The following is a 210731-nucleotide window of genomic DNA, read 5'->3' on the forward strand; positions in this document are numbered from 1 at the left end:
TATTTTTTTTTTCTCTTTTTTTCCCACCAACCAGCACCTTTCTTCTTTTTTTTCTCTTTTTTTTTAAAACACAACATCACTTTTCTTTGTGTTTTTAGGCCCCCCTTTTATAAGAAGGGGGGGTGTAGGGTGTGCTTAAGTACTAAAAATCAGATAAACCAAAACCAGGCATCAAATTAAAATTTTATTTTCCTCGTCCAGGATGCTCTCCAGCCCCTGAGGTGCCCACCGGTCGCGGAAAGCCTCAAGCGTACCGGCAGACACCGCGTGCTCCATCTCCAGGGCCACCCGGGCGCGGAGCAACCCGCGAAAGAGAGGCAGACAGTCCGAGTGACCGCCCCCACCGGCCGCACGCAACCTGGACCTGTGGATGGCCACCTTGGACAGGCCCAGGAGCAGGCCCACGAGGACGTCCACCGACCTGCCCGCCCCCCTCCTCACCGGGCGGCCAAAGATCAGGAGCGTGGGACTGAAGTGCAGCCAGAACCTGAGGAGCAGCCCCTCCAAATAATCAAACAGGGGCTGCAGTCTCCCACACCCCGTGAACAAATGAAACACGGACTCCTCCAGGCCGCAGAAATTGCAGGCGGCCTGGGAGTCCGTGAAATGGCGTAAACGCCTGTTGCACGCGACTGCTCCGTGCAACACTCTCCACCCCAGATCCCCGATGGAACACGGGAGGATCCCTGAGTAGAGAGCCCGCCACTGGGGACCCCCGTCTCCGCCGGACGGCAGGATGGTACGCCAGGGCGTGTCCGGGCGAGAGACGAGGACGAGGAAGTGGAGAGTGTTCAGGAGCAGCCCGTACAGGAAATCCCTCCGCGCGGAGTGAAACGGCACGGAGGGAATTTCCGAGAGACGGCTCAAGTTGTGAGGCGCGGCCCTCCGAGGGAGGTTTCGGGGCCTGGCGCCGAGGAGGAACTCCGTCCGAACGGGGGTCAGATCGGACGGGATGGCTCCGCACACTTGAGCCGCCTCCACACCCCGAGTGGAGTCAGGGCCGAGCGCCGATTTCAACGCCCGGATGGCGGCGGCCGCGTCCCCGGCACGCCACGAGGACATCCGTGCGGCAAGCGCCCACGGCACCAACCAACCCGACCCTCCGCCATCCAGGACGTCCCTGACTCTGGTTACACGACCGGCTACGGCCATCTGCTCCGTCAGCCGCGAGCGGCCGAAGCCGACATCGCGGAGGAACGGATTCCCGAGCAGCGGCTCCTGCAGGACGGCCGCTACCCCTGACGGGCGAGAGCACCGGCCGGAGGCAACCATGTTCCAGACCCTGAGCAGATCCTGGTAAAAGACAGGCAGCTCCCGCAAAGACGTGCGGCCGCCCAGCAGCGAGACGAACAGGAGCTGCGTGTCGTAGTTCAGGCCGTGCACCTGGCGGAAAAAATACGTCGCCAGCGCACGCCATCTAAGAGGACGCTCCGCGTACAGGTATCGCTGCAGCGTCCGAAGGCGGAAAGTCGCCATCTGGGTGCAGATGCACACCAGCCCCTGACCGCCCTCCCTAAACGGGAGACTCAGGACCGCGGCAGCGACCCAGTGCATCCCTTTGGCCCAGAAGAAGTCGACAAACTTCTTCTGAATCTTGGCGACAAACTCAGGGGGGGGGGTCAAAGTGATCAACCGGTACCACAACATGGCGGCCACCAGCTGGTTTATGACCAGCACACGACCCCTGTAGGATAACACTCGGAGCAGTCCAACTCTGGTTGAAGGCTTCTTAGAGGTTTTTTTTTCTTTTTTTTTTGTTCTCAAATATCAGAGCAACAAACCTCTCACCACTAAATCCCCCAAGATACCAAATAACTCAACTATCACTTTCCCCACCAACCAGCACCTTTTTTTTTTGTGTTCTTAGGCCCCCCTTTTATAAGTAGGGGGGGTGTAGGGTGTGCTTAAATACTAAAAACCAAATAAAACGAAACCAGGTATCAAATTAAAATTTTATTTTCCCCGTCCAGGATGCACTCCAGCCCCTGCGGTGCCCACCGGTCGCGGAAAGCCTCAAGCGTACCGGCAGACACCGCGTGCTCCATCTCCAGGGCCACCCGGGCGCGGAGCATCCCGCGGAAGAGAGGCAGACAGTCCGAGTGACCGCCCCCACCGGCCGCACGCAACCTGGACCTGTGGATGGCCACCTTGGACAGGCCCAGGAGCAGGCCCACGAGGACGTCCACCGACCTGCCCGCCCCCCTCCTCACCGGGCGGCCAAAGATCAGGAGCGTGGGACTGAAGTGCAGCCAGAACCCGAGGAGCAGCCCCTCCAAATAATCAAACAGGGGCTGCAGTCTCCCACACCCCGTGAACAAATGAAACACGGACTCCTCCAGGCCGCAGAAATTGCAGGCGGCCTGGGAGTCCGTAAAATGGCGTAAACGCCTGTTGCACGCCACTGCTCCGTGCAACACTCTCCACCCCAGATCCCCGATGGAACACGGGAGGATCCCTGAGTAGAGAGCCCCCCACTAGGGACCCCCGTCTCCGCCGGACGGCAGGATGGTACGCCAGGGCGTGTCTGGGCGAGAGACGAGGGCGAGGAAGTGGAGAGTGTGCAGGAGCAGCCCGTACAGGAAATCCCTCCGCGCGGAGTGAAACGGCACGGAGGGAATTTCCGAGAGACGGCTCAAGTTGTGAGGCGCGGCCCTCCGAGGGAGGTTTCGGGGCCTGGCGCCGATGAGGAATTCCGTCCGAACGGGGGTCAGATCGGACGGGATGGCTCCGCACGCTTGAGCCGCCTCCACACCCCGAGTGGAGTCAGGGCCGAGCGCCGATTTCAACGCCCGGATGGCGGCGGCCGCGTCCCCGGCACGCCACGAGGACATCCGTGCGGCAAGCGCCCACGGCTCGAGCCAACCCGACCCTCCGCCATCCAGGACGTCCCTGACTCTGGTTACACGACCGGCTACGGCCATCTGCTCCGCCAGCCGCGAGCGGCCGAAGCCGACATCGCGGAGGAACGGATTCCCGAGCAGCGGCTCCTGCAGGACGGCCGCTACCCCCGACGGGCGAGAGCACCGGCCGGAGGCAACCATGTTCCAGACCCTGAGCAGATCCTGGTAAAAGACAGGCAGCTCCCGCAAAGACGTGCGGCCGCCCAGCAGCGAGACGAACAGGAGCTGCGTGTCGTAGTTCAGGCCGTGCACCTGGCGGAAAAAATACGCCGCCAGCGCACGCCATCTAAGAGGACGCTCCGCGTACAGGTATCGCTGCAGCGTCCGAAGGCGGAAAGTCGCCATCTGGGTGCGGATGCACACCAGCCCCTGACCGCCCTCCCTAAACGGGAGACTCAGGACCGTGGCAGCGACCCAGTGCATCCCTTTGGCCCAGAAGAAGTCGACAAACTTCTTCTGAATCTTGGCGACAAACTCAGGGGGGGGGGGGGTCAAAGTGATCAACCGGTACCACAACATGGCGGCCACCAGCTGGTTTATGACCAGCACACGACCCCTGTAGGATAACACTCGGAGCAGTCCAACTCTGGTTGAAGGCTTCTTAGAGGTTTGATCACTTGATTTTCTGACCACATGATGCCTGATCACATGACATCTTGTCACATGACTTGTACAATTGTTATTGTATTTACCTTATAGAGGTTGGGTCCCTGTAATGGAGTTTCTTGTGGTTTTGTGTTCGTAACTGTTATTTGAGAAGTTCCAAGAACCAGGAGGCCACCCTTGAGCAGGTGAAGAGGGGAAACTGAGCCCTCATTTCCCAATCTCCATCTCTCTCCCCAAGACCCCATTCCCCAGTCTCCATCTCTCTCCCCGCACCCCCCATTCCCCAGTCTCCATCTCTCTCCCCGCACCCCCATTCCCCAGTCTCCATCTCTCCCTGAGCCACCGTTCCCCAGTCTCAATCTCTGTCCCCAAGCCCCCATTACCTAGTCTCCCTCTCTCCCCGAGCTCCCATCCCCCAGTCTCCAAGGAGTAAATTTTAACCCCCAAAAATGGGTGGATGGGGAGTAAAAATCCTCCTTTTTCAGAGCGGGACCGCATCCCGGCTCCAACACGCCTACTTCTAGATTTAACCCAGGCAGGTTTGTCGGCATGTGGAGAGCAAACACCAGGAAGTCCCACCCCTACTTAAAGCCGGCAGGCCAATACTTAAAAGGGCAATGTACCTCATTGAGATACTTGAGGTACATAGTATATAGTAATTAACAATGAAATGAATTTAACCTTACCTGTTTGGGTTTCCCATCGCTTCTGAATCATGTCAGGTGAAAGCAGGCGGGAAGGGCCGGATCCATGAGGTGAGTGCCTTTATTGCACTGCTTGTGGGCCCGGAGGAGCAGGAGTGTTTCATCCAGGCCCAACAAGCTCACCTGGTTGACAGGACCCCCGTGATTCTACAAACCCCCACCCTGATGGTGGGGACCCCCACCTATCTCCAACTGTTCAGCCGACCTCCAGAAACCTCCAATCCCTTCTTCAGCCTCCCCCACCGATCATCATCCCGGCGTCCCCCGAACTCCTCCTTGCCTGCCACCCCCCCCCCCCCCCCCCCCCCCCGATCTTATACCTGGCCCATCATCCCTCCCTCCCTCCCTCTGATCGCAGGCTGCGGCCCGCTATAGCAGGCCTTCCAGCCTGACAGCCAGCCAGCCTGTCAATTAGGCTGGCTGTTGGGTGTGAAACCCGGAAGTGCAATTGATGGGCCTCATGAAGGTCGTGATTGGGCCCACTTACCTTTCAGGTTTCGCACCCGGAAATCTTGCTTCCCGCTCCCTTCCCAGCTCGCAGTTAAAATTTACTCCCATCTGTGTCCCTGAGCCCCCGTTCCCCAGTCTCCGTCTCTCTCCCTGAGCCCCCATTCCCCAGTCTCCGTCTCTCTCCCTGAGCCCCCATTCCCCAGTCTCCATCTCTCTCCCTGAGCCCCCATTCCCCAGTCTCCATCTGACTCCCTGAGCCCCCATTCCCCAGTCTCCATCTCTCTCCCCGAGCCCCCATTCCCCAGTCTCCGTCTCTCTCCCTGAGCCCCCATTCCCCAGTCTCCATCTCTCTCCCCGAGCCCCCATTCCCCAGTCTCCGTCTCTCTCCCCGAGCCCCCATTCCCCAGTCTCCGTCTCTCTCCCCGAGCCCCCATTCCCCAGTCTCCGTCTCTCTCCCTGAGCCCCCATTCCCCAGTCTCCATCTGACTCCCTGAGCCCCCATTCCCCAGTCTCCGTCTCTCTCCCCGAGCCCCCATTCCCCAGTCTCCATCTCTCTCCCTGAGCCCCCATTCCCCAGTCTCCGTCTCTCTCCCTGAGCCCCCATTCCCCAGTCTCCATCTGACTCCCTGAGCCCCCATTCCCCAGTCTCCATCTGACTCCCTGAGCCCCCATTCCCCAGTCTCCGTCTCTCTCCCCGAGCCCCCATTCCCCAGTCTCCGTCTCTCTCCCCGAGCCCCCATTCCCCAGTCTCCGTCTCTCTCCCCGAGCCCCCATTCCCCAGTCTCCGTCTCTCTCCCTGAACCCCCATTCCCCAGTCTCCGTCTCTCTCTCTGAGCCCCCATTCCCCAGTCTCCGTCTCTCTCCCCGAGCCCCCATTCCCCAGTCTCCATCTGTGTCCCTGAGCCCCCATTCCCCAGTCTCCATCTCTCTCTGAACCCCCATTCCCCAGTCTCCATCTCTCTCTCTGAACCTCCATTCCCCAGTCTCCATCTCTCTCTGAACCCCCATTCCCCAGTCTCCATCTCTCTCCCCGAGCCCCCATTCCCCAGTCTCCATCTCTCTCCCTGAGCCCCCATTCCCCAGTCTCCATCTCTCTCCCTGAGCCCCCATTCCCCAATCTCCATCTCTCCCCCTAAGCCCGCATTCCCCAATCTCCATCTCTATCCCGTGCCCTCATTCCCCAGTCTCCATCTCTCCCCGAGCCCCCATTCCCTAGTCTCCCTCTCTCCTCCCACTCTCGAGCCCCCCGCCAATTGCCGACACCACCTTGATCTCCGAGCGTCCCAGATTCCTGAGTCCCCTCCCCCAATTCCAGACTCCCCAGCTCCCTCCCGACTGCACTCCAGCCAGTAACGGCACTCTGTGGCGGTGGTCGGGTGATGTCACCGAACCGGAGGCTTCTCTGGGCAATAGCCAGTGACATCAATGAGCAGGGGAGGGGGCACACTACGGTGGGAAATTTAAAACGCTGATCTCCTGAGCTGCTAGAAGTAACACTCAGAAGAGGAATCGCTGATTTCGGGAGACTCCCACCAAAATGGGAGGGTTGGCAACCCTAGTCTGCCCTCTCAGGTGGACGCTAAAGATCCCATGGCACTATTTTGAAGAAGAGCAGGGGAGTTCTCCCTGATGTGGTGACCAATATTTATGTTTGGGGAATATCTCAACACAGTGAAGGTTTTTTGGCTCCTCAATATGGTAAATATTATATTTCAATGCTAATATAACCTGTCTGAATTTAATTGCCCTTACATAACAAAATATCGTGAGAGGATGTTAGTCGTAGCTCGACACTAAATGTTGTTGATGTAATTCTGAAGTTGGTTTAATCATATCCCTTTTCAGGATTACGTCACCCATTGTACTGTTTTTTTTATCAGCAATTCTTTTAGCAAAGTCGTCAACGATATCAGGATAAATCTATTCACTTCTGACAAGAATTGCAGCAATGTAATTAGTGTGACCCCATGTATGCAAAAGAGCAGTTTCCACAAGCAATTCCAAACATGGACATCTTTATCAGAACACTTGGAGTTTGATCCATATCACCTTTATAATTTTACCTCACATTTATTCTACATTTCTTCCCTTAATGCCACAGATTGCTAAATGAACTGAAAATGCCATTTAACGCAGCAAGGTTTGTGGGATAAACATTACAAAGTCAGGTCTCCTGCAGAATCCCTGTGTAGATCGGAAGCAATGCTGATCATTCAGTAAACAGAAGTTGGCTGAAATGATGGGAATGAATGCACTAAATTCAAATAATTAAGCTAAAAAAGACAAGAGATCAATACTTGTGGTGTAAGAAGTGAAGTGAAAGGACTATGATGGGACAATATAACATGGAAACGGGTGGATAAGGTTTAATGCAGGCCAGTGCATGTCATATATTAAATGTAAACAATTTTACAACACCAAGTTATAGTCCAGCAATTTTATTTTAAATTCACAAGCTTTCGGAGATTTTCTCCTTCCTCAGGCAAATGTTTCAAGATCTCCTTGAAGCAGGAGATCTTGAAACATTTGCCTGAGGAAGGAGAAAATCTCCGAAAGCTTGTGAATTTAAAATAAAATTGCTGGACTATAACTTGGTGTTGTAAAATTGTTTACAATTGTCAACCCCAGTCCATCACCGGCATCTCCACATCATATATTAAATGGTGATTGGATGATATAAATAAGGTGGTTTCTTTTGAAGATGTTGGGGGTGAAATTTGTCTTGGGAGGTAGTGCAGCACAGACGATAGTGAATCAACCGCCCATTTTACACTCCGCCTAATTTTCTTTCCCATTGACTTCATGGACGGAGTGTAAAATGGGCTGCTGGTGCACTATTGCCTATTTCGCGCTGCTTCCCGAAACAAATTTCACCCCCATTATCTCTGACTCTGGCCTTTTGTGCATCCCCCCACCCCCTTCACGGTACCATTGGCAACCGTGCCTTCAGCTGCCTAGGCCCTAAGCTCTGGAATTCCCTCCCTAAACCTCTCTGCCTCTCCACTTCCATCTGCTCCTTTAAGACGCTCCTTAAAACCCACCTCTGTTGACCAAGCTTTTGATCACCTGTCCTAATATCCCCTTCTTTGCCTCATTGTCAATATTTGTCTCATTACGCCTCTGTGAAGTGTCTTGGGACATTTGTCTGTGTTCATGGCGCTATATAAATGCAAGTTGCTGTTGTTGTCAGATTGACCTTGTTCTCCTCTGTAAAGTTGGTTTCAAAGGAATGAATCGCAAAAGATTTATTGACTTAACTCCGGTATTGATGTAAAAGATGATTTCAGACCACCGGTTCCAGGCATATCATATAACCATACAGCAGAGGAGGCCATTTGGCCCATCGTGTCTGTGCCAGCTCTTTGAAAGAGCTATCCAATTAGTCCCACTCCCCCAGCTCTTTCATCATATCCCTGCAGATTTCTCCTTTTCAAGTATTTATCCAATTTCCTTTTGAGAGTTATCATTGAATCTGCTTCCACCACCCTTTCAGGCAGTGCATTCCAGATCATAACAACTCGCTGCATAAAAAAAAATCCTCCTCATTTCCCCCTTGATTCTTTTGCCATGGAGGCAGAAAATAAAATCTGAAAATAAATTGGGGGCAGTGGGGATCCTGGAGCCTGGCCTGTTAGGCCTGTTAAAGGTAGGTTAATGTTGTACTGTCGTCGTGAAGAGTATTTGCCTTATTTCATTTACTTTTAAATTTTATGCCAAGCATTGGGTGGTTTGTCTGGGTAGTGGACTGTGTCTGTATTTTTTGTGTGTTTTTTTTCTCTGACATTACATGTAGTGGTGAGGATGGGAATTCCTTTTTGGAGGGGGCTCAGATGCTGCTGTTGAGGTTCATAAGTCTTGAAATGATGTCTAAACTCTCTCAGCTTAGGTAGGCGAACTGTGCATCTACTCTGAGAGTTTGTACCTCACCTTGGGTAAACAGAGACACTACCTGTGTGGATTTCTCAATAGCTCAGTTTGGAGAAGCTTGGCTTGGTTTGGAGGGTCTTAGCTTGGTTTGCAGAATCTTAACTTGGCTTGGAGAGTCATAGCTTGGCTTGGAGAGTCATAGCTTGGCTTGGAGAGTCATAGCTTGGCTTGGAGAGTCATCGGTTGATTTGGAGAGTCATAGCTTGGCTTGGAGAGTCTTAGCTTGGCTTGGAGAGTCTTACCTTGGCTTGCATAATCTTGGCTTTGTGTGCAGAGTCTTGGCTTTGTGTGCAGAGTCTTGGCTTTGTGTGCAGAGTCTTGGCTTTGTGTGCAGAGTCTTGGCTTTGTGTGCAGAGTCTTGGCTTTGTGTGCAGAGTCTTGGCTTTGTGTGCAGAGTCTTGGCTTTGTTTGCAGAGTCTTGGCTTTGTTTGCAGAGTCTTGGCTTTGTTTGCAGAGTCTTGGCTTTGTTTGCAGAGTCTTGGCTTTGTTTGCAGAGTCTTAGCACTGCAATGGGTTTTTGCACATGTCAGATACCCAGCTGACTAAACATTCGGGTGGCAAAGCATGACTTTCTTGCACAAATCCTATACAAAGACAAACAGAGCTGGGACTCATGAAGGTCCCTTAAAAACATCTCTCATCTTGAGAAATTATGCGAATTTAACAGAGAAATTGTTGAGTGTGAGACCAAGTTTAGCCAAGTAAAGGTAGGTTTTGGTAGGTGGAATGCAGAGGGTTCAAAGACCATTTTGGTGACGGTAGAAACAGAAAGAGACTGGATATCAATAGTGACAAAGAGATGATTGGGGACCAAGCGTCCCCAATTTGCCAAAAGTGATAGAAAACATCATAAGAGTCACTAGTGTAACTGGGTAGAGGCTGGACAGAGAGAGAAAGGGAGAGTATAAGAGCACATGAGTTAAGTGGAAAAGATTAAGCTGAAACAATGGGTTTGCCATGGTAGTCTTCTTTATGAACCTTGGAGATACTGTAGAAATGGGCAATGCAAAGCTAAGGGTTGACAAGATGGAGGCAGTGGAGAGAAGATCTCTGGAAGAGACAAGACTTGGAAGTTAATGGTATTAGGGTTAATAATGAGATCATGGTCAAGACAGAGATAGAAATTTGAGTCAGATTGTTGCCGTTCAGCTTCAACAAGGTAGAAGCCTTGCATCAGATAACATTGGCTCTATCCTGGTAAGCAGGCTTGATGATAATGTTGGGTCTGAAACTATGAGAACAGAGAACTGGAGAGGGAGATAAATGGAGGAAAAAAGTGGGGCCTTAAAATTAAAGGAGAGATTTCAGATTTAGCATTCCCAGCCCACATCAGGAAATGACACACGCTCAATCTGTGATTTTTCTGTCCATTTAAAATGACTGGCAGTGGTGCCTGCAATTTTCTGATATGCGCCAGGAACACTAAAGCAGAAACTCTCCCCTTAGTTTTCCAAAGACCAAAGTTATGTCTGTGGAAGTTGAAGACAGAAAGATAATGAGGAAAGTGGACCTTTGCAGTCGAGGTGGAAGTGGTGGACTATGTTACACATCTGGAGAGTTGCATGCCCGTCAAAGGAGGATGTGAGAAAGATGTGACTAGAACCATTGCTGTGGTTGGAAATATTTTAGCAGACTACGAAATCCACTTGGTTGGAGGAGATTGTGGGACATGTGTGTGAGAGGAATAGCATGTGAGGAATAATGGATGGAAGATAAGAAAAGCAAAGATTATGACTTCAAAGTGAGCCAGAAAGGGCCAGAGGACATGACTGTAAACTAATGAAAAGTAAATTCAAAACAGATAGCAAGGAAAATCTTTACGCATTTATAATAAACGAAGAGAGGTAACTAATGCAATAACATTGGAATTAGTCCAAGTACAAAATTCAATTAGGTGCCATGGAAAGGCTTTTAGGTGAATGGCCTTTTTTGCAACCTTTTCTTTATGTTCCAAGATTCTTCTCCACTCTTCAGATTCATCCATTTCAGGAGTGATATGTTGATGCCCTTGGAAACTAGAATCAAGTCCCCTCTTAATAAAAGGGTGTTACATTACAATGTACTAAGATTGATTAGAGTGGTATAGTTGTGAGAGGCTTAGGGGGAAAAGAAAATTGGATGAGTGCCGTTTTTGGGCATGGGTAGCGTGATGTGCTTTTACCCCATGCCCAATAACCCCTGCGCAGGCAGGACACAAATTTCGGCCCACCCGAGGACTGACCTGCAATCAGCATTCCATTCCAGGCCTTGCACGTGGAATCAATGCAATTTGCACTTTACATCACCAGAGGGAGCTCAATCTCTTAAAATGAGGCTGGGTGCTAAATTGGGCCGTGTAGTGCACGTTGTTTCGGCGCTACACGGCCTCTCCGACATCCAAGATGGCGTCTTGGATGCGAACGCACATTTCCAGCATGACGTGCATCGGGCATCATCTTGGTATAGCAAGCGCTACACTGGAATCATGTAAAGTAGGGAGAAAATGGCTTCAATCAGAGTGCAATGCTGATTTAAAGTGACAGACACCATTTTGGGACTTAACGCTCAACTCAACGCACACTCTTAACTCCGACCATTTGAACGTATCTTAGAGGACCCCCCACCAGCACTATTTAAAGGAACCATGCTGGATTATTGTTTCTGGCTGCTGAGACATTTGTAACTGTTTTTGGAGGTCTCCTCTACTTGAATACTAGGACGCAGGGATGTGCCTATCATGGTTGAATAGCTGCCAGTGTGTGTGGCCTGTGAGTTGTGGGTGCGCAGCTTGAAACAGTGGTAATATGTAAGGGTGAGAGGAAGCATCTGATTGGAAGAGTTGAGTACTGATGGAAAGAGTTTGTTGGTATGTGGGTGATGGGGGGTGTAGTGTGTGATGCAGTTGGTAGGAGACGCCACTTGACAGTTGACCTCACTCACTTTGACCACTTGTATCAAAGCATTGAACTTCTTCCTGCACTGCATCCATGTTCATGCTGTGCGCCTGGCATTGACTCCGTCCCCGAATACCTCCCACTGTCTTTTGGGTATGTGTTTGGAGGGTCTCTTGTTCCCCACCCCCCCCCCCCGCCCCGAAGATATAGGATGTCCTCCTTCTGTCCTCCTCTTGCACCAAGGTCTCTAGTGCATCAGCAGAGAACCTTGGTGTATGCACTCTCGCAGGCCTGGTACAAACTCAGATCGGCAGATTGGTGAGGTCTGGTGTGCAGATTGGAGGCTGTGGGATTTAGCAGTTTACAACCTTTATTCAATGTTTTAACATAACTCATCAGTTTGTAAACATTGTACAAACATTGTTTGTAAATGAGAGCTGCATCTGTGTTAGGCATGTGCGATGTCTGATCTCTGTTCAGACTCTGTGCAGACAGCAGCCTTGATATTCAGCAAATAATAGGTACCAGCTACCTTTAAGAGTTTTCTAACAGACAGCCTGCCGATAAAAGATTGGAGCTCCCCCTGCTGGTGGAAAGTGGGAATTGCATGGAATCCTCGTTCAACGCTGATTTCCAACGCAGATTGCAGTTGAGTCCTCAGGTCTGACGAAAATCTCGTCCTGCCTGCGTAGGGACCATAGGGCGTGGGATAATAGCGGATCGTGCTACTCCCGCCCAAAAACAGGTCCTATCCAATTTTTCCCCCATGTTTCTTAGAAATCTCTTAAAGGTAGCCGGTACCTGTTATCTGCTGAAAATAACAGTCTGCTGTCTGCACAGAGTCTGAACGGTGATCAGACATCGCACACGTAAAGCACAGATGCAGGTCTCATCCCTATGTTTACACACTGATGAGTTATGTAAAAACATTGAATAAAGGTTGCGCACTATTAAATCCCACATCCTCCAATCTGCACGCCAGACCTCACCAATCTGCCGATTTGAGTTGGTACCAGGCCTGTGAGAGTGCATGCACCAAGGTTCTCTGCTGATGCACTAGAGGCCTTGGTGCAAGAGGAGGACAGAAGGAGGACATCCTATATCTGCAAGGAGAGGGAGTGGGGAATCAAGAAGCCCTCCAGACATATATCCAAAAGACAGTGGGAGGCAGCGGGGGATGAAGTCAATGCCAGGCACATACCATGAACATGGATGCAGTGCAGGAAGAAGTTCAATGCTTTGACATGAGTGGTCAAGGTGAGTGAGGTCAACTGTCAAGTGGCGTCTCCTGTGGAAGTGCATGAAGGGATACTTGACCATATTAACTCTTTATTAATTCACTTAACTCACATAATAGACAAGTACACATAGAAGCATAATTGTGTAATTACTTTTGAGTTTCTCACGGTGATAATTAATTTAGTTGAGCAAGTCGCCTAGCACAGCCTGTGCAGCCTGTCCTCCCCCGAGATAAGGGATGTAACTAACTACAGGAATAAATGGCCATATAGCCTTGAGACTAGCTACAGCCCCACTGATAATGAGAGACAGGAATGTAAGGAGAAAGCAGATGACTAACACTTTCTCAGGCCTACGTGCAAGGTAACAAGATGGCTGTGGGTGTTCGAGGGCGGGCTCACCATTTGATTGACCAACTACCTGAGCCAATAAAGAATGTACGTGTACGCCCATATTCTGTAACCGGTGGGGCGTTGTTTACCGAATTGTATGAACGTGAGCTGTGTCTTTAACTTGGCGAAGTTATACCTCAACCATTGTTTTGAGGTGCTCTTCCACTTTTGTACAAGTTAAGGTTCAATAAAGTTTCTCTTTGTACTACTTGTTTGGGTGTTAATGCATTTGTATAGTAATAAGTAATATTAAGTTTTGACAGTTTCTTGGAGGTTCCACCGAGATCGCTTGTGACCCCCGGTAAGTACGGACACAGGTTGTTATTACAACTAGGTGTTCTGTGCAAGCTGCGGACGCACTGCGATTAGTAAGTGTATGCATTAACTGACGTGACTAATTCTTCTGTTTGCCTTTAGGAATCGAAAGGCGATCATAGGAAATGTGTTTCGTATAGACAAGGAGAAAGAGAAAAAAAGGACCTTGTCAGATTGCTCGATATTGTCAGCTGTTGGTGTTGCAGTAACGGGCTGAGAGAGAACAATAATGGAGTAGATCTGTGAAACCGGTAAAGTAACTAGAGTGACGTTGAGGCGGCTGTATAGAGCCGACAGACGGACACTACTAGAGAGGCGCCAGAGAAAAAGGTAACAAGGTTACAGACGATTAAAGTAAAATTAATATTCGGAACTGAGTGAAATTGTAATTTGAACAAGTCTGTAGTGGCGACAAACGCAGACTGGTGTTAATGTCGCGTAGTGTTAAAGTATACAGGAATCTTGTGTAAGTCAGCTGATCCAACCAATTGCAGACGTTTCTCTCACGCACCTAGCCTGAGCTGGTTATTAAGAGGGTTTTAACCCCACGTGAAGGCCAGGACCCTAAAGTAGGTGTAGAGAACACATGACGTCTTGTCCGATCAGCTGAATTATCAAGTATAGAATTGCGATAGTTAAGATAGGCCTTGATTGTTGTGTAATTACAGTGTGAAGGATTGTATAAACTATAAGCCATGGGCACCAGCACAAGCAAAATCCCTCCAAAGGGAACACCTGCTGCTTACATGTACAAAAACTTTGGGAAAGAAATGACTGACGAGTTGATAGTTTGGTCAAAATGGACCAAAACTAGGAAATATCCCTTTCCCGAAGTCGGTACATTTAATATGGATAGAATTGAGTGTTTAGAAGAATGTTTAGAGAACAGAGACCCGAGAAAGAAAGGTGAAAAAGGGGTTAAGTGGGCGGCATTCTCAGATTGGAAGAAAGAAGGCGAATCAAGGCATGAACGAAGTAAGGCGGCCAGTAAAGCCAATACTAAACAGGATATAAAAATTAAACAAATGTTAATGAAGAAACAGCCGCCGTTAGCTGTGCCATTATATCCTGCCATACCCACGGCCCCAGACGAAGATGACGATTATTTCAAAGGACAGATGCGAGCCCCACGAAACCCTCCGGCTTATCAGGAGGAGGCACTCGCACTGCCCGAGGACCAAGGGGATCCCATTAACCCTTTGGATCCCCCACCTCTATTTAATCCTGAGGACGGCGCCACTGGCAGGACAGCTGCCCAGACCCCCTCCCAGACTGCGGGCCCAAGCCAGGGTACCCGGGGTGCCAGGGAAAGAGTCCGTAAAGAAACCAGGGGGATGGATGAAGGGGAATCTAAGCCCACCCCAGCTATAAAACAACTACCCCTAAGACGTTTCCCCAATGTCCATGCTGCAGACGGAGACCCAGTTTCCGTCCACCGTCCATGGACAGCCACTGAATTGAGAGGAATTCTTCAGGGCTTACCGGACCCCTCCAAAGACTTAGAAAAGTCTATCGACCAATTGGAAACGATTTGTCACCAACCAACCATAGTAGATATGGATCAGTTATTACGCGCATGGTTGAAAGATAATAAATATAAAAGACTGTGTGAGGGCGATGAAAGTTTTGACCTTATCCAAAATCATAGAGCAGCCAACAGACCGGACGAGACAGTGGCAGATGATGCATTCTGCCAAAATTTGTATGATGTAATGCACGTAAAATTCCCCAACAAAACAATTTGGACTAAGATCACAGAAACAAGTCAAAAGAAAGATGAGGATGTTGAGGATTATATAGAAAGAATGGAGAATATTTTTGACCAGTGTTCTGGTATGACCAAAGATGCATACCATTTGCCACTCGTTAACGCCCTCGTTAACGGACTCAGACCAGAATTAAAAGACCCACTGACTTTGATATGCCGAGATTGGAGACACAAAACTGTGCCCCAATTGACGTCCATTCTAAAGAATGTCCAGGATCGTAGCAAAGAAAATAAAAATAAAACTTCAATGTACGCAGAAACAAAAACGACTCCAAATGACCCGCTCACCTTGTATTATATGGGACGTAATAGAGGGAGGGGACGCCCACAACGCGGACACGGATCAGACCCACCTCAATCAGGAGGTTTTGGGCCTCCCGGTGCTGGAAATCCTCAAAAACCTTTTTATGGTCTGTGTTTTAATTGTGGGAAAAGTGGACATTGGCGATCGAATTGTCCTCAGCCCGACAGAAGGTCTGCCAATGGTCCACCGCAAAATTGTGCTGACCAACCCACCACTCGACTCCAAGCTCAATTTTCGACTGGGAATCCATGGGGTAATTCAAATCGTAATGATCCCGGAAATTATCCCGCATGACGCCCTCGAACCGCTCTGTGTCAGAAACCTGATTGTCAAATGCCGATAGTCTCTGTGAACGCTGGTCAAGAACCATGCTTCTATCTACACATGGGGGGAAAACAAGTGCCCTTCCTTGTTGATACGGGTGCTACTAACTCTTTATTGTCCAAAGAAATGGCAAAAGAAGCCCCCAAAATGGATAAAAGTGTACAATGTGTTGGCCTGTCAGGAGTTACACAAACCATGCAATGGTCAGAACCATTAGACATAAAATCAGAAGTATTCCACGGACAACATGCATTCCTACTATCAGAGGACGCACCCGTTAATTTACTTGGACGTGATCTCTTATGCAAAATGAGAGCCACCATCATATGTACGGATAAGGGATTAGAAGTGTGAATCCCCAAAGAAACTTATGGAATTTGAGTCACCCGTCATTTATAAATGGTCAATGAACAACAGTGACTCTCTGGCCACAAAACTTCGAAGATTGGTGGGGTCCCTGCAGTACGTATCTAGGGTAGCATCTGACTACCTAGCATTCCTTAATTTAACCTCCTGGAAATACAATTTACACTGTACAGCCTACTTTGATATGCAAATTTAATCTCACATGCGATACGATCCTGATGGGACCTGCTGGCATAGCTGTGTCAATCATACTACCCAGCGAGGTAAAATGACCATTCTGCTATAGAAGCCTAATCACTACCACCCACCTTTTCAGCGCAACCCTCACACGAGCCTGTATTGTTGCTACTGGGAAAACAGCCACCATTTACACAGACTCACGATATGCATTTGGCATTGCACATGATTATGGACAGATTTGGAAATTGCGTGGATTCCTGACGTCAAATGGAACAACCATTAAAAATGCTGAACAGATCAACCATCTCTTGATAGCACTAATGGAACCCGTTTTGGTGGCTGTGGTAAAATGTAAAGCCCATACCGGAGGACGAGACCAAGTCTCTCTGGGCAATGAAAGAGCTGATCTAGCAGCAAAACAAGCAGCACTTTCTGACACAGGACCTCTGGTCTCCCTTATGGTTTCCAGAGAAAAAGATCCAGAATCGGTACCCCCATCATTAAAAGATGTCATTGAACATCAGTCCAGGGCGGGGGAAAACGAGGTGGTGGAATGGGTTAATCATAATTGTACAAAGAACCGGGAGGGTTTATGGGTCCACCATGACGGCCGTGTGGTCACCCTTCGTCAACTCTTACCCTTTTCCGCGACCGGTGGGCACCGCAGGGGCTGGAGTGCATCCTGGACGAGGAGAATAAAATTTTAATTTGAACATTTGGTTTTGGTTTGTCTGGTTTTAGTATTTAAGCACACCCCACACCCCCCTTCTTATAAAAGGGGGGCCTAATACACAGGAAAAAAAGAAAAAGGAAAAAAAAAAGAAAAGAAAAAAAAACTCTTACCCTGGCTCGCTAGATGTGTTCACACCTTTACACATGCTGGTAAGACCGGAATGACCGTCTATATGAATCAAACATGGTTTGCGCCAGGTCTAACCAAGGCTCTCGCTCAAATTAGCGACCGATGTACCAACTGTCACCAAATGAATCCTGGTAAAACTGAAAAGACAGTACGTTCTGTGCATCCAGGTCCTGAAGGACCCTTTGCACACTTGCAAATGGATTTTATTGAATTATCCCCATGTATGGGATATAAATATATTAGTAATAATTGACATGTTTTCTAGATGGATTGAAGCTTTTCCATGTAGAAAGAATGATACTACTGCTGTTGCTAAATGTCTGCTTAGAGAAGTTATACTGCTCTTCGGTATACCCCACAAGTTGTCAAGTGACAACGGGGCACATTTTACACGAATCGTTGTAAAGGAACTGTGTAAAGGACTACAGATTGATCAACACTTTCACTGTAGTTATCACCCACAGTCATCTGGCACAGTTGAGCAATACAACGGCATGTTAAAAAACAAATTGTCTAAACTTTGTGAGGAAACGGGACTCAAGTGGGTAGATGCATTGCCTTTAGCCCTCATGGTCATGAGGTCCTCAATCAGCAGGGTGACAGGACTGTCACCACATGAGATTGTAATGGGACGGCCACAGCGTCTGCCATTCTCAGCACCCCTGTCTGTAAAACAGATGGATATACACACAATGGAGGAGGACATGCTACAGTATTGTGTCACGTCAACTAACTATTTCTAGTTTTCACCGACAGGTCAAACAAGCACAGCTTGAACCCACAGGAGAGAGGTGTCACAGTATTGAGCCAGGAGACACTGTCTACATAAAGATCTTTAAGCGAAAGAACGGACTCCAGCCCCGGTTTGAAGGACCCTATCAAGTGCTCCTCACAACGAACACCACCGTGAAAGTGAAGGAACGACCTACGTGGATACACGCGTCCCACTGTAAGAAATCCCCATACAAGGACCCCCGCAGCGGAGAACCAGCCGAACCCAAGGAAAAGACTGATTAATCAAACTATCGTAAGAGACTGTTGCAGCATGGCATGTCCCTAAACTGTTAAATCATTTGGGAATGATTGGCTTAGCATGCCTGATCCTATGGGTGGGAATTAACATAGGACCTGCTACAACCCCCGTTGCAAGTAGAACCAATCGCGTTTCAAGGGAACTGCACGACAATACTTTCTTATACATGGCCTATATTTATGCAAAACGTCAAGGTATCTCTAGTTGCTGGGTGTGCTCCCATATCCCCATCCACTCCAAGGGAGGCATTCCCCTCAGACCAGTCCCCTTAACTTCCCCAGAAATAGATGAGGTGCAGGAAGAGTTTGAAAGCCTAGCTCGGGTAATGCTCTACTAGGATATTGTCCTTTATGAAGGACAAAAGGGGGGAATGTGGAAGTGCATGAAGGGATACTTGACCATATTAACTCTTTATTAATTCACTTAACTCACATAATAGACAAGTACACATAGAAGCACAATTGTGTAATTACTTTTGAGTTTCTCACGTTGATAATTAATTTAGTTGAGCAAGTCGCCTAGCACAGCCTGTACAGCCTGTCCTCCCCCGAGATAAGGGATGTAACTAATTACAGGAATAAATGGCCATATAGCCTTGAGACTAGCTACAGCCCCACTGATAATGAGAGACAGGAATGTAGGGAGAAAGCAGATGACTAACACTTTCTCAGGCCTACGTGCAAAGTAACAAGATGGCTGTGGGTGTTCGAGGGCGGGCTCACCATTTGATTGACCAACTACCTGAGCCAATAAAGAATGTACGTGTACGCCCATATTCTGTAACAGGTGGGGCGTTGTTTACTGAATTGTATAAACGTGAGCTGTTTCTTTAACTTGGCGAAGTTGTACCCTCAACCATTGTTTTGAGGTGCTCTTCCACTTTTATACAAGTTAAGGTTCAATAAAGTTTCTCTTTGTACTACTTGTTTGGGTGTTAATGCATTTTTATAGTAATAAGTAATATTAAGTTTTGACACTCCTATCAACTGCACCACGCACTACACCCCCCTATCCCCCACATACCAATAAACTCTTTCTATCAGTACTCAACTCTTCCAATCAGATGCTTCCTCTCACCCTTACACATTACCACTGTTTCAAGCCACCCACCCAGAACTCACAGGCCACACTCACTGGCAGCTATTCAACCATGACAGGCACATCACCCAGACACACGACCCGCTTTCTTGCAGGAGAAGGTGGTGCATATCAGGAGGCAGCAAGTGACAATGGCATTTAGCCCCTCGAGCCTGTTCCACAATTCAATGAGATCATGGTGGACCTGTGACCTAACTTCATATACCTGCCTTAGCCCCATATCCCTTAATACCCTTGGTTTACAGAAATCTATCAATCTCAGATTTTACGTTCACAAGTGAGCTAGCATCAACTGCCGTCTGTAGAAGAGCGTTCCAAATGTCTCCCACCCTTTGCGTGTAGAAGCATTTCCTAACTTCACTCCTGCACGTCCTGGCTCTAAATGTTAGGCTATGTCCCCGCGTCCTAGTATTCAAGTCTAGGAGACCTCCAAATACAGTTACAAATGTCTCGGCAGCCAGAAGCAATAATCCAGCCACTAACCTGTAAATCCTGCATGGTCCCTTTAAATAGTGCTGGTGGGGGTCCTCCAGGCACTCTGATGCGTTCAGATGATCGGGGTTAAGACTGTGCGTTGAGTTGAGTGTCAAGTCCCAGAATGGTGTCTATCACTTTAAATCAGCATTGCACTCTGATTGAAGCCATTTTCTCCTCACTTTACATGACTCCAGTGTTCGTTATCTGTGCCTGCGCTAACTCCTATACCAAGATGGCATCCAGCGCACGTCATGCTGGAAACATGCGTTCGCATCCAAGACGCCATCTTGGATATCGGAGAAGCCATGTAGCACCGAAACAACTGGTGCTACATGGCCCAATTTAGCGCCCTCAGAGTGATTTTCTGATAATAAAGGACTTGCTTCCATCTGCTGCAATACTGCTCACCACCTTTACAAAATTTATTTTTGGTCCTTTGTTTTTGGGGTGTTTTTGCTTTCATCACTTCCGAGTTACAGTGAATGTTTATAGAATCATAGAATCATACAACGCAGGAGGTCATTCAGCCCATCATGCCTGTGCCGGCTCTTTGAAAGAGCTGTCTAATTAGTCTCACTCCCCTACTCTCCCCATAGCCCTGCAAATTTTTCCTTTTCAAGTATTTATCCAATTCCCTTTTGAAAGTTACTATTGAATCTGCTTCCACCATCCTTGCACTCCAGTCTTTAACAACTCGCTTTATAAAAAAAAAATTCTCCTCATCTCCCCTCTGGCTGTTTTGCCAATTATCTTAAATCTGTGTACTCTGGTTACCGACCCTCCTGCCAGTGGAAACAGTTTCTCCCTATTTAAAATCCCTCATGATTTTGAACACCTCTATTAAATCTCACCTTAACCTTCTCTGCTCTAAGGAGAACAACCCCAGCTTCTCCAGTCTCCACACAACTGAATCCCTCATCCCTGGTATCATTCTAGTAAATTTCCTCTGCACCCTCTCCAAGGCATGTAATGCAGAATTCAGGCCTAGTGCATTCAAATAGGCATGAGATGTGTGACTTTTTAAATACATTTTCTCCAATAATCCGAGGAGGAATGCAATGTTGTCATACTACGATGCTGCTATTCTACTTGTCAAACATCATGAACTACTGTTGCACCTGTGCATTTTTCATACTGTTTTGCCCCATAAAAGAAACTGAACTCAAACACAAAAAAAATTGTACAGTGTTACACAAAATAAAACATACCATGGAATGAATTAAAGCCAATCAAAGAAGACTTATTTATGTAGTGCATTATCATGTCTCAAAGTGTTTCACATAGGATGAATTACTTTGCAATGACTAACTATCAATATGTAGCAATAGTTCTATCCTGCTCTGTTCATAAGTTACTCAAACTTTGTAATCACTGTCTATCCTATTATCTGCACTCCTTGATACCATATATCCATATCTTTCCACTTGTACCCATTGTTCTACCTATAAATCCATTGTATGCAGATACAATTAGTGAATACTATATATTTATGAACAGTTACAGTTCTTACTCATGACATCTATATTTACAAAAATGAATATGCTAAATCTTGAGTATGTACGCTGAGTACTGCATATGATTTTAAATCAATAATTCTAATAGATATGTTCCGGAAGATATTTGACAATGTATACGCTTCATATTTTTAATAGCGGCTTGAACTTGGAGTTCATCACAACCTTTTCAACTAATTTAGTCATTTCATTGTCGAACTCTCTCTCCCAGAAGGCTGTGGATGCTAGGTCAATTGAAATGTTCAAGACTGAGATCGTTATTAGGTAAGGGTATCGAAGGATATGGATCAAAGTCAGGTAAATGGAGTTGAGGTGCAGATCAGCCATGATCTAATTAAATGGTGTAACAGGCTCGAGAAGCTGAATGGCCTACTCCGGTTTATGTTCCTATATTCCATTGGACATTGTTATCAATATGTATTTGTTTTGTCGAAGGTGAGACTCCCTCTTTATAAAATACTTTTTTCCACCTCCTCCCTTTTTGGCCTCTCCATGCCACACACCATCCATGGGTAAGAGAGTCCTGCTTCTAGGCCTCCATTAATGCCACTCTGAAACTGGCCACTAAGAGGCTTGTAGGGACATGGGAAGAGGAGTAGGCCATTTAGCCCTCAAGCCTGTTTTGCCATTCAGTGAGATCATGGCTGGTCTGTGACCAGCTCAAGATACCACATTAGCCCCATAACACTTAATACCTTTGGTTAACAAAAATCTATCAATCTCAGCTTTAAAATTAACAATTGAGCTAGTATTAACTGCTGTTTGCAGAAGAGAGTTGCAAACTTCTACCACGCTTTGCATGTAGAAATGTTTCCTAACTTCAAACCTGAAAGTCCTGGTTCTAATTTTTAGGCTATGTCCCCTAGTCCTAGATTCCCCAACCAGCAGAAATAGTTTCTCTCTATCTACCCTGTCAGTTCCCCTTAATATCTTCAAAAACTTTGATCAAATTGACGATCCGGATTCTTTCCCCTCAGTCTGGTTCAGTAAAAACTGAGTTGAGTACATTTTAAAGTTCAACACAACTTTAATAGCAGGTCTTAGTCTGTAGCTTCAATTCAGATTCCTGAGAGAATCCGAACGATTCTAACAGAATAAGGAGACAAAGACAAAGACAAAAACTCATACCTTTATACAGATCGATAGGGGTTGGAACATCATTAACACAAGAGTCAACACCAATCATAAGCCGGGCACAGGTTGCCATGCGAGGTTACATTATTTCCGGCCAATCATAGATAATCATGTGCTGACCATGTTGCTGTTAGACATCAAAGGGGATACTTCCTCACCTTCCAACTTGGAATGTTCTTCCCTGTTCCTTCTGTTCCTTATCTCCCAACCTGGAATGTCTTTCAACTTTGGCTAAGCTCATTACCTATATTGATCTGCCATAAACATGGAGACATTCAGACCAGTCCTTGAATCACATCAAAGACTCTACATTGATAAGACCATGCAAACCTGCTGACTACGCAAACATATGGCCCAGCAGGAGGCCAGGCCACCTGTACCAATCTCAGTTACTAACTAATTAACCCTTTCTAACCATTTTGCATTCTGCTTCTTTGCCACGTAGGCATCTTAATATTTTACCAAAAACTGACCACGTAGCGATTCTCATTCCCCCCTTTTATCATTTCATGATAACCAATTATTACAGTGCTCACTGGTTCTGCAGGTTCTGCAGCGCAGCAACATTTAAGTAAGCAATAAACTATAAGAATTATAACAATGAATATGACTAGCCCTTGAACTAGAGAAGTCCCATTAGAACACAGACATGTTTCATCAATACGCCTTTGTACTCTTATCTGTTCTCAGGAACAGACTCCTTCTAAACATCTCTCAAGTAAGCTGCGAATGTCCTTGGTCAGCTAAACCTATTCATGTTAGTTTGAAAAGGCTAACATAGTCAAATATCTCATGGTGCATTATATTTTGTTTCCAGCCTAACTAGACTGAATGGTACCTTCCAGACCATTTTACACCTGTGAATTGGTGCCCTCCCCATTATATCCCTTAATCCAAATTCTCCCTACAATATCCCTTTAGATGCTGTACCTCATTTTAACCAGGTTCCCTTCGTGTTGGCCACCAGTCCGGGTGGAAGAGAGGCAGAGCATCTGATAATCCTATCAAACTATAATTGTCTTCCCTTTTACATGCACCTTACCCCAGCGGGTGCTACTCCCGGTACCATTAAGATGTGTTCTTAGTTGAAACCACAGAGACAATGGGGACATTCTCACCCAGGCTCTGTTTTACTATCTTTGCCAAACCCTTTATCCTCTGCTTACATTTATTACATGCAATGAAAATCAAGAAGCACATTACAACAAACTGCACTACGACTAATACATATGAAATTAATCTAATCCAAAGATGGATCTGTATATTCAGTCCCAAATTCCAGAGGTCATTTCACCAGGTGGTGACTTTAATTTGGTCAATGTCATGCTTAATGTTGTTATTGTCCTGTTGTAGGTTATAATAAACCTTCTGGGAGAGGCGTATCTCCATTCGCAATGCTTTCAAGTATTTAGGCAACAGGGGTGTCAGATACCCAAATGTGTCCTGATATGCTTTTAAGTCCTTTCTGACATTCTCAGAAACTTGTAAGGTGGTGAGGTTATGCCGGTGTATCTCTACCAGTTCCTCGGGTCCAATCCGAACCAGGACTTCAGAAATGGAGTAGAATTCTGGACTTAAAATATCACAAGTTAAATTGGCATATTTAAACGTTTTCAAATTAGTTGTAACACAGTATTCGCCCTCTCCGGCATATGTCACTTAACTGGGTTTTAGATCCGCCTCTAGGGCCTCCATGGTACAGTTAATATCCGGATTGGTACCGGTATTATTAAACCCACACTGTGCTTCTAGGCTGTGTCCAACACTATGTGGACACACAGTGACAGCATGTCTAGTAACACATCCCTTTAATTTTGTTCCAGCCAATCAGCTTAAATCTACGTCCTCTAGTTCTTGAACCCTCTGCTAGGGGAAACAGGTACTTCCTGTCTACTTTATCTGGGCCCCTCATAATCTTGTAATTTTGTATCCATCGTGCGGATATCTTCTAAATATTGTTTCTCCCAATTTTATTGTTAACTGATGGGAACCTAACCCTGAATTTTGGAAATCCAAATTACTGTGTCCCTCTTTACTTTAATTTCAGTCCTTTTGATTGATACCAGTGTTTCCTGACTGTTTCATTAATTAGTTGGTTCTCTATGGACCATGTGTCAGTGCCTTGTTTAAAAGGATTTCTCACTCGCCTGGACCACATTAACCATTTTCCTGTTGTGCTGTTGTCAAGTAACTGAGCCTGTCTGAGACTCATTCTTCACTGTATCTTCTTCATGTATCTCCGCATACTAGCAGCATCTCATAGGAATGAGCTTAGTGTTCTTGGATATTAACTTTCTGCTGGCCAGTCTCTTCTTCCTCATGGTATTTCCGAACATTTTCCATGGCACACATCATATGTCCTGTAGGATTCAGTCCTGTAAAAGCAACTGGTTTGTTTAAAGAGTGGTTGCAATAGCTCACCAGGCCATAGGCCTTTGTAATCATGTTCTTCATCCTGATCTCCGTTTCAGATGAAGGCAACATACATTTGTATCTTTTATGTCCACTGTAGCCATTCTTAGGTTTTCAGGTTATTTTATGAAAAAGATCAGGGGTGTCTAGAGTGCTTATCTCCCCCTGCATGGTCCCGATGTCAGGGTAGTGGCCAGGCTATTGAGTGTAGTTTTCTCATTATTCATTATAGGCAAGGACACAAATATCTCCACGAGAAAGCTATCAATTTACTATTCTCAACTACACTTTCCTGACTTCCACTAGATTGTATATTTATGCCAGATTGATTTTTTATCATGCCCAATTCAATGACTTTAGAGAAATTCCCATATCTCCCCACCTCGAGCACTCTGTCTCGGAAGACAACAAATAGGTTAAAACAAAACAAATCAAAATGTTTTCAAAAGAAGAGAATCAGGTTGATATCACCACGCTGTGACATTTGGTATCCGCTGATGTCTGCAGCTAAAGTCTTAAATCTTTAACACCACTGGATCGTTTCCTGCACCAAATTTCTCCAGCAAAGGTTGCACCGTAACTTTGTAACTACTCTGGGTAATCCTGCACCATCAACACTCACGTGGTCCCAAAAAGAAAACCAGGGTCACCTGTTTTAAAAGAAACACAGAAAATCCATTGTGGCTCTTCTTGAGAGCCCAAGTGATTAATTTGTCAAATCTTCATTTATTATTTATTTATCCAAAGGAATAATCCCTTTACCCGAAACAAATTCAGAAAACAAAACAGGAGAGAGAAATTGCCTAGTCCCTTTCTCGCTCTCTCTCTGAAGCACGCAGCCTGTCTGAAATAAACACAGTCTCTCCCACATACAGATGTACGCAGGGCTGCAGACTGGAATTTCTAACTCCAAGTCCTAATCTCTGTGTTTTTCAAGATGTAACCACATTAAGCAGATATCATTAGCAGCCGCCTGCTAAGATACGTTATATTCCTCTTTTATTAATTTATTAATGGTTTTGGCATGTGTTTCTAGCACTGTAGCTATCCTTTGCAAATATATGGTCAGCATTTGATCCTCAGACAATTCCTTATCTGTATTTTCATTTATCTTTTAATATATCTTTAATGCAAGACCCTAAATCTCTGACCTTTTGATCTAATGTTGTCAAATCAATGGTGTTAACAACTGAGGCAAAGGCAGTTGCTATATCACTTATCACAGATCTTTACGTCTCCATATTTGCCTATCTCTTTTTACGATGTCCACCTCCATTCCATGTCGCTCTTTATTTTAACACTTGAGTTAGGAGGTGTTGATCTAATTGTTGAGTTTTCTTAGCAGTCTCAATGCGAGTTATATAATTTGTCAGGGAAGGTCTCCCCTCTTTGGTCAGATCTTGTATTCTACTATTAATTTCAAATAAAATTGAATAGCCCCAGAACTTGTCAAAACTTCCTTATCATACTGTGGCAGGGTAAAACTGATAGGCGTTTAGTACCCTGTGTCAGTACATAGCTCAAGTAATGGACTTCCAATTGTCTAACCGATGCTTCCTTTTCATATGATTTGTTTTACATTCCTTTCTTATCAATTTTTCACTGTAGCGTGAAAACTTATATCTCAGTCAATTGTAGCCTTTGGCATTTCCGAGTGATTGCGACAATTTTACTAATATAACCTATACCAATTGTTACCTGTGTTCTGGGCAAGCCTCAGACAGTTCTCAACCGACTGGGTCATTTCTATCTGTTTGAACTGGTCTTGGCATGACAGTCTGGCTTCTTGGGATGGAAGGGGTTAATATTAACTTGCTCATGTGGTAGGAGTAACTTGATCCTTCTCCCTTTGAGATTAAATTTCCACCTTCAAAATTTCTCTTCACACAGGTTTGACTGATTTTTTTACTTCTCACATTTGTGGATTGCTTTATACTATATTTTTGCACGCTATTTTTTCACATACTTTTAGTGGATGTGATTATAATCAACGCTCCGAGCTGTTCCAGCTTTCCGACTTTTCCTATCACAGTGATACCAGATAGTTTTTTAATCTATCCCGTTAATTTTTAACCTCTTTTTAAACCACAGCCAATCACAAAATAACATTCAAAATGCCAATTTTTTGAAGATCCCATGTCTGGAATTTAACATGCCCACACTTTATAAGAACCAGAATTTAATAGGTCACTTAACCTCAATAACTCCAATTTTAATTCAGCAGTATCAGAATTAAACACACGACAAGACAGATACATTATACAAAGGAAGAAAACACGTAAGACACAGTAAGAAGGGGGCGTGGCCCACAACACCGACAAAAAAAAACACTGATCAAGACAGGCTTTTTAAAGGGACAGTACACTTAAACAACAGAACCTTTCTTTTTCGGGTCTCTGTCTTTTAAACATTTGTCTAGTCACTTAATTCTATCCATATTTTTTTTTTACAGTACTGTCTCCATAAAGCAATTAGTTCTTTGGCTGTGGTACCTCTGTTATTTTTCCAAATTAATTCCTGAGCCTTTTTGGCGGCATCTAAGTTTTTAGTCAGTGATATTTTGATCACTAGTTCCTGTTTATATCCAATCATCAGGAACTTAAACCCTGACTACCCTCAGTGATATTAACCACTGACCTACCGCTTACAAGTTATTCCCTCAGTGATATTCGACCACTGACCTCTTCCTGCTATTTCTGTGTATTCGCCAGACTGACCTGAATCTTGTAAGGACGCCACACGAGTGTTAGCGATTGGACAATTTGTCGTCAGACTGACGGATTGGAGGAAAACTGACGTAGTAAATTAAGACTACTTACATCGGGGCGCCATTTCCTTCCTCCGTGTCTGAGACAATCCGCCTCTTACTCCGCGAACTCTCGGTGAACGACCGTTAAGATCCCCGTACGGGCCACCAAATGACGATCCGGATTCTTTCCCCTCAGTCTGGTTCAGTAAAAACTGAGTCGAGTACATTTTAAAGTTCAACACAACTTTAATAGCAGGTCTTAGTCTGTAGCTTCAATTCAGATTCCTGAGAGAATCCGAACGATTCTAACAGAATAAGGAGACAAAGACAAAGACAAAAACTCATACCTTTATACAGATCGATAGGGGTTGGAACATCATTAACACAAGAGTCAACACCAATCATAAGCCGGGCACAGGTTGCCATGCGAGGTTACATTATTTCCGGCCAATCATAGACAATCCATGTGCTGACCATGTTGCTGTTAGACATCAAAGGGGATATTTCCTCACCTTCCAACTTGGAATGTTCTTCCCTGTTCCTTCTGTTCCTTATCTCCCAACCTGGAATGTCTTTCAACTTTGGCTAAGCTCATTACCTATATTGATCTGCCATAAACATGGAGACATTCAGACCAGTCCTTGAATCACATCAAAGACTCTACATTGATAAGACCATGCAAACCTGCTGACTACGCAAACATATGGCCCAGCAGGAGGCCAGGCCACCTGTACCAATCTCAGTTACTAACTAATTAACCCTTTCTAACCATTTTGCATTCTGCTTCTTTGCCACGTAGGCATCTTAATATTTTACTGAAAACTGACCACGTAGGGATTCTCAAAATCACCCCTTAATCTTCTAAATTCCAGTGAATACAACCCTAGTTTGTGTAATCTCTCTTTGTAATTTAACCCTTGGAGTCCAGATATCATTCTAGTAAATCTACGCTGCACTCCTTCCAAGGCCAATATATCCTTCCTAAGGTGCCGTGCCCTAAACTGAACACAGTACTCCAGGTGTGGTCTAACCAGGGCTTTATCGAGCTGGAGCATAACTTCTACCCCTTGTATTCTAGTCCTCCAGATATAAAGGCCAGCATTTCATTAGCCTTTTTGATTATTTTCTGTACCTGTCCTTGACATTTTAATGATCTGTGTACATGGACCCCTAAGTCTCTTTGGACCTCCACTGTTTCGGGTTTTTCACTATTTAGAAAGTACTCTGATCTATCCTTTTTAGGTCCAAAGTGGAGAACCTCACACTTGCCTACACAGAATTCTATTTGCCACAGTTTTACCCAATCACTTAATCTATTAATAACTCTGTAATCTTATACCTCCATTTTTTTTTATTCGTTCATGGGATGTGGGCGTCGCTGGCGAGGCCAGCATTTATTGCCCATCCCAAATTGCCCTTGAGAAGGTGGTGGTGAGCCGCCTTCTTGAACCGCTGCAGTCCATGTGATGAAGGTTCTCCCACAGTGCTGTTAGGAAGGGAGTTCCAGGATTTTGACCCAGCGACGATGAAGGAACAGTGATATATTTCCAAGTTGGGATGGTGTGTGACTTGGAGGGGAACGTGCAGGTGGTGTTGTTCCCATGTGCCTGCTGCTCTTGTCCTTCTAGGTGGTAGAGGTCGCGGGTTTGGGAGGTGCTGTCGAAGAAGCCTTGGCGCGTTGCTGCAGTGCATCCTGTGGATGGTACACACTGCAGCCACAGTGTGCCGGTGGTGAAGGGAGTGAATGTTTAAGGTGGTGGATGGGGTGCCAATCAAGCGGGCTGCTTTATCTTGGATGGTGTTGAGCTTCTTGAGTGTTGTTGGAGCTGCACTCATCCAAGCAAGTGGAGAGTATTCCATCAGACTCCTGACTTGTGCCTTGTAGATGGTGGAAAGGCTTTGGGGAGTCAGGAGGTGAGTCACTTGCCGCAGAATACCCAGCCTCTGACCTGCTCTCGTAGCCACAGTATTTATATAGCTGGTCCAGTTCAATTTCTGGTCAATGGTGACCCCCAGGATGTTGATGGTGGGGATTTGGCGATGGTAATGCCGTTGAATGTCAAGGGGAGGTGGTTAGACTCTCTCTTGTTGGAGATGGTCATTGCCTGGCACTTATCTGGCGCGAATGTTACTTGCCACTTATGAGCCCAAGCCTGGAAATTGTCCAGGTCTTGCTGCATGCGGGCTCGGACTGCTTCATTATCTGAGGGGTTGCGAATGGAACTGAACACTGTGCAGTCATCAGCGAACATCCCCATTTCTGACCTTATGATGGAGGGAAGGTCATTGATGAAGCAGCTGAAGATGGTTGGGCCGAGGACACTGCCCCGAGGAACTCCTGCAGCAATATCCTGGGACTAAGATGATTGGCATCCAACAACCACTACCACCTTCCTTTGTGCTAGGTATGACTCCAGCCACTGGAGAGTTTTCCCCCAGATTCCCATTGACTTCAATTTTACTAGGGCTCCTTGGTGCCACACTCGGTCAAATGCAGCCTTGATGTCAAGGGCAGTCACTCTCACCTCACCTCTGGAATTCAGCTCTTCTGTCCATGTTTGGACCAAGGCTGTAATGAGGTCTGGAGCCAAGTGGTCCTGGCGGAACCCAAACTGAGCATCGGTGAGCAGGTTATTGGTGAGTAAGTGCCGCTTGATAGCACTGCCGATGACACCTTCCATCACTTTGCTGATGATTGAGAGTAGACTGATGGAGCGGTAATTGGCCGGATTGGATTTGTCCTGCTTTTTGTGGACAGGACATACCTGGGCAATTTTCCACATTGTCGGTAGATGCCAGTGTTGTAGCTGTACTGGAACAGTTTGGCTAGAGGCGCGGCTAGTTCTGGAGCACAAGTCTTCAGCACTACAGCTGGGATGTTGTCGGGGCCCATAGCCTTTGCTGTATCCAGTGCACTCAGCCGTTTCTTGATATCACGTGGAGTGAATCAAATTGGCTGAAGACTGGCTTCTGTGATGGTGTGGATATTGGGAGGAGGCCGAGATGGATCATCCACTTGGCACTTCTGGCTGAAGATGGTTGCAAACGCTTCAGCCTTGTCTTTTGCACTCACGTGCTGGACTCCGCCATCATTGAGGATGAGGATGTTTACAGAGCCTCCTCCTCCCGTTAGTTGTTTAATTGTCCACCACTATTCACGACTGGATGTGACAGGACTGCAGAGCTTTGATCTGATCCGTTGGTTGTGGAATCGCTTAGCTCTGTCTATAGCATGTTGCTTCCGCTGTTTAGCATGCATGTAGTCCTGAGTTGTAGCTTCACCAGGTTGGCACCTCATTTTTAGGTACGCCTGGTGCTGCTCCTGGCATACTCGTCTACACTCCTCATTGAACCAGGGTTGATCCCCTGGCTTGTTGGTAATGGTAGATTGAGGAATATGCCGGGCCATGAGGTTACAGATTGTGCTGGAATACAATTCTGCTGCTGCTGATGGCCCACAGCGCCTCATGGATGCCCGGTTTTGAGTTGCTACATCTGTTCTGAATCTATCCCATTTAGCACGGTGATAGTGCCACACAACACGTTGGATGGTGTCCTCAGTGCGAAGACGGGACTTCGTCTCCACGAGGACTGTGAGGTGGTCACTCCTACCAATACTGTCATGGACAGATGCATCTGCGACAGATAGGTTGGTGAGTACGAGGTCAAGTAGGTTTTTCCCTCGTGTTGGTTCGCTCACCACCTGCCCAGGCCCAGTCTGGCAGCTATATCCTTCAGGACTCGGCCAGCTCGGTCAGTAATGGTTTTACCGAGGCACTGTTGGCGATGGACATTGAAGTCCCCCACCCAGAGTACATTCTGTGCCCTTGCTACCCTCAATGCCTCCTTCAAGTGGTACTCAACATGGAGGAGAACTGATTCATCAGCTGAGGGATGATGGTAGGTGGTAATCAGCAGGAGGTTTCCTTGCCCATGTTTGACCTGATGCCATCAAATTTCATGGGGTCCGGAGTCAATGTTGAGGACTCCCAGGGCCACTCCCTCCTGACTGTATATCACTATACCGCCACCTCTGGTGGGTCTGTCCTGCCGGTGGGACAGGACATGCCCAGGATGGTGATGGAAGAGTCTGGGACGTTGACTGAAAGGTATGATTCTGTGAGTATGCTATGTCAGGCTGTTGCTTGACTAGTCTGTGGGACAGCTCTCCCAATTTTGGCACAAGTCCCCAGATGTTAGTGAGGAGGACTTTGCAGGGTCGACTGGGCTTGGTATGCCTTTGTCGTGTCCGGTGCCTAGTGGCCCGATGCCGGGTAGTCCGTCCGATTTTATTCTTATTATGACTTTTTTTAGTGAGATTGTGCAACTGAGTGTCTTGGTCGGCCATTTCAGAGGGCAATTAAGAATCAACCACATTGCTGTGGATCTGGAGTCACATATAGGCCAGACCGGGTATGGACAACAGGTTTCCTTCCCTAAAGGACATTAGAACATTGAACTCGATCATATTGTGATCGTTATTGGATAAATGTTCACACACCATTAGGCTGTTAACTAAATCTGGCTCATTACTCATTATTAAAACTAATGTGGCCTGCCCCCTTATTGGTTCTTGGACATGCTGTGCAAAAAACTGTCCTGAACTCAAGAAATTCGCTACCTTTCTGACATGAGCTCGTCCGCTTATCCCAATCAATGTGAAAGTTAAAATCCCCCATTGAAACCACTCTGCCTTTAGAACATAAGAACATAAGAAATAGGCATGATGTGGAGATGCCGGTGATAGACTGGGGTTGACAAATGTAAGGAATCTTACAACACCAGGTTATAGTCCAACTGTTTTATTTGAAAATCACAAGCTTTCGGATGCTTTCTCCTTCGTCACTCACCTGACGAAGGAGAAAGCCTCCGAAAGCTTGTGATTTTCAAATAAAACAGTTGGACTATAACCTGGTGTTGTAAGATTCCTTACATAAGAAATAGGAACAGGAGTAGGCCATATGGCCGCTCAAGCCTGCTCCACCATTCAATAAGATCATGGCTGATCTTCAACCTCAAGTCCACTTTCCAGCCTGATCCCCATATCCCTTGATTCCCCTAGAGCCCAAAATTCTATCTGTCTCAGCCTTGAATATACTCAATAACTCAGCATCCACAGCCCTCTGGGATAGTGAATTACAAAGATTCACAACCGGCTGAGTGAAGAAATTCCTCCTCAGTCTTAAATGGCCCACCCCTTATCCTGCGATTATGCCCCCTAGTTCTAGACTCTCCAGACAGGGGAAACAACCTCTCAGCATCTATCCTGTTAAGCCCCCTCAGAATCTTATATGTTTCAATGGGATCACCTCTCATTCTTCTAAACTCCAGAGAGTACAGGCCCATTCTACTCAATCTTTGCTACATGCATGTCTAATCTCTGCATGTATATATTTTGCCACTTCACAGCTGCTACGAGGGGGCCTATACACACTCTCACTACAGTCTTAAATCCTTTTCCATTTTTAATTCTAGTCTCCACTGTCTGCTTACCTCTCGTTATATCCTCTCTTATCATTGAAGTAAATTCATCCTTAAGGTTACTCCTCCTCCTCTACCAGTTTCTCTATCCTTCCTATTGACCGTATAACCTTATAACTGTCAAGTTATGACTGCCTCTGATTTTTTCCCTGTCTGTGGCTGAATGGCTGACCTGCTTTTTGTGTCTCTCTGTTGGGAGAAGAAACTCAGCATGTGGGGAGTTGTGGAGTGGTGCTGCAGTGTGCTTTGGTGGTTCAGTGCACAATAGCACTGTATCGCCATTAACTGTCAATATTTACACTCAGCAGGCCAGTTATCGTGGACAAATGGGAGAGTAGTGGTTGTAACCAAGGCCAAGTTGAACAACAAGACTGTGGGTGTACAATCTGAATAGTGCAAAGTGGACCATCGGCAAAGGAGCAGATGACAGTTGGGTTGATGAGTGGAGGAGATCATTGATGAGCTGAACAAATCAGGAGATAAGATGGAGCCTCTGGATTGATGAAAAAAGAGTCATAAATGGAGTGAGTTGAGAGGAAACTAGATAGTAAAACATAGCTTTGGTGGGAGACCATATTATTGAACTTATTTAGAAATGCACGGTGGCAGATCCTGTCAAAAGCTTTGGCGATTTCCAAAGATGGCCTAGTTCTAATTTTAAGGTTAAGCCCTCTTGTTCTGGATTCCTCTACCAGAGGAAATAGTTTCTCTGTATCTACTCTATCAAAGTCCTTTATCATTTTTAAACCCTTGATTAGATCACTCCTCAAACTTCTAAATGCAAGGGAATACAAACCAAGTTTATGCAACCTGTCCTTGTCATTTAACTATTTAAGCCCTGAAATCATTCTGGTGAATCTACATTGCACCCCTGCCAAGGCCAATATATCTTACAACAGTGCTGCCACCGTCACTCTGACGGCTCTGCTCCCATGTGCACCATTTCTTCATGTGCGAGATGGATCTCTGCTAACCACAAGCTCTCTCAAAGAAAGAAATTGCATTTATGTAATGCCTTTCATGACCTCAGGTTGTCCCACTGTGCTTTACAGCCAATGAGGTACTTTTGAAGAATAGCCACCGTTGTAATGTGGGAAACACGGCAGCCAAATTGCGCATAGCAAGATCCCACAAACAGCAATGTGATAATGACCAGATGATCTGTTTTAGTGATGTTGGTTGAATGATAAATGTTGGCCAGGACAACGGGGAGAACTCCCCTGCTCTTCTTTGAATAGTGCCATGGGATCATTCGCATCCACTTGAGAGGGTAGATGGGGCCTCGGTTTAACATCTCATCCAAAATACGGCACCTCCGACAGTACAGCACTCCCTCGGTAGTGCACTGAGATGTCATCCTAGGTTGATAAAAACAGTAAATGTTGAAAATACTCAGCAAGTCAGGTAGCATCTGTGGAGAAAGAAACAGTGTTAACATTTCAGGTCAAAGACCTTTCATCAGAACTGGAAGAAGTGAAAGATTTAACAGTTTTTAAGCAAGTACAGAGCCAGGCAAAGCGGGGGGAGGGGGGAGGAGGAAGGGAGAGGGGAGGAAAGAACAATAGGGAAGATCTGTGATAGGGTGGAGGGCAGGAGTGATTAAATGACAAAAGGGATGATGGTACAAGGCAAGGAGGGTGGTAATGGGACAATAAACAAAAGATGGGTCTAGAGGAGTTGTAAATGGCATTACAGCCAATGAAGTACTTTTGAAGAGTAGTCATTACTAGTCATTACTAGCCATTACTAGCCATTACTGAACCATTACTAGCACCATTGGGAGCAGTGGTTATGATCTGAAGTTATTGAAATCAATTTTGAATCAGGAAGGTTGTAAAGTGCCTAATCGAAAGATGAGGTGCTGTTCCTCGAGTTTCCATTGAGCTTCATTGGAACAGTGTAAGAGGCTGAGGACAGAGGACACTTTGTCTCTTTTACCTTGTTCTTTCACTTCTTCCAGTTCTGACGAAAGGTCTTCGACTGGAAACGTTAATTCTGTTTCTTTCAACACAGATGCTGCCTGACTTGCTGAGTATTTCTGGCATTTTCTGTTTTTATTTCAGATTTCCAGCATTCGCAGCATTTTGCTTGTCAGCCTAGGTTACATGCTCATGTCTCTGGAGTGGGTCCCAAGTCTCTGTATGCACTGTCTTGCCCCAAGCTTCCTGTGCAATTCTACTTTGTGCCAATGCAAACACCATTTGCACTGGGAGGGGGAAAGAGGGGAGGGAGGAAGAGTGAAGGAATTTGCTTTGTTTGTTTTTGTCTGTGATCAGTCATTATATCTCTGTGATTATTCTTAAACACATGATTCCGGTGAGAGCTGGAGAACCCTTCCAATACAAGTGATATCTATCTTCAATACTTTGAGGAGTACAAATGAGTTTCTGTTTGAATTGTACCACGATTTGTAAAGGAGACTGCAGAATTATTCGACAGGACCTGAATGATTGAGGTCAACTGATTAAAACAAAACTCTGAAAATCTGAAATAAGAAAATGCAGGTTGGTGCCTGAGAATGTGAAAAGGGAGGTTAAGTTTGGGGATGTCGACCCTTTGTTAAGGTGTCCCTGATCAGCTGGGAGGGTCTCTGCTGAGGTCTGTTGAGGAGGTGTGGTTTGGAGTCAGCTGTTCCAGTCTTTTGAAATGATTTTCTGAGCTTGGTGACTTAGCCCTGTGTCCCAGTTACCACCGGGAGGCCGGGCAGAAAGTAAAGCCTCTCTCATCTCACATACTCGTGCTAGCAAATCCATTGGGAAGGTGAGTTTATAACATAGGTTTCACACCTTTATGAAATGCAAGTGTAGTCTTGCATTTGCAGTTTTCAAGATGGTGTGTAACGGGGAGAGTTTTGGAGGGAGATGTTTAATTCTTGGATAAAGGATGTGGTATTGGTGAGACATCTATAAGGTGACAAGTGTTTACCTGCGTAAGAAATATAACAATTAGCTACATTAACGTTATTATCTGGACCATTTCTACATTTTATGGTGCAATCTGACGGGGGTTGAGAACGAGTTTGTTTTGAGGCTGCCTGATGCAGTGATAGGGATGGGCTTGGTTGGTCCTACGAGTCTGCTTAAAACTTCAAAGTGAGATGTGCATCTGCACTTTTCGCTCCCCTTGTAGCGCAGAGTTAACAGAAGAACTACAAACACACTCTTGCATGGCAGGGAGCTGAGATTATGAGTTGAATTTAAAATGTTTTCATTCGCAGGTGTGACTGGCGAAAATCGCGACGATTGTCCAGCCCCCGTGTAGAGTCGACCAGGTAGGAAAAACCGGCGTTTGGAACCTTCTCTCGGGATGTGTATCTGGGGAACTTCTCTCAGCCTTGTCAGCGAGATCAGGGTTGTAAAATACTCAAGATTGTACTGGCGTCTTCTGGTTGTGTAGATTACACTGTGAAACTGTTATTACAAAGTTCAATTGGAGAACTTTGAGAACTCTTTATTGTGACCCCAGGTATTAAATTTGCAACTTGTTTGTTTTACTTGTAGCTAAGCAGTGCCATAACTTGCAGAGAAACAGAGACTATATAATAACAAAGTATGGGTGTTAATGAGAATTCCATAATAACCCTGGGGTTACTGGGGGATAACAGGGGTTGTCTGATGGTTGTAACCTCTGTACTGGATTCTGAGCATTCAGATTCTACAGTTAAATACAAGAAGTGCCTCAGAAAACCAGTACGTACAAAGGAATTGAACAGCTTGAGAAAGAAAGGTTGCAAGGGATGTTTTCACTGCTGGGCGGAAGTGCTTGGAACTTTTAATTCTCTTAATAAAGTAACAAATTGTGTTAATGTTCATGTTTAGAATTTGGTCAGCTGACTGAGGATTGCTAAATTGGGTGGCCACCAATTTCACGGAGGGTTTTACACTAGCTCTCCTAATACAGGGTAAATATAATTTTCAACAGGTTTCTAACAAGGGATATGAGGACATGAAGGTGAGATGTTGATGAAAAGATTTGGACGTAAAATCTCATATGACAATGCACCGTGGAAATATAGAGTAAAAACAACTTTTTAAAAATAGTAAAAAAAATTTAAAAAAATCATCCAGTGTGCATAATATTATTAGCAAACAAGCACCAGGCAAATCCCAGAGAGACAGATTTTCTTCACACTCTAACCATTGGACATTGGCTCAGATTTTGTTGTCAAAGTAACAATGAGGCTAATGGCGCTCGCTGTTATTTAAGCGTAAATGTACAGCAGCTTCAGGCAAAGTACAGATGCACGGTTAAATGCCAATACCCAAAAGTTGCTGTGAGTTGCACGCCTCCGAAGTTAGCTTTGCGAAAACTGCATCTCGCTGCCTGCCTCACCGTTGAAATGCATTGAATGGGGTGAAGTTGCTATATTTACACAGTAGATACGAACTAAACTCACCATGAACAGTTAAGTCTTGTCATTACAAGCACAAATACCCTTTTATCGACATGATAATTGTTAATTACTGCCAATCAACCTCTCTGGCACTAAAAATTAACAATTAAAAGGATGGAGTCTCATTCCTTTAGGTATTAATTATTGTTGGAGATTTAAAAAATGTCAAATTTAAAATTTTTAAAAATTGTTTTTACTTTTCCTATCTGTCTCTTTTCTCTCTCTCTCTTAATCAAACCTTTCTTTTCTTCTCTTTACTTCTCTTTCTATACCTGATTTGACATTGAATTCACCCACTCTAATTTACACCACCTTCTCAGGAAGAATTGTTTATTTCACAATCCTTCAGTCTAATTAGTTAAAGAGATACCCACTTGCTTGCCCTGTTCTCTCGGGTCCCAGATGCCCGGTTTCCCTCGCTGTGACGAATTCAGCTCACACTTCTAGCAACTTGCCATGCAAAAAATTTAAATATCTAAACCTGCAAGGGCAAGGGCACCTGTTACTGCAAAATCTGGGCCATTAATAAAGGAAACGCCACACATGATTCATAAATTCTACTTAAAAAATGACTTTCTTGCTGGACGTCCTGTTATATTTCATACAGTCGTATTAACTGAAAAGCATCTGTGAGAATATGAATTGTATATGAAATACTTAAAAAAATTAAAAATAAATGATATTTATTAATGAGCACAATTAGTAAACAGTGAGATTTAAACCATAATTGGAGATGGAGGTTGACTGTCTTAAAATTATTTCATTGGCAATGTGTTGTACAAGACCAGAACATGAAAGGTAAGCTCTTAAATGAAAGACTGATATTTATAATCTAACGTAAACATGGGGGTCTGAACTTCCTGATCTTCAGTGGGACGAGACTTCCATCTGCCCCTTGGTTGTGACCCCAACCCTGGCCCATTTCCCTCAGTCGGGGGCGTTCAAATATTTTGGGTGGATGTTGGGCCATTTGTGGGTCTCTTTGGGATGCCTGCCTCAGGTGAGCGGGGGGGGTGGGGGGGAGAATTTGCTATGGTTCCATGAATTACTTGAAAAAAATGTAAAAGTGTCCAGTTCTCTATTATACCAGTTTCCCTAATGTAATTGACCACCCTGTGATTGCTAGTATTAGAGAAACTGGCCATTTAAAATTCAACCCCTCCCTCCCCCCACCCACCCTCAGAAGCACTGGATGTGCAGGAATCGCTTGTGACCAGCATTGCAAGGTCCGAGATCTCTGCGCTCCTCCAGTTGTTTCCTCTTGCGTTAGCAGCCGTGACTTCAGCTGCCTAGGCCCTAACTCTGGAATTCCCTCCCTAAACCTCTCTGCCTCCCTACCTCTCTCCCCTTCTTTAAGAGGCTCCTTAAAACCCAGCTCTTTGACCAAGCTTTTGGTCACCTGCCCTAATTCCTCCTTATGTGGCTCAGCATCAGATTTTGTCTGAATACGCTCCTGTGAAGTGCTTTGGAACGTTTCACTGCGTTAAAGGCACCATATAAATACAAGTTGTTGTTGTTGTTAAGGTGCAAATGACAGGAAATGTGTCATATGATGCATTTCCCTCATTTGTTTGTCATTATAATATGTTTGCCCATATTAAGCACCTGCCCCGACTTTGAGCAGACAGTGCAAAAAAAAGGAGCAGGGACCCGGTCTAATGGGTTCTCACCCCATTTTGCACCCCTGCCCGTCCAGGTTAAGCTGATTTCCTGTTGCAACAGCACAAGAAACTCAGGGGCCAGGATACATAGAGGGTAATTTTAACTTTCGGCAGTGGTGTAAAACGGGCGATGTCGGCTCGCACGCCCATTGTACACTTGCTCGATTGAAGTCAATGGAAAAGAAAATTGGTCGAGTTGTATAATGGGCGATTAATCCACTACTGCTCGTTTTACACCCCCACCGAAGTTGAAGCTTTCACTCATCAGGTGAAGTAGCAGAGTTTTAAAATACACTGGATTCCACTCATTGCTGCCTCTTTTATTTTCTGCCACTGTTTTCTAAAGTCATTGCCTTCCCATTCCGATATTAATCTTTATTCTCAACATCCATCCATTCATTGTACTTGTTTAATGGAATGTTGGTTTTCTCTCTCTCTATCTCTTGCTATCTGTCTCTCTGTGTGTCCCAATCGCTCTCTGTGTCTCACGCACACGCACACGTACACGCACACCCACGCACGCACACGCACACACACAGGACCTACAGTATTGTGGACTCCTGAGGTAGATTCCGACGGGAGGATAGTGCTGCAGTCCTGCTGAGAAAGCCAGCAACGTGGCCTGCCTGATTATTAAAATAAATTCCCACACCCCAGCAGCAGATCGTCTGTTTCTGGCGGCAGTCTTTTTAGAGGCGAGGGCGATCAACATCTTCCTTATCTGTGGCGTTGTGCTGGGAGAATAAACTCCTAACCCAGACAGGAAATCTTACATCTAAAGTGGAATCCAGGCCGATGGAGCTACCGCTCATTTTCGAGTTCTCTGTGGAATTAGCAATTTGGATAAATGACGCTTTAATGTTGTGAACCAAATATTTTTATGCCAATGATCTGCCATAGATGGTAATTTTCACTTTGTCTATGCCCTTATGGCCTATGGTTATACATACATAAAGGTATATTACATAGAATTACATAGAATTTACAGCACAGAATCAGGCCATTCGACCCAACTGGAATAGGCTCCACACAAGCATCCTCCCACTCTAAGTACTTCATCTCAACCTATCAACATATCTTTCTATTCCTTTCTCTCGTATGTGCCTATCTAGCTATATGTGGTAGACGTTAGCAAGTAATGGTCCTGTTTACAGCAATACGTTGTTTATAGTTTGGAGTTGATTTTGGAGATGTAGGTGCGTGCATTATCATAGCATCATAGTAGGAACAACACAGGAGGAGGCCATTCAGCCCATCGTGCCTGTGCCGGCTCTTTGAAAGAGCTATCAAATTAGTCCCACTCCCCTGCTCTTTCCCCATAGCCCTGTAAATTTTTTCCCTTTCAAGTATTTATCCAATTCCCTTTTGAAAGTTACTATTGAATCTGCTTCCACCGCCCTTTCAGGCAGTGCATTCCAGATCATTACAACTTACTGCGTAAAAAAAATGTTTCCTCATGTCGCCTCTGGCTCTTTTGCCGATCACCTTAAATCTGTGTCCTCTGGTTACCGACCCTTCTGCTACTAGAAACAGTTTCTCCTTATTTACTCTGTCAAAACCGTTCATGATTTTGAACACCTCTATCAAATCTTCCCATAACCTTCTCTGTTCTAAGGAGAATAATCCTAGCTTCTCCAGTCTCTCTACATAACTGACGTCTCTAATCCCTGGCACCATTCTAGTAAATCTTTCTGAGGCCTTGACATCCTTCTTAAAGTGTGGTGCCCAGAATTAAACACAATTCTCCATCTGCTGAGGCCTAACCAGTGTTTTATAAAGGTTTAGCATAACTTCCTTGCTTTTGTACTCTATGCCTCTATTAATAAAGCCCAGGATCCCATATGCTTTTTGAACAGTCTTCTTAACTTGTCCTGCCACCTTCAAAGATTTGTGTATGTGCCCCCCCAGGTCTCTCTGTTTCTGCATCCCCTTTAAAATTATACCACTTAGTTTATATTGCCTCTCCTCATTCTTCCTACCAAAATACATCACTTCGCACTCTCTGCTAAATTTCATCTGCCATGTGTCTGCCCATTTCACCAGTCTGTCTATGTCCTCCTGAAGTCTGTTACTATCCTCCGCATTGTTCACTACCTTTCTGAGTTTTGTGCCATCTGCAAACTTCAAAATTATACCCTCTATACCCAAGACCAGGTCATTAATATATATCAAAAAGAGCAGTAGTCCTAATACTGACCCCTGGGGAACACCATTGTATACTTCCCTGGACCAAAAAGGATAGACCCATGCATTTTTTAAATGGTGAAAAGCTAGGAACAGTGGAAGTCCAAAGAGATTTAAGGGTCCATGTACACAGATCACGAGTGGCCGGGAACAAAAAATAATCAAAAAGGCGAATGGAATGTTAGCCTTTATATCTAGAGGGCTGGAATATAAAGAGGAGGAAGTTTTGCTACAGCTATACAAAGTTCTGGTTAAGACCACATCTGGAGTACTGTGTACAGTTCAGGGCACTGCACCTTAGAAAGGATACACTGGCCTTAGAAGGAGTGCAGCGCAGATTCACCAGAATGTTACCAGGGCTCCAAGGGTTAAATTGTGAGGAGAGAGTACATTAACTCGGCTTGTGTTCCCTGGAATATAAAAGGTTAAGGGGTGATTTGATTGAGGTTTTTAGGATTTTGAACGCAGTTGATAGGGTAGATAGAGAAAAACTTTTTCTGCTGGTGGGGGAATCTGGGACAAGGGAACATAATGTTAAAATCAGAGCCAGGCCTTTCAGGAGAGAAGTTAGGAAACACTTCTTCACACAAAGGGTGGTAGAAGTGTGGAACTCGCTCCCACAAAAAGCAGTAGGTGCTAGCTCAGTTAATCATTTTAAATCTGAGATCGATAAATTTTTGTTAGCTAAGGGTATTAAGGGATATGGAGCCAAGGCAGGTAAATGGAGTTATGGTACGGTAGCATAGTGATCATGTTACTGGAGTAATAATTCAGAGGCCTGGAATAATAATCCGGAGTCATGAGTTTAAATCCCACAACGGCAGCTGAGGAATTTAAATTCAATGAATTAAATAAAAATATGGAATAAAAAAAAGCTAGTATTTGTAATGGTGGCCATTGTCGTAAAAACCCATCTGGTTCACTAAAGTCCTTCAGGGAAGGAAATCTGCCGTCCTTACCCGGTCTGGCCTGTATGTGACTCCAGAACCACAGCAATGTGATTGACTCTTAATTGCCCTCTGAAATGGTCCAGCAAGCCACTCAGTTGTAAAATCTCGCTTAAAAAAAGTCATAAGAAGAATAAAACCGGACGGACCACCCGGCATCGGACCACTAGGCACCGGACACGACAAAGGCAAACCAAGCCCAGTCGACCCTGCAGAGTCCTCTTCACTAACATCTGGGGACTTGTGCCAAAATTGGGAGAGCTGTCCCACAGACTATTCAAGCAACAGCCTGACATAGCATACTCACAGAATCATACCTTTACAGACGACGTCCCAGAATCTTCCATCACCATCCCTGGGTATGTCCTGTCCCACCGGCAGGACAGACCCACCAGAGGTGGCGGTACAGTGATATACAATCAGGAGGAAGTGGCCCTGGGAGTCCTCAACATTGACTCTGGACCCCATGAAATCTCATGGCATCAGGTCAAACATGGGCAAGGAAACCTCCTGCTGATTACCACCTACCGCCCTCCCTCAGCTGATGAATCAGTCCTCCTCATGTTGAACACCACTTGGAGGAAGCACTGAGGGTAGCAAGGGCACAGAATGTACTCTGGGTGGGGGACTTCAATGTCCATCACCAAGAGTGGCTCGGTAGCACCACGACTGATCGAGCTGGCCGAGTCCTGAAGGACATAGCTGCCAGACTGGGCCTGCGGCAGGTGGTGAGCGAACCAACACGAGGGAAAAACTTACTTGACCTCGTCCTCACCAATCTACCTGTCGCAAATGCATCTGTCCATGACAGTATTGGTAGGAGTGACCACCGCACAGTCCTCATGGAGACGACGTCCCATCTTCGCACTGAGGATACCATCCAACGTGTTGTGTGGCACTACCACCGTGCTAACTGGGATAGATTCAGAACAGATCTAGCAGCTCAAAACTGGGCATCCATGAGGCGCTGTGGGCCATCAGCAGCAGAATTGTATTCCAGCACAATCTGTAACCTCATGGCCCGGCATATTCCTCACTCTACCATTACCAACAAGCCAGGGGATCAACCCTGGTTCAATGAGGAGTGTAGAAGAGCATGCCAGGAGCAGCACCAGGCGTACCTAAAAATGAGGTGCCAACCTGGTGAAGCTACAACTCAGGACTACATGCACGCGTGAGAGTGACTGCCCTTGACATCAAGGCAGCATTTGACCGACTGTGGCACCAAGGAGCCCTAGTAAAATTGAAGGCAATGGGAATCAGGGGGAAAACTCTCCAGTGGCTAGAGTCATACCTAGCACAAAGGAAGATGGTAGTGGTTGTTGGAGGCCAATCATCTCAGCCCCAGGACATTGCTGCAGGAGTTCCGCAGGGCTGTGTCCTAGGCCCAACCACCTTCAGCTGCTTCATCACTGACCTTCCCTCCATCATAAGGTTAGAAATGGGGATGTTTGCTGATAATTGCACAGTGTTCAGTTCCATTCGCAACCCCTCAGATAATGAAGCAGTCCGAGCCCGCATGCAACAAGACATGGACAACATCCAGGCTTGGGCTGATAAGTGGCAAGTAACATTCGTGCCAGACAAGTGCCAGGCAATGACCATTTCCAACATGAGAGAGTCTAACCACCTTCCCTTGACATTCAATGGCATTACCATTGCCGAATCCCCCACCATCAACACCTTGGGGGTCACCATTGACCAAAAACTTAACTGGACCAGCCATGTAAATACTGTGGCTACAAGAGCAGGTCAGAGGCTGGGTATTCTGTGGTGAGTGACTTACCTCCTGACTCCCCAAAGCCTTTCCACCATCTATGAGGCACAAATCAGGAGTGTGATGGAATACTCTCTACTTGCCTGGATGAGTGCAGCTCCAACAACACTCAAGAAGCTTGACACTATCCAGGACAAAGCAGCCCGCTTCATTGACACCCCATCCACCACCCTAAACATTCACTCCCTTCACCACCGGCGCACCGTGGCTGCAGTGTGGGAGAACCATCACCACACAGACTGCAGCGGTTCAAGAAGACGGCTCACCGCCACCTTCTCAAGGGCAATCGGGGATGGGCAATAAATGCTGGCCTTGCCAGCGACGCCCACATCCCATGAGCGAATAAAAAAAATGAGCTGAATTCCAGGGGTGAGGTGAGTGACTGCCCTTGACATCAAGGCAGCATTTGACCGAGTGTGGCACCAAGGAGCCCTAGTAAAATTGAAGTCAATGGGAATCAGGGGGAAAACTCTCCAGTGGCTGGAGTCATACCTAGCACAAAGGAAGGTGGTAGTGGTTGTTGGAGGCCAATCGTGTCAGCCCAGGACATTGCAGCAGGAGTTCCTCAGGGCAGTGTCCTAGGCCCAACCATCTTCAGCTGCTTCATCAATGACCTTCCTTCCATCATAAGGTCAGATATGGGGATGCTCACTAATGATTGCACAGTGTTCAGTTCCATTCGCAACCCCTCATATAATGAAGCAGTCCGTGCCCGCATGCAGCAAGACCTGGACAACATCCAGGCTGGGGCTGATAAGTGGCAAGTAACATTCGTGCCAGACAAGTGCCAGGTAATGACTATCTCCAACATGAGAGAGTCTAACCACCTCCCCTTGACATTCAACGGCATTACCATTGCCGAATCCCCCACCATCAACATCCTGGGGGTCACCATTGACCAGAAACTTAACTGGACCAGCCAATTAAATACAGTGGCTACAAGAGCAGGTCAGAGGCTGGGTATTCTGCGGCGAGTGACTCACCTCCTGACTCCCCAAAGCCTTTCCACCACCTACAAGGCACAAGTCAGGAGTGTGATGGAATACTCTCCACTTCCCTGTATAAGAGCAAAAACACTCAAGAAGCTGGACACCATGAAGGACAAAGCAGCCCTCTTGATTGGCACCCCATCCACCACCCTAAACATTCACTCCCTGCGCCACCGGCACACCGTGGCTGCAGTGTGTACCATCCACTGGATGCACTGCAGCAACTTGCCAAGGCTTCTTTGACAGCACCTCCCAAACCCGCGACCTCTACCACCTAGAAGTACAAGGGCAGTTGACACATGGGAACATCACCACCTGCAAGTTCCCCTCCAAGTCACACACCATCCTTTCTTGGAAATATATCGCCGTTCCTTCATCGTTGCTGGGTCAAAATCCTGGAACTCCCTTCCTAACAGGACTGTGGGAGAACCTTCACCACACGGACTGCAGCGGTTCAAGGAGGCGACTCACCACCACCTTCTTAAGGGCAATTAGGGATGGGCAATAAATGCTGCCCTCGCCAGTGATGCCCACATCCCATGAATGAATAAAATGAAAAGCCATGATCTAATTTAATGGCAAAACAGTCTCAAGGGGCTGAATGGCCCAGTCATGTTCCTATGTTTCCCTCCAAGTCACACCATCTTGACTTGGACATATATCGCTGTTTCTTCATTGTTGCTGGGTAAAAATCCTATAACTCGCTACCTAACGGAACTGTGGGAGTACTTTCACCACACGGACTACAGTGATTTAAGATGAAGGCCCACCACCACCTTCTCAAGAGGCAACTCGGGATGGGCCATATGGCATCCAAGGGAAAGTGGCAAGTTGGATCCAAAATTGGCCCGGGGCAGGAAGCAAAGGGACTCCAGTTTTTGTGATTGGAAGGCTGTTTCCAGTGGGGTTCCTCAGGGCTCAGTATTAGGTCCCTTGCCTTTTGTGGTATATTTTAATGATTTATACTTAAATGTCGGGGGCATGATTAAGAAGTTTGCAGATGATACAAAAATTGGCGTGTGGTTGATAGTGAGGAGGAAAGCTGTAGACTGCAGGAAGATATCAATGGACTGGTCAGGTGGGCAGAAAAGTGGCAAATGGAATTCAATCCGGAGAAGTGTGAGGTAATACATTTGGGGAGAGTAAACAAGGCAAGGGAGTACACAATAAATGGGAGGATACTAGGAGGTGTGGAGGAAGAGAGGGACCTTGGAGAGCATGTCCACAGATCCCTGAAGGTAGAAGGGTACTTTCCTTTATTAACCGAGGTATAGAATATAAGAGCCGGGAGGTTATGCTGGAACTTATAAAACACCAGTTTGGCCACAGCTTGAGTACTGTGTACAGTTCTGGTCACCACATTACAGGAAAGATGTGATTTCACTAGAGAGGGTACAGAGGAGAATTACAAGGATATTGCCAGGACTGGAGAATTTTAGCTATGAGGAAAGATTGGATAGGCTAGGGCTTATTTCTTTGGAACAGAGGAGGCTGAGGGGAAATTTAATTGAGGTGTATAAATTATGAGGGGCCTAGATAGAGTGGATAGGAAGGACATATTTCCCTTAGCAGAGGGGTCAGTAACCAGGGGCAAGATTTAAAGTAATTGTAGAAGGATTAGAGGGGAGCTGAGGAAAAATTTGTTAACCCAGAGGGTGGTGGGGGTCTGGAACTCACTGCCTGGAAGAGTCAGAAACCCTCAACTCATTTAAAAAGTACCTGGATGTGCACTTGAAGTGCCCTAACCTGCAAGGCTATGGACCAAGTGCTGGAAAGTGGGATTAAGCCGAATAGCTCTTTTTCGGCTGGCACGGACACGATGGGCCGAATGGCCTCCTTCTGTGCCGTAAATTTCTATGATTCTATAATAAATGCTGGCCTTCCCAGGACATCCAGATGCCAAGAATGAGTTTTAAAAAACTTATCACCTGTGCTTTGCTAATATCTGTAAATGAAAGCATTTGAATTCATCACAGCTGTGCTATGTATCTATATATCATGTTAAAAATGCCTCTGCTCCCCCCACTTTTTAAATTTAATACCTTAGTTTGTGACTCTCCCTTCTCCCTCTCAAATCTAATATCAAATTCAATCATATTATGGTCACTATTTGCAAGACGCCCTCTTATCATCAGATTGTTAACTAATTCTGGTTCGTTACTCATCATTAAATCCAGTATGGCCTGTTCCGTTGTTGTTTCTAAAATATATTGTTCTAGAAAACTGTCCCGAATACATTCTAGAAATTTATTGCCTTTACTACTTGAACTATTCTGCTTCTGCCAGTCCATGTGAAAATTAAAATCTGTCTTCTTAACTGCATTATTTTTGCTACATGGTGGGAGGGAGTGAATTCAAAGGCACTATGCTCAGATTGGTAGGACAATTTTGCAGCTATTTAATTTTTTTCCCTGTTTCCACTAAGGTGGTAGGAGCCTTTTTGCAATTGTTAAGGCACAGACTTTTCAAGATTCACAATAGCAGCACAATCGGTTTCCCAATGGGAAAACTCTTTTACTTGTGCTTTTTCGAAGAAGAGAAGGACCAATTGTGGGATATCAAACTGGTCAGACTGTACCAAATGGCTCTCTGTAACCTCATACCTGCAGCTACAGGCACTGCTCCTCTGACAATACATACCTCGAATTGTCAGAGGAGCAGTGCCTGTGTAGGCTCCATTTCACAAGGGAGACAGAGTTGTGCAACATGGTCCAAGATGACCTACAGCTAGCTGTCACCACAGGAATTTAACGGTCAGTTCAGTCTTTACCTTTTTTGCCTCAGGCTCATTTCAGGCATGCTGTCCTGCTGTCCTACAGAAGGTGCTATGGAGTGCCAATAGGGAAAACCTTCCTCACAACCAACGCATGCATTGTAATGTTCACTGCACCAGCCGTGCAACGGGGGTCAAGTGCGAGGCTGCTCCATTTCTTGCCTGCAGACTCAGTTTCATGCCTCTACATTGAATTTTTGTCTGGCACTTCTTCCCTCTCGTCCTTCAGCATTATTAACTTGGAGGAGATAGACTGCTGTGGAGAATCACCACAAATTGGAGCCATTCTTCGCTGCAAGGCTTCCTGCGGCGGGTCCTTCAAAGCCTGGTTCCTGGAATTAGGCCATCCCTAACCCCAAACGTTTCTCGGGTGAAAATCAAAGTCAAACCTTTAAGGACTGCTGTCTGTGTGTCATCTGTGCGTCCGTGTCCACACAGCCTGACCGTGCTCCATAATGCGACATTAGCTGTTTTCATTATTTCTTGATGCTCTCAGCGTGTTGCGCCTGATGTGCTGAGATCAAGACCAGCAATTTCCTGGAGGGTTGGCAATCCTACCTTAAGGGGGAGAAAAAACGGAGTCCTCCTTTTCCAGACAGTAACGCCTCAGGTACAGAGCCTTTAAGCTTGTGGGTTCAGTCCCTGGGAGAAGATCCAGCCTCAGACACTGCAGTGAGCCACATTGTTACAGACACAAAATATCTGCCTCGGCGCGTTCAGCTACTGCAACACTACTGGAATTTCTTCCTCACTCCCCATCACCATCCCCCCCAGAGGCGGACACTCCCAACAGAGGGTGTTGATAGCACCAAGAGCCCGCCGTAAAGATTTAATGAAAATTCAACAAGGAAAATTGGGTTGGTTCTTGGCAGTGTAACACCGATAGGTGGAATTGGAGTTTCCAGTGGTAGACACTGAGGAAAATCCAGCCCAATGTATGTTATAGCTTAGCAGAGCAGTCATGACTGTTACTTTCTACTTACTTGAGTTAGTTAAGCTTTGATAATTATTGTAAAAGCTACAGAGTATCATTGCTAAAGTTTGCTTATTCTTCACTGTCCATAAAATCAGTTAGGCAATTAAACCCTAAGTTACAGACTAGTCTAGTGTTGTCCTGCCGCCTTCTGAAGTCAAAAAGAAAATCATATGAGGGCATGAGATAACACCTAAATGAAGCGAAGAGAGCTTTCGATCCCTGGACACGCTACAGTACCTAAATATCGGGGCAAGTGGAAGCAATGTCTGGGGCATGGGGAGCCAGGTCTCACCTAAGGGAGTGGCCTGAGACGTCGAACTAGTAAATTTCTAGACTTTTTATCATATGATTGTATGAACAATATCAAAAAGCTCTAAATAGCAACATTACATTTATCGTCCCCTCCACATATACCTCAAGGTGCTGGAGAAGGCACATTGTTCCTGAGGCATTGTCTGTGCTTCTGTGTCCACATAGGCTGACCGCGCTCCATAATGTGACATTAGCTGTTTTCATTGTTTCTTGATGCTCTCAGCATGTTGCACCTGATGTGCCGAGATCAGGACCAGCAATTTCCTGCGCCAGCAGCCCTTGAAGGTTTGACTTTGATTTTCACCCGAGAAAGGTTTGGGGTTAGGAATGGCCCAATTCCAGCAACCAGCCTTTGAAGGTCCAGCTGCAGGAAGCCTTGCAGCGAAGAGTGGCTCCAATTTGTGGTGATTCTCTACAGCAGTCTATCTCCTCCAAGTTAATTATGCTGGGGGATCAGATTCAGCCGGCCACAATGTAAGGCTTCAGCTACCCCAGTGCAGCCCAGAGGTCTGCTCCCATGCAGCTCTGGCTATGCATTGTTGCTGGAGATGTCTCTCAGAGCGACGACACATCTCAACTTCCTTGTCATCCCACTCAAATGATGAGAGTAGAGTTGTTCATCGTAGAAGCCCATGCAACTACTCCATCAGGATATGTGGTGCTTTCTCCTGCAGGGCTACCTATGGATCCAACAGAAGGAGGAACTGGGCCACTTCTATACTGAGAGGCAAACACTGACACCCAGCAGCCATCCATCTGAATTGCTCCTACCATGAAGGGAACACTTAGAAGGAGCACATGCTTAGGAAGTGGAAGAAACACATCATACACTTTGACTAAGGAAAAGCACCAGAGCAAAATGTACTGAATCCAGTAGCACCAGACACCATCAGGGTTAATAAAAGTTCAATCGACTTGATACCAGAATGTGTTCTGACAGTTCTTTTGGTATGAGGCCAATTCAGGTTGTCGGGGAGAAATTATGTTGCATTTATGGATGCTGATGTTCAGCTGGGTCCAATGGAGAGAGAACTTTTCTTCCTCCTTTGGGTCTTTTCTACCTTTCTTACTCAAGATTATTTCGACTCTTCTAGCTCATGGGTAAACCCCAACTTTCCATGCCTTCAGGAGTGTCTATCCTTGCCTTGTAATCTAGGAAAACATTTGCTAATGCACTGTGGAAACAAATAGCAAACCCTGTCTGGTAATTGCTTTTAACTACTGGGTGGACTTTCCTTCTGTCTTCATGGGATCTATTCAGGATTCAGTGCTTGGTAAGACAGGGAGAAAATGCCCAAAATGCATGGACCCAATGGGCACTGGCCATTGAATTATTGGCTCCAGTATGTAGTGAATAACTCTTTTTACTCAGAGAGTGGTTAGAATGTGGCCTCATTATCATGTGGAGTAGTTAAGGCGAATAACATAGATGCATTTAGGGGGAAGCTAGATAAGTACATGCGGGAGAAAGGAATAGAAGGATACATTGATAAGGTTAGGTGAAGAGGGGAGGGATGAGGCTTGTGTAGACCATAAACACCAGCATAGACCTGTTGGGCCGAATGGCCTGTTCCTGTGCTGTAAATACTGTGTAATTCTATACTATGTAATAAGCAACTTTTGTAGCTCACATTTTTGTGACACAGACATCCAATCATCACTGCGAAGTTACTTTGTGCAAATTGAAGCTTCTCTGCTTTTGCTGCACCTTGATGCCAAATGATAAAAGAAACAGTGAACAGCATGCTTCATTATTTTCTAGTTGATAAATAATCCAATAGCCCAGCAAGTATCATCTGAAAGCACCGATTTAGGAAAAAAGAATTCACCCTGAGAAATAAATTGGCCAAAGGAGATAGTGTGAAATATTCCACTGCTGTTTGTACGTATGGAACGGAGAGTAGGAGCAAAATTCCTCATCAGGAATGTGTAGTCAAGGGGTTGGGAATCCATAGTACAAAACTGTCTCACTTTTTTAACCTGAGAAGAGCACTCCCATTCCACCATTGTGATATTTGCATTTCCTACACCATCCAACTTGAGTCTTCTTTGAGTGAGTGTCAATTTACTGGTGTGTGGGAATGACTGGGCTCAGGGCCATGTTGCCGAAGAACTGGTTTGAAACTTGTCCAAGATTGTTTCCGGTATGGCCCTTCCAGCCAGCAGAGAATCTAGACTAGATTTAAATCTTGGGTCCAAAGATGAAGAGACATTCATAGAATCATAAAGCACAAAAGGAGGCCATTCGGCCCATCGAGCCTGTGCCGACTCTTTGAAAGAGCTATCCAATTGATCCAATTCCCCTGCTCTTTCCCCATAGCCCTGTAAATTTTTCTCCTTCAAGTATTTATCCAGTTCTCTTTTGAAAGTTATTATTGAATCTGCTTCCACCAGGCTTTCAGGCAACGCATTCCAGATCATAACAACTCACTGCATAAAAGAATTTCTCCTCATCTCCCCCCTGGATTTTTTGCCAATTATCTTAGATCTGCGTCCTCTGGTTACTGACCCTCCTGCCAGTGCAAACATTGTGCTGACCGATTTGCAACATTCCCAAAAGATTAATGTTACCAGGGCTGACTTCGATGTTCCGCCATGAAGCTTCACTGGGGGGGTGGCTGGATGCCAAACATTTGGCCGTTTGGCCTTTAGGAGCCGAATCACTTCGCACTGCACTTTAGGGCGGCCAGTTTGGGGAGGGGAGGGGGGGCAGTAAAGGAAGCCGTGCTACCGGCACGTGTGACCCTTGTGACCTCCTCTCAGGCTCTTCCTGTGGAATGCAATTTGAAAAATTGGTGCACAGGAAAAGCCTGGGAAATAGCACGTTTAAACAGGCTCCTCAGAGAGAGGTCACAATTTGAGTGGCCGGCAAAGATAGTGTTTTGAATGACAATTTTTGTTTGTTTTCCCATCAGTACTTTCCTTCATTATTCTCGGTTGTTGCTGCCATTTAAATCACACCACATAAAGTAGTGAGGACAGGAATTCCTTTGGAGATGGGGGCTTCTGAATTGTTTTCTTTATTTGTTCTTGGGATTTGGCCATATGTGTAAAGCAGTATTTATTGCCCATCTCTGGTTGCTTGAGGCATTAAGAGTCAACCATGTAGCATGGGATGGAGTCACATGTAGTCTAGACCAGGTTGGGGTGGCAGATTCCATTCCCTGGAGGATATTAATGAACCAGTTGGGTTTTTATGAGAATCTGATAATTTTCATGGTCACTGTCTGGTACTGATTCACAAATTTCCAGATTTGTTGAATTCAGTTTACCATGGTAGGATTTGAATTCATGACTCAGGGTTGCTAGTTTACGACCTTAACTACTAGGTCACATGCTTTTATATAACATGTTTCATGATCTCAGGACACCCCGAAGTGCTTTACAGCCAGTAAAGTACTTTTGAAGTGTAGTCACTGTTGTAATGTAGTCAAATGTGGCAGCAAGTTGTGCACAGCAAGGTCCCACAAACAGCGATGAGATGATGACCAGATAATCAGTTTTAGTGATGTTGGTTGAGGGATAAATATTGGCCAGGACACTGGGAGATCTATCCTGCACTTTTTCAAAATTGTACCTTGTGATCATTTAAATCCACCCGAGATGGCAGACGGGTCCTTAGTTTAATATCCCATCCGACCATGCAGCACTTCCTCAGTATTGCACTGAAGTGTCAGCCTGGATTATGTGCTCAAGTATCTGGAGTGGGACTTGAACCCACCACATTAGATGAAGAAGAGGATTTGATGAGCGGCCAACAAATGCAGGTGCAATGACAACTGAGGGATTTTGTCTGCGCTGTCATCACCCTGGAAACCTGAATTTATAGACCGTTCCATACTACCTGGACATACCAGAGAAGACCCACCTTTTCCATCTCTACTTAACAAGACTGGCTTTGAGCCCCTCAAGAAATGTGTGCAGAAATGAGGAGCATACTTGTACCATCTCTTGTACAGTATGCTGGGACAGATGTATCATATCTCTTCAACAGTGTGCTGGGACAGATCTATCAAATCTCTTGTACAGTGTGCTGGGACAGATCTATCAAATCTCTTGTACAGTGTGCTAGGACAGATGTATCATTTCATCTCTTCCACAGTGTGTTGGGACAGATGTATCATATCTGCTATAGTGTGCTCGGACAGACGTATCATATCTCTTCTACAGTGTGTTGGGACAGATGTATCATTTCATCTCTTCCACAGTGCGTTGGGACAGATGTATCATATCTGCTACAGTGTGCTAGGACAGACGTATCATATCTCTTCTACAGTGTGTTGGGACAGATGTGTCATCATCCCTTCTTAATGTGCTAGGACAGATGTATCCTATCTCTGCTACAGTGTGCTTACTTTTACTGCACACTTTTTCTTTCTTCCCGATGCCAGTAAATGTCTTTCTCGTTTTCAGCCAGGTATGGGGGACCTATGATGACCATCATCCATGCAGCTGACACCTGTGCTTTTACAGGAGAGTGTTCTTCAGCTTCAAATTGGACCACCCTCCTTTGATACACCCATGTAGCAGCACCTCCAATGTTTCAGCATCAGAGAGCAACATGTAGCTCATGGGTCCCTGCTGTGCCATTGTGAACAATTGTCCACTTTTTTGCCACCACCACAACTTTACCTATAATGGTTGCAGCCATTTAATAGCAGCTGTCCTGTTGATTTTATACTCCCCAGTCATGTGTGCTATGGGCCAAATAAGTTTTTGGCATGCATATGTAAATTAGGGGGACAGAGACAGGCCCCGCAAAATTTGATGCAGCCCATCCCAAGTTACCTGCACAATGGGGCGACTACACACTGTTTTTGCCATTCTTGCAACATTGGGTCTATTCAATTTGATGGATGTGGGCACAAGGCTATGTGTCCAAGTTACAGTGTGAGTGCAACTTAATGTCTGTGGATTTTCATGGCCACTGAGTGGCATCTTTAGTATTTTATTTATATTCTACTGAACCATATTTCCATACCATGAATGTGAAGCAGAACATTGTAGGATTATTGTACATGATGTTACATCCAAGATCCAGTGAAAGGATTCTAAGATGGGACTCAAGAATTTTGAAATGATTTTGAAATTCTTATCCTTGTGTTCAAATCCCTCCATGGCCTCAAACCTGCCCATCTCTGTGACCTCCTCCACTCCTACGAGCCTCCGAGATTTCTGTGCTTCCCCAATTCTGGCCTTTTGCTCACCCCCGATTTCCTTCACTCCACCTTTGGTGGCCATGCCTTCAGCTGCCTAGGCCCTAAGCTCTGCAATTCTCTCCCTAAATCTCTCCGCCTCTCAACCTCTCTCTCTTCCTTTAAGTCGCTCCTTAAAACCTATCACTTTGGCCCTGCTTTTTGTCACCTGTCCTAATATCTCTTTATGTGGCGCGGTGTCAAATTTTGTCTGATAACGCTCCTGTTTTACTACGTTAAAGGCACTATACAAATGCAAGTTGTTGTTATTATTTTTGTTGCAGAAAATGTATCAGTTTAAGTATCAGCGACTATATTGCTGTTTACTTACTGTTTTTTCTTGCTTCTGTATAAAAGTATGCCTTGCAATAAATTTGATTTTTGGTTTTAACCTGAACTTCATGTTTGGTCAGCATAATATATTTATGCCTTTCAAAGCAATCAGAAGCATACAGTAGATGTACAAAGGGGCAGAGTTTCCTCATTTGCTCTTGGGCATTAAATAATGGTCTGTATGAGTGAATGAAGGAAGGTCGGGTGGGAGGACAACACACTGTGACATCCCTGATTGTCTCTGCATGATTGTCTCAATGTGCTCAGCCCAGGGAATTATTCAATGTCCCTTAAGAGGGAGATCTGCCCTAATATGTCAGTGCAAGGTATTTGGTAAAAAGGTAATTCTTAATCCTGCGGTGCACAAATCCATTTGCGCCACACAGGAGGTGTATAGGGTTCAATTCATTGGAGGAGCCGATCTGTCTGCCTGAAAAATGTTGGGAGAAAGTGCCTATTATAACAGTCAAAAGCACATCGCAAACTGAGTCCAGTCTGAAGACCGATTCAGTTGTTTCCTATGTTCTTCATTTCCTTAAGTAGTACTGCAACAGATATAGAGACACCCGTCTTTGGGATCGGCTGCTAGCATTTTAGTTGGGGCATAGGAAATACCTTTGACGTCACTCATGGGGAAGGAATCGTTTTTGGGAAGGATTGGGAGAGACAGATAGCACTGGAGTAAGAAATAGTACAGTATTAGGTGGGATCAGACTAAGATAGAATTGGAGAAGGTTTAGAGTGCATGTGTGTAAACGCACAAAGTGCGGTAAATAAGGTTGGTGAGCTGCAGGCGCAAATAGCCACATGGGAATATGATGTCATGGTGATAACGGAGACCTGGCTCAAAAAAGGGCAGAATTGGGTACTAAATATTCCTGGATACAAGGTGTTCAGGAAAGATAGAAAAGGAAAAACGGTGTGGGGGGGTGGTGGCAGTATTGATTAAGGAGAATATTGCAGTGCTGGAGAGAGAGGATGTCCTGGAGGGATCAAGGACAGAATCTATTTGGTTAGAGTTAAGAAACAGTAGTGGTGTCATTACACTACTGGGTATATTCTATAGGCCACCAACTAGTGGGAGGATATAGAGGAGCAAATTTGCAGGGAGACTTCAACTATCCTAATATAGACTGGGATAGTAATAGTGTAAAGGGCAGAGAGGGGGAGGAATTTCTGAAGTGTGTTCAGGAGAACTTTCTTGATCAGTATGTTTCTGGCCCAACGAGGAAGGAGGCATTGCTGGATCTGGTTCTGGGGAATGAGGTGGGTCAAGTGGAGCAAGTGTCAGTGGGTGAACATTTAGGGAACAGTGATCATAGTATTGTAATGTTCAGATTAATTATGGAAAAGGACAAGGAGCAATCTAGAGTAAAAATAATTGGAGGAGGGCCAATTTCAGTGGGTTGAGGGTGGATCTGGCCCAGGTAAATTGGAATCAAAGATTGACAGACAAAACTGTAATCGAACAATGGGCGGCTTTTAAAGAGGGGATGGTTGGGGTACAGTCTAGGTACATTCCCATGAGGGGGAAAGGTAGGGCAACCAAAGTCAGAGCTCCCTGGATGACAAAAGAGATAAAGAGTAAGATGAAGCAGAAAAAGAGGGCACATGACAGATGTCAGGTTGATAATGCAAGTGAGAACCAGGCTGAATATAGAAAGTACAGAGGAGAAGTGAAAAAGGAAATAAGAGGGAGTATGAGAATAGACTGGTGGCTAACATAAAAGGGAATCCAAAAGTCTTCTACAGGCATGTAAACAGTAAACAGGTAGTAAAAGGAGGGGTGGGGCCGATTAGGGACCAAAAAGGAGACCTGCGCATGGAGGCAGAGGGCATGGCTGAGGTACTAAATGAGTACTTTGCATCTGCCTTTACCAACGAAGAAGATGCTGCCAAAGTCACAGTAAAAGAGGAGGTAGTTGAGATACTGGATGGAGTAAAAATTGATAAAGAAGAGGTACTAGAAAGGCTGGCTGTACTTAAAGTAGATAAGTCACCCGGTCCGGATGGGATGCATCCTAGGTTGCTGAGGGAAGGAAGGACGGAAATTGCGGAGGTGCTGACCATAATCTTCCAAACATCCGTAGATACGGGGATGGTGCCAGAGGACTGGAGATTTGCAAATGTTAAACCCTTGTTCAAAAAAGGGTGTAAGGATAAACCCAGCAACTATAGGCCAGTCAGCCGGGACAAAATTAATAGTCACTTGGAGAAGTGTGGGTTAATAAAGGAAAGCCAGCACGGATTTGTTAAAGGCAAATCGTGTTTAACTAACTTGATTGAGTTTTTTGATGAGGTAACAGAGAGGGTTGATGAGGGCAATGTGGTTGATATTGTGTATATGGACTTTCAAAAGGCATTTCATAAAATGCCACATAATAGGCTTGTCAGCAAAGTTGAAGTCTATGGAATAAAAGGGGAAGTGGCAACACTGGATATGAAATTGGCTAAGTAACAGGAAACAGAGAGTAGTGGTGAACGGTTGTTTTTCGGACTGGAGGAAGGTATACAGTAGTGGTCCCCAGGGGTCGGTACCTGGACCACTGCTATTTTTGATATAAATGAGTTGGACTTGGTTGTACAGGGCACAATTTCAAAATTTGCAGATGACACAAAACTTGGAAGTGTAGTGAACAGTGAGGAGGATAGTGATAGACTTCAAGAGGATATAGACAGGCTGATGGAATGGGCGGACACGTGGCAGATGAAATTTAACGCAGAGAAGTGTGAAGTGATGCATTTGAGCAGGAAGAATGAGGAGAGGCAATATAAACTAAATAGTACAATTCTAAAGGGGGTGCAGGAACAGAGTGACCTGGGGGTATATGTACACAAATCTTTGATGGTGGCAGGACAGGTTGAGAAAGTGATTAAAAAAGCATATGGGATCCTTTGCCTCTATTTATAAAGCCTAGAGTACAAAAGTAAGGAAGTTATGTTGAACCTTTATAAAACACTGGTTTGGCCACAACTGGAGTATTGTTTTCAATTCTGGGCACTGCACTTTAGGAAGGATGTGAAGGCCTTAGAGAGGGTGCAGAAAAGATTTACTAGAATGGTTCCAAGGATGAGGGACTTCAGTTATGTGGATAGACTGGAGAAGCTGGGGTTGTTCTCCTTGGAGCAGAGGACGCAAATTTAAGGTCATTGGCAAAAGGACCAAAGGTGACATGAGAAAATTTGTTTTTACGCAGCGAGTAGTTATGATCTGGAATGCGCTGCCTGAATGGTTGGTGGAGGCAGATTCGATCGTGACTTTCAAAAACGAATTGTATAAATACTTGAAGGGAAAAAATTTGCTAAGCTACGGGGAAAGAGCGGGGGAATGGGACTAAATGGATTGCTCTTATAAAGAGCTGGCACGGGCTCGATGGGCTGACTCACCTCCTTCTGTGCTGTAACCATTCTATGATTCTATGATTTGATGTCTTGTGAGGAAGCCAAAAAGGCTTTGAGGCCAGCAGGGGAGGAATCTGAAGAGTTGCAAGGCTCTGAAAGGACTTTGGCCTGTCATAGTTGTCAAAATGTCATGCACGTTCCCCTAGCAATAACGACCAGTACATAGGATAGTTAGTTAAATTTATTATGGGTCATTTGGGATTATTCTTGGATCATTCCAGTGTTTAGTACTGCTGTCTTTCAAGATTTACTATAGCCTGGAGGGTCAATAGAAATTAATTTCCTGCTTCTCTGAACATCCAAGAAGTAGGATGTTCCAATTGTTATGAACTTGAGACAGTGACCTCTTTCAGATGATAGAGTAGAGTTCACACCGATGATCCATCACTTTCATATCTGAACTTAACACAAACCATACTTCCATCGTTTTTTTTGTGCGGTGCTGCAATCTCCTGCTGGAAGAGCAGAGAGCCTAGACTTCCCGTTGAGGTGACACCAGCGTAATTCCGGCGAATGACCCAGAGAGTTCTTTGGGAGCTGCTCTGCCGAGTCCTCGTGCGCCCTGCCATGTTCAGAATTTTCTGCTACAAGTGATGGCGGCATCAATGACCTCTGCCCAAATATGGGTGGGGATATTTAATTGCTATGCAAATGACAATATGATGTGATTAATGTAATTTATACTCTGGCAATACTGGACAGAAGGAATCACTTACATGGATGATACCAGAAGTGAAAGGTTATAATTATCAGGAAAGACTGAACAGGATGGGGCTCTTTTCTCTCGAAAAGAGAAGGTGGAGGGGTGACCTAATAGAGGTCTTTAAGATTATGAAAGGGTTGATAGAGTAGATGTGGAGAAGATGTTTCCACTTGTGGGGGAGACCAAAACTAGGGGCCATAAATATAAGATAGTCACTAATAAATCCAATAGGGAATTCAGGAGAAACTTCTTTACCCAGAGAGTGGTTAGAATGTGGAACTCGCTACCACAAGGAGTAGCTGAGGCGACCAGCATAGATGCATTTAAGGGGAAGCTCGATAAACACAAGAGGGAGAAAGGAATAGAAGGATATGCTGATAGGGTGAGATGAAGTAGGGAGGGAGTAGGCACATGTGGAGCATAAACACTGTCATAAACCTGTTGGGCCAAATGGCCTGCTTCTTTGTTGTAAATTCTATATAATTCCTTATGTAAAGTGTAGCTAAGGATGATGGATAGTGGATTTAAAAATTAAAGGCTCTTAAAGCCTATCCAGTCGATCGCAATGATCAATGGCCATGGGCCAAACTGCCTTCCTTTTCCAGTTGTGTCCAGCCCAGGAGATTGCTGACCACATTACTTTGAAGCCAGACTCCGAGGCCTGTCGCATCCATTCTCTAACCCCCCCCCACTCCAGCGGACTTCCTGCCAGAGGTCAGGGAGCCCACCAGTTTAAAAATAGAAGCTAATCAGCCAAGGTCGTGGGCCCACTGTACTTCAGCCCATGTAACAACCAAGCTGATAACCTCGGCTAACGTCTCATACCAGTTGTTCAGGAAAAGGGACAACAGATATTCTGTAGTGGTTTCCTGTTCCCAATGCTCTGAGTGCACCAGTTCCCGGGTTGTTGGGGAAAGGGATACAGGATCGAGGATCCGTACAACCGATGATCTGTCTGGTTTGTGTATGGTGGGCACATCCTGGGGCCAAACAGATGGGGGGTTGGGACGTTGCAGCCTGAAATGGGCTGGAGCATTTAAATCCCATGCAAATGGGGTGGGAGTGGCCTGTCATTTTCTGGGGATTCTGCCAGGTCGGTGCCTGCAATGATTGCCGATGTGAACTCGGCATTCCAGACTGTCCCTCAAGACCGGAGAATCTTCATAGGGAGGCCTGGCAACTTTCATGTGGATAATGGTGGAGAGGAGAGTTTATGATGCAAAATGTTCATGGCTGCAGGGAGGCCAAATGTTAGATGGAAGGTGGTTGGCTGCTGTTAGAAATCAGCCCTCCATTCCCTGGACTTCACTCTGCTGAGATTCCTGACCCCCACAACACCTACGAACGCCCACTTAAACAAGCTGAACCCAGAAAAACGGTCGGGGTGAAAATGGTCTTCGGCCAATGACTTCAGTGGAAAAGAAAATCAAGCGCAGTATAAGATTGGCCGCTGATTCGCCATCGCTCGTTTTGCGCTCCCGTCGAAGACCAATTTCACCCGCCTGCTGAGTTCAGCGGAGAGCCAGTCGGGCGTGCGGCCAATGAGCAGCACCTCTGACCTACGCTGGGGTGAGATCGGGGTGGGGGGTGGGTCAGCAATCAGCCCCAGTCTCTCGGGACTGTACAGAGAGGGTGAAAGATGGAGCCAGAGCCAGTAAACAAACAGACAGACAGAGGATGGTAAACAAAGGAGGATTGGAGAGTGGGAGGCAAGGAGTGAGACAGTCACAGGAGGAGGAAGAGACACAGATTATCTCTTTCTTTTTCCAGCCATGCCGCAGGGGACCAACGATATTTTATCTAGAGAGTAAACATTTGACGTTTCCATAGAAACTTCTGTAATTAGATTAGAATGTTTAAATTCCTGTAAAAATATGATTGTAGAGATAGTTGCAGATTCGCAACCTGCTGTCATATTGGATAGATCCATCGTGACTTATGAAATGTCAGGCTTATTTGCACCTCTCCACAGTCCTTATTTAAGGACATTTCTTCAAATCATCTGACGTGGGTGCAGTCCTGACTAAACAATGAGAACTAACTGCTGTAAACAGTGACATTGCTTCCTATCTCAGCCTTTGTGTAATGGTCACTTTCCTGCCATTTCAGTTATTATCAATGGAAATAGTCTGCAGGATTAAATGCTCCACTGCTTAAAATTAAACAGACTCTTTGACTTGTAGGAGTTGAGTTTGAGGAAGAAAAGTGTGAGTAGATTTAACAAAACCAAGAGCTAAGACTAACCTCAGACACCACATATGAACAAGAATTTTCCAATCTTGGTTGTAAAGTTAGTTGTTTTGGGGGGGAACTCAGGATTGCAAGAAATGCATTTGTGGATGATATTTGTGTGGCTGTGTGTGTGGGCGTGAGTTTGAAGGGTGACAGCACATAATAGTGCTAGGTCTGAGCTTGACCCTTATATTTCAGGATATCCAGTGTGGCCTCCTTTAACATAGGAAGGAACGTAGTAACAGGAGTAAGCCATTCAGCACCTCGAGCCTGTTCTGCCATTCAATTAGATCATGGTTGATCTGTATCTTAACTCCATCTACCCAGCCTGGTTCTGTAACCCTTAATAAAACTTGCCTAACAAAAATCTATCAATTTCAGTTTTGAAATTTTCAATTGACCCCCAGCCTCAACAGCTTTTTGGGGGAGAGAGGTCCAGATTTTCACAATCCTTTGTGTGAAGAAGTGCTTCCTGACATCACCCCTAGTTGACCCAGCTCTAATTTTAAGGATATGCCCCCTTGTTCTGGATTCTCCCATCAGAGGAAATAGTTTCTATCTACTACCCTATCAAATCCTTTAATCACCTTAAACACCTCAATTAGATCATCCCTTTAGGAGAGTCAAGCGCTCGTGACTCCTGAGATCTCTGAGCTTTTTCGCACCAGGACCACATATGTGGGAATTTGGGTCTGGAGGTCAGTGGGCCCCACCAGGTTTCCATCTGGTGCCTACCGATCTCCCTGACCTGCCTCCTGTCATGTTGCACTACTTCAACCACAAAAATATTGTTTTTATGACGGTTTAAAACCAACCCCCCATCATTAACGTTAACTTGATTCCCTGATCACCACTGGACTTTTTTACATAGATGCCTTATAGTTGCCTGAGATCTCAGGAAAGTTTTCATTGTGAGTGACCTGGCCAATATCTATCCCTCAACCAACATCACTAAAACAGATCATCTGGTCATTATCTCATTGCTGTGTGTGGGACCTTGCTGTGGGCAAATTGGCATCTGCGTTTTCTACATTACAACAGTGACTACACTTCAAAAGTACTTAATTGGCTGTAAAGATCTTTGGGACGTCCTGAGCTTGTGAAAGGCGCTTTATAAATGCAAGTCTTTCTTTTACCGATTTCACGTTTGTCTCTTTTTTTACCCGTTTTACTGAATTATAGGAAATAGTTCAGTTTTAGTCAGATTTCTGGTGAATTACAAGACAATAATCAATTGCTTTAGGTTCCATACAAAATTAGAAACCACTGGGAGGGGTAAACCTGGTAAAACTGTTCTAAGCATACGAAATATTATACTGGGGTTCAGGTGTCATCCATGGCTCAGTGGTAGCACGCTCAATTCTAGCTCAGAAGGTCATGGGTTCAAGTCCCACTCCAGAGACTTGAGTACAAACTCTAGGCTGACATGCCGGTGTAGTACTGAGGGAGTGCTGCACTGTCAGAGGTGACGTCTTTTGGATGAGACAAATCTCCTGTGCGTAAATTGGCTGCTGCGTTTCCTACATTACAACAGTGACTACACTTCAAAAATACTTTGTTGGCTGTAAAGCGCTTTGGGACGTCCTGAGGTCATGAAAGGTGCTACATAAATGCAAGTCTTTTCATTTAAGTGCATTATAATAATTAAATGAAGCTATGGCTCTTTTTTGGGAGGTCACCCTGTCTCAAAGGCCTGCTTGAAAATCGCAAATATATTTTTATACAAGTAACATACACTTTGAGTACACTCTCCTTATATGATGCATGCAGTGCTTTCACAATTTGTCTTTACATACTTGCACTATGTGACAGAAATGATGTTTTTGGATAGGTAATGGTGTTACATACTTTTATTGATATGGTGATATAGAACAGCTTAAAGGTGTCTGAACATGTTATTTATTGTGGCTAGCCCTGCCACTCTCGCCCATTAAAGACTCGGTTGGCATTTTCAATGGTGCAAATGGAGCTATGGAGTGAAAACGTAAGCTTAAGGAAACATTCATTCTATACATAACAAAATATTATTCTATGGGAACGAACAGGCCCAACTGTGCGTTATTGAAGAAGCTGCTCAACTCCATGAAACATGCATTTGCCGTGTACTTGACCATAGCGGGGTGTGGAGAGCTGGGGCTTTGGTGGGTGCATGAAGTCACTAGATGATCAACAAGCCCACTTGCAACAGAGAGCAAGAGGTCTTGTTTTAAAGCAGGATGGAGTGCCAGGGTTGGACGAATGCATGTAACCGGTGTGTGTTTTCTCTTTTTGCTTCTGTAGGGAAAGGATCAGAATGCCTGTCAATGTGGCTCAGTTCGAAGCTGTACTGATCGGCCTCCTCTTCACAACAAGTTTACCCTCTACTGAGCCTCAGCAGACTGGTACCGTGTTCTTCAATTATAACACTGACTCGAGACACACAAATCACTAAAAGTAGAGCCAGGTTAATGAGGCCATTTAAAAAAAGCAAATCAGGCACTGGGGATCATTTCTAGAGGGATAGAATTGAAAAGCAGAGAAGTTATGTTAAACTTATACAGAACCTTGGTTAAACCACACTTGGAGTACTGTGCACAGTTCTGGTCACCTTATTATAAAAAAGATATAGAGGCACTGGAGAAAGTGCAAAAGAGGTTTACAAGGATGATACCAGAACTGAGAGGTTATAACTTTGGTGGTGCAGAAGCTTTTAGAAACGATAATCTGGGACAAAATTAATAGTCACTTGGACAAGCATGGATTAATAAAGGAAAGCCAGCACGGATTTGTTAAAGGCAAATCGTGTTTAACTAACTTGATAAAGTGCCACATAATAAGCTTGTCAGCAAAATTGAAGCCCATCAAATAAAAGGGGCAGTGGCAGCATGGATACGAAATTAGCTAAGCGACAGGAAATAGAGAGTATTGGTGAACGGTTGTTTTTCGGACTGGAGGAAGGTATACAGTGGTGTTCCTCAGGGGTCGGTACTAGGACCACTGCTTTTTTTGATATATATTAATGACTTGGACTTGGGTGTAGAGGGCATAATTTCAGAATTTGCAGATGACACAAAACTTAGTATCATAGAATCAAAGAAAGGTTACAGCAGGGAAGGAGGCCATTTGGCCCATCGAATCTGCGCTGGCTCTGTGGAAGAGCAATCTAGCTAATCCCACTCCACCGCCCTTTCCTCATGGCCCTCCAGATTTTTTCCTTTCAAGTACTTGTCCAATTCCCTTTTGAAGGCCATGATTGAATCTGCCTCCACCACCCCCTCGGGCAGTGCATTCCAGATCCTAACCATTCACTGTGTAAAGTTTTTCCTCATGTCACCTTTGATTCTTTTGCCAATCACCTTAAATCTATGTCCTCTTGTCCTTGACTCTCCCACCAATGGGAACAGTTTCTCTCTACCTACTCTGTCTAGATCCTTCATGATTTTAAATACCTCTATCAAATCTCCTTGGAAACTTCTCTGTTCCAAGGAGAACAACATCAGTTTCTCCAGTCTATCCACGTAACTAAAGTCCCTCATCCCTGAAATCATTCTAGTAAATCTCTTCTGCACCCTCTCTAATGCCTTCACATCTTTCCTTAAGTGCAGTGCCCAGAACTGGACACATTACTCCAGATGTGGCCGAACCAGTGTTTTATAATCGTTCATCATGACTTCCATACTTTTGTACTCTATGCCTCTATTTATAAAGCTCCAGGATCCTGTATGCTTTTATAACCACTTTCTCAATCTGCCCAGTCACGTTCAATGATTTGTGCACATGACTACGTGCATGCTAATCAGCGTAAGCAACATGCTATAGACAGAGCTAAGCGATTCCACAACCTACGGATCAGATCAAAGCTTTGCAGTCCTGCCACATCCAGTCGTGAATGGTGGTGGACAATTAAACAACTAACAGGAGGAGGAGGCTCCGTGAATATCCCCATCCTCAATGATGGCAGAGTCCAGCACGTGAATGCAAAAGACAAGGCTGAAGCGTTTGCAACCATCTTCAGTTCAGTTCCATTTGCAACCCCTCAGATAATGAAGCAGTCCGTGCCTGCATGCAGCAAGACCTGGACAACATCCAGGCTTGGGCTGATAAGTGGCAAGTAACATTTGTGCCAGACAAGTGCCAGGCAATGATCATCTCCAACAAGAGAGAGTCTAACCACCTCCCCTTGACATTCAACGGCATTACCATCGCCGAATCCCCCACCATCAACATCCTGGGGGTCACCATTGACTAGAAACTTAACTGGACCAGCCACATAAATACAGTGGCTACAAGAGCAGGTCAGAGGCTGGGTATTCTGCAGTGAGTGACTCACCTCCTGACTCCCCAAAGCCTTTCCACCATCGACAAGGCACAAGTCAGGAGTGTGATGGAATACTCTCCACTTGCCTGGATGAGTGCAGCTCCAACAACACTCAAGAAGCTCGACACCATCCAGGACAAAGCAGCCCACTTGATTGGCACCCGAAACACCACCCTAAACATTCACTCCCTTCACCACCGGCGCAAGGTGGTTGCAGTGTGTCCCATCCACAGGATGCACTGCAGCAACTCACCAAGGCTTCTTTGACAGCACCTCCCAAACCCGCGACCTTTACCATCTAGAAGGACAAGGGCAGCAGGTACATGGGAACAACACCACTTGCACGTTCCCCTCCAAGTCACACACCATCCCGACTTGGAAATATATCGCCATTCCTTCATTGTTGCTGGGTCAAAATCCTGGAAGTCCCTACCTAACAGCACTGTGGGAGAACCTTCACCACATGGACTGCAGAGGATCAAGAAGGCGGCTCACCACCACCTTCTCAATGGCAATTAGGGATGGGCAATAAATGCTGGCCTTGCCAGCGACGCCCACTTGCCATGAACGAATAAAAAAAAACATATACCCCCAGATCTCTCTGTTTCTGTACCCCTTTTAGAGTTATGCCCTCGAGTTTATATTGCCTCTCCCCGTTCTTCCTACCGAAATGATCAGTTCACATTTTGCTGGGTTAAATTTCATCTGCCACGTGTCCGCCCATGCCACCAGCGTGTCTATATCTTCTTGAAGTCTATCGCTATCATCCTCACTGTTTACTACCCTTCCAAGTTTTGTGTCATCTGCAAATTTTGAAATTGTGCCCTGTACACCCAAGTCCGTTACTATATATCAAGAAAAGCAGTGCTCCCAGCACTGACCCCTGGGAAACACCATTGTACACCTCCTTCTAGTCTGAAAAACAACTGTTCACCACTACTCTGTTTCCTGTCCCTTAGCCAATTCTGTATCCATGTTGCTACTGCCCCCTTTATTCCGTGGGCTGCAATCTTGATGATAAGCCTACCGTGTGGCACTTTATCAAAAGCCTTTTCAAAGTCCATATACACCACATCAACTGCATTGCCCTCATCTACCCTCTCTGTTACCTCATTAAAAAAACTCTATCAGGTTAGTTAAACATGATTTGCCTTTAACAAATCCGTGCTGGCTTTCCCTAATCAATCCACCCTCTTCCAAGTGATTGTTAATTCTGTCCCGGATTATTGTTTCTAAAAGTTTCCCCACCATTGAGGTTAAACTGACTGGCCTATAGTTGCTGGGTTTATCCTTACACCCTTTTTTGAACAAGATTGTAACTTGTGCAATACTCCAGTCCTCTGGCACCACCCCTGTATCTATGGATGTTTGGAAGATTATGGCCAGTACCTCTGCAATTTCCACCCTTCCCTCAGCAACCTAGGATGCATCCCATCCAGACCGGGTGACTTATCTACTTTAAGTACAGCTAGCCTTTCAAATACCTCTTCTTTATCAATTTTTAGCCCATCCAGTATCTCAACTATATCCTTCTTTACCGAGACTGTGGCAGCATCTTCTTGATAAAGACAGATGCAAAGAACTCATTTAGTACCTCAGCCATCCTCTCTGCCTCCATGAGTAGATCTCCTTTCTGGTCCCTAATCGGCCCCACCTCTCCTTACTACCCGTTTACTGTTTACATGCCTGTAGAAGACTTTTGGATTCCCTTTCATGTTGGCCGCCAGTCTATTCTCATAATCTCTCTTTGCCCCTCTTATTTCCTTTTTCACTTCCCCTCTGACCTTTCTATATTCTGCCTGGTTCTCACTTATGTTATCAACCTGACATCTGTCATACGCCCCTTTTTTCTGCTTCATCTTACTCACGATCTCTTTTGTCATCCAGGGAGCTCTGGCTTTAGTTGCCCTACATTTCTGCCTTGTGGGAATGTGCCTAGACTGTACCCGAACCATCTCCTCTTTAAAGGCCGCCCACTGTTAATTTACAGTTTTGCCTGCCAATCTTTGATTCCAATTTACCCAGGCCAGATCTGTTCTCATCCCATTGAAATTGGCCCCCCCCTCCAATTGAGTATTTTTACTTTAGAGTGGTCCGTGTCCTTTTCCATAGCTATTCTAAACCTTATGATACTATGATCGCTGCTCCCTAAATGCTCCCCACTGACACTAGCTCCACTTGGCCCGCCTCATTCCCTAAAACCAAGTTCAGCAATTCCTCCTTCCTCATTGGGCCGGAAACGTACTGGTTAAGAAAGTTATCCTGAACACATTTCAAAAATTCCTCCCCTTCTATGCCCCTTATATTGTTATTGTTATTCAGTCCATATTAGGATAGTTGAAGTCCCACTTGAAAGTTTAGTAAACAGTGAGGAGGATAGTAATAAACTTCAAGAGGACATAGACAGGCTGGTGGAATGGGCGGACACGTGACAGTTGAAATTTAACACAGAGAAGTGCAAAGTGATACATTTTGGCAGGAGGAATGAGGAGAGGCAATGTAAATAAATGGTACAATTCTAAAGGGGGTGCAGGACAGGTTGAGAAAGCAGTTAAAAAAAGCACTTGGGGTCCTGGGCTTTATAAATAGAGGCATAGAAAGCAAAGAAGCAAGGAAGTTATGTTGAACCTTTATGAAACACTGGTTTGGCCACAACTGGAGTATCGTGTCCAGTTCTGGGCACCGAACTTTAGGAAGGACATGAAAGCCTTGGAGAGGGTGTAGAAAAGATTACTGGAATGGTTCCAGGGATGAGGTTTCAAAACAGCACTGGGATGAGTACACAGAAGAGCTGCCAGGTTAACGCCAGGACTTTGCAGGAATGACTGTGCAGGATGGATAAAGCAGCAGTGTGACTATCAACAGTGATATTTTGTCCCCGTCTCTCGCACCCCCCCCCCCACAATCCTACCCACAAATGGTTGACACCATTTTATGAAATTGCGAGGGACAAGTGGAATTTGAGTTATCTGATCCAGGTCAAACCTCAATTCTCTGCCGTGGGTTCAATCCGGCTGACTTCAATTTTGAGATGTGCTTTGGCACTCATCCACGTCACGCAGCTATCCTGTCGCATGGGCACCTTCCACCATTCAGAACGAGGCGCACCAATCATATTTCGAACACAAGCACACCGGGCTATCGGAGGGTGGACTTCATTCCCAGCATTCCAAGATTGGAGCTCACCTTTGCTGGGAATTTCCATGTAGCTGCTCCCGCTCACCCTGCAGTTTGCTGGGTGTTCACCGCACTTCCAGCAAAGTTACGGTGACAGAACAGGAGGATGAGCGAGGACATTCCCCGCCATATATTCCACAGGTTCTCTATTGACAGACGTCAGCACTTAAACCAGATTATTAACGCACGTCTCATTTTTACAATTCGTAATAGTAAAGTTACAGATGATTACCTGTGCTGATGGACGCTGATGAGTTGGGTGAATATTAACCTGTGCGTATTCTCATAGTAACTGTCGCTCCTTCTGTTTTTGTAGCCTGCAGGGAGTCCTCTATCGCAGACATTGTTTTCCTGGTGGATGGATCCTGGAGTATAGGAATCCAAAACTTCAAAAAGGTGCAAGAATTTCTCTACACCCTGGTGAATGGATTTGATGTTGGAGAGGACAAAGTCCGAATAGGCCTCATCCAGTACAGTGGAACTCCTCGGACTGAGTTTCTCTTGAGTACCTACAGTGATAAGAATGAGATCTTGCAGTACTTACAGCAGCTGCCTTACAAAGGAGGGGGGACGAGAACCGGGCTGGGCCTGGACTTCATGCTGAACAAGCACTTTGTGGAGTCGGCGGGGAGCAGGGCGTCGATCGGCGTGCCGCAGGTAGCCATCGTCGTCACCGACGGGCAGTCTCAGGACAGCGTCGGACCGCCGGCAAAAGCGCTGAGGGACCGGGGCATCACGGTGTACGCCATTGGCATCAGGGACGCCGTGGAGAAAGAGCTGGAGGAAATCGCCAGCGAGCCGGCCGGGCAGCACGTGTACAGTGTGGTGGACTTTGCCGCTCTGCGTGGGATTTCGCAGGCCGTCATCCAGCTGGTTTGTACCAGGGTGGAAGAGGTGTCCCGTCAAGTGTCTCAGGTGTCATACATGTCACCAGGTATTGTATCTCAGGAACCGTCCAGGTTAGGTCTCCATTGATTCTAAGTGTTGTGTCTGCTTGGGCTCTTTCCCTTTTATTAATTTTTTTAAACTTGATTTCTGTGGAGAGGATAGTATCTGGGTAAGTTCTGCCCTGTTGGTGTATTTCCAGCTCCTTTCTTTGCCCTCCCCACTGCGGCTGGATACCTGTAACCAAAAGAGTGGGCACACGGCCTACTCCTGGGCTCTCTCGAATGTAGCTTGATCGCAGGAGGCGCAAAGAGAATTCCCTCTGATTTGCCTCTCTTACATCCTGGTGGGAGGAACATAGGATCAAGAGGAGGCCATTCAGCCCCTTGAGCCTGCTGTGCCATTTAATTAGATCATGGCCGGCCTGTATCTTAACTCCATTTACCAGCCTTGGTTCCGTAACCCTCAATGGCCTTGGCCAGCAAAAATCTATCACTCTCAGTTTTAAAATTTCCAATTGACCCCCAGCCTGATCAGCTTTTTGGGGGGAGAGAGTTCCAGATTTTCACGATCCTTTGTGTGAAGAAGTGCTTCCTGACATCACCCGTGAACGGCCGAGCTCTAATTTTAAGGTTATGCCCCCTTGTTCTGGACTCTCCCACCAGAGGAAATAGTTTCTCTTCATCCACTCTATCAAAATCTTTAATCATCATAAACATCTCAATTAGATCACCCCTTAATCTTCTATACTCAAGGGAATACAAGCCTAGTCTATGCAACCTGTCCTCGTAATTTAACCCTTTTAGCCCCAGTATCATTCTGGTGAATCTGCGCTGCACCCCCTCCAAGGCCAATATATTCTTCCTGAGGTGCGGTGCCCAGAACTGAATCCAGTACTCTAAATGTGGTCTAACCAGAGCTCTGTACAGCTGTGACGTAATTTCCACCCCTTGGTATTCCAGCTCTCTTGAGATAAAGGCCAACATTCCATTAGCCTTTTACATTTTTTTTTGTACCTGCCCACTAGTTTTTAGCGATTTCTGTGCATGGGCCCCGAAATCTCTCTGCTCATCGACAGTTCCTGGTAAGTAAATGGTAATAGGGGAGGTGCCACAGCCCCCACTAGGCACATCCTGCTTGACGTGACTCAGATTGGAAACAGAGCAGAGTAGGAGATGCAACTTGCATTCATTCTCCCTCTGTGGCTCTTGCAGTGTTAGCCTGCTCACACTATGAGTACACACTTAGGGGCCGATTTTCATCTTCGAGTCTAATCAGTTTTAATTTGGCCAGCACTGCTTTAACATGCACCTGAATCTCAAGTGCTAACAGCACTCAATTCTCCAGTTTAAACTTATTCACAATTTCCAGGTGCAAACTCAGGGCGGGGGGGTCTAGGCATGATAAGGGGGTAGGGTTTTAAATGAATATTTTGTCTCCGTATTCACAAAGGAAAGGGATGATCCGGACGTAGTAATTAAAGAGGAGAGTTGTGAAATATTGGATAAGGTAAACATAACAAGAGAGGAAGTACTAGAGGGACTGGAATCCTTGAAAGTTGATAAGTCACCAGGGCCGGATGGATTGTTTCCTAGGCTATTGAAGGAAGCCAGGGAGGAAATAGCAGACGCTCTAAGGATCATTTTCCAATCCTCACTAGATACTGGGGAGGTACCGGAGGACTGGAAGACTGCAAACGTAGTACCATTGTTTAAAAAGGGTACGAGGGAAAGGCTGAACAATTATAGGCCGGTCAGTCTTACCTCGGTGGTAGGCAAACTATTAGAATCAATACTGAGAGATAGGATAAACTGTCACTTGGAAAGGCATGGTTTAATCAGGATTAGTCAACATGGATTTGTTCAGGGAAAGTCATGCCTTACAAATCTGATTGAATTCTTTGAGGAAGTGACAAGGAGGATTGATGAGGGTAGTGCAGTGGATGTTGTCTATATGGATTTTAGTAAGGCATTTGACATGGTCCCACATGGCAGCCTGGTCAGAAAGGTAAAAGCCCATGGGATACAGGGAAATGTGGTGAATTGGATCCAAAATTGGCTCAGTAACAGGAAACAGGGTAAAAGTTGATGGATGTCTTTGCGAATGGAAATCTGTTTCCAGTGGTGTGCCACAGGGCTCAGTGTTGGGTCCCTTGCTGTTTGTGGTATATATTAATGATTTGGACTTGAATGTAGGGGACATGATTAGAAAATTTGCAGACTACACAAAAATTGGCCGTTTAATTGATAGTGAAGAGGATAGCTGTAGACTCCAAGAAGATATCAATGGGTTGGTGGAGTGGGCGGAAAAGTGGCAAATGGAGTTCAACCCAGAGAAGTGTGAGGTAATGCACTTAGGGAGGGCAAACAGTAAAAGGGAATACGCAGTAAACAGGAATATATTGAGAGGGGTAGAGGAAGTGAGAGACCTTGGAGTGCATGTGCACAGGTCCCTGAAGGTGGCAGTAAGGTAGATAAGGTTGTGAAGAAGGCATACGGAATGCTCTCCGTTATTAGTCGAGGTATAGAATACAAAAGCAGGGATGTAATGATGGAACTGTATAAAACGCTGGTAAGGCCACAGCTGGAGTATTGTGTGCAGTTCTGGTCACCACATTACAGAAAGGACTTAATTGCTCTGGAGAGAGTGCAGAGAATTTACAAGAATGTTACCAGGGCTTGAAAATTGCAGCTGTGAGGAGAGATTGGATAGGTTGGGGTTGTTTTCCTTGGAGCAGAGAAGGCTGAGGAGAGACTTGATTGAGGTGTACAAAATTATGAGGGGCCCAGAAAGAGTAGACAGGAAGTACTTGTTTCCCCTGGCAGAGTGTTCAAGAACTAGAGGACATAGATTTAAGCTGATTGGCGGAAGGATTAGAGGGGACATGAGGAAAATCTTTTTTACCCAGAGGGTGGTGGGTGTATAGAATTCACTGCCCGAATTGGTGGTAGAGGCAGGGACCCTCAACTCTTTTAAAAGGTATCTGGACCTGCACCTAAAGTGCTGTAAGCTGCAGGGCTATGGACCGGGTGCTGGAAGGTGGGATTAGAATGGGCACCTGGTTGTTCTTCGAGCCGGTGCAGGTACAGTGAGCCGAATGGCCCCCTTCTGTACTGTATCTTTTCTATGGTTCTACGGTTCTATGGATAAGACTGGTGGGAGAGGAAAATTGCATCAATGCAAACTTAATAGGATGGGGACAATTGAAAAAGGAGCATGAAAAGGAGAGGGTCAAAGCTTCTGGGGATCTTTAAAAGGCTGAGAACCAGCAGCCTTTATTGAGACTGTAGGGGCAGGGATTAAGAAGTAGCAGACCAAGGTGAAGGGAAAGGGACCCCAGGGTGCAGCTCAGCACCTGGCCTCCTCTTCAATGGCTGTTGAACTCGAGGCATGAGGTGCAGCGTCCCATGAGTCAGTCCTGCAGCACGCCCGCAGGAAGGTGCAGGCCACAGCTGAATGCTACTCACCCTGCATGTGCTCATGATGGCTGCAGCTGTCCTTGCAGTAGACGGCGCAGGTCTGCACCTACCCCTCTGCTGACCCAGATTCTCAGGAGGCAGGTTCATCCCGGTCATTCCCAGGGCCCGCAGTAATGGTTGGTGGCTTCTTATCGCCCTGGCAAGACCTTCTCTCATACAGTGCCATGTAAAGCATGATATGCTGTGATTGGTCGGGCCATGACGAACCTTCCAGTCCAGTGATTGGTCAGGCATTCACGTCTTGGGCACAATGGCTGAGGATGTGACCACAACACACGCCACAGAACCGGAAGGCCCGAGGTCGATCCAAAATTGGGCCTCGGGCCTCATTAATGTTAATTGAGCCATCTGCTGGCACCTGTCGCTCCTCCACAGGCAACTCACCCCATTTGAAGAAATCCCGAGAGGGGGAGTGGGGTACGATCGGTATACTGTGGAACCGAGGGAGCACTCCTCAAACTTCTGGCTCCACAGCGACCACTTATCCCGAGCGGAGCAGGCCCGGCTCCTGTGATATCGAATATCAGTGATGGGGCATAAAACAGGCGTTAGGCCCTTCACTTACATATGTAAGGGGCCTAACGCACGGCAGACGCCTAAAAAATCGCCTTACCCAATATTGGGTCCGACATCTTTCAAGGGTCCTTTGGGTGCAGGACCTTGGTCCCCGAAATTGGTCCTTGTTACACCTTTTTCTCTCCCTTAAAACAGGTGCAATGAGGTCCAATTTCTACCCCGGTATAGCCGCACTGCTTACAGCGAGCATGTTGGTGTTTGTGATTTGCCTGCTATACGCGATGGACGATAAAACCAAAAATCGAACGTAACCAACATGTTTTTTAAAATAACGGGCTTGATGCAGAACACCTTAACAAATTGCCTCTGCGATGCTGATAAATAGCCAATTTTAGGATAGATCAAAGAGTATTTATCTCCTTCCAAAAGTGTGACAGAAAGGAGGGGGACAGCTGAACAGTTAAAGTTGCCATTTACACACAGATACATCATTATGGTAATCGCACTATAACCAGGTGCGAACAGTTGATCAAAGCTGCTTGAAGACTCGACTTTGCCTGAAATCAGCTGAGCTTTTTAAATGGGTAAGTACAGGGTAAGTACTTATTGAACTGCCCCAAATAGCTGGCCCGCTTAATACGTTATAAGCGGTGCCTTTGTAATTGGCTCCTATGGTGATAGCAAATAGTTAACACCATTTTCCCGATATAGGGGGCTGCCCAAGACAAACGGGGATGGTGCAATTGGTGGGGACTGTATCTTTAAATGTAACAAATGCTTACCAAGCATGACTCTTTATGCTAAGCCTTTAAGACTGGTATTGGGGGGCACAAAGGTACATTGGCAGCTCTGCTGTCCACCTGTAGGTACCTAAAACCATTTTAACAGAAAGTGTTACTCTCGTATGTTCAGCCTGCAGGAAAGCCACAATTGCTGACATCGTCCTTGTGGTGGATGGTTCAACAAGTGTGAGCGATGAGCACTTTGAAGAAGTGAGGGCGTTCCTGTACACCTTCGTTAACGGCCTGGAAATTGCGGGCAACAGAGTAAGGATTGGGCTGGTTCAGTACAGCGACGACCCAAGGACGGAGTTTCTGCTGAATCGATATTCGTCCAAGAGCGACATTTTGAACTACCTGCAGAACTTGCCGCAGAAGAGAGGCGGGACCGATACGAGAAGGGCCCTGGAGTTCCTGCAGAGCCAACATTTTGTTCCGTCAGCAGGGAGCAGAGCAGCAGAAGGCGTCCAGCAGATCGCGGTCCTGGTCACCGATGGAGGGTCCATCACCGAGGTGCGCGATGAAGCCAGCCAGCTTAGAAACAGCGGAGTCACAATTTACGTCGTTGGAGTTAATGTCCAAGCAAAGAATGAACTTCAAGATATTTCTAGCAGACCATCCTGGAGACATGTTCATGACATTGCAAACTTTCAAGTGCTGAAGGAACATTCAAATAAGGTCTTGGAGTCAGTGTGCAGGACAGTTGAAGCCCACATCCAAGGTTGGTAGATATATCAGCACCTTTGTTCCAAATGTTATTTTTTTATAATAACTCTCGCCTCTAAGTCTGAAGATCATGGGTTCAAGTCCCACTCCAGAGATTTGAGTCCATAGTCCAGACTGACACTGCAGTGCAGTACTGAGAGAGTGCCGCACTGTCGGAGGCCCCGACTGCCTTCTCAGGTGGATGTAAACGATCCCATGGCACTATTCGAGGAAGAGCAGGTGAGTTCTCCCCGGTGTCCTGGCCAATATTTATCCCTCAACCAACATCAATAAAACAGGTTATCTGATCATTATCTAATTGCTGTTTGTGGGATCTTGCTGTGCTCAAATTGGCTGCTGCGATTCCCACATTACAGCAGTGACTACACTTCAAAAGTACTTCACTGGCTGTAAAGCACTTTGGGACATCCTGAGGTTGTGAAAGGCGCTATAGGAATGCAAGTTCTTTTTATTAAAATAAATTTGCAGGGGTTAATATCATTCAGATGCAGAACATCGAAATGGAAGGAAATCTTCACAATATACCATGCAAAATCAGCAGTGACCATTTAACAAATACAGAGTATTTTGAAAGCAGTCACGAGTCTCCCGTGCCACAGCACGTGGAAAGTCAAGTCCATGGCCGGGAAGTCCCTCGCAGCCGCTCCTGCTCTTCCGCCGTTACTTCACCATCGATTTCCGCCGCACTTCCGGTAAAGTAATGCCAGCGGAGCGGGAGCAGCTGCAAGGAATCTCGCAGCCCACGTGTAGTCAAGTGAAGTGGAGTTAGAGAGAGCGGTAGGGATAATTGGACCAGGACACACATGTAATCAGTCCCTATTTTAAAGTCATGCCTTCCAGCCTTATTTTTATATTACTGTTATAAACTCCTATGTCAACATTTATAATGGAAACTGTCCATGTAAACTTGTCATGCTGTAATTACACCCTCCCAACACTGGTGGCACTGTAGCACCCCCACTGGAGGCCATTACAAATGTGGATGAAGGAATTTATAATGGAAAAAGTTGACAGGAAGTGCACAAAGATGTAAATAGGTAAAACAATAAATAAACCTTAGCACAGTAATTCCTGCCATCAGTACGGATTGGAGGGACCAGAGGATGATACTCCCAGCTAGCAGCACGTGCTTGGACAATTGGCCTTAATACCTCAATGTGGAAATGACAGCATTAAATCAAAAGTTAATTCTTCCCCAGTGAGTTAGTAGGTCTCCAGCTAATAGAAAAGCCACATAAAATGCCCACTCTGTAATACTCCTCACTATTATTACCCTTCTTCCAGCCGTAATATCACTACTGTTATTTACATCCTCATTAGCTTCTTTTCTTCTGCCTTTGACACCCTCATCCAAGGAAATTCTCATTTTGTTTCCCACCCCTACTGTACCCTGGCAAACTTCCCACCCCCTCCCCCACCTCCGCAGTTCAGTTTCCACCCCCACATCATCGAGTCTTGAGGGTCACAAACGTGAGACTGCCCGCTGCTTGACTGGCCTGGTTGTCCACTGCCAGATCTGAATGGACCACTTTAAACACTGCTGTACCTCCCTCTCAAAAGCCAGGCTGTCCTGGAGGGTGCAGGCAATCCCAAACTTGTTATCTTGACATAAACTGCCTCCTCTGACCCATCCCTCTCCCCACTCCTTTCATCCACCCCTCCAACAGCAAGTGTGAAAAGATCACAGAGTTTTTCATGTCAAAGATTATCTGTTTGATTGCCTCAGCCTCCTTCCTTGCCCCCACCCCTTCCACCTGTCCCCTTACCCCAACTCCGAACCTATGTCACTCCGTAGTTTCTCTTCCATGTCTCCCAGCTAATCGCCTCTATGAGACCCACCTCCTGCACCCTCAACTCCATCCGAACCCATCTTTTAACCACACAATTACATTTCCTTAGCCCACTGCTCGCTGACACCGTCAATGGCTTCACACCTCAGGGTATGCTCCCCTCCCCCTCAACACAACTATCACCAGGCACCTGCTCAAGAAATTCATCCTCTCCAATCCTGCCCCATTTCTAACAATGCCTTTTCTCTCGAGTGTCCTCAAACATTTCTCCCACAACTCTGTGCTCACCCAGTGCATCACTCCCAGGATGAATATCTTCAAACTTACCCACAACACTGAGTCTACCCTGACCAAAACCCTCAAACACATACTGGGTGATTGTGGCATGTTTCCCCTCCTTATCGTCCCCAATCTCCTCTTCATCCACCCCCACCATCCCACCACCCCCACAATCCCGACAACCCCACCATCCTCACCAACCCCACCATCCCGACAACCCCACCATCCCGACACCCCCACCATCCGGACACCCCCACCATCCGGACACCCCCACCATCCCGACACCCCCACGATCCCGACAACCCCACCATCCTACAACCCCCACAATCCCGACAACCCCACCATCCTCACCAACCCCACCATCCCGACAACCCCACCATCCCGACACCCCCACCATCCGGACACCCCCACCATCCGGACACCCCCACCATCCGGACACCCCCACCATCCCGACACCCCCACGATCCCGACAACCCCACCATCCTACAACCCCCACAATCCCGACAACCCCACCATCCTCACCAACCCCACCATCCCGACAACCCCACCATCCCGACACCCCCACCATCCGGACACCCCCACCATCCGGACACCCCCACCATCCCGACACCCCCACCATCCCGACACCCCCACGATCCCGACAACCCCACCATCCTACAACCCCCACAATCCCGACAACCCCACCATCCTCACCACCCCCACCATCCTCACCACCCCCACCATCCCGACACCCCCACCATCCCGACACCCCCACCATCCCACCACCCCCACCATCCCACCACCCCCACCATCCCGACAACCCCCACCATCCTACAACCCCCACCATCCCACAACCCCCACCATCCCACAACCCCCACCATCCCAACACCCCCACAATCCCGACAACCCCACCATCCCACAACCCCCACCATCCCGACACCCCCACCATCCCGACAACCCCACCATCCCGACACCCCCACCATCCCGACACCCCCACCATCCCGACAACCCCACCTTCCCGACAACCCCACCTTCCCGACAACCCCACCATCCCGACACCGCCACCATCCCACAACCCCCACCATCCTCACCACCCCCACCATCCCACCACCCCCACCATCCCACAACCCCCACCATCCTCACCACCCCCACCATCCCACCACCCCCACCATCCCGACACCCCCACCATCCCACCACTCCCACAATCCCGACAACCCCACCATCCTGACACCCCCACCATCCTCACCACCCCCACCATCCTCATCTCCCCCACCATCCCACCACCCCCACCATCCTCATCTCCCCCACCATCCCACCACCCCCACAATCCCGACAACCCCACCATCCCAACACCCCCACCATCCTCACCACCCCCACCATCCTCACCACCCCCACCATCCTCATCTCCCCCACCATCCCACCACCCCCACAATCCCGACAACCCCACAATCCCACCACCCCCAGCACCCTCACCACCCCCACCACCCTCATCACTCCCACCATCCCGACACCCCCACCACCCTCACCACCCCCACCATCCCACCACCCCCACCATCCTGACACCCCCACCATCCCGACACCCCCACCATCCCGACACCCCCACCATCCCGACACCCCCACCATCCCGACACCCCCACCATCCCGACACCCCCACCATCCTCACCACCCCCACCATCCCGACACCCCCACCATCCCGACACCCCCACCATCCCGACACCCCCACCATCCCGACACCCCCACCATCCTCACCACCCCCACCATCCCACAACCCCCACCATCCCACCACCCCCACCATCCCGACACCCCCGCCACCCTCACCACCCCCACCATCTCACCACCCCCACCATCCCGACACCCCCACCACCCTCACCACCCCCACCACCCCCACCACCCCCACCACCCCCACCATCCCGACACCCCCACCACCCTCACCACCCCCACCACCCCCACCACCCCCACCACCTCCACCATCCCGACACCCTCACCACCCTCACCACCCCCACCACCCCCACCACCCCCACCACCCCCACCATCCCGACACCCCCACCATCCCACCACCCCCACCACCCCCACCACCCTCACCACCCCCACCACCTCCACCATCCCACAACCCCCACCACCCCCACCACCCTCACCACCCTCACCACCCCCACCATCTCACCACCCCCACCATCCCGACACCCTCACCACCCTCACCACCCCCACCACCCCCACCACCCCCACCATCCCGACACCCCCACCACCCTCACCACCCCCACCACCTCCACCATCCCACAACCCCCACCACCCCCACCACCCCCACCACCCTCACCACCCTCACCACCCCCACCACCCTCACCACCCTCACCACCCCCACCATCCCACCATCCCACATCCCGACACCACCACCACCCCGACACCCCCGCCACCCTCACCACCCCCACCATCTCACCACCCCCACCATCTCACCACCCCCACCATCTCACCACCCCCACCATCCCGACACCCCCACCACCCTCACCACCCCCACCACCCCCACCATCCCACAACCCCCACCACCCCCACCACCCCCACCATCCCACAACCCCCACCACCCCCACCACCCCCACCATCCCGACACCCCCACCACCCTCACCACCCCCACCACCCTCACCACCCCCACCATCCCACTTCCTCCACCATCCCACTTCCTCCACCATCTCACCACCCCCACCACCCCACCACCGCCACCATCCCAGATTGTCGTAAAAACCCATCTGGTTCACTATTTTACTTTTGGGAAGGAAACCTGCCGTCCTTACCCGGTCTGGCCTGTATGTGACTCCAGACCCACAGCAATGTGGTTGATTCTTAATTGCCCTCTGAAATGGCCTAGCAAGCCACTCAGTTGTAAAATCTCGCTAAAAAAGTCATAATAAGAATAAAACCGGACGGACCTCCCGGCATCGGACCACGAGGCACCGGACACGACAACGGCAAAACCAAGCCCAGTCGATCCTGCAAGGTCCTCCTTACTAACATCTGGGGACTTGTGCCAAAATTGGGAGAGCTGTCACACAGACTAGTCAAGCAATAGCCTGACATAGCCACACTCACAGAATCATACCTTTACAGACGACGTCCCAGAATCTTCCATCACCATCCCTGGGTATGTCCTGTCCCACCGGCAGGACAGACCCACCAGAGGTGGCGGTACAGTGATATACAGTCAGGAGGGAGTGGCCCTGGGCGTCCTTGACATTGACTCTGGACCCCATGAAATCTCATGGCATCAGGTCAAACATGGGCAAGGAAACCTCCTGCTGATTATCACCTACTGCCCCCCCTCAGCTGATGAATCAGTCCTCCTCCATGTTGAGCACCACTTGGAGGAAGCACTGAGGGTAGCAAGGGCACAAAATGTACTCTGGGTGGGGGACTTCAATGTCCATCACCAAGAGTGGCTCGGTAGCACTACTACTGACCGAGCTGGCCGAGTCCTGAAGGACATAGCTGCCAGACTGGGCCTGTGGCAGGTGGTGAGCGAACCAACACGAGGGAAAAACTTACTTGACCTCGTCCTCACCAATCTACCTGTGGCAGATGCATCTGTCCATGACAGTATTGGTAGGAGTGATCACCGCATAGTCCTCGTGGAGATGAAGTCCCGTCTTCGCACTAAGGATACCATCCAACGTATTGTGTGGCACTATCACTGTGCTAAATGAGATAGATTCAGAACAGATCTAGCAGCTCAAAACTGGGCATCCATGAGGCGCTGTGGGCCATCAGCAGCAGCAGAATTGTATTCCAGCACAATCTGTAACCTCATGGCCCGGCATATTCCTCACTCTACCATTATAAACAACCCTAGTTCAATGAGGAGTGTAGAAGAGCATGCCAGGAGCAGCACCAGGCGTACCTAAAAATGAGGTGCCAACCTGGTGAAGCGACAACTCAGGACTACATGCGTGCTAAACAGCTGAAGCAGCATGCTATAGACAGAGCTAAGCGATTCCACAACCAACAGATCAGATCAAAGCTCTGCAGTCCTGCCACATCCAGTCGTGAATGGTGGTGGACAATTAAACAACTAACGGGAGGAGGAGGCTCTGTAAACATCCCCACCCTCAACGATGGCGGAGTCCAGCACGTGAGTGCAAAAGACAAGGCTGAAGCGTTTGCAACCATCTTCAGCCAGAAGTGCCGAGTGGATGATCCATCTCGGCCGCCTCCCGATATCCCCACCATCAGAGAAGCCAGTCTTCAGCCAATTCGATTCAGTCCACATGATATCAAGAAACGGCTGAGTGCACTGGATACAGCAAAGGCTATGGGCCCCGACAACATCCCAGCTGTGGTGCTGAAGACTTGTGCTCCAGAACTAGCTGCGCCTCTAGCCAAACTGTTCCAGTACAGCTACACCACTGGCATCTACCCGACAATGTGGTAAATTGCCCAGGTATGTCCTGTCCACAAAAAGCAGGACAAATCCAATCCGGCCAATTACCCGATCAGTCTATGGAAGGTGTTGTCGACAGTGCTATCAAGCCTCACTTACTCACCAATAACCTGCTGACCGATGCTCAGTTTGGGTTCCGCCAGGACCACTCGGCTCCGGACCTCATTACAGCCTTGGTCCAAACGTGGACAAAAGAGCTGAATTCCATAGGTGACGTGAGAGTGACTGCCCTTGACATCAAGGCAGCATTTGACCGACTGTGGCACCAAGGAGCCCTAGTAAAATTGAAGTCAATGGGAATCAGGGGAGAACTCTCCAGTGGCTGGAGTCATACCAGCACAAAGGAAGATGGTAGTGGTTGTTGGTGGCCAATCATCTGAGCCCCAGGACATTGCTGCAGGAGTTCCTCAGGGCAGTGTCCTTGGCCCAACCATCTTCAGCTGCTTCATCAATGACCTTCCCTCCATCATAAGGTCAGAAATGGGGATGTTCGCTGATGATTGCATCATGTTCAGTTCCATTCGCAACCCCTCAGATAATGAAGCAGTCCAAGCCCGCATGCAGCAAGACCTGGACAACATCCCGGCTTGGGCTCATAAGTGGCAAGTAACATTCGCGCCAGACAATTGCCAGGCAATGACCATCTCCAACAAGAGATAGTCTAACCACCTCCCCATGACATTCAACGGCATTACCATCACCGAATCCCCCACCAACAACATCCTGGGGTTCACCATTGACCAGAAACTTAACTGGACCAGCCACATAAATACTGTGGCTACAAGAGTAGGTCAGAGGCTGGGTATTCTGCAGCGAGTGACTCACCTCCTGACTCCCCAAAGCCTTTCCACCATCTACAAGGCATAAGTCAGGAGTGTGATGGAATACACTCCACTTGCCTGGATGAGTGCAGCTCCAACAATACTCAAGAAGCTCGACACCATCCAGGACAAAGCAACCCACTTGATTGGCACCCCATCCACCACCCTAAACATTCACTCCCTTCACCACCAGCGCACTGTGGCTGCAGTGTGTACCATCCACAGGATGCACTGCAGCAACTCGCCAAGGCTTCTTCGACAGCACCTCCCAAACCCGTGACCTCTACCACCTAGAAGGACAAGAGCAGCAGGTACATGGGAACAACACCACCTGCACGTTCCCCTCCAAGTCACACACCATCCTGACTTGGAAATATATTGCCGTACCTTCATCGTCGCTGGGTCAAAATCCTGGAACTCCCTTCCTAACAGCACTGGACTGCAGCGGTTCAAGAAGGCGGCTCAACACCACCTTCTCAAGGACAATTAAGGATGGGCAATAAATGACGGCCTTGCCAGCGACGCCCACATCCCATGAACGAATAAAAAATAAAATCCCACCTCGTCCACCATCCCACCGCCACCATCTCACCACCGCCACCATCGCACCACCCCCACCATCCCATCTCCTCCATCCCTCCACCCCACCATCCCTCCACCCCCCCATCCCACCACCATCCCACCACCCCCACCATCTCACCACCCCCACCATCCCACCACCATCTCACCACCCCCACCATCTCACCACCCCCACCATCCCGACACCCCCACCATCCCGACACCCCCACCATCCCACCACCCCCACCATCCCACCACCATCCCGACACCCCCACCATCCCGACACCCCCACCATCCCGACACCCCCACCATCCCGACACCCCCACCATCTCACCACCATCCCGACACCCCCACCATCCCGACACCCCCACCATCCCGACACCCCCACCATCCCACCACCCCCACCATCCCGACACCCCCACCATCCCACCACCATCTCACCACCCCCACTATCCCACCTCCTCCATCCCTACCACCCCCACCATCCCACCACCCCCACCATCTACGTGACATACCTCCATCGCATACCTTTGTCTTTGATCTATTCATACCTGTTCCAAGCTTGCTAGCTGATCTGCCATAAAGCACTGCTTTTACCAAATTAGCCATCAGGAGGGGTAGGGGGTGGGGTGGGGAGGGAAATGGGGAGCATCCAATGTGCATTTTCTAAACTAATGTACCATTTTATGTTCTGCTTTACAGCCTTCGCCATGCGTTACGCTGATGTTGTTTTTCTCGTCGATGGCTCTCAGAACATGGGGGCCGCAGGATTCCAGCAGATCCGAAACTTCATCTTCAGAATCATTTCTTATCTTGACATTGGGGCAGACAAGTTCCTTGTTGGTCTTGCCCAGTACAGCACCGACACACGGACTGAGTTCTTACTGAACGCTTACTCAAGAAGGACTCAAGTGGCAAATTACATAAGGAGCCGCAGCTTCACATTTCGGGGAGGGCCAGGGATAAGGACGGGCCGTGCCATTGACTACCTGCGCAGAACCTTTTTCACAGAGTCCGCTGGAAGTCGGAAGGCCATAGGTGTTCCTCAGATTGCAATAATAATTACTTCAGCATCTTCACAGGATGAAGTCACTCTGTCTGCCAGGGACTTAAAGAAGGAAGGTGTGAAAGTCATCTCCATCGGTGTCAAGAATTCCGCCTTGAGCGAGCTGCAGAAGATGGCCTTCCTCCCCAATTTTCCATTTGTTTTCCAGATTGGTGCTTTTGATGCCCTTACTCAATCATCGGAACAAATTGCCAATGTAATCAAACTGATAGTACAAAGAGAATTTCTGTACAGAGAGCTCAGAAGACCAGCAGGTAATGTTTGGTTCCCTTGCCTTTCGTCCATGTCCACTTTGTTCCTGCAATGTGCAGTGTCTTTAGTCATTCCTCATATGAAGACCATTCTGGAGCAGTCTCACTCATAGGGGCCGACTTTAAGTGCCCCCCCCGCTCCCCAGTGTAAACAGGACGGCAGCGGCCTGAAAACGGCCTTCAGGTCACTTACCGCCCTATTTACTCTCGCGCTCCGGCCGCTGCCATCTTGGGTAGGGTCCTGAGGTGGGCGGCTGGAGCGCCTGCCTGTTTCAGATGGGGTATCCAAATCGGAGTCCTATGACGTACATGTGACGCCCTCCGCCCCTTGTGCGCCTCAAGTAAAAATTGCGCCTCACTATGTCCAGCCTCCTTGTGTAATTGTTTAATGCCAGATATTATTTACAGAGGAAGGAAAAGGATGGTATGTTGATGATTGCTGTTTCAGTGTCTTCTCTCTCCCTGTTCTGTCCTGCAGGTCAGGATTCCTCCTTGGGGGCGGTGGGGATGGGACAGCTCACAGTGGACTGCCGGTGCACCTTGGTCAACCCGTCACTTTTTAAATCTAGGTCGGATACCAAAACCATTAGGGCAGCAGACAAATAAAGGAGGAGAGAGAGGTTAGGAAATGGCAAACGTTGGTTTTAGAAACCTGCGATTGCAGGAGAAAAGTGAGATGAGGAGAATCAAGGAAGTCAAGTATCTAGGTCCTGGGAAAGAATGAATTTCAGCAAAAGACAGCATGAAGGGGTCGATTTTAAGGGGAACTGGCGGTAGAGGATGTGCCGTCTCTTCTGCACCCCGTCCGATTCACTTTTCCATGGGGCGGACGATACACTGCACCCCGTCCGATTCACTTTTCCATGGGGCGGATGATACACTGCACCCCGTCCGATTCACTTTTCCATGGGGCGGATGATACACTGCACCCCGTCCGATTCACTTTTCCATGGGGCGGACGATACACTGCAGCCCGTCCGATTCACTTTTCCATGGGGCGGATGATACACTGCACCCCGTCCGATTCACTTTTCCATGGGGCGGACGATACACTGCACCCCGTCCGATTCACTTTTCCATGGGGCGGATGATACACTGCACCCCGTCCGATTCACTTTTCCATGGGGCGGACGATACACTGCAGCCCGTTTTCAGCCACCTCTGATTTCAACACTAAGAGAATTCTGGGAGGAGGAAGAGTTCGCAGGTTGGCATATCTGTAGCTTAGGAGAAAAGCAGCAGAGGCTCCCCGCAGGTTATTAAAATGATAACTTCTGAAATTAAGAAAGAACTTCCCTCATTTTACACCGATTTCATGAAGATAATCTTCAATTACCTCAATTTAATTACGGTTTAAAGCTTGTGTACTGCTGTCTGGATTGAAGCTGCTGCAATTCCTCCCTAACTAAACTAAGCTCAACTTGGGTTTTGCTGATGCGTAGGAAGATAGAAACAGGAGTAGGCCATTCAGCCCCTCGAGCCTGCCCCACCATTCAATTAGATCACGGCTGATCTGCTCCTCAACTCCATTTACCTGCCTTGGTTCCATATCCATTAATACTCTTGCCTAGCAAAAATCTATCAGTCTCAGTTTTGAAATTTTCAATTGAGCCCCAGCCTGAGCAGCTTTTTGGGGGAGAGAGTTCCAGATTTCCACTACCCTTTGTGTGAAGAAGTGCTTCCTGACATCACCCCTGAACAGCCCAGCTCTAATTTTAAGGTTACGCTCCCTTGTTCTGGACTCCCCCACCAGAGGTATATAGTTTCTCTGTATCTAACCTATCAAATCCTTTAATCATAGAATGACACAGCAAAGAAGGAGGCCATTCGGCCCACCGTGCCTGTGCTGGCTCTTTGAAAGAGCTATCCAATTAGTCCCACTCCACTGCCCTTTCCTCATAACCCTGCAAATTCTTCCGCTTCAAATATTTATCCAATTCCCTTTTGAAAGTTGTTATTGAATCTGCTTCCACCACCCTTTCAGGCCGTGCATTCCAGATCATAACAACTCGCTGCCTAAAAAAAAACTTCTCTTCATGTCGCTTCTGGTTCTTTTGCCAATTATGTTAAATCTGTGTCCTCTGCTTCTGCCACTGGAAACAGTCTCTCCTTATTTACCCTTCATGATTTTGAACACCTCTATCAAATCTCCCCTTAACCTTCTCTGTTCTAAGGAGAACAACCCCAGCTTCTTCAGTCTTTCCACATAACTGAAGACCCTCATCCCTGGCACCATTCTAGTAAATCTCTTCTGCACCCTCTCTAAGGCCTTGACATCCTTTCTAAAGTGTGGTGCTCAGAATTGAACACAATACTCCAGCTGGGGCCTAACCAATGTTTTATAAAGGTTTAGCATAACTTCCTTGCTTTTGTACTCTATGCCTCTGTTCATAAAGCCAAGGATTCCTTAACATCTCAACTTGTCCTGCCACCTTCAAAGATTTGTGTGTGCACCCCCAGGTCTCTCTGTTCCTGCACCTCCTTTAAAATTGTACCATTTATCTTCTATTGCTTCTCCTCATTCTTCTTTCTTCCAAAAATGCTTCATATCACATATCTCTGCATTAAATATCAGCTGCTTTGTGTCTGCCCATTTCACCAGTCTGTCTATGTCCTCCTGAAGTCTGTTACTATCCTACTCACTGTTTACTACATTTCTGAGTTTCGTGTCATCTGCAAACTTTGAAGTTATGTGCAGGTCATTAATATATACCAAAAAGAGCAGTGGTCCTAATACTGATCCCCGGGGGACACCACTGTATACTGCCCTCAATCTGAAAAACAATTGTTCATCACTACACTCTGCTTTCTGTCTCTTAGCCAATTTCATATCCATGCAGCCACTGCCCCTTTAATCCCATGTGCTTCAATTTTGCTAACAAGCCTATTATGCCTTTTGAAAGTCCATGTACACAGCATCAACCGCACTACCCTCATCAACCCTCTCCGTTACTTCATCAAAGAACTCAATCGAGTTAGTCAAACACAATTTGCCTTTAACAAATCTGTGCTGGCTGTCATTTATTAACTCATGTTTTTCTAAGTGACAACTAATCATTTTACACACCTCAATTAGATCATCCCTTAATCTTCTATACTCGAGGGAATGCAAGCCTAGTCTATGCAACCGGTCCCCATAATTTAACCCTCTAAGTCCCGGTATCAGCTCTCCATTGAACTCACCTGCCTCACCTAACTCCATCTGCTGCTGTTCCACTCATTGTTTGTGTGTTGGAACCTCCTCACTCTCTGCCTGTTCCTCACCACAACACTCCCCGTCATTCTCATCCCTCTTTTTCAGGTTGTTGAGGAGCAGTTCAGGCTTCTCCTCTGGATCCTCCAATGTATCAATGTTATGTGTAGCATCAGCAAAATCTGTTCTTTTGTCCTTTTTTAAAATTGATGCATTGACCAGAAATGCACAGCCTGAATTACCAGTTTCATTAGTCAAAGCTTGGTACTTGCTGATAGTAGAATGGGAAGTAGAGACTTTCTCTAGTTAATTTCTTCAGTTCACTGTGACTACGTGTAACTAGAATCATAGAATCTTGCAGCACAGAAGGAGGCCATTCAGCCCATTCTGTCTGTGTCAGCTCTTTGAAAGAGCTGTCCAATTAGCCCCACTCCCCTTCTCTTTCCCCATAACCCTGCAAATCTTTTTTCTTCAAGTATTCATCCAATTCCTTTTTGAATCTGTTTCCGCCACCCATTCAGGCAGTGCATTCCAGTTCATAACAACTCACCGCATGAAAAAAATTCTCCTCATCTCACTCTGGTTCTTTTGCCAATTATCTTAAATCTGTGTCCTCTGGTTACTGACCCTCCCACCAATGGAAACAGTTTCTCCTTATTTACTCTATCAAAACCCCTCATAATTTTGAACTAATAAGCAGCACACTGGGGAACTTGCTATTCCCGCAGCTAGTCCACTCATTTAACCGTTGTTACTTGTAGTTGGTGGAAGGTCAGTGAATATTTCCATTGGAGATGAAGGTTTTGGATGGAGTGAATAGGGAAAGACTATTTGCTCTAGTTGGGGAGTCAGTGTCAAGGGGTCGTCAATTAAAAATTTCATAAAGTGGGTGAGGAGAAAGGATAGGGGAAATTTCTTGAAGTAGAGAGTTGCTGGAGCACAAATGTAGGGAATGGATAAGGGAAAATTGGATAATTATTGAAACAGAGGATGAAATGGGGAGTGAGCAGGGCAGTGGGTTTAGGAAAGAGCTGGCACAGACATGATAGGCTGAATGGCCTCCTTCTGTGCTGTAAACCCCTTTGGTTCTATGTTTTGCGTAACAACTGCCCGAGTCAGGGTATCTGGAACCTTGAGTTGATCCTGATGTTGATGACTCTCGGTGTCTCATCCTTTAATAATCAAGTTTTATTTCAGTCACAGTAATTCTTCAAAGAGAAAGGAAAATAAAACCACTTGTTGCTTGTAGAGTTTCAAAGGAAGTGCGCGTTACGTGCCTTCAAAGGAGAATGATGTTGTTATTGGTGAACAGCCACCGAGTCCATTATATTGCACTCTGTGACATGAGCGGCGTTTGGAAAAGGAGCATTTTATTCCCCCTCCTCCTGCTGATTTTTTTCCATTCTCCAGCTCAATCTTATTTGAAAGACAGAAAGAAAAGAAAGAAGGAACTTATATTTATATAGCGCCTTTCACAACCTCAGGACATCCCAAAGAGCTTTAGGTACTTTTTGAAGTGAAGTCACTGTAAGAAAAGCGGCAGTCAATTTACGCACAGTAAAGTCCCATAAACAGCAATAAGATACATGACCGGATCATCTGTTTTAGTGATGTTGGTTGAGGGATAATTATTGGCCAGGACACTGGGAGAACTCCCTTGCTCTTCTTCGGACAGTGCCATGGGATTTTTGAAGTTCACCTGAGAGAGCAGACGGGGCCTCGGTTTAATATCTCATCTGAAAGGCGGCACCTCCGACAATGCAGCACTCCCTCGGTTTTGCACTGGAGTGTCATCCTTGATTATGTGCTCTGCAGTGGGACTTGAACCCACAACTCTCTGACTCAGAGGCGAGAGTGACACCAATGAGCCACGGCTGAAAGCCTCACTGCTAAACGATTGAAGGTTTACTCTAAATGTCAATCTGTAATTTGCTTCAGATCATAGAAACATAGAAAATAGGAACAGGAGTGGGCCATTCGGCCCTTCGAGCCTGCTCTGCCATTCAATATGATCATGGCTGATCCTCTATCTCAATACCATATTCCCGCTCTTTCCCCATACCCCTTGATGCTTTTTGTGTCTAGAAATCTATCTAGCTCCTTCTTTAATATATTCAGTGACTTGGCCTCCAGAGCATTCTGTGGTAGAGAATTCCACAGGTTCACCACCCTCTGAGTGAAGAAATTTCTCCTCATCTCAGTCCTAAATGTCCTACCTCGTATCCTGAGACTGTGACCCCCCCCACCCCGTTCTGGACCCTCCAGCCAGGGGAAACACCCTCCCTGCATCCAGTCTGACTAGCCCTGTCAGATTGCTCCAATGCAATTTTGATCTGAACTTCCTTGTCATTTGTTTTTTTTTGTTCTTTAAACAGTGTGCCAATCTGCTTCGGTCGCTGATATCGTTTTCTTGGTGGACGAATCTGACGGCATCGGGGCAGTGAACTTTCAGCTGCTCCGTGCTTTCCTCTACAATATGGTCGACACCCTGGACATAGAGGCTGAAAATGTCCGCGTCGGTTTGGCTCAGTACAGCACCGTTGCGTCGGAAGAGTTTCATCTGAAAACGTATCACCAAAAGACAGACATCCTGGACCACATCAAATCAATGCCCTACAGGGGAGGAGGCAGGAACACGGGCACTGCTATTGACTTCGTACGGAAGCACTACTTTACCAAGCACGCTGGCAGTCGCGCCAGGAAAGGGATCCCTCAGATCTTGGTTGTGATCACCAGTGGCGAATCTCAAGACACGGTGGAAGACAGCGCAGCCCTTCTGCGTCGTACGGGTGTTACCATTTATGCCTTGGGAATCCGGAACGCCACCAAGAGGGAGCTGGGGAAAGTTGTGTCGTATCCTTCGTGGAGTTACGTTTCCATAGTGCAGGATTTCACGCAGCTGTCCGCCATCGAAAGGATCCTCCAGAAGAAGATCTGCAATGAGATTATCAAACAGATCTCAGTACAATCGGCTCAAAAAGTAGCACTCAAGCAAGGTGAGGTTTGGGGAAGCGAGTTAAATATCTTCCATGGATTTTGGATGTATTTCCGTATCCTTTGTTGCTTTTTTAGTTCGTTCAGCAGTAATTGACCTTCTTGAGAAGAGTTTGTTGATATACTGCATGATGATTGGGCTCTTTATGACTCAGTGATAATGTCGAGCTCCTTAATCATTCAATATTTCTTATTTATCTATCCTTTTTCTCCTGTTTTTGTGTCTGTTTTCAACAAAATCTGTCAATGTGGCTTCAGATTCTCCAATTTGCAGTGCTCTCACTTATTGGCCTTAGACTTTAACCCGTAATGCCTCAGTTAAAATAACTCATATCCCATATAAAACCCATAAACACTGCAACAAACCTATATACAGCCCCTTATTGTGATTATAAATTGCCGCCTTTACAACCATGTAAGTCCTATATATAGAAGCTATGAAGCTTTAGATACATAACCTATAAATCTTCCGTATGGAGAATCTATGAAGTCCCTCCAAGAAATCCCATCAAATCTCAGCTGTAAAGATCTTGTGATACGGAAGCTATAAAGGCCATACAATATGACTGTAATTAGTGATGGGTACAGATGTAGAGGAAGGCCCTCCAGTCTGTCCCAATCACTGTCAGCTGTTCTCCTCCAGTCACAGTGATTCCTGCTTTATTAAAAATCTTTTTCTTTTGGAATTTCATTTTTCTATAGCCTTAAAAAACCCACTGAAGTTATCCTTTGTTTCCTAATCCCATGGGTCATTCTGAGTCCTTTATAGCTCACTGGCATCTGGAATTTGGATCAAGGGTAGACAGCAGCTCAGGGTATTGTGTGTACAATTCACCAGTGAGATATAATTACACTGTTACTATGTTTAAGCAGGGTTTAAGAATGTAAATTAACGCCATGGCATGCAGGGACACATAATCTTAAAACAGTCCACGAGTGGTGAGAATGTGGAACATGCATCTGAGATGGTTGAGGCGACTATCATAGATGCATTTAAGGGGAAGCTAGATAAGCACATGAGGGAGAAAGGAATAGAAGGATTTGTTGATAGGGTTAGATGAAGTAAGGTGGGGGGAGGCTCATGTGGAGCATAAATGCCGGCATAGACCAGTTGGGCTGAATGGCCTGTTTCTGTGCTGTAAGTTCTATGTACTTCTATCTCATAGTAGCAGCTGTGGAGTGTGTATTAATGAACCCGTCAGTGAAAGGGCGTAGTTCTAAAATATTTTAAAGACAACCATGAAATACCCACTCCCACTACAGAAAAGGAGCAACAAGCCTATTACAGTGTATCGTGTCCTGGGGTTATAAATCTCCATGTTTTTCATCAACTTGTCTCAAATATATTTCCTCCATTTTTAAAAAACTCTATTTTGTGTTCTCTCTATCTCTGCCCAGCCCTCTCCAGAGCTTGGTCCACTCTCTGGTCTCTGCCAGTACTGTATTATCTCCAGGAGGAGGGAGGGAGCCACCAAGGGTAACTCGCCTCGCTTCCCACTGAGAACGTGCCTGACCTTTGCCTGATGCCTCCCCTAGTGGGGAACCACCACACAGAGAATCCAATTGCACAGCCTCCTTGCGGGTCATTTTAACCTAACTCATCAGGCGGGAAACCCACGGGATCAGGTGGAATGCCCGTTTTACATTCCGCCCAATATTGTAACTTCTATGATTCTTGTTGTAACTTCTATGATTCTATTGCAGGCAATTGGGACTAGCTTAGTGGTATAAACTGGGCGACACGGACATGTTGGGCCGAAGGGCCTGTTTCCATGTTGTAACTTCTATGATTCTATGATTACTATCCACTGATGTCAATGTAGAGTAAAATCGGGCAGGGTGTAAAACCAACATTGCACCCGATCTTGTCAGTTTCTCGACGGGTGGTGAGGTTAAACTTGCCCCCAGTGTCTGTGTCAGTCTGTGGCAGACTGCGCTGTAACACATCTTTATTTGTACATTTCAATAGATCTACACGATTTGAAAGAAAGATTAGTTAGAATATAATACTCAGATGAGCATCAAAGCCCTGGAGTGTGTCTTCTCGCTGTTCTTCAGTAACTGAAGCAATGCCCCTTTCTCTTTTCAGGCTGTGTTGAAACTGAAGAAGCCGATATCTTTTTCCTGGTTGATGGTTCAGGCAGTGTACAACCTGAGAACTTTAAAGACATGAAAAGATTCCTGGTCGAGGTAGTGAAAGTATTCAATATTGGTGCAGACCAGGTTCGTGTTGGGGTTGTCCAGTACGCGTCTAATACACGAACAGAATTCGCTATCGATGAATATACCAGCAAAACGGGATTGGAGGGAGCGATTAACCGAATTGCACAAATTGGAGGAGGCACTAACACAGGTGCTGCATTAACCTACATGAAGAATTTCATCAGTGACGCAGAGAGAAGCCGTGGACACAGAGTGCGGCGTTTCCTGATCACCATCACAGACGGACAGTCGCAGGATAATGTAACAAGTCCCGCTGCAGAGCTGAGGCAGCAGGGAGTAGACAGTTATGCAATAGGAGTGGGACAGGCAGATGAATCTGAACTTCTACTGATCGGAGGAGTCAAAGAAAGAGTTTTTTATGTCACTAATTTCGACGCATTGAAAGATATGAAGAATAACATTGTGCGGGAACTCTGTTCAGAAGAAGGTAAGCTTCGGATTTCAGAACTCTCCTAACTAATGGCTGAAAATCCCACCATGGGCTCCATTCATCCCATTGGCAAGTGCATGGTGTCTCCGTGACATTCCCTGTGAGATGTGTAATACATGTACCAATTTCTAGCTGTTAAAGTGAGTAATTGGGCAGTAAAGAATGGGGTTTGCGTGTATTCAGTGTTTTCCAATAGACCACTGGCCTTGTCATGAGGCAAAACCGAACCTTATTTTCTGAAAGAAATCTCTCTAAACTGAGTAAAGGTTTGAATAAAAGTCCCACTGCGACAGTTCTGATGCAAAATGGGGAGGTCACAATATAATGCAGTTCTGACTAAAGGTCATCAACCTGAAACATTAACTCTGTTTCTTTCTCCACAGATGCTGCCTGACTTGCTGAGCTTCTCCAGCATTTTCTGTTTTTATCTCAAACACCTTATCCTGTACACATCTTGATCATTGCTATCGTTGAATGGCTGATTTCTGCATTATATTCTCTCAGTTATGTTTTAATAAAGGGAACAAATCAATATTAAAACTAAAAATGCCAGGGACACTGGAGTAGATTTTGATTTTGTGCAATAGTGTAAAATGGCGACAGCGAATTGGCAGTCTCTTTTGCATCTCTCCCAATTTTTATTTCCATTTTGAAGTCATCAGAAGGAGAGGCATAACACGGTTAATAATTTATTTTAAGTCAGGGTCTTTTGGGGATGGGGTTTATCTTGCTGCGGGGAGGGAAGGGTGCAATTTATTGGAGTCAGGCTGGAGAGCTGTTGCCAACTGTGGGATAGGAATTCTGCCAAGAGGGACTCATGGTGCATGTGGGAGTGCACATCTCAAGAATTTCTGTCCGTTATCTTTAATAGATGCAAAATCATGGGCTGGGATTTTGTTATGTTGTGACCTCCTCATCTTGCACCAGAGCTGTCGCAGTGGGACTTTTACTCAAACCTTTAATCAGTTTAGAGAAATTTCTTTCAGAAAATAACATTTTGGTATACAATTTGAACCATGACCTGTTCAGACACGATGCTCCAGCTATCATGAGGCAGGCTTGATGGACCAGGTGGTCTTTTCCTGCCTGCCAATTTCGTATATTCGTAAGTGTATGCATGTTTGGGAGGAACAGGTGACTTTGGATCTATGGTTCGCAAAGCTCTCCACCTCTGGGGGTTTTCCTCATGTCTGGGTCTGTTGTAGAATAATTGATGGAGCTTGATTGCTATGCATAGCCGTCAGCTCCAGTATTGTTGTATCATGCGACTACCAGGATGGTCGAAGGTGAACTAGATGGACCTTGGTCTTTTATCATCTGGCAATTCTTATTTTCCTCCTAGAGTGGAGCCTTAACCAGGACACAGGGGGAAGAGGGTTTGTTCTAACCTAGTTTAGATTTCTCCGTTCCATAGAGCGAATGACCAAATTCCACGTGATTTCTTTCTCTCAGCCTGCAGTAAGCTGGACATGGCGGACATCATCTTCCTAATTGACGGATCAGGAAGCATAAACGCTGAGGATTTCAGGAAAATGAAGAGGTTCATGGGTGACATTGTGAACAAGACCAATATCGGAGCAGAGAAAGTGCACGTGGGTCTGATACAGTTTGGCTCAGATCCCAGACCAGAGTTCCAACTTAACATACACTCAGTAAAAGCTGATCTATACACAGCGATTGGTAAAATGCAACAGCTGGGAGGAGGGACTCACACAGGTCGTGCGCTGAGCTTTACAGCGGACTATTTTGACAGAGCTAAAGGGGGTCGGCCTGGGAACCCACAGTACCTCATAGTGATAACAGATGGAGAGGCGCAGGATGAGGTCCTTCACCCAGCTAAAGCCATCAGGGATAAAGGAGTTACCGTGTTCGCTGTGGGCGTTTTCAATGCTAACAGCACTCAGCTTCTGGAAATTGGAGGATCCCGGGATAAAGTTTACTACGTCGAAAACTTCGATCTGCTGGATGATCCGAAAAAACAAATCTTCTGGGAGATTTGCAGCCGGCCTGACGGTGAGCATAATGGGATTGGTTTAAAAACAAAAAGGATAAGAATAGAGCGGCTGCAGAACATTCTGGAGGGGGAGGGTGAACAGCCGGAGGTCGTGGTCCATATCGGTACCAACGACATGGGTAGAAAAAGGATGAGGTCCTGCAGGCAGAATTTAAGGAGTTAGGAAAGAGATTAATAAGCAGGACCTCAATGGTAGCAATCTTCAGATTACTCCCGTGCCATGCGCTAGCGAGCATAGAAATAGGAGGATAATTAGTAAGTGAGTTTGGAAGGCAGAGAAAACAAAGATTAAAAACTAGACAACAAAGGAGTTTGGCGGTGCTTAATGGTATATACCTCAATGCAAGGAGTCTAGTGAATAAAGCAGATGAGCTGAGGGCACAGATAGACACATGGAAGTACGATATCTTAGCTATTACAGAAACATGGCTTAAAGAGGGGCAGGAATGGCAGCTCATCGTTCCTGATTACAGGGTTTTCAGATGAGATAGAGATGGGAAATAAAAAAGGAGGGGGGGGTGGCAATTTTGGTTAAAGAAACAATTACGGCTGTGAGGAGGGATGATATGTTAGAAGGATCATCAAATGAGGCCATATGGGTTGAACTAAAGAACAAAAAAGGGGCAGTTACACTACTGGGAGTGTACTATAGATCCTCAAACAGTCAGAGGGAAATAGAAGAGCAAATATGTAGGCAAATTCCTGAGAAGTGTTAAAACAATAGGGCAGTAATAGTAGGGGATTTCAACTACCCTAATATGAACTAGGATACAATCAGTGCAAAAGGTATAGAGGGCCAGAATTCTTAAATTGCATTCAGGAGAACTTTTTTAGCCAGTACGTAGCAAGTCCAACAAGGGGGGGGGGGGGTGGTCAGTTCTGGATTTAGTTTTAGGGAATGAAGCTGGGCAGGTGGAAGGAGTACCAGTGGGAGAGCATTTTACTGGTAGTGATCATAATTCAGTTAGATTTAGCATAGTTATGGAAAAGGACAAAGATAGAACAGGAGTAAAAGTTCTCAATTGGGGAAAGGCCATTTTACTAAGCTGAGAAGTGATTTATCAAAAGTGGACTGGAAACAGCTACTTGAAGGTAAATCAGTGTCAGAGCAGTGGGAGGCATTCAAGGGGGAGATTCAAGGGGTTCAGGGTAAACATGTTCCCACAAAGAAAAAGGGTGGGACTGCCAAATCTAGAGCCCCCTGGATGACAAGGAGCATACAGGGTAAGATAAGGCAAAAAAAACAGAAGCTTATGTCAGACACCGGGAGCTGAATACTGCAGAAAGCCTAGAGGAATTATAGAAAGTGCAGGGGTGAAATTAAAAAGAAAATTAGGAAAGCAAAGAGAGGGCATGAAAACATACTGGCAAGTGAAATTACGGAAAACCCAAAAATGTTTTAAAATACATAAAGAGCAAGAGGATAACTAAGGAAAGAGAAGGGTCTATTAGAGACCAAAAAGGTAATCTATGTGTAGAGGCAGAAGATGTGGGTATGGTTCTTAATGAATAGTTTATGTCTGTCTTCACAAAAGAGATTGTAGTTAAGGAGGAGTGTGAAATATTGGATGGGATAAACATAGTGCGAGATGAAGTATTAAGGGGATTAGCATCTTTGAAAGTAGATAAATCGCCAGGCCCGGATGAAATGTGTACCAGGCTGTTAAGAGAAGCAAGGGAGGAAATAGCGGAGGCTCTGACCATCATTTTCCAATCCTCCCTGGCTTCAGGCATGGTGCCAGAGGATTGGATGACTGCTAACGTTGTACCGTTGTTTGAAAAGGGAGAAAGAAATAGACCGAGTAATTTCAGGCCAGTCAGTCTAACCACGGTGGTGGACAAATTATTGGAATCGATTCTGAGGGACAGGATAAATCGTCATATAGAAAGGCACGTGTTAATCAAGGACAGTCAGCACGGATTTGTTAAGGGAAAGTTGTGTCTGACTAACTTGATTGAATTTTTTGAGCAGATAACAAGGAGGGTCGATGAGGGTAACGTGTTTGATGTAGTGTACATGGATTTTAGCAAGGCTTTTGACAAGGTCCCACATGGCAGACTGGTCAAAAAAATAAAAGCCGATGGGATCCAAGGGAAGGTGGCAAGTTGGATCTAAAATTGGCTCAGTGGCAGGAAGCAAAAGGTAATGGTTGACGGGCGTTTTTGCAACTGTAAGGCTGTTTCCAGTGGGGTTCTGGAAGGCTCAGTACTAGGTCCTTTGCTTTTTGTGGTATATATTAATGATTTGGACTTGAATGTGAGGGGCTTGATCAAGAAGTTTGCAGATGATACAAAAATTGGCCATGTGGTTGATAGTGAGGAGGAAAGCTGTAGACTGCATTAAGATATCAGTGGACTGATCAGATGGGCAGAAAAGTGGCAAATGGAATTCAATCCAGAGAAGTGTGAGGTAATGCATCTGGGGAGGGCAAACAAGGCAAGGGAGTACATAATAAATGGGAGGATACTGAGAGGTGTAGAAGAAGTGAGGGACCTTGGAGTGCATGTCCACAGATCCCTGAAAATTGCAGGACAGGTAGATAAGGTGGTTAAAAAGGCATATGGGATACTTTCCTTTATTAGTCAAGGCATAGAATATAAGCACAGGGAGGTTATGCTAGAACTGTATAAAACATTGGTTTGGCCACAGCTTGAGTACTGCGTACAGTTCTGGTCACCACATTACAGGAAAAATGTGACTGCACTAGAGATGGTACAAAGGAGATTTACAAGGATGTTGCCAGGGCTGGAGAATTTTAGCTATGAGAAAAGATTGGATAGGCTGGGGTTGTTTTCTTTGGAACAAAGGAGGCTGAGGGGAGATTTAATTGAGGTATATAAAATTATGACGGGACTAGATAGAGTGGATAGGGAGGACCTAGTTCCCTTAGCAGAGGGGTCAGTGACCAGGGGCATAGATTTAAAGTAATTGGTAGAAGGATTAGAGGGGAGCTGATGTGAAATTTTTTCACCCAGAGGGTGGTGGGGGTCTGGAACTCACTGCCTGAAAGGATGGTAGCGGCAGAAACCCTCAACTCATTTAAAAAGTACTTGGATGTGCACCTGAAGTGCTGCAACCTACAGGGCTACGGACCAAGTGCAGGAAAGTGGGATTAAGCTGGATAGCTCTTTTTTGGCTGACAAGGACACAGTGGGCCGAATGGCCTCCTTCTGTGCTGTAACATTCTATGATTCTATAATCTCAGGTACAACCCTCCACTGATAACTAAAGATCAGCAAGCTCCTTAATAGACGTCCTGAGGTCAAAATTCTTCAGCCCTGTCGGCGCACTGCCACTATAACTCCGACGGAAAGGGCCGGAAAATAGTCCGGGACCTTTAATATGCTGTAATGTTGGAGACGCCCGTGGCCATTTTTTTGGGGCAGAGCTTCCGTCTATCGCAAACAAATCTATGGAGGGGGTGGGGCCCTCGCTGGGAGTTGCTGCATCCTCGGCCTGTCAGAGGGCTAGCGCATCTTCGGAGGCTGTTCGACCGGGATGGAAGAGGCATAGCAGCCTTTTCGATGGCGGTTCTGGGCCCCACCATGGGGTTTCGGGCCAAGGACCACAGTGGCGAATAACTACTTTTTCGCATTTGACCCCTTGCTCAGGCAGTCTGGTGCAAAAGTTTCACTGCAAGGGGGACAGGTATTGTTTCAGTTGTAAGATGTGGGCGTTGCGTGTTATGTAACGGTTGACCAATAATTCTATTACTGTTCTTTCTCCCCTCTAGCCTGCTTGAGAACGGAAGTGGCAGATATTGTTTTTGTAATCGACGGGTCGGGCAGCATACAGCCACATAATTTTGAGAGTATGAAAAGGTTCATGGTGGCATTGGTGAACAGTTCTGCTGTCTCCCCGAGCAGGGTTCGGTTTGGGGCCGTGCTGTACAATAGCGCACCTGACGTTCAATTCCAGCTGACTCAGTTCAAGAGCAAAAGCGAGGTCCGCGAAGCGATTGGTCGAATGCAGATGCGAGGCGGGGCCACCTACACCGCACGTGCTCTTCAGCAGGCTAAAGAGCTTTTAGCCCCGGAGAAAGGGGGCCGAAGGGCAGAAGGGGTTTCGCAGTTCGTGCTAGTGATTACCGATGGACAAGCTACAGATTCGTCAGAAGTACCCGGGGCAGCGGAGGATATCAGAGAGGGTGGAGTGACCGTCTTCGCTGTGGGGATAGCGGGAGCCAATGAAAGAGAGCTCCACGCGATTGGAGGCGCAAGAGAAAACTACTTTTACGTCCAAGACTTTGACGCTTTGAAAAACATAACTAGGAATATCTCGCAGCTGGTTTGCACGAGCGCAACTCCAGGTAAAGGACGACCCGAAACCAACAATATAAGTGTAGCGTAGTGAAGTTTACGACCTGACAGGGTTTTGCATTTTATGCTGGGGTGGGGGGGTGTTGGAGCAGGTTAGCCTCACACCATTTTCGCTCCTCGCAGGCTGCAGTATAACTACTACCCAGTCAGAGGTGAAGTTTAAAAAGGGACAGCTGAACTTCCAGAGTCGGGGGGGGGGGGGGGGGGGGTGTGGAGGAACACAGGGCAGGGGCAGGTCTTGGCATGGGGTGGTGGGGCGGGGGTTGGGTGGGGGGTGGAGGTTGCTAGGGGCAAGGCTGTCAGCCGAGCACCAGGCAGGGTGGCTGGAGTTTTTCTTGACTATGAATCAGCCTCCCTGTCAACATCCATTCCGAGTGGGCGCTATAGGTTGGGGTCGCTGCCTGATTTAAAGGCAGTTGCGGGGGTGGGGGATCTAATGAGCTTTGTATGCAGTTTGTGCACAGGCTCCCTTTGCCCCCTTTGCACTTATATTCCACATTGGGGGCATTCTGGACACCTCAGGCATAATGTAGGCCTCAGGCTTCTGATAATACAGAGAATGAGCCCATTGTGGTTCAGCGCAGCAGATACCGTATTTGGTATCTGGCCCCCATGCGAAACATTGTGAAGCTTTCACTGCTTCAAAGCAGAATGGAGTATAACAACAATAAAATGAGCTGGGTCACAAATTCCAGCATAAAGATATGTATTTGGGATATGTTTAAAAGTACAATGAAGCTCCCCTCATCCCCGGTGAGTAAATGTACTGCCTGGTATGGTATTGGGTTATAACCAGGAAAGTGCCGGGTTCAATCCTGAGTCTTTGCTTAGTTAGCTGATACCAGATGGAGTGTCCCAATAGGCCCACTGTGGGGAAACATTATCCAGGACCACAGCTCCTGATTGCTGTACAGTGACTTGTGCTGCTACGTAAATGGGCGACCAATCAGGACAGGATTGGGCTCAGCTGTGAAGCCACCCATGAACGAATAACCTGTCCTCGCTCGCTCTCTAGTCCAACGTGGAGAATGGTTGCTCGAGTGATGTACCATAAGGTGGCAGTAACCATGAAACCATACTCCAAACACGAGTCGGGCTCCTTCACGAGGGGAGGAGATTGAGGGGAAGAAAGGAGTGCGTTGAATTGTAGTCCCAAACTGTAATTGGTTATCTTTACTTTTGCAGAATGCGATCTTCAACAAGCAGACATTGTCTTCCTAATCGACGGATCTGAGAGCATCGACGCTGAAGACTTTGACCGCGTGAAGTCTTTCATGAGAAACATGGTTGACGTTTTCACTGTCGCTCCGAATAAGATCCAGTTTGGTCTGGCTCAGTTCAGTACATCTTTTCAAAAAGAATTTGACCTAAAGGATTTCTCGGAGAAAAAACCATTGATGGCCAAAATTGAAGATATGGACCAACTGAATCAAGGGACCAACATTGGACTGGGACTGATTAACGTAGCCAATTTGTTCACGTGGGAGGCAGGTAGTCGGAAAGCCTCTGGCGTGCCCCAGTTCCTGCTGGTGATCTCCGACGGGAGGTCAAGGGACAATGTGGTTGCCCCGGCTGATAGCCTGAGAGACGAGGGCACTAGTATTTTGGCCGTGGGGATAGGGAGAGCCGATGTGAACCAGCTTCTGCAAATCTCAGGATCGCAAGACAGAGTCTTCTTTGTCGAAAATTTTCGAGACCTGGGCAAGATTAAACAAAGGATCGTCCATCGCATCTGTGATGACGATCCGAGAATAGGTGAGCGAAGGATTCATTCTACCCTTTCTCCGATCAGCCAGTGCTTATTTGCTGGACTCTATAACGACCGTCGGAATTACAGAAATGTATCTCGTACAGCTTTCTGATGTAGTAATTTCAGAAATGACAAGTATAACATCAGCTGGGTATGATCATGTAGTGGTTATGTTACTGGACTAATCATAGAATGGCTACAGCACAGAAGGAGGCCATTCGGCCCGTTGAGTCCATGCCGGCTCTCTGCAAGAGCAATCCTGCTAGTCCCATTCTCCCGTCCTTTCCCCGTAGCCCTGCAAATTTTTTCTTTTAACTACTTATTCAGGTTTTATTCCCTTTTGAAAGCCATGATTGAATTTGCCTCCACCACCCCCTCAGGCAGTGCATTCCAGATCATAACCACTCGCTGCGTAAAAAAGGTTTTCCTCATGTCGCCTTTGGTTCTTTTGCCAATCACCTTAAATCTGTGTCCTGTGGTTCCCGACCCTTCCGCCAATGGGAACAGTTTCTCTCTACCTACTCTGTCTAGACCCTTCATGATTTTGAACACCTCTATCAAATCTTCTCTGAGCCTTCTCTGCTCTAAGGAGAACAACCCCAGCTTCTCCAGTCTATCCACGTAACTAAAGTCCCTCATCCCTGGAACCATTCTAGTAAATCTCTTCTGCAGCCTCTCTAAGACCTTCACATCCTTCCTGAAGTGCAGTGCCCAGAATTGGACACAATACTCCAGTTGTGGCCGAACCAGTGTTTTATAAAGGTTCATCATAACCTCCTTGCTTTTGTACTCTATGGGCTCAATTTTAGGGGGAAATTGCGGGTGCGTTGGTGGGTGGAGGGGCTCTGAAAATCACGGAAATCCCGTTTGGGTTCGGAAGCCGGCTCCAACCTGCCGACTTCCGAGTTTCCCAGGGACCCACCTGTGTGCACACAAGTGACCCGAAAACGGAAGTCCCACCAGCAATTAAAGCCGGCGGGATGACAGTAAAAGAGCCAAATGTAGCTCATTGAGGTACTTAAGGCATTTTACCTGTGACAGATGAACGGATTGGAACGATTTTTAACATACCTGGGCGGCTTGCCCACCGCTTCTGATTCACGCCTGGTGAAACCAGACGTGAAGGGCCGGATCAGGGAAAAAGAAACTAAATAAATTACATAAAACATCATAGAAGGAAGTTAAAACACAAAATGAATCTACCTTTGCAACCTGCTGCGATGTCCCACTCTTCACCCCCCCCATGTCCCCCTCTTCACCCCCCCATGTCCCCCTCTTCACCCCCCCATTTCCCCCTCTTCACCCCCCCATGTCCCCCTCTTCACCCCCCCATATCCACCTCTTCACCCCCCCATGTCCCCCTCTTCACCCCCGCATGTCCCCCTCTTCACCCCCCCCATGTCCCCCTCTTCACCCCCCCATGTCCCCCTCTTCACCCCCCCATGTCCCCCTCTTCACCCCCCATGTCCCACTCTTCACCCCCCCATGTCCCCCTCTTCACCCCCCCCATGTCCCCCTCTTCACCCCCCCATGTCCCACTCTTCACCACCCCATGTCCTGCTCTTCACCCCCCCATGTCCCCCTCTTCACCCCCCCATGTCCCCCTCTTCACCCCCCCATGTCCCCCTCTTCACCCCCCCATGTCCCCCTCTTCACCCCCCCATGTCCCCCTCTTCACCCCCCATGTCCCACTCTTCACCCCCCCATGTCCCACTCTTCACCCCCCCATGTCCCCCTCTTCACCCCCCCATGTCCCCCTCTTCACCCCCCTGATGTCCTCCCAATGTTCCACTCTTCACGCCCCATGTCCTCCCGATCTTCCCCTCTCTCCCCGGATTTTCCCCTCTCCCCCCCCGATCTTCCACTCTCCCCCCCGATCTTCCACTCTCCCCCCCGATCTTCCCCTCTTCCCCCCCCCTGATCTTCCCCTCTCCCCCCTGATCTTCCCCTCTCCCCCTCCCGATCTTCCCCTCTCCCCCTCCCAATCTTCCCCTCTCCCCCTCCCGATCTTCCCCTCTCCCCCTCCTGATCTTCCCCCTCCCCCTCCTGATCTTCCCCTCTCCCCGCCGATCTTCCACTCTCCCCCTCGATCTTCCCCTCTCCCCCCCCCCCTGATCTTCCCCTCTCCCCCCTGATCTTCCCCTCTCCCCCCTGATCTTCCCCTCTCCCCCCTGATCTTCCCCTCTCCCCCCTGATCTTCCCCTCTCCCCCCTGATCTTCCCCTCTCCCCCCCGATCTTCCCCTCTCCCCCCCCGATCTTCCCCTCTCCCTCTCCCCCTCCCGATCTTCCCCTCTCCCCCTCCCGATCTTCCCCTCTCCCCCTCCTGATCTTCCCCCTCCCCCTCCTGATCTTCCCCTCTCCCCCTCCTGATCTTCCCCTCTCCCCCTCCTGATCTTCCCCTCTCCCCCTCCTGATCTTCCCCTCTCCCCCTCCCGATCTTCCCCTCTCCCCCTCCCGATCTTCCCCCTTCCCCCCGATCTTCCCCTCCCCCCGATCTTCCAATCTCTCCCCCCCCAATCTTCCACTCTCTCCCCCCGGGATCTTCCACTCTCTCCCCCCCCCCCCGATCTTCCACTCTCTCCCCCCCCCCCCCGATCTTCCACTCTCTCCCCCCCCCGATCTTCCACCCTCTCCCCCCCCGATCTTCCCCTCTCCCCCCCGATCTTCCCCTCTCCCCCCCCAATCTTCCCCTCTCCCTCTCCCCCTCCCGATCTTCCCCTCTCCCCCTCCTGATCTTCCCCCTCCCCCTCCTGATCTTCCCCTCTCCCCCTCCTGATCTTCCCCTCTCCCCCTCCCGATCTTCCCCTCTCCCCCTCCCGATCTTCCCCCTTCCCCCCGATCTTCCCCTCCCCCCGATCTTCCAATCTCTCCCCCCCCGATCTTCCACTCTCTCCCCCCGCGATCTTCCACTCTCCCCCCCCCCGATCTTCCACTCTCTCCCCCCCCCCCCGATCTTCCACTCTCTCCCCCCCCCGATCTTCCACCCTCTCCCCCCCCGATCTTCCACCCTCTCCCCCCCCGATCTTCCCCTCTCCCCCCCCGATCTTCCACTCTCTCCCCCCCCGATCTTCCACTCTCTCCCCCCCCCGATCTTCCACTCTCTCCCCCCCCGATCTTCCACCCTCTCCCCCCCCGATCTTCCCCTCTCCCCCCCCGATCTTCCACTCTCTCCCCCCGCGATCTTCCACTCACTCCCCCCCTCGATCTTCCACTCTCTCCCCCCCTCGATCTTCCACTCTCTCCCCCCCCCGATCTTCCACTCTCTCCCCCCCCCGATCTTCCACCCTCTCCCCCCCCGATCTTCCCCTCCCCCCCGATCTTCCCCTCCCCCCCGATCTTCCCCTCCCCCCCGATCTTCCCCTCCCCCCCGAACTTCCATTCTCTCCCCCCGATCTTCCATTCTCTCCCCCCCCCGATCTTGTACTCTCTCCCCCCCCCCCCCGATCTGGCACTCTCTCTCCCCCCCCCCCCCCCCCGATCTGGCACTCTCTCTCCCCACCCCCCCCCCCCCCCCCCCCGACCTGGCACTCTCTTCCCCCCCCCCACCTGATCTTGCACTCTCTCTCCCCCCCCCCCAGATCTTGCACTCTCTTCCCCCCCCTCCCCGAACTTCTGTTCCAGCACCGGATGACGTCTCGCTCTCTTTCTCACAACGCCCCCTCCCACCGGCATTGCAGCTCCCGACGGCAGCCAGCCTGTCAATCAGGCTAGCTGCCGGGCACAAAACCCAGAGAGCACGTTAATCATCAGCAATCACCACCCGATCGCGTCGGAAACGGTAAGTTTTGTTCATGCAGGTTTGCCACGCGCACCTTCACCCCCCCCCCCACCCCACTGCCAACCCGCCACCATTGCAAAATCGACCCCTATCCCCTATTTATAAAGCCCAGGATCCCATATTCTTTTTCAGCTGCTTTCTCAAACTATCCTGCCACCTTCAACAATCTGTGCACATATACCCCCAGGTCCCTCTGTTCCTGCACCCCCATTAGACAATAGTTTATATTGTCTCTCCTTGTCCTTCCTACCAAAATGTATCACTTTGCTCTTCTCTGCGACAAATTTCATCTGCCACGTGTCCGTCCACCAGCCTGTCTATGTCCTCTTGAAGTTTATCACAATCCTCCTCACTGTTCACTACACTTCCAAGTTTTGTGTCATCTGCAAATTTTGAAATTGTGGCCTGTACACCCAAGTCCAAGTCATTTATATATATATCAAGGAAAGCAGTCGTCCTAGTACGGCCCCTGGAGAACACCACTGTACACCTCCCTCCAGTCCGAAAAACAATCGTTCACCACTACCCTCTGTTTCCTGTTAGTAGCCAATTTCGTATTCATGCTGCCACTGCCCCTTTTATTCCATAGGCTTCAACTTTGCTGATAAGCCTATTATGTGGCACTTTATTAAACACCTTTTGAAAGCCCATATACACCACATCAACCGCATTGCCCTCACCAACCCTCTCTGTTACCTCATCAAAAAACTCAATCGGGTTAGTTAAACACGATTTGCCTTTAATAAATCTGTGCTGGTTTGCCTTAATTAATCCACACTTGTCCAAGTGACTCTTAATTTTGTCCCGATTATTGTTTCTAAAAGCTTCCCCACCACCGAGGTTAGACTGACTGGCCTGTAGTTACTGGGTTTATCCTTGCACCCTTTTTTGAACAAGGGTGTAACATTTGCAATTCTCCAGTCCTTTGGCACCATCCCCACATCTAAGGATGATTGGAAGATTATGGCCAGTACCTCCGCAATTTCCACCCTTACTTCCCTCAGCAACCTAGGATGCATCCCATCCGGACCGGGTGACTTATCTACTTTAAGTACAGCTAGCCTTTCTAGGACCTCCTCTTTATCAATTTTTAGCCTATCCAGTATCTCAACTACCTCTTCTTTTACTGTGACTTTGGCAGCATCTTCTTCCTTGGTAAAGACAGATGCAAAGAACTCATTTAGTACCTCGGCCGGGCCCCCTGCCTCCAAATAATAATCCTAATAATCCAGAGAACGTGAGTTCAAATCTCACCATGGCAGCTTGCGAATTTGAATTCAACTTCCAAAATGGGAAGATGGTGATACTAAAAGTGACAATGAAGCTGTCAGGTTGTTGTAAAAACCCAACTGGTTCACTAATATCCTTTAGGGAAGGAAGCCTGCTGCCCTTACCCGGTCTGGCCTATATGTGATTCCAGTCCCACACCAATGTGGTTGACTCTTAACTGTCTTCTGAAGTGGCCTAGTAAGACACTCATTTTGTATGAAACCACTACAAAGGGCAACTGGGGTTGGGCAATAAAATACTGGCCTTACCAGCAATGCCCACGTTCTGAGAATGAATTATAATTTTAAAAAAAGCATTCTTTCCGCTTCATAACCCATCACTTTCCAGAAATCACTTTGGATGAATAAAAAGGTATTTTAAAATGGGGAATAATCGAGGAGTATGAGACGGGAAGGGGGAGGGGAAACTATGGAGGAACTTGTGTAAGCTTGGCTCTGTGTCCCACCAAATTACGGATGCTGGACCTGGAGAGGATCATTTCACTGCTTGCCTGTCTGAACAGCCTGATAGTTTCGCAGAGTCTGACCTTCAGCAGTTTGCCAAAGCAGATTTTGAGTAGCTTACATTCCCAGATAAAGTCAGGAGCGAGACAAAAGAACATTGTGAAGCGATTGGTTGGCATCTTAAATGGTAATCTTGTGGTGTAAGATCCACTCGGGGCTTTTGCCAAAGTGGAAACAATGGCAGTGTGCGAGCTGCCAATTGTACTGTCACAATTAGGAGAGCTCCTTCTTCTTCCAGGATGTACCATTGATGTTGCTGTGGGGGTGAACCTCCCTAGCCCGGCACGATTCCCGAACACAGTTGGCAGTCAGCAGAAACTGCGGGCGCACCTGGACGCAATCATCCAGAGAATGGTGGATCTACGCAACATCAGCTGCGTGACAGGCCACAGTCTGAACACCAGGGTGGCGTTTCACATCACTGATCGGGCTGGAAGAACGGTCTTTGAGTCAAATTTTGAAAACTACAATCCAGATGTCGTAAGGAAGTTGAAAGCATTTCTGTTGCCGACAATGGGCCAAATCAACTTGACTGCTGATTATCTACTGTCTTTTTCAAACAAATTTGAGCAGGAGTCAGACAGAAACGTTAAGGTAACATTTGATAAGTCAGGAGAAAGGATGACCATCCACATGACATTATCAATGAGGATTACTTCTTTGGGAAAGTTGTCTGTAACTAACTATGATTCATTTTATATGATTTTCGCATGGATGAATAATCTCATGGGGTTAGTATTAGGTGGTATTGATTCAGAATAATAGATCCATTGAGGTATACAGCACAGAAGGAAGCCATTCAGCCCATCGTGTCTGTGCCAGCTCTTTGCCAAAGCAATCCAGAGCAATCCCATTGCTCTGCCGTGCACAGCTCCAGAGACTCTCCGTGCCCAGATAGTTAATGTAAGATCCTCACCCTCATCTTAAAATCTCTCTGTGGTTTCACCATTCCATACCTCTGTGATCTCCTCCATCTACATATCCTAGAAATCTCCTCTACCTGTATATCCCTGGAATCTCCTCTGCCTGTATATCCCTGGAATCTCCTCTGCCTGTATATCCCTGGAATCTCCTCTCCCTGTATATCCTTGGAATCTCCTCTGCCTGTATATCCCTGGAATCTCCTCTCCCTGTATATCCCTGAAATCTCCTCTCCCTGTATATCCTTGGAATCTCCTCTCCCTGTATATCCCTGAAATCTCCTCCACCTGTATATCCCTGGAATCTCCTCTGCCTGTATATCCCTGAAATCTCCTCTCCCTGTATATCCTTGGAATCTCCTCTCCCTGTATATCCCTGGAATCTCCTCTCCCTGTATATCCCTGGAATCTCCTCTGCCTGTATATCCCTGAAATCTCCTCTCCCTGTATATCCTTGGAATCTCCTCTCCCTGTATATCCCTGGAATCTCCTCTGCCTGTATATCCCTGGAATCTCCTCTGCCTGTACATCCCTGAAATCTCCTCTGCCTGTACATCCCTGAAATCTCCTCTCCCTGTACATCCCTGGAATTTCCTCTCCCTGTATATCCCTGAAATCTCCTCTGCCTGTATATCCCTGAAATCTCCTCCACCTGTATATCCCTGGAATCTCCTCTCCCTGTATATCCCTGAAATCTCCTTTACTTGTATATCCTTGGAATCTCCTCTCCCTGTATATCCCTGAAATCTCCTTTACTTGTATATCCTTGGAATCTTCTCTACCTGTATATCCCAGAATCTCCTTTACTTGTATATCCCTGGAATCTTCTCTGCCTGTATATGCCGGAATCTCCTCTGCCTGTATATCCCTGGAATCTCCTCTGCCTGTATATCCCTGGAATCTCCTTTACTTGTATATCCCTGGAATCTCCTCTGCCTGTATATCCCGGAATCTCCTTTACTTGTATATCCCTGGAATCTCCTCTGCCTGTATATCCCTGGAATCTCCTCTCCCTGTATATCACTGAAATCTCTTCTGCCTGTATATCCCTGAAATCTCCTCTCCCTGTATATCCCTGAAATCTCCTCTGCCTGTATATCTCTGGAATCTCCTTTACTTGTATATCCTTGGAATCTCCTCTGCCTGTATATCCCCGGAATCTTCTCTACCTGTATATCCCAGAATCTCCTTTACTTGTATATCCCTGGAATCTTCTCTGCCTGTATATCCCTGGAATCTTCTCTGCCTGTATATCCCTGGAATCTTCTCTGCCTGTATATGCCGGAATCTCCTCTGCCTGTATATCCCTGGAATCTTCTCTGCCTGTATATCCCTGGAATCTCCTCTGCCTGTATATCCCTGGAATCTCCTCTCCCTGTACATCCCTGGAATTTCCTCTCCCTGTATATCCCTGAAATCTCCTCTGCCTGTATATCCCTGAAATCTCCTCCACCTGTATATCCCTGGAATCTCCTCTCCCTGTATATCCCTGAAATCTCCTTTACTTGTATATCCTTGGAATCTCCTCTCCCTGTATATCCCTGAAATCTCCTTTACTTGTATATCCTTGGAATCTTCTCTACCTGTATATCCCAGAATCTCCTTTACTTGTATATCCCTGGAATCTTCTCTGTCTGTATATGCCGGAATCTCCTCTGCCTGTATATCCCTGGAATCTCCTCTGCCTGTATATCCCTGGAATCTCCTTTACTTGTATATCCCTGGAATCTCCTCTGCCTGTATATCCCGGAATCTCCTTTACTTGTATATCCCTGGAATCTCCTCTGCCTGTATATCCCTGGAATCTCCTCTCCCTGTATATCACTGAAATCTCTTCTGCCTGTATATCCCTGAAATCTCCTCTCCCTGTATATCCCTGAAATCTCCTCTGCCTGTATATCTCTGGAATCTCCTTTACTTGTATATCCTTGGAATCTCCTCTGCCTGTATATCCCCGGAATCTTCTCTACCTGTATATCCCAGAATCTCCTTTACTTGTATATCCCTGGAATCTTCTCTGCCTGTATATCCCTGGAATCTTCTCTGCCTGTATATCCCTGGAATCTTCTCTGCCTGTATATGCCGGAATCTCCTCTGCCTGTATATCCCTGGAATCTTCTCTGCCTGTATATCCCTGGAATCTCCTCTGCCTGTATATCCCTGGAATCTCCTTTACTTGTATATCCCTGGAATCTCCTCTGCCTGTATATCCCGGAATCTCCTTTACTTGTATATCCCTGAAATCTCCTCTGCCTGTATATCCCTGGAATCTCCTTTACTTGTATATCCCTGAAATCTCCTCTGCCTGTATATCCCTGGAATCTTCTCTGCCTGTATATCCCTGGAATCTCCTCTGCCTGTATATCCCGGAATCTCCTTTACTTGTATATCCCTGGAATCTCCTCTGCCTGTATATCCCTGGAATCTCCTTTACTTGTATATCCCTGGAATCTCCTCTCCCTGTATATCCCTGGAATCTCCTCTGCCTGTATATCCCTGGAATCTCCTCTCCCTGTATATCCCTGAAATCTCTTCTGCCTGTATATCCCTGAAATCTCCCCTCCCTGTATATCCCTGAAATCTCCTCTGCCTGTATATCTCTGGAATCTCCTTTACTTGTATATCCTTGGAATCTTCTCTACCTGTATATCCCAGAATCTCCTTTACTTGTATATCCCTGGAATCTCCTCTGCCTGTATATCCCGGAATCTCCTTTGCTTGTATATCCCTGGAATCTCCTCTGCCTGTACATCCCGGAATCTCCTTTGCTTGTATATCCCTGGAATCTCCTCTGCCTGTATATCCCGGAATCTCCTTTGCTTGTATATCCCTGGAATCTCTATTTAAGTTGCATGTCTAAAGGAGGTATTATTGTACATTTACTTTATATTCAGGTAGCAATGCCAGCCTGACTTTGGCGACAGTTCACTCTCTCTGGAGGAGCTGTAAACCAGCTGCCAATGTTCTGGCCATGGGTTGGGATGACTAGGCCACCCATTTAGCACAGCACCAGGGTCTTCTCAATGGCTGGCAGTGAGCTTTCCTCGGGCCGTAACTGCTGGTGCTGTCGGAAGACCCACCACAAGGTAAATGCACCTAAACGGGCTGAGTTCCATTGAAAGCTTTGGGACTTTCCAATCTGTCCATTCTTATGGTTCTTTTTAAACTCTCTCTTTCCAGGTGATAGTGATGTTTACAGATGGAGCAGATGACAGCATGAAGAGGCTGAAGGAAGCGTCAGAAAGACTCCGGCTTAATGGTAACCAGCTCCGGGATTAACTGCAAGCCTGTGTTGAAGATATTAGATGTGCTCCCGGGGATACTGATAGCACTGAATGTTGGCATTGAACAGCGGCATTTAACGAGAAACATTCAGGGATTTTTTTTTAAGTTAAGTTTCCTATTGGGTTTTAACATCTGGATCTGTAACAGATGTTACTTTACAGCGTAGAGCTCTTATCAAACAGGGGTGTATCGTCCCTCAATTCTCAGTATTTGAAACAAAGAGATCCCAGTGCATTAAGAGAAACAAGGTTTTGGGGAAAATCCATGTCCATTGCTGTGATTGTGACAATACTTTAACGAGCAGTTTGCCAGGTACACGGAGATTGTATCACTTTTTTATCTCTGCCTCATGCTATGCCATTCTTTCCGTGACAGCAAAGTGCTTGATGTTCGGAAGCAGGAGTTTCCTGAAGGGCTGTGCCCTTTGCAATGTTTGTTGTTTGTGGTTGCTTTAGTTTTGTCCACATTCCTGTTCTCCCCTCAGGCTACAGGATGTGGAGAAAAAATTTTTAAAAGAAGGACAAGAGGCAATAAAAAAATAGTTTCCTTACTGCATGGGAGAGAACTAAGTCATATTACATTCAACTCTCAACCCAAATAGAAACATACAACTATATGATGAGTAAAATGGACAAGAAAAAATCTCACCACTGCATGTAGTAATGGTGCAGGCTATTGGGAAGAAACATGTGGAGAGAGGGAGAGCTCATCCAAAACTCTACTGCCCTTATCCTGACTCGCATCAAGTCCCGTTCACCCATCATCCCTGTGCCCACTGACCTACATTGGCTCCCAGTCCGGCAACACCTCGATTTTCAAATTCTCATCCTTGTGTTCAAATCCCTCTATGGTCTCTCCCATCCCTCTCTCTGTAACCTCCTCCAGCCCTACAATCCTCCGCGATCTCTGCACTCCTCTAATTCTGGCCTCTTGCGCATCCCCGATTTTCATCGCTCCACCGTTGGCTGCCTAGGCCCTAAGCTCTGGAATTCTCTCCCTAAACCTCTCCGCCTCTCTACCTCTTTCTCCTCCTTTAAGATGCTCCTTAAAACCTACCTCTTTGACCAACCCTGTCCTTATGTGGCTCGGTGTCAAATTTTGTTTGTTATTGCTCCTGTGAAGTGCATTGGCACGTCTTACTATGTTAAAGGCGCTATATAAATGCAAGTTGTTGTTGTTGTCCTGGATTGGGAGATGCAAAGAATTGGACTCAGCCAAGGAGTGTGCTGTGCAGATCAAGGTTCTCACAGGCCAACCCTTTAGTCTCTTTCGGCCAGAAGTTGGAGCCTCCTGTGAATGGGTGCCCCAGGTCTCAAATGTCGGCAATTACAGCAAGCCGGTTCTATGCTTTGACTCTGTGTCTTTGGGGGCTCCCTTGCAGATGGCTATTGAGTTGCTAATTACTTCATGCTGAACAGCACTGGGGTGAGAATTGGTGTCTGTTGCAGCTTGAAATGAGCTGACAGCAAATTGGCAGAACCCCCATTTTACACCGCACCCGATTCTTCCCTTCACTTCAATAGATTAACTTTTCACTGTTGGATGGAGATAATTTGTTGTTACAATATAGGAGTTACTTCCTCTCCTGAAGGTGCTGATCCCAGGCTTCTAAGATAGATGAAGTGTTAAATTCCATATATCAAACCAAGATAAGCAATTCAGTTACACGGATCCATTTTCAAGATGTCCCTCAAATGGGGCACATGTTAGGAACTATAATCATCTGTTCAAAGAACCATAACCAATCAATCAATCTATTGGCATACAGATTTTCTCATGTTACAAGGATTCGCAAAAATACAAAGACAAACTCTTTTAGTTCAAATTCATTCTCTGGATATGAGTGTCACTGTTAAGGCCAGCACTTATTGCCCATCTCTAATTGCCCTTGAGAAGGTGGTGGTGAGCTGCCTTCTTGAGCCGCTGCAGTCCGTGTGGTGAAGGTTCTCCCACAGTGCTGTTAAGTAGGGAGTTCCAGGATTTTGACCCAGCGACGATGAGGAACGGCAAAATATGTCCAAGTTGGGATGGTGTGTGACTTTGAGGTGATGGCGTTCTCACGCACCTGCTGCTCTTGAGGTGGAGGTCGCGGGTTTGGGAGGTGCTGTCGAAGAATCCTTGGTGAGTTGCTGCAGTGCGTCCTGTAGATAGTACACACTGCAGCCACAGTGCGCTGGTGGTGGAGGGAGTGGATGTTTAAGGTGGTGGATGGGGTGCCAATCAAGCGGGCTGCTTTGTCCTGGATGTCGAGCTTCTTGAGTGTTGTTGGAGCTGCACTCATCCAGGCAAGTGAAGAGTATTCCATCACACTCCTGATCTGTGCCTTGTAGGCAGTGGGGAGGCTTTGGGGAGTTGGGAGGTAAGTCACTCGCCGCAGAATACCCAGCCTCTGACCTGCTGTAGTAGCCATGGCATTTCTGTGGCTGATCCAGTTGAGTTTCTGGTCAATGGAAACCCTCAGGATGTTGATTATGGGGGATTTGGCATTGACAATGCCATTGAATATCAAGGGGAGGTGGTTAGATTCTCTCTTGTTGTAGATGGTCATTGCCTGGCACTTATGTGGTGCGAATGTTACTTGCCGCTTATCAGCCCAAGCCTAGATGTTGTCCAGGTCTTGCTACACGTGGGCACGGACTGCTTCATTATCTGAGGGATTGCGAATGGAACTGAACACTGTGCAATCATCAGCGAACATCCCCATTTCTGACCTTACGATGAAGCAGTTGAAGATGGTTGGGCCTCAGACACCACCCTGAGGAACTCCTGCAGCAATGTCCTGGGGCTGAAATGATTGGCCTCCAACAAGTACTACCATCTTCCTTTGTGCTAGGTATGACTCCAACCACTGGAGAGTTTTACCCCTGATTCCCATTGACTTCAGTTTTACTAGGGCTCCTTGGTGCCACACTCAGTCAAATGCTGCCTTGATGTCAAGGGTAGTCACTCTCACCTCACCTCTGGAATTCAGCTCTTTTGTCCATGTTTGGACCAAGGCTGTAATGAGGTCTGGAGCCGAGTGGTCCTGGCGGAACCCAAACTGAGCATCGATGAGCAGGTTATTGGTGAGTAAATGCCACTTGATAGCACTGTCGACGACACCTTCCATCACCTTGCTGATGATTGAGAGTAGACTGATGGGGCGGTAATTGGCCGGATTGGATTTGTCCTGCTTTTTGTGGACAGGATATACCTGGGCAATTTTCCATTTTGTCGGGTAGATGTCACTGTTGTAGATGTACTGGAACAGTTTGGCTACAGGCGCGGCTAGTTCTGGAGCACAAGTCTTCAGCACTACAGCCGGGATGTTGTTGGGACCCGTAGCCTTTGCTGTGTTCAGTGTGCTTAGCCGTTTCTTGGTATCATGTGGAGTGAATTGAACTGGCTAAAGACTGGCTTCTGTGATGGTGGGGACCGCAGGAAGGAGGCCGAGAAGGATCATCCACTCGTCACTATTGAACAGAGGAAAAATCTGCCGAGGGAACACATGGGCTGAGGAATGTGCGAAGCTTGGTAAATCAATCCTACAATGCAACTTTGTAGACAGTGCGCACAAACAGTTGAAAACCTTAGCCGTGCAGACTGTTTGGTTCAGATCCCGCAGTCATCAACTGCTGGAACCTGAAAATAAAATGAGTAAAGCACGAACAATAGTTTAGTTGTGATCATGCAATGAGGTAACAGGTTAATCGCTGGGGTAAACACGCTGATTAATGACAAGGCTCACACCAGCCGCATGATATTTTAACCACGAACAGTCAATGTTTCATTTTCCAAACAGGTGTCAATGCACTAATCATGGTTGCTCTGGAAAACACAGTAAGGGCTGACGACCTTCCTGAACTGGAATTCGGAAGAGGATTTGGCTACAGACAAAGATTGGCAATTGGAATGCGTGATATTGGAGGTGCTTTACTCACTGAGATTGTAAGTGACTCTGAAAGAGAAACGAACATCAGTAGAAGGTTTTAGGAAAAAGTTCATTCAAAAAACAATCCATTGATTTAATCATTTGCTTTTTCCAAATTGAGAGCTTTGAAGGATGATTAGGGAATTAGCTAACTAAAAGTGCAACTAGTTACCGAAAAGTATAACTGATTAACCAGACGGCTAAATGTATAACTAGTTCAATGTCTGGTTGATCATGCTAAGTTAACAATATCCCAGAGAGCTGGCTTCCTCTTTAAAAATAGCAACGTTAATATATTATTGTTATTTATATCTTCTAAGACATGGCATGTTTTCAAAAAAAATACTGTCAAAATGTTTCATTTGTTGAATTATTTTAATGACGTGTTCTGAGTTGTTTGAGATTTTTCTTCCTATCCTCTTTACCTAATTGCCGTGTGTTGTCCATCTAGTTAGGCTAAATATTGAGTTTAGTGTTTGCGATCATTGCTGCATGATTGCAAAAAATTGCAAGATAATTATGGATGAGGACGGTCATTCGGCCCAACTTCATTTTTAACCCTGACAACCCAAAACCCCCTTCAATTACTGCATCTAATTTTTCTCTTAAATGGTTCCAGGGTTTTTACCTCCATCACTCCACTGAGAAGTCCATGTCATGAATTGATCTCTCTCTGCATGAAGAAGAGCCTCCTGGCATCAGTCTCCAGCCCTACAACCCTCCGAGATCTCTGCGTTCCTCCAACTCTGGCCTCTGGTCCATCCCCCACTCCCTTTGCTCCACCATTGGCGGCCGTGCCTCCAGCCGTTTAGGCCCTAAGCTCTGGAATTCCCTCTCTAAACCTCTCCGCTTCTTCACCTCTCTCTACTCCTTTAACTTGCTCCTTAAAACCCACCTCTTTGACCAATCTTTTGGTCACTTGTCCTAATATCTCCTTATGTGGCTCGTTGTCAAGTTTTGCCTGATAATGCTCCTGTGAAGCTTCATGGGACGTTTTACCACATTAAAGGTGCTATATAAATGTTAGTTGTTGTTGTAAAGCTACCTCTTATTGGTATGAAACGGTAACTGCTTGTCCTAATCTGACTGTTTACCTTAAAGTACCATTCCGGATTTAGCTTTTCCATACCTCTGTAAGATTTCCTCACAAATGCCTCTGGGGTGGAATTCAACTTGAGCCAGGTTGCCAGTTATACCTCCTGCCCAATATTCGGTTCATAAGAACATAAGAAATAGGAGCAGGAGTAGGCCATGTCGCGCCTCGGACCTGCTCCGCCATTCAATAAGATCATGGCTAATCTTCTACTTCAACTCCACTTTCCCACCCGATTCCCACATCCCTTGATTCCCGACATTGAAGTCAGTGGAATTGAATATCGGACGGGACGTATAACGTGTGGAAAATGCGATTCCTCCTGTTTCGCATCCCTGCCCAAGTCGAATTTCACCTCCCTTTCCTATCAAGACTGACCAGCCCATGTCTCTCCAGCCTTCCCTCATTACTCAGACCCCAAGACACTGGGGATCAGCATGGTGGCTCTTCTCTGCACTGCCTCCAGCACCTGAATATCTCCCCTTGCCTCTTGGGGACCAGAACTGGACACGGTATTGAAAGTCTAGTCTGAAGAGAGCACTGTACAGTTTGATCATGACTCCCTCACTGCAGCGCTGTATGAGCTTAATTGGTCCTTACCCATTACAGATACAAAAAAAAGACAGTTAGAGAAATGTTAATCATAAAAACGTTGCTAAATCATGGTTAAACATTCTTAAAACGGCATCCAATTTTGTTGTTGCAGGATACAATTGCAGAAAGAGAATGCTGTGATTTATTTTGCAAGTGTGCAGGACAACTGGGTGAACGTGGACTTCAAGGAGAGCAAGGATTTAAAGTAAGGCAAAATGAGAATATTACTGAAAGGAATAGGGTTCTTAAAATAAGCATAAAGATTTTCATTAAAAGGTAATACTGCATTTTTATATTATTCTAATACTTTCAGCATCTATTAGGAAATAGAAGTATTTGCAGCGATTTTCTACAATTGCAATTTTTATGAATTTGAGTTCATGTAATTTTTGGACTCCTGCTGTAATCTGGTGGGAATGTTCTGATGGATTCCCGTTGTAATCTGGTGGGAATGTTTTGATGGACTCCCTCTGTAATCTGGTGGGAACGTTCTGATGGACTCCTGCTGTAATCTGGTGGGAATGTTCTGATGGACTCCTGCTGTAATCTGGTGGGAATGTTTTGATGGACTCCTGCTGTAATCTGGTGGGAATGTTTTGATGGACTCCCTCTGTAATCTGGTGCGAACGTTCTGATGGACTCCTGCTGTAATCTGGTGGGAATGTTCTGATGGACTCCTGCTGTAATCTGGTGGGAATGTTCTGATGGACTCCTGCTGTAATCTGGTGGGAATGTTTTGATGGACTCCCTCTGTAATCTGGTGCGAACGTTCTGATGGACTCCTGCTGTAATCTGGTGGGAATGTTCTGATGGACTCCTGCTGTAATCTGGTGGGAATGTTTTGATAGATTCCCACTGTAATTTGGTGGGAATGTTCTGATAGATTCCCACTGTAATCTGGTGGGAATGTTCTGATGGACTCGCTCTGTAACTCTGGATGGAATGTTCTGATGGACTCCCACTGTAATCTGATGGGAATGTTCTGATGGACTCCCGGTGAAATCTGATGGGAATATTCTGATGGAGTCCAGCTGCAATACGGTGGAAATGTACTGATGGACTCACTCTGTAACCTGGCGGGAATGTTCTGATGGACTCCCACTGTAATCTGGCGGGAATGTTCTGATGGGCTTGCTCTGTAATCTGGTGGGAATGTTCTGATGGACTCACTCTGTAACCTGGCGGGAATGTTCTGATGGACTCCCACTGTAATCTGGCGGGAATGTTCTGATGGGCTTGCTCTGTAATCTGGTGGGAATGTTCTGATGGGCTTGCTCTGTAATCTGGTGGGAATGTTCTGATGGACTCCCACTGTAATCTGGTGGGAATGTTCTGATGGGCTTGCTCTGTAATCTGGTGGGAATGTTCTGATGGACTCCCACTGTAATCTGGTGGGAATGTTCTGATGGGCTCGCTCTGTAATCTGGTGGGAATGTTCTGATGGGCTCGCTCTGTAATCTGGTGGGAGTGTTCTGATGGGCTTGCTCTGTAATCTGGTGGGAGTGTTCTGATGGGCTCCCACTGTAATCTGGTGGGAATGTTCTGATGGACTCCCACTGTAATCTGGTGGGAATGTTCTGATGGACTCCCGCTGCAATATGGTGGGAATGTTCTGATGGACTCCCACTGTAATCTGGTGGGAGTGTTCTGATGGACTCCCACTGTAATCTGGTGGGAATGTTCTGATGGACTCCCGCTGCAATATGGTGGGATTGCAGCAGAGGTGCCATACAATCAGCCAGGGCCTGGACACTGCAGCTCTCAGCCTTCCATCAGAGCTCTCTGATGGTCTTGTGGTCTTGTAAGGGGCGAAGCCTCCATCCATCCTAACCAAGGTGGGGGCGGAACCGAAGACCCAGCCAGGTGGATGATTGGTGGTTGAGACCAGCCTGCGGAATGGGGAAGTCGAACCTCCTGAGGTCCAGGTTTGGATCATGACCTGAACCCCTGAAGATTCATGGATGACACTTTGGGCCCCTTTCAAAGTGGAATGAGGGGCCACTTCTTTCCCAGGGGTGGGGGGAGGGGAATCCGGCCTCATTGCAGACCCAGCAGCCTGCGCCAAAGTTTACAGCCGCTATTTTGGGATAGGCCATCGCTGTATCAATGAAGGGACCTCCCCCCTGACCCCATGAACTTTAGCCTGATCAATACCAGAGTGTACGAGTGGGTACTTCCCAGAACTGACACTGGGATGGGGCCTCCATTATTACCTCTGAAATATTTAAGAAAGCTTTTCTTATCGATCTAATGGCTCAGTTTTTATACCAGTGAGTAACTTTGCCCGGGTTTGACCTGTGCTGTGTTAACCAACCTCAGCCAGGCCGTTAGTCAGGGCTCTGTAATTGGTTTCAAAACCCCACATTACGCAGGGCAAAAATCAGCCAGTTTTCTGATCCTGAGCGTTACCCAGGAACCAGTGTATGGGCATTGGGGGAGCTCACGATCGAGCTCGGCTCCGATTCTCCTTGTGGGAAAATGGTCTCTCGGTGTCGACTGTCGAGGCTCACACATGAACCATGGCCTCCTGGGTGAGGGACCAGAGCGTGGCTGGTGCCCATGGAACCCTACACTAGCAAGGGGTCAATGGGGTCAACGCCTTATGGGGAGGTCAGGAGAGAACATTGGTGAGAAAGAAAAATAGAAACTTGGGAAAAAAACTGTCTCCCCCCCAACCCCCCTGCCCTCCACCTTTCCCTTAGGTTGCAGACCTATTCCTGGGGTATGGGGTCTCTGAGTGTCACCAACACCTTGATACCTCACTCACAACACCGTTCTTCATGGCTAAACCTAGGCTGTGAGGGCTAAAATTCAACGGACCTTCTCTCCCCGACTTCAAGGTATCCACCAGGAACCTCTGCTCCAGAACCCCCGCTGAGGTCAGGACGTCCCCTCACCTGAATATTCCTGATGGGTACCCACACAGGTGCGGGTGATGGGAGGCGGGAGATGGAGCAATGGTCAATGGCTCATTTCTTAGCCCCAGCTCCACCCACCGTTTTGTGAAGGGGGCTGACCTCTTCCCCCCCACTCCCCACCCCACCGCACGCCCCAATGCAACTTTTCTTCAAGGAGGATTTGGGGTTGGGGTGAGAGGGGGGGGGGGGGTGTTCAGGACAGGATCCCCACAAAGAGCGCCACTGCGTGGGTCGATGCACCTTTCTGTGCCCGGTGTACAGGCCTCCTGGTGTAACCCAGGCCAAGGACAAGGAATTTCATGGCTTGGGAATGCCTTCCCGCTAGCCGTGCCCCCCTCTGATGTCCACGCCAAGTAGGTCGCCATGGAAACTACCAGCAGAGACCGGGATCCGCCAACTCTGAGTCCTAGCCGAATTTACAGCCTGTCCGCCATTCTCCTGGTGGAATTACATCGGGCGTGTGCCGCTAGGGGAGCAGAAATGCGGCTCCTGAGTGGCTAAGGCAATTCGACTATGGAAGGTTTCACTGGCTCGTCACAAAGAACGGGCACTCTAGCTATCTTCCTTTACTTTGCTAACCTGGGGTCGTTGAGGCCAATTGTAAGGCTCCTCCCATCACCGTGGCTGAGCTCAGCTAACGTTGTTCAGGCCGGGGTTTGAATCTGAGTCCTTCCTGGCCTGCAGGGCATTGCAATCAGACCAGCCAGTTCACATACCGAAACATTAATGGAGCGAATGGTGAAATCATCCTTACCTAATTTGTACTCGTTTGCTATACTATTTATGCCCTTGATGTTGTTTCAGGGAATTGAAGGCCCAAAGGGAACTCCAGGTTATCCAGGACAAGATGGAAGTATGGTAAATTGACGAGTTAAAGTGTTTGTTGAAAAGAGTGATGTTTTGTATGGAAACGTCGTTGATTTAAAAATATTTGGATCTGGACAAAATAAGCGCAAAGGCTCAGAAATCAGTGCCAATCCTAACGACTTGAGGCTGCCGACAATTTGGTACAACTTGGCGGGAATGAAACAAGAGTGGGGGCGGGGGTGGGTGCCAGGGGAGAAGAGAATTGCACTCTAGATGGTGCGTTTCGGATTCTTGAATATAGAAGATTAAGGGGTGATCTCATTAATGTGTTTATGATGATTAAAGGATTTGATAGGGTAGATAGAGAGAAACTATTTCCTCTGGTGGGTGTATGGGGGTGGTGGTGTGTGTCAGCTTCGCCTCTGACTTCTGAGTGGTCTGAATCGCTCCCTGGGTTCTAGACCTTGGACTTATTTGGGGGTTGTGACAAAGTGCAGCAGACAACTGGTTTTAGTGCAAGAACTTTGACCTTTATTCAAGAGAGGAAATACAACACGACAATCTTAACACTCTAATAAAATGGGGAACACTTCAGTACACACGAGGGAAATTACAGTAGAAAGATACCTCACCCCTCCCAATCCCACTGTACTAGCTAAGTTGAATTCTAAAGGGCCAGAGATAATGCTCACCAAACGAATCCTTGTACAGTAATTCACCCAGAGGTAAGTCAGGAATAGATTGTAGAGTGGAAACTTTGCGGCTCTTCGGTTTTCTCCCGAGTTGGTTTTCTTTGGTTGCGGTGGCCCAATATTACCCGGTTGGTTGGTGGCAATATTTGGTTGGTTGTTTCGTAAGGCTCTTGTTGCCGTGAGGTGTCCAATGGTCACTGGGGCTGTTGCTCTGGTTTCTTCTTGTGTGTCGGCTTGCTTCTAGAGCTGCTGACCTTCTCTGTAGAATTCCTTTCCCTCGCCTTGTTGTTCGGTGGAAGCTGCTCTTCCAGAGACAGGCAGAACAAGACAAGCATCACACAAGCGCCAGCAAGAGCCAGAGAGAGAGAGAGAGAGGTTTCGAGTTTCCACTTCTAATAACCTCTCTTACAATGGTCTTCGACACTTTTAAAAAAAAAACTTCATGTCTGTTTAAACAGTTCTTACAAAGTCCTTAAGAACCTTTGATGGCTTTTTAATGGTCCCTCATCATGTTGCAATTGCTTCTCCCGATGGGTCATTGTTAATTCCGATTTTTAGAGCTTGTCACACAAGGCTTCCTTTTGTATCCAATGTCCTAGGTGTTGATCGGTTTTGCTTTAAAACAAAGGCATGGCCCCACCATATCTGGAGCAGTTACCTCTTTCAATGGCCTATTGCCTTTCAAATTAGTGCTGAGTGTCGACCACCTGCTGTAGGTTTTGCATTAAAACAGAGATGAAGCAGTAATTCTCCCACATTCCACTGTGTGTGTGTGTTGTTGATTTCGTCTGGTGACCTCTCACCTATCCTTCCATCTTAGTATTTTGGTCAATGGCCAAAGTTTTCCATACCCTGTTCTATTCCCAGCAACGATGCTCTTTACTTATATGACCACAGTGCATCCAAAACAAATAAAATCCTTTTGATGTTTTTGCACCGCATGTCCGCAGGCTTTGAGTAGAAACGTCCAGATTTCATAGCAGTCAAACTGTTAGAATAAGATCACCATCAAAGCTAAAAGTAATCTTTTTATTGTATCTATTACAGAAGGAAGCCATTCGGCCCATTGTGCCTGTTTCGGCTCTTTGAAAGAGCTATCCAATTAGTCCCATTCCCCTGCTCTTTCCCGATAGCCCTGCAAATTTTTCCACTTCAAGTATTTATCCAATTCCCTTTTGAAAGTTATTATTGAATCTGCTTCCACCGCCCTTTCAGGCAGTGCATTCCAGATCATTACAACTTGCTGCTGTAAAAAAAACTTCTCCTCATCTCCCCTCTGGTTCTTTTGCCAATTACCTTAAATCGCATCCTCTGATTACCGACCTCCTGCCAGTGGAAACAGTTTCTCCCTATCTACTCTAGCAAAACCCCATATAATTTTAAACACCTCAATTAAATCTCCTCTTAACCTTCTCTGCTCTAATGTGAACAACCCCAGCTTCTCCTGTCTCTCCACATAACTGAAGTCCCTCATCCCTGGTACCATTCTAGTACATCTCTTCTGCACCCTCTCTAAGGCCTTGACATCCTTCCTGATGTGTGGTGCCCAGAATTGGCCACAATTCGCCAGTTGAGGCCTAATCAGTGATTTATAAAGCCTTAGCATCCTCTTTTTCGTCCTCCAAGAGGCAAAGATAGAGGCAGATTCCCAATGGGAAATCCACTGCGTTCTGGCTGAAATGTGGGCCTGTAAATAGCAGCTTGTCAACAAGTGGCACAAAGGCAAAGTAGATGGTAACAGCAATAAAAAAAAGTAACAAAAACAACACTGTTTTTACAGTCCCTGGAAATGTATAAACTTGTCCCCATAAAGTTATTTTCACCTTCAGGGTGGGACCTCGCAACCTTGGTTTTATGCTGACGTGGTTAACACTCGGCATAAATGAGGAAGAATTGACCAGAAATAGAGCGTATAGCTCCAGCACAGCATTAACTTATCAGGCAGAATGTTGTGGGAAATCTAGGCCCTGATTCCAAAATGGCTGCCCAGCATTTTCAAAGTCCAAAATGGCGCTGTCAATTGCACACACCTCACAGATGACATTACAGCTTGGTGACGTGTTTAGCACGTGTAAACAGATTGGACCAAAAGCAAAGCTAAATATTTTAATAATTTCATTGTTTTCAGATTTTTCTTTTGAGTTTTCATTTCTGGGGGGAGGGGGCAAAGGAAAATGATTGAGGAAAAGTACAAGGAAAAACTGCATGGTATGCATTTAAACCCTGGATGTGCCTGGGAGCACTGCGATGGTTAGGTCACCCTGTGCGACCCTTTTAACTTATCACCAAGTAAATCGTGTTCTGACTCTCTTAGGGCGACAGAGGACCTTCGGGTGTTGATGGAGCTCAAGGAGCCGAAGGGTGCCAAGGTCCCAGGGGCCTCAAGGTTTGTGTTTATTGAGTGAACTTCAATAGCGGTTCATTTGATGATTAACATCTCATTATTAACCAAACAATCTCTGTCTTTCAGGGAGCGAGAGGGTATCCAGGACAGAAGGTAAATATATGTTCGAGCTTGACGAAAGCTTTGATACTTCTTTCCAAAACATATATTATTTTTTCTGTAGAGTGCATTGTAGCTATTGATTGTTTTGAGAGAGGCTCACTGATGGATGAATCATTTGTTCACAGGGTGAAGCAGCGGTGGATGGTACTGATGGGATAAGTGGAGAGCAGGTACCTTAGGATTCAACCTTAGTGTATGGTCGCTGCTCCTGACAATTCATTACTGCCTGGTCAGATGGACCATGTGTGTTTATCCGCAGTGCATAGCCACAAGAACAAAACTGATACTTGAAGTGACAATCTAGTCACTACCCTGCCTATATAGTCTTAAATCTTTCTGGAAATTAGAAAGTTTTGGCATGATGACATAAGAAGGTGCATTTTGCAATCGGACACATTTTAGACTTTCCCATTTTATTTATTATTTTCACCTGGCTCAGTGTAAAGCGTAAGATTAGTGTTTTGAGTTTTATCTCTTTGCTGGTGGTTTTCTGCCCTTCTCTCCTGCTGGAGATGTCAATTCCTGCCAAGATACAGTTCCATAGACACCAGTCAATCTTAAAGCACCTTGCTGAAGTGACTGTTCCAAGTATGAACCTAGGCAGTGAGTGTCAGAAGGCTACGGTCCCATGTAGAGCTTCATAGGCAAGCTCGATATTGTCCTAACCCAACATCCGCACTTACACTCTCTAGATGGATAGCGATCGAGAGAGGGATCCCTGACTGATTTCCACATGCTCCCAGCAGTAGCCCTATCTCCGATGAGGGTACTCACTTTGAGGGTAATCACTGTGAGAGTAATCCCTGTGAGGGTAATCGCTGTGAGGTATAATCTCTGTGAGGGTAATCTCTGTGAGGGTAATCCCTGTGAGGGTAATCCCTGTGAGGGTAATCCCTGTGAGGGTAATCCCTGTGAGGGTAATCGCTGTGAGGTATAATCCCTGTGAGGGTAATCCCTGTGAGGTATAATCCCTGTGAGGTATAATCCCTGTGAGGGTAATCTCTGTGAGGGTAATCCCTGTGAGAGTAATCCCTGTGAGGGTAATCCCTGTGAGGGTAATCGCTGTGAGGTATAATCCCTGTGAGGGTAATCCCTGTGAGGGTAATCCCTGTGAGGTATAATCCCTGTGAGGTATAATCCCTGTGAGAGTAATCTCTGTGAGAGTAATCTCTGAGAGTAATCCCTGTGAGGGTAATCGCTGTGAGGTATAATCCCTGTGAGAGTAATCACTGTGCGAGTAATCCCTGTGCGAGTAATCCCTGTGCGGGTAATCCCTGTGAGGTATAATCCCTGTGCGAGTAATCCCTGTGCGAGTAATCCCTGTGCGAGTAATCCCTGTGCGAGTAATCCCTGTGCGAGTAATAATCCCTGTGCGAGTAATCACTGTGAGGTATAATCCCTGTGAGGTATAATCCCTGTGAGAGTAATCCCTGTGAGAGTAATCCCTGTGAGAGTAATCCCTGTGAGGTATAATCCCTGTGAGGGTAATCCCTGTGAGAGTAATCCCTGGGAGGTATAATCCCTGTGAGAGTAATCCCTGTGAGAGTAATCCCTGTGAGGTATAATCCCTGTGAGGTATAATCCCTGTGAGAGTAATCCCTGTGAGAGTAATCCCTGTGAGGGTAATCCCTGTGAGAGTAATCCCTGTGAGAGTAATCCCTGTGAGGTATAATCCCTGTGAGAGTAATCCCTGTGAGAGTAATCCCTGTGAGAGTAATCCCTGTGAGAGTAATCCCTGTGAGAGTAATCCCTGTGAGAGTAATCCCTGTGAGAGTAATCGCTGTGAGAGTAATCGCTGTGAGAGCACTCACAAATGCCTCTTTCGGTCATGTTGCACAGACGGTTCTGTCTCACTCATACCCTCTGAAGTACTCAGTTTTTCTTCTGTAAGGTAATCATTTTCTGATTTATTTCTTTTGCTTACATATTAAAAAGTATTTGACAAATGAATCCTAAATATTTTCTTCTTACAGGGAAAGCCTGGAATTCCTGGAATAGCTGGAGAAAGAGGGGTCGATGGAAATCCTGTAAAAAAAACTTTGTTGAACTAAACGTTATTGATTTTCAAGTGCATACATTATACACTGCACGTAAAAAAATCCCGCAGGCCGTAATTAAACAACATGAGAGGTAGAATTTGAATATTATTTCATCCTCCGCCATTATAAACAGTCAGACAGCTGGGGGTAAATTTTAACCCCCAGGAACGGGTGGGTTGGGGGTGGGTGGGCAGTGAAAATGCTAAGTTTTTAGAGCAGGACTACATCCCGGCTCCAACCCGTCCACTTCTGGGTTTAACCCAGGCAGGTTTGTCGGCGTGTTCAAGAGCAGACACAAGGAAGTCCCACCCCTACTTAAAGCCGGCGGGCCGATATTTAAAAGGGCACTGTACCTCATTGAGATACTTAATATATAATAATTAATAATGAAATTAATTTAACCGTACCTGTTTGGGGTTCCCCTCGTTTCTGAATCACATTAAGTGAAAGCAGGCAGGAAGGGCCGGATCCATGAGGTGAGTGCCTTTATTGCACTGCTTGTGGGCCCGGAGGAGCAGGAGTGCCTCATCCAGGCCCAGCAAGCTCACCTGGTCGACAGGACCCCCGCGATTGGCTGACCCCCCCCCCGCCCCCCCGATCCACGATGATGGCTGACCCTCCCCCCCCCCCCCCCACCCCGATCCACGATGGTGTCTGACCCCCCTCCCAGATCCACGATGGTGTCTGACCCCCCTCCCAGATCCACGATGGTGGCTGACCCCCTCCCCCCTCCCCGATCCACGATGGTGTCTGACCCCCCTCCCAGATCCACGATGGTGGCTGACCCCCTCCCCCCTCCCCGATCCACGATGGTGTCTGACCCTTCCCCCCCCCTCCCCGATCCACGATGGTGGCTGACCCCCTCCCCCCTCCCCGATCCACGATGGTGTCTGACCCCCCTCCCAGATCCACGATGGTGGCTGACCCCCTCCCCCCTCCCCGATCCACGATGGTGGCTGACCCTTCCCCCCCCCACCCCGATCCATGATGGTGGCTGACCCTTCCCCCCCCCCTCCCCGATCCACGATGGTGGCTGACCCTCCCCCCCCACTCCCCGATCCACGATGATGTCTGACCCTCCCCCCCCACCCCGATCCACGATGGTGGCTGACCCTTCCCCCCTTCCCCGATCCACGATGATGTCTGACCCTCCCCCCCCACCCCGATCCACGATGGTGGCTGACCCTTCCCCCCCTCCCCGATCCACGATGATGTCTGACCCTCCCCCCCCACCCCGATCCACAATGGTGGCTGACCCTCCCTCCCCGATCCACGATGGTGGCTGACCCTCCCCCCTCCCCCGATCCACGATGGTGGCTGACCCTTCCCCCCCCCCCCCGATCCACGATGATGTCTGACCATCCCCCCCCACTCCCCGATCCACAATGGTGTCTGACCCTCCCTCCCCGATCCACGATGATGTCTGACCCTCCCCCCCCACTCCCCGATCCACGATGGTGGCTGACCCTCCCCCCTCCCCCGATCCACGATGGTGGCTGACCCCGATGTCATCCACCTCCACCCCCCCACTCCGTTTCTCCAAGCCCGATGATCTCTCTCTCTCCCTCCCACCCCCTCTCTGCTTTTTCCAAGGCCGATGATCTCTCTCTCTCCCTCCCACCCCCTCTCTGATTTGCAGCTCCTTTCACTGCTGGGCATGAAACCAGGAAGTGCCATTGATGTGATCATGACCTGCCCACTTACCTTACGGGTTTCGCACACGGAAATCTCCCCTCCCCCCAACTCCCTTCCTGGCTGGAAGTTAAAATTTACCCCCTGATGTACGAACCATTCGAAAGATCTCTGACTTTCCTGTTTTCCATTCCCTCATTCCTGATAGAAAATTGGTAAGATTTTGGAATACCAAATGCATAACAATGAGTGACTGTTGATGCTGAGACAATCTCAACATTTCAAATGAATGTAGATAAAGAGTCAAAGATAAAGAGTTGAAGGAAAGAGCAGGGGAACCGGATTAGAGCAGATCGTCCCGATGTGGCGCTCCAACAGCACAGGGATGATGGGCTGAATGGTGCCCACTAGAATCATAGAATCATACAGCACGGACGGAGGCTAGTTGGCCCACTGTGCCTGTGCCGGCTCTTTGAAAGAGCTGTCCAATTAGTCCCACTCCCCCGCACTCTCCCCATAGCCCTGTAAATTTTTCCCTTTCTAGTATTTATCCAATTCCCTTTTGAAAGTTACTATTGAATCTGCTTCCTTCATCCTTTCAGGCAGTGCAATCCAGATCATAACAACTTACTGCGTAAAAAAAAATTCTGCTTATCTCCCCCCTGGCTTTTTTGCCAATTAGGTTAAATCCGTGTCCTCTGGTTAACGACCCTCCTGCCAGTGGAAACAGTTTCTCCCTATCTACTCTATCAAAACCCTTCATTATTTTGAACTATTAAATTTCCCCTTAACGTTCACTGCTCTAAGGAGAACAACCCCAGCTTCTCCAGTCTCTTCACATAACTCAAGCCCCTCATCCCTGGTACCATTCTAGTAAATCTCTTCTGCACCTTTTCTCAGACCTTGACATCCTTCCTAAAGTGTGGTGCCCAGAATTGGACACAATTCTCCAGTTGGGGCCTCACCAGTGTTTTATAAAGGTTTAGCATAACTCCCTTGCTTTTGCACTCTATGCCTCGGTTTATAAAGCCCAGGATTCTGTTTGCCTTTTTAACAGCCTCCTCAATTTGTCTTGTCACAATCAAAGATCTGTATATGTTGGGACTAGTACCCCAATTTCTATGTATGCTGATCAGTCATACATTTTTTAAATTCATTTTCTAATAATAATGAAGGCACAAACAATGTACTCAAAGATAAATTTAAGTATCTGTTTGCAGTAATTCTCAAATATACTTCAGCTGATATCCGGTAGCAATTTGAATTATTGGATGAGGCAAGTAGTACCACAGCTCTTAAAGAACCATCTCACTTTAACCTGTCACATTAACTCCTCAGGGAAGTAAAGGCCCGCATGGATCTAAGGGTGAGCGTGGAGATCCTGGTCTATATGGTGACCCTGTGAGTGGAGAAAGCATCATTCTACACATTTCACATTATATATACTTTCAAAACAATTTCAAACTGATAGCAAGATCATAATTTTATCTGCATGACAAGGCGTAATTTGAAACCCTTATCATGTTCATGCTGAGGTGTCTACTTAATGCTGAGACTAATCTGCACAGTAATATTTCGGTATCCAATTGGCTTCTGCTCTGGATCACTTAGTGAACTCAAACCGAATTGTCACATTTTGGGAGCCACTTCCTGTTTCAAATGAATCTATCTGTGTTTCTGTGATCCATTAGTTTGACGTTGCTCTTGATCGAGTAGTTTTTCTTGTCAACAAAGTTGGACATTTCCTACAGTGATGCCACATTCCCCCAGTGTCTCATTGTTGCCTGAAAATGTCAGTGGGGCTAGAAGTTCAGCCATATCCCCTGGAAACAGAAGGCAACTGTTAATCTAAGCAACCAAATTCATTCTCGGGATTTGGGTGTTGCTGGCGAGGACAGCATTTATTGCCCATCCCTAATTGTCCTTGAGAAGGTGGTGGTGAGCCACCTTCTTGAACCGCTGCAGTCCGTGTGGTGAAGGTTCTCCCACAGTGCTGTTTGGAAGGAAGTTCCAGGATTTTGACCCAGTGACGATGAAGGAACGGTGATATATTTCCAAGTCGGGATGGTGTGTGACTTAGAGGGGAACGTGCAGGTGGTGTTGTTCCCATGTGCCTGCTGCCCTTGTCCTTCTAGGTGGTAAAGGTCGTGGGTTTGGGGGATGTTGTCGAAGAAGTCTTGGCGAGTTGCTGCAGTGCATCCTGTGGATGGTACACACTGCAGCCACAGTACGCTGGTGGTGAAGGAAGTGAATGTTTAGGGTGATGGATGGGGTACCAATCAAGCGGGCTGCTTTGTCCTGGATGATGTCGAGCTTCTTAAGTGTTGTTGGAGCTGCACTCATCCAGGCAAGTGGAGAGTATTCCATCACACTCCTGACTTGTGCCTTGTGGATGGTGGAGAGGCTTTGGGAAGTCAGGAGGTGAGTCACTCGCCACAGAATACCCAGCCTCTGACCTGCTGTTGTAGTCACAGTATTTATGTGGATGGTCCAGTTCAGAGACGCAGGTAAAATGGTTAGGACAGTTCAAGACGTGTGCTAAGTGTCGAGAAAAACGAACTATGACAGAAGCCGACATCACCAAAGCTCCTCCGGTAAAATTAAATTTTTCCATTCCTGAGGAATGGTCGAGCTGCGAAGCTTTGGGGGCGCGCTCACACCAGGGGGTAATTTTAACCTAACCCGCCCATGGGGACAGTTAAGGCGATCAGATCGGCCGCCTGTTTTACACTCCGCCCGATTTTACTTTCTGTTGACTTTAATTGCAGTTTAAAAAAAAATTACCCTCACTGAGACCTGCTTTTCTGTTTCGTTGAATGCATATTTCTGGCATAAGTACAAGTCACATTAAAAATGGAAGAGCTTCATCAATTGCAATATGCTGTGCCTGATGTGCATGAATGATGGGGTAATGAGTTGAAACTTAAATTTTAGGACTCAAAGAAGAAATATATTGGTGTGGGTTCAGCATTTTCTTGGGCCATCAATTGTTTACACTGATTTCTGCCCATTTTAATTTTGGGTGTATTCGAATGAGATTGGGAGGATACTTGGGCAGATCGACATTGGCAAAATGGGTACAATCTCAGGTTGTGCCCAAGGAGGAAACCCCAGACCCGATTGTATGTTAGCTCGCTGTTGGAAATGGGGGCAGTGGAAGATGAGCATGATGATCGGGTTGAAGACATCTTGGTCGGCAACATCAAGCTCATCATTGAGCTCCACAGTGTGCAAGTCACTGTGATAACACGGCAGCAAAATTCAGCTAGAGGACGAGACACCCGAGGCATCGTCTCCTAAAATACACAAAGTAAGGCCCATGGGGGGAGAGGTACGAGGCAGATATTCCTGTTCCTGCACCTGGGACTGTTAGATTGCCTGGGTGCAACAAATTGGGGGGCGGGGAGTGCTCGCCCCTAATAGACCCTCCCAATTTTCTGACCGTTCATTTAAAATCGGGCAGGCTCATAGAAATATAGAAACATAGAAAATAGGAGCAAAAGTAGGCCATTCGGCCCTTCGGGCCTGCTCCACCAGTCAAAATGATCATGGCTGATCGTCTAACTCAGCACCCTGTTCCTGCTTTTTCCCCATATCCCTTGATCCCTTTAGCATTAAGAAATATATCTATCTCCTTCTTGAATACATCCAATGACTTGGCCTCCACTGCCTTCTGTGGTAGAGAATTCCACAGCTTCACCACCCTCTGAGTGAAAAAATGTCCCCTCATCTCGGTTCTAAATGGCATACCCCGTATCCTGAAACCGTGACCCCTGGTTCTGGACTCCCCAGCCATCGGGAACATCCTCCCTGCATCTAGTCTGTCTAGTCCTGTTAGAATTTTATATGTTTCGATGAGATCACCTCTCATTTTTCTAAACTCTAGTGAATATAGGCCTAGTCGGCCCAATCTCTCCTCGTCAGTCCTGCCATCCCAGGAATCAGTCTGGTAAACCTTCGTTGCACTCCCTCCATGGCAAGGACATCCTTCCTCAGATAAGGAGACCAAAACTGCACACAATACTCCAGATATGGTCTCACCAAGGCCCTGTATAACTGCAGTAAGACATCCCTGCTCCTGTACTCAAATCCCCTTGCAATGAACGCCAACATACCATTCGCCTTCCTAACTGCTTGCTGCACCTGAATGCTCGCTTTCAGCGACTGGTGTACAAGAACATCCAGGTCTCATTGCACCTCCCCTTTTCCCAATCTATCACCATTCAGATAATAATCTGCCTTTCTGTTTTTACAACCAAAGTGGATAACCTCACATTTATCCATGTTATACTGCATCTGCCATGTTCTTGCCCACTCACCCAACTTGTCTAAATCACATTGGAGCCTCTTTGCATCCTCCTCACAGCTCACATTCTACCCCAGCTTTGTGTCGTCTGCAAACTTGGAAATGTTACATTTAGTTCTCTGTTCCAAATCATTGATATATATTGTGAATAGCTAGGGCCCAAGCACTGATCCCTGCGGTATCCCACTAATCACTGCCTGCCATCCGGAAAAAGACCCGTTTATTCCTACTCTCTGTTTCCTGTCTGTCAACCAATTCTCAATCCATGCCAATATATTCCCCCCAATCCCATGTGCTTTAATTTTGCACACTAACCTCTTGTGTGGGACCTTATCAAAAGCCTTCTGAAAATCCAAGTACACCACATCCACTGATTCTCCCCTATCTATTCTGCTAGTTACATCCTCAAAAAACTCCAGTAGATTTGTTAAGCATGATTTCCCTTTCATAAACCCATGCTGACTTTGTCCAATCCCGTTAATGCCCTCCAAGTGTTCTGTTATCACATCTTTTATAATTGACTCGAGCATTTTCCCCACTACTGATGTTAGGCTAACTGGTCTGTAATTCCCTGTTTTTTCTCTCCCTCCTTTTTTAAATAATGGGGGTTACATTTGCCACCCTCCAATCTGTAGGAACTGTTCCAGAGTCTATAGAATTTTGATCCCTTCCAGATGAGCCCTTTCTCCTTGCCTGATTCTCCTGCATTCACTGTGCTGAAGTAATCCAATAGTCTCAGGGGCAGGAACGGGAAAACATGCCCTTATGTTTTGAACGTGGTGAACTGTGACTTAGAGAAGCAATTCTTGTTAAGAAATCATCTGTGCAACCAGAAACAAGAAATGCAGGAAGGAGAACCGAATGGACAATAAGGACAAAATGCAAGACACGGTTCAAATGTCGTGTATTTGAGACATACAATTACAGCTGGCAGTCTTCGGAACATAGGATCAGGAGTAGGCCATTCAGCCCCTCGAGCCTGTTCCACCATTCACTCAGATCATGGCTGAACTGTACCTCAACCCCATTTACCCACCTTAGCTCCATATCCCTTGATACCCTCACCCAACAAAAATCTATCGACCTTAATCTTGATGGTCCCAGCATCCACAGTCTTTTGGAGGAGAGAATTCCAGATTTTCACCACCCTTTGTGTGAAGAAGTACTTCCTGCTTTCCCTCCTAAATGGCCTAGCTCTCATTTTAAAGATTATATCCACACTCATTCTTGATTCCTTCACCAGACAAAATAGTTTCTCTGCATCTACCCCATTGAATCCTTTTAACATTTTAAACAACTCAATCGGACCACCCCTCAATCTTCAATACGCTTGAGCCACATCCTAAAATGGTTAAAATTATTCAAAATAGTAAGACCCTCCAAAGACAAGAGCAGAACTTTAGTTAACGGTGGGTCTGTTAGACTGTCTTCCGGAATTTTCTGCAATATTATTTCAGATGGAAGAACCACTGTGAAACCTGACGAAAAAAGGACACACTCGAGACACCAACTTCCGACAGAGCCTTCGAACAAACAAAGTAACTGGTCACAAAATCTCCAGTTATACAGCATTGGGCACAAGAAAGGAGGTCACACTTACAAAATGGTGCATGACAGGCTGCGATCCAACATGACAGTAAACCTGCAGCTCACACCTCACACGCACCGAGGAACGCAAAAGAATTGCGTTCAAAATTTTGGATGCGTGACCGGGTGTGGAAAATTCCAGATACGGGTCAAAGTGGGAGCTGACCACAAACTACGGGGCATGACGAAAACCATTACCTGCAGCGTTGTCACGGTTACAGAAGTACAACATGGATATCCGACACCAGCCAGTGAATGAGAAGCAAAATCCTGCAGATGTTGGAAATCTGAAACAAAAACAGCAAGTGCTGGAAACATTCATCAGGTCAGGAAGCATCTGCTGAGAGAACCCAAGTCAAAGTTTTTGGTATTGATCCTTTCCTCGGAACTGGAAGATATTACAGATGAATGGTGTTTAATAAAAAGGAACAGGGCAAGGGGAAGAGGGGAACACACACAACGGCCACAGATAAAGAAATAGCATGACCTGTAAAGTGTTTTGATGGAGAACAGGAGATCATAGAATCATAGAACGATACAGCAGAGAAGGAGGCCATTCGGCCCGTTGTGCCTGTGCCGGCTCTTTGAAAGAGCTATCCAATTAGTCCCACTCCCCTGCTCTTTCCCCATAGCCCTCTAAATAAATGTTGTTCCTCTGTAATGCCTGCCTGTTGTGAGGAAGGGCTCCATCTGCGAAACCATGACTTGTTTCTCTCCACAGGCAGTGCCTGACCTGCTGAGCATTTGCAGAGATCCTAGTTACAGACTCGCTCTCAATAAACCGATCAAACCACACAGCAAAGGAGGAAGAGACGCATGATGAGCACATACACTGTGCTACGGAAAACCTAGCCTCCTGTCACACAACAAAATGATAGAAATGGTCCTTCATATTGCTGGGCAGGAATGCACTTTGTACCGAATGACAAGCGAGTGCCCATTTTAACGACAGGCGGAGAGCGGGCAAGTAGACAGAGAGTGCCCGCTGCCTGCCTGTTCTCGCCAGCGTGAAGCCCGGGCCTCACTTACATTCCACCGGCGAGTTACAGGCACCGCACAGGCTCCCCCGCTGTGAGTGAGAGAGAGAGAGGGGCGGGGAGAGGGGAAACCAGCCTGCTCCCACACTGAGCTGGCCCATGATCGGAGGGGGGGAGGGGCAGCGATGGCGATTGCAGGGGAGCGACAGGCCCGCAGCGGCCCAGAGTTATTTTGTAGGCGTAGGAGGAGGACATTTTCTGAGCGGCTTCCGTTGGTCTCTTTAAGCGCCGCTGATCAGGCGGCTCATTGCCTGGTACAAGTGGGCGGAGCCTGCGATCAGGGTCCCTTCTAAATCACAGGACCGTGATTTGCATATTACAAGTAGCTTCCTGCCTTGAAACAGGCAGGCACTCTGGCTGCCTATCTCAGGACCCTACCCAAAATGGCGGAGTGGCAAATGGGACATTAAGTGACTGACGCCATATTTGGGCTGCTGCCACCCCATTTACACAGGACGGAGGGAATTAAAATCAACCTATGTGCATTTTATTCTTGTCCTGATCAGTAATTATAAATGTTGGGTTTATGTTTTCCTTAAAAGATGTAAATGCGTGGTGGCAAAAGTTGTTTTCTTTTGCTATCTGAAAATAGCCACCAAAGTCCACTAAAGATTTAGAGAAGGGAACTCGAAAATGTCTTTGGTAGATTTTGTGTGTAACTTGTACGTGTTTTTTGTTATAGGGTGTCCCTGGTGTGGATAATTACGCTAAAGGAGATGAAGGTGAAAGAGGACACCCAGGTGCACAGGTGAAGACCTTTCTAACTACACCCTGATGTCTGTGCAATAATTGTATCTTTAGTCCCCTCATTCCTTCAGTTTATTTTAGCCACGTTAATCCGAGGCCCCGTCTGCCGTCTCAAGTGGACGTAAAAGATCCCATGGCGCTATTTCAAAGAAGAGCAGGGGGGTTCTCCCTGGTGTCCTGGCCAATATTTTTCTCTCAACTGACACCTAAAACAAATGATCTGGTCATTATCACATTGCTGTTTGTGGGACCTTGCTGTGTGCAAATTGGCTTCTGCGTTTCCTACATTACAACAGTGACTACACTTCAAAAAGTACTTCATTGGCTGTAAAGTGCTTTGGGATGTCCTGAGGTCGCGGAAGACACTCTATAAATGCAAGTCTTTCTATATTGTGAGAACTAAATGCCTTAGGGGTAATTTTGCAAGGCCCTGTTGCCTCATTAGCGATGACCGTGTGCCGAAGAATTGAGGCTTTAGTGTTAAAGCTCTGTTTCCGAGCAGCACCTGTGTCTATCGAAGTCCTCACAAAATTCTGTACCGGTGTGATCTTTTTCTGTCGGAAATGGATAAATGCAGAACGTTACTTTGTGTTGCATAGAAATTTGGGCTTTTTCGATCCCTTCATATCATGTGGCTGAACCCTTCATAGGAACATAGGAACAGGAGTAGGCCATTCAGCCCCTCAAGCCTGTTCCGCCATTCAACTGGATCATGGCTGATCTGTAACTCAACTCCATCTACCCACCTAGGTTCCGTAACCCCTTACCCTTACCCAACAAAAATCTAGCGATCTCAGATTTGAAATTTTCAATTGACTCCCAGACTCAACATCTTTTTGGGGGAAAGCGTTTCAGATTTCCACTACCCTTTGTGTGAAGAAGTGCTTTCTGACATCACCTCTGAATGGCCGAGCTCTAATTTTAAGTTTATGCCCCCTTGTTCTGGGCCCTCACCAGAGGAAATAGTTTCTCTCTATCTACCCTATCAAATCCTTTAATCATCTTAAACACCTCAATTAGATCACCCACTAATCTTCTATATTCAAGGGAATACAAACCTGGCCTAAAGGCTAACATTTAGTTCCAAGCAGTAATTATGGACAACATCTAGTTTGTTTGTTTGCATTCCCAGCTGGAGGAAGGATGTACAGTGGTAACAGCTGTGATACCAGGAGGGGAAAATACCCAAAATAACTCAACAGAAATAATTCAAAGGAAGTCACACACCGGGTCAACAGAGGAAATGCTTTCTGATAAAACTTTGTGCCTTTTGGAAAAGGCTGCAATAATTGTGAGCTTTGTCTTTATAGTTCCACATTGCTCTTTTTCATCTACAGGGTGAACGTGGAATAAGTGGGATACCGGGCGAGGCTGCTGCTAAAGGAATGAATGTAAGACAAGCACCCACATTCAGCCAGCTACACTGTGCAATAATTACTTTATCCTTTCTCCACCAATCCACATTTATGCTTGTGTCTATACAGTCTTTCAAATATTGCCTGTGTTATGAGTTAACACTTTGATTATTCCTTACGTACTAGACCCGTTATTAATCTTACTCGGATATGTTTTTCTATGTTGAATCCAGTGCAAGTTCCAAAGCTCTTGCCTAATGCCAGTTCTTGAATTCTATACTGTACTAATGAAATAGGTTCAATGACAATTAACTTCTTATAAATCGCTGGTTAGGCTGGAGTATTGTGTTCAATTCTGGGCACCACATTTCAGGAAGGATGTCAAGGCCATAGAGAGGGGGCGGAGGAGATTTACTAGAATGGTACCAGGGATGAGGGGCTTCAGTTATGTACAGAGACTGGAGAAACTGGGGCTGTTCTCATTAGAACAGAAAAGGTTGAGGGAAGTTTTAATGGAGGTGTTCAAAATCATGAAGGGTTTTGATAGAGTAGATAGGGAGAAACTGTTTCCAGTGGCTGAAGGGTCGGTAACCAGAGGACACGGATTTAAGGTAATTGGCAAAAGAACCAGAGGGAGATGAGGAGAAGTTTTTTGATGCAGTGAGTTGTTATGATCTGGAATGCACTGCCTGAAAGGGTGATGGAAGCAGATTCAATAATAACTTTCAAAAGGGAATTGGGTGAATACCTGAAGGGGAAAAATTTGCAGGGCTATAGGGAAAGGGCAGGGGAGTGGAACTAATTGAATAGCTCTTTCAAAGAACAGGCACAGGCATGATGGGCCAAATAGCCTCCTTCTGTGATGTATCATTCTGTGATTCTGTATGATTCATTGGAGTGCCTGTGAGGCTGGACAGCTGGACATGGACTATTCATTACTATAGAATATAGTTGGAGTATAGCTAGCTTCACTTAAATCCATACCTCTGTAATATGTGGATTACAGCCCCATTCTCACATTTTTAACAATCTTGGGGGGTTACAGCCACTCTGGGAGGGGAAGAGGGATAAACGCAAAAGTAAGCGTCGCCCCTCCCTATCTCTGTAACCTCCTCCAGCCCGACAACCTTCTGAGAACTCTACGTTCCTCCAACTCTGGACTCTTGCACATCCCCGATTTTCATGGCTCCACCATTGGCAGCCGTGCCTTCAGCTGCCTAGGCCCTATGCTCTGGAATTGCCTGCCTAAACCTTTCTGCCTCTCTACCTCTCTCTCCTCCTTTAAGATGGTTCTTAAAACCTACCTCTTTGACCAAGCGTTTGTCCATCTGTACCAATGTCTCCTTCTTTAACTTGGTGTCAGTTTTTGTCTGATTATGCTCCTGTGAAGCGCCTTGGGACATTTTACTATGTTAAAGGCATGTTATAAATGCGAGTTGTTGTTGTTTAATGCCTACCTGGCTGTGGAGCCAGGAGGAGGAAGAGGAGCGTTGCTCCTGGCTCCACGTTAAAATTGCTGGGCTGCTGCAGGCCCATGCTCACTCTGCTCCCCTCTCCTCCCGATCACCTCCCCTCCCTCCCTGGACTTACCGAAGGCCCTCAGCTCAACGCCTCAGCCAAAGATGTTGCTCCTCCTCGTGACCGGTGAGCTGCCTCAGGGTGTGACCAGTGCCCACAGCGCGCCCGTCGCCTCCTGATGGTGCAAGAGGACCAATATCGCGTGGTCTTCTCGCCTGTCAGTTTGGCTGCGAAAGAATTTTCAGGCCTTTGGGTTGACTTGTAGCATCAAAAACACAAATACATCCCAAGGCAATTCACAGGAGTGTAATCAGACACCAAGCCACATAAGGCGATATTAGGACGGGCTTGGTCAAAGAGAGAGGTTTTATGGAGCATATTAAAGGAGGAGAGAGAGGCGGAGAGGTTTGGGGAGGGAATTAAAGAGCTTAGGGCCTAGACAGCTGAAGGCACGGCCGCCAATGGTGGGGCGAAGGAAATCGGGGATGCACAAGAGGTCAGAATCGGAGGAATGCAGAGATCTCGGAGGGTTGTAGGGCTGGAGGCCATCACAGAGATAGGGAGGGGCGAGGTCATGGAGGGATTTGAACACAAGGATGAGAATTTTAATATCAAGGTGTTGGTGGACTGGGAGCCAGTGTAGGTCAGCGAGCACAGGGGTGATGGGTGAACGGGACTTGGTGCAAGTTAGGATATAGGCAGTGGAGTTTTGGATGAACTGAAGTTTATGGAGAGTGGGAGGTTGGCCAGGAGAGCATTAACCAGGTTGCCCCAGGTTACCTTGCTGTTACGGTAGGTCAGGACTCTGGTCTGGAGCCGGAGCCACTGTGACAAAGGCCCGTCACACATCAGACACCACATTCCAGACATTTATAAAACATCGACAAATCACAACTGAACACATTTTTATAAAGTGTATACAACAAGAGTAAGAAGCCCAAGCATTTCCTTGTGTTTTTTTTAAACCTTGAGATAACCCGGAGAGATTGTTGAGTTAATGAGGAGCGAAGCAGCTGCCAATCTGGAAAACTTCCAACAATAACAACAGCAGTAATTGGCCTCAAATAGATATGCAGATTCATTTGGACCATTCTCCTACAGGAACTACTTGAGCAGTGATCTTAATTGGACAGCGAAGGGCTGGCAGCTTGCTCGATGAGCCATGCCGCAGGTGATCAGCTAGCTTTCATTCAAAACGTTGAATGCCCTTCCTGGAGGCTGCAGTTTGATGTATGATGCCCTCTCAGTTCTGGAGAAAATATAAACGGTGTGAATTCTTTAGGCTACAATGCTATGAGAGGTCTCTCAGTTGTGTTACATCATGCAATAGACTCACACCTATCTATTATTCTTTATAACTGCAAGGCAATCCTTCATGGCAGTGACTTTTTAATTTAATACATTAGTTTGCATCTAATGAGGTTTGACTATAATGGCGATGAAAAATAGAGAGATCAGATGTGGTCCTTTTCAAAGTGATTGGATGGGTTGTGAGGATTAGTTGCGTCTCTTACTTTAGATAAACTGCTCCATTGAAACGTTTTCATTCTTCAGCCATTTCCAATATGAGATTGTAATGCAAACTGTTAGAAAGTGATCACTAGCTAAAAACAAATCTCTTTTTACCTTTTTCTAGGGGCGAGCGGGTCGAAGAGGATTTGTGGGTAAAACGGTGAGTTGTTCGGTTTGTTTGTAATGTTTTTCTAGTTTGAGTTTTTAATAAGAATGAATGAAAAGATTCATTTGTCGGGATCCATTGATAAATGACTGCTGCAAATATCAATTCATTGTTCCCAGGGCAAAATCACATCATCACCTGTTCTCTCACTCTCGCGTATTATAAGCCCTCCAGCACCCTGCCGTTTTACTTTTTACAGCAATCCAAAACAGGAACCCCTGCCAGCATGTCCTCCCCCCCCCAATCCTCAGTGTGTTCAGCTCACTTGTAGCAGTTTCAGTGCCATCCTAGCTAAGATTAGTGAACTGAGCACAGCCCGGGGATCTGGGGGATTGGTGTGGACGGAATCACACACCTGAGTGCGCTTAGCCACTGAGAGAGTCTCATAGCAAGGACCATTTCTCAACCTGGTTTTCTCTGCTTGAATTTTGCCTTAGCAGCCATGGGTATGTTAAAAGAGAGTTAGCAAGCAGCAGCAGTTAGTTTTGGTTTGAATGTCTGTCTCTATTTGGAGTTATCTGCTGGAGTGCAATCTGTGCTGAAATCTTGAGCGCTCTATTATGAAGGTAAGCAATTTAACAAGCTCAATCAAGCAGCAATGCAAACTTCCACTTGTTTTATTTCGACCATTGCCTGCACATTTTACGAAGAAACCTTAAAAAAAATGGCAGCCGTCAGTTTGAATGTTCACTACAGAAAGTAGTTATACTGCATTAAGTGCTTTGTCTTTTGCTGCATGGGTGCTGTCGGCCTAGGGCTGAACGGAAAGAAGATTGCATGTGGGACTGTCCGTCCCTGTCATCAGCAACTTCCTCCAGAGCTGGTGGCTTGGGGATTTTCTCAGAAAAAGGCAAGGTCTCAGGGATATTATGATTACAACAGGTGTCATTTCTGTCACGCCCGATGTGAGCCGTGGCTCAGTGGGTAGCTCTCTCGCCTCTGAGTCAGAAGGTTGAGGGTTCAAGTCCCACTCCAGAGACGTGAGCACAAAATCTAGGCTGATAATTGATTGCAGTACCGAGGGAGTGCTGCACTGGCTGAAGTGCTCTCTTTTGATGAGATGTTAAACCGAGGTCCCGTCTGCCCTCTGAAGTGGATGTAAAAGATCCCATGGCACTATTTCGAGAAAGAGCAGGGGAGTTCTCCCGGTGTCCTGGCCAATATTTATTCCTAAAGTAACATCAGATGATCTGGTCATTATCACCTTTCTGTGGGTGGGATCTTGCTGTGTGCAAATTGGCTGCCTCGTTTCCTACATTACAACAGTAACTACACTTCAAAAAGTACGTCATTGGCTGCAAAGCGATTTGGGACGTCTTGAGGTCATGAAAGGTGCTATAGAAACGCAAGTTCTTTCTTTGCTTTCTTTCTTTCTTGGATTTAAACCAAGCGTAGAACACTTGGGGGCTGCAGTGTAACCTTTCAGTGTGCAAGTCCCTTCCTCCTTGTGAGCCTGTGCTCCCTTTTACTGCGATGCCTCTCTGCCTCCCACCTTGTTCTCCCAGTGCCAAGGCTGTAATCAGTGAGGGGGTTCGGGGATGTCGCCTCTATGTGCTACAACTCCCGATGGTCCTGCAGCAGTCACCGTGCTTGCTTGGGATGCAGTTGACCCTTCTTGAACGGTATCAGAGGATTGTGGCTCTGTGAGGAGGGGGCAGTGCAGGAGTTCTACCATTGTGAGTGTCAATGGGAAGTAGCTGCATGTTCGCACTGTTGGGCAAATGAGAGGGCTGATTGGACAGTGCTCTGATCAGCTCCTGTTCGAGTCTTCTCCATTCTTTCCTCCAAGGTTTTTAGGCCCCTGAAGATGTCTTTTAGCATTCTGTGCTCTAGTCTCAGTGAGGATGTACTTGCCCATTTGGACATCGAACTTGAGTGCCCATTTTTTTTAGAAAAAAATGAAAGAATTTGAATTTATATAGCACCTTCCATGACCTCAGTTCGCCCCAAAGCGCTTTTCAGCCAATGAAGTACTTTTGTAGTGCAGTCAGTGTTGTCGTGCAGAAAATACAGCAGCCAATTTGAGCACAGCAAGGTCCCATGAACAGCAACGTGATAATGACCGGATCATCTGTTATAGTGAAATAAAAACACAAAATGCTGGAAATACTCAGCAAGTCTGATAGCATCTGTGGAGAAAGAGACAGAGTTATTGTTTCAGGGCTCTGTACTTGCTTATAAACTGTTAAATCTCTAACTTCTTCCAGTTCTGACGAAAGGTCATCGACCTGAAACATGCTGCCTCACTTGCTGAGCTCTTCCAGCATTTTCTGTTTTCATTTCAGATTTCCAGCATCTGCAGTATTTTGCTTTTGATCTGTTTTAGTGAAGTGGGTTGAGGGATAAATATTGGCAGGACATAGGTGAGAAATCCCCTGCTCTTCTCCGAATGGTGCCATAGGATCTTTTACATCCACCTATTTCCACTGTTCTTGTCTTGGAGAAAAGGACCTCCCTTTACTGCTTTCCCTATTTGATTATCTGGTTGGGTTTTGTATGCATGGGCTGTGCTTTATAAGGTGAGGTCCAATCGATACAGTATGAATGTGGGTGACTAGCTACCCTTTTCTGAAATGGGCTCTCTAAACCCGATTGCATGTTCTTGAACCTGCTCTTGATGTGGGCCTGCAATAGTGCCAGCTCCCTGATCAGAAGGGGCGTTTATACCTTGGATAGAGATATTCATTACAAGCATTTAAGCTTGATTTTTTTTTTATATAGCTTTTTTTCTGGAAGTGATTGATTTTAATTATTGACGCAGCTGATTGGGGGAGACCTGACTGTCTCTCTCTGGGCATGAAAGATCCAGGAAACAAAGCTCCCCATTGGCTTTGTTTAGTTAACAATAGACAACAGCGCCAATGAGTGTTAGTGGCCCAGGTAGAGGGCACAAGTCCAGAATCACTCGCTGCACTCACTAAAAATGGACCCCAGATCTATTAAGCTTCAAATATTACCTTTGCTTTAGGAATTAATGATATTATTTTAACAGTGCTGTTTATATATAGAAAAACATATTGGCCTGTGCAGTTGAAGCTCGATGAAAGAACATTGGCTTATGTAGTTGATGGATTTTAACAGAAAGACAAAGTACAGAGAGCACAGCTGCAAAACTCTTCAGTAAAACACCCAAGCTGTAAAATTACTACTGCAAAGCCATGTAGTGTCTGAGATACACGATTGCATGCAGCAAGGATTTTTGCTTTGGCTTGAGTACTCTTTTGTTGCACTAGTTATAAAGGAGTGCGAGTCGGAGCATCTACTGGGAGTACCCTGATCTACACCTAACCAACTGCAATAGTCTCCGCAGTGAGCTCCACTGTTCATTCTGTGGGGATATCAGTACATCCAGCGAATGGACTGTTGAGTGTCCCATTAACTCTAGATTCCCTGAACAAAATTAGGAGTAAAGGTGCTTTAACTAATTATCATTACAAAGTGTATTTTAATACAGATCTTTCACTTGGCTAGACTAAAACATATAGCGCCAGTGTGCAATCTAATGCATTGCTGTCACTAAAGACTGGAACAGGTGCAAGCTAGAAGAAAGATCATGATGGGTACAACAACAAAAAAACAAGGGGGTAATTTAAGCTTTTATTATCGGGTGAAAAACAGTTGATCACGAATCGGCCACCTGTTTTGCACCCGGCCCCACACACACCCGGCCTGTTATACACCCCACCCCGGCCCGACGCCCACCCCGGCCCCACACACACCCGGCCTGTTATACACCCCACCCCGGCCCGACGCCCACCCCGGCCCCACACACACCCGGCCTGTTATACACCCCACCCCGGCCCGACGCCCACCCCGGCCCCACACACACCCGGCCTGTTATACACCCCGTCCCGGCCCCACACACCCGGCCCCACACTCACCCGGCCTGTTATACACCCCACCCCGGCCCGACGCCCACCCCGGCCCCACACACACCCGGCCTGTTATACACCCCGTCCCGGCCCCACACACCCGGCCCCACACTCACCCGGCCTGTTATACACCCCACCCCGGCCCGACGCCCACCCCGGCCCCACACACACCCGGCCTGTTATCCACCCCACCCCGGCCCGACGCCCACCCCGGCCCCACACACACCCGGCCTGTTATCCACCCCACCCCGGCCCGACGCCCACCCCGGCCCCACACACACCCGGCCTGTTATATACCCCACCCCGGCCCGACGCGCACACCCGGCCCGACGCCCACCCCGGCCCCACACACACCCGGCCTGTTATACACCCCGCCCCGGCCCGACGCCCACCCCGGCCCCACACACACCCGGCCTGTTATACACCCCACCCCGGCCCGACGCCCACCCCGGCCCCACACACACCCGGCCTGTTATACACCCCACCCCGGCCCGACGCCCACCCCGGCCCCACACACACCCGGCCTGTTATACACCCCGCCCCGGCCCGACGCACACCCGGCCCCACACACACCCGGCCTGTTATACACCCCACCCCGGCCCCACACACACCCGGCCTGTTATACACCCCACCCCGGCCCGACGCCCACCCCGGCCCCACACACACCCGGCCTGTTATACACCCCACCCCGGCCCGACGCCCACACCCGGCCCGACGTCCACCATCCCGGCCCGACGTCCACCATCCCGGCCCGACGTCCACCATCCCGGCCCGACGTCCACCATCCCGGCCCGACGCCCACCATCCCGGCCCGACGCCCACCATCCCGGCCTTTTTTCTTTTCCACTGAAGTTAAAATAGGCATAAGATACTGGTGTTGAAAATCTGAGTGGGGTGCTCATTATAACCTAACCCACCTGACAGGAAACTGACCCGATCGGATCGGCCGCCTGCTTTTACTCTCCGCTGACTTCGATAGAAAGTAAAAACGAGTGGGTTGTAAAACGGGTGCCCAATCCGATCGTGTCAGTTTCCTGCCGGGAGGGCTAGGGTTAAAGTTACCCTCTGGGAATATTTACTTTCAAGAGGTGCCCTAGGTCTGATGATGGAGATACAGCTTTGAACTGAGCAGGACGATTACTGCTGGAACTTCAATCATTTCTCATGCAGAAGCTGTTGGTAATCAGTTAAGGCTAACGGGGCAGAATCGAGCTGTTAAGGATAGGTTGGTGCAAATACTCTCCTTCATTTCCATTCCTAACATGCCAATGAGATAACACTGTTATAAGTTACCCTTACACCTGTCCCTTTGTAGGGTGTGGTACTTAGTATACAGGCCAGCAAGGTTGTAGGTTCTACCCTCTGGTCACTGTCACCAGTACATTTTCAACCCACAGTTCATTCTAAATTAATCAAGACATTTTATGAAAAGCATATTGTGCTACTCCATAAGGAAGGTGTTAGGTTGCGTTAGTTGCCGTTTTTTAATCCCCTAATTAATATTCAATCTTCCTCCTACAGGGCAACACCGGACAGCCCGGTGACCGAGGATCCATTGGTCCCTCAGGAATCCAAGGCCAGCAGGTGAATTCGGGTCAATATATCTTCTGGAAACTTGGTTTTTTTGGTTGGTATTTTGTATGGATTCAGCAAATAATTTACAATTATAAACCTGTGTGAGGTAATGAAGATTAGTGAGAGTCAGTCATCAAGCAGTTCTTTTACAGTTGGGTCCTCTTTCATTTGCTTTTGTTGGAGTGCTCCCCGCTATAACGCTATTGGCTAAATGTGGGGGAGGAGTCTGGTTGCAGTGTATTTCTGAAGGGACATGGCAGTGGAAAGTTCAATATTTAAAGGATTTTATTAGTTCCACTAACTACCAAATTTAAAGAATCATAAATCCAATTCAGTCCCTAATTTGAATGAGTAAACTAATAATAAAATGGTATACACTGAAACACAGCACTACTGGAGTGAAGTGGTTGACTTTGATTCGGAGCCAGATCGATTGGGGTCAGATTAGACATGCGCCTTTTCCTTTAGTGTGAATTCCCAGTTATCTTTCTGTGTCGTTTCAGCAAAGGATAATCAGCAGGAATACAGTGGGAGGTCACTTTAACTTTTAGTAATAGTGTAAAATGGACTATATCCGATCCATGAAAAATCGGACGAGATATATATGGGCATCCGATCTGCTATCGCCCGTTTTACACTATCGCTAAAAGTTAAAATACCCCACTGGAGCCACTGTTGGGTTTTCACCGCATTACTAGTGTTAAGTACCTTTAATTTTTCCCCCATTTTGTAGGGATCAACAGGAATCACTGGATTGAAAGGAGTAAAAGGAGAGCGAGGGTTACCAGGAGTTCCGGTTAGTATGAGTCTTAATATATCAACAGATTACTGAATCATGCAATGGCTGTGGACTCCCAGACGCCTTTCGCACAGGAACAGGACAAGTTCCTGACACATTTCAAATTACAGAGAACAAGTTGCAGGATCGCTGGGGATTGTGGGATTGGTGAATTACTGCGGCTTGATTGCCTTTGAGAGGCGCAGGGGAATTTCCCGGAGGTTTTCCTAAAACTGAAGTCTTTAATTCCTGGCACCATTCTAGTAAATGTCTTTGGTACTGTCTCTGTTCTAAGGAGAACAACCCCAGCTTCTCCAGTCTCTCCACATAACTGAAGTCCCTCATCCCTGGCACCATTGTAGTAAATCTCCTCTGCACTCTCTCTAAGGCCTTGGCATCCTTCCTAAAGTGTGGTGCCCAGAATTGAACACAATACTCCAGCTGAGGCCTAACCAGTGTCATGTAAAGGTTTAGCATAACTTCCTTACTTTTGTACTCTTATGCCTCTATAAATAAAGCCCAGGATCCCATATGATTTTTTAACTGCCTTCTCATCTTACCCTGCCAAATTCAAGGATTAGTGTATGTGCACCCCCAGGTCTCTCTGTTCCTGCCCCTGCTTTAAAATTGTACCATTTAGTTTATATTGTCTCTCCTCATTCTTCCTACTAAACTGTATCACTTCACACTTCTCTGTATTAAATTTAATCCACCATGTGTCTGCCCATTTCACCCCTCTGTCTATGTCCTCTTGAGGTCTATTACTATCCTCCACATTGTTTACTACATTCCCGAATTTCGTTTCATCTGCAAACTTTGAAATTATGCCCTGTATACCCAAGCCCAGGTCATTGACTTCAACGGAGGGTAAAGTCGGATGGGATATAAAATGTGCATCTGACCCCTTCCCGCCAGGCAGGTTGGGTTAAAATTATCCCCTTGTGTTTGCGCTGAAATACAATCCTGGGATTCTCAAATGCTGGAACACAAACTTTTTTTTTGGAAGTAAATATTTGCGTGAGATTTATTTACAGCCCAAAGGAGCATCAATTTCCTCTAAAGATCACTGGTAAAGCTGGATGTCAGAGTGATTAAGAGTCAGGGGGAAGAGGGAAAAAATAAAGAGATGTCATTCGTACTTCTGAATGAAAAATGCCAGGAGGATTCGCTCCAAGTTTGAATTTATGACTCGAGAGCACTAATGGGTCCCAGAGGAGCCAAGGCATACTCTGTTTTGGACAAGTAGTCCCAGTATTCTTCTTGTGAGAGCAACACTCTGCAGTCCCTCACTGAAGATTTGCAGTGATTCACAGCCTCGATCTGTAACTTCTACTGTGTTGCCAGTAGTGGTGAAAGTGATAACAGCTTTTAGTAAACTCTGCTCTTCTGGTGGCCCCCTTCGGTCCTATTATGGCACCAGCCAGTGAGATAAACCGCATTGCGTAACCAACAGGCCACTGACGCACCTGCGATCGAAAACTTAGCATATGCCAGTGTTGCGATGGCGCAAATGACGGAAAATGTGCGGACTAACAACAACAACTTGCATTTATATAATGCCTTTAACGTAGTAAAACGTCTCAAGGCGCTTCACAGGAGGGTAATCAGAAAAAAATTGATACCGAGCCACATAAGGTGATATTAGGACAGATGACCAAATGCTGGGTCAAAGAGATGGGTTTTAAGGAGCGTCTTAAAGGAGGTAGAGAGGCAGAGAGGGTTAGGGAGGGAATTCCCGAGCTTAGGGCCTAGGCAGCTGAAGGCACAGCTGCCAGTGGTGGAGTGATGAAAATCGGGGATGCGCAAGAGGCCAGAATTGGAGGAGTGCAGAGATCTCGGAGAGTTGTAGGGCTGGAGGAGGTTACAGAAGTAGGGAAGGCCAAGGCCATGGAGGGATTTGAAAACAAGGATGATAATTTTAAATTCGAGACATTGCTGTACCAGGAGCCAATGTAGGTCAGTGAGCACAGGGGTGATGGGTGAACGGGACTTGATGCGAGTTAGGATACGGGCAGCATTTCTGTCATTTGCGTAGCATAAGAATGCGCCTTCCCATATATGGGTGGATGTTATTACTTGTCCTGTCACTGCTGGTGGAAAATTCTGGAAATGGCCAAAGTGAGAAGGGGGCCAGAGGAATGGCTCCTGAACTATTTCTGTTTCCATTTGGCCAGGTTACGCTGAGGGGGACTGGGGTGAGGGGCAGGGGGCAGGGTAACTTAGGCTAGAGTCTTTCACTGATTGACGCTTGTTAGAACAAAAGACCACAGCGCAGGGACCAATGTGCGCTTGAGATAAAGAGTGGGAAAAGTGGTTCATCACTACATCTGATGCAATGCGTCTTCATCGTCGCTGGATCAAAATCCTGGAACTCCCTACCTAACAGCACTATGGGAGAACCTTCACCACACGGACTGCAGCGGTTCAAGAGGGCGGCTCACCACCACCTTCTCAAGGGCAATTAGGGATGGGCAATAAATGCCTGTTATAACAACGACACCCATAACTCGAGAATGAATAAAATAAAACAATAATTTCCCAGTGAACCCAACCTCAATAGTAATTGTAATGATTAAATGTATGAACTTTTATTCCAATGAATTTTATTCCAATTCTCGGCTGACACTTCGCTGTACACGGGATGGGTTTTCTGTGGCTCTCCCAACCAGACTATTCTAATCAGAAGAGTAGTGAGGCTGATAGCCAAACAGATTTTACAAAAGTATTGTGTTGAGAGTAAGAAACAGTTTGAGTGATACCTCTAATGGTCTCCAGCATTATCTGCTCTGTTCAATTCAAGCAGCAAAATGCTTAGCTGAAAAATTGGATTATAACACGGAAAAAGGATGTAGCATAACACAAAAAGTCTGCCCAGTAAACCTTTGTGGCAAGAAGGGGAGGTGGTCAAGGAAGGAGAGTTACTTGATCTACATCTATAAAATGATGAAGCAGGTTCATCCCCGACACTGGTATCTCCTCCAAGGCCATAAGTCTCGTGGACTCCTTTGTGAATGATATTTTTGAGTGTACTGGGGGTCAAGCTCCCCACCTGGCCCATTACAACAAGCGCTCGAGCATCAGCTCCCGGGAGCTCCAGACCTCTGTGCGCCTGCTGGCCAAGTATACCATGTCCATTTTCTAATTTCAACGTAATTTAAAAGGGGTAACTAAGCTGAGGCAAGTCATGGCAGCAGAACTCGCACCCGTGATATGCCCCTCCTGCAAGATGTGGGAAGTCATGGACACTACCAGTGTCCCTGCCGACCATGTGTGCAGGAAGTGTGTCCACCTGCAGCTACTGACCGATCGTATCTCGGAGCTGGAGCTGCGGGTGGATTCACTGTGGAGCATCCGCGATGCAGAGAAACTCGTGGCTAGCACGTTTAGCGAGTTGGTCACACCGCAGGTAAAGGGTATACAGGCAGGAAGTGAATGGGTGACCACCAGGAAGAGTAAGAGGTGCAGGCAGGTAGTGCAGGGGTCCCCTGTGGCCATCCCCCTCTCAAACAGATATGCCACTTTGGATGCTGTTGGGGGGGATGACTTATCAGGGGAAGGCAGCAGCAGCCAACTTCCTGGCACCACGAGTGGCTCTGCTGCACAGGCTGGGAGGAAAAAGAGTGGAAGAGCTATAGTGATAGGGGACTCAATTGTAAGGGGAATAGACAGGCGTTTCTGCGGCCGCAACCGAGACTCCAGGATGGTGTGTTGCCTCCCTGGTGCAAGGATCAAGGACGTCTCGGAGCGGCTACAGAACATTTTGGAGGGGGAGGGCGAACAGCCAGCTGTCGTGGTGCACATAGGCACCAACGATATAGGTAAAAAAGGGGATGAGGTCCTAAAAGCAGAATATAGGGAGTTAGGAGGTAAATTAAAAAAATAGGACCTCAAAGGTAGTAATCTCAGGATTGCTGCCAGTGCCACGTGCTAGTCAGAGTAGAAATAGGAGGATATTTCAAATGAATACGTGGCTAGAGGAATGGTGCAAGGGGGAGGGATTCAAATTCCTGGGACACTGGAAACGGTTCTGGGGGAGGTGGGACCAGTACAAACTGGATGGTCTGCACCTGGGCAGGGCCGGGACCGCTGTCCTAGGAGGAGTGTTTGCTAGTGCTGTTGGGGAGGGTTTAAACTAAAGTGGCAGGGGGTTGGGAACCTGAGCAGGGAGACAGAGGAAAGCGTAACAGGAAGGGACAGAAGGTATGGAGTAAAAGGTAAAGTGTTAAAAAAGGAAAAAGCAGAAACTAAGCGTCACAAAACAGATTTGAAAGTTCTTTATCTGAATGCACGTAGCATTCGTAAGAAAATGGACGAGTTAACGGCACAAATAACTACGTATGGGTATGATCTTGTGGCCATTACAGAAACATGGCTGCAGGGTGACAATGACTGGGAATTAAATATACCAGGGTATTTAACAATCAGGAAGGACAGGCAGGAAGGAAGGGGAGGTGGGGTGGCTATGTTAATAAAGGAAGGAATCACTGTAATACAGATAAATGATATTGGGACAAAGCATCAAGATAATGAAACAGTTTGGGTAGAGATAAGGAATAATAAGAGGAAAAAAACACTAGTGGCCGTAATATATAGGCCTCCTAATAGTTGCAACTCTGCTGGAAGAAGTATTAATCAGGAAATAGTCGGGGCATGTAATAAGGGAACAGCTATAATTATGGGGGATTTTAACTAACATATTAACTGGACAAATCAAATTGGGCAGAGCAGCCTTGAGGAAGAGTTCATTGAGTGCATCAGGGATGGATTTCTTGAGCAGTATGTAACTGATCCTACAAGGGGGCAGGCAACCTTGGACCTGGTCCTGTGTAATGAGTCAGGATTAATTAATAATGTCCTAGTTAAGGATCCCCTTGGAACGAGCGACCACAACATGGTTGAATTCCATATCCAATTAGAGGGTGAGAAGGTTGATTCTCAAACAAGCGTACTGAGCTTGAATAAAGGAGACTATGATGGTATGAGAGCGGAATTGGTTAAAGTGGACTGGGAAAATAGATTAAAGGGTAAGACGGTACATGAGCAGTGGTGTTCATTTGGGGAGTTATTTTACAACTTTCAAAATAAATATATTTCACTGAGGAAAAAAGGGTGTAAAAGAAATGACAGCCATCCGTGGCTAAGTAAAGAAATCAAGGATAGTATCCGACTAAAAACAAGGACATATAAGGTAGCCAAACTTAGTGGGAGGATAGAAGATTGGGAAGTCTTCAAAAGACAGCAAAAAGTAACTAAAGGATTGATTAAGAAAGGGAAGTTAGATTATGAAAAGAAATTAGCAAAAAATATAAAAACAGATAGCAAGAGTTTCTATAGTTATATAAAAAGAAAAAGGGTGGCTAAGGCAAACGTAGGTCCCTTAGAGGATGAGACCAGGAAATTAATGGTGGGAAACATGGAGATGGCAAAAATGCTGAACAAATATTTTGTTTCAGTCTTTACGGTAGAGGACACTAAGAATATCCCAACACTGGACAAGCAGGGGGCTCTAGGGGGGGGGGAGGAGCTAAATATGATTAAAATCACTCAGGAGATGGTACTCAGTAAAATAATGGGACTCAAAGCGGATAAATCCCCTGGACCTGATGGCTTCCATTCTAGGGTCTTGAGGGAAGTGGCAGTCGGGATTGTGGATGCTTTGGTGATAGTTTTCCAAAATTCCCTGGACTCAGGAGAGGTCCCGGCAGATTGGAAAACTGCTAATGTAACACCGTTATTTAAAAAGGGTAGTAGGCAGAAGGCTGGAAATTATAGGCCAGTTTGCCTAACATCTGTGGTGGGTAAAATTTTGGAGTCTATTATTAAGGAGACAGTAACGGAACATTTAGATAAGCATAATTTAATAGGACAAAGTCAGCATGGCTTTATGAAGGGGAAGCCATGTCTGACAAATTTGCTTGAGTTCTTTGAGGATATAACGTACAGGGTGGATAAAGGGGAACCAGTGGACGTAGTGTATTTAGACTTCCAGAAGGCATTCGACAAGGTGCCACATAAAAGATTATTACTTAAGATAAAAAAATCACGGGATTGGGGGTAATATTCTGGCATGGGTGGAGGATTGGTTATCGAACAGGAAGCAGAGAGTTGGGATAAATGGTTCATTCACGGACTGGCAACCAGTAACCAGTGGTGTTCCACAGGGGTCGGTGCTGGGTCCCCAACTCTTTACAATCTATATTAACGATTTGGAGGAGGGGACCGAGTGCAACATATCAAAATTTGCAGATGATACAAAGATGGGAGGGAAAGTAGAGAGTGAGGAGGACATAAAAAACCTGCAAGGGGATATAGACAGGCTGGGTGAGTGGGCGGAGATTTGGCAGATGCAATATAATATTGGAAAATGTGAGGTTATGCACTTTGGCGGGAAAAATCAGAGAGCAAGTTATTTTCTTAATGGCGAGAGACTGGAAAGTACCGCAGTACAAAGGGATCTGGGGGTCCTAGTGCAAGAAAATCAAAAAGTTGGTATGCAGGTGCAGCAGGTGATCAAGAAAGCCAATGGAACGTTGGTTTTTATTGCTCGGGGGGTAGAATATAAAAACAGGGAGGTATTGCTGCAGTTATATAAGGTATTGGTGAGACCGCACCTGGAATACTGCATACAGTTTTGGTGTCCACACTTAAGAAAAGACATACTTGCTCTCGAGGCAGTACAAAGAAGGTTCACTCGGTTAATCCTGGGGATGAGGGGGTGGACATATGAGGAGAGGTTGAGTAGATTGGGACTCTACTCATTGGAGTTCAGAAGAATGAGAGGCGATCTTATTGAAACATATAAGATTGTGAAGGGGCTTGATCGGGTGGATGCAGTAAGGATGTTCCCAAAGATGGGTGAAACTAGAACTAGGGGGCATAATCTTAGAATAAGGGGCTGCTCTTTCAAAACTGAGATGAGGAGAAACTTCTTCACTCAGAGGGTGGTAGGTCTGTGGAATTTGCTGCCCCAGGAAGCTGTGGAAGCTACATCATTAAATAAATTTAAAACAGAAATAGACAGTTTTCTGGAAGTAAAGGGAATTAGGGGTTATGGGGAGCGGGCAGGAAATTGGACATGAAGCTGAGTTCGGATCGGTCAATGCCCTGTGGGTGGCGGAGAGGGCCCAGGGGCTGAGTGGCCGGGTCCTGCTCCTACTTCTTGTGTTCTTTAGATTTGCAGTTGGGATCAGATCAGCCATGATCTTATTGAATGGCGGAGCAGGCTCGAGGGGTCAATTGGCCTACTCCTGCTCCTATTTCTTATGTTCTTATGTTCTTATGTCGGAGGGGACAATGGCTGTGACCAAGTACACCAGCTCCAAGTAACACTCTATGATGTCCTGAAAATACAAGCCCAGTAGACCTTCAGGTTTGAGCAAAGGCAAGAGGGGCCCTGTCAATTTCAGAGGAGTTAAACATGTGAGATCAAGTGCCTGGTAAGAACTCATGAAACAAAGTGATTGGGGAGAAACAACAGTACTGAGATCTTTAGGAGATGATAGTCAGAAAGAGAGGGCAAGCAAGTCGGAAAACATTGCCGCTCGATCACTACTGGGACAGAAGAGATTACTAAACAGTCACAGATGGGCCAAGAGCATCTTTACATTCCAGAAGCTAACCCACTCACAAATTGCAGAATGAGCCAAGGAAGAAGTTCCACGGATCAAAATGTGGTCAAAGCACTCCTCACTGTTGGGGAAAAATGAAAGTGAGGATTAAAGGATAAGTTTTTATCATGAAAATTCAGAACTTCCAGGGACATCTGTTTGTCAGGAAACTGAGAAGTGCGGCAGCAATAATCAGATCAGAACTGAGCCCGTGAGATGAGATGTAATTGACTCTCAACGATCCATTGATAGATGAGGCCAACTGGTTGGGATGGGAGGGAACTTGCCTTGAAGATTTGAGGAGGTAAGAGCGCAGATAGGGAAAGGATTTCTGTGCAGGACTGTGCAAGAGTCCTGGGACTAAACAGCAAACTTCACCTGGAACATAATAAGCTAGAACCTTCAGATGTAGATGATAGGGTCTGTAATTCTGAGAAGAGTTGAGTGTTGCCTGAAGAAGTCTTTGGACTTAGGCTGAATGAAGGGGATGGGTTTCAATTCCTTTACCCTTTTCTTTGGAGTCCATGTAAAGCCACAATTCATGTAAATTATTTCCCGTTTTGTCCTATGCATTTACTAGATCTTCTGAATCCCAGTCGCTAATCGTCCCTTGGGAGCCTGGCGTGACTTGCTATCCACAATTTTACTCCCTCTCTTTGGAAAGTACTGGGTCTCAGCTCTGAGCCTCCCCTGGTGGCATGGCTGGAACTGACAACTCACTTTTTAGGAAGCTGTATGGACATGTGTCTGTATCTTGTCGCTTTGCTGCTTTGTTGGCCAGCAGTTGTTTTATTTTTAATATTATTTGTTTGTGTTTCAGGGCACGTCGGGAGTGCACGGCTTCAAGGGTTCCAAAGGCAGTCAAGGACTCAGAGGGAAAAGGGTTTGTGAAACAATCATTTATTCTTCCTTTCATCTGTTTCTGGTAAAACGGTTGCATAATAAAATAGGATTTCTAAATGGATCAAGTGAAAACCTCAAGAGTCAATTACCATCTGTTGTGTTCTGCCCCCAGGACAGGTCCTAACTCGAGTCTCACACATGAGAGTCTTGAGCCACTTACTGGGGAAGAGTATCTGAGGTGGTTTCCCATTCCCTTCCTCATGGTTTTTTATCTTCTCCCAGGTGGGCTGCAACTAAGGCTAAAGAGCCCCACCTACCCTCTACGATTGCGAGGAGAGGGGGGGGGGTCACTCACACCCATTGGTTTAAGTACCCCCGCTGAAGGTCAACCCAGAATTCAGAGCCAAAGCTCTGGGGCTGCCTGGAGTGCGGCCTGAACCCAACCCTTCTGACTCCGAGGTGGGAATACTACCCCTGAGGCAGTGGTCACTCTGTCCGGACACGAGTATCGCACTGGACTTCAACCCGGTATTTAGGGACTATATTCGAGCCTCTGCTCACCAGAGCTGTCTGGAGTGGGGCTCAAACCCTTCACCCTCCGACTTGTAGGTGGGAATGCTACCAAAGGCTTGCTCCACAATTGCAGTAACAATCTGTTCCAAGTTTTATGCAACAGCTTTTCAAATTTACAAAGCAGCCGCAGCGGTTAAATGCCCAGTGCAGTTGCAATACTGCTTGCAGTCACGGGAGCGCCAAGAGCATGGTGACTGCGGGGCCAATTTTCGGATGGCCGAGCGGGTGCGTTGGGGGCGGGGGGGCTCCTAAAATGGCGAAATCCCGGAGCAGGTTCGGATCCCGGCTCCAACCCACTGACTTCCGGGTTCCCCAGTGACGCGTTCGGGTGCGCGCGCAGCTCCCGCATGCGGGACTCCCACCGGCAATTAAAGCCGGCTGGATGCTGCTTTACATAGTTATTTAGATACTTGAGTTACTTGACAGACCTCATTGACTGGAGATTTTGGCAGGCTGCAATTTTGAAGGATCCTCAGCGTGTTTCCCGTTCTGTGGGAAACACTCCCTGTTGGAACAGACGTGTTTCAGCCAGTAGCCAGTCGGAGATGCAAAGGATAATTTGACAGTTGGGGGGAAAACCTCATTTATTGCAGCAGGGCACTCTGTCACTTCAGACAAAGATTTGGCTGCAAGACCTCTAACTTTCCACTCAAAATTATTAATTTATACCCTAAACTCTGCTGTGCAAACACATTTACCTATTTTGCGGACCCCCTCAAACTCACACCGTCAGGATGGGGGACGCCAGAGCTGCATTCATCACTTCATCCGAGGACGAGCAACATCACCAGCCTCGCCAGGCACGCCGTCCACCTCCGCCACGTGGAGCTCCACAACACAGTGCTGCACCACAGGCACCTGCACAAAATAGTCGTGCAACTACACATACACCCACTGTAGGGTGACCCAATGGGTGGCATCAAGTGTGGGTGTTCATGGTGAACTTCATGAAAGGGATTTATTACATAATCCAGTCAAGAATGGCCAAGACGTGGCAGTAGTGGTGACAATAATAATATTTAATGTGCCATTAACAAAAATCAAATATAAATAAAAAAACATGACAAACTGTCAAACACCCTTGTACATCCCCTTTGTGCTCACAAAACCTTTGCCTTACGCTTACGAGTACTCCTACGTGGTCCCTCCCCTGTGGCTGCAGCAGAGGTAGTGGCAGGTTGCTCTTGTTCATGCCCTGACCGATTAGATGCTTTGTGCCCTCTGGTTTTCGGTGCCCGTGAGGGCCCCGCCAAAGACTGCTCCACCTGCAGCTGTGCAGGGGCAGACTCGGCCACCTGGAGAGGAGGCGGCATTGCGGGTACTGGTTGAGGGGGGGGCAACGGGTGAGACGTGGGAGCGCTTTGAGTGGCGTCCCCACTTCCATGTCCCCTTTCGCCATCATCCCTCTCCTGGGCCAGGCCCACATCACTCCTACCACTCTGCTGGACGACAGTTTGGAGGACATGTGTGAAGCCTTTTAAGGCCAGTGCCAGAGTGTCTGCCTGCCTGTTTAAGGCGGCGGAAAGTTGCTCACCCTGAGTCCGAAGGGCCATTGTCAGGGCCTCAATGGACTCATTGGTGAGCCGTGCTTGAAGCTCGATGGAGGCTAGCCTTCTCTCCATCGCAGACATTCCCGCACTTACCCGCAATACCATCTCAGAGATGGCCTCATGTCCCTGTGACAGTATCTCAGAGATTCCCTCCTGTTCCTTTGCCACCATTCCACTCATGCAGGAGTTGGACTCCTCCATCCTCTGCGTGATTGTGGAGAGTGCGCGTGGCACCTGTTCCAGCACCTCGCAAATGTGCTGCTGCCCCTCGATCATTCTCCTTTTAAAGGATGGCCCCCAGCATTCAGCATCTGTGTCCAGCTGAGCAGAGCCTGGAGAGGAATGCTCCCACCGACACGGACTCTCCACAGCTGAGAGGCGTGAGTGAGTGATGGTGACGTGGCCAACCACTGAATGCATTGGTTTGGGTGAGGCTGACTGTGAAAGAGATGCATCAGAGGGTGAGTATGAGACCGAGTCATGACATTGTATGAGAATTGGGTTGAGTGGTAGTGGTGGGGATGACTAATGGGGAGGTGAGTAACTGCAGGCAAGTTGAGGATGAGGTTTGAGTGGGTGTGAGGAGTGATGTGATAGAGTAGTGTTGGCAGTGCAGAAGGAATTGTGGGATGGGGGCGGTGATTTGGAAGACGGAGTCTGGGAGAATGAGTAAGTGTACACTTTGGCTGACCTAGTTACGTCATTGAAGCGCTTCCTGCACTGGATCCAGGTGCGGGAGATGTTGCTGCTGCTGCTGACCTCCTCTGCCACCTCGAGCCAGGCCTTCTAGGTGGCAGAGGCAGGCCACTTCCTCACGTCCGCTGGGTAGAAAATATCCCTCCTCCTCCTCACCCCATCCAGTAGGACCTGGAATGAGGCATCATTAAACCTGGGAGTAGCCTTTCCCCTGGGCTGCTCCATTCTGTACTTTTGCTTGTTGGCTGCAGGAGCAGCATTGGAGGACTGCCCCTTTAAATAGGTTCCTCCAGCTGACAGCCTGTGATGCGGGTGCGCAGTCCGCCCGCTGCGCAGGTTGACGACGGGAAACCCGGAAGCCACAGTAAGTGCCTTCAATTTACCTGCGATCGCGTGGGGAACGGATGGATTTTACTGGGCGGGTTACCCAGGTGCCCAGTGGCCCCCCCCGCTGCCATCCTGCCTCCCTGGTAATATCGGGGCCCGTGTTGTGAACTGATTCATTCCAATTCTACCTTCACTTTAACAATGATTTAATATGATGGTAATTCAGTTGGCTCTATCCTATGTAGCCTCTCTAATTTTATTATAAGCATATTGAAAATCAAAGTTGAAATTGTTCATACTTCAATATAATGAAGTATAAAGCATTTTGGAGCAAAGGGAGAATGCCTCACAGCAGTTACATATTTTGTTGGCACTTTGACCTCGTTGTTGGTCTATAATTTACGTTCACAATGTTATTGCTATTTCTTTCCCAGCTCAGATCAAACCGATCAACTTCTAGAAAGCTGCGAGGATGATTTCCTCCTGTTGCGGATATAATGACATTGTAAACAACGGAGAGATTTGCCTCTGTTGGTGCACTCTTTCCTCTGAGTCAGAAGATCATAGGTTCAAGCCCCACTCCAGAGACTTGAGCACATATTTAGTGCAGTGCTGAGGAGGATGAGAAGTGAAACTGAGACTCTGGCTGTTCAGATGGACGTTAATGATCCCATGGCACTATTTGAAGAGGAGCAGGGAGTTCTCCCAACATTAATCTCTCAAGAGACACTATTAGCAACAAATTAACTGATCATCTTGCTTCTATTTGCGGGATCTTGCTGTGCAAAATTGGCTGCCACTATTAACTACAAAACAACAAAGTGCTGCATTAATTCATTGTTGTGAAGCTCTTTGACTTGTTTCTAATAGACATAAGGTGCTACATAAAAGCACACCTTTTGTTTTACCTCTAGTGAAACTAAATTCATTCAACAATAATGCACTTGCAATGTTGTTGGAAGTGCCAGCCAGGTCTCTCATTTCATTGGTTACACATTGTGAAAAAGAAAAGTCATCTCCATTGATTACACCAAGCTCACTTTTTGCTTCTTCTGAAACATAGTCAACTATATTTCACTCATAAAATTGTAGAGACTTGAGCACATAATCTTGACTGACACTCCAGTGCAGCACCGAGGGAGCGCTGCACTGTTGGAGGTGTTGTCATTCGGATGATCTGTTTAAACCGAGGCCCCGTCTGCCCTCTCAGGTGGATGTAAAAGATTCCATGGTGCTATTCGAAGAAGAGCAGGGGAGTTCTCCCCGGTGGCCTGGCCAATATTTATCCCATCAACCAGCATCACTTGAACAAGTTATCTAGTCATCATCACATTTCTGTTTGTGGGAACTTGCTGTGCACAAATTGGTTGCCGTGTTTCCCACATTACAACAGTGACTACACTTCAAAAAGTACTTAATTGGCTGTAAAACGCTTTGGGATGTCCTGAGGTCATGAAAGGTGCTATATAAATACAAGTTCTTTCTTTCTATAATTGTAGATGGTACTTCTATTAATCTAGCAATCTCTGTAGACATAAATTATCTGTTGCATATACTAAATGATAATAGCAAGTAAAAAGTATGTTGACTAAAGTTACTTTAATGATCATGTTATAATTCACTTGGAACTTGTGTGCAGGGTGAAGGTGGAGACCCGGGTGAGAAAGGAGAAGCTGGATCAGTTGGACCTCGTGGACCCCCGGTGAGTCTGCTCTCTCCTTTCCGTCGCTCCTCACCAATGTTCAATTTGTGTGGTTACTGCGGTTTTATTTTGATAAAATGGGGTTCTGCAAAGAGAGCCCTGGTTGGACATGGGATGGAAGGTCAAAGTGACAACCACAGATAGAGATGATGGGATGCTCTGCTGTCCGAGTGTTTGGGATTGTGCCAAGGAAAGTAACTGGTCTACTTCTAATGTGGGATTAGACCAGATGTTCGACATGGGCCATTCCCATTGTTAATGTGCGACACTAGGCAGCTACAGTAGAGGATTGTGGATGGTTTACACGTCACTGTATGAGTTTCTGTAGGAGAGCAGGTGCTGAACGAACCTGATGAAAGATAATGTTCTTTTTTTTACTGAGAATTATACACAAGAAACTTTAGATACAGAAGATAGATTCACCTTTAAAATTATGAATATTCAGGAGATTCTCAATAGATTTTAGATTATCAACAGCCCTTTGAGTGAAAGGAGATTCACAAAAGATTTGATTAATGAAGGAAACCTCAATAGAAGCATTGACAGTGAGTAATAAGGAGCTTTTACCTTGATGAATGTCATTGACTGCAGATGCTCAGCTCTTCCACCATCTTAAACATGAGTGGTCCAACCTCCATACAGCCAATGGTAGTGGAGGCCAACTCTCTCATGGGTCTTGTCACTTGCTATCAAACTTACAGTCTCTCCCACTACCCCCCCCCCCACACACACACACTTTTAAACGTGTTGAGCTGACTCTGTGCACCTGCAGGCTTCTGTCATGGTACAAGTACGTAGATGCACAGAACCAGCTTAAGCCCATTGCTCGCATCATAGCAGGGAACTGAGTCAGGAGGTCAGAAAACTCAGCACGTGTGAGCAGGATACCTCACGCTTGGACAGAGCAACTGATTGCCCCGTACCCAATCAGCCCTCACACCGGCCTGCTAGAGACCTGTAGCAAAGTTGAAAATGAAATTGGGAGGGCAACGTGGGTCATTTGTTTTGGCAAGTAAAATTTCAAGTAGCAAACCATACTAGGAGCACGATTTTGTAAAATTACCCCTTATTTCTACAACAGAGAAGGAATGAATTGGAAAAAAAAAAAATTGTGAATACAGGGAGGGACGTGCTAAATGTAAATGGGTGGAACAGCTGAGGCAAACCATGCTTGAGCTAAAAGCAGAGCTGGAAGGGTTGGAAGAGCTTGTGAGTATAATGGGTACAGGGTAAGCAGTCATATGTTACCGTAACTTATGATCATGCTTATACCTGAAACTACTGTGCTTGGAGCTGGGTATCACTGAGTTACAACTTTACCCAATTACCTCAGGGACCTTGCTGACCTGAATCCCACTCAGATGTTTGAGCCAATGGTTTTTATGGTCACAAACATATTGGGATAATTTTGACTTTGTGTGATAGTGTAATTCAATGGAAATGAAAATGCGGAGAGGGGTAGGTCGGGCTGCCAGTTCCCTACCGCCCATTTTACAAAGTCAAAATTACTCCCATTGAGTTTGCGCATCCTCACAAAATTCTGCTTATGTTCCATTGAATCGGCAATCTCACTTTAAGAAGCAAGAATGGTTGAGAATAAGAATAATGGGGGAATGTTACATGTGTCTATGTGTCTGCCTGTGCGATTAGTGTAGTAGAGGTGGTACAGTTTTGTAACATTCCCCCATTACTCTTATTCTCTGCCATTCTTGCTTCTTAAAGTGAGATTGCCGATTCAATGGAACACCAGCAGAATTTTGTGAGGATGTGCAAACTCAATGGGAGTAATTTTGACTTTGTAAAATGGGCGGTAGGGAACCGGCAGCCCGACCTACCTCTCTCCGCATTTTCATTTCCATTGAATTACACGATCACACAAAGTCAAAATTATCCCAATATGTTTGTGACCATAAAAACCCAGTGCTGAGTGTGGATGGGAGAACCTGGTGCAGAGGTCGATGTAGCCAATCGCAGTGGGCCTGACTTTCCATCCAATAGAATCAGGATGCCTGAATCTGACTCATAATCTGAAGGTCATGGGGCTCTGTTGCTTTCTGTACACAATGAGCTAACTATCTAAACTGTGGTTTCTCTGTAATGTGCATAACCAAATATTTATATAATTCAATGCATTTGGTTATTCTCTTGTGATCTAGTGCACTGAGGGGTATGAAGATAATAAACTTGTTTTATCTGATATTACGCAGGGCTTGGATGGAAATGAAGGCACTGGAAGTCCAGGGTCCAAAGGACAAAAGGTGACAAAACAAATCCCATGTTTTCATCTTTCTGCTATTCTCTCAGTAACTGTCAGGTCTATTTTTGTTTTCAGTGCTCCCGGTGCAGAGATTGAAGCAAAAATTGGGAATTCTGGCACATGCCTGTCCGTGTCCTTCAAACCTACCTCTTTGACCAAGCTTTTGGTCACCTGTCCTAATATCTCCTTATGTGACTCGGTGTCAAATTTTGTCTGATAATCGCTCCTGTGAAGCGCCTTGGGATGTTTTACCACGTTAAAGGCGCTATATAAATACAAGTTGTTGTTTATATTCCATCCGATTTAATTTTAACGGATGGAAGATCATTGGTTGTAGGCCCTGTGTTGACCATCCTCATATAAAAAGTTCCTTAAACGGTGTAATGTTTCTTTCAATATGTGCAAATAAAAGAGGGGGGAGGGTTCAGGTAAGCGTACGTATATAAGTCTAATGAGAAAAGTCAAGGCTGTAGAGCAGAGTAGCGATTTGGGTAAAAACAAGCCAGTGTGTGTCAGGAAGGAACAGAGACTTTTACAAAGGTAATAGGGCATTAGTGACTAAGGCCACATCAGGGAAAAATAGTAAAAAGTTAAAATTAAAGGCGCTATATCTGAATGCATAAAGCATTCGTAACAAGATAAATGAATTAATGGCACAAATAGAGATAAATGGGTTTGATCTAGTAGCCATTACTGAGACGTGGTCTCAGGGTGACCAAGGTTGGGAACTAAATATTCCAACATACTTGACTTTTAGAAAAGATAGGCAAAATGGAAAGGGTGGGGGGGGGGGGGTGGTGGTGGTGGTAGCCCTGATAATAAAGGAAGAGATAAAGACAGTAGTGAGAAAGGATCTTAGCTCAGAAAATCAGGATGTAGAATCTGTATGGGTGGAACTAAGAAATAACAAGGGGCAGAAAACACTGGTGGGAGTAGTTTATAGCCCCCCTAACAGTAGTTATAGTGTTGGACAGAGTATAAATCAGGAAATTAGAGAAGCATGTAACAAGGGTAATGCAGTAATCATGGGGGACTTTAATCTTCATATAGACTGGGCAAACCAAATTGGCAAAAACAGTTTGGAGGACGAATTCATGGAATGCATTTGAGACAGTTTTCTAGAACAATATGTTGAGGAACCAACTAGTGAACAGGTTATTTTAGATCTAGTATTGTGTAATGAGACAGGGTTAATTAGTACTTTTGTAGTTAAGGATCCCCTGGGGCAGAGTGATCATAATATGATAGAATTTCATATTGAGTTTGAGAGTGATGTAATTAAGTCCAAAACTAGGGTCTTAAATTTAAATAAAGCCAATTAGGTAGGCATGAAGGGCGAGTTGGCTGCAGTAGATTAGGAAATTAGATTAAAAGATATGACGGTAGATAAGCACTGGCAAACATTTGAAGAAATAATTCATAATTCTCAATTAATATACATTGCCTTGAGGTATAAAAACTCCATGGGAAAAGTGATCCAACCATGGCTAACTAGAGAAGTTAAAGATAGTATTAGATTAAAAGAAGATGTTTACAATGTTGCTAAAAAGAGTAGTAAACCTGAGGATTGGGAGGACTTTAGAAACCAGCAAAGGGTCACCAAGAAATTGATAAAGAGGGAGAAAATTGAATATGAGAGCAAACTATCAAGAAATATAATAACATTGTAAGAGCTTCTACTAGTATGTTAAAAGGAAAAGGATTAATGAAAGTAAGCATGGGTCACTTAGAGGCAGAGACAGAAGAAATTATAATGGGGAATCAGGAAATAGCAGAGATGTTAAACAAATATTTTGTATCTGTCTTCACAGTAGAGGACACAAAAACAAATACCGGAAATAGTGGGGAACCAATGGTCTAATGAGAGCGAGGAACTTAAAGTAATTAAGAATGGTAAAGAAAAAGTACTGGAAAAATTAATGAGACAAATATCCGACAAATCTCCTGGACCTGATGGCCTACATCCTAGGGTTTTAAAAGAGGTGGCTGCAGAGATAGTGGATGCATTGGTTTTGATCTTCCTGAATTCTGTAGATTCTAAAACAGTGCCCGTGAATTCGAAGGTAGCAAATGTAACCCCGCTATTCAAGAAAGGAGGGAGAGAGAAAACAGGGAACTACAGGCCAGTTAGCCTGACATCATTAGTAGGGAAAATGCTAGAAGCATTAAGGACGTAATACAGGGGACTGAGAAAAGTAATTAGGAAGGCAAATGGTATGTTAGGCTTTATTGCAAGGGGGCTGGAGTATAAGAGTAAGGAAGTCTTGCTGCAATTATATAGGCCTCTGGTGTGACCACACCTGGAGTACTGTGTACATTTGGTCTCCTTACCTAAGAAAGGATATACTTGCCTTAGAGGGGGTGCAATGAAGGTTCACTAGATTGATTCCTGGGATGAGAGGGTTGTCCTATGAAGAGAGATTGAGTAGAATGGGCCTATATTCTCTGGAGTTTAGAAGAATGAGAGGTGGTCTCATTGAAACATATAAGATTCTTAGAGGGCTTGACAGGGTAGATGCTGAGAGGCTGTTTCCACTGGCTGGAGAGTCTAGAACTAGGGGTCATAGACTCAAGATAAGATGTCAGCCATTTAGGACCGAGATGAGGAAACATTTCTTCACTCAGAGGGTTGTGAATCTTTGGAATTCTGTACCCCAGAGGGCTGTGGATGCTCAATCGTTGAGTATATTCAAGATTAAGATTGATAGATACTTGGACACTAAGGGAATCAAGGGATATGGAGATAGGGCAGGAAACTGGAGTTGAGGTAGAAGATCAGCCATGATCTCATTGAATGGTGGAACAGGCTCGAGGGGCAGTGTGACCTACTCCTGCTCCTATTTCTTATGTTCTTATGTTCTTACAACGCAGATATTGGCCCTAAAGATCTAGTCGTGCATGTGCACTGTGTTAAAAGTAATTTTTTTCAATCTGGACCTTTTAATGTACTTTTGTGTAACTTGCATATGCTGTAAAGAGTACACTTATTGTTAGTCATATTTCTGTAGAAAAAGATGAATCAGGCTATTTGACTGCTAGGGGAAGGAGGAGGGTCACAGCTCAGACTTGTCCTCAACTGGTGTCTGAAATCAGATGGATAATTTCTCTGAATTCTTCTTCTGGTGAGGGTATCTTTTCAATGTGTTTTATCCTTTTGATCTTCCCGGGAGTCCGCACCAGCTACAGTGGGTGAGTAATTTGCTCCCAGACCTCCACCAACCCTGCTCCCCACTGGCTCCGTGGAGGCATGCAAGTGTGTCCCAATAATGAGGGGGCCACTGATATTCCCTCTTCCCCCCCCCCTCAATAGAAGATGCCTGATCTTTTATTCAGCAGCTGCCCCAACTTACACCGAGGGCAGAGTGGGCAATTGAATCTATTTGATTCTGGTCTATAGGGCTCGATTTTCAGATGTCCGAGTGGATGCGTTCGTGGTGGGGGGGCTCTGAAAATTGGGGATTCCCGGGGCGGGTCCGGAGCCCGGCTCCAACCCGCCCACTTCCGGGTTTCCCAATGACGCGCAGCCCCCGCGTGCGGGACTCCCACCGGCAAGTAAAGCCGGCGGGATCCCACTTAAATCAATTAATTGGATACTTCAGGTCGTTAGGAGACCTGATTTGGAGGATATTTTAGGAGGGGTGGGATTTTCAGGTCAACTGATACTGTTTCCCGTACTGGGGGAGACATTCCCAGTTGAAATGGACGCGTTGCAGCCACCAGCTTGTGGCAGCTGCAAAGGTCCATTTTTTAAAAATTCGTTCATGGGATGTTGGCATCGCTGGCAAGGCCGGCATTTATTGCCCATCCCTAATTGCCCTTGAGAAGGTGGTGGTGAGCCGCCTTCTTGAACCGCTGCAGTCCGTGTGGTGATGGTTCTCCCACAGTGCTGTTAGGAAGGGAGTTCCAGGATTTTGACCCAGCGACGATGAAGGAACGGCGATATATTTCCAAGTCGGGATGGTGTGTGACTTGGAGGGGAACGTGCAGGTGGTGTTGTTCCCATGTACCTGCTGCTCTTGTCCTTCTAGGTGGTAGAGGTCGCGGGTTTGGGAGGTGCTGTCGAAGAAGCCTTGGTGTGTTGCTGCAGTGCATCCTGTGGATGGTACACACTGTAGCCACGGTGCGCCGGTGGTGAAGGGAGTGAATGTTTAGTGTGGTGGATGGGGTGCCAATCAAGCGGGCTGCTTTATCTTGGATGGTGTCGAGCTTCTTGAGTGTTGTTGGAGCTGCACTCATCCAAGCAAGTGGAGAGTATTCCATCACACTCCTGACTTGTGCCTTGCAGATGGTGGAAAGGCTTTGGGGAGTCAGGAGGTGAGTCACTCGCCGCAGAATACCCAGCCTCTGACCTGCTCTCGTAGCCACAGTATTTATATGGCTGGTCCAGTTAAGTTTCTGGTCAATGGTGACCCCCAGGATGTTGATGGTGGGGGATTCGGCGATGGTAATGCCGTTGAATGTCAAGGGGAGGTGGTTAGACTCTCTTGTTGGAGATGGTCATTGCCTGGCACTTATCTGGCGCGAATGTTACTTGCCACTCATGAGCCCAAGCCTGGATGTTGTTCAGGTCTTGCTGCATGCGGGCTCGGACTGCTTCATTATTTGAGGGGTTGCGAATGGAACTGAACACTGTGCAATCATCAGCGAACATCCCCATTTCTGACCTTATGATGGAGGGAAGGTCATTGATGAAGCAGCTGAAGATGGTTGGGCCGAGGACACTGCCTTGAGGAACTCCTGCAGCAATGTCCTGGGGCTGAGATGATTGGCCTCCAACAACCACTACCATCTTCCTTTGCGCTAGGTATTACTTCAGCCACTGAAGAGTTTTCCCCCTGATTCCCATTGACTTCAATTTTACTAGGGCTCCTTGGTGCCACACTCAGTCAAATGCTGCCTTGATGTCAAGGGCAGTCACTCTCACCTCACCTCTGGAATTGAGCTCTTTTGTCCATGTTTGGACCAAGGCTGTAATGAGGTCTGGAGCCGAGTGGTCCTGGCGGAACCCAAACTGAGCATCGGTCAGCAGGTTATTGGTCAATAATTGCCGCTTGATAGCACTGTCGACAACACCTTCCATCACTTTGCTGATGATTGAGAGTAGACTGATGGGGCGGTAATTGGCCGGATTGGATTTGTCCTGCTTTTTGTGGACAGGACATACCTGGGCAATTTTCCACATTGTCGGGTAGATGCCAGTGTTGTAGCTGTACTGGCACAGCTTGGCTAGAGGCGCAGCTAGTTCTGGAGCACAAGTCTTCAGCACTACAGCTGGGATGTTGTTGGGGCCCATAGCCTTTGCTGTATCCAGTGCACTCAGCCGTTTCTTGATATCATGTGGAGTGAATCGAATTGGCTGAAGACTGGCTTCTGTGCTGGTGGGGATATCGGGAGGAGGCCGAGATGGATCATCCACTCGGCACTTCTGGCTGAAGATGGTTGCAAACATTTCAGCCTTGTCTTTTGCACTCACGTGCTGGACTCCGCCATCATTGAGGATGGGGATGTTTGCAGAGCCTCCTCCTCCCGTTAGTTGTTTAATTGTCCACCACCATTCACGACTGGATGTGGCAGGACTGCAGAGCTTTGATCTGATCCGTTGGTTGTGGAATCGCTTAGCTCTATCTATAGCATGTTGCTTCCACTGTTTAGCACGCATGTAGTCCTGAGTTGTAGCTTCACCAGGTTGGCACCTCATTTTTAGGTACGCCTGGTGCTGCTCCTGGCATGCTCTTCTACACTCCTCATTGAACCAGGGTTGATCCCCTGGCTTGTTGGTAATGGTAGAGTGAGGAATATGCCGGGCCATGAGGTTACAGATTGTGCTGGAATACAATTCTGCTGCTGCTGATGGCCCACAGCGCCTCATGGATGCCCAGTTTTGAGCTGCTTGATCTGATCTGAATCTATCCCATTTAGCCACGGTGGTAGTGCCACACAACACGTTGGATGGTGTCCTCAGTGCGAAGACGGGACTTCATCTCCACGAGGACTGTGAGGTGGTCACTCCTACCAATACAGTCATGGACAGATGCATTTGCGACAGGTAGATTGGTGAGGACGAGGTCAAGTAAGCTTTTCCCTTGAGTTGATTCGCTTACCACCTGCCGCAGGCCAAGTCTGGCAGCTATGTCCTTCAGGACTCGGCCAGCTTAGTCAGTAGTGGTGCTACCGAGCCACTCTTGGTGATGGACATTTAAGTCCCCCACCCAGAGTACGTTTTGTGCCCTTGCTACCCTCAGTGCTTCCTCCAAGTGGTGCTCAACATGGAGGAGGACTGATTCATCAGCTGAGGGAGGACGGTAGGTGGTAATCAGCAGGAGGTTTCCTTGCCCATGTTTGACCTGATGCCATGAGATTTCATGGGGTCCGGGGTCCAGAGTCAATGTTGAGGACTCCCAGGGCCACTCCCTCCTGACTGTATATCACTGTACCACCATCTCTGGTGGGTCTGTCCTGCCGGTGGGACAGGACCTGCCCCGGGATGTTGATGGAAGAGTCTGGGACATTGGCTGAAAGATATGATTCTGTGAGTGTGGCTTTGTCAGGCTGTTGCTTGACTCGTCTGAGGGACAGTCTCTCCCAATTTTGGCACAAGTCCCCAGATGTTCGTAAGGAGGACCTTGCAGGGTCGACTGGGCTTGGTTTGCCATTGTTGTGTCCAGTGCCTAGTGGTCTGTCCGGTTTTATTCTTATTATGACTTTTCGTAGCGAGATTTTACAACTGAGTGGCTTGCTGGGCCATTTCAGAGGGCAATTAAGAATCAACCACATTGCTGTGGGTCTGGAGTCACATATAGGCCAGACCTGGTAAGGACGGCAGGTTTCCTTCCTTAAAGGACATTAGTGAACCAGATGGGTTTTTACGACAATCCGGTAGTTTCGTGGCCACCATTACTGATACTAGTATTTTAATTCTAGATTTTTTATTTAATTAATTGAATTTAATTAATTAATTGAATTTAAATTCGCCAGCTGCCGTGGTGGGATTTGAACTCATGACTCCGGATTTTAGTCCAGGCCTCTGGATCACTAGTCCAGTAACATAACCACTATGCTACTGTACCCTATTTGACAGGTGTGTGGGGGGGAGACCCTCACTCGTTGCAGGAGGCCACTCTGTCACTTGGGACAAAGTTTGGCCTCCACCACCCTCCTCCAAACACAAAAAAATCACAAAATTGCAACCTCAACCCTGGCGTGTAGACACATTTACCTATGTTGCGGACCCTCTCAAACATACATCTTCCGGATGGGGGCTGCCATAGCTGCAGTCATGACCTCCTTGGAGGGCGAACAGCATCATCAGCCTCGCCGGCCACATCGTCCGCCTCTGACACGTGGCGCTCCACAACACAGTGCTGTGACACATCCACCTGCACAACAGGAGGGAGGGCAACCGCAGAGAGAGATGCGTCGCGGAAGGTACTACCCTCGCCAAAGGGTCTACAGACTGAGGCTCAACTTCCTGGATCTCTCTGAGGAGCAGTGCACACGGAGGCGCAGAGTCACTCGACATGTAGTCGTGGACACCTGCAGTCTCCTTGATGCTGAGCTGCTCCCGGCTGGCCCGAGCACCATCTTCTCTGCATCCTTCCAGGGTGCCACCGGGGACATCGCTGGCATCTCTCAGTCATCTGCACAAAACAGCCTTGCAAATACACCTACACCCACTCTGCAGTGACACATTGGGTGGCATCAGTTGTGGGTCTTCATGGTGATCCTCAGGAAAGGGCATTATTGCACAAACCAGACAAGATTTGCAAAGACGTGGCAGTATTGGTGATAACAATTTTTAATGTTTTTTTGCAAAAGAAACAAAAGTAAATCAAAAACCATGACATTTTGTCTTACACCCTTGTGCATCCCCTTTGTACTCACAAAACCTTCGCCTTACGTTTACAGGAACCCCTATGTGGTGCTACCCCCGTAGCTTCAGCAGAGGTAGTGGCAAGTTGCTCTTGTCCATGCCCTGACCAATGAGATGCTTTGCGCAGACGCTCTCTGGGTTTCGGAGCCCGTGAGGGCCCCTCCAAAGACTGCTCCATCTGCACCTGTGCAGGGGCAGACTCGACCACCTGGAGTGGGGGTAGCATTGCAGGTACTGGTTTAGAGGAGGGCAACTGGTGAGACGTTGGGAGCGCTTTGAGTGGCGTCCCCACTTCCATGTCCCCTTTCACCATCATCCCTCTCGTGGCCCAGGCCCGCATCATTCCTTCCACCCTGCTGGGCGACAGTTTGGAGGACATGTGTGAAGCCTTGGAAGGCCATTTGTAAGGTATCTATCAGCCTGTTTAAGGGGGCAGTATGTTGCTCACCCTGAATCTGAAGGCTAGCCTTTCCTCCATCGCAGTCATTCTCGCACTTACCCGCGACACTATCTCAGAGATGCCTTCACGTCCCTGTGACAGTATCTCAGAGATTCCCTCCCTTACCTGTGCCACCATTCCACTCATGCAGGAGTTGGACTCCTCCATCCTCTGTGCGATTGTGGAGAGTGCGCGTGGCAATTGTTCCAGTACCTCGGCAATGTGCTGCTGCCCCTCGATGACTCTCCTTTTTATGGCTGGCCCCCAGGGTTCAGCTTCTGGGTCCAGCTGAGCAGAGCCTGGAGAAGAGTGCTCCCAATGACGTGGACTCTCCACGGCTGCCCCTGCCACTAGGGTCTGCTCGTGCTCACATGTGCGTGGTGTTTCACCATGTGCAAGCCCAACTAAGTGAGGACGGGGACCCACCGAGGTGTGTGTATCTGCGCTGGTGGATGGCTGACTCAGATGTGACGATGCCCCCTCAGAGGCCGGCAGGTCCTCTGAGGATTCGCCCTCCGCCGTAACGGCGCTCGCAGATGGCCCTGCAAGAGAACAGAAAGCAATATTAAGCATGTGGACAGATGTTGAGGTGCTGCAGATGCCAAGTGATGCTAAGGTCATTCACTATCATGAAAGCTGAGTGTTCGATTTCTGTCACCAGCTGCTTGTGCGCTCCCAGTCTTGGCGTCTGCCACGGACAGGCACTCCGGCATCCGGCTTATTTTGAGTGCCTGCTGCTCCGCATCTGTTAAGGCCACCTGGTGTGGCGAGCTCCCTTCGGTCCTTGCCCTCTCCCGGGCATTCTGGCATCTCTTCTCCTATCAAGGCAAAACACAGAGAGGCGTGATTGAGTGATGGTTGCATAGTGACCCGCTGCATGCATTGGTGTGGGTGGGGGTGAGCGTGAGGGAGATGCATGGGAGGGTGTGTGTGAGACATAGCCATGAGATTGTACGAGGATTGGGTTGCGTGGTAGTGTTCGAATGGGAACAGGGGCGGTGAGTAAGTGCAGGCAAGGTGAGGATGATGGTTGAGTGGATGTGAGGAGTGATACGAGAGCGTGTGGTGGCAGTGCAGAAGGAGTTGTGTGGTGGTGGAGGTGATGTGGAAGACGGAGTGTGGGAGAATACGTAAGTATACTCACTTTGGCTGACCTGGTTAGGTCATTAAAGCGCTTCCTGCACTGGACCCAGGTTCGGCACACATTGCCGCTGCTGCTGACCTCCTTGGCCACCTCCAGCCAGGCCTTCTTGGTGGTGGAGGGAGGCAAACTCCTCCTATCCGATGGGAAAAAAAATTCCTTCTTCCTCCTCACCCCATCGAGCAGCACCTGGAGTGAGGAGTCAGAGAACCCATGATCCAAAATTGGTTCTTTGCTGCAGGAGGAACATTGGAGGACTGCCCCTTTAAATAGGGCTCCTCCTGCTGACAGCCTGTGATGCTGCACAGGTCTGGAACGGGAAACCCAGAAGCATGCGTAAGTACCTTCAATTAGGCTGTGATCACATGGGGAGCACCCTGAATTCACTGGGCGCATTACCCACGCGCCCAGTCGACTCCCCGCTGCCAACCCGCCTCCCTCCTAATATCGGGCCCGTAGTGTTTCAAAGCTGTGTCACCTCTATATATATATATATATATATATCTGTCAGCCGTGCCTCTCACCTTTGAGTCAGAAGGTCGTGGGTTCAAGTCCCACTCCAGTGACTTGAGCCCGTAATTTAGGCTGACGCTCCAGTGCAGTACTGAGAGAGTGCTGCACTGTCGTAGGTACCTTCTTTCAGATGAGACATTAAACCGAGGTTGCCATATGCCCTCTCAGGTGTATGTAAAAGATCCCCTGGCACTATTCGAAGATGATCAGAGGAGTTCTCCCCGGTGTCCTGACCAATATTTATCCCTCAACCAACATCACTAAAACAGATTATCTGGTCATTTATCTCATTACTGTTTGTGGGACCTTGCTATGTGCAAATTGGCTGCTGCGTTTCCTACATTACAACAGTAATTACACATCAAAAATACTTAATTGGCTGTAAGGCACTTTGGGACATCTTGAAGTCGTGAAAGGCGCTATATAAATGCAAGTCTTTCTTTTTTCTTTTAATACTAATAAGGCCATAATGCCCGAGGTATACAGGAAGTGAGTGTATCTTTTGTGATATGTTCCATCTTTAAAGGAGAAATTCTTTATGGACCGTGGGTAGAATTCTCCACCTACGATACCAGTGAATGATTGCACAGGGAAAGTTCTACACAAAATGGCTGCCTCTAACCAACAATTCTAAAATGGAGTATCAAGAGATGGCTGAGCTACTGATAAATGAATGGAAACGTCTCTTTATTTCATTTGGATTACAAGCAAGTGGCATCAGCTTTTACTCAGTTGCTAGCGCTCTTGCCTCTAAGCCAGATGGTTGTGGTTTGAGTCCCATATCAGGACTTGAGCACATAATCTAGGCCGACACTCCAGTACAGTACTGAGGGAGTGCTACATTAATGGAAGTGCTGTCCTTCAGCCAACATGCAGATTGCAGCTCAGTCGGCCCGTTCCAGCACTTTGGGTGAATGCTAAAAATCTCTCGTCCCTAGTTGAAGAAGAGCAGGGATTTTTCCCACTGTCCTGGCCAACTTTCTTCCTTCAGCCAGTGTCCCCCCGAAAACTGGCCGTTGCTCGATGTGGAATCTTGCTTTGTGCAAAATGGCTGCTGTGTTGTCTACATAAAAACAGTCACTGGGGTAATTTTGACTTTGTGGGTTAGTGTAAAACGGATGGTATAAAATCGACAGCCCGTTTTACATCTCTCCCCATTTTTATTTCTATTGACTTCACACTATCCCACAAAGTCAACATCTACCCCGCTGTATTTCAAAATAATTCATCATGTGTGAAGAGAGAAAAGTAATAAGCTGCCGTATAAATAGTTTTCTTTCGTTATAATGCACTTCCACTTTAATGATATGATGATAATTGTGCCAACAAATGAACGGTGGGGTCTAATTTATTTTGTCTTCTTTTGATTCAGGGAGTTCAAGGGTTTCCTGGTTATCCTGGTCTGCAGGTACTGGTTACATTGGTAAAAAGATGTGCAATTTTTCTTTTTAGACCTGTACTAAAGGACATGAGCCAGTTATTTATCTACATTGTGTTCTGAATTTTCAGGGAGAGGACGGTGTCCCCGGAATCCTTGGTGGGAGAGGACCTAAAGGAATAAGAGGGCGCAGGGTATGATATTTATTGTGTTCACCTAAAGTTCAAACCTTTTTAACCCCCCCGCCCCCCCCCCACCAACCAGATTTGGAAAGGCAGGTCCTTCTAGCAAAAAACAAAAGGGTTTTAAGAAGTTCCTCTCTGCTTGACAATAATTGAAGGCACCGTCACCGTAGCGATTCCTGGTTATAAGAGGACCCTGAATCTCGAACCGAGTTGCAGTCAGCTGTCCCAAGTAACGGGGTCGGTAGTCAGGGTAACAGATCGGTGAGCAGGAATGAGAGCCACCAATAATGATGATCAAAAAAACATGAGCACTAGCTACCGATAAAAGGGAAAAGCTGAACCAATCAAATCACTCCCCAAAATTAGGTGAACATGTTTCAATTCCCCCCACCCCCCCAAGCTGAAAATTTAATGGTAAAAGTAACATTTGTAACATAAGATCACAAAATAATGAACCAATTCTGCATAAAATGCTTATTCTCACTCACAGAAGTGGCTGGAAAATGTTGTAAATCCCTGAAAATAGTTTTCTCAAGAGAGGCCTGTTTCTGTGCCATGAGCCTGAGGCTCACTTTGAAGTATGTGGCTGAAGTTTGAGTTACTGAATTGGGCTTTGCTGATCATCCCTTCTGTAAATGCACATGTTTCTTATGATTAGTTGTTGTCTTTGTCAATCATGGCAAGACCCTCCCCCTTTTTCATTTTGGCTCCAAAAGGCAGTTCAGGATTCTGAGTGTGACGAACGATGGCAGAGCGTGCCTTCACTTGCTGTTTGTAAATCCTGCCCGTTGTACTGCAGTGACCTTTAGAATAATACATTCTCCATTACAATGGTATAACACTGCTGTCTTTTTAAAACTGTGTATCAACAAGCTTAGCATGAGGACTGCCACAAGAAATCCATGTTACATTGCATCTAACACATGTTTTGCCCCTCACACTCCTGACACCATACAAGAAAGATCATACTTTTTTTTATGATTGCTTTGCATCTGTAACAAGAAAGAAAACTAGTTATTTAATACTGGGTGCATTTGATCTGGAGCATAAAATTTACAAACATTTTCTAATTTGCACAGTTCTCTTACGAGGAACAATTAAGCTCTTATTGACTTGAGCTTTGTTCGCTTGCTTTATGGCCTTAGCAACAGAATAGTACAGTATACTTTTAATTTAAAATCCTTACTTCAAATTATCCTATAATTCAAGGTTTCTTAGCATTAAATTCCTACTTTCTTATGTTATTTACATTGCTTAATTAAAATTATTGGAGAATTCGAATTAATGCAAATACAAAGAGATAATACTTAGTAAATTTTGTCACTGATCTGGAGCCTGGAGTTTACCGGCTCTTACAACTGGCCTCTAGTTGGTGTTATTAGTTTACAAGTAGATACAATGACCTGCATTTGCCTATTTAGAGCAATGGCCTTAAAGGGACATGCTAGGTTAGCAACTAAATATCACAAATGTGTCCCAGACCCCAGACAACTTGCGAGTGATGCCACGGGAGATCCACTAATATATGTAAGGTGTTGTATCCAGCGTACAATCTGTCCATCACATCAGGCAACACACTTGATATGCAAAGTATGTGCATCCCTCCCACACTTCCATCCCAGCAACCACCCTCCCCCAGCAACAGCGGAACATATGACTCATCATGAGCAACGCCAGTATATATAAAAGCCTTGCATCTAGCGTGTACCCATCACATTCCAGAAACCACACATCAAAGTGTCATGCCTTGTTACAGAGGAACAGCGAAACAAATGCAGTGCCTGACTTGGACTCTGAAATATGCAAACAGTTTGCAATCGCTCTCTGACTGACCTCAGCAGCTTCTAAGCAGAGTTACTTGAATCTTGCGTATTTAGGGCTGTGGCCTTAAAGGGACAGGCCAGATGTTTAAGCAGCTAAACATCGTAACACTGCTCCAGACCCCACACTGCTTGTGAGATCTGAAATTTCACTAAAACATGAATTTAAATATTTACTGTATTTAGAAGCCAGTGTGGGTAAGGATATTTTAAAGAAGTGAGAGTTCTTCAGTGTTTTAAATGAATATAAATTGACCTTTCTGTTTCAGGGGGACTCTGGCCGTTCTGGTGAACTGGGAGCTGCAGGAGAAGCAGGACCTCCAGGAGCACGGGTAAGGTTCTCGGCTACTTGGGCAGTAGAAAACGGAATGCCTTGTTGCTAAATATCTCCAGTGATTGTGCCATTTGTTTATCATTCATATTCTATTTACAAATCTAATAATGCTTGAGATTACGAAAGGAATGTTTTTCCAATTAAGAAAAATAGAACAAAACAGCTGTCCAAGCAAAGCTGTGAGAAGGTTCTAGAAATTCAGTCTGGGTAGAAATATTTTTCTGTACATGAAACTCAGCATCCTTTGCCTGTTTAAAGTAATTGCTCAAAGTCTGCTAAAGTTGATTTTATTCCTGATTTTGGATAATTTTATGCAATTTTTTTTTCATTATTCCCCCCTAGCAATACTATGCTACTTTGCTGTTCCCACAAGCCAAGGGAAGTGTTGTATTTGAAGCTCATTTATAAAATCGGTGCTCGTGATACCTATTGTTCTACTGTACGTTACAACCAGGTGTGTCAAAAGGAGCAGACACTCTGTAGAATTGCAAACGTAACAAGGTAGAAATATAGGAACAGGAGTGTCGACCATTTAGATCCTCCAGCCTGTTCCACCATTCAGTTAGATCATGGCTGATCTCTTAATACTCTTGCCTAACAAAAATCTCTGTTACAAAATGCGTGACATCTGACTCACCGCGAGCAATGCCATGGGAGAGCTGCTAGTAATATAATATAATAATTGCGATCTATCTCGTGCCCATTTTCTGTCACACTTTCTTTTATAATAAAGACAGTCATTTGGAATGTGCAGAGTCCCTCAATAATTCAAACGACATTAACTGACTTAGGGGCCAGAATGTCTGTAACCTCTGACCTTGACAATCGCATTTTTCTTTAGCCTGGGTTCTGAACTGCAGCCCAAAGAACAATTAATTCTGACTTCAACCAATGTTTAGTTGACAGTAATTAGACTTTGTGGCTATAGAAGGATATAGCCTCACCTTAGCAGCAGACTAATATATTATGCGTTACATGGTGCGACATTTCACCCTAATTAAACAGCACACCATTCAATGAACAATGCCAAGGGGGATCCACTAGTGGTAATAAACGACACCACTTGTAAATTATAATGTATGAATAAAAAATAATACGATGAACACAAACATCAATAATCAGGAAAGATGCTGGTATGATTTTTTGAGTATAATAATGTGATATTTATATGGATGTATTGTGAACCAATATCCTACGGGAAAATACTTGGACCCATAAAACATTTTGGGACTTTTTTGACCATTTTTCAATAGAAAAGATTGGAAAAGGAGTTTCCCTAAATGTTGTGTTGTGTCTAATATGATAAATAGTTAACATCCTACTGAGCTAGCTTTGATGTTGTTCCCCAGTAACTGTAAATAAACACCAATTTGTTCATTTATCCCGACAACCTCACACCCATTGTGTTGGGAAGTTGCTGATGCTGGGCAGCAAGAGATAAAACACAGAGACAGATAGAGGCTTTTAAAAAAAAGAATGTTGTGCAGCAGCAATAGGGTGCGAGAAAGTTGGAGTGTGGGAGAGAATGGTCGGATATTATCTTGTTTGAGTCAGGTAAGGTGAACCACTAATGTGGGAAAGCATGGCGCCTTTTTAATTTAATACTATTAGATGGAGATAAGTTGTACTGTATGAATGAAGTGAGTCTGTTCACAAATCGCTGTTCTGTAATTTCATCTTACTGTGAAAAAGCAGCTTATCGATTCGGATCAGGCCTCATCTTACCTGATTAGTGTTTGATTGGTTCAGAGAGATTGAAACAGTACCTGTGTGGAAACCACGAATATCTGGTTCAAGTCATAAGGAGATATTGTCACAAGCCTGGGATACCCTATCATACAAGTAGATGTAGGGCAGAGTGAGTCAACTCCCAGAACAGTAAAACATTCCGATCACTTATTGGAGCGACTGACCTCACTGAACCCTAGAAGGGGGTCTGTGGCAGACTCGAATTCACCATAAGGAGCAATTGCAACTTATTGCTGTGTGGTTGAAGGTGTAGAGGTTGAGTAGTTATATGATGTTATTGCAATGTTGTTCTTTATGGAGTTAGTTTACTTACAAGCATCCACTAGAGGAGACTAGCTGCTGCTCTACACCAGAAACTATGATCTGTAATTCTCACTTTTAATAAATATATCTTATTGTTAGGGATCCCAGTTCTCAGAGATTTGTTTGGATTTTGGTGATTTATCGAGTTTTGACAATTTTCTTTTTTATTCGCTGGTAATACCAGCCCGAAAGCATTTAAATTCGGGCTTTGAAAAAGCTTCTGTTAGTTTTATGGATGAAAGGGTCAAGCAACGCAAAATGGGGAAAAGAGGCAAAAACAGCAATCAGTAAAATCAAACTGTAGAAGTAAGAATTTACATTGGCCTATTTAGAGTTATTAGTGGAGTTTGCAATATTAACGTGTTTGTATGATATTCTTCTGTCCACTGTTTTTTAACAGAAGCGTTAACTTTAATGAAATAAAATAACTAACTACAAAATAAATAGGTTAACGCCTGTTGAAATAACACAGGAATGTCACACAAATGTAAAGGGTATGTTAATATTGCAAAGCTTGATGTTGAGGCTCTTGTTCATAAATTGAGCTTGCAATAAATCCTGACGTACGTTTTAATTGCTTACATGGACATTCTTCTTTTTCTGACCAATAAGGATTTTAGTCTGGGACAGTAACCTTTCAACTTGACCCTGACAAGATCACAGTCTGGACAATTCAGGCCACCGTTCATGTTTTCCTTGCTAGAATGGATGGACGTGAAGATCTTCCTTGTAGGGTTGGGCTCAACAAGCTGAACCCAACCTCGGCGACATTGAAACGATGAAAAATAAACTTGTCATAACCACCATCTGATCTAAAAGGCCAAGGAGAAAATATGTCTTTGTCTAATTAATAGGGGAAAGGGAAGACTGATATTAGTTGGATTACTGCAGTTACAATGATCACCCACCATCTCATTTATTAAATATTTTCGATTACTTGAATTCATAGGAATTTATCTATAGGGAAAGCTGACTGAACAAGTTTGTGAAAGATTGTGCTGATAAAGTATATTTTAAGCCATTACCACATAATGAACAGGCAGCAACAATGTACAATCTCAGTGTGAGAGAGTTAACACAATGCCAACAGGATCAGCTCTTCTTTGAGACCAAGTTAGAAATCATTAGAGGAGAAGTCAATAACGCCCAAAACCGGGTGCGGGTATCGCGATCTGCGATTAACCTGCGCCCCGTGCTTCCGTCGCAGGCAGGGCTCGGCATTCGTCTTGCCAGAGCATTTACCTCAGCCAAGTTTTAAAAACCTGCATTGATACGAGGATTGAATGACATTCACACTTTCCACCAGCAGGGGGAGCCCGAATCTCTTAAAGGCAGTCTGTCTTTCTGACAGCCAGCCAAAATCTCTTAAAGGTAGCAGGTACCTGTAATTTGCTAAAAATAACAGTCTGCTGTCTGCACGGAGTCTGAACGGAGATCAGACATCACGCACGTAAAACACAGATGCAGGTCCCGTCCCTATTTTTACAAACTGTTGAGATATTTTCAAACTTTGAATAAAGGTTGCGCATCACTAAATCCCACATCCTCCAATCTGCATGCCACATCTCAGCAATTTGCCAGTCCAAGTTTGTACCAGGCCTGCGAGAGTGCGTGCACCAAGGTTCTCTGCTAATGCACTAGAGGCCTTGGTGCAAGAGGTGGACAAAAGGAGGGACATCCTATATCTGCAGGATTGGGGGGTGGGGAGGGGGACAAGAGGCCCTCCAGACATATACTCGAAAGGCAGTGGGAGGCAGCGGGGGACGAAGTCAATGCCAGGCGCACAACGTCATGAACATGGATGCAGTGCAGGAAGAAGTTCAATGCTTTGACACGAGTGGTCAAGGTGAGTGAGGTCAACTGTCAAGTGGCGTCTCCTACCAACTGCACCTCTCTACACCCCCATCACCCACATACCAACAAACTCTTTCCATCAGTACTCAACTCTTCCAGTCAGATGCTTCCTCTCACCATTACGCATTATCACTGTTGCAAGCCACAACCCACAGGCCACACACAGGCACATCACCCAAACACACGTCCCGCATTCTTGCAGGAGAAGGTGGCGCATAACAGGTAGGCAGCAAGTGGCAGTGGCGTTTAGCTTCTCGAGCCTGTTCCGCCATTCATTGAGAACATGGTTGATCTGTGACCTAACTCCATATCCCTTAATACCCTTGGTTCACAGAAATCTATCAATCTCAGATTTAAAATTCACAAGTGAGCTAGCATCAACTGCCATTTGCAGAAGAGCGTTCCAAACTTCTCCCACGGTTTGTGTGTAGAAGCTTTTGCTAATTTCATTCCTGCCCGTCCTGGCTCTAAATGTTAGGCTATGATCCCTCATCCTCGTCTTCAAATATTGGTGACCTCCAAAAACAGTTACAAATGCATCAGCAGCCAGAAGCAATAATCCAGCCACTAACCTGTAAATCCTGCATGGTCCCTTTAAATAGCACTGGTGGGGGTCCTCCAGGCTCTTTAAGACATTTTTAAAAGGAGAGACCGAGAGCGGGAGGAGAGTCTGAGAGCTGAACGCAGTGTAAATCTAAGGCAAGTCATGGCAGCAGAGCTCACACCCGTGATATGCTCCTCCTGCACTATGTGGGAAGTCATGGACACTACCAGTGTCCCTGGTGACCATGTGTGCAGGAAGTGTGTCCAGCTGCAGCTACTGGCTAACCGCATTTCAGAGCTTGGAGCTGTGGGTGGATTCACTGTGGAGCATCCTTGATGCTGAGACTATCGTGGATAGCATGTTCAGTGAGGTGGTCACACCGCAGGTAAAGATTACGCAGGCAGAAAGGAAATGGTGACCGCCAGGCAGAGTAAAAGGACTAGGCAGGTAGAGCAGGAGTCCCCTGGGGCCATCTCCCTCTCAAACAGATATACCGCTTTGGATACTGTTGGGGGAGATGACTTATCTGGGGAAAGCAGCAAGAGCCAAGTTCGTGGCACCACGGGTGGCTCTGCTGCACAGGAGGGGAGGAAGAAGAGTGGCAGGGCTATAGTGATAGGGGATTCAATTGTAAGGGGAACAGATAGGCGTTTCTGCGGCCGCAAACATGACTCCAGGATGGTATGTTGCCTCCCTGGTGCTAGGGTCAAGGATGTCACGGAACGGCTGCTGGGCATTCTGGAGGGGGAGGGTGAACAGCCAGTAGTCGTGGTCCATATAGGTACCAATGATATAGGTAAAAAAAGGGATGAGGTCCTGCAAGGTGAATTTAAGGAGTTAGGAGATAAATTAAAAAGCAGGACCACAAAGGTAGTGATCTCAGGATTACTACCAGTGCCACGTGCTAGTGAGTATAGGAACAGGAGAATAGACAGGATGAATGTGTGGCTGCAGGGATGGTGTAGGAGGGAGGGATTTAGATTCCTGGGACATTGGGACCGGTTCTGGGGAAGGTGGGACCTGTACAAGCGGGACGGGTTACACCCGAGCAGGACCGGGACCAATGTCCTCAAGGGGGTGTTTGCTAGTGCTGTTGAAGAAGGTTTAAACTAGAGTGGCAGGGGGATGGGAACCAGAGTGGGGAGTCAGAAGGGAATAAAGTTGAGAGCAGCAAGAGAGGGGAAGACCCAGGGGAAATTTACAATACAAATAGTACAAACAGTTGTTCAAGAACAAGTGAAAGGGAAAAGTGTAGAGCAGCAGAAAGAAAGTGTACTTTAGGCACTACACATAAAGTGAAAACTAGAAGGCGTAAGGCAATTAACCCAGCATCAAAGCTGAAGGTCAGGCTAAGGTGTGTGGCCCAACTAAGAGTTCTATATATAAATGCACGGACTGCATTTATAAGGAATAAATTAAATGAACTACAGGTTCAAATTCAAATTGGAGGGTATGACATGATAGCCAATACTGAGACATGGCTGCAGGATGGTCAGGATTGGGAACTAAATATACCGGTTTATAAGGTCTACAGGAGAGATAGGGAAAATGGAAGAGGGGGAGGAGTAGCTTTAATGATTAGAGATGAAATCACTTCAATGATAAAGGAGGATATAACGAGAGGTAAGCAGCCAACAGAGACGTTATGGGTTGAATTGAGAAATAGGAAAGGATCTAAGACTATAGTGGGAGTTGTATATAGGACCCCTCGCAGCAGCTCTGAAGTGCTAGGTTGTATAAATGCAGAGATTAGACAAGCATGTAAGAAAGGCATAGTGGTCTTAATGGGGGACTTTAACCTTCACATAGATTGGGAAAAGCAGACTAGCAACTGTCAGAAAGGTAGTGAATTTCTTGAGTGTGTCCGGGATAGTTTTCTGCAGCAGTATGTCCTAGAGGCAACAAGGGTGCAAACCATACTAGATTTAGTAATGAGTAATGAACCAGATTTAGTTAACAGCTTAACTGTGCGCGAACATCTATCCAATAGCGATCATAACATGATCGAGCTCAATGTAGTGTTTGAAAAGGAAAAAAGTGAATCAGCTGCTAAGATTCTAGACTTGGGTAAGGCCGACTTCAATGGGATGAGACAGAGACTGTCCACAGTAAACTGGGCAAATCTGTTAATGGGTAAAACGACTGATGATCAGTGGTAAATGTTTAAAGAAACATTTAACGTGATACAGAATCGGTTTACACCCCTGAGGGGCAAGAACTCCCTACTAGCCAAAAAAAACAGCCATGGACAACTAAAGAGGTAAGGGACAGTATAAGATATAAGGAAAGGGCATACAAAAAGGCAAAAAATGGCACAGATCCTGGCGAATGGGAAAGATACAAAGGTTCACAAAACAGATAGTAAGAGCTACAAAAAGAGAGTATGAAAAGAAACTCGCAAGGGATATCAAAACCAATACGAAGAACTTTTATAGTTATATTAGGAAAAAGAGCGTGGTCAGGAGCAGTGTTGGCCCCTTAAAAACAGAAAGTGGGGATATTGTCAATGACAACGGGGAAATAGCGGACATGTTGAACAATTACTTTGCGTCAGTATTTACAGTCGAAAAAGGGGACAGCATGCCGGAAATCCCAAGAACTCTAATATTGAATCGGGGACAGGTTCAATATTAACATTAACATAAGTAAAGCAACAGTAATGAAGAAAATAACAGCACTAAAGAGTGACAAATCCCCAGGACCAGATGGTTTCCATCCCAGGGTTTTAAAGGAAGTAGGTGAGCACATTGCAGATGCCCTAACTGTAATCTTTCAAAGTTCTCTAGATTCAGGAACTGTCCCTCTAGATTGGAAAATTGCACATGTCACTCCGCTTTTTAAGAAAGGAGAGAGAGGGAAATCAGCGAATTATAGACCAGTTAGCCTAACATCTGTTGTGGGGAAAATGCTGGAGTCTATAATTAAGGATAGGGTGACTGAACACCTCAAGAATTTTCAGTTAATCAGAGAGAGCCAGCATGGATTTGTGAAAGGTAGGTCGTGCCTGACAAACCTGATTGAATTTTTTGAAGAGGTGACTAAAGTAGTGGACAGGGGAATGTCAATGGATGTTATTTATATGGACTTCCAGAAGGCATTTGATAAGTCCTACATAAGAGACTGTTGGCTAAGATAGAAGTCCATGGAATTGAGGGAAAAGTACGGACTTGGTTAGGAAGTTGGCTGAGTGAAAGGCTACAGAGAGTAGGGATAATGGGCAGGTACTCACATTGGCAGGATGTGACTAGTGGAGTCCCGCAGGGATCTGTCTTGGGGCCTCAATTATTCACAATATTTATTAACGACTTAGATGAAGGCATAGAAAGTCTCATATCTAAGTTTGCCGATGACACAAAGATTGGTGGCATTGTAAGCAGTGTAGATGAAAACATAAAATTACAAAGCGATATTGATAAATTAGGTGAATGGGCAAAACTGTGGCAAATGGAATTCAATGTAGACAAATGTGAGGTCATCCACTTTGGATCAAAAAAGGATAGAACAGGGTACTTTCTAAATGGTAAAAAGTTAAAAACAGTGGATGTCCAAAGGGACTTAGGGGTACAGGTACATAGATCATTGAAGTGTCATGAACAGGTGCAGAAAATAATCAATAAGGCTAATGGAATGCTGGCCTTTATATCTAGAGTACAACAGTTATGCTGCAGCTATACAAAACCCTGGTTAGACCGCACCTGGAGTACTGTGAGCAGTTCTCGGCACCGCACCTTCGGAAGGACGTATTGGCCTTGGAGGGAGTGCAGCATAGGTTTACTAGAATGATACCCGGACTTCAAGGGTTAAGTTACGAGGAGAGATTACACAAATTGGGGTTGTATTATCTGAAGTTTCGATGGTTAAGGGGTGATCTGATCGAAGTTTATAAGATATTAAGGGGAACGGATAGGGTGGATAGAGAGAAACTATTTCCGCTGGTTGGGGATTCTAGGAGTAGGGGGCACAGTCTAAAAATTAGAGCCAGACCTTTCAGGAGCGAGATTAGAAAACATTTCTACACACAAAGGGTGGTAGAAGTTTGGAACTCTCTTCCGCAAACGGCAATTGATAGTAGCTCAATTGCTAAATTTAAATGTGAGATAGATAGCTTTTTGGCAACCAAAGGTATTAAGGGATATGGGCCAAAGGCGGCAGGTATATGGAGTTACATCACAGATCAGCCATGATCTTATCAAATGGTGGAGCAGGCACAAGGGGCTGAATGGCCTACTCCTGTTCCTATGTTTAGATGGTCACGGTTAAGGCAGTGCATTGAGTGGAGCCAAATGCCAGGAGTGCAACAAAGGTGTCTATCATTTTAAATCAGCATTGCACATTGATCAAATGCATTTTCTCCCTACTTTACATGATGCCAGCGTTCGTTACTTGCGCATGTGCTGAACCCTTTACCAAGATGGCGTCCAGCACATGTCCCAATTTAGCGCCCCATGTTACTGAGGTCCATCTGGCAATTTAAAGAGTGATGATATGGTCTGAATCTTCTTCTAAGCAGATGTGAAATTGAGCTTAAACCTTCTGGCGAGTGGAAAATACTCATTCCAATACAAATGAACTTTACCCAGATCAGCGTTGTAGGAGGTCAGTGCGATTTGACTGCATCACCTGGTGTGAAGCAGAGTAAGGATATGAGAAGAACTCCACAATTGGCCAGTAGTGTAGCCCGTTGATATTCCATTGCACTCTGATGTGTGGTAGGAAGCCAAGAGCTCAAATCTCTGATACCCCACAATGTGATATCCTGGAATCATAGAATCATAGAAAGGTTACAGCACGGAAGGATGCCATTCGGCCCATCGAGTCCGCGCCTGCTCTATGCAAGAGCAGTCCAGCTAGTCCCACTCCCCAGCCCATCCCTGTAGCCCTGCAAATTTTTTCCTTTCACGTACTTATCAAGTTCCCTTTTGAAGGCCATGATTGAATCTGCCTCCACCACCCCCTCGGGCAGTGCATTCCAGATCCTAACCACTCGCTGTGTAAAAAAGCTTTTTCTCATGTTTGGTTCTTTTGCCAATCACCTTAAATCTATGTCCTCCAATTCTTGACCCGTCCGCCAATGGGAACAGTTTCTCTCTATCTACTCTGTCTAGACCCTTCATGATTCCTGAATGGGGATGCGCTGGGGCAGCAATTCCGCAAGGGGAAAGAAATATTAGCTTGTGGAACAACCTATTCTGCTCTCAAACAGCTCCAAGTGAACCTTTTATAAAACACTAGTTCGGCCACAACTGGAGTATTGTGTCCAGTTCTGGGCACCGCACTTTAGGAAGGATGTGAAGGCCTTAGAGAGGGTGCAGAAGAGATTTACTAGAATGATTCAAGGGATGAGGGACTTTAGTTATGTGGATAGACTGGAGAAGCTGGGATTGTTCTCCTTGGAACAGAGACGGTTGCGAGGAGATTTGATAGAGGTATTTAAAATCATGAAGGGATTAGACAGAGTAGATAGAGAGAAATTGTTCTCATTGGCAGAAGGGTCAAAGACCGAGGACATAGATTTAAGGTGATTGGCAAAAGAACCAAAGGTGACATAAGAAAAAACTTTTTTACACCGCGAGTGGTTAGGATCTGGAATGTATTGCCCGAGGGGGTGATGGAGGCAGATTCAATCGTGGCGTTTAAACGGGAACTGGATAAATACTTGAAAGGAAAAATTTTGCAGGGCTACAGGGATAGGGGCGGGGGAGTGGGACTAGTTGGATTGCTCTTGCATAGAGCCGGCACGGACTCGATGGGCCGAATGGCCTCCTTCTGTGCTGTATCCTTTCTATGATTCTATGATTCAAGTGGCCAGTTAAAGAGTGATACTGACAGAGGCCCAGGAGTGAGTTGCTTGCTTGGCCTTTCAGCTGAGGAATGACTTATGACGGGGAACTAAAATGGTGGGTGGGAGGGCTGAATTTTAAAATGAAGAGAATTCTCTTTGCCATCTGACAATCTTACATTTTTTGTTCTACGTTGCATAAGATTAGACAGACCATTGTATTCAACGTACAGAGGAACAGCCTTGTGCGGAGTGGGTTGTGGCTGAAGCATTAGCCGTAATAATAATTGATAGCCCTATCTCCCACTCACACTCCCTTTGAGCAAGGCCTTTCCACTGAGAGGGTGAGAATGCCCCTCAATCCCAATATTGCTCATGTATGAATATAAAGGCAAAACTGGGTTTTAATTTTCTTTAAGGATCTTTCCATTTCCTTGTCATTTCAGGGCCTCAAAGGGCCACCGGGGATCACACCTCTGAAAGTAAGTTATTTCTGTGCACATGGTCAAGTGCAATTTCACACCAAATCAGAATTTAATGCCAGTTACCAGATGCTGAATTCTCCATTTTTCTATTGCAGCCATGTGAACTTGTATCATATGTTCGAGATAACTGCCGTAAGTAGCTAAATTAAGTCGCAACCTTTCAAAAACAAAATTGTTAGTTTTAATAAGTTCTAAGCTGTACACCATAATAAGATGTGACTTGATATCTTTGGGATGTCTACAGGATAATAAATAAATTGGAGTTTGTAATATTGTAAAACATTGAGGTATTCAGGTGACCAATCGCCCAGGTGCAATCCTGATAAAAGCAAAGATTATGAGATACCTTTTATGTAACTAAAGTTCACCTCTGCAGTGATACATACTTTTTAAACTGTGGTGCTTGTATTCAAAGGAAATAATTATAGACTTTTCCCCCTTGTTTTCTCCCTGCAGCCTGCTGTTCAACAGGTCAGTGTTCTTTCCTTCGTTTATAATTCACTTATCATACCTTTTTATTTGTTTGCTAATTGTTTGAGTGCGTGACCTTTTGTTTCAGGAGGAACAGATTGTCCCGTGTACCCAACTGAGCTGGCCATTGCTTTGGACGTGTCTGCAGATATCACACAAACTATATTTGAAAGAATAAAGAGGATGGCCATCAATTTTGTGCAGGATCTTAAAATCGCAGGGAGTACTTGCCCAGCAGGAGCCCGCGTGGCAATTCTTACCTACAATTCCATGGCAAAAACATTCATCCGATTCTCGGACTTCAGGACAAAGCAGAAACTTCTGGAAGGACTTCAGAATCTAGCTTATGAGAGGTCAACCAGCAGGCGGAATATTGGCGCAGCGATGAGGTTCGTTGCAAGAAATACTTTCAAGCATCTTCGTGGTGGCCTTCTTGTCAGGAAAGTAGCGGTATTTTTTACCAATGGTCCGTCTCAAGAAACGTCAGTGATCACAACAGCTGCCCTGGAGTTCAGCGCCTTGGACATCACTCCAGTCATCATTTCTTTTGATAATGTCCCTGAAATTCAACGTGCCTTCGAGGTAAGAGAATTATCTGTATGATATATTAAAAATGTTACACCTATACGCATTTCCGTCAACTTTTTCTATTACAAATTCCTATGCCCGCATTTATAATGTAAACTGTAATTGCGCCCTCCTGCCAGTGGCGGTGCTGCAGTGCCACGACTGGTGGGATGGTGTAATTACAACATGACAAGTTTACATAGCCAGTTTCCATTATAAATATGGACAGAGCAATTTATAACGATAATACAAAAATAAGGTCAGACTGTATGACTTTGAAATGGGGACTGAATTACGTTATAATTCCATTTAATTATTCCCCACTTCACCTGAAGAGTACACTTGCTCGACTCCCCACATCCAATGCCACAGTAGATCGACTAGTATTTTAATATTTTTTGGCATTTAAAATACAAGGAGTACACTTAAAGGGGAGGGACTGTCCAGGGATCGTATTTATTGTTCACTTCATAATTAAAAAAATGTACATAGGTTTAAAAAAACAGTTGATTTTCAATTTTGTCAATTTTCTTACATGATTCTCACCCTGTTGCACCGTTCTGTGATGTCACTGAAGGAGAGGAGCCCAAATTTGTCCTGGAGCAGATCCATTGTTAACAATGGGGTGAAGAGCCCATCGAAAGCTGTGCAACACTGGGGACTGTTTGGGTTATACAGTACTACTGTCACCACAGAGCAGCCTAGTAGGGAGGGAGGGAATCCTGACTTGGGGTGCCTTCACCCAGGTAAAAGGTCATTCAGAGCCTTTTTGTTCCCTCCAGTATTTTGTGGGTGGGAAACTGGCTTAAAGAAAGAGAGCAGCAAGTGGTTATTTGTGGAGTATCATTAGAAAAGCGGGAAGTACTGAGTGACTGATGGCTCAGTGCAGTACTGAGGGAGCAGTGTACGGGTCGGAGGTATTTCTTTCGGATGAGACGTTAAATCAAGACCCCCCCCAGCCCTCCCCCTGTCTGCTCAGGTGAATGTGAAAGATCCCACAGCTCCATTTGAAGAAAAGAAGGGAGTCCTGGCCGACATTTATCCCTGTGCCCAAATTGTCTGCATTGGCTGAGCAGCGCTTTGGGGGCGTACTCGGGATGTGAAAGGGGCTGTATCAATGCAAACTGTTTTCTTTTAGAGTATCATAGGGATTGGTGCTGGGATCCCTACGAAGCCAGGGAGGGAAGTAGAGTCAGGAGAAACAGGCAGCAACCTACAGAATGAGTTAGCTACAAGAATGAGTGGCATAAAAAAACATGCCTCATCGAATCTCTCAGAAACGTCTCAAAGCATTTCATAAAATAATAAAAATAACTAATTTCATTTATCTAGCCCATTTAACATAGCAAAGCATCCCAAAGCACTTCAAAGGAGCATAATCAGACAAAAATTGACAGCGAGCCAATAAAGGAGCCATTAGGACAGGTGACCAAAAGCTTTGTCAAAGAGGTAGGTTTTAAGGAGCGTCTTAAAGGAGGAGAGAGAGAGAGAGAGATGGAGAAGTGGTGAGGTTTATGGAGGAATTCCAGAGTTTAGGACCTACACAGCTGAAGACACGGCCGTGAAGGAAGTGGGGGATGCACAAGGGACCATAATTGGAGGAGCGCAGAGATCTCGGAGGGTTGTAGGGCTGGAGGAGGTTAGTGAGTGGGAGGGGCGAGGCCATTGGTAGGATTTGAACACAAGGATGAGATTTTAAAATCGAGGCATTGTTGGAACGGGAGCCAATGTAGGTCAGCAAGCGCAGGGTGATGGGTGAATGAGACTTGGCGTGAATTATTTGTGGAGTGCAATGACTGTTGTTATGTAGAAATGACCAGCTAAGCTGTTTTTGGTGGTGTTGGTTGATGAAAGAGTGTTGGTTAGAATTCTCTCAGTACTGCCTTGGAGTATCAGCCTAGATTATTCGCTGAAGTCCTGGAGTGGGGCTTGAATCCACACCCTCCTTATTCAGAGGCAAAAGTAATAGTAACTGAGCTGAGCTGGCATCTCTACGAATGGGCATTCTGAACAATACACTGATTTACATTGCTGGATCGGTGGAGTATCACTACATGGAGGTCGTGCTAAAGCTGTCTGGTAACATGGTCATACCAGACTTTGAGTACTGCGTCCAATTTTGGTCACCAAGGCACAAGGGATATTTTCAAGCCCTGGAGTCAGTGCGAAGAAGAGCCACAAGTTTCGACCCAGTATCAAGGGATTGAGTTATGAGAGACGATCAGAGAAACTGGGGCTCTTTAACCATGAAAGAAGGTGACTGAGGGGGGATCTGATAGAGGAATAAGCATAAGAGATAGGAGCAGGAGTAGGCCATTCGGCCCCTCGAGCCTGCTCTGCCATTTAATGAGATCATGGCTGATCTGATTTTTACCTCAATTCCACTTTCCCGCCCTTTCCCCATATCCTTTGGCTCCCTTGCTGATCAAAAATTTGTCTAACTCAGCCTTGAATGTATTCAATGACTCAGCCTCCACAGCTTTTTGCGGTAAAGAATTCCAAAGATTCACGACCCTCTGGGAGCAGAAATTCCTCCTCATTTCCGTCTTAAACGGGTGACCCCTTATTCTGCGACTATGTCCCCTAGTTTTAGATCCCCCCATGAGGGGTAACATCCTCTCAGCATCTACCCTATTGAGTCCCCTCAGAATCTTGTATGTTTCAATAAGATCTCCTCTCATTCTTCTAAACTCCAATGAATATAGACCCAACCTGTTCAATCTTTCCTCATAAGACAACCCTTCCATACCCGGAATCAACCTAGTGAACCTTCTCTGAACTGCCTCCAATGCAAGTATGTCCTTCCTTAAATAAGGGCACCAGAACTGTACGCAGTACTCCAGGTGTGGTCTCACCAGCACCCTGTACACCTGTAGCATGACTTCCCTGCTTTTATACTCCATTCCCCTAGAAATAAAGGCCAATATTCCGCTTGCCTTCCAGATTACCTGCTGCACCTGTATGTTGACTTTTTGTGTTTCATGTATGAGGACACCCAGATCCCTCTGTACCGCAGCATTTTGTAGTATTTCTCCATTCAATTAATATTTTGCTTTTTTATTTTTCCTCGCAAAGTGGATGACTTCACATTTTCCCACATTATATTCCATCTGCCAGATTTTTACCCATTCGCTTAACCTGTCAATATCCCTTTGCAGACACTTTGTGTCCTCATCGCAACTTGCTTTTACACCTATCTTTGTACCATCAGCAAATTTGGCCACAAGACACTCTGTTCTTTCATCCAAGTCATTGATATATATTATAAATAGTTGAGGCCCCAGCACTGATCCCTGCAGCACCCCACTAGCTACAGATTGCCATTTTGAAAATAACCCTTTTATCCCAACTCTTTGTTTTCTGTTAGTTAGCCAATCCTCCATCCATGCCAGTACATTACCCCCAACACCATGAGCTCTTATCTTGTGCAGTAATCTTTTATGTGGCACCTTATCGAATGCCTTTTGGAAATCCAAATATACTGCATCCATTGGTTCCTCTTTATCCACCCTGCCCGTTACTTCCTCAAAGAATGCTAATAAATTTGTCAGACACGATTTCCCCTTCATACAATCAAGGAGAGTCAACATGGATTAATTATGAGTCTCCAAATGTCCTGCTACTACTTCCTTAATAATGGATTCTAGCATTTTCCCAATGACAGATGTTAGGCTAACTGGCCTGTAGTTACCTGCTTTCTGTCTCACTCCCTTCTTGAATAGGGGTGTTACGTTTGCGGTTTTCCAATCCGCTGGGACCTTTCCAGAATCTAGAGAATACAAGATATTAAATTGTATTGAGAAACTAAAGCCAGAGCATTATCTCAAGACGAACCAGGTCAATGAGGATTAGGTTCAACCTGTTGAAGGGTCATTCTAGGCCTGGTGTTGGTGAGAATTTCTTAATGCAAAGAGCGATAAGTGTGAGGAATAAACTTCAGGGAGGACTAGTGGAGGTGAAAACAGAGTCCAATGGAATCTTGTTTAGGGGTGTGACGGAGGGACCACAAATTTTCATTTTGACAATTAAGATAAATACAGCCCATATCAACTTATGATTTCAAATATGTCTTCTTTCACTAATGACTGGGCAGGACTGTGACCATTGCATGCTGTGGTTTCAAATTAAACAGGACAGTACCTGATGTTAATACAGACCAAAGTAGTTTTAAGTAGATCCTATGCTTCAGTAAGGTGTTAGCCTTGGCTCAGCGGTAGCACTTGCGTCTGAGACAGAAGGGTATGAGTTCATGTCCCACTCCAGGACTTAAGCAGTAGGCTCACACTTCAGTGCAGTACTGAGTGAGCACTATATTGTCAGAGGTGCCGTCTTGTGGGTGAGATGTTAAACCGAGGCCCTCTCAGGTGGATGTAAAAGATTATGTGGAATTATTTGAAGAAGTGCAGGAGAGTTCTCCCTGATGTCCTGGACAATGTTTATCCCTCAACCAACACCTAAAACAGATGGTCTGGTCATTTATCACATTGCTGTGGGACCTTGCTGTGCTCAAATTGGCTGCCGTGTTTCCTACATTACAACAGTGACTACACTTCAAAAGTACTTCATTGGCTGTAAAGCGCTTTGTGACGTCCTGAGGTCATGAAAGACCCTATAGAAATGCAAGTCTTTCTTTTCATATCACAAGTACCAGCTTGGCACCAGTGCATAGAATGGAGTGCTGTACTAAATGGCACCAGAATTCCCATGGAAATGGAAAATAAATGTGTTAACACCCCTGTTAAAATAGTGGAGGGAGAAATTTGATAGAAGAACATTACGCATCTGTACAGTAATGTCCCCGACAGTCACTTCTGCCTGTAGTGTTTTAAGAAAAGAAAATCCAATGGTTCCCCTTCCCCGTCTTGACCCATTAAATTACTTGACCCATTGGATGGTCACTACTGGCCTCCAATCTAACTAAATGGTCTCCTAGGAGGTAATCTCTCTACCAATGTCACAGCATTTTAAAATCTATTAACAAACGTTTGTTTCTGTAATTTGAATTTCTTTCCATTTTCCTCTGAAAAAGATTGATGATAGGAGAATGTTTCGAGTGGTTGTGTTGTCAAGACAGCAGCAAGAAGCACGGGAACAGTTACGCAAAGTCCAATTATGTACTTTCTGTTTTGGTATGACTTTTAATTGTATTCACTTAACAATATCATAAATCAGAATTTAATATTCAGTACTTAATGAAGTAGTGTTGTTCTGCATAGTTGAAATGAAACAGTGGCAAAGTGGTTATAATTAGTCATGAAATTCAAGATACATGTTTCACTGAGGATTTCTTGAAAGCAGTAGTTTATTTCACAGGATTTAAACATTGGGTTTTAATCTTCCTTCACAGATATGTGTGAACCAAATGCTCAGTGTCAACAAGTCATCTCCCCACCTCCAATACCAATCAGCATGGACATCGCTTTTATTGTTGATGGCTCACGCAATCTGAGAACGGTGGACTTTGAAAGAATAAAGGACTTTCTCAGCTCAATGCTTGATGAGTTTGTGATCTCCAGAAGCCCGAGGGCCTTTGATAATCGTGCCAGGGTAGCACTTGTACAACATTCACCACCAGGTTACCTCCCCAGATTTGGCCAGAAACCAGTCAACCTGGAGTTTGGGTTCTTGAACTATGGCAGTAAAAGCATGATGAAAAGATACATCGAGAATTCGTTTAATAAGTTAGAAGGTTCCTCGGGGGCGGGCCATGCTATCGAATGGACCTTGAACAATGTTTTCTCAAGTGCTCCAAATCCACGACGCTATAAGGTGATCTTTGTAATACTCGCAGGAGAAACAAGTGACTGGGACGCAGAGAAGTTAATGGCTGTGTCATTACAAGCTAGGTGTAAAGGTTTCTCGATCTTTACATTCTTCCTTGGGAAGGAGACTGTCAGAACCAACCTGCAGGAGTTTGTTAGTTTTCCTTTTGACCATCACTTGATTCACCTTGGCCGACTGCTGGACCCTGAAATGACTTATGCCCAGAAGTTTACACGGGCCTTTCTGAAAAGTCTTACACGTAAGTTATGCTTGATATAAAAGTAAAAATATATGAAAAATATTACTGCATGTATATTATTCACAGAGAGAATGTTCTGCAGAGAATGGTGTTCTAGTATGAGTTACATCATCGCTATTGTGGCTTTTTAGTTATGTTTCAATCTGCTGGTACTGCAGGTTTCAGACTTCCCTTCCCTTTAGTGCCATGGTCGATACCGATTGTTAAAAGAGCTGAGGTGACACATCATCACACATTGTACTGACAAGCAATTAGGAAGACAAATGGTATGTTAGCCTTTATTATTGCAAGGGGGTTGGAGTATAAGAATAAGGAGGTCTTGCTGCAATTATATGGGGCTCTGATGAGACCACACCTGGAGTACTTTGTACAGTTTTGGTCTCCTTACCTAAGGAAGGATATACTTAACTTAGAGGCGGTGCAACGAAGGTTCACTAGATTGATTCCTGGGATGAGAGGGTTGTCCTATGAAGATAGATTGCGTAGAATGGGCCTATATTCTCTGGAGTTTAGAAGAATGAGAGGTGATTTCATTGAAATGTATAAAATTCTTAGAGGACTTGACAGGGTAGATGCTGAGAGTGTTTTTGAAGTGGTGTCTGGTGCCTGTCATATCATCTCACTGTGATGCAACATTACTTTTCCTAAAGCAAAAAAAAAATTAATAATCAGAGGGCCATTGAAAAGACAATTGGAGCCAAATTTATTGGGGTTATGGAGAGTACTTGTTGGTCAGCTGCTGACTAAGGAAAATGTTCATTGAACGAACTGATCTGGTAACAGAGAGGCAGAGATACCACTTGGAATATAAACAGCAGATAATTTATCTTGCTCCCTTGGAAGCTACAGTCAGTATTGGCCTTATGAATAGAGGCATAAAATACAAAAGTGAGAATGTTATGTTGAACCTTTAGAAAACACTGGTTCGGCCACAATTGGAGTATTGTGTCCAATTCTGGGCACCGCACTTTAGGAAGGACGTGAAGGTCTTAGAGAGGGTGCAGAAAAGATCTACTAGAATAGTTCCAGGGATGAGAGACGTTACGTGAATAGACTGGAAAAGCTGGGATTGTTCTCCTTAGAGCAGACAAGATTGAGAGGAGATTTGATAGAGGTGTTCAAGACAAAGTAAACAAAGAAAAACTGTTCCCATTGGCGGAAGGGTTGCGAACCAGAGGACACAGGTTTAAGGTGATTGGCAAAAGAACCATGAGGAAGAACTTTTTTACGCAGCGAGTGATTAGGATCTGGAATACACTGCCTGAAAGGATGGTGGTAGCTGGGTCAATTGTGGCTTTCAAAAAGGAATTAGATAGGTACCTGAAGGAGAAAAATTTGCAGGGCTATGGGAAAAGAGTGGGGGAGTGGGACTAGCTGAATTGCTCTTGCAGAGAGCCGGCGCAGGCTCGATGGGCCAAATGGCCTCCTTCTGTGCCTTAACCATTCTATGGTTCGCAACCCTTCCGCCAATGAGATTGCTTTGGCAGATAAGGCAAAGGAGAATCCAAAGAGCTTCTACAAATACATAAAGGGCAAAAGAGTAACTAGGGAGAGAGTAGGGCCTCTTAAGGATCAACAAGGTCATCTATGTGCGGAACCACAAGAGATGGGTGAGATCCTGAATGAATATTTCTCATCGGTATTTACGGTTGTGAAAGGCATGGATGTTAGGGAACTTGGGGAAATAAATAGTGATGTCTTGAGGAGTGTACATATTACAGAGAGGGAGGAGGTGCTGGAAGTCTTAACGCGCATCAAGGTAGATAAATCTCCGGGACCTGATGAAATGTATCCCAGGACGTTATGGGAGGTTAGGGAGGAAATTGCGGGTCCCCTAGCAGAGATATTTGAATCATCCACCGCTACAGGTGAGGTGCCTGAAGATTGGAGGGTAGCAAATGTTGTGCCTTTGTTTAAGAAGGGCGGCAGGGAAAAGCCTGGGAACTACAGACCGGTGAGCCTGACATCTGTAGTGGGTAAGTTGTTAGAGGGTATTCTGAGGGACAGCATCTACAGGCATTTGGAGAGGCAGGGACTAATTAGGAACAGTCAGCGTGGTTTTGCGAGAGGAAAATCATGTCTCACGAATTTGATTGAGTTTTTTGAAGGGGTAACCAAGAAGATAGATGAGGGCTGTGCAGTAGACATGGTCTACATGGACTTCAGCAAAGCCTTTGACAAGGTACCGCATGGTAGGTTGTTACATAAGGTTAAATCTCATGGGATCCAAGGTGAGGTAGCCAATTGGATACAAAATTGGCTTGACGACAGAAGACAGAGGGTGGTTGTAGAGGGTTGTTTTTCAAACTGAATGCCTGTGTCCAGCGGTGTGCCTCAGGGATCGGTGCTGGGTCCGCTGTTATTTGTTATTTATATTAATGATTTGGATGAGAATTTAGGAGGCATGGTTAGTAAGTTTGCAGATGACACCAAGATTGGTGGCATTGTGGACAGTGAAGAAGGTTATCTAGTATTGCAACGGGATCTTGATAAATTGGGCCAGTGGGCCGATGAATGGCAGATGGAGTTTAATTTAGATAAATGTGAGGTGATGCATTTTGGTAGATCGAATCGGGCCAGGACCTACTCCGTTAATGGTAGGGCGTTGGGGAGAGTTATAGAACAAAGAGATCTAGGAGTACAGGTTCATAGCTCCTTGAAAGTGGAGTCACAGGTGGATAGGGTGGTGAAGAAGGCATTCGGCATGCTTGGTTTCATTGGTCAGAACATTGAATGCAGGAGTTGGGATGTCTTGTTGAAGTTGTACAGGGCATTGGTGAGGCCACATTTGGAATACTGTGTACAGTTCTGGTCACCCTATTATAGAAAGGATATTATTAAACTAGAAAGAGTGCAGAAAAGATTTACTAGGATGCTACCGGGACTTGATGGTTTGACTTATCGGGAGAGGTTAGACAGACTGGGACTTTTTTCCCTGGAGAGTAGGAGGTTAAGGGGTGATCTTATAGAAGTCTATAAAATAATGAGGGGCATAGATAAGGTAGATAGTCAAAATCTTTTCCCAAAGGTAGGGGAGTCTATAATGAGGGGGCATAGATTTAAGGTGAGAGGGGAGAGATACAAAAGGGTCCAGAGGGGCAATTTTTTCACTCAAAGGGTGGTGAGTGTCTGGAACGAGCTGCCAGAGGCAGTAGTAGAGGCGGGTACAATTTTGTCTTTTAAAAAGCATTTGGACAGTTACATGGGTAAGATGGGTATCGAGGGATATGGGCCAAGTGCAGGCAATTGGGACTAGCTTAGTGGTATAAACTGGGCGACATGGACATGTTGGGCCGAAGGGCCTGTTTCCATGTTGTAACTTCTATGATTCTATGATTCTGTGATTCTATTGTCGCCTCAGACTAATTTAATTTGTTCCATCAGTGTCAGAGCGGTCACTGTTTTGTTGCAAACTGCTAACCCTCACTGGACCCCCGGGTCACTGATCACAGATAATAGCAAAACCCTGAATGCTATCTTATAACGTGGGGGGGGGGAGGTGGTGGGTGCAGCGGATGAAGGCTTCTGTTTGCTTTGTGTAGCAACGGTGTAAATGCATCCATGAAGATTTCCTCTGGCCAGTATTTGTAGTGATAGCATAGATGCAATTACAGCCTAGCTACTACATACCCATCCAGAATAGCTCTTCCTGCCAATGGCACTTCAACATAGGAACAGGAGTGGGCCATTCAGCCCCTTGAGCCTGTTCCACCATTCAATTAGATCAGGGCTGATCTGTATCTTAACTCCATTTACTCGCCTTGGTTCCATTTCCCTTAAGACCCTTGCCTAACAAAAATTTACCACTGCCGGTTTTGAAATTTTTCAATTGACCCCCAGCCTCAACAGCTCTTTGGGGGAAGAGAGTTCCAGATTTCCACTACCATTTGTGAGAAAAAGAGCTTCCTGACATCATCCCTGAACAGCCTAGCTCTAATTTTCAGGTTATGCTCCCTTGTTCTGGACTCCCCCACCAGAGGAAATAGTTTCTCTTTATCTACCACTTTAATCATCTTAAACACCTCAATTAAACCACCCTTTAATATTCTATATTCAACCAATCACATTTCAGTCCAAGTTTCCCCTGATACAGATTGCACTGTAGGATTTAAACCCCTACTTTCAGGATTATAATTTAATCCAATCTAAGGACTGGTTCGTGACAACAACAATACCATTAATCATGTCTCTCAACCTTTAGAAGTTACATCCCAAGCATAACTCCTGGTATCATCCGTGCCTTGTTGTTACAGACTTAACGGTACCTTATCTTAGAGTTTACATTGCCAGCCTTCACAGAACCGTTTGTATTCACTAGATTACGGGGGCTCGAGATAGGGAGGCCTAAGCCTGCGTGACTCCTTGATTTAATTAACCTTTATCTTCATGTCTTTAGACATTATTCCATTACAGCACAATCTCCCTTAGCGCCTGTGATTTCCCCAAAGTCTGTTAATTGCCACTTTAATGTTGTCAGCATTCTGTTAGTTCTAACTGCAAACTTGACTATGATAACCATCATGCATCCTTCTCGACCGACCAGCACGTTACATAGTTCATACTATATTAATACACAGTACAGTTTACATTTATAGATTCATAGTACATTTCATTCTACTTCTACTATTGGTTATAATTATTATATCTGTTATTGGGTTAATTCTTACAGCACTGCTCTCGTGTTGACTGTTGCAGTACTCAGCTAACACATGGAATAAATCACCTTCCTGCTACTGCGTTACAGGTTTCAGCAACTCTGGAGAGTCTGTTAGTTTGAGGTACCAGCAGGTTTTATTGAAAGGTCACATATGAATACTACTGTGTATTTACCAATACTTTCAATGCTCAGAAAGGGTGTTTCAAAAACTCCCTAGAGTTTTTTTTAATACAGATGATCAACGAAAATTTAAAAAAATATAGTGTGAATTTTAGTGAACTTGCAAAATTAATACTGGTGGCTGCATTCTTAGAGCACACAAAAATAATGATTGGCAACTGTGAAGTGTTAGATTGTATTTTAATGACAATTTACTTTTTACAGTTGGCATCAACAGATACCCTCCTCCAGCTTTACAGAGGGAATGTCAGAGAATTGGATCATATCCGTCTAGGCCAGGAACAACACCTCAATTTTCAGCACAGTATGTTTTTAAAGGCAGTGCCTTTTTAGATGCACCTGATCATGTTTTTAACACATTCTCAGTACATTTAAATTAATTTATATGCAGATATTTTTAATTTGTATTCCTTTATAGAACAAATATGGAGGAACAAGAAACTGAAGAATTTGAGGAAGAGGCAGAATTCACAGAGGAAACAGAAGTCGAGAGAACAACAGATGTGGGTTTTGGTAAGCGTCACAGGACATTTCTGTACAGTTTTTCTCAAGTGGCTTAAATCCATTAAACAGTACACACAGTTCTGAAACTGAAAACGCGACATTACAGCAGCTTCACCTATGCGAATGTCGCGGTTACTACAAAGTCATGCTTGCGACTTTGCTAGTCTGGCCATGGTTCCTTCCCAATGTTGAGGGATCTGCGATGCTCAAAACATATTGCATGTCCTGGCCAGACCCAAAAGAACCAATGGAACTTTGCGCCATCGGGAGAAGCCATTTATATTTGTTGTCTTAAAGCATTGGGGAAACTCCCCTTACAAAGAAAGTCTCTCATGGTACTGCCATTAATTTCCCTTTGCAGGATTTCCTCCATCAGTTGCTTTGGGGATGCTCTGACTAAAATAGGACTTGATTTGTAACCAGAATTTTACTTCAACCTCTGAGTCAGAAGGTCATGGGTTCAAGTCCCACTCCAGAGACTTGAGCACAAAATCTAGGCTGACACTCCAGTGCAGTACTGAGGGAGTGCTGCGCTGTCGGAGATGCCGTCTTTCGGATGAGACGTTAAACCGAGGCCCCGTCAGCCCTCTCAGGTGGACCCATGGCGCTATTTGAAGAAGAGCAGGGGAGTTCTCCCCGATGTCCTAGCCGTCATTTATCCCTCAACCAATATCACTAAAACAGATTATCTGGTCATTTATCTCATTGCTGTTTGTGGGACCTTGCTGTGTGCGAACTGGCTGCTGCATTTCCTACATTATAACAGTGACTGCACTTCAAAAAGTATTTAATTGGTTGTAAAGCACTTTAGGTTGTCCTGAGGTCATGAAAGCCAATATAAAAATGCAAGTTCTTTCTGCTTTCAACCAAACCAAACAGAACTTCTGTCTAATTCGATGTATTTTCCCACTGTTCCCAAGTGGTATTATTCTCAAACTCCATTGCCACATAAAAACAATATGAATTTACTGGCACAACAAACTCCTTTAATTTTCCTTTTCCCCCTCCAGATGTGTGTGCCCTCAATCGGGATGAAGGGACCTGCCAGGATTATGATGTAAAATGGTTCTTTGACCAAGTGCTGCAAGCTTGCACACGGTTCTGGTATGGCGGATGTGGAGGAAACCAGAATCGGTTTGACACGCAGGAGGAATGTGAAGCCTCGTGCCTCAAGTTGGGCTAGAAAATGCTACAGCGCTAGCGTGCAACATGTATTAGGTTTTTAAAAAAGACAATTGGGAGATGACTGTATCAAAATGAATAAGGCCAATGGCTCCGTGGGCCGAGCCAGTGAGTAGCTCAGCCAGAAGATCTCAAGTTTGGTCTGTGCCAGGTTGCCATCTTAACTTGGACTGCAGTAGAGGTTTGGCTCCCCTAGGTTAAGGAGAGGAAAATCAGCCAGGAATCCACCTCCTGACTACTACCGAGTACCTTCTGCTGGAAGTGTGCTTGAGTCGATGCGATGCCATCTGTAGTTGAATAGCCCACCACCACTCACTGTCAAGGTTCACACATGAATAATGGCCACTGAGGTCATTGCCTAGCAAGGAGTTAACGACTTCAGGAAAGGAGGGGAGGGCAGAAGGTAAAAAATGCAACTGAGTGTTAAATATATATATACCTTACTTCATTTGTGCAGATATTATTTAATTGTCTATTTAAAATCATACGTGTGTTCTCTTAGTGTTGGGGTTTGAAGAATGAGAGCAGTGACTTTGGGGCAATTGATGTTTGACACTTGAAAAGCTGCATGTCTCACAATTTATAATTTGACCCATGGCTCTTTGTTACAAGTCTTTAGGTGAATAGTGTCTACCTCAGGGTGAGGAGATAGCTTTGCTGGTAACAAGAGCAGCCTCATTTAATTGAAACACACCTTCGCTGTATAATGGACAGAGCTCTTGGCTTTCTTTGTTTATGTCTCTGTTTTCTGTCTCAGTGTCTGTTCGTACACCTGTTCCAGCTGCAAAGATATTGCTCTTAGACTTGAATAAAAAAAAATAACCAGCAACTGCAGTTCTATTTGTAATTCATATTTTCCTGCACATATGTGAACAGAGTTGATGCTATGTTTGAGGAGCGACTTGAGAAGAGGATCTGTCTGTGAGGTATAGTCATTCTGCAACAAATACTGTTGTGTTGGGTGCTCAGATATAATGCGATACCTCGCTAAGCATTCTTAAACAATAATTCACAATATTTCCAAGATTTTTAGGCTGTGTAAGGTGAACAGGATTTGTTTTTAAATTTTGAAACGGATGACGAAAGTGGCTGCAGTGTGACGTGTGAAAACAGTTGGAAGGGTGAACAGATTTCCAATTGTGCCTGTTGTGAGGGCAACAACAGCTGTCGAGAGTGACTGTAAAGGGGAGAAGGGTTGGTGCAGTGTGTAATGGTGATTGGAGGGGTGGGGGAGGGGAGGGGAGGGGAGTGAGTGATGGGGGAGGGGAGTGAGTGAGCGATTGGGTGGGGGAGGGGAGTGAGTGAGCGATTGGGTGGGGGAGGGGAGGGAGCGATGGGTGGGGGAGGGGAGTGAGCGAGCGATGGGTGGGGGAGGGGAGTGAGCGAGCGATTGGGTGGGGGAGGGGAGGGAGCGAGCGATTGGGTGGGGGAGGGGAGGGAGCGAGCAATTGGGTGGGAGAGGGGAGGGAGCGAGCGATTGGGTGGGAGAGGGGAGGGGAGGGAGCGATTGGGTGGGGGAGGGGAGGGAGCGATTGGGTGGGGGAGGGGAGGGAGCGAGCGATTGGGTGGGGGAGGGGAGGGAACAAGCGATTGGGTGGGGGAGGGGAGGGAGCGATTGGGTGGGGGAGGGGAGGGAACGAGCGATTGGGTGGGGGAGGGGAGGGAGAGAGCGTTGGGTGGGGGAGGGGAGGGAGCGAGCGATGGGTGGGGGAGGGGAGGGAGCAATTGGGTGGGGGAGGGGACTGAGCGATTGGGTGGGGGAGGGGAGGGAGCGATTGGGTGGGGGAGGGGAGGGAGCGATTGGGTGGGGGAGGGGAGGGAGCGATTGGGTGGGGGAGGGGAGGGAGCGATTGGGTGGGGGAGGGGAGGGAACGAGCGATTGGGTGGGGGAGGGGAGGGAGCGATTGGGTGGGGGAGGGGAGGGAGCGATTGGGTGGGGGAGGGGAGGGAGCGAGCGTTGGGTGGGGGAGGGGAGTGAGCGAGCGATGGGTGGGGGAGGGGAGGGAGCGATTGGGTGGGGGAGGGGACTGAGCGATTGGGTGGGGGAGGGGAGGGAGCGATTGGGTGGGGGAGGGGAGGGAGCGATTGGGTGGGGGAGGGGAGGGAGCGATTGGGTGGGGGAGGGGAGCGAGCGATTGGGTGGGGGAGGGGAGCGAGCGATTGGGTGGGGGAGGGGAGGGAGCGATTGGGTGGGGGAGGGGAGGGAGCGATTGGGTGGGGGAGGGGAGGGAGCGATTGGGTGGGGGAGGGGAGGGAGCGAGCGATTGGGTGGGGGAGGGGAGGGTGCGAGCGACTGGGTGGGGGAGGGGAGGGAGCGAGCGACTGGGTGGGGGAGGGGAGGGAGCGAGCGACTGGGTGGGGGAGGGGAGGGACCGAGCGACTTGGTGGGGGAGGGGAGGGAGTGAGCGACTGGGTGGGGGAGGGGAGGGGAGGGAGCGACTGGGTGGGGGAGGGGAGGGAGCGACTGGGTGGGGGAGGGGAGGGAGCGACTGGGTGGGGGAGCGGAGGGAGCGACTGGGTGGGGGAGAGGAGGGAGCGATTGGGTGGGGGAGGGGAGGGAGGGATTGGGTGGGGGGAGGGGAGGGAGTGAGCGATTGGGTGGGGGAGGGGAGCGAGCGATTGGGTGGGGGAGGGGAGCGAGCGATTGGGTGGGTGAGGGGAGGGGAGGGAGCGATTGGGTGGGGGAGGGGAGGGACCGAGCGACTGGGTGGGGGAGGGGAGGGAGCACTTGGGTGGGGGAGGGGAGGGAGCGAGCGACTGGGTGGGGGAGGGGAGGGAGCGAGCGACTGGGTGGGGGAGGGGAGGGAGCGAGCGACTGGGTGGGGGAGGGGAGGGAGGGAGGCATTGGGTGGGGGGAGGGAGGTAGCGATTGGGTGGGGGGAGGGAGGGAGCGATTGGGTGGGGGAGGGGAGGGAGGGAGCGATTGGGTGGGGGAGGGGAGTGAGCGAGCGACTGGGTGGGGGAGGGGAGGGAGCGAGCGAGCGATTGGGTGGGGGAGGGGTTGCTCTGTGGGGGAGGGGAGTGATGAGTGGGGGGGATTGCTGGGTGGGGGAGAGAAGTCCGGTGGCCAAGTTTGAGGCACAGAATGAGTTGGAACAAGAAGAGATTCACATCTTGGCTGACCGGGTAAAGTTGTTGGACTTTTTTCTGTGCTGTACTCCTGCCCCGGGGTTAATACTGGCATTATTTACCCGTTCTGATATCTCCCACTAGGCCTGTTGTAGAGTCTGTCTGAGGATTCTTCTTCTACTCAAGAGGAACAGTATCTCCCTGTCAGCCCTGACATTCTCCAGTTGGACTTCCACTGCTGCGTCGGAGAATCTTGGGGACCTTGTAAACACAATCCACACTGAAAAGAAGCACATCTCACATCAAGAGTTGTGACCTATCTTTAAATGGGCGTTGGATCCATCGGACATCGCAGCCTCCCAATTGGCCAGCTTCCATCAGTGCTGGGAAACATGTGGGCATCTGGCCAATCGCATTCAAATGAGGCCCCACCATCAAGATGGTTTGGACCTCTAGTGGATTCGATTGGTTGTTGGCCTGATCACCTCATTCACCGGGCACCAAAACACAACAAATCAAAATCGACCTCAGCGTCAAGTGCATTTGCACTAAAGCGTATAAATTGAAAAGAAGTTTTTCGGAAGATTAAATGTTCCAGATGGAAAGTCTATTGCTGTAGATAGTATATTTGATATGGTACAAATCTTCCTAATGGGAAACAAATCAGTTGTTTAATGTTTATGTTGACTAATGCCAACTGGCCTTGTGTGTGTCAAATAACGCTGAGAATTTATTTGGTAATGAACGGTTCAGAAAATCCTGCCATTGCTAATTACGTGTTTGATGATTTTTGTAGTTTACTATGCCAATCCATATATGAAAAATGATGGAACAGCATCCAAATCTGAACCTTCACTACTTTCTGCAGACCCCCTCAGAATTTTCAGTCGCAAGTACTAAGGGGGTGATTTTAAACCCCAAGAATGGGTGGGTTTGGGGTGAGTAGGAGTTGAAAATAGTTGGTTTTTTTTGGGTCGCAACTGCAAAATTTTCAGACTCTGCATTCCCAGTGGGAAGCCTGTACTTTTCCGCGCGATGTTAAACCCGGAAATAAAGCCGGGCTGTGGTCGCGACCCAAAAAACAACTATTTTCAACTCCCACCCACCCCCAACCCACCCATTCTTGGGGTTTAAAATCACCCCCGAAGTGTTGAATTTAGTTTATTCTCTTCCAAATGCTGGGAGATTCCACATGCTAGAATGAGCACTGCAATGTGGGTAAGGTAGTAGGAGTGGTGAGGTTGTAATGCACAATGCTGTGAGCCTGTCATACAGACATCATCTTCTCTGCTTATTAAACAGCAACATTTACTTATGAATATAAGAAAAACCGAGGATGAGCAAAGGTCATTTGATCTTTCAAAGCTCATCCTCCAATATTTAACTCTCCCACAACAGCAACAAGCTGCCTTTTGGATGCCTTGATTTTTTTGCCGTTCTTACTCGGCCTCTGTTAGCCCCTCTTCTATAATATATGATGATAGGCAATAATCTCTTTAATTGTACTATTTTGTACATTTATATTGCACAGTATATTCCCTATCATCAGATCTATGCATTTCACATCCTTGGGTTGTACCAAAGTGCTTCATAGCCAATAAAGTGCAATCATTGTTGTAATGTAGGCAAACCTGGCAGCTAATTTGCACACAGCAAGATCCCACAAACAGCAAATAAGGTAAATGACCAGATCGTTTGTTTTTGGTGATGTTGGTTGAGGCACAACTGTTGGCCAGAATACAGGGAGAACTCCTCTGCTCTTCAAATAGTGCTATGGGATCTTTTACATTCACCTGAACAAACCAATGCGGCCTCAGTTTAATGTGTCATCTAAAAGATGGCACCTCCAACAGTGCAACACTTAGAAACATAGAAAATAGGAGCAGGAGTAGGCCATTCGGCCCTTCGAGCCTGCTCCGCCATTCAACAAGATCATGGCTGATCCTCTATCTCAATACCATATTCCCGCTCTCTCCCTATACCCCTTGATGTCTTTTGTGTCTAGAAATCTATCTAACTCCTTCTTAAATATATTCAGTGACTTGGCCTCCACAGCCTTCTGTGGTAGAGAATTCCACAGGTTCACCACCCTCTGAGTGAAGAAATTTCTCCTCATCTCAGTTCTAAATGTCCTACCCTGTATCCTGAGACTGTGACCCCTCGTTCTGGATACCCCAGCCAGGGGAAACATCCTCCCTGCATCCAGCCTGTCCAGCCCTGTCAGAATTTTATATGTTTCAATGAGATCCCCTCTCATTCTTCTAAACTTGAGTGAATACAGGCCGAGTCGACCCAATCTCTCCTCATCTGAGAGTCCTGCAATCCCAGGAATCAGTCTGGTGAACCTTCGCTGCACTCCCTCTATGGCAAGTATTTCCTTTCTTAAGTAAGGAGACCAAAACTGCACACAATACTCCAGGTGTGGTCTCACTAAGGCCCTGTAAAACTGCAGTAAGACATCCTTGCTCCCATATTCAAATCCTCCTGCAATGAAGGCCAACATCCCATCTGCCTTCCTAACTGCTTGCTGCACCTGCATGTTTGCTTTCAGTGACTGGTGCACAAGGACACCCAGGTCCCTTTGTACATCAACATTCCCCAATTTACCATCATTTAAATAATACTCTGCCTTTCTGTTTTTCCTTCCGAAGTGAATAACTTCACATTTGTCCACGTTATACTGCAACTGCCATGTATTTGCCCACTCGCTCAACTTGTCTAAATCGCCTTGAAGCCTCTTTGCATCCTTCTCACAACTCACGATCCCGCCTAGTTTTGTGTCATCAGAAAACTTGGAAATATTACATTTGGTTCCCTCATCCAAATCATTAATATGTATTGTGAATAGCTGGGGCCCAAGCACTGATCCCTGCGGTACCCCACAAGTCACTGCCTGCCACCCCGAAAAAGAACCATTTATTCCTACTCTCTGTTTCCTGTATGTTCACCAATTTTCAATCTATGCCAGTATATTACCCCCAATCCCATGTGCTTTAATTTTGCACACTAACCTCTTATGTGGGACTTTATCAAAGGCCTTCTGAAAATCCAAACACACCACATCCACTGGTTCTCCCTTATCTATTCTACCAGTTATATCCTCAAAAAACTCCAATAGGTTTGTCAAACATGATTTCCCTTTCATAAATCCATGTTGATTTTGTCTAATCCCATTGATATTTTCTAAGTGTCCTGTTATCACATCCTTTATAATGACTCTAGCATTTTCCCTACTACTGATGTTAGGCTAACCGGTCTGTAGTTCCCTGTTTTCTCTCCCTCCTTTTTTATATAATGGGGTTACAGTTGCCACCCTCCAATCTGCAGGAACTGTTCCAGAATCTATAGAATTTTGGAAGATGACAACTAATGCATCCACTATTTCCACAGCTACCTCTTTTAGTACTCTGGGATGCAGATTATCAGGTCCTGGGGATTTATCGGCTTTCAGTCCCATTAATTTCTCCAGCACTATTTTTTTTTACTAATATTAATTTCCTTTACTTCCTCCTTCTCATTGGTCCCTTGGTTCCCTAGCATTTCTGGGAAGTTATTTGTGTCCTCTTCTGTGAAGACAGAACCGAAGTATTAGTTTAATTGTTTTGCCATTTCCCTGTTCCCCATTATAAATTCTCCAGTTTCTGACTGTAAGGGACCTATATTTGTCTTCACTAATCTTTTTCTTTTTACATACTTGTAGAAGCTTTTGCAGTCCACTTTATGTTCCTTGCAAGTTTACTCTCATACACTATTTTTCCCCCTTAATCAATCTCTTGGTCCTTTTTTGCTGAATTCTAAACAGCTCCAAATCCTCAGGCTTGCTACTTTTTCTGGCAACTTTATATGACTCCTCTTTGGATCTAATACTATCCTTAATTTCTTTTGTTAGCCATGGTTGGACCGATTTTCCTTTTGTGTTGTTGCGCCAGAAAGGAATGTATAATTGTTCAAATTCATGCATTCGTTCCTTAAATGTTAGCCATTGCCTATCCACCGTCATACCTTTTAATGAAGCATCCCAATCTATCATAGTCAACTCACTCCTCGTACCTTCATAGTTTCCTTTGTTTAGATTTAGGACTCTAGTTTCGGATTGGACTGCTTCACTTTCCATCTTAATGAAGAATTCTATAATGTTATGGTCACTCTTCCCTAAAGGATCCCGCACAACAAGATTATTAATTAACCCCTTCTCATTGCACAATACCCAATCAAGGATAGCCTATTCCCTGGTTGGCTCCTCAATGTACTAGTCTAAAAAACCATCTCATACACACTCCAGGAATTCATCCTCCACAGTATTATTGCTAATTTGGTTTGGCCAGTCTATATGTAGATTAAAGTCACCCATGATTACTGTCATACCCTTGTAACATGCATCTCTATTTTCCTGTTTGGAAGCCTATAGACAACTCCCACCAGTGTTTTCTGCCCCTTGGTGCTTCTTAACTCCACCCAGACTGATTCTACATCTTGATTTTCTGAGCCAATATCCTTTCTCACTATTGCTCTGATTTCATCCTTTACTAACAATGCCACCCCACCCCACCCCACCTCCTTTCCCTTTTTGCCTGTCCTTCCTAAATATCGAATACCCTTGGATATTCAGCTCCCAGCCTTGGTCACCCTGCAGCCATGACTCTGTAATTGCTATTATATCATATCCATTTACATCTATTTGCGCTGTTAATTCATCTACCTTATTACGAATGCTTCATGCATTCAGATGCAGTGCCTTTAGATTTGTCTTTTTAACATTTTTAGACATCTTATCATTTTTTTGTACTATGGCCCTATTTGTCTTATTATCATTTTTTCTTACCCGGACCCTATTTGTTGTCTTTTGTTTGTACGCTCTGTCCCTTCCTGACACAATCTGGTTATCCTTATCCCAATCACTTTCCTGCACTGCTTCTTTGTCTTTTCTCTTTAGCATTGTAGATGTCTCTCCACCGGGACCTTCCCCCACCCTTATTTAGTTTAAAGCCCTTTCTACCTCCCTACTTATTCGATTCGCAAGAACTATAGTCCCAGCATGGTTCAGGTGTAGTCTGTCCCAATGGAACAGCTCTCTCTTTCCCCAGTACCAGTGCCAGTGCCCCATGAATCAAAACCCACTTCTCCCACACCAATCTTTGAGCTACGCATTCATCTCTCTGATCTGATTTACCCTGTGCCAATTTGCTCGTGGCTCAGGTAATAATCCAGGGATTATTACCTTTGTGGTTCTGCTTTTTAATTTCGTCCCTAGCTGTTCAAACTCTCTCAGCAGAACCTTTTTCTTCGTCCCAGCTATGTCATTGGTACCTACGTGGACCACGACAAATGGATCCTCCCCCTCCCACTCCCAGTTTTTCTCCAGCCCGGAGGAGATGTCCTTAATCCTGGCACCGGGCAGACAACATAGCCTTCGGGACTCATGCTCCTGGCTGCAGAGAACAGTGTCTATCCCCCTAACTATAATGTCGCCTACTACAACCACCTTCCTTTTCACTCCCCCCAACTCGAGTGCCTTCCTGTGCCATGGTGCTGTGGTCAGTTTGCTCGTCCTCCCCACAGTCCCCGCACTTGTCCGCAAGGGTTGCAAGAACCTCAAATCTATTGGACAAGTGCAGGGACTGAGGCTCCTTCAGTACTACCCCCTGGATCCCCGTACCTGCCTCACTCGCAGTCACACCCTCCTGTCCCTGACACCCACGTGTCAATTCTAAAGTATTTAATCTAAGGGGTGTGGCTGCCTCCTGGAGCGAAAGGTCCAGGTAACTTTCTCCCTCCCTGATGTCTCGCAATCTCCGCAGCTCGGACTCCAGCTCCTCAACTCGGAGCCGAAGTTCCTCGAGCTGCAGACACTTACCGCAGATGTAGTCACCCTGGACAAAAATGTCCACAACCTCCCACATATTGCAGCAGCAACACATCTCCTGTTCTCTCATTATCTTATTTATTTAATTAATCAATTTAGTGTCAATCAAATTATTTACCTCGTTTAATTAGATCAATTAAATTAAGTTTAGTTTTTAAATTTTAGTGGCTTTTATCCCGGTTCTCGGTCTGCTGCTGCTCAGGTCCGCCGCCACTCTGCGGAAAAAGTTAGTAAAAATAAGGCAAAGCAGCACCTCCTTCACCCACTTCACCGAACTCCCACACTCACCAAACTCTCAAGCGGCTCACTCCGTGCCTGCTGCACTCCGTGCCCGCTGCACTCATAGGCTCCTGTATTTCTACTGTTGGTGACTGAGATGAGTCAGCCCTGCTCTGTTCCTGTTTCAGGAACCAGTTTAATCTAGCTAACCAATTAACTAACTCCAGCAGCTCTCCAGTAGGAGAGCTTGCTTGTTTGTCTCTGCTCAAGCCTGACAGGAACTTAAAAAATTAAAGTTTAAGAACTGAACTTAAACAGTTGATAGCAATTTACACTAGATTTTAAAAGAGATTAACCCTTAAACACCCACACTTACCAAACTCCCTCAGTACTGCACTGGGAGTGTTAGCCTCGATGATATGCTCAAGTCTCGTAGAGTGGGACTTGAAGCCACAACCTTCTAATCATCAAGAGGTGAGAGTATTGCCACTGAGCTGTGCCAACATATTAGGTAAAGTGTCTTTATATAAAGGGGTTTGGGTCCAATCTGTGATAAGTAAATTTAATGATGTGGAGATGCCGGTGATGGACTGGGGTTGACAATTGTAAACAATTTTACAACACCAAGTTATAGTCCAGCAATTTTATTTTAAGTAAATTTAAAACAGATTTTAGAAAGAATTTTTCTATTTAAAGGGTTGTACTATTCAATTGTACTATCTCTGTGCATTCACATTGTAAAGTGTAACCCCTATAACTAGAGAGTTTCATAAATACCTTCCTCACTTTTCAAAACACAATTCTGGCCCATAGTTTATTTTCGCAAAGCAATAACATAGATTCATGGGAAGCATCTGGAGTGCAATCTGCACTAATCACTAGTCGTATCCCCCAGTCCATAACGGAAATGGGCCGATAGTGGAGAGTTCCAAGGAACAAAGACAAATATAAATAATATCAGCTGAATTTCACCGTTCTTGGTTTCTGAGGTTGTTTTACGTCAGACAGGAGAATGGAGTTTGTGGGTGTGAATTGAAATGATGTCTCCCATGTGTTTGTCCTGTGATAATCTGGAAAGCAGATAACGAGTATGGATAATGAAGGTTTCACAGTATTTGTAACTTGTACGTTATTATGTTTTCATGGAATCATAGAAAGCTTGCAGCACGGAAGGAGGCCATTCGGCCCATCGAGTCTGCGCCAGCTCTATGCAAGAGCAATCCAGCTAGTCCCACTTCCCGCCCTTTCCCTGTAGCCCTGCAGATTTTTCCTTTCAAGTACTTATCCAGTTCCCTTTTGAAGGCTGTGATTGAATCTGCCTCCACCACCCTCTTGGGCAGTGGATTCCAGATCCTAACCACTCGCTGTGTAAAAAAGTTTTTCCTCATGTCACCTTTGGTTCTTTTGCCAATCACCTTAAATCTATGTCCTCTGGTCCTTGACCCTTCCGCCAATGTGAACAGTTTCTCTCTATCTCCTCTGTCTAGACCCTTCATGATTTTGAGTACCTCTATCAAATCTCCTCGCAACCACCTCTGTTCCAAGGAGAACAACCCCAGCTTCTCCAGTCTATCCACGTAACTAAAGTCCTTCATCCCTGGAATCATTCTAGTAGATCTCTTCTGCACCCTTTCTAAGGCCTTCACATCTTTCCTAAAGTGCGGTGCCCAGAACTGGACATAATACTTCAGTTGTGGCCGAACCAGTGTTTTATAAAGGTTCATTATGACTTCCATACTTTTGTATTCTATTCCTCTATTTATAAAGCCTAGCATCCCGTATACTTTTTTAACTGCTGTCTCAACCTGCTCTTTCAACGATTTGTGCACATATACCCCCAGATCTCTCTGTTCCTGTACCCCTTTTAGAGTTGTGTCCTTTAGTTTATATTGCCTCTCCTTGTTCTTCCTACCAAAATGTATCACTTCACATTTTTCTGGGTTAAATTTCATCTGCCATGTGTCCACCCATGCCACCAGCCTGTCTATATCCTCTTGAAGTCTATCACTGTCCTCCTCACTGTTTACTACCCTTCCAAGTTTTGTGTCATCTGCAAATTTTGAAATTGTGTCCTGTACACCCAAGTCCAATTCATTAACATATATCAAGAAAATTGTAAACAATTTTACAACACCAAGTTATAGTCCAACAATTTTATTTGAAATTCACAAGCTTTCGGAGGCTTCCTCCTTCCTCAGGTGAATGTGGAAATGAAATCCTCGAACCTTTCGCATTTATAAATCACAGAACAATACCTGGTGATTACAGATAGTCTTTCCAACTGCCCGTTGCCAAGGCAATCACAGTGTGCAGACAGAGAGGTGTTACCTACAGGGCCACCGAATATACAAACACCCAAAAAAAAAAACAGAGAGAGAGGCAGAAACATAGATACATCCGGAAGGAAGAGAAAGACAGCAAATGACCCGTTATATTAAAAACAGATAACTTTTGTTCGCTGGTGAGGTTACGTGTAGCGTGACATGAACCCAAGATCCCAGTTGAGGCCGTTCTCATGGGTGCGGAACTTGGCTATCAATTTCTGCTCGACGATTTTGCGTTGTCGTGTGTCTCGAAGGCCGCCTTGGAGTACGCTTACCCGAAGGTCGGTGGCTGAATGTCCTTGACTGCTGAAGTGTTCCCCGACTGGGAGGGAACCCTCCTGTCTGGCGATTGTTGCGCGGTATCCGTTCAT

General features: G+C 46.3%; 1 protein-coding gene and 2 long non-coding RNA genes across 4 annotated transcripts; all 3 read left to right on the forward strand.

Annotated features, from left to right (window-relative positions):
* Positions 1-4589: 4589 nt before the first annotated feature.
* Positions 4590-19156, forward strand: LOC137335638 (uncharacterized). Of its 2 annotated transcripts, none has more exons than XR_010966467.1 (3): positions 4590-6358; positions 13509-13736; positions 17954-19156. It is a non-coding gene; the product is annotated as an uncharacterized lncRNA (long non-coding RNA). The 2 variants fall into 2 exon arrangements; XR_010966465.1 differs by having other exon boundaries at positions 17967-19156.
* A 16633-nt stretch (positions 19157-35789) lies between these two features.
* On the forward strand, positions 35790-50008 carry LOC137333036 (uncharacterized). Its single transcript, XR_010965782.1, has 3 exons — positions 35790-35868; positions 36326-36379; positions 49795-50008. It is a non-coding gene; the product is annotated as an uncharacterized lncRNA (long non-coding RNA).
* A 13261-nt stretch (positions 50009-63269) lies between these two features.
* On the forward strand, positions 63270-199707 carry LOC137335649 (collagen alpha-6(VI) chain-like). Its single transcript, XM_068000943.1, has 39 exons — positions 63270-63366; positions 68776-69393; positions 74252-74839; positions 83394-84011; positions 89577-90197; positions 92285-92845; positions 94301-94861; positions 98597-99172; positions 100368-100937; positions 106743-107098; positions 110605-110683; positions 114491-114636; positions 116419-116511; positions 120029-120082; positions 123038-123109; positions 123194-123220; positions 123355-123399; positions 125203-125256; positions 128239-128301; positions 134513-134578; positions 135915-135968; positions 139087-139122; positions 144522-144584; positions 145309-145371; positions 153781-153843; positions 158589-158651; positions 160859-160909; positions 172244-172279; positions 172381-172443; positions 174524-174586; positions 185264-185299; positions 185398-185434; positions 185759-185773; positions 185862-186355; positions 191370-191469; positions 191688-192362; positions 197404-197503; positions 197618-197712; positions 198714-199707. The coding sequence occupies exons 1-39, from the start codon at positions 63279-63281 to the stop codon at positions 198884-198886; spliced, it is 8136 nt and encodes a 2711-aa protein (XP_067857044.1). The 5' UTR covers positions 63270-63278; the 3' UTR covers positions 198887-199707.
* The last annotated feature ends 11024 nt before the right edge of the window (positions 199708-210731 follow it).

Source organism: Heptranchias perlo, chromosome 2 (genome assembly GCF_035084215.1).
Source record: "Heptranchias perlo isolate sHepPer1 chromosome 2, sHepPer1.hap1, whole genome shotgun sequence".
Lineage (NCBI taxonomy): Eukaryota > Metazoa > Chordata > Chondrichthyes > Hexanchiformes > Hexanchidae > Heptranchias > Heptranchias perlo.

Bases quoted from the DNA above. Each gene is read 5' to 3' on its own strand.
- LOC137335649 (XM_068000943.1), top strand. From the start codon at position 63,279: ATGCCTGTCAATGTGGCTCAGTTCGAAGCTGTACTGATCGGCCTCCTC. The intron at 92,846-94,300 runs GTAAGCTTCGGA...TCTTTCTCTCAG, and splicing joins GGAACTCTGTTCAGAAGAAG to CCTGCAGTAAGCTGGACATG. The intron at 192,363-197,403 runs GTAAGTTATGCT...TACTTTTTACAG, and splicing joins CTTTCTGAAAAGTCTTACAC to TTGGCATCAACAGATACCCT.